Source organism: Epinephelus lanceolatus, chromosome 2, assembly GCF_041903045.1.
Source record: "Epinephelus lanceolatus isolate andai-2023 chromosome 2, ASM4190304v1, whole genome shotgun sequence".
NCBI lineage: Eukaryota > Metazoa > Chordata > Actinopteri > Perciformes > Serranidae > Epinephelus > Epinephelus lanceolatus.
This window is the reverse complement of record NC_135735.1, coordinates 23,937,601-24,148,753: the sequence shown is the minus strand read 5'-3', so window position 1 is coordinate 24,148,753 and position 211,153 is coordinate 23,937,601. Positions and strand designations below refer to the sequence as shown.

The window sequence follows — 211,153 nt, the reverse complement described above, 5'->3', positions numbered from 1 at the left end:
TCCCAGGGAGTCTCCAGCAACGCCAGAGAAGTTGTAATTTCCAGAGGTGTGGACTCGAGTCACATGACTTGGACTCGAGTCAGACTCAAGTTCATGGATGGATTAGTGAACACGCCTAATGGGCACAGGCCCAGGGGCCAAAAGTGTTAGGGCCTCCCCGTGGCCATCCCCTGCAAAGTGTCACTCAGACACGTACTGACTAGAAAAAGACTCAACATAACCATAAAGAGATACAACAAGACCACAAAGAGATGCAAAGGAACATCAAATAGACAAAAAAAAACTACAAAATGCGCAAAAAACCCTCAAAGATACACAAAATGACCAAAAAAGACACAAAATGACCTCAAAGAGACACAAAACTCACACAAGGAGACACAAAATGACCACAAAGAGACACACGAAAAGATACATAATGACTAAAAGCAGATGCAAAACTATCACAAAGTCTGTGTGTCTTGCTCATGTGTAGGAGAGGTCTTGGGCCTTTTGCATGTCTGTCATTGTTTCATAATCCACCCATGTTCGAGTCACAAATTTAATGACTTTAGACACAACTAAACAAAATCAAAAAAGACTTACAGCTTGACTTGGAATTTTACACCAATGACTCATGACTTCACTTGTACTTGAGCCTTTGGACTTGAAAATACTTGATACTTTTCCCCAGTAACTTTGGGAGGAAAAATGTATAGACAGGATAAGACCATACAAAATTCAATCTGTTGTGGCACTAGTTAATAGCAATATGAAAGTACAATGCCAGCACTACTTTTTTATGATTAAAGGTCCAGTATGTGGGATTTAGTGACACCTACTGGTGGAGTTGCAGAGCTGAAACTTCTCGCATGTGGTTAATGCAAAAACCTGAATGGCCCTTACTAGAGCCAGTGTTTGATTTGTTCATCCTGGGCTACTGTAGAAACAACATGGTAGACTCTGTGGAAGAGGACCCAAAAGAAACAGCTTCTTCTAAAGTAACAAAAACACAAGAAGTCTTATTTTTGGGGTGATTATGCTCTAATCAAAACATAGTTATCATATTATATACAATTTCTGCCAATAGATGCCCCTAAATCCTACACACTGGACCTTTAAGTTCAGTTGCACTTGTTTTAATGAATAAATACATTTTTTTAAAAAAGCACTCATAATTGTCATCAGTGAAGAATCTCAGTTATCCAGGTCATGGTAATCATAAGTGCTATATCGTAGGCAACTGGACTTCCTGAAGATGCTTTGCCTCTCACCCAAATGGCCTCTTCAGTTCTAACAGACTGGTGTGGAGTTGCAGGCTTTAAATTCTGTGTGGGTGTGAACCCTTACAGTCGCTAAGGTCATGTGAGCTCTGAGTTTCAGAGCTGTTTCAGTCACATGTGAGTCGTTGACCCATCTTGTGTGCCTTTAGGGTTAGATGGGTCCATTGTAAGTGGGTGATAAGTTGTGTCATAATTGTTTATTTAATATATTATTTTTACTATATTTTTTGAATAGCATTATAATTGGTGAGTAGTGCATTATGGCTTGTTAAGGACTCAAATTTAAATGTATAGGACTTGACTTGGACTTGGACTTGACTTGGGACTTGCCTATCTTGACTTGGGACTTGAGTGCAAAGACTTAAGACTTGTGGCTTGCAGAACAATGACTTGGTCCCATCTCTGGACTAATTCCCTCCTATTGCAATAACCAGGCAGTACTCACTGTTATGATTACATGCTTGCCACTGTAGCTCTCTATAGGCTATATTTCCCACATTTACAGTAAACTACAGTATTATTCTGGTGTGGTGGCTGCCCCTTGTATAAAGAAAAAACTTGTGGACCCCTGCTTGGAGCCAAAAGGGGGGCTCTGTTGGGACACAGAGCTGTATTTGTAAACTCCAGGGCCCACGCCCATGGATGTCTCCCTCTCCTGCACGCAAGCGCAGTGACACTCCTTCTGTCAAACATGGCTGTGCTTTGGAAGCAGGAAAAATGCTGAATTGTGTTGGTATATCTCTGGAAAAGCAGCAGACATGGCTAGATTTGCTGACTATTTTATTGTCGTGGGATACGATCAGGAGAAAGCCGGTAAGTTTTTGGCGGGGCGGCTCTCAGGGGCTGAGGTTTGTGTCCAGGCCGTCAGTCAGTGTGTGATGATGTTGATGCTAGATAGCTTTGCGCTTAGCTTAGCCACACAGCTACCAGGCGAGAATGGAAACACTTTCTGTTTTTATACTAATAACCCGGCCAGATAGTGAGGATCACCCGGCGGGCATGTGTTTACAGATCAAGCACACGCCTGATGGCAAATCACCAGTTTAAGTTTACACCCTACAGGTTGCGATATTTGAGTTGGATCAATCGAAACTTTTCATGGATTCAAAATCTGTCACATCCTGTCCCCGCTGATCGTGCTGCTGTCAGGTCCGGGGGCTGCTTTCACTGCCAAATAGTGAGACACACTTGCTGATTAAAGCCCACAAACACCCTATAAAACCAAATCTTCCGCCGCCTCGATCATATTTGTGTTGCAGACACAAGCGAGGTGAGGATTGGTGTATGTAGCCACTGTTTGCATCCATGTTTTGCATTTTTGTTTCGCTGGCAGCGGTGGTCTTGCTCCCACCTTCCCATCCTGCACGCTCTTTTTTCGGGTCTATTTCTAACCCGCTGCAGACTGCACACACTTGTCAATGATTTGTTGTGTTATATTTGTTTTCGCCGGAAGAGTGCTCAACTTTTTTCACGATGGGCGTAACGTTACACAGCTGCGAGAGAAGGCAGTCCTTGTGCTCAGCCAGATCCTCTTCCCTCATCTCCACTGTTGTCCCTCACTGGGAGCTCCCCATGCTTCCTCTCACATGTTATGCCTCAGGTCCAGCCTCACATTCTTTTCATCCAAGGCAACAGCTTTGCACACATTTCTAAGCATTAATAGATAAGTAGATGAAAACCTTTTGGCATCGCACAGATGTTAAATCATCACATTTCTAATTTTCCATGTTCCCAGATGATAAATTATGCTTTGTAAATACCTCAAACTTATGCAATTTATTGCTGCTCATCCACTTCTGAGGATCCTGCTGTAGAAAGTAAAAATATTCAGTTAATCTGCCATAAGGGAACAAATTAAAGTTCCTAGCCTCTTGCAGTGGCATCCATCCAGCGCCATGTGTGTCAAAAGAAGGGCCAGAGCAGCTGAATCCTCTTAGTCACCATAGCTTGCTATGCACAATAGGTTAAAAATTGTCGTTCATCAGCTCTGTGCATCCCAGCGCCAACCGACAAATGAATTTTTTGAGCTCCAGGGACAAAATGTTCCTGGCGTCACCATGAGAGTCTGAATGGATTCACATTTAAACAGTCTCAACCACAATAAGACACGAGGACCCTGAGTTTAGTTTGTTCTCCACTGGCCTGCTGATGAGGATGAAGTTGATAGCAGAGAGAGCAATAAAAGTCTGCCATTTCAGATTGTGGTTGATAGGGTGCTGCGACAGGCATATGTCTCATCCACATCTAAGCCTCTCTGGAGGACACCACTCCTTATTGAATTGTATTTGTCTGCGTTTATTATGTTTTGCTGAGTGTAATGTAGCGTATCAGTTGTTGGTTTGGGTTAGAGCCCTGCAGAAGAGCCCTTGTTTGCAAGTGGGAGTGATTTTTCTCAGAACTGGAAAAAGGAAATGACTTTTAGATTTGAAATACAGAGGGAAACAGAATGACGACTGTTTATTTCTCTAACTATTCAGAGCCTGTGCCCAGTGAAGTTGGCTTATAGAAACCAGTTTGCTCAGAGTAACTTGCAGCAGGCTGTCTAGACAGCAGATTTTTTCTGTCCACCTTGCTTGTTAATTCAAACCAGGAATCCCTACCTGGGTCATCAGCAAGCCTCCTGCGCATCATGCGCTGGCTTTTGCTCCACTGGCCTGACCCAGTTCTCATTGTTAGATTACTATGCATGGATCAGTTGGAAATAACGCTAAGCATGCAATCTGTTGAGGAACAGGCACAGTTCCAATTTGCAGTGAATCAGAATTACACTGTAAAAAGTAAATCAGTCCCTGTAAATTCTGGATCAATGCATTTTAGTAAAGTCTAATTTTAACTGTTAAGACAGGAAATGGAGTGTTGTAAAGGAGCATTGTGTAAGATTTAGGTGGAGTGCAGTGAGGATTGCAGATGGCAACCAGCTGAAACTTCTACTGGTTATAATTCCTTCAGTGTTCATTGTTCGGGAGGTTTTTACCATGTCGGGAATTATTCACAGAGGTCTCTTCCTCTCCAAAACAAATTGACCAGGAGATTAAAACCAGTAAAGACACTGAAAAAAAACAGTTTTATGTTATAAATCAGTGTTTTTCCAACCCTGCAAGCTTAGCACCTGCTAATTTGTGCTAACTTTTTTCTGATCCAGGCGTTCAGAAGGTTTTCACAGTGAGCTAAATTATCTGCAGAGGTCTCCTCCTCTTCAAAAGAAACAGACTCACTGATTTAAACCAGTAAAAACACTGACTAAATCAGTTTCAGGTTAAAAAAAGAAAATGCTTTTTCTGATTCAGCATGTCACAGGGGGGCTGCTAACTTCGGTGACAGATGCTAAAACACAAATGGCCCCATCTGGAGCCAGTGTTTGGTTTGTCCATTCTGGGTAACAGTAAAAACATGGCAGTGCAACATGACAGACTCCGTGGAAGAGAACTATGTCCCTATGTAGATATAAACAACTCATCTTACCTGTCATACCCCCTAAATCCTACACACTGGACCTTCTAAAACAAGACAAACCTGGCATGTAATACAGTCAGAAGAAGCAGTATAGCATTAGTGGTGATGAAGCTTGGTGTGCAGACAGTACAGCAGGCCTGACGTTGTACCAATGAAGATCACTAAAAAGTATAAAGAAACATTATAAAGAAGTGTGTGCTTAAGTTCCTCTCTAAATTTTGTTTATACCTTAATTGCATGACCCAGTTTCATTGACCTCCTTATATTGATATTTTCCTTCCAAAGACATTGGCCCCATGAGAACAATTCCTGAGTATATTTCTCCAGCAAGAACACTTATGAAATGTTCATTGTGAGTCTGGTGACCTATTTAAAAAAATACTGAAAAGCTCATAACTAATGGTCAAATTATTGTGCCTGGTTTAACAGACCGAGGTGACATAAAACAAACGAAAAAAAAGTAAAAGTAGGGCAGCGTCTAATTCTATAGCTTATCGTTGACTTTAAAATCAACGGCAGGGATGCTGTTTGTCATATTAGTGTTCCACATATGTGAACATTAATATGCGCTGGTGAGTATGATAAAAGAGAACATGACCTGAGAGGCTGATTCCTCTGTAAGAAATCTGATCAGAGTCCCTGGGGGCTAATGTCATGAGCCACAAACCTTGGAATTATTTTCATGAATAATGTTGGAATGTGAAATCGCCAGTTTAGATGGATGCAGTCTGTATTAAACCTGCACTGTATCCTGTATTTTCCTTTTGCAGCAGGACGCTGTTTCTCTTTATTGGCAGGGGGGTTATATACTGTCTGGCGTGCTGTTCACCATAAATTGTAATTTGCCAAGTGAAAAAGAGGAATTTGCCCAGCTGCTTTTCTCAAACAGTTTATTGGATGGATATCATCACTTTTATTGAATCAAACTGCTCTTGGAATGTGTTTCACAGACATGGTGCCTAATCGCTACTTTGTGTGACTTTCTGGTCTGGATTTTCTGGTCTGGATTTGGGGAAGGTCTTATGTAACATGGCACGATCATGCAAAATAACAAAAATAATACTTGCAAATGATCAAGCGCAAAATATTTCCATCTGCAGATATCTTTTGGCTGTGTGATATTGTCAAAAGATGTGTATCGATAGAGATGCAAGTATGCAGGCTTTGCAGATGTGGAGTAATTTCTTCAACAGATTGAATGCATAAATGCCATTCACGCATTATTGTAATAGTTGTACCAAGAATGAATCCGTGCTAGGTTTTAATCCCCCGAAACCTTCATGAATTGACTTTCTGTTACAACTTCTCAAAGAGTGTTTGTTTTTGTGCTGGCTCTCTTGGCACACCCACAAGGGAAGCGCTGTGGCAAAATAACATCCCTTTCTTTTAAACAACAAAACCAAAATTTGAACCCCTGAAAAGGTTCATGTTCTTGTCAGCTATTTTTACTTACTTATGCATCTTGTTGGAAATACTATGGAAACAGCGCATGTTGGTGTTTCTGTGGTTTGTTTGTTTTTTTTAAAGATATTTTTTGGGGCTTTTTTAGCCTTTAATGGATAGGACAGACAAGTGTGAAAGGGGGAGAAAGAGAGAGAGAGAGAGGGAGTGACATGCAGCAAAGGGCCACAGGCTGGAGTCGAACCCGGGCCGCTGCGGCAACAGCCTTGTACATGGGGCGCCTGCTCTACCACTAAGCCACCAGCGCCCCCTGTGGTTTGTTTTGATGGTTGTTTCCCTAAACTTGTACGCTTACAGTAACTCTATCATCAGTCTCCTTCACTCCTGGCTATTAAGTGGTTTTCAAGCTTGTGTTGGTCTGCATCATGTGGGGTTCATAGTTTTATTTACCGGATCCTTGTGATTACCTTCAAGTGCCGTTTGACTTACGATCACACATCTGTTGGCTTTTCGCTGGCTCCAGAGATTAACCAAGGTCTCCTCATTTCAGGGAATGCATGCACAGTTTAGCTCCATGTTCCTGACTGCATACTAAGCTTTTTCCTGCAGTATTTTCAGATTGCAACATGAAATTAAATCCGGGGTTCTTAACTTGCGCGAGAGTCTATGCTTTGTAATTTGTTCAGTGTAAATGAAATGACACATTTCTCATAACTAGAGCTTGGTTTACAAGCCAGAAAGTTTTCGCAAGTTCAGAATGTTGTTTAGGAAGTTGCCTGGGACCTGTATCAAGAGGCTGCACATTTGTATTTATAAACTCTTTGAGCCTTTGTCTAAAAATATGTGGCGTAAACAAGTTTCAACAAAGCATTTACCCCCTGTTAATAAGTCCAAGATTTTATTTGACAGCTGTTTATTTATGCAAAGGTGATGGCTTAAGGCCATCTGTTAATTTAGTAAGTACTAAATTTGGCAAAATGATGCCATGAAGTAAATATTGTTTGCATACACTGGCTTTAGAGACTGGCTCTTCCAGCAGCTGGAGATGTTGATTTCGGGTTGTAGATGCCAGATCTTGAAGTGCTGCCATATGTTGTGCTTGGTTCTCTAAATCATTAGTTATTCAAGTTGTGTACTCTGTTTTGTTTTGTTTTATCTGTGGTAACATAAACACATGTTGAAAGAGTGGTTTGCACAGTTCTTTCAGAATAAGATTAACATATGTAGTTGAAATCCATAATTCAAAATGTAGTGTATGTATTTTTTCTATGTTTAATCTTGCATGTATTGCGTACACATAATTGTGATTGGAACAAGTTTAAGATTCCAATGCAAAGGGCTATCTGAAAGTACAAGAATCTGCATAAGTGTTTTCAAAGATATTGATTTATCAACTCTGAATAAGTGCAACGGTTTCAACACTCATTATCTGCAGGTTACAATGAGCATTCAGTCCGGGTCAAACGAGTCCGCAGTATTCACAGGTATTTATTGGTTTCACCTCTGATTAGCAGCTATGGAAATACAACACCCGGGTGGACGTGCTAATTTTAGCCACTTTGGCACTGCAATGCAATGACAGGCCAAAAGAAAATACTGTCTGTCTCTGTCCAAGCAGCGCTCAAACATCAATCAAAATGTAGTCTGCTCCGAGTTTGAGAAAGAGACTGAAAAAGTAGGAGATATACAAAACAAGTAACCACCGTAACATTTTCAGTGGCCTCCATGCTGCTGTCTGCTGTTTACTACACTGTTTTCTGGCCTGTCTGTGACGTTGAGCGTGACACACCAGAAATAAAAAAAAAATAGTAATACACACACTGAAAGGCATGTACTCCCGTGTTTAAAAAAGAACACACATATGTTAATTTGAGTGTAATAAAGGGTATTATTATCAATTTTTACTTCTGTCATTCTGCACCATTGTTCTGTCATACTCTATTTGTTTGTTGTTGTTTTTTTTTAAAGATTATTTTTTATTTATTACTTTTTGCCTTTAATGACAGGACAGAGTGTGAAATGGGGAGACAGAGAGAGAGTGGGGACTGACATGCAACAAAGGGCTGTGAGCCAGATTCAAACCCGCGGCCGCTGCAGCGAGGCAATGCCTCTGTACATGGGGACCGGCACTATCCACTACGCTACCAACGCCCCCTATTTGGGTTTTTTGTCAGTCAGTGTGTAGTGGACACATCTGGGGATGTTTCAGTCGCCAAGATGTAGCCGCAGAGGGAGCATTTGCTTGCTTTCACGCTGCTCTCCAGTGCGTGAATTTGCAAATTCTAGGATAGCGAAGGAATGGCCCGCCGCCCGCCTTGCTCTGCCTTGTCCTATCTCTGATTGGCTTACCCTGACATTCTCACCCTCGTACCCCTGCTGTCACCCTGAACGTCCCACCAAACCTAACCTGGATCCAAATCCGACTCGACTGCCATAATTCTCAGTTAGGTTTAGCCCTATCTTTTCCTAAAAGAAAATAAATGTAGTGCCTCCAGTGTCAAAATTTACCCATGGTATTGTATGTCGATATCTTTGAAGTTAGAAATTTCAGTATTGTGACAACACTAAAACACTTGTAATATCTACCATTTTTCTGTGTACTTAAAAAGTTACAGAAGAAATAAATCTATGATTTTAAGAGCAAAGAGGTGGGGCTGTTCCATCAGTGAGTAACTGGTTTACTTGGTTTTATTGGGTGTGTAAATGCACATTCACTTTGCTCTATTTTCATAACTGATACCAATACTGCAATAGACTAATTAGCACATAATAACAGCCTCTGCATGACTATAAGGTTATTTATGTTATTCAGTGGTTTTCCACTGAAAAACATTGACTTCCACTTAAGCTTTGTCACATCTGTGCGTTTGACCCCATAATGACTTACAAGGATTTATCATTAAAAAAAGGCTCTCATACATCCTTCAGTGAGCTGTTGATGTCAAATGTCAGTCCAACAGGCTGCTTGCTGTTACCAAAGGTGTCACATGAGAGATGTGGGATTGTTTTGCTTTTGTTTTACATCTTGGTTTTTCTGCCCCCATTGATTGTTTTCTTTTGAACTCCACATTTGGCAGCTTCTCGTTTGGATTCAGACTTTGTGGTGAGAGGCGTCCTGACCACAATGGACGAGTTCCTTCCTCTGTGTTGTGGAGTTTTGAACTGATATGCAGGGAAACTCCACTGGCTACTGTTAACACTACTCCCAGCCTGCTGATAAGGTGTTATAATATCAGAGCTTTGTGATTCCTGTGGCTATGCAAATTATGCTAAAGTTCACGTCAGGAAACATTTTAGCTGTAACATTTTAAGAGGAAATAAAAAGTGACATGAAATAGTCTGGTGGGGGCAAAAACACTGTAGAATATTAGGTCATCCCTTTCTCTGAAGCAGGTTAACCATTTCCTTAATCTGATGAGATTTAATGACAGCAATATCTTGGTCTTTAAAACTCATTAAGAGTTGAACTAAAATGAACTCAGTCTGGTTGTGTTGAACGTCATTGTTCTGAACTCACACTAGTCTGAATAGGATTAATATAAATATATCAACAGATGGAACCAGGGGTTGTAAAATGAATAGCGTCTAATTGTTTGCTGAAAGCTGGAAAATGGAGAGTCATTTTTGGATCAACTGTTAGCCACCATATGCACAGTTGCATCTGAGCTTCATATGCAGAAAGCATAAAGTTTCGACCCCTGACTGACTGAGTGATGATGACTATGGCACTGACACAAGTGAGCAGCACTGCTTTTATAGTTTTTGAGCTGAGGGAAAGAGAAAGTGATGAAAAGATGATTTAAAGATATTAAAGTTTATCATCGTCCTGCTGGAAACCCACTTGAGAACTACAATTTATTGTTCTCCATGGAAAACATTTCTACAAAATATGCCCATCAGAAAAGGAGGAGGAGGAGGAGGGGGAGGAGGCTGAAGAAACTGTAAGATGTGTGTGTGGTATTTAACTGTTTTGAAGCTCCTCTCTTGGCTGATATATTTTTCTTTTCTCCCAACTTTTTGACCTGGGCATGACCTTAAGGAAATGTCTGTCTGTGTACATATTTTTCTTGCCCTGCAGCTGTCTGTGGAAGCTGGAAAGCTTCCTGAATTTGATAATTGTGACATCATTGGTTTGCTAATCTCTGATACCCTTTTGCCATGCAAACGGCACCACAGCCTGTTCCTTTGCATATGATCCACACAGAACAACCAGTTTCCTGATGATGGTCACCCTAGAGACCCAAACTGGGTGTTCCTATGCCTCAACAATGATTGTAAAGGAAAAAGCTGCCCTGATATATAATTTTCATATGTTGTTTTAGTTTGTGAATTCAAATTGGGTCTGCCCTCAAACTAAACAGCAGAATGAGGGACTGAAGTGGTGATAACAATCAATCAGTACACTCCATTAGAAAAAGGGATTAGGCAATATGTCAGTATCTGTGGTGATTTTACTGGGATGTAGTCACATTTTCTGATTACATTACACTAGAGTCATTTGGATGTGATACATGATGACAAAATGCGGGGCACTAATTCAGTGTCAGTGGTTGTGAAGACATTGTTGATCTCTTAATGGCTGAAATAGTTTAAAGTCCCCTTTCGGACACATTTTGAAGTGTGAAGAAATACTAGCCTCAATAAATTTGTTTTAACATGTTTTGTAATACATAAATAGTAAAAAAAAAAAAAAAAAAAAAAATTGAAGAGGGGCTGGAAGCAGGTCGGCTCTCCCTCATTGAGAAACTCCTGATCTGGCCTCCACCCTGGCCACCACTTCTGCCTGCAACAGGTTGTACTTTCACTTCCTGCTTTCTCCAGTGCTGGCACAGCACTAAAGTGTGGGTATAGGTGTGGCTATGTGAGACTAGCGCTAGGCTGACTGATGGCTGGTGTTAGCGTCAAAGGAAACACTTACAGTTTTTCACGTCCAGTTAGGAATTGGTGCAACACTGAAGGTGCCACAGAAGGTTAAAGACAAACACAGACTGGAGCTGCTCTGGTGAGCCGAACAGTGTGTCGAACATCAGGCAGCTGATATTGAAGTAGTAATAAACATCACAATCCAATATGATGAAGTTGCAAAAACACCTGCTGTTTCCAGGAGATTGACAGGTACAAGAATGGCAAGGACAGAAAGAGGAAGTGAGAATGCGCCTTAACACAGGCGAGTGATGGGACCAGATTTTCATAGTTCATAAAAACGTAGCACAGCGAGGATGCAGACATTGCATCCTCACTTTCATTGACATGGAGTGTTTTTGTATTGCACTATGCTGATACAAACTCTCACTGTCTGTACTGACAAATCTACTCTGCACGGGAGGTTTCTGGTTTCTTTGCTGGTGTTGTGTCGAAGTCTTTTTCCCCAACGATACGTGTTTCCGTATTAGACAGCAATTGGCTTTTGTATTAGTGACATACCTAATCTGTATATTTGAGTCTAAGATTTTAGGCAGGTGCACAGACATAACCCCCCCCCCCCCTCAGTAGAGGAATGTGCACACACCTCTCTAATGGCAAACTCTGCACAGACACAAGTCAGTGTAGTCTAGGCCAGACATTTCAGGAAAATTTCAGAAAAGCACTTTTTGAGTGGAGGGGGGACTCTAATGTAAATTCTGTTTTGGGGGGGATTGTCCCTTTAAACTCAGGTCTTGAAATTGGTGTGGAGGAATGAGAAGATGCAATATCTGTGAACTTGTTTCCAGAACAGTGCACCTGTGTGCACAACAGGGCCAAAATCAGGTTAAATGCTGACGTGAATGTTGCGTCAGCTCCACTGGTGGCCTGTCCATACATGGTAAAATAAGCATTTGGCTGATTTAATCAACAGAAACAGCAGGAAGATAAATCAGGAAGATGGATGGAGCTTTTTTCTTCAGAGAGGAGAAACATCTGCTCTAATCAAGAAAAACTAACAACTTTTCCTCTCCACTTTTTGTTGAGACCATGCTAAATCACACAACTCAGTAATAACTTACTAGGTTCATTCAATCTTTCGAGGTAGCTGGAGTCAGATGTTTGTGTACGTGTGTGTGCTGACTTGCAGTAATGGCTCAAGTCCCGGTAGGGTTGCTGATACAGGGGAATGTTGAACTCAGGGTGTCTCTGCAAGAATGTTCAAAAACCTTTTCAAAGTAATTAAATCTCAAAACTCTTTTTACATTTTTGACACGTGAAATTTGCCTTTGTAGGGATGCACTTGTGTTGGTATCAACTAGTGACAGCTTGAAAAAATTAAGTTCGGATAAAGTAAAATCTAGGTCTGCGCCTTGAAAGTGGGAGATGCAGATCATCAGTTGGCTCCTCAGTCGACTGAGATGTTTTCAGTTGAGGTTTTTTTTTTTTTTTTTGATAGACAGTGTGCTGTGCAGTGTATTTCTGGGGAGGCTTAGCTGCTCTTTGATACAGACAGCTGTGGACGTGATGCAGTGGCACAGAGGAGGAGAAACTTTCCACTATATTGCTCTGACATAACATTATCCTCTCTCTTCTACTTGGAAGTGGTGAATTTACAGCTCACAGATGCTTTGTTTCTGGCTTTTGTTTGATATCTAGTGTCGGCAAAAAATGTTGTTGCACATGTCCAAGCCGTTGTTAGCGCTGTTAGCTTGTTTATCATATTACGTGAATGCAACTGTGACACTGAGCATCCAGCTGAGCCCTGTTCAAACTTTAATACTTTTAAACACATTATATATTTTAGAAAATACTTGTCAAAGCCATGAAAAGACCGGGAACTTGACAGTGCTGAATTGTGGAGTTAAAACAGTTTTTTACCATTTCTGTGTGTTCTGGATTTTTTGGGCAGGCCTAAAATCCCGACTCGATGACACACTGGAGCCATTCTTACCATAACCCCTCCCCTACTATATAAAAACAAACTAGAGTGCATACTATCAGTTTTGTTTCGTTCATCCCCTGCATGTGAGAAGCGAGTTGCTAATTCCACAAGCTCTCTGAGCTCTTTCAGTCTAATAAATACATGATTAAACATCTCTGTTAAATGCCACCATTACATAAACACAAGCAAAGTAGCCATAAGTGACGTATCTGTCAGTCTTTGAGCCCGTATGGCTACCTGGCCCATTGGTAGTTACTGCTCACTGTTGTGGGTGTGTGATCTAATGTTAGCTGCTGAATGAGAGGCTGTTGCTGCACGGCGGCTCGCTCTTTGGCTCGGCGTGTGTGTGCTTTGTGCTACTGTGTTAGCTGCTAATGAGAGTCTGTCGCTTCACGAAGGCTCGTTCTTCAGCTCAGCTCCTTCAGTGGAGATGCCTCCAGTGTTTCAGAGCAGAGAATACTGCTTGTTTTTTCACAATTTTGAAACCTAATTTTATGTACTTGGCAATTTTTTTAATCATTTCAATTTAGCTGGGTGGTTAATAACACAGTTTTCTGTGGTTTAATCAATTCATAACACATTTTTGCTTTCCCCGGACTTTAAATATAATCAGTCCAGTATTATTTTTACTGTCAATATTTGGCTGAATGTTGAATCGGCAGTTTTTGTTATTTTCAATTTAGACTCAAAATTACCAACATGAGCATGTCTGTGTTTTCATTGCACTACTGTGCCACCACAGAGTTGTCACTTTGTCAGAGACTTAGCCCTGCTGCACCATGTATGTTCCTTGTATCAGTAGTGTGGACACTGACCACAGTGTGCAAATGACAGCACGGGTCTCAGCTGGACTAAACTGATGTGGACACCAATTTTTAAAAAATCTAAATCAACTTATCAAAGCATGAGAAACAGGAGGTGTAACTGTTGTACATGACAGCCATAAAAAAGCTTGGTTCAATGCCTATTTTAAATTATATTTTTGTTCTAAATGTAAAACATGTTCAGCAAGGGTCCATGTCATTGGTTCGACATCCCATTGGTTCGACATCCCATTAGTCCGACTGTCTGCGGTGCTGAACAGCTCGCGGCGGGCGTACTGTGCGCCGCAACCGGCTTGAGGCGGAGCAGGCTCACTGCTTATGTGTTTGTCACTTTCTTTTTCATTTTAACCCACACCATGATCTTTTCCTGACCCTAACCAAGTGGTTTTTGTGCCTAAACCTAACCAGACTTTAACCACAGGGCATCATGATGATTTCGGAACGGACTTCAGAACAATGAGTTTAATATGGTCGGAACAATGGGATGTCGAACCAATGGGCTGTCGAACTAATGGGCAGTTCCCTTCAGCAAATACTTCCTGGGTTACCATAACAAACTTACATATAGATACATATACATATACATATTTCGGTTGTGTTTTATAAGCTGTCTCATGACCTAGAACTGGCCACAAACCTCAGTAAGAATTTGTGAGTATCATGGTATCAGTTTACAAGTTGTCCCGAGTCCCAACCACTGGTGAATTTTGTTTTCTTATTTTGGCAATAAGAAGGCATTTATGAATCCCACAACAGTTCACAAAAAACTATGTACACACTAATTAAGATAAAGTCTGTGCGTATGAATGTCTCATAAAAGAGGCCCAGTGTTTGTACTGGACTGTGCAAATCTCTAACGGCACTTAATAAAGGCAGGTTAGCGTATAGTTATTGTTCCTAATAAATTCGTCCCTGAAGCCATTTCAAGAGAAAACCATACATATGTATATATACTGTATGTATATCTTACTTCATCAGAAAGCTGAAAAACATTACAATTATATCGTCCAGCTTTAGCACACACAAGTTGTGCTGTATTGAGCTGGAAATAAGCCACGCTGTTAAACATGCACACGCATGCCATTGGCCTGGACAAGTTTCGTTCTTGTTGTTCAAATAGCTTCTGCCAAGAATAGAAAATAAATAAATTAATTTGATTTTGGATTTTGCAACCCACCTCCATCCGCCTTTGCTAGCGGATGTTCAAATTAGCATGTTCCCTTTCAGGCCTGGGTTCTATTATCCTCGCTGATGGGGTTCTTTATAGATATCAGGGGGGCAGTATTTGAAAGCACGGCTTGTTTTAATACAAGAGTGCAGCCTCGTGGAATGTGAGGAATTCTGTCATTTATTTTCATCTGTGGTCGAAAATTTGAACTTGGAGCTCTCCGAGCATGTGCTATCAATTAGAGGAGCTGTAAAGACCTGAAGACACGTAACGGTCAGACAGACTGGTGGTCCACTAGCACCAGTCTCCATGCAGTGTCTGGGCACGTTTTACTTGCCTCTACAGGTGAACAAAGGCAGACGTGTAACCATCCTGCAGCTCCCTTCTGTTTAAACAGTCAAACACATACGCTCCCTAACCGAGACCAATCTCCACTTAAGCCCAAGAGCCTCATCATGATTAATTTGTCTCCCTCTTTGACAGAGGTCTGGGTTTCAAGGAGTTGTTGACAGCAGGCTTGAGGCACTTGGCGCAGGGGGGCTGCAGCCGACTGCCGAGGATCTCGTGTCATTACGATGATGTGTAGCACTTCATTCCCCTGTTTTTTTGAAGCAGCTCACCTCCCTTGAGCGTAGTATCTCACCTCTTGGACAAACTATGACATACAGGCTTCAAAAGCTGTCTGCTTAGTAGTTTGCTGAGTCATGGTATTTGCCAGTGTTGTCACTGGATCTAACACCACCACTTTTTTTCCACTGAGAACTTGACAGTTGGCAGGATAGCACATGTCAATTAAATTTTAAGAAGTGATTTGAATTGTAAATGGCCATAAGGGACCTCCACAAACGGTAACGTAAGTGCTGGTAATGTTTGCAAGCCTTTACAAGCAGCAAGAGACGACGCTGTACAGCAGTGACTGTCAACTGGCGGCCCATGGGTCACATGCGGGCCAGCAAACCTTCCCATCTGGCGAGCAGAATAATAATCAATTCAGAAAATGTAAGGAGGAAGAAACTGCGTTCGGGTATTTAGGATATCTAGCATTTTTTGTCCTACATTGAAGCAATTCCAAAGACAACTGAGATGGTAATAATTTTATTAGGAATGACTAGTATCTTATAAAATAGATTTTTAGGTTCTTTTACTTGTTTTTAAAGCTTTTAATGGTTTGGGACCAGCCTACATTGCAGACTCCGTCTTTCGATAATCCTTTACAAACTCTCAGATTTTCAGCTGCTGGGTTTTTACATACATCTATACATTTAGTTAGGCTTTTAATTAATGTCATTCATATTCATTTTTTTTTTAAAATTCTCTTATTTCTAATATTTTTAGTGCTCTTTTTTCTTTTTACCTTCACTTGCATATTTCCTATACACATTTTTTTATTATATATTTTTTCTTTTATTTTCTTTTTTCGTTGTCTTTTTTTGCTTTTGTTTTGCATCTCCATTGCGAGGCACTTTGAGCTACTTTTTTGTGAAAGGTGCACTATAAATAAAGTTTATTATAAGTATTATTTATGTCCCTTCACCCAAGGGTCCTAAAGACCTCATAAATCTATCTGTCAGCTTACTATTAGCAAGTAGTAGACACGTGACAAAAAGTGACAAAGCAGCGTTCTGAGAAAGTTATTGATAGCCTCACCTACAGAAACATTGTGTGCAATGGTTCACCTTTCACCTTCTTTTCCCCTCTCCCTGTCACTGTCTCGCTCTCAAACACACACACACACACACACACACACACACACACACACGTCATGACACTCAGTCCCAGTCAACTTGGTGGAGTGGACAGATCCGTTCAAATATCTTCATGCAAAGATTGAGACAAACTCACACCTCTCATTTAACTGCTTATTTATATTATGTTAAACCATTATTAATTGAAATGGGCTAATTAGGACTTTACTCTCTTAAAGAGCCATGATATGTGTCTAATGACTGTAAAAGGGCCACTGGCCTCCCTGTCTTGGCGTGACTACTGCTCATGGTTTGTTAGCTTCCACTGCCAGCACTATGGGAATGGACATAGCTATTCGTGCTACTCTGTGCGGTCCCCCGCGTCCTCACACTCTGCTTCTATATAGAATATTCTTATAAGTCCTGTGGTGTCTCTGTCTGTTCTGTATCCTTTTTTGGTTGGAGATGTTTTTATAGTTTGAGCCAAAGTTGTAGGTTACACATGATGTTTAAAAGGCACATGCAAAAGCATACGGGGATGTTGGTTTTCATTTCTCTGACCAACGTAGCAATTTGACATGGTTGTAGTGCTAGCCAGCGCTGACGTCAGCTTGTGTTGTTTTAGGTTTTTACTTTTAGAATGAGAGTAAAATCCCAAATGCTGTATAGGCCGGCACTAACTGGTTTGCTTTTTGCAGATAAAATCCATTCAAATTCCATTTTTTTTTAAGTGTGTTGTTTGATGATTGAGGGTCTGAAATGCTGACCTTATCTGCAACATATGTGTCTCCTCAACAAAGGTAGTATTCTGCCAGAATGCTTTGAATTGGGAGTTTATGCTTTTATTGATTGCACAAACAAACCACATATATCTATTTATCCAAATTCCTATGAATTCAAGAAATGGGCCACATGTATTCAATTTCTGTCTCTTACTCTCTTGACAGGAGAGCACTTTCCCTTGGCTGACAAATAGAAAGTGTGTCCTAGCTGTCAAAGAGTGACTAAGAGTTTAAAATAACGTTGAGATGAAGTCATGGGGTCAGACAACTCTGTGTGACAAAGAGCATATTGTGAAACAGATCTTAAAATGCTGTTTTTGGCATGTTCCACCAGGGAAATGTTTCTTATATTAGATAAAACTTCCATTTATTAGCTTTTCGGATTGCTAAATATGAATGATGCAGTCATATATCAACTCCTAAATACATATTGTGTTGTGCTTGCACTTATGTTGACTTGAATTATTACATCCAATTTAGGTTTCAGGGTTTTGCAAGACCCAGCCATATGGGGTCCTGAGGGAAGTCTATGAGGGAGTTATTTCACTGTTAAAGCTTTCGATGGTCAACCTCGCAAATCTGTGTTCGCTACACCTGCCATAGATCAGTATCCAGCTGTCTCTGACAGCACTAACTACGTGCTGTAAGTGTGTACGCCTTTCTTTTTCATGACTGTATACATATGTATGACCAACACTGAAGATTTTGTATTAAGGCTATTGAGGTTGCCCCTTGTGCCTTTTGGTTTTAACTTGCACTCTTTCACCCCCCCAGTAATCACTTGTCAGAGCATTATCACTAAAAACATGAACAGCCTTCTCGCTCCTGTGAATTTCTCTGTATTAGTGGTTTAATTCCCATATCTCACACTTTGGACCACATTCCTCCTCAAACATCTTGAGTTAATCAGTCCCAAAACATTACCAAGAGTGTTTTTGTGATTTTTGTGTCCAAAACTGACTGAATTTGCACCAATTTTGAAAAATGCTATTCAGATTATTGGTGTTATTTTTTGTTAAACTGCAGTGATGTCTAAAGAATTACATTATTGCACAAAAACAAATGTATTTTTTATTTATTTAATAATAGGCTCATGCAAAAGTGATCCCTCTTAGTCACCACTTGTGACCCACTGTAAGTGTGTGGTAGTGTATTTATCTGCAGAGACTCTGCATGTATTTTCTGCCTGTTTGTGGGGTCGCTGCTGGCAATTTGGGTGCACTAACCATTATCGCTTTGTAGTGTCCCATTACTCACACAAAGCAAAAGAAGAGTCACAAACTTTCCAAACTCTGCATAAATGTTCCCATACAGAAGAACAGGCATTTATCAGCAGTTGCGGGAGGCTCTACAGAGTCACACACTTCTGCATTACCTGGCTGCAAGGTCGTTAATTAGTTGACTATATGACAGTTTCTGAGGGACTTCTGCACTGATGCTGATGACAGCAAGATCCGTTCCTATCCCATTGTTAAACGAAGGTATTTTTTAATGAGCTATGGTCTTGAAAAACTTAACTCAGCAGAGTCAGCTGAATATTAATAACTGTAGTAATAGCCTAGAGACGTTAGCGCACCCAGCAAGCCGGTTCAGCTCAAACCATGTTGTCTGAAAGGGCGTTAACTGGGAGAGCTTATGCAATACAATTGATGATTGATGACGTTCATATTGGACTGTTTTGGCGTCCCCTCTGGCACTAGTCCCCTACACACAGTGCGTGATGTACGTGCCTGTAGCGGTGGCGCTGCCTGTTGAAGGTGCTAGACTGTGAGCTACATGTATCCAAGAGGAAGCATCAAAAATCGTGGACACAGTTCGAAAAAACACAAATGTAGCAAGGCAAAATGCCAATCTGGTAGTACACCTTTAACTGTACTTCATGACAAAGGTAAAAACAAATATTGTTTACTGTTTCTTAACTCAATGTGTACATACTGACGACAGAACACCTAACAACAAGGGGGTACAACGAGTAACTTGTCTTAATGCAACTCCACTTAAGTTAACCTAGCAATAAAAAGTATAAACTAATGCTATCTGAGAGAAGCAGTGCCTGAGAAGAGAAGATGACTTTTTGGATAAAAAGTTCCTGTTTTGCATTAAATATTCCAAAAACAACAGCACCAATTGCTGGAAGGGTTTATTTTATCCAACCCAGTAAGTCATTCATTGATTGGCAGTAACTGCTCCCAAATTCACTGATGCATTCAGCTTCATTCTTGTAATCCATCTGACTGTTAATTTTGGTGTCACATTTGATTTGATTTTGCTCTGTCAGCATTTTCTGATCTCTCTCGTTTCATTTTAAGCTGTTACACGATTCCTTTTTACAACTACAATGGACCATGTTAGATTTCTCAGAACTTTTTCGCATCCTAATAGCGTTTATTTTGACTAAGCAGAGAGTTATCTTCTTCACCACAGAGGTGTGTGTTGGTCAGCTGGTTTACATGCTGGTCGCTGCTCCTCTCATTAATGTCAGTTTCTGGGTGATAGCGTATGTACATATTCACGATATACTTCATGTTTGCCTTGCAAATGTAGTTAAATAGACATTAAATTAAAACAAGCCTGCAACCGCTGTCTCTTGTAAAGATGAATTAGTACAAGTTAACTTGAGCTTGTCTGCACTGTAGACTGTCCGGGTGCTATGCTGACTTCGCAGTTGAGTTCCGCCTCTTTTGTTCCGTCAACATCATGTTCTGAACACTTATTTACATAATCAGTTATTACCATTTGTGAATTGATGCCAAATCGTCCACGTCCGCATCCCAATGCATCGAAGAATCGATTCCTTTCCACCCCCCTACCTTATTTTGCTCTGTCAGCATATTCAGGTCGTTCTTGTTTCATTTTAAGCTTTAACACAATTCCTCTTTACAACTAAAATGGAACAACAACGTTTTTTCAGAACTTTCTTGCTTCCTAATAGCTTTTATTTTTCACTTTCGAATCACTTAACCACATTTTTTATTCACTGTATTTACATTTAGTGTGGGAGCATGAAAATCTGTCCAGACCATAGTGTGCTTTGTTTTTCCCTAACATGTCTTTGTCCATCACTATAAATCAGGATTCATGTGAAAGAAAACCTAAATATAAGTCAGGAATGGAGCATTATTAATGGTAGAGTACATCAGTCTGATCATGTAAGAGCTTGTTTTATGTGTTTGTTGGTTATAGTTAACATGACATTATAAATGGAGGCATAGGCATTGCTGTTATCAGCCAATGTATAGTCATTAGACCATGTATTGTTTACCGATCATTCATATTATCATTCTAAAATTTCTGTAATTTGAATTAATTATTCTGACCATCCTGCATACTTTTGCATATGTTTACTATCCACTGGCATTGGTAAATATCAGTATTAAGCTCTACATACTGTGATGCTGTCCTCTGCACTGACTGATGGATCTTCATATGTCTTTCTCTGCAGGTTCAGGGGAGGGATGTGGAAAGATCATTCAGCGATACCCCAAGACGGACTGGGAGGGAACGGCGTTTCCTCAGGGGGTGGAGATGGTAGGTGAAAACAACCTCCTATAAACTGAAAAAACCTGGGTATTTAAAATGCACTATCCAGAGTGAAACACAAACATGCACATAGTTTTAAAAAAGATGCCTGCAGCTGCTGAGATTGTGTTATGGTAGTCAATGATTCAACCTCTAGTTTCAGCCTTTTGTCAATAGAGAAACACAAATATGAATATTTCCTTACTTCCTGTTTAGAAAAGTTTACGATTGGAGCACCTTGCTAGCCGAGTGGTTACATCACATGTCACATTACCACAACGCCACGGGTTCAATTCCAGCTTTTGTTGCACATCATACCCCTCTCTCTCTCTCCCTGTTCCCTGTCTCCTCTGCCATCTGGCAAATCAAAAAGTTAATGATCAAACGATGATTAAGTAATCACTTGCTGTGGTTACATGGACCCTTTTCAATCTGATTAAAATCATTCTTAGTAGAGAGTTTAACTTAGCTGTTTACATGGACACCAAATAAAGTGATCTGATAAGATGTGCGTTTACATGCACCAATGCATTTCATCAGATTATAACTTTTCTCGTATGTGCAACGTGATTTTGTTTTGTTTGTTTTTCCAACCTTACTGAGAAATCTAATTCCTTCAATTCATAAAGTATAGAACAAGAAGAAGTGGTTCAACCTGTTAATACAATTTAGCAGTATGTAGCACAAGTGTTACCCAGGTTATTGTTTCGTAGTTACAGATTGCGGATTTTTCTTAAAGGGATAGTATACCCAAAAATGAAAATTCAGCCATTATCTACTCATCCATATGCCGAGGGAGGCTCAGGTGAAGTTTTAGAGTCCTCACAACACTTGCGGAGATCCAAGGGGAGAGGGGGTAGCAACACCACTCCACCTAATGGAGGCTTACGGCGCCCCAGATTCAGATTCCTCGGCATATGTGTGAGTAGATAATAGCTGAATTTTCATTTTTGGGTGCACTATCCCTTTAAACACCTCACATGCAGATTATCAGTAGGCGTTACAATTTACAGATGTTCCTTAAACGTCTCATGTATAGGCTACAGCTTCCGATAACGAGTCTATTTTTATGTCCGTGGCAACTCAGCCTGTAACAACAACATTACATAAGGCTACTTTTTCAAAATCAAAAAATATATTTATATATCAGAGACTCACATCAGAACGTAGCACTAACAGAGCGTTAAACGTTTTTTTAATTACTGTACGATTCTCTGTGCAAATCAGCAGAGGGAGGCGTGTAGAAATGGCTGTGGTGGCATGTTGTGTGTGGCACATGCACCACCTACGTCACCTAATGTTACACCGAAGTGAGGCAGACGTACTGAAAGAATTCCAACCAGAGAGAAACGATCAGATAAAGCATTTACATGATTATCAGGTAATACAATTTTCCTATTGAATGGATTATCATGAGATTAACACCATCCCTCTCCACTTGATTGAGAGGGGTGATGATCTGATCAGGGCAGGCCAGTCTCTTCCAACTGAAGTGGTTCCATGAGGCTTTTTTATTCTGATTGGGCTATTATTCTGATATAAGCAGAATATTATGGTCCATGTAAATGCACCTACTGCAAAGAAAGTTGTCTTTTTTGCTTAAACAAAAGCTACCTCTTGATTTGATGACTGGTAGATATCAGTTCTGAAACTCCAAGTATAATTGACAGGCTGGAGTCTGAATGGTTGCATCTTTACTGTGACTGTGGCCTTTGCTGTCTGCCGTGTAGACCAAATGACAATTTCATAGTTCATAACAGGAGAGCAGAAGGCATCTCTGGAACAAGTTAATGTGTCATATGTGCAGGTTGTACAGTGTTTTTCTAGTTAGTGAGTGAGTGTCCTTGTCGTTGCGCCCCTTAGCCATCACCAGCTTCCTGATGTGATAGTTAAGAATGTTATCTGTGTAAAAAAGGAAATATTTGTCTCGTAAGTGTCACAAAATGACAGATTGCACCCCGGGGAATTTTCATGTTTTGAAAACATATTTGCCCTTTGGAGCTTGTGCAGCAGATATTGGCATTTCCTGTTTCAGATAAATTCATAATGACTGTTTACTCAAACGTTTGTTTTAAACACTTTACACGTTCCCTAATTGGGAAACCTCCTTCCACAGATTCCTTTTTTACATAATGTCCGGCCTACTATCTGCTTCCCACTGCTGTCTGCGTCCATCTTCCTCTTCAGGAACATTAAGGGAATAGTTGACGTTTGTTGCCTCCCTGCATGGAGGGCGACCCCACGGGGTCTGTGACAGGGGGTCTGTTATCCTTATATGGACAATGCAATGGATGGACAAATATTTGCTTATCGGGACTGGGAAATACTGTCACTCTCCAGGGCAACATTAGCAGTGAACAGTATCATACTGCACAGGACATTAGTGCCTGTGTTATATCTGTTTTTGTTCATTTATATTGGCTACTGCAGATAAGCTTTTAATGACTAAGCAGAATGGATCTGGCAGATGACAAGATGGGAGAACAGAAAAATGACTCCAGATCCAGGCACAGTACTAGATTTTTTGAAAGTATAATCCAGCACATACTTCTGTGATAGTACATTTTTTCTGCCATCTTCAATTCAGCACTAAAACTTACAAGTATGTTGGGAAGATTCAGAGGACTCATAGATTGTAAATGCTGTGCAAAAGTACAAGTTGCATGCTTTCTACTTTGCAGATGAAGGTATGTTCTGTGTTTGGTGCATACATATAGGTATTTATAATTTAAAAGCAAAGTGATGCAGAGCAGAGCAGCAGCAGGTGTAGAGGCCAGCATGTTGCATAATATGGGTCAGATATCTAAGCCAAGATAAATGGAGATGGCTTATATAAACAACATTCCTCAACATCTCCTGTTTAGATGAGGTCATTTTTTTCGCTATGACAGGATCCTTTTGTAGAAAGGCAAATATAATCTACATTTGTACGCAGTATTTGCAGATATAGCAGTTGAACTTGTGTTAGAAACGTGATGAATGAATAAAGTTTTTGTTTGCCTTTTAATGCTGATAAATTATGGTCGAGAGTTATTATAGCTATAGATTAAATCTCTGTACAGACATGGTCAAAGAGATCATTCTTCCACCATGACCTTCGTTTATGTAATGGCATTTATAAGGCAATTGAGGACATGTGAGGCTGTTATTCCAGCACAAACAGACATATTGTGAGTGGGTGGTTTGAATGGCAAGCAGCCGTCTTCCTGTGTAACTTACTGAGTCTGTTGGTGGCCACCAAGAGTTTCTTGTTGTGAGTTATTGCTTAGAGACGAGCAGTGGTGTATCATACGGAAAAGCACTGTGCTCCTCAAAGCCAACAAATGGTAATTGTGACTGGTCAAACTATGAAAAATTAAAACTGAAAGAACGTCCTGTCCAGACAAAGTGTCTTTGGAGGCTGAATTGTTGTTGACATGAGTCGGAAACCCTAGCACTGGTTTTTAACCGTACAGTGACTCTGAGGGATGAGCCAGGATGGCGCTACCCTCTCAGCATCATCCCTCAAATATCCTGTTGTGGTTTCATAGAGTTTAAATATAGAAACACTGCCACAAGTTTAGCTAAATCTATTAGCTTAGTGTTTCCAGATGTCATTGAAGACCTGCATACCATTTTTTTTGTGCCTGTGTGGGTGTGTGTGAATTTTTTGTATTCCATCTCGCTGAAGTGATCCCCCCAATGCTTCTTCATTATGTGTCAGCCTAGACTGAAATTGAGACATACTGCAATCCCTAGAGTGCATAGAAAGCACAAGGCATGATGTTTCTCATTGAAGGCAGTAAACCCGCACTGAAACAAGAGGATGCATTCAATGCAAGGCCTTTTTTTCTAAGTCTTTCTTGGCAAACACCCTGCATATTTGCTGTAACTGTTCTTCTGAGATACAACTATATGTACTTTACAAGTGTAGTGTAGAATATTGGATAACATGCTGAAAAAGATTCATATGTTTACGTCCTCAGTTTTCTATGAAAACGCTCCCAGAGGACTAAGCGAGGACAGAAGAGAGCGGGTTGTTCCAGAAATTTGGTTTCCTACTATGTGTGTGTGACAAACGTTGGTCAGGAGCCAAATGACTGAAATTCCAGCTTTGAAGCTTTAATGAAGATACACCATAGTGTTTAACAGACCCACTAAGCAATTTGCATTTTGGCTCTGTTTTGGCCTGGTATGTAAACCATTATTATTTGCAGATTTTCTCGACTCCGTGAAAAAGAAAATGACTCATTTACAAACACCAAGGAACACATCTGTAGAAAACAGTGGATGAAGCTGAGCACGAAAAGCATTTTGTGGTCACATCAGGCCCCCAGCAAACTAAATAACCACAGATGAGGAATGCACAGAGGAAAAAGCGTTTACAACTTGTCCTAGGAAAAATGTGTTTCTAATCTTTTCAGGCAAGTGATGATGATGGAAACCAGCTCAAATCCTCATCTGTTATGGATGAGCCATGTCTGTAGATGGAGGTCAGTAAGTTGTGCACCTAGTACATTTCCATCACCTCTGCCTCCAGTGTGAAGACGCAGTCCTCGTGATATACTGTAAAGGGATGGAGGGACTTAACATAGTAGTCACATAGGAGGTTTTTAACATGTAAACTCAACAAATTTCATTACCACCTAATCAGAAGTAGAAAAATATTGGTATGAGCGCATTTTTTGTCAGAACAATGGTTGAAGAACAGTAATTACTCCACGATCCTGACTCGAATTGTTCTCATTTCTCTTTTAACTCTGAAGACCTACAGTGATGAACAGGATGTGGGTCACATGACAGACAAAAGTAGCTGAGCTGCAGTTTTCTAAAATGACTAACACAACAATAAGATTGACTTAAACTTGAATCTAATGATTACAGGGATGACAAATAACGGCTGTTTGTAATTTATTATTAATTTTAGCTCGTTCAATATTCAAAAGGAATATGGTGTTCTCCCTTGCTCTGGTGATTACTGCGTTGTCTTCTTGAGATGGGCCCCCAGACACCAACACCAGGGCAGTGATTGCAGTGGTGCTAATCATAATAATAATTGTGATGTAACTACCAGATGAATTGTAGGCTGCTAGATGGGCAAAGTGGGCAAAGAAGTACCTTTTTCAGCAACCAAGTTTGTCGCAGTAGTCATAAAGAATTGCTGTTGTCACCGATCAATATCACAACTTACTGTTTTGTTTTTTGTTGTTGTTGTTGTTGTTTTTGTTTTTGTTTTGTTTTTTTCAATTCACTGGTGTTTAAAGATCGGGGGTTTGGGCAGCAGGGTCACAAAGTGACAAAGCAGAGTTCGGAGTAAGTTGTTAATAACTTACATTACATGCAATAGTCCACCTTCCACCTTCTCTTCCCCTCTCTCTCAAACACACTCACTCACACACACGCATCCACCACGGTGCTCCGTCCCTGGTGTCAGTCCTAAGTCCTGAAAATTGTGCTACTGTTACGCATAATGTTGGCAGCAATACCAAGTTTGAGCCTCTAGCATGGCAGCCAAACTGCAAAAAGCCTACAAAAGCTTTCACTTAGTTCTGGATCAAGTGACCCTAGTCAGGCTCATTACACTCTGTTTGATTAAAAAAAAAAAAGTTACTTTTTTTTTAAATTGGACAGTTGCAGCCTGTGTTTTCTTATTTAGATTTACCACCACATAGTTTGAAGCAAAGAAATAAAATACGCCACATAAATGCCAAAGGAATGCCTGCAATTACTTTGGTGTTCACTGTTTAATTGCTGAGCTTGCTTATTTAGTTACAAGCACCATTTGGAGTTTGTGAAAGTAGATTTGCAAATTGTAGACTCTTCCTCCGTTATTTCTTTCTCCCTTGTGTGCTCTTGTTTCTTTCAGGTACCATTGTCTTTCGTGCTTAATGGGCTGTATAATTTGCAGGTATAAAATCCACTTTGTAAGACAACCAGATGGACATAAAACTTTTTAAATCCAACCCAAGTATTGATGAGTGTTTAGAGTAACAAACATCAAATCTTGTTCAAGCCTGCTTTTTTGGGACACATTTGCCAGCAAGTCATAAATTTTATTTCCAGCTTCACCTTAATGAAACCTTCATGCTTTGTATTTTAACACAGTGAAAGCAATAGGCCTCCAATTTATGGCAGGAAGGTTTTGGTTTAATGCTGTTTGTTGCATGTAATAACGGAGGTACATAAAACAAATTGAGTAAGTGTTTCAAAGCAGATCCTTTTCAAACTGGTTTTATCCTGTCAGAAACTTTGTAAAACACAAATTAAAGGCCCAGATGTTGACATGGTGCAATATTAAAGTTGGCTTTAATTATTTGATACTTCTTAACATTTGTTTTTATGTTTTACTATGTGTGAAGACTTATGTAACATAATTAATTCATTACCTCATTACTGGTCGTATAATTAAGAATAAAAAGTGAACTTGTGTGTTAGTTGCCTCACACACCTCATTCATCACCTCATTACTGGTCATAAAATAAAAAAAACAAAAAAATAGTCAACTTGTGTGTTAGTTACTCTTGATTCTTCGCCTCAAAATTATTATGAAGCTTATTTTTGCCTTGTGCCCAGCTGTTTAAAATATGGGATATGTTTATCAAATATGAAAATAAATGTGAGCAAAGTTATATTTCAAGATTCATGTGCAAAGCCTTGGCTACAATGTCTACATTTCAATTCAAAATCAAAGAAAATATTTTCTAGAATGAAGCGTAGCCCCTATAAACAGCCTTGCACTGAACACATAACTAGACAGCTAATGCAATCAGTCAATCATTTATTTGTCACATGAAGTCATACAGGACAGTGAAGTATGATCCTGTCAGCTCATTCAACTTGTGCATTTAAATGTAGTCCTTTCTTTGCCTCTTTTTACATTGTTGGCTGTCTGTGTGTCTGGGTGCTCCTGGCAATGCATGGTTTCTGGTTGTGAAATGATTTAACTTCATTTTGGGGACAGTTGCTTCCCTTGTTTTACAAATTAAATCTACTACAGACTCTGTGAATTCATTGATGTCATTGGTGACGTCAACGGTGGTGTCCTGGAACATGCTCCAGGCTCTGATTAGCTTCATATCTTGTGCAACTGGGGGCATGTTTTGTAGTTTCTATGTATATCTTGACCTCAATAAGATGGCCGCATGGTTGCTCCACCCAAACGCAGGCAATGGTTCCGCTCTGCAGCAGCCTCTGAACGGCATACAGTAGTGATCCTGAGCATGAACAGGACAGCACTTCACATTCCCACTGTCACACCAGTCTTTTTTCTCCATAAAGCACATGTCTTCTTCCTGTCTCTTGCCAGAGTCTTCAGCTCTGCCAGATTGGCATATAAAAATAGTGTCACCTGGTTGAATGTTATTCGGTTATCCAGGATTTAGCACAGTTTTGGTGAAACAAAGGATACAATTCCTGATATCCTGTTGGAGACTGATGCAGGCACAAAGGTCATCTAGTTTATTATCCAGCACCAGCACAATGGCTAGCAGAATGCTAGTTCAGCTGTGCCCATCTTCTCCATCTTTTCCTTAATGTTTACTGACGTTTACATGTGAGAACCACAACCTAGCCAGCTAGCAGAAGTCAGCAGGAGGAGAGTTTGAAGACTGGCGAGTTGATTTCCACATCTCGATGAGTAACTTGCAGCCACATGCCACCACCGCCCAGTGCCAACCACAATACACACCACCAACACTTGCACAACAGACAAAAGAGTTGACTCCTGTGATTTAGCACACATTTGCCTGAGCTTACAGAGAGATGAGTGGAAACATCAGCACCTATTAGTTTGCTTGTAAAAAATCATTCCAAGGTCTGCGAAACAGCATAAATAATAAATAACCACACACCGACAGTGACGACATTGAAATGGATAGCTGTTTATGTTTATGCTTGGCTCGGCCTTTAGTCTGTATGTATATATATATACGTGTGTGTTGGGTGAAGAGAGATGTCTTGACACCGGTGCTTGAGAGTTCAAACACATTCCAAAGCACCACAAAGTTCAGTGTTGAACATGAGGGTCAGTCCAGTACATGTAGCCTGCAGACATGGTGCTGTCAGAGGACTCTTACCTGCTGTCTCCGCTATGGTCTAGTTCCCCAGCAGGTAAACAAAATGTGTGTCAGATAACATTGCCTTGTAACAGTCATTACGTTTTGGAACACTTGGTATGAGACTCTGCAGCACAATCAGCCTCAATCAGCTCTGTTATTGTGTTAAAGACAGAGGCACAGTTTACAGTATCCATACAGGAAGTTAAAAATGGGAAACTGCTTTGATGCAACAGGGCACTTTGAGCAGAGCTAAGGGCCATGGATTTTATGTTGAAGGTCAAAGATGAAGAACAATAATATTTGTGGCTCCAGCTCTCCATTAGGAGGATTTGCTGCCTTTTTTTGCAGTTTCATATCATTTTAAATGCAGCACTTCGGGTTTTTTTAGCCGTCGGACAGAAAAAAACAAGCAGTTTGAACATCATGTTGGGCTTTCAGAACTTTTGATGGCCATTTCATAAGCTAAATGATTTATTGATTAATAGAAAAAACAATCATGAATGAAAGTAATCCTGCTCTGATTTAATTATGGGTTTAATTGTGTTGAGTTAAATGTTTTCAAAGCTTGAATTTGTTATTAGTGCATGCAGTTAATAGTATTATTAGTGGTTTGATTACATTTCCATTTGACTACCAAGTACTGAATGAATATATGGAAGTGGTTCTGCAGATCAGACATTTTTGAAAGCCGCCACATTCAGCAGTTTGAGATTGACCTCTCTCAACACACCTTTCCATTCGTCGCATGTTGTCTCTCACTGATGTATGTCTTTGTTTTCAAGCCTGAAGGCGACTTGACCTCACCTTTAAAGGCTTGTAGCATTTACCATCAGGTGCCTGACAGTGACAACAGTGGAGGACTCAGCCTAATACTCAGACTGCTCTACTTCTAGTCTCACATGTTGTTGCAGTGGGCGAGATGATGCAGCTCTGAACAATAGTAATCCTGTACTGGTCCAGTCCAACACACAGTATGCGGTGTGGGTTTTTTGTTCCACTCAGTCAGCTAGTCAAGCAGAGTTGTTTCTCTGACCGCATACCATGTCGGTCACTTGCTTTTTTGAACCACTGCTTCCTCAGATATATACTGGTAGCTGTAATTGTTACGGAGAGAAAGATTTTTATACAAGTGGTCACCACAGTGGCCAGAAACTAAAGCCAGTGCACAAGTGTCTTTAGATGCAGCTCCACCCATGGCCACTTCTATACATTCTTTAGTCTTCCTTATGATCAAGAGCCATTCAAAATATTTCTTAAATTGAAAAGTTAATTTGTTTTTAAAACAACATCATCATCTCTCTAGCTAATTTAATTGGCAGTGTGTGTCTTGGTGGTCTGTAAAAGTGAAGGTAGATGTTTTTAATGTGTTTTCTTAATAGACAAAAGAGTCAGTCTATCACACTAAAGACGTAATAGTTTCTGCTCTCTTGTTCTTCCACAGCTCCACCGAGACTTCTCTGTTTGCCCATATTTGGGTTGTCTGGCCTCAGTAACTGCCAAGATGGTGGTCAGCGGTAAACCCAAATCCAGTCCTCAAAACAATCTTCCAAAAAGAGGGTGACAACACAAGCGCTACATCTGTGCTTCTCTACAATCTAGAATTTTAAGGAGGAGAATATCGTTGTTCTGGGGTCTTAGTACTGTCAAACATGTATTGATGGTGTTAAAAAAAAGCCACTCTTTTCATAAATATGACCGCTGTGGAGCCAGTCAGTTCGCTGTGAGCTACACCTGAATGCTTTTCTAAGTAGATTTATTGCATAGAGTGCTGAAGTAGTGAGTCCTAAATCCTGGAAAGGAGTTAGCATGTTAGCACTTCTGGTTCCCTTGTCTCAAAGTCATTGTTTTTTTGATTGGATTTTTGTTTGGATGCCTGAAATAAGGCCTGTGGTTAACACAAGCTTAGGAGGTTTTCAAGTTGTGCTCTACAACATAAAATACCCCAGTAAATGACTCACTCATAATTAAAAAAGGCAGTTGCTAAAAAGTGACCAAATGAGACTACAGAGGTTGTCTGGACACTAAACACCGAACATTACCTTTACAGCCTTATTATGGTGGCAATGCGACCTTGGTGTAGTTCGTTTATAGCCTGAGGTTAGCTTTTTACTTTTGGCGGTTGCATATATGCTTCAGAAATGTTTAAAATGGTGTTCAATTGTGAAAATTATCTTGCTGAACAAAAAGTATCTGAACTTTTTATGTCTCAGAGCCTATTTTCCACAATAATCCAAAATTTACTTGAAAAATCCTATTGCTTTTTGTTGTCAAGGGAACGGGGGCTACGCTGACTTCTGGGTTGGCCTCTTTTCATCCTTGATGGACATTGGAGAAGTCAGTAATCAGATGATTGCAGCAGTATGTGTATGATGTCTGTGTGAAGGCTATGTGTGTCTTTCTGCTTTTTGCATTTGGTAGTTTGTTCACTCATTTGTTAATTGCTTCTTCCTGTCCACACTGCTGAGCCCTCCGTCCAAACACAAAAACAGTCTTTTAGAAATAAATCACATGTTCTTTTAGCTGGCTAATCCAAGTCTAATTGATAACAGAGTGAAACTTGGATTACAGTGTTTTTGTACTCTGTGTTCTGTTATTGGAGAGATTGCTTTATTTTTAGTAGGAATTGTTTGCCTAACAAATACACTGTTATTGCAAAAGCCTACTGCACTCGCAACAAACACAGATACTGTATAAGTAATGCCACCTTACCCACTTGCATTCATATGTCAAAAATATGTAGACATGAAATTCTACAAGAAAAATGTCCTCTTGGGGCCCAACTTCCTCTGATGAAGGAATTTCATCATTTAACTCTTCCATTTTACCCCAAATTCCTGTTGTAAAGAGAAACATGACTTGGTGCTTCCGGGAAGGATCCTCGTGTTATTCAGAAAATGTGTAAACTGCTGGTGTCATGTTGGAATACAAAATGACTGCTGGAAATTTAAATACATGTTGTCTCAGAATAAGTATACTTCAGGACTCCAGAATGACCTAACCCTCTGGACTAGAGTATGACCTCAGCCTCTGGACTCAGGTCAGATTCAGTTCACCTCACCCTTGTTGCTGTGAGGAGTCATGCATTTGGCCTTGTTCTCCCAGCAGGTTGGATAAGTAAATCATGACAAAGCTTATGTTCATAATCAGCAGCCTTGGTTAGTCAGTTTGAGGCCCTGCGCCAAACCACAGACAGATGAAAGAATGTAGCCCAATTGTATGACTTGATGGATTGACTCAAGTGACCATAACCTGACATGTCGCGCTGCACGTCGTTCTTATAATGTTTGTAAAACTATGAGAGAAAAACTAAACAGTGCATTCCACATAGCAGGATGCCGTTCCAGCCAGGGGGGGAGAACGGGATCATGTGTTTGTCAGGAAGATCCACACATGAGTAATCAATGCTTCGTGTGCCAGTGAAGCTAAACACATCAGGAAACAAAGCTGGAGCTGTCAAGCAGACAGGACTTTCCATGCTGAAAAGCACTGTGAGCTCACCAGGAAATGGGAATACACAGGATGAAATGAAGCCACAGTTTGCTGGAGAGCAAACATACTTTCAGATTAAATACAGTAAAAGCTTTTTGTCTTGTCGGTTTATTGTTTAAATATGCAGTTGTTTGGGGAATTAAGTGTCTTCCCTTGTTATCCTGTCATATGCACTTACAGGAAAGGTGTTCTTTCCTGGTAGACCCAAGTTTGTGAGTCCAAACAAACAAAAACACCAAAGGGATGATGACAAGTGACCAACTCTGTGGCCAGCCAAAACATGCAGTTGTGAACTGTTGCCAGTGGTCCGGTGAGCAGGTCCAAGAGCAAAGTTTCTAAAGAGCTCTACAGTAACTGGCTACTGGTGAATGCCACTGTTGTTAGGAAATATGTACTGACTGCTGCTGACACTGCAGGCACAGTGGCTGGTAACATAACTTGGATTCTTACATCAGCATACTTGTATGTGCAGGAAATCCTTATACCCACTGCCTGCATGTATTATCTGTCTGTCTGTTTGCTTTAAAACTTCCAGTACTAGCTAATGTATGCTGACGTACGTGCCCAGTTTCAGGTTCTCCTCAGTGTTGAACTTCTTCAACAGAATTTGCCAACAACTTTTCAGCTGTAATGGTTTCCATTTGTGTTGGCATTAAGTGGTATAGGCTGCGCCTGCTGAGTGTCACCTGACAAGAACTCCGCTTATTGACATGAGCTGGATGTTTGGAAATTCTAAGTGGGATATACTCATTTCTTTGGAGTAATTTTAGCCACTGACAGCATAATAATGGTTCAGTAATACATTATGTTGCTGTCATTCATCAATATTTTTAGCCTTTATTAAAGGAATGTGGAGCTCTGAGGATGGCAATGTTGATAACTTGTCAAACCCTGTTGGGTTTTAGGAGTAGGGCTTTTAAGCCCTGTTCAGACCACAGATTTGCGATGAGACAAGTTGAAATTGGCAGCTACTTGCAATGCACCAGTCTGCAACATCTGCGACTAGAGGAGACGGTGTAGCGTCTCCAAGTAATGACTTAAAGTATTTGTTTTTTGTTGTTGTTTTTATTTTATTTTATTTTTTGAGGGGGTATGTGCATGAATGCGCACATACAGCCAGCAGCAGCAGCAACCCATCATCTGACACAGACACACTGTGAGGACAGCGATGTCTTGTCATACTTTTCAGCAGTCACAAAGATAACAATGAGATGGACTCCGGCTTGGTTGAGGTGGAGTGCAGTTGTCAGAAAATTCCACAGCAAGCAAACGCACCGACTGCTTTCAGTTTTCTTGACCAATTGACTTTGCTGGCTACAAGCTGATTGGCTGTGAAATAGGTGTCATGCTTTAAAACCATCAACTGGCAATTTGACATGCTGAGTCGCAGGCGACACCATCAGCTGGCTTGAGTTGATCTGAGATGGGCCACTTAACACCGCTGCAACTTTTCCCTTGAACGTCGTACAATGGTTTCATCTCGTTGTGACTCTCTGAGCTGAACGGGGCTTTAGAGTCATATGTTAATATTCTCCCAGTGTGTCTCTAGCGATTTGCTTTTTGAACTAAAAACATTGCAAAAACACAGCTAACCAACCTGCAGCAGAAGCAATGCAATATGACATCATGCATCTGTGTTTATTTTTGAGAAGTAATGGTTGAGTAGGAACCATGAGTAGGAACCATTTACAGTACGAGTAACCACTCACTCAACACGCTGACACGTACTGCACGGATTCACATTTACTCCTCGCAATGCATTAGTGTATATTCAAGGGAGGAACAAAACTTGTTGTGGTTTGACTCAGGCTTATTAAGGGCAGAAGTGAGACTGAATACTGCGGTGAATACTGTAACTGGTGGAGGGCCCCCACAAGGCAGTGGAGGAAGCACCTGTTCCACAGCCAGGTCATTATCACCCATTATCTCGCCGCGCTGTTCTGTAAAGGCCGGGGCACAGCAGTCTGACGCAGGACAGCCATTGTACTGATCTACAACCTCAGGACGAAGCTGTTTACCTTGTGCTTTCATTCATCACGCCATGTGCTCAGATCTGTGTTTTGATGTTTTGTGTTTACTGTTTACACATGAAATCAAAAGCAGCCACGTGTACCTACTGTCAGCTGATAAAGTAAAAAAAAAAACCCAACTAATAGAATTAAAGTTACAGAGGAAAAATAAGCAAAATTCTGCATAAAATAAATAATAGTCTCATAATTATATAACATGTCCAGGGTATTGAACTTAAAAATAAAAGCTGATGCGATTTCTGGTGGAGGAAATAATATCAGTTCTTTTTCAGGTTTCCCTGTTTATAGCTATACTTTCAACAATCAAATCAAATTCCTACCATCGTTATATCCTACTTGCTTATCCTGTTTCACTCAGAAATACCTCACGATGCTGAAGCTGAATACTCTTGAAATGCCGTGCCATTTGGACTTTAAGCGTGGGTTTTGAACATTTTCAACCTTGAGCGCCCCCTGTCTGACATGTTGACACTGTGTACAGTCTGAGCACAGCTCTATGTGCCAATCATTATGCTCTATACATAAGTACAGATCCACAGCCTGGTCAAACATGCAGAAGCAGGTGAAATGCTCGAAAGCCAAATGCACAGCTGCATGCAGTCTAGGATTGGAGGCCAGATGTGATCATTTAGCCTGGGGGCATCATGGTACTTTGTAGGGCAAAAGGGTAAACTTAAATCAGACAGAGCTCATCATCTTGTCAAAAAGTTAGTTTTTAGGAGAGGCACAGTACAGATATAACGAATGATAGAATAATACCATGGTTTGATTTTAAAGTTGCACTGATGGAAGAATAGTCAATGTACCGTTTGATTTACTGCCACTTGCATCTGTTTGCTGTATTTCCCACAAAAACGTCTGTCTGTATACCAATGGGAGTCAGTTATGTAATAGTATAAGTCCGTTATTTAGGTATACTTTCTTGTAAAATATGTCTCAGTACTCTTCTTGACATCACCACTTTGAAATCAGATAAAACGTAATCGTTTGTCTCACAAATATTTATGTCAAGCAAACTCTTAGAAACCATTGTTGTAAATATTCAGTAGAACCACCGGTTCCACAAAAAGTCTCCATCCTTTACTTCCACGTCTTTTAAATGTCTGAAGTTGAGGCCAGCAACAACCCAAGTAGGACAGTTGTGTTTGTGTTTTTCACCGCGGCTGTCACAAATGCCAGAATCAGAAACGGTTGTTATGGTCTGTTGATAGCTGCTGTAATTCTTTTACAGCTTACAGGCCACTGGCATTTTTTTTTTTGGTTTTGTTTTAATTTCACATGTACCTAGTGTTTGATCTTACAAAGTCTGCTCATCCAGGTACAGCATGTTGTCACTGTCAATTATTCACCAATACTTAAGTTAAAATCAGAATGGCTTACTGTGCAAAGCCAACCACACTGTCCTGCCAGATTTCTGTTTAATATTACACACCTCACTTGAATTGTGAAACTCTGTCGTTATTACATAGCTTTGACATAACTTTCAAGAGGACCCTATTGTGCGCATTTTCAGGTTCATACTTGTATTTTGGGTTTCGACTAGAACATGTTTACATGCTTAAATGCTCAAAAAACACTATTTCCCTCATACTGTCTGTGCTAGACACCTGTATTCACCCTCTGTCTTTAAGACCCCCCTACTGAAAAAGCCCAGTCTGTTCTGATTGATCAACGTTTCTGGGTCTTCAGCATCTCAGCGTCTCTGCATCATCATTGCAGCCAAAGAATGACTATAACGGACAAGAGCACCACTTTCTATCATGAAAAATTACCAATAGAAGCTTCTAAACACAACCTGACATGTTCTAGCAGGAATATGATCTGAAATTGGGGAGAAATTGACAATATCAGCACTTGAAATTACATGTATGCCTGATGTTAGCATGTAGCTACATGTAGCAGTGTACTTCAAGCTGGGTAATGACTGTAGAGTAAAGCAGCACTTTTGACTGTGACAAAAATCCCCATAAAAGGTTCTAAACCAAAATCTTAACAACCAGACATGTTTGATCAAAAATATCTGAAATCAGGGAGAAATTAGAGTCACCAATAACGTGCATGTCCGTGGACTGTTGGAGGAAGCCGGAGAACTCAGAAAGAACCCATCTGACACAGGGAGAACATGCAAACTCCACACAGAAGGATCCCAGAAGGACCCCAGCCAGCCGGTGGGTCCGAACCTGGAACTCTCATGCTGTGAGGTGACAGTGCTAACTCTGCATCACTGTGCTGCCATATTGACAGAAAATAAGTGAATATGTCATGATGTCATAATATGTCCCTTTTGAAGAAAGTACGGCATGCTGACATACTCTCAGGCTATGATTTACACAGTTATATAAGCAGGCATGCTGATACTTGGAAGACCAAGTCCTTCTTGAGCAGACGTCATTGATTGTTTTTGCGATAATGCTCTAAGCTTTGATCTTCCTGCTCTACTCGCCTCAGTTTTGACAGATTCCGTCACAGTAATGGGAGAATTTACTGGATTATGCTTGTTTATATACCATTCAAGTGGTTTTAATATCAGTTTACCACAATGAAAACCTGTTATCAAACAGTGCCGGGAAAATCCATGGACTTTTCTTTGGATCCTGAAAGGGAATTTTTGTGCTCTATATTTCACAGCAGATTCTAACCCCTGAACTATTATTCAACCCGTGTATGCCTGGAAGATGTGGTGTTTATTAACCTACTTTTGACAGAACTGAGAAATAATAAAGCCCAGTTAATGTTTGGGACCTTCATGCCAGCCTTGAGCATCACTGAGATGCACCAGATTTAGTTTAAGGAGTAAGATTGAGAGAATTAATCTGACAGGGGATTTGATTTCAGCACAGGAATGCCTGATTCCCTGAAGGGTCCTTTTTATTTGCCTCTTTATGCATTTCTATTTTCAAGTTGCATGTGGTGAACTGGCCATATGTTTTTAATTTATGCTGTGTTTTGAAATAAACCCAAGTATTTGCCCTGAAGTGAGCAAGTCTTCCCAAGGGACCTTGGGGGTTCGGCTGCTCCGTGCTGGACTGTGCGTGACTTAAAAAAACTTTAACGTTTGAACTAAAAATACATCTTGTAGTAGGTCTTTTTTCAGGTGTTACATTTCCTACACATATGGAATCTATGAAGCTTGAAATTTTGTGTACAGTTTGCTATATTTGCTCGATGACTCTTCCTGTCCCGCTTGACTAGACGTGTTTTTTTTAAATGACTGTGGTCTATCATCGTCATCTAAAAATATCTATCTAAAATGAACCATATGCGTCGGGTATTGCATAACCAATCAGCAAAAGGAAACCAGAAGTGCTGGTGACAGTGGGGAAGCAGAGTGGAGGAATGGAAGTGGAGGGAGATGCCACCTCAGTGGAGCGTTCTGTGATGGAGTTGCGCTTTGGTGCAGTAAATTAACTCAGTGCAACTACTAAATATTGGTTGGGTAACAGTGCTATTGGTCATTTTGTTGACAGTTTTGTTTCTTGTACTTATCATGCCGACCTTGAGCTAAGACATTAATTGGGGGGTGTTTGTGCGCCAAACTGCTCGGCTTGAGCTTCCATCTCTGGTTGTTTGTCTGTGGCTCATCCTGCAGAACTGATAAAGGAGGAGTTCTGGGCAGGCAGCACGCCATTGACCTTCTCACCCCCGGCCCGTCTCCCTGTTCCCTGACACCTCGCACCTCACTTTCCGTCATTGTGTTTTCTTCCTGGCATGCGACTCTTCCACATGAATGGGGAAAGAACAAGGAAAAGGGAAGAGGATGATTGAGGTGTACCGTGTAATGCACATCTGTTTTCCTTACCACAGTGATTGTCTTGGCAGGAACTTTACATGCAGTCTCTGTCTACAGTTTGCTAGAATTTTCTAGGAAATTCGGATGATTATAGGAGAATTTAGATTATTTTACTGTACATATTTTACTCTCATACCTGCTCCAAGATTTGTGATCATCTGGCAGTCACATTTAGTTATTTTTCACTGCACTTTCAGGTTTGCTGTTGTTTGTATGTTGTATGTTTTTTACTCTATGAACGTTGTCCTACGTTTTCTGAGGACACATTGTTTCCTGAAATTCTTCTTTGTTCCATGCCACAACATGATGTACATTATAGTCAGGGGAGTATGGAAAATGTTTTCTTTTTTCTCCCCCCTTCAGTTTAGGTCATTCATTTTTGCTGATGTTCAGATTGGAGGAGACAGCTCAGTCTAAGCACATTTTATTGCTGTGGAGAGAAAACATGGAACAACTTTGGTGCCTGATTTCATTTGGGTTTGTAACTCAACCAAATTATGAAATAAGCCCCCCTCCAAAAGCATTTGCGGGATTGAGCTCATTTGTGGTAACGGGAACTCTTTAAAGGTTTTATGACCCTTCGAATTCTGTTTGTATTTCCCTAAGAACACGACTCACATGTTTGGGTCATAATAAAAACACAGTAAATCCATTTCCAGCCACGTTTTTGCTATATCATACCAGAGAAAGACAAAGCTGGCTTTAAAGGGAGATACCGTACTGTCTGTCTTTTTGTCCTGAGTCATCCTTAGTAATGGCTGCTGCCCTAGTTATATCTGGCCTGCGCCCGCCTGACCAGGCTTTAATGCCTCGTCACGGTGTAGGATTGCAGCCGTGTTCTGATAAGGCAGAGCCTCCATGTGTGGATTGTTTGTTTGTTTGTTTTTTCCTTCTTATTGATGCTGCTGTTAAAGCTCGCTGTGACGATGCTTAGGAGGTCAGACTGCAGATCCAGTGTCACTGGATGAGTAGGTGAATAGTGCTTTGGGAGGGAGTCAGTCATACCAGGCAGCAGCACATGATGTGATGCAGTGGGTTTAGCTGGAAGACAGCAGCTTACTCGGCTTTGACATTAATACAGCAAGTGTTCCTTTGTCACTTGACTATGGTCTAATTTGGGAATCGGAGATGTCCTTTCTCTCTGCTGTGTGTGCATGTTTGTGTGCAAGTGCGTATGCTGTATAAAGACCATGTTTCCTACACGTTGACCTTTGCACCTGTTTCATTGCCATGGATTTCTGTCATACTGTAGCTAAATGTATAATAAAGCTTGTGACCGTCAGTGGTTTCACTTGTTCTTGCAGCTCCGCTGCTTCCTGGTAATGTGTCCTGCGTCATTTGCTGTTCCTGGTTGCAGAGTGTATCACAGCAGGACAAAGCACTTACAGAGAGAAAAAAGGCCCCGAAGACTTTATTAATTTTCGTGTGGTTAGCACTGTGACCATTTTTGATACAAGTGCTTTTGAATCCCCTCCTTATCCATTTTGTCTCCTAGGATGAGCCACATGTTTATATCCACTCTGCATTCTGTGTTTGACTTAATTGCAAGTGACATAATTTTTCAAGTTGGATGTTTAAACAAATAGCATAAGCATATTTTCTGTTTACACAGGGTTGTGCACAGTTAAATTAAAAATGATAAATAGTATCTGCAGAACGCTCCAGAGTTTCCCTGCTTTTGCAAAAATTGCAGAAAAGCAGGACAGATTCAGAAATCATCAATAAGATACTCAGCCTGTTTCAATTAGTTTATTCACAGCAACAAACCTCACATGTGAACACATTTGTGTTAGATGCAAACTCACTTGTTGTAGACACTAAAACTCATAATGAGCGGCATAAGCAGATAATGTATCATGAAAAATATTGCTCTTATTAATTTCATTGAACTGGGTGGCACGGTGGTACAGTGGTGCAGAATTGTCACTTCACAGCAAGAGGGTTCCTGGTTCAAACCCCAGGGTGGGGGAGCCCTTATGTGCGGAGATTGCATGTTTCCTCACGTGAGCGTGGGTTTTCTCCGGCTTCCTCCCACAGTCCAAAGACATTCAGGTTAACCGATGACTCTAAATTGCCCATAGGTGTGAATGTGAGTGTGAATGGTTGTCTGTCTCTATGTGTCAGCCCTGTGATAGTCTGGCGACCTGTCCAGGGTGTACCCTGCCTCTCGCCCAATGTCAGCCTGGAATACGGCTCCAGCCCCCCGTGATGTCTTACAGGATTAGTGGTTTCGGAACATGAATTAATTAATGAATTTCATTGAACTGCCCCGTTTGTAAAGAGGGATATGTGCAATTAGTGGACTAGACTATTAAACATTGCTACCCTCGCTAGTTGGCACCAGAAATACTAGTCCTTCAAATGTAATTAATAAAATAATTATTGTTTTTTTGTGACTGCGTTTCCCCCAATGAAAATGCTGTTATAATAATCAGACACTTATCCAAAAGATCTGTCTAAAAAATCTAGTTTTCAATAAATGTTATTTTGTTGTCATGTTTTGTAAGATAATGTGCAAAGTGCCGCACATTTCAGCAGCATTTAAAATACAATTTGGTTATTTAAAAGTGAGATTATCGGGGCGTCGGTAGCGTAGTGGATAGTGCCAGCGCCACATGTACAGAGGCGATGCCTCGCTGCAGCGGTCGCAGGCTTGACTCCGGCTTGGAACCATTTGCTGCATGTCAACCCCCGCTCTCTCTCTCACCCCATTTCACTCTGTCCTGTACATTAAAGGAAAAAAGCCCAAAAATAATCTTCAAAAGTGAGATTATCTATTTCAAATGGCTCTCAGAATATACACAGTATTCTTTTGGACGATGTTTAACATCATAGATTTAATTGTGCTCAATTTTGACTATTCTCTAAGTGTTTTCTCAGGTTTAGTCCAAGTTTAAACTTCCGTTTAACATCAGGGACATTAGTCATTAGGAACATCCTTATTTGTAAAGTCTATATTGCGTCCAGCAACAACATTTAAGTGAGACTATCATTCATCTTTTAGTCAGACAGCCATAAGTTGCATGTAAAATGGTGTCAGCAGTCTGTCTGGATGCAATGGTCCCTGGATAAAGTGAAGTTTACTAAACACTGACCTCCCTAAAGTGTATTTGAATCTGCGCCAGCCCTCAAGTGTTTCTCTGCAGACCTACAGGCGAGATAACGCCTCAAAGGAAACACTGATTTAATATCAGGGAAGTCAATTAATCGCGCCTCCACATGCTCTCTGCATGCTGCTCTCCCTACAGTCGGTCCCTCTCTCATACATGCACACACACACTCACAGGATGCTGTATCATCTGTGATCTTCACAACTATGCAGTCCCAAGGGTGTTTATCTCTTTTTTGACAACAATGAATGGCATAGTTGGAATAGTTTAGGCCAGGATCACAGTTATCTGCACTTGTCCTTGAGTCCTGTTCTGTCTACACACACACATACACACACACACCTCACCACAAAGCAGGTTTAACAGATTTCCTGCGAGCTATTGTATCTGCTGGAGGATGGTGGCATCCTGGTCAGAACCTCAACGTTTAACAAGCCAAATCCTCCCCCCTCCCCTCTCTTCCTCCCTTCCTCTCTTAATCTCCGCTTCTCCCACTCTCCTTCTCCTTTCATACCTCTCTCTACTCCTTTTCCTTTTCTGCCCGAGAGACGCTACCTCGCCAGCGTATTTGTCTTTGGCTGCACACAGATCCATCTATCCATCAATCCATCTGTTTTTGCCCTCACCCGCCCCCTCCGTTACCCAGTCTCCTCTCTTCCTCCATGTGTCCAGTGATCCCCTGTGTAACCCCCGAGGAGCAGTCTAAACACTGTTTCACAGAGCCAGGGCCAGTCAGGCCTCCAGCAAAAACAAAGCGAGACGAGACACAAACACTCATCTCTCTGACCAAATGCCCGCCTGACTCCCATATTTTGGCCCTCTCATCTCTAACGTGTGTCTCACATAATCAGTTTCTCCACACCCATCATTAACACCTAATTTTTCTTGTTTTGTCCATTCTGCTTTATACATCCATCCTACACCGGGTGTTTCATCATTGCCTTATAGAGTCAAGTGTTTATGTGACAGCAACATCTTTGTCAGTTCTGTTGGTGCATTAGAACATATCTGTGAAACTATCTACAAAATCAGTTTACTGTTTAACTGTATGTATCTAATGGAACTCTGTATCAGGGAAAAGCTTGTTTTGTCCACACTTTGCAGATGTTTTGTGTCAGTACTGGTTATGACTCACACTGGTCCTTTGAGACTTTAAACCTGTTTAACATGCTTTTTATTATGGTAACAGTCTTTCTGAGTTTAAGTGCCCACAATTTGCTAAAAATGGCTCTCCTCTGTCATGCATTGAAAATTGTTGATTTGTGTCCTTCTTAAATTCTCAATAAACAGAATATTTGGAAATATGAATAATGGGTTATTCCAGGAACATCTTGGAAGAGCTCGACTCATTCGTGGAGAATGACAATACTGCTTTATCCACTTGTGTCCAAGACTCAACCAATAAGTATGAGAACGAATCTTAAATCCAGACGCTCAGAATGTAGTTGGTGATGAATAAAATCTAATTCTCATGGCAGGATAAATAAATGTTTCAGGTTAGTCTCAGTTTTAACCTTAAATTAATCTGCTGCACTATACTCCGCTGGTATGTTGCTTCATTCTGCATTCCTATACCTTGGAAGTCAAATCTAGGAATTACGTCACACCAGAGCTGACCGTGTGCCACTACAACAAGAAGGAAAACCGATGTTGTTTTTAGAAATACACACTTCTCGCCATTGTTAGCAGTGTGTGCGACTTATTTAATGAGACACAAATAAGACAAGTGCTAATACACAGTATATTACTACGGCTGGGTAGAGCAGCCATTTTGGGTTTTGAGGTCAGGGTTGGTGTGGTTCTTCTGAATTTCTGAGTCTGAAATATGACTTCAGGAGGCCTACAAGTTAAACATTTTCTGACTGGGAATTCCTGCTTCCCAGTTAAAAAACAAACCCACCATAGTTCGCAGGAATTTTTCCATCTAATTCAACATGTTTCCTTTTATGATCACACAGTACAGGCAGTGTGGCATGGCCAGCACCGTCGCTGATGGCTTTCAAGGAACATAAATACTAAACATGCCACTTCCTGCTCTGATGAGCAGATGTAATTGCTGCACTGAAACAGGACGTCCTGTCTGCACTCTCTGTGGGGCATTGGGATTAGACTTTCTGCAGCAATATGCTGATGCCCATTCCATTTAAGGCTTCAGTGGGTTACCAGCAGAAAGTCTCAAGGGAAACAGTTCAACAAATCTTTGACAATCACAATGAAGATTTTAGGGCTGCCCCCTAACATCAAAGACTTGACTCACCTGTTGGAGACCACCTCAGCTGACTGAGATTCCTTCCAGTTCAAGCAGTCTTTCTTTTTAGTTTTGTTCTGTGGTTTTTTTACGTTAGTCAATGTACTTCAGCCCCCAAATGTAGCTGTAGAGTGAGCGTTCTTGCCTTCACGGTGCTCTCCGGTACAGGCAGCTGCAGACCCAGAGCCAGGATGAGTCTGATTAAGACAGAGGCAGCTGCCCAGGACTTTTTCCAGTGGTTAGGCTCTGAGAAAACATTATCTTCCACTTTATGCTTAGAGGGGGTGCATTTACAGCTCGCAACAACTAAATACGATACAGGCTCTGGCCTTTGTTTGATATCTAATCTCGTTAAAAAATGTTGCACATTTATGATCTGTCATTAGTGTAATTAGCACACATAATCTTGAAAGGCTAACTTGACCTGTTTATTGTGTGAATGTATGCCAAACCCTGTTCAAACTTTCAAACTCTACTTGGAAGAAGGAGAAACTGAATATTCTTATTGATCCGCCAAATCTGATTCGACTGATTCTGAGTCAGACACAGCCCGAGAAAATTTTGTCTCTGTAATGATTTGAGTTTAAATGACAGTAATACTGTTTATATTTGACCATGTTCAGTGATTTACCCTCTATGATATCCTAATGTAATGGTATTCTGTTGCATGTCTTTCCAGTTCTGCCAGCCTGGAGGTTGGAGGTTGTCCAGAGACAGGAAAGCACCCACCTTCTTCACCGTTGTGCTGACAGATATTGATTCAGACCGCCACTACTGCTCCTGCCTCACTTTCTATGAGGCTGAGGTCAATCTGCAGGTAAGACTGCAACACACACAAACACAGCGTGAGTACTTTTTAGGACTGAACTGTTGTTTCACAACCTTGCGTGAGTGAATTTGGAGCACTTTTTGTGCCGTTTCCATTCATGCATTGATTCATTTGTTTACTCTCTCTGATAACTTAATCTTTTTCACGGTCACAGGAAGCTGTAGCTCATCCCAGAATTCACTGGGGCAAATGTTTTCTGTCCAACAGGGGGCTAAGGCAGACAGTCACAGTCATAGAGTCTCCAGTCCTCCTTACTGTACAGCTGTTTTACAACTGTTGGAGCAAACAGCATGTGAAAACCCACAAGACCATACTAACAACATGTAAACTATGCACAGGACGGAGCCCTGTGAAGGAACAGTGCTAACCACAGAGCCACCATGCTACAGTCATTAATCCTGATGTAGCACAAATATTTCACTTCATCCCTCCATTAAAAAGCTGTGCATCACATCACTGTGAGCAGCAGTCTTCTTGTCCCCCTTATAAGATCACAACAGTGATTATCCTGAGTTTCATGGGCTCTTATGATGATCATGTGCTTCATCTTCGTATGTCTGTCATGATTCTTGGAAAACATCAGGATATTTCAGTTGGGCAATGTGACTGGACTCATTTTCTGTTTTCCATTTTAGGCTTATTGTTATGGTGATCTTTATTTTTTACGTTCTTTAGCACTTTTCTTTTTTGACTTTTAGAGTGCCTGTCGCGTGCTTGATGTCTTCCAGATTTTTAGGCATTAGAAGAAAACAAAAGGCTGCTTGGATAGAAACTAATAAATTGTGAGCTGGCTGAGGGATGCTGTTATTAAGGAGAGGATGGACCTGCGCCCCCCTCCAGCGCTTTTCATTTGATTTACTCATGCATAAAAGATTGTGTTTGATTGCACATTGCTGGACATGGCACAAATGTTCAAACCCCCCATAAATTATTGATTACAACAGATTTGTTTGGACGGGATCATTTTTATACTTATGAATGATCTCGTTAATGTTTCTGCCTGCCAAAAGCCCACAGAATACCAGGCTAATTGTTTCACTGTGTTTTCCTTTGTTAGAGGCCTTAAATGACTCCTGTCGCTGTGCCAGCTGTGACCTCACATCCTTATGCATGTGGAGGGTGGTCGCCAATCACATTCCAGCCAGTTCAACAAAACATTTTTCAAGTTAAATTCCAATAGCAGTCATGTACAAGAAACATGTCAGCTTTCAAAAAATGTGGAAGTCACTTCGGTGGAACGTGCAGAATCAATACTGTGGGAGTTCATCTTTTCCTCATTAGTTTAGCATTTCAGCTTGTTGTGTGAATCAGACAATAATCACACAAACATTCCTCTGTTTGCATAACTAGGCACATTTTTCCAGACAGCGTCAGAGGAGGAAGGATTTAGGAAAACTTGTCACATCAAAGGGAGAAAAATAGCTCCATTGTTAAGTGTGGGTTTTTTTTTTTTTTGTTTTTTTTTTTTTGGATGAGTATACTAACAGACGTCTCATTGCCCGACACTGGTTGGTGAAGTCTCGCTGTATTGAAGCCTAAATCCTTGGTCTGTTTTCTGTCCTCACACACTGGCTTGGTGGAGGGAATATGAGATGACATTAACAACAGATTCAGACTTGATTATGAGGCCTAATGTTTTTGTAATTGTGCCTTTGTTTACTGTTATCAAGGGACTGGCAGGGCTATTAGTGAAGGCTACAAACTTTGTGTTTGACACACACGCCACATTTAGTGTTTATTTTAGGTTTGCTGAACAAAAACAGCTGAAGAGACACTATTTTTGTTTGGATGTTTATTGCAGCTCTGGAATCAGTTTAATCATAAAAGTGTGCCTGATATTTACAAGAAGTGATAAAAAGGGACTCCCACATGAAAAAACAAAAATACTTTGATTTATGTACAAACATTTCTTGTATTTCAGCTTCAGTGTAAACTGTTATTAGACATGTTCCGTCCAAGTGGCAGCCTCCAGGGATGAAAAATGAAGCCAAGGCCACCTGAGCTTGGCTCCAGAGCAGTAGAATTAAACATGTTTACAGCCTGCTACAAAAATGGTTTGAGGCTCTGCAGCTAATTTCAACATTCATTACAACTGTACGGAGGTGAATCTTTATATAACTCACTTCTTTACATTTTATCAGGGCTTAAAGTTATGCATATCTAAGGGCGGGGCTGCTTGAATGACAGGCTATCTGCAAGGTGTCACTACAGTCTGTGAGTCAGCTTCTCCACAGCTCCACCCTCTTGGCCAAATATGATCACCTCTGGTTCCAAAAAACAAGATAGCAACACCCAAAAAGCCGAACTTTAGGCTTCAAAACAGCAGTCCAAAAAAAAAATAAAAAATAGATGACGTCAGGGTAGCTACGTCCATTATTTTATACCAATTTCAATACCTGAACTTGCGTAACAGCCAATACTGATCCAATACCACAGCAGTTAAAAAAGAAAATGCAACAGCTGTATACAACTTGTCTGAGTGGGCAGAAGTTCGCTGCATAGATCAGCCTCTCATTGGGCGGAACAAGCCACCCGCTGAAGTCCTGCCCTACCACCTCCGGTTGTGTAGCAGTTTTCAACTGTTTTCAACACGTCCTTTACTAACTTTTGCTGTGTTTGATCTTGCGGGGATGTAGCCATTTTTCTGCCATGGTTCGCGTCCTGTAGGCGATATTTTTGTGGGCGTGTTACACCAAAACCTGTTTCCCCCCCGGCAATGTTTTTGCAAGCGCACCGTTGCTGTGGCACCACCCAGAACGATTGTGATTGGTTGGAAGAAATACAAGCAGCGGGGGCGTTTTTTTCTCCAATCTTAAAGTGAGAGTCGGCCCAGGCGAGACTAGTATACAACTAACCCTGTGTGGATTTGAAATGATTGCTGTCATTGTATGGCATGGCTCAGGTTAAATCATAAACTGGTGGGACTTTCCACTGTAGAATATTGCCAAATTTCTGACATTTTGCTAATGGCTAACATTACACTATGTAAAAACTGAAATCTGCCATTTTATTTGAATGTGAAACTACTTTAAAGTTTATCAATAAAAAAATAAGTTGTATAGGATTGATGCATAGACTTAAGTACTCACTGATACCCAATCCGGCATTTTAGGCACTATCAGAGGCACAGTGTTAGTATTAGAACAGCGCTTACTACTGTCTGCCATTATTTTTAAAGGAAGTTCACAAGGTTATCAAATAGGAGTGTAAGAAAATATTGATACACCCCAGTATCAGTATATTATGTTTTGTGATACCGTATCCATTATCAAAAACGTTATCAATTTTTTAAATAGTGGTTTAAGTACAAAGATTTGTGTCAGTGGTTCACTTTGTGTTGTGTTCAAACCCCTGAACTGCTACACAGCAGTGTTGTAATCTGTCGTCAGCAATTTGACTCTTGCACTCCAGTGTAACGGAATATATCGCTAGTGTAAACACAAAGAACACATCTTTATCCAGTTTTAAGCCACATTTTTAGGCTTCACTTTTAGATCCTTGTTGTTTTATCTTTTTTTTAATGCAGTAAATGATAACTATTTTATAAAGCTTCTCACTACTAAAGCTGTCAGTGGGGTTGCGCACTGCATAAGTTTTAAAAAACATAAATACTGATCTGAATACATGTGGAGAAGTATAATATTGTTTTGAAAATACACATTTTTGCGTCCTTTTGTTTTACTGTTTAGTACATTACAGCTTACAGTAATTCAGAAGTTTGTGTGTGGTAAAAACACACTTCACCCAGACACGTGGATGCTTTGTGTATATCAAATACTGAAGGATTATGAAGACTTTTGAATTTGATAGGCTACCTTTTTTGTCAGCCTCGTGTTACTTATTAGACGAGGCTATATTTGGCCTCATCCAGACATCATGTTTTTGTAAAATAAACACACATCCCTGGATCCAGTGTGCTGCACAGAGGATCTTCTTGAAACGTGAGGGGGTTTTAACAATCTTTACTCTCATCCTTATCTGCTTTGCTGGATTCCAGGGAGAGTCCAGACAGGCGGCATAGGAATGTATTTTGTCTAATAATTGAACTAAACCCTAAGAATAATGGTGAAATGTGACCCCCATCTGAATGGGTTATTTTGATCCTGTACTCCTTCGTCCCGAGATACTGAAGCACTTATGGCATGTTTTCTCTGTCTGGAGAAATATACCAGATTGTGATAAGGGCTTTAGTTAGGAATGAGCACGGAGAGGTTGGCGCGTCAGTGCTCTGATAGGGCTCACAGATTCACGATAGAGACAATTAGAACCAGGTTGAGGCTGTTGCTTGTACGACAAGCTTGTCGTTATTTTGGGGAGAGGTAGATAACGTGATTGATCATAACAAAACATTACTTTATAGTGTACATTTGAATTGACAGTAGGGTTTGACCTGAATATTCGACTTCTCAGACATTTGTCGTTGGGTAGGTGTTTGATTTTCAATTTTGAGATCTGGATTTTTTTTTTTTTGTTTAATTTCAAATCTTAAATTTGTTGGAGCTTGTATGCTGTTCCTTCGCTTCTGTTTAACAGCACTTTGCCAGGCGTCAACTCGCTTTCTGAGCCAAATTTTTAGCATTCAGTATCTCCCACAGAATTAGACTGTCTTTGTGGTGTTTGCTGACCAGAGGGAAAGGTGTCAAGTACAGGGGGTCTGATCTCAGACCACCCAACTCCCCACCAGATTGGCAAACATTCTGTTGTTGTTAGTGTCACAGCACTACAGGACCATCTTCAGAGCCACTCTCCTCCAAGCGAATGTTTGGTTCAACGTCTGCCCAGTTAGCACGAGCTAACACAGCAGCAGCAGCTAACATCCGACACTGAGCTGTTACACACCTTCTTAGAAGGGAGTAGCCAGAATAGCAATATATAAAAAGCTGGTATCTTTTTGTTAAATTATTTTATTTATTTATTTATTTATTTATTTCATTTTATGGACCTGTCTCTCAGAAGCTTCCACTTGTAGATTTGCTCTGTAGATCTTCTGCTGTCTCCTTCCAGGAATTGTGACTAACATTTATTTATTTATTTGTAATCTTTAGAAGAGGAATCATACAAGTGACAATATCTTCTAACTTGCTCCATTAGCCTTACCTCAAACTCCATGCTTGTTGTTGTCCCACTGCCCTGCTGTGATGCCATGTCAAACTTCTTCAGCATCTGCGGTACCTGACGCATAGTCACGTTTCTCAGGAGGTGTGCAATGTGTTTCTGTGGATCTTTACGAGCCCTGAAAACCATCTCTGCAGCTCTGGGGAAGCTCTGCACAGGCTTTTCCACAGAAGTATAAATTAAATCGGACAACGAATAGGACAGGTCATGCCTTTGCCATCCTAGGAAAAACCGCATTACCCCCAGCCTTAAGCTTTGAATATTCACTGTTTATCACTACTGAAGCTTCAGAGCCCACAATTACAAGCTTTAGAGCACTAATGCACCACAAAAATGGTGTGTTCATACAGTATGTGTGCAGTGTTCAACCAACCTCAGGGTAGAAGTGGTTTCATACATCTTGAGATGTACAATAAAGAATAATATTTCAATGACTACATTTGGCTTACTGTTAATTATGTATCTTCATAATTACTAAACATTGTGCATTTGTTAGCGTCTTTGGCACTGTCACTAATGTCTGATGTTTTGCATTGTCTGTTAGTATGTGACTCTGGGAGGGAAGCAACATTAATCTCCTCAGCTCATTTAGGCTCTCCTCTAAGGAAATCCAATCATATGATTTTGTCTCTTTGTGGGCGAGATCTTTTATTAGCCTTGTCGTAATTTTATAAAATCTGTTGTAGTCATTCAATGGCTCCAGTGGGATGAGCAGCTGTGTGGAATGGGGACAGATTGGGCAAGGAGATAATTAATAGTCCAAACTTTCATAAATGTGTGTCTCCTCTCCGGAGACAAAAGAGGAGTTTTAAGATTTTTTGGGGTTGATGCGATGACTTTGTCTGATGCAAGAGTTTTGTCCTGGCTATTTTTGTTTTGCAGGGGAAATACAACTAACTTTCCCACTGCTTCTGCTTTCAAACCTATTTCATGACTCACTCCTCAAGTGAAAATGGAAAATGGAGTGTTGCACGTTATACGGATACTAGAAAGGTTTTGCAATATCCTGCCATCAAAAACGGTCTGATGAATGACAGTGTTTTAATAAGAGCCATGTTTCCTATGAAATGTTTCCTATGAAATATTTTCTATGCGTGGATGTGTGACAGCGGCGCAGCGTGTGCTTGTAGCGCTCTGCAGGGCTCGCTGCCCTGGACAAGTGAAATGGCTCATGTAGTTGTCTGATGGGGAAGAAATATAGAAATAAATGTGATGTCTAATGTGACATTATCTGAAAATAAACTGCGTACTGTATCCCTCCAGCAGAGCTTTTCCAGCTGAGCTATGTGTGCAAGTATGTCTCACCACTAAGCATTGAACAAAACTGTTGAGCAAAATCTGACATACTGGACACTGCATAAGTTAATTCTGTGGTCGACGATATCATATACCACGTAATGCGACTAATGTGAAATAGCTCTGGAATGCTGCATGCGAGAGGCTTTGTCCAGAAGATAACCATTGTGCCGTTTTAACAAGGGCTCAGGTGCAATCATGTCCCTTTCAGAAGCTTTGTAAGTCAGACAGAAACTGTGATGTCTATTTGGAGACTTTGTAAAATATATCCAGGTGATTAATCCAACACTGAATGTCTTTTGTAATTATTCATCCATTTTCCTGTGTCAAAAATGGTTATTGTTGTCGCTAGCCATCCATGATACCTTGGCTTTAGTCTGTCAACTAATCAGAGGCCGTGTTCCTGAACCACTCCTCAACCAATCCGAGGCTGACTGTGTGGGTGACGTTTGGCAAACATTTCGGCACAACATATTTTCTTTCTTTTTTCCTGTCCTTCTCTTTTCTAACATAAAAACTAATATTAATTTTCATTACTTTTCCTGATGTTTTAGGTTCATGCCGTGGTATTATTTCAGTGTCAGTACAGAGATATTTAGGTACTATTAAGTAGTTGGGTTTCCATCTATAAACTTGTACGCAAATATCAGCATACATTATATTTCCACTGAACACTTTTTATATTGAAGCCCATCAGTTATTTTTCACTGGAGACTGTGCAACACGTGCAACATATAGGACATGCCAGACACGTACTGCACAATCTAATGAGATTGAGGCACATGATGTATTCACAAGCTAAACTAGGAGCTCAGCAGTGCTGGCATGCTCCACAGTACATTTTATGGTCTGTAGTCCATGGCACTGTGTTGAACTCTTCAACTTTTTTTAATGTTTCAGGGATCAAAGAGTATTGAGGCTGATGGAGATGAAGATGAGGAGGAAGAGGAGGATGGCCTGATCCAGCCAGCTCAAGTGTTTGCACCAAAAAGTCTCATTCTCGTGTCCAGGCTGGATTATCCTGAAATATTCCGGGTAATAAGACACCATATGATTAAATCTTGATTAAAAAATACTTTTCTTGTTCAGAAGGAATACTCTGAATTTTTGTCAAATCAGTGCTTTCATCTTCCAGCTTTGAGTTGATGTTTATCTACTTTGTACTATCTGCACAATAGGCCTCAGGTTTGCTTAAGCGTTAAGCACGCAATTCAGCAAAGTAAATGAGACATGGAAGCGTAAGCACCTCCTGATCTTTTCATCACAGATGAGGTGATTACAGGTTTTGTAGACTCACAGTCGACTATTCATGTTAATATGTTGTTCTGTTCCTGCGTGTTTGAAGGTGCTATTACAATAGCTGTTTGATCGAACCCTACCTAAACGTGACAGACTCATCAAGAGCACAATCAGTTAGGATTTTAACTTAAATGCAGGCAATGTTTTACCATACTATATAGAGTAGTTACCCTGTGTATGTGTCGGCTTGTAATGTCTTTGTTGTGTTTCACATGTTTTCCTTCTAGGGGTGCTTGGGGCTGATCTACACAGTGTACATCGATAGCCTGAATTTCCCTTTAGAGGGTCTGGTGGCCAACCTCTTCACATTCCAGGTTCCTGTTGCAGGTGGATCCCAGGTAAGTCTTTACTGAGGCAAAGCATGTCTTAAGTCATGACAACAGTCTGTAAGTCATCTCACTGCTCCTGGTCTGTCCTGAGGCCACAGATCCAGACCAGACGAGGGGCTAGAAAAGGCTAATGTCAGTCCTGCATGAATGTGAGACAGAGATTGTTTGAGGAGGTGATGGCTGAGGCTCAAGGTGCAGCTACTAAAATGATTTATGTCTGCCGTGCAGCCAATCAGGAATGTCATTTTCAGATGGTGCCAGAGATTGTTGTCCAGCCACAGGCAGTAATTTTATGATACATATTCATCATTTTTTCCATCATGTTATGTGGAGCAAAATACCTCAACCCAGAGTAGGACGACAGGCAACAAATTATGTTCATGACAGTTTAGAGGAATATATATTTAAAATTCATTACTTAGGTTTTAAAAATATTTTTGTTTGCTGCAGTTTAATGGCCAAGTGTCAGAAGGTGAGGCTGCAAATGCAGCGGGCCAGGCAATAGATTGCGTGCTTACACCTTTGAAAGACACCCCGGAGCCAAAATGTGTCTCAACCATATTGGAAAATTACTCTACATCTACAACTGCCACTGGGGAGAAGTCCTTATCAAAATCAGGCTTTGTTTAAATGATGGTAGTGTGCAGTAAGAGGCAGGAATTTGGCCTGTTCCCCAGCAAGATGCCACTGAAAATCCCAAGTCCTTGAGTTTGCTTTCAGGCAGAACCTCAGCAGTGGAACAGACTCATTTTTCAAAGCAGCACCTAGTTTAACATCTAGGTATGTAAAGAATCGTATGAATGGAGACCCAGAGATACCTTTCATTTTTCACTTGACTGAAGAACTTTTTCCTCTCACCTGTAGTGCTATTGATCAATCTAAGTTGTTGTGGTGTGAGTTGCTGAGTGTTGGAGATATGAGCTGTAGAAATGTCTGCCTTCTCTTGAATATAATTAAAGTAGATGGCACTCGGGTCGTGGTGCTCAAAGCGGCAAAAAAAAAAAAAACTTGAAAAACTCCATGGCAGGAATCATGGCTTGATACTCAAGATAATCCACAGAACGTTTTGTGTGCAGTTTCATGTAGGAGCTATTGTCTTTCCGCCAAACTACACTTGCAACAGAAACACTGCGCAAAAGGAAGCGTGCAAAATGCACCCTTTTGCATCTCTATGAGATTAGATGCACTGGGCTTTCAAATAGCTCTAACTCATCTGTTGTAATACCTGATGCTGAGAGCAAGTGATGTAGTATAAAAAGACAGAAAGTCTAACTGGGTGGGAGTGAGTGGAGGTGAATGGGTTGAACAAAACCTGACTTTTATCCAGAGGCCGGTTGCACCAACAGGGCTCACACCCGGTCTTAAGATAAGCCAGTTGCACCATCAAGGCTTAAGCCCTCTTATTACTAAAACCAGGCGTAACTCTTATGCCTAGTCAGGAGCAGGCATAAAGTCACTTCATCTTATCTTAGCCTGTAGGTTTAACTGAATTTTTTAGTATTAATATTAGTGTATTATATGTTTTTATCATCTTTTTTCTCTATCACAAATGTTTTGTCTTTTATGTTCAGCACTTTGTGTTGTAGTACAAGTTTAGCATCACTAATTTGACTTGATTAATCTTCTGTCATATTGCTGCAGCTGCGCTGGCGCCAGTATTTTGAAGAACATGAAATTGAGGTTTTCTTTGCTCAGTGACAAGCAAACTCATTCAAATGGCTAATTCAGTCCTGCAGCTGCAGTGTCTGTGTGGCACTGAATAGCATGTGTCTTCTTTATTTGATACAGCCACAGTACACTCGGTTGTAAATCTTAATGGATGACTGTCAGGCGCAGTACTGCTCGGCCCTCTAGACGTGATGACCATAGAAAGTTTCCATGACTGTTTTTTTGACCTTTGCTACTGTTGTTTTTCTTTACAGAAGCTGTTTAGCCTGGGAGCAGGAGACCGGCAGCTCATCCAGACGCCTCTGAACGACACGTTGCCTGTCACATGCAAAAGTGTTGCTCTGCTCTTCCAGCAGCTGGGTGGGTCCAGGCAGTTTGATTACTACTAACTAGCAATCATGAGACAGGAGGAGACTTATTGAGTCAGACCATGACTTGTTAGTGACTGTGTAACCGTATCTCTTCAGGAGCATGAAATCCTGCTGTAGATTTTATTGAATGAACAGTCATTTCCTGCTGCAGGTTGTCACGTCTACACAATATCCCATTCAGCTTTTAAGGCAGTTTGTGTTGTTAGTTGTTTTAATCTGACAATTCAGACACTCAGACAACATTTGTCTTAATCATATTACTGGCATCATCGTCTTAGTTGATTTAATTAAGCATCTTAATGTATGTGACATATTTCACATTCATTCAGTCTTGATCCTTTCAGAGTTTTAGAGGCTCCGTTCTGCTTTGCCAGTCACGTGGTGATAAACTGCAGCTCTGTAGGACTTTTACAGTCAGGAGACTTAAGCAGTCAACTATAAAGAACTACACATTTAGTGTAGAATTAAGAAGACTTATTCTACACTAAATGTGTCTGAGGCAAGATTATGTGGTTTTTGCTTTGTCTCATCACTGTTTCTGTAATTTCGACTGAGCTGAAACGAGCACATGATGAAGATTTGATTCAGTTTGCTGGTTTCACGTTGCTGTGTTTGCTCAGTGTGTTAACGGTTCAGACTGTAAACAATTTGCACAAGGAATATGTGCTTTGTTACAGATATACCACGCCTGATTGACCATGAGTCACGGTTTTAGGAGTGTGCGCCTATCACTTTCCTCAGCCTTTAAAAATGACAGTTTGGAACTGAGCTATTGGACATTATATTTTTAGATTTCAGGTCATTGTAGAAGAACTGAGTTTGGTTCACTTTTTGCAACTCTAGGCTTACATCTGTTGGAGCTGAGAGTGAAATTAAATATAATTCACCTGAAATTTGATTTGTAATGGAAAGTTGGCCCTCATTTATCCTCATTTGATTAGAAGAATGTGATTCAAAACAGAGTGGATTTTATTTCCTGAGTGTATTAACACCATCCTCTGTTTGTTTGGACAAAGTGGTGAGCATGCACATGGGGGGTACTTGCACGATACACGTGTGGTTACAGTTACGTGGGAGTCATTTGTAGCCAATCTGGATACACAAAACAATGCAATCTTGATACAGCACCCAGCTGTGGTCTGTCAGTCCTCATAAGCCTGTTTCCATTAATCAGTTCGGCGCTGTTTGTCCTCAAAACAACTACAGGAACACAATTAATGTGTGTTGGAAAGGTGCTTAGTATGTGACTTTATTTTTAATACAATGCAGGAAAATAGTGCAAAATAGCCTTAAAATCACAACATTCTATTTTTACAAGCTCTTAATTAATGGTAAGCAGATTTTCTTCTGTCTTTTGTTTAATAGCTAATAGCTTAATAGCCATTTCCCCCTGTTTCTAGACTAAGATGTGTTGACAGTTTCCTGGCTGTAAGCCTTATATTAAAGGAATACACCCTGTGTTGTGTTGAATTTGTGAATAAAATTTTGTTTTCCCACATTCCCCCACAGTAAACGAATGATCCAGCAATGGGAAAAACTCTTGTTAAATTGAAGCAGTATCCGGACCTCCCGTGTCCAACAACAGCAAAACTATATCAAAACATTCGTTTGCAAACTCTCACACATCTTGTGCAGTGTGATCCAAGTCTCATTTATCCAGTTGTATGCCCAGTACCTTAGAAACAGATGGCCCTTTCCATCGAGGAACTGAACTGAAAGTGAAACGTATCGATGTTCTCTTCAAAGCCAGACTCCATTGACAAAAACTGTAATTATACCTCGCTGAAAACAGGAGCTGCTGGTCTACTGCTGCATTGATCAGGTAGTTTGTTTGTGTTATTGTGTGACTTTGATGAAACTGAACTAAACCCTTTAAAACATCAAAGTCACACAAGAACACGAACACGCTTACTGATTGAGGCAGCAGTAGACCAGCAACTTCTGTGCTTCATGAAGTGAAATTACTGTTTTTGTCAATGGAGTCTGGCTTTGAAGTGAGTAGAGATAAGTTTCACTTTCTGTTCAGTTTCCTGTTGGAGAGAGCTGTGTGTTTGGTCTGTAAACAAATGTATTGATATATTTTTGCTGTTGTGAAACGTGGTCCCCTTTACTCCAATTCAACAAGAATTGTATCAGTTTTTGCACACTTTGTTCACCGTGAAGACGTGAGAAAAACAAAGTTTCCTTCATGAAGTCAAAGTAACACAGGGCTAAATTGATTTATCGAATGATAACTGTACGAGTGTACAAACATGACAGTGGTAACATTGTTCCATGTAACTCTTGGCAAGCGAAAAACCATATTTCCCAAAATGCTGAACTATTTCTTTATCACTGATAGTAGTCTTCCATGCTTGCATGCTTAATGTATACTACAGAGGGTTATTGTGGGAGCATAGACATTAAATGTCTGTCTATCTTCTGATCATGCCGGGAACAAACTGTGCAGATATCTGTTGTCGGTCTTCCTGCTGTTGTAGCAACAAGCAGCAGATTGTTGTAATGTGTTGTTGGCTTTGTCCTTAATCCCACTTTGATTAACTGTTGATATAATATTTGTTTTGGACTGTGTAGCAGGACAAATGTATGCAGGAATCTCTGATTGAGAGTCAAGTCATCATGGCATATCAAGTGAAAGTGGCTGACAGAGTTAGACGTTGGCAAATATCTGTCCCTCAGCCTTTAACACTGATTTCTCTGCACGCTGACAGGGAGGTAAATATCATAAGTCAGCTGATTAGCTAAGTGGAGTGAACAAGTGTAGCGTTTCCACATATTAGGTCATATCCTCATTTTCAAGTAAGGACTGGCTAGTAGCTGTGCAGGTCGGCACATCATTCTGTGTGCACAGGTCAGCCGAGTCATCAGAGAGGAATGTGTGTTAAACATGTCACACTGCACAGGAAGTACCCCAACCCCCCCCATGTTTGTTGTTTGTTGCCTTTGTCTTCTCTGTTGTCCGGGGATGTCGCTGTCTCTTTTTATTTAGGGCTCGGAAGTGCGTTGCTACTTCCATGAGATAAGTAAACACCTGAACCTGAGGTGTGACTGAGAAACAGGAGCCTCCATAGTGAAATGAGCAGGGAACACTCTTTTATAGAATTTTAACCCACTGTGTCCATAAAAGATGAAACAACTCATTTAGTTTGACAAGTTCACTTTCAAGACTCTGATTTTGTTGAGGCTCATTTTCAGTTTCCTGTTTATCACTGGAGCGATACACTCAGGCAGCCAAACATCCAGACCAAGCGCCCCCAGTGGCGCTGATATGTCTGCCAGTGTTCCTCTCTTTATCACTCCAATGTGTGATGAATAGGTCTGTCAGTCGCTTGATAGGAAACAATAACAGGAACTGTAAACTTAGAATTCTTCCTGATTGTCACAGCGGTATTTGAAATATTATTTATACTATATGAGAGTGTGTAATATCCTTTGTTTTTCTGAGGTGAGTTGTCCTTTAGCTTTTTATTCAGTGTTTAATATAAACTGACCTAATGGGTCATGGAAATTTATTGTTCTTTCGGCACCATTAGCCAGCAGGTTTCATGGCTTATAAGCATTTGACGGATTGCAGATTATGTGCAGTGATCCTAACTCTTATTTTTACACTTGTTTTGATGGATGGAAGAATACACTGAAGGGGTTTAATGCAATTTAAGTAATTTAGAAAAAGTTGCAGGAGCAGAAGCAATTTATTTAAAGATATACTATGAAGAAATTATCAGTTACTATTTGCAAACACATTCAAATTTGGCCCCTCCTCCCTACACTGCAAGCCACTGTACTATGGTAGGAACATTACATTAGTTGTAATGGAAAAGCTGATACTTTAGTAAGCTAACTAAGCTAACTGCTGGCATCTTCCTGTCCAACAGACAATAAGGAAACTCCCATCACACGTGTATCTCCATCCTCTTATTAAGTGCTCGCCAAGGAAAGTGAAAGTGAAAGCAAACCCCAGATCTGCTCTTTTGAATTGAGCTTGGAATTACGCCTCAATATATTTGCGTTTTTTCTGCGCTTTGTCTGCAGTTTTTGTAGTTTCCTCTTGGATGGCTTCTGCTACCTGATAACTACCTTTTTATAAAGTCTCAACCTCACCTGCGTGGTGTTATTTACTGGGGGCTACAAACCACTGCCCAAAGTTGCAGCCTGTAAACGTCCAGACCACAGCAAGATAAGAATACAGGCAGAGGGCAGAGTCTCTTTAGATAAACACACCGGCAAACACTTCTAGCGGGTCATAAGAGGTGAGGATTACTTTTGTATGAGTCAGTGTGTTGTTATTTAGGAAAGTCCTGCACAGTATACTTTTAAATACACAAACTGATTAGACGAGAAAAAAGCAGTGCAGTGCTCACCTACCAAAAACTAAGACACTACAGAGGCTTTGTTTACAGGCAGTTAATTAAATAAATCTGTGAGGCTGCAGTAAGCTGTGTAGACAAAGTGATGCTCTCCTCTGGAATAAAGGGACAGTTGCTGCTGTAGTTTCAAGCTCCTACCTCGCTAAAGAGCACAGCTCAGCCTGTTTGGAGCTCCACAAGCAGCAGTCTCAAACATCATACTGTAACTTGACAATTAAAATCAGATTTGAATCAACTCCACAGGTTTTGAAGTTGCACAGCACCTTTTTTTCAAAACAAGATTAGTGCACAAACAGTACCCCCCAACCCATAAGTAGCACTACAACCTTCTATATTAAGATTGGTATGACTGGTCTGCAAAGCACTGCCAAAACTGCAAGAAAAATTCCACAGTATATAGTATGTTTTAAATTGCAGTAATTAGTCTCGTAGCTGTTATTGATACGAACAGAACTCCCAGATGAATATTGTGTGATCCAATCTGTGTTTGAAGTTTGAAATCCTCCACAAATAGCCACGAATGTGTGATGAATGATCTGGAACAATGTGGCCGTCACATTCCAACAAATACCTCATTATTTTCGTTCTGGTCTTTTTTTTCTCGTTCCAGGGATCCAAAATGTTCTAAGCCTGTTTTGTGCAGTTCTGACAGAACACAAGGTTTTGTTCCACTCCACCAGTTACCAGCGGCTCGGAGAGGCGTGTCGCGCTCTGGAAGCCCTCATGTTCCCTCTTAAATACAGGTAAGCTTGTGTTTGAACCCGATGGCAGGACAGATTCTCATGTGACTCTCCTCTAACATCTCTGCTGGTGTCATGACTTTCATTCGACTGATGATTAACTTTGTTCATCACTGTATTCAGTTCTGGAAACAGCCATATCAACTGGACAAGATTACCCTTTAAAATCACAAAATTTGACCCTGTTTAACCTCGTATATCTAGTAACCTCCAAGCATTTTTCCACTCACTTTTTAAAATTCACTACTCCCACAAGTGCCTTTCACTTGTGCAGTGATTAACTTCCTCCCCTTTTTAGAACAAATGCACACATCACTGTCTGTCTTGTGAAACACGCTGTCTGAACTCGGAAGGGAGTTTATGAGAAAAAAAAATTGTACAAATGACTGCAAATTGCAACATTACTGCATTAAATTTCAATTGATGATTCATCTCTTGAGACATAACACTACAAACCCTGAGACAACAGGCTGTTTTCACAGCAGACATTTTGTCATTGTGGTAAAAGCACCAGCTTTACTGATAACATTAATTACGGCTCAGTTTTAATTATCCCAGTACGCTGTGACAGTGAGCCAACATGTACTGTATGATACCAGGACCTTAAGTGTTTCCTACTGTGATATGTCAAACTGTCTCCCATGAAAACAGTCTCTTAAAATATCAAAGACAGCACGAATGTGTTAATTTGACAAGAAAAGAAAGATGACAGGTCAAGAAACAGAAAATAATTCGATGAATATGTTGGCAGTGGTGCCGCTGCCAGCAGACTTTGTTTATAAACTAGACAAAGCGCTTCACAGTGCTTCTCATGTACCCATTCACACACACCAAACACATGTCCTCTAATGTTCTGTATCGTGCCCAAGGACACTTAAATATATAACCAGGAGCTGATGATCAAACCAGTAACCTTGCACTGAATAGACAATCTACTCTACCTCCTAAATGAAACTTATCAAAAACACACAGGTGGATGACTTGGTAAATTTATAATGATGATGAGATTTATCGTAAAATTTGACGAATTAACATTAGTTAAAAATGAACACTAACATCTACAAGAATAATTTTAATAGAGCGATAGATATTCCTTCAAATGTATATTTCCAAAGCTGTCCAAAATGTAATAGAATGTGAACAACTATTAAACAAATCTGTCGGTGTTAAAGCTGAACCACAGGTGCCTCAGTGTCTGAGTGTTTGACCACAGTGTTGCTGCATCACAGTCAAACTTTTAAGAATAAATCAATAATAATCCAAAATATACCAAATAGAACAAAAGATCACAAAATGGCTTGTTCTTTTCAGGAGTAACAGGTGAGTGTCACATCATCCTGGTCTTGATGAGTAATTCAGTGTTACAGGAAGGAATCAATATCATCATGTAACACCAGGTATCACCTGTGATTTTGTATATCATCATATTGCTACTTTGGTTCAATTTGGGTTTTTTTTCTTGTTGTAAAAGGCCACTTTATGTAAGCAGCACACATTTATGAGGTCATCTGACTGTTGTAGTGAAATAAACTCTGAATCTCTTTATATGTTTGGATATATTTCCCTCATTTACTCTTTTCCAACATTTTGTTACGTGAACATATCATGTAAAAGCAGCAATGGTAACTCTGCCATTATGTCGTATTTCAGTATTGAAGTAATTCTAATTTTGTTGGTGTTGCGCAGCACTGGTTTCTGGTAGATAAAATTTCCAAAGCTTGTAAATGATGTCATTGCAAAATTTATGAATGTCATGTGAGAGCAGCTTGAAGTTTTCTATCTTTACTGCCGTTTTATCTGTTAGTGTAAGTTTTGAGTTTCACGTTTCATCATCACGTACACTCACGGGGAAGTATATTTCTGGGCTGTCAGTTGCCCACTCACATCTCAGTTCTTCCCCATTCCTACTCTGATTGTACACACTGTGTGTATTCACTGTTATGTCCTCTTGTGTGTGTGTTCAGCTACCCGTACATCCCTATTCTGCCTTCGCGGCTGCTGGAGGTGTTGAGCTCCCCCACTCCCTTCATCATTGGAGTGCACTCCATGTTTCAGACTGAAATACAGGATCTGGTGAGTGCAGATGTGTCGCAGGCCTCCAGCAGGCTCTCTAACATGCATGCAGAAATTGAAGAGCATAAATTGTTGTCAAACGCCTGTGAATCATTAACAAATATTGGACTCTTTTAGAGTTTGTTTTTATGTCCAACACATGAGGATGCATTGTGATATTTTAGGACTTTCTACTGACAAGGAGAGTTAAGAAAGCCCTTTGGTTTCAGGAAGCTTTTACACGCAAAGATGAAGTAATCTGCTCTTTTTTAACCAAGATGTTTATTTAACTGGTTTCGGCTGAACCTAGCCAGGCATACGTGTTGTTCTTTGCAGTACTCCCTCCAGCTGCAATCAAACCACCTGACCTGTCTGTGTTTATGTGTGTTCACCAGTTGGATGTTATTATTGCTGACCTGGATGGAGGAACAATAAAAATCCCTGAGTGCATCCACTTGTCCCTGCTCCCTGAACCTCTGCTACACCAAACACAGACTTCTCTGTCTCTGGTAAGCTCAGGCACACACACACACACACACACACACACACACACACACAAGCAAATACAGGTGCAGAGATGTCCAACTGGGGCATTTTTAAACTGATTGGAATCAGCTATATTCATCCTGATCTGATCCTTTATTGTACATCAGCTGTCACACAGATGATTTTATTTGTGAAGCTTTCGTGCACAGCAGCATGGATTGCAGCCATCTGTTTGTCTCTAAGAGCAGCTGCTGAGCCCCTGCTGCTGTGAAACACCACACACCATAAATGCAAGCAAAACGCAATATGATTATTAGTGTTATTTACCAAATCTCCATGACAGCCAATAAGAGTAGTTTATTAATGTTTCCTGGTCCATGAAAACAAACACTGAAGCAACAAACACAGGAGAATACTCTCTTAAAGCGTGAGAGAAATTCTCTCGAGACGCAATAAGGCCAAAAAGATTAGGGTAGGGTTTGTTATTTTATACTTTATGATAGATAGATAGATAGATAGATAGATAGCACTTGATGTGTGCACTGTACTGCTGTAATATTTAGAAAAATAAAAGTAGATCAGATCAGGAATCACCATCAGCAGATACTCAATATTAAATGACTTATGAATTGAATGAATTAATTAAAGCTATAGTGCGTAACTTCTGTCGCCTCCCAGCGGATAATGCGTTATTACAACTAATAAGCCGGCGGCGCTTCCATGTACACAGAGTAACACTCGCCACACACCGTGTACAGAGAGTAACACTTGCCAGTCACCACACACCATACACAGAGTAACACTTGCCTTTATGGTAGGATCCACTTCTGAACCGTGTCTCGGCTGCTTCTCCGCCATGTTGCTTTCTCTTTCTACCTGCGCTCTACCTCTTGCTATGACACTCTCCGCTCTTCCTCCCCCTCCCTTCTAGTTGTGAGGAAGCATTTCCTGTGTGCCAGCGCGGGAATGTCGCCGGTCGACACACACGCATACTAAAAATGATATATATTGGAAAAATACCGCGAGATGTTAGAGGAGCCGATCGGCTTAATCAGCATTGTGTCATCTCCTCTAGTAGTGGCTTGGGTGAAACGGACATTTACAGACCTGTAGAAGTTATGCACTATAGCTTTAATTTACAAAAATCATTCAACTATGAACACCAGGTAGACAAACCCCCATTGATCCTTGTTTAGCATCTGTGTGCGTGTCTGTCGGTCAGTCTTTCACACAGACAAACACATTAAGACATACAAAGTAATTTTTAGATTCTTATACTCAGATGTGTTCAGTGACTGCTGGTAAAATTGATGTTCTTGTGTTCCTTTTTTAATTAAATCCTGTGACACCTTTTCTGGTATTGTATTATTAGTTCACTTGTGCTCGTCTTGCACTTATTGCAAGCTGCTCTACATAAAAGCATTTGTTAAATGAAGACGACTAAATCATCTGATGATGTATTTATGACTCCTAGGTTTTGCACCCTGATCTGGAGATAGCAGACAATGCGTTCCCTCCGCCTCGCACTGCGCCTTCCAACCTCAAGTTGTTGGTAAGTCAGCATCACTATCACATGCCCCCCTTTCATTCACGATCCTCCCACATGAGGAGGAAACGATTGCCTTTATCACAAAAATCTCTTGTCGGTAAAAGGTTAGCATTGGAGTGAGGTCACTAACTGATGGTAACCCATTACCGTCGAGACAAATGACATGTCTGTTGCATAATTAACCTATCAGACTACATTTGTGGCATAGTTGTTTTGTGAGTTCTGTGTGTGTTCCAGGACAAGGAGGTGAGGGCCGTCTTTCTCAGGCTGTTTGCACAACTCTTCCAGGGTTACAGGTCTTGCCTGCAGCTCATCCGCATCCATTCTGAACCCGTTATTCACTTTCACAAGGTAAGATAACAACATAATGGAATCCCCAGTGCTGAAATTCAAATTTTGCACAGACTTGACTTTCCAATATGTGACCTTAGATTAAACTCCTTTAGCGATTGCTCCGCTGCAAACACATTGTTCTTTTTCATCTGCCAAGAATGTTTTTTGAGTCCAGCAGCGAGGGTGGAATTACGTGAGGACCCCTGACACGTAAACCTGTCAGGGGTGTATAAAGTGCGTGTTTGTGTGAGGATGTGTATGAGTAGTTTAAATGTGTTGTTGAGGCTTTCATGACTCTTCCGTGATGCTATCCTTTTGTTTATGCAAGCTTCGGACACAGTCCCGTAACCTTGGGCAAAGCCCGGCAATGAGCCATATGAAACGTATTAGGTTTACATTTTTGTTTTGTGCTGGAGATTTTTGTTTGTTCGTGTCTGTGGTGTCTCCGTGGTAACCCCTCAGCACATCATCCTCAAAGTACCCCACATGGATCACATTATAAACAAACGCTCCAGCCTATTCGTCTGGAATGGCTGAGTGGGGGAAGGCTTGAGTGAACTGTGTTTTATCTCTTCTTCCCACAAGCACAAATAATTATGCGTAAAGTAAATTAAATTCATTTGCATGTAGTCATTTATAACTAGATTTATTCCCAGTTTTTGTACATGCTGAAGAACTTATCCATGATTTCAACAGTAAAAGTTGCCGGTCTCAGGCCCCCTTGCAGAGATATTTTTTGAAGACTTCGTAATCTTATTCTATAAATGGCTGTGATTGCTACAGTTGTTCTTCAGTCTGCAGCATGTCCATATGAACAAGATTACATTGCTCCCATCTGTGTGGGATTGTAACTGATCTAATTCTGACATTATCCAGACTGCCTTCCTGGGCCAGCGAGGCCTCATTGAGAATGATTTTCTGACCAAGGTTTTGGATGGCATGGCCTTCGCTGGCTTCGTCTCAGAGAGAGGTCCGCCTTACCGAGCCTGCGATCTCTTTGATGAGGTACTGTACCATGATGCTCCACTTAAAGCTGAACTTTATTACCCTTCACTTTTTAGCTCTAAGTGGAAAAGTTTATACGCAAACATGTTTTTTAGGAACACTGTGATACTTTTGAATGTATTTTCCTTGATGATCCACTCTGTAACTGTGTATTTTTCATTTTTGTTGTGTGTTTTGTAGCTGGTGGCCTTAGACACTGACAGTTTTAAGGAAGAAGAGGTCAGCCCTGTCAAGCTGCAGAAGCACATCAGGACGTTCTCTGAGCAGCTATACAGAAATGTAAGACTTCTTGCAAAACATATGAGACAATACGCACTGCTTTAACAGCTTCACTGGTCTGGTGGTTCAGACAGACTTCAGCTCACAATAAACATTCTCTCTTGGGTTAGGGTTAGGGTTAGGGGTTAGGGTTCGTGATTTACTAATGTTCAGCCCACCTGCCTGTCTTGAGTGCAGACACACTGTTTCTCTCTCCTCGCTCGCCACACACACAAACCATACCGAACATGTCTGTAGAGGCTCAGACACACTGCTGTGTTCTGACAGTGTTTACATTTAGCTTTGTTTGGCCCTGCATTGTGCCCACACGACCCACATGGCATGTTCACCAGCTCTTTGTCATCTGCATTTCTCCAGGCTTTAAGTTGTTTTGTCTCTGCCACTGGAAATGTGGTGTTGATTAGAGGAGACCCGGGGCAATCATAAAAAGTTTTGGTTTCGATGTCAATACTCATACATTTTCATGATGATAATGTCTATCTGTTAACAGTCAATAAATTGTTTATACAAGCAATGTAAGAGTCACAATATTGACGAGAACATTAGATGTCAAATGTTACATCTGCCCAAACTTACAGGAATTAATGTAACAGTATATGGGGTATAGAAGGCAGTTTAGTAAACAAAATTGTACATCTGCAAGTGTGTGCAAATGTGTGTCTGCAGCCCTTCTAATGTCGTGCACTTCAGCGCTGCTGCTGAAAAAACTCCCAGGGGAAACACTGAGGACAGACTTTAGCATGTTCTGCACGTGTTCGCTGTTTATCCACTGTATACACAGCTGTGTACCCTATTAATACTTGTGGTTCCCTTGCGGGTGTACTATAGGAGAATCCAAACCCCCACATGGCATTCCAGAAGGTGCCTCGGCCATCGGAGGGGTCCCACCTGCGGGTGCACCAGGTACCCTTTCCCCTGCTGGATGACGACAAGGTGGAGCAGATAGTGCTGGAGGGCATGGCAAAATACTGCTGCACACCTCCTTCTACACGACCTGAGAGGAAGTGTGTCGTACCTGCAGGACCACCTGTCGGTATGGACTAATGTTGCCTTAATATACAGTGCATACTGTTGCATACCTGCAGTGTTTTCTTAATGTTAAATCTCTCTCACAGTGATCGTTTTAACATAACAGGTATCCGCTGAGTATGTCTTTGACTGGTGGCAAAGCTCTGATGTTTGCAGCAGCTGTAGTTTCACCCTAATCCTTTACCCTCTTTCTGTATTCCAGTGTCCATCATGGGCAAGAGTGGCTCTGTGTTCAACAGCGCTCGCAGGCTGGAGGTGGTGCGGAGCTGCATTTCCTTCATCTTTGACAACAAGACCCTGGAGACTGAGAAGGTGACACACTGTCTTTCATCAGGGGAGCTCATCAGCCTTTTATCAGGCTCATTAACTGGAGGCATCTTTGCGTTGCACCTATCCAGCAGGCTGTAGCAGAGCTGTAGATCTCTCCTCGCCCTCATCATCCTCATATCTCCCAGCTGCCACACAGACAGAAATAGACAGGACCCGTAATCAAACACACTCGCAATCCATGTTGAGATCTTGCTAGCTTTTTCATCATGTAATTCATGCTTTTTCACATGAAAATGAATCAGTTCACTTGTGTTTGTCTCTATTATCATCTACACTACACAAAGATGCTCAGCGTTGTGGCCCCATGTGTGTAATTCTACCCAATATGCATCCAATGTGTTTGAAATGGGATTGTTGCCAGTTGCTTTATGTATCCCTCTGGCTTCATATAGGAGTTACATAATCAAGGCCTGCATCTCTGTGCTAATGTAAGAATGCATGGCATATATTCTCTGAACCCCCCGCGGGCCTGTAAATCTTTCACTGCCAAATGGTCGTTAATCACACAGCAGGTCGAAGTAACTGGAAGCACTGTATTGGTACATAGAGTTGCTGAAAGCGGTGAATGGAAAATAATATCAAATTACTCCATTTTAATAAATGTGATGCTTTCCCAAAAAGCCTGGAAATCTCAAGAAGCAAAGATGTCTCCCAGTTTTTTAACAATCACAAATTGTCTATCGTCTTCTCACTGTTTTGAAACAACCTGTCCTGTCAGGTCAGTCACTTTATTTTACTTTTTTTTTTTTTCCCTTGAACCCTCTTGATCCACCTTTCTCTTGCCAGACGCTGCCGGCTGCACTGCGCGCACTAAAAGGCAAGGCCGCTCGCCAGTGTCTGACTGAGGAACTGAGTCTTCACGTCCAGCAGAACCGCGCCATACTGGACAGCCAGCAATTTGATTACATCATTCGTATGATGAACTGTGCACTCCAGGTACGTCCTGTAACAGAAATTCACTCCAACACAAATCACACACCCTTTGTAATGCAATTTTTTCCAATTGAAAATAAATTGACAACTGATAGTGAAGTGAGTTTTTTTTTTTAATCCTTTATAAAGTGACGCATTTACCAGACATTCATTATTTTCAGCGTCTTCAATGTGACTGTTTGCTGCTCTTCTTTGTTTTAAATAACTGTAAATTTAACAGCTTTGGGTTTTCTACTATTAATGTGACAAAACAGTTAATGTGAAGATGTCGCCTTGAGGTCTAGAAAATTGTCATGTTCATTCCTGACATCTGGTTGTCTGAAAATTCAGTTGATTATTATAGAACAACAAAAAAGTAATCTGTTTCTCACCCCACACATGATGCAACATTCAGTGAAATTGCATCATACATCGGTAAATGTGACAGACAGTGGGAAGTCAACAGAGTTGTTTTTTTTTTTTTTTTTTTTTAAAAAAAGGGTTTTTCCTATAAAAAATCCCATCCATAGATGCACTGCTATATAAAGACCTTTGTCCAAATGAACATGCAGAAACACTGCCAATGGCAGTTGTGTCCAAAATAGTCCCAGCTCTAACCACTCTAACAGGGCGTTTTATGTGTTTGAACAGAAATGTACAGTTACTCATCCACTTAATATTGCTGGTAGGAGAGCAGTATAGTTACAGAGGTACATCAACTGGAGGTCTGAGTGGGTCTCGTCCAAAACTGGCGACACTGGTGGTGGGATCTGTGTCATGGGAGTGTTGGATTATGTAGCAGTGACATCAGTAGCCAGTTCTGACACCTGTGTTCCTCAATACAGTGGGAGAGTAACTGTACAATTATGTGTAAACATATTAAAAGTCCTGTTAGCAAGTTTAATGCCAGTGCTATTTTGATCTCATGTGCCTCACATTTGCCTTGTGGTCGCCTCATTTGTGATGCCTTACGAAGAAGATAACAGTGCACCCTCTGACATCAGTGTTTCTCTGTCTACAAGTCAACACTGACAACAGTGTTTCTGAGTATCTTCACCTTGGAAGGACTTTTAGAAAAGGTCTGTTTTCAGTGACCTAAAAGGCAGTTTGCGTGTGGACGAAAGGGCCAAAACACAAACTATTCATGGAAGAGGCATCATTTAAAAAAAATACCTACGTGCGTGAGGACTTGGCCTTTAAGACTTTGTTTCTACTGGTGTGGTCCGGTGTGTTTACCCAGCCTGTAACAATAGAACATAATATAATTTTTAGAAAAATATTTTTGTGAATATTGTTAAAAGATTAATTCAATAAAATTTCTTAGCCAGCAGGTCACAGGAAGGTTAAGCAGATGTCTTTCTCTTTGGGATTGCTCAACAGATCTGACCTCAAAACTTCTGACCCAGATTTTGACCAAAGCAATATCTAAAACTGATGCTAAACGTCACTGCACAATAGTATGTTCATATGTGGTTGAATATGTACAGGTTTTAGTGCCGTACCCCACATTTTCAGCAGATACCATACTTTATTCGTTGTCATCAGTTCTAGTTTTGCGAAATGTGTAAGCGTGTCAGTTGAACACATGTATAGTTCAAACCTGTTCCTCCTTCTTTTTCTTAATTCTTTATTTTCCTCCTTGTTGACAACAACCTGGCAGCATGACGTAGACTGAGCCCCAGTGATGCTGCTCATTGTTTATCAGAAAGTATGTTTGTCTCTATCTGGTGCCTTCATGCCTCGGCTACTTGTCAAAGGGAGTAAGTAATGTGTTTTTGTGCAGCTCGTAAAGAGTTAGTGAGGCTTCACTCAACCAGAGCCGTCGGGTCTTTATTGGTGGTTCCTCATGTTTTACTGCCTTGAATCAGCCCTTTCCAGGGATTTTAATAATTTTAAGCAGTCCTCCTTACAGAGTGCAGTTTTTATGGAGTGACTTTAGATTCCAGTCATTCTTTTTTCCCCCCAAATGATTGAAAGCCAATTAATCCTACCATTTGCCAGGGCCAGGGACATGCAAGGTTATTTGACATGTCATTTTGCTCCTCGATTATACACCAGGGCAAAATGAGGCCAAGCGCAGCATTGATGACTTTGGCCAATAGAATGTCTACCTGGCAAGGCTGCTGATTTCCAAATTTAATTATTTATGTCTTTCCACACATGCAGGAAGATATGAAAAGAAAAGCTCAATGTTGCATCATCCCTTTTATGCCGTGTATGTGTGACAGCAGAGATGAGCCCTGTGCTGCTGTGTGACAGGAGTTTGCCTGTGATGTGCATTTGTTGAAAAGCTAAAAAGTGGCAAGATGTCTGCATAACACCAACATCTCTTCAGCCCGGCGTCTTTCATCAGATTGATGCAAGGCTGCACACTGTCCCATGTTGTGGACACAGCTGATAAACAGGCAGCCAGTGTGTCTTTTCATGTGTTGAAATGGGATCCTGATGTGTTAGCTTTTGTTGGCCGACATGAGTGTTACATTTTTTTTAGAATTGTTCCAAAACTGGAAACAAAATGAGCTTCAACACGAAATGATGAAGAATGTAGCAAACCTCCCCAAAGGATGCCACAAGGAGATATATATGAAATTAATGATCCTGATCATAGTTGTACAGCCCGTATTTTGTCAAGGACAGATTCTGTATAACAGGTAATCGTCATACACATCTGGTAACTGTTCTTGTTGGACGATATATTGTCTCAGAAATAATCATAATCAATGATACTATTGTCACTTTGAGACCATTTTATGCCACTGATATAATGATATTGTAATAGCATAATAATGCAAGTACACCCTTTCAAAGAACAGTGAACGTTTAATTCTTAAGAATATTCAGACATTGGAACCGAAATAAAAAATAGCTTACATCTTTTAAAAGTACTTATCTCTTGTTAATATATACAACAAAGTATATGGTTATGATACCGTTGTTGGAGTAGCTCAGTGTAAGACTTGGCCAATGAAAACAAAACCAAGTGATGCCTTTTGCGGCTGATAGACAAGCGCCATTAGCTCGATAAGCCAGCTGGTGTGTTCCCCAGGGATGGATGGCCGGGGAGCCGGGCGGTTTGCTGGTGGTTTTACGAAGTGGAGGATGAAGTTGTTGGTAGGTTAAACTCCAAACAGCAGACTTTGGGCTGATTGCCAGGGGCTGGCAAGCTAACAATCATCAGGACTGTACATCTACCACTCCAAAAGTGCAGCTGCAGGCTACCGATAAGCTATGCAGTTTTGTCTTTGAAGTGCTGTTTTGTTTTTCTTCGGACTCTCACGGTTGGTGCACCAAAGTCTTATAATGGACAGGAAAAACCTGCAGTATATTCTGGTGTCACGTTGGCTAAAACAAATACGCATGTAAACACAACGGGCAATATCGAGATCAGCAAAATAATTAAAGTAATTTCCATATGTCATGCAATTAGTTTATGATGTAATTCTTGTGACAGCTCTAAAGTTGACAGTAGCCATCTGATTTGGTCATAATTATAGTTCATAATGAGAACTTACTAACAACAAACATTTCTATGATACAAAGTGAAAGAGGTCTGTCTCACCTAACTTTTAATATAGAGTTAAAATCTATATGTCATCACCATATAGTAATATTCCAGAGTAGAGGTCTCCAAGTGAGTTTTAAGGACTAATTTGACTCCCTTGAGCTCCTCTGGCATGCTGCTGAAAAGCCAATGATCCGCAGCCTCACATGAGGAAAGAAGTAATCATTTTACACATGGAGAAGAGATTTGATCCAGAGTGTTCTTTTGTTTACCGCAACATGAGATACAATATAGTCAGCCTTTTTTCTGATGGCTTTTGGTTTGTTTTTTAGATTTTATTTTGCATTGTTTGTCATCTCTTTTCTTACTTCAAGATGGGAGCCAGGCATTTGCTCCTGGCTTTCATTTCTTGGTCTCAGCTCAGTTGTGAGGGATTTGTCTCAGATGAGCTGTGAAAGGAATATAAATAGTAAATTGCCGGGCCAGTAATTACTTTCATATTCTGTGCTCTGCCCTTTCTTTCAACGCCCAGCCACGTAAGAACCCCAAAATTATATTACAGAGAGTGTGTGTGTGTGTGTGTGTGTGTGTGTGTGTGTGTGTGGTGTGGTGTGTGGTGTGTGTGTGTAAGAGATCCTTCAGTGCCGAACAAAAGCCAAAGTGACCTATTCTGTAAAAAATGTTGCTTGCTCTTTGCACAATGACAGCATGATGCCTCATTAGGATTCTTGGCGTCCATGTTGATGGGACACATTGATTTTCAGTGACATCATTAATATGAGGCCAATTACAATATTTATCGTTCAACCGTCAACCTCAGGCTAAGTGACAGTTCTGTTGTCTGGTTGCAATCAGTGTTCGCAGGGGAGCAGAGCCGCGGGAAGCGGTATGTAAAACAAAAATGTACAAGAAGTCAAAGGGTAGGACATTAGAATCAGGTGGTGCTGTACCTTGTCACAACATGTTCAATATGTTTTTCTTTCTTTTCTTTCTTTTTGAGGGATTACATATAAAATGTTGATGCATTCTTTGGAATGGTATGTTCGGAAAACGTTTACAGTGACACATTTTTCCTGTTTAAACATCTGTTGTAATCCTTATCTGTTGTTGCCATGAATCACGCACAGTAACAGCCCTCATTAAGGTATTTGAGTTAATTGCACATTTGTGTGTGTGCGTGTGTGTGTGTACTGGTCATGGCTCCAGCTTTTAGAAGTAAACGTTGCGCAAGTCCATGTGGGGGAATGAGTCCTGCTGTGGATGTATCCTGGCATCCCAACCATTTCCTGTCAGATAGGATTATGAGCCCTCTGTGCTCTGCTCTCTCATGGCCGAGGGCCTCATGATGGTGCTCACAAACACACTCTGAATGGCAGTTTACTGTGAGAGGGGATTAGGGAAGGAGGTTCATGGGAAGTAGCCGCAACGGCATGGAGTCCATGAGTTCCGCATGAGCTTGACCGTCTGATGTGGAGCAGTGTGCTAGAACGCACGTTACACACAGATGTTGTTGGAAAGTTCGAGGCACTATGTCTGACTGAGATGTCCGAGGCCCTGTCTACACATAAAAATATATTATTGAAAATGAATATTTTCTGCTTTGTTTTGAAAAAATTAATTATGTCCTCACAACCTTTGTTTTACAAAATATCTCAGTCCGACCAGAATGCAGAAACTCTCAAAACGCTCACAGGCGTGTCTCCAGCAGTCTCTCCTTGTCACAAAGGTAGTAAAGTCTACAGGTTAACGTTACCTTTTTCAAAACACCAACTGGAGATTTCATCAGCGTTAATTCTCAAAGGATGAAGGCGCTAACTCAAAGTTACAAGTGCTGCTCTGGACATGCTCAAGTTTTCCTTCCAACCCTTGTCAACAACAGTCCAACCATCTGCTGGTTCAACCGTGTGGGCCTGATCCAAAACTGTCATTTCTGGCGGATTTTAAACTGCGAATGCTGAGGCGGAGCAGAAACAGTGGGTGCAGCAGATGCCTTCGTTTGTTCATGAAAGGGTGCAGCAATACTAAGTTTAAGTGCAAAATAATCATTACCTGTTTTTGGCCATTGTTGTTGTTGTTTCTAGTGTATGCTCATTACACAAAGCAACAATAGGCATGCGCAAAAACTCAGTTTTAGTAACCTTAGACACTCCGTGTGGACGAGAGGCTAAAACGTAGAGGAAAACACCGGTTTATAAACATATGTATATGTTAGGGCTGCCTCCTACTACGACCAATAGTCATTTAGGGCCATTAGTCGACTAGTTGCCTTCATTGATACAATATTAATTTAATTATTAAATGATATATTTTGGGCAGGGCAACACAATGGTTTGAGTTCAAGGTCTAGTCTAGTATCAGTAACATTGTTAACACTGTGCTACATTACAGAGAAATACAAAACCGTCCTAATGAACCTTCATTAATAAAGGCCTGTATTTTATCTACAAGTGCACGTCACACACTGAGCGAGCCGCCTGTTAATGACGCTGTCGGCAAAGCAGTAATGATTGTGCTAAGTGGCTAATGGGCATGTAGCTACTTACATGTTTCAGATGATACGTCATGTTTGTAGTCGACCAATGAAGATGAGTTTACATATCACCTTGGGTTCGTCCTTCACCTTCTCAAAATTATTAACTAGCCTGTGGAATAACCTCAGGTACCAGCCCTGGAAATTAACCTGACTATTGTCTGACTGCTGAGCGTGGCCACTTCCTGTGTCTGTCCTATCAAATTAAATTCCCACATGGTCCAGTTATATAGGTTTTGGTTTATTTTGACAAGGCGCAGCTCCTAACAGGTTTTTTTTTTTGTTTGTTTATCTGTGAACAAGCGACCAATGAAATCTTGCCAACTAATGATCTTTTTGGTCAACTAAGGTTTGGCCAACTATAAGGGAGCAGCCCTAGTATACATATCACTGATAAATTGGAGCACCTATTAACTGAGTCTACATCCTTTGTCCCTTCTAAAGGCTGCCTGCTGTATTTTAATCACTTTGAACCTCCCCTCCAATAGAGAATATACAACTTCATTACATTTTTTGCATTATGTATATCATAAATTAGTCTCTAGCTGTGAGAACATGACCTCTGTCTGCCTTAGTGGCCTTGATGTACTGCCTTACGTAACATGGCCACTGGGAATCTGAACTGGGTATCATTCCCATGTTCAGATAACTGCTTCTCTCGGACATCCACCAGTACGACCAGGTAAACATCTGGTTAATCACATTCCATGCTTTCGCTATGGAATTTGTTTGTTGTTCGTCTGGACAGCACAGAGTTCAACTATGTGGCTCATCCGTCTTCCTATTAATGATTCAACATGCAATTAACATTAGTAGCCTCTGAGTTGAGACATTTTTGTCGGTAGTGACAAAAGTGTCATAAAAATGTGCCATAACTGTCCGTCAGTTCATCTCACAGCTTTCCTGGAAAGTGAAAACTTCTCTGGAACACACAGGAAGCTGCCGTTTGTTCACATCCTGCAGCGTTTCTGTCACGAGGTCATGCTTCTTGTTTTTGCTCGCTGTATACGTGTCTGAGACAGAGTTGCTGTGTTAGTCATCACAGCCATCACAGCTCCTGCCGCTTCAAAAATGAGGGGGAAAAAAGTGAGACTTTCGGTAAATAATAGGAGGAAAAGAAGCCTGCAGGGGATACACAACACCCTCCTCTCCCTCCATTCTTGAAATCCCAAATAAAGCATTTATCATATTTCCTCCACCCTGCACCATGTGGATCTATTCAGCTCTATGACAATGATTGAGTCTTAAATACAATAATACCTTTACCTTTGTCAGGTTCCCCATGTGATGCTGACAGACAGGAAACAGATCAACTTCTCATGTTTCACTTTTCATTCAGTCTGATGTCAGACCCGCTGCAGATTTCACTGCTTATCTGTCTTCTTTGTCAGTTGACCTCCAAGGCTTTTGAGCTGTCACTTAGCCTCTCTGTCTGCTAACAGGAGATTAAGGTGGAGGTTTTGTAGGTGATAATACGTGTGGCTTAAGTAAAGCTCATCATGTCTACTTTATATGAGATGTGTCGTGTGGATGCAGCCTCTGGACAAAGCTTTTCTTCATCTGAAGCATGACTCCTGCCTATTCTGTTTCAAAGAACCAATGACATGCATCGCTGAACTTCACTCTTTCTTTGTTGGAATAATGCTGGTTTGTCAGTTATTCACACTTTTCTGCCTGTGCATTTACACTTGTTGTTCTGTTTTGACTGGGCTCCACGAACTCCTGTGACCTGCAGCATTGTTAAGGATGCTGGTAAACAATGCTTTGGTGCCGCTCCAAGGGGGAACATTTCACCGCAGCCCAAATAACTGCAAAGGAAAACACAAGCAACAAGAAAAATACAACAGAAACTATGTTGCTTAATCGACGGGGGGTCAGGCTTTCATGTGTCGCTGTGGAACTTGTGTTTTGCATTTTCTCCCCTCTCCACATTCTTGTGTGTGTGGGGTTTTTTTATGGGAGGAATGGCGGTAACTGGCCCCCCATCACAGCATTCTTCTCCCTATCTCCCCTGCCAAAATTAGGACTCTGATAAGACTCTGATAGTAAGTTGCATAGTTTTAGAAAAACTCAGGCATGAACTTAAAGGAACAGTGTGAGATTAAAACCAGTAAGAACACTGAATAAAGCAGCCTCACATTACAGATCAGTGATTCTCTGACACTGTTCAACAAGTTCCAGATAGGCTGCTAGCTCAGCACCTGCTAATGTGTTCACACCTTATTCCTCTGAAAACTCAAGATTCAGACGTTCAGCAGGTATTCACAGTAAGCAGAATTATCCACAGAGGTCTCGTCCTCTCCAAAACGAACAGAACAGGTGATTAAAACCAGTAAAAACACTGAAGAAATCACTTTTTCCGACATTCCTCGTTGCAGAGGGATTGCTAATTATGATGGCCAAAACGAAACCGTGAATGGCCCTACACAGAGTCAGTGTTTGGTTTGTCCATTCTGGGCCACTGTAGAAGCATGGCAGCACAACTTTATAGACTCTGTGGAAGTGGACCTGCTCCCTATTAAGATATAAACGGCCCATTCTGAGGTAACAAGAACACGACAATTTTTATTTTCAGGTGATTATACAGTAAAGAAGAAAATATTCATTATATTACGTTACATATCTGCCAGTATATCCCCCCTTAATCCTACACACTGGCCCTTTAAAATTTCTGTATGTGTGTGTTTGTATTTTCACATGACATACAAAAGAGATATGGTCAAAAGAAAGTTTGTGTCATTTCCTCATTTTTCGGGTATGAGGACCCACTGAGGGTAATGAGGTACAGCACCAGGTCATAATCAGTGCTGTTGTTTGTACGTGTCCTTAAATCAAGTTTCCTCTGGCCATTCTCATTAACAGAGTTTAGTACCAATTTCCTGTGAATGAAGTACTTTTGAGGCCAACTCATGTCCTTTTCTCTGATTCTCCTGCTCTCATAGTTCTCTCTGATCAGTACAACAAAAGTTTTGTTTGGGCCCCTAAGTCCCCCACGCTAAGCCTCTTAATGTGCTGTTCATCTTAATACCGTTCTCTTGAAGGCACCACTCAGCACTGCCTCTTTGACCTGAAACAATCCCAAATACAAAGACACATTGGCACAAATGCCAAAGAGGGAATATTTTTCGATTATTCCCTGATTTATAAATAAATAGATAAATTAAAAAAAGAAAATGACATTCGCTTTCTGGCTAGTTGTGGCTTCTTGGTAAATGGACACAGCATGTTGTGGCCAAAACAACTGGATTTTATGTAGCATCTTGTGTTTCTCTTTAATGAGACTTGTATGGCAACCTAGTTATGTAAAGCATACAGTACCATTCAACTGAAGGCTGGTGCACTGTAACAACTGTGTCAGGGCAGAGATTATATAAGGCTATTGAAAGCATATGTCCTAATGTTGGAGCAGAACAGAGTCAGTGGTTTTGGCAGATCTTTTTTTTTTTTTTTTAAGCATCGCCCTGACATTTAGCAGGACAGAAGTGTCTTTACGTAACAGGAAGTTACGTTTGCTGAAGATAGATTTTTGCCCCACAGTGTTCTCCTCAGGTCACATCTCAAGTGCAGGTTTACAGAAGTGTATTAGTCATGTGCAGACAGATGCAAAGGTTTGTGTTATATCTTAGCATTACGTAAACCATAGCAGAATAGTGTTGCAGTAACAAGGTGGTTCTCCAGATTACCATACTGATAGAAATGTCTCTTCAGCCGAGTTTCCCCTCTGGCCTCAGAATGTATGACCTCTCTGTTTGAAAGTTGTGCTCCTTGTTTTGGGGCTGCAGTGAAAAGAGGTGTTTGCAGAGCTGTCTAACATGTCTCCTGCTGTGTCCTGCCCTGCTCTCACTTCTCCCGTATTGTTTCACCCACAGGACTGTTCCAGCTCTGAGGAGTACACCGTGGCTTCTGCACTGCTGCCCCTGTCGACAGCCTTTTACAGGGTAAGGAAATTAATTAGAAATAAGGATATATGTGCGTTCATGTCAATGCTTCTGTTTCTCATTTCATCCAAGCAATACAGTCCACGATGACCAGCGTTAAAATCAGCCTGCATTGTTGTCCCTCCATTGTGACATTAGAAAGTGTCGCATTTATCTTGCAAGTGTACTCTTCTTCAACAATTTGTTTACTTCCTGGTTTTTTCCCCGCATGAAAATTCTGACCAATCAAGAGCAGCTTTCTTGCACAAGACATTTTACCTGGTCCGCTTGTAGATACAGCAGTGAGAACACAAACAAACTCTAGGCAATTATGCAACTTTGAAACAAAATTAGTCCCTGATTCGGACTAAAGCAAGTGAACTCTCGGTCTAAAAACCACCCTGAGTGAGAGCGCCAGGTGTTGACAAGAGGCTGAAGTGCTGCAACACTCCCTGAAGCCGGGAAGCCAGCCACGGAGCTCTGTGGCTGCTCCACCAGCTTCCCAGCAAGCCAAAACTATCACTGAGGTGCTGATCTGCCGCAGTTTTGGCGTCTGGTCTATTTTCTTTTCTGTATTATTTTATATAGCCTAGTATCCTTGCTAGACGAGCAGACACATATCCACACATACACACACAAGCAGGCAGGCAGACAGAGACAGAAGATCAGCTCTATGTGTGATTAGAAAAGAGCAGGGGAGCAAAATTGCCTTCTAGTCTATTTCCTTGCCCCTGCCGCTTGTTCATATATGAAATTTTTGTTATGACAGACAAAAATAAGTTCTGAAAAAAGGCACCAGTGGGTACCGTTACTAGTACTGGTTCAAATGTCAATGGTACCCAACTATATTCTCCAGTCAAACAAATCCTGCATTCAATCCTTTAAATACCCGGATTCTGAAAAAAAATGATGATTCATGTTGTTTTGCTCGCAGCCAATCATCACAAATGTTCTTTGATTTAATGCAGCGTGTCATTGACCCACTACTGCAGCAGCTATAACTCGCCTGTGGTGAAGTCGAGCATGGCCTATTTTACAGACTTGGCAGTTCAGCATGCTGAGATGCCACCAAAACATTTGAAACTATGTCTGTACTACACGCCTGTGGCATCTGGTGGCATATTATGCAACTGAATGCTTCCATTCACATCACGGGAATCAAGATCAGTATGAAAAAAAGGTATCATATGAGGTACTCTATTGGTATCGGTATCACTTGAAGGATATTGGATATTTCAATGACACTCAGCCCTATCTATAGAGGAGGCAGTAGACAGACAATAGCCAGAGAAAGGAGCTTTATCAATCTGTCCTGATCCCTGAGCATGCACATGCACAGAACAGCATGTTAAAACCTCCATAGCAAAGTGTAGTGGACAGGGGATGGCCTTTGGTTTCCAAACCACATTATCAACACAGGGTAGCTGCATCATTCACCACAACTATGTACCCACAGCTTGCTCGTTGCTATGGGGACAGACACAACTGTCCGCATTGACTTCTTGTTGGGTACCAGTGCCATACCCTGATGGGCTGGATTGGGACCTGGCCCGCTCTCTACCACCACATGACTCATCCAGTTCACATGCCTAGGCCTGATGTAACTCTCTTAGATAAACCTTGTGTTGTTTTTCTTGTTTCTCTTCGGGGCCACCAGTATTGAAAATTCATCCATTATGTCAGTGTTTCTTAGCATAGTGCACACTTGTTTAACCATGCAACAAGAATATACCACAACAAAGCAATTTCTGTTTCATAACAATATCCCGTCATTGTTGGTTGTGATTTATAACACAATGGAGTGACTTCCAGCCATTTTAGTTTGAAGATTATTAATGATTTCTTGTCTGGTACTGACAGTAATTGGGGTGAAGAATATTCTGAGAATGCAACACATTTTGCCTTGTTATTTACAAATGATTTGAACTGGTGACAAACTCGAGCTTTGCCTCACCCAAAGGGTGAAAAGTGAAGTGAGGTCAGGCGGGAGTCTGCCAAAATGATTCTGTAATCTCTGGTTTAGTGGTGCAAGGATCATGCAGCGAAAATATGAGAAAAACAAAGCTTGGTGATGGAACATCCCAGCAGCTGCTTTCATTGTGAGGATCTAGAGTCTGACATGATCTTAATTTAAATATTACAAAATGCAGCCTTACATGTTGGGTAACATGGATGGGATGCCTACATTTTGCAAAGAACAATATGTACCAGGACATTGCAACATACATAGCCATCTCAATTTTCAGAGGCCCCTCACCATCCATCTACCCCTATCCTAACATGAAACTTATATAAGGACTGCTCGCATGGGCTCTCAAGCATTCCAATGCATTACAGTAGCTGTGTGTCCTACAAAGAGTAAATGATCAACCTGTCCTTCAGTCCGCCCAGACAAGACCACGGAAGTCTTTGGAAAGAATGTGTGAGTAATTAGTAACATGAACTGTTTTATCTATGAGTATTTTTGTTTTACCTCAGTAGAACACAACAACGATATTATCACAGTATCTATAGCAAATTTGAAAAAAAGTAATGCTATCAGTCAAATAAATCTCTAACTTTTCATTACTGTGTGTTACATGTCTTGTAATGCCTGAGCGCCAGTGAAAGCCGTGGCTGGAGGCAATATGTTTACATCCCTTATTCCATCCATATGTCTACCATAATATGTGACCATAATATCTCAAGAATGCCTTGTGCAACTTTCTTCAAATTTGGCACAAACAAACATCCACTTTGAGTCAAGAATGAACTGATAAGAATTTGGTGGTCGAAGGTCAAACACCAGGTCACAGTGACCTCACAAAACATGTTTTTGGGCATATCTCAAGAATTCATATTCTTATTATGACAAAAAATTCCACAAATGTGTAACAGAATAAAATGATGAAGTGATGGCATTTTATATCCAAAAGGTCAAAGGTCAACTTCACTGTGGCATCATAATGTTCTGCAAAACATTTTTCTGGTTTCTTTACTCCACATCATATCTCAGGAACAGAAGGGGAGACATCAGGTCAGGTATTGATAAGTTGACACTAAACTTGGGTGCCCACCTTGAAACTCTGCTGATTGTATAGCTCATCTGTGCCACAGGGGGAAAGATGTGGGTGAAACATCCATATTTTCACAGACACGGATGCAAAGTGTACCTGCAACTTGATGGGTATGCACAGGTATATAACCATTAGGCAGTAATTCTAGTTTGGCAAATAAATTACAGTCAAAGTAGAGAGGCGGAGAGGGAGTCTGTAACTTAAGCTGTACAGAATCATACAAAAAGATTGATTACACTTGAAGGCATGCACGGATTGTGAAATTCTGGGCCAATACTATTACAGATGAAAAAAAAAAAATATATAATGTGTCTTGTTAACATGATATCAGTATTACATTTTTAAATGCTTATAATCAATACCCGTATATCACACCACCCCTATTTGACTGTTGTTAACCTTGTTGTGTATGTGCATGTAGCACTTACTGTACAGTAGTCTGTAGTGGGCCATGTTTTTATGAGATTTATATGTATAAAATCTCCTGATACTGCCCTGCTTCAGAGGTGGTTTGATGGTCCTGCAGTGCCACTGTTCCATTGTTTTAAGGAAGACTCAGCTTCTTGTAAATACCACTAGGAAACTAGTTTTTCCAAGTCAGCAGACTTGTGCTGAGAATCAAATCATTGACTCACCCAAAACTGTGTTTCCTGCACTGACCCATTTAACTGCATGTTGACATTAATCTTGAACAAGTCCCATAAGCGGGAGCAGAGGTTTGTCCTTTGATTTCCTGCACATGTCCTGCAAGGCTTTTCAGTTCAAACTCATTTGAAGATAAAATAATTTTGTTTTTCTTGGTATGAGTCAGGTTATTAATGTTAAACCATCCACACATTTTAAGCAACAGTGCATATTTTTCACTCAAGGTGCAAGTATTCATAAGAAATACATGTTTTTGTTTTTTGTATTTATTTTTTATTTTTTTACTGCTGCTGCTTGCCAAACATCCAGGCACTGCTAATTCAAGGTCAGGAGTCACACATTGGTCAATTCCCTGTTTGGTGTTCTTGGCCAGACTTTGGCAAGCTCACACAGTGGTCATGCTTACAGTGGTAATGTCCCCATGGCCCTAATGTCTCCAGGTCGGAGGACGTGGGAAGCTCCCCCTGTACTGCAACCGTCTGCTCCCAGAATCATGTGGATGGAGACAGACGGTGTTTAGTTTCATATCTGGCCATATGCTGACACTGAACGGTTTATGCAATTGACCCACATTCTATGTTTAGTTGTTTTACTTTGGCATTACTTCGGTTTCCTCTCAGCGTCTAGGATGTTTTGCTCAAACTAAACCACTTATGGAACAGTATTTGGTGGATGTTTGTTAATATTTCACATAGAAGGAAGGTGGAACTGATTTGCAAAATATCTTTTTATCCTAGCTTATTCACGGTTGGTGTCATTTGCCCCGTGTAGGTAAAGTTTATCTAAATACCACACAACCTTTGTACAGTGGCTCTTTGTTAGAGGTCAGATTTTACATTTTGCTGTGATTCTGTAATCTGCTTGGACATTTCCTCTGGCATTCATTATCTAGCGAGGGGGTGGGTTTATCAGGAGATGAACAGGTGTCATTGATGTCTGGGTCTGTTGTTATTCTGCACTTTGCGGTCCCACATGGCATTTCTTCTTCAATTTGAATGTGTCACCAGAGTTAGTGCCTCTGGAAAACACAGATTGGACACAGCAGCAAGTGAAAAACCCAAACACAATTCTGGATGGCTTCCACAGCAAGAACACTTGACTGTTAGCATTCTTTCAGCCATAGTTTATCCATGGGGGATTTGGCAGCTCGCTCTGTCAAACCTCTGTGCACCATGTCCTCACAGAAAATGACGTACTGCGTGACCCTTGTATGTCTCAAAAACGTCCAGCTTTCGACTTGCCGTATCTGTGTTTACTCTGTTTTGGAACATTTATGTTACTTGTACGCCGTGTTTTTACACAGATACGGCCTATGGATGCCATGATGGCTTTGTTTATTAGTCTGACTTTCAACATGCTTTTCTCTGTTTGTTTTACATGACTGAAGACTGTAAATACATTGTTTGAATAGATAGTTTTTTCATGGTTTCAGGATGCGAGTAGTTTTCCTCACAATACACTGACTCGTGTAGAATTGCAAAAATGAGGAGATGGATTGTGTACAGGTCAGGCATGCGTTCCCACAGAGAACTCAGAAATAATGACTGTTTTTGTATCTACAATTCAGGAATGCTCTGAATTCTTCCAAAACACTTGTAAATAATGTCGCTGCCCCAAGGCTGGTGACATATCAGATAAAGCAGTCTTCACTCAGTGTCTACATGCAAGTGTACACTCCCTTCAGTGAAAACATACACCGTTTCGCGGTCTCCGAGAGACACAGTTGACTCATGAGATGCCTTGTGGCTGTCCAGCTGATGTTTGGAGGCCGCAGTCAATCATAGCATGAACCTTGGGATCATGTCCCAGAGTTCAAAACAAGATCCCAAATCCTGATAGCCTCATTCTTTTGACCTGTACACAGCATTTTCTCCTTTCTATCTCCCCTTGTGGTTTCTCTGCTTGTTTTTCACCCTTTCTCTCTCAACCCTGCATCCCTCCACTTCACTAGTCACACAGCCAGATGGGGCTGATAGTGTTATACTCCCTCCTTACCCCTTCATCTCCACTTCCTACTTTCTTTTCCTCCTCTGTTTCCTCTCCTTTCTCCTCTGTTTTCCTGTCCTCCTCCTTGCCCATCTGTCTTGTGGATGTCTCTTTCAGCTCTATGTATTATCATATTTGGATGAGCTGACCCCGGTCAAAATGACCTGCACATATCTGACAAGTCAAAAAAGCACAGCAAGGCTAAGTATAGACAGCAATGGCAGATCACACACAGATCTCCCCACTACACAAACACACACCCACACAACATCTGCTGCAAGACACATAACACACTCCTGTGCCAGAGGGATATTACTATACTACACAAAGGGCTTCACTTCTTATCTTATTGTCCAGGTCCATTTAGGCTTGAATGGTATCCTGGCACTGCGTGTACCAGGGTACTCAGAAATCCTGAAGATATCAGTTTTAATACTATCAACAATACAGATCCTCCTCTTTCTATTAAACTGATACAGAGAGGCTGTATTGACTGTACTAGGATGTATTGTAGTACACAGCCCGTGCCACTAGAGGTCAGTCTCTGCTGGCGGAAGAGGCAGCTGAGCTGAGAAAGATGGCGACTGTAAGTGATAAGGATAATGTTAAACGACTAGTGAACAAACAGCCAGCATATTTATTTATTTAACTTATATTTATGGTAATAAATTGTTGGTAATTGTTGGAACAGCAGTTAGAGTAATCAAGATGGTTTTGGTGAGTTTTATTTTGCTTTTGACGAGTTGGGCTCAAGTGTGCTTTACAATGAGTTAACAAGACTGCTCTTTGCAGATGATGTGCTTCTGTTCGTTTCATTAATCTGTGATCTACAGCATGCACTTGGGCAGTTTGTAGCCAAGTGTGAAGCAGTCAGGACGAGAGTCCGTACCTTCAAATCTAAGGACATGGTACTCTGCCAGAAAATGATGGATTGCCCCCTCTGAGTTGGGACGGAGTTGCTGCCCAAAGCAAAGGAGTTCAGATATTTCTGGGTTGTGTTCACAAGTGAGTGTAAAATGGAGCGTGAGATGGACAGGCGGTTTATCGCAGTGTCAGCCAGGATGAGGGTGTCACACCAGACCAATATGGTGAAGAAGAAGCTGAGCCAGAAGGCAAAGTTCTGGATTTACCAGTCCATCTACATCCCAACCCTCACCTATGATCATGAGCTTTGGGTAGTGACTAAATGAGATCACAAATACGAGCGGCCAAAAGGAGTTCCCTCCGTAGGGTGGCTGGGCTCAGCCTTAAAGATAGGGTACGGAGCTCAGACATCTTGGAGTAGAGTTGCTGCTCCTTCCTTTTGAAAGGGGCCAGTTGAGGTAATTTGGGCATCTAATCAGGATGCCTTCAGGGTTCCCCCCATGAGAGGTTTTCCAGGCACATCCAACTGGTAAGAGACCCTGGAGTAGGACTGGGAAGGCCTGGGGATCCCCCAGGAGGAGCTAGAAAGTGTTGATAAGGAGAAGGACCTTTGCAGTACCTTTCTCAGCCTGCTGCCCCCACAACCCTACCCTGGATAAGTGGAAGTGAAAATGGATTAATGGATAACATGGCAGTAAGATAATGTCAGTCCTAGTTCAATAAAAGAGAGACACTTGAATTCAGAAGGTGTAAATTGTATTTATCTTTCTTTAGTAAGAAAGGGAAGTACGTACATTTTTCTTACACAAATACTGTCGTATACCATACTCTCCATTGAAATGTCATGGTTGAATGAAAAAACAGATATCGCCCAGGCTTAGCTGCATCCTTAAAATCTAACCTCTTTGCTGTCAGTGGGAAGAACTTGTATTCCACAGTCCAGTGCCAGGGTCGGTCACATTATTGCCTCTCTTCAAAGCATTTCTAGCCATAGCAGATTTGTCTTTTCATGTAGTGTTTCCCTGGCCCAATTCCCATGCTCAGTCTAAGGCTGTATGCTTGATTCCTTTGATAATAACAAAGTTAGTGTCATCGGGTCTGTTTCTGGAGAGAAAACAGTTCATCTAAACACACTCCCATTAATGTCATCCCAACGTTGCCACATGATCTAGTGCAAGGCTACATTCTGTCAAACCACTAGCTGGGTCTCAGAGGCACTGAACTACAGGTTTAAAAACACCCTTAGTCTTGTTATTCTCAAACAAGCCTGATAATCGAACTGAACTGAACTGAATTTGTCGTTGAGAAAATAATAAAGTCTGAGTCAAAAATTAAAAAAAAGGGTACAACCCTTTGTGTAGGGGTGGGACAAAATATTGATACAGGAATATATTGCAGTGCTTCTTGTTTCCATGCTTGTTGCTTGTTATCAATGTCTTAATCTTACTATATAATGATGAAAATTCTGTCTCAGTGTGGGTGTGTGGGTGTGTCTGTTCCATGTTTTTCTCCTCACTGACTTGGTCAATCCATGTGAAATTTGGTACAGTGGTAGAGGGTCATGGGAGGATGCGAATGAAGCAATTTTACATCAATTGGCCAAAGGGGGGCGCTATAGCAACCGATTGAAATTGCAAACTTTGAATGGGCATATGTCATGTCCCGTATGTTGCAGACATGAAACTTTGCACAGAGATGCCTCTCCTCATGAGGAACAAATTGTCTCAAGAACCCATAACTTTCAGTAATATAGATTTTCTGCCATTTTGAATTTTTTGAAAAACACTTCAAATCGATCTCTTCCTAGGAAGTTTGACCGATCTGCATGAAACTCGGTGAACATAATCTAGGGACCAATATCTAAAGTTCCCTCTTGGCAAAAGTTGGAAAACTTACTAAAACTAAGCTTCTATAAGACAATGAATATTGCGGAGGACATGGCTCATCACATAAAGATGTATAACATCACAAGGGTTTCACCGATCACCACACAACTTTGTAGGCATATGACCACACATAATCTGAGGGGACCTTGACCCAATCAAACAAAATGGAGGTGCTACAGAGCTAATTTCTTATCTAGGCCTAACCGTCATATCGATTTTTACTAAACTTGGTAGATATGTAGAACAGGACGCCTCAAGGTGACTGGAGAAATTTAACTGTAATTGGCAACTGGGTGGCGCTATAACAACGGAAAAATGCTTAAAAATGGCTAAAATGCGACCGACTGTGGCCAAATGTTGGTTGTTGTATTTTTTTCTAATATTTGGTATGACTAAGTCATGGTATGGTATGCTGTACATAATCACAGAAACTGTCAGTGTGTCATTCTGTCTGTCCCACATTTTTCTACTCACTGACGTGGTCAGTCTATGTGAAACTGCACATGGGCATTGAGGATTGGCATAGGTACAAAGCTACCAGCGGGTATGGACTAGTTATATATATTTACTAAAGTATGCAGTTGCTCTAAACGGATTCGTCTGGCAGTTTGACTTACAGGAGTCACTGCTTCATGACTCCTAGTGGTGGCGCTTATCAAATAAATGTGGGTAAAGTGAATAGAGGAGTTGCAGACAACAACTCACAGGGGGACAGTGTGGACATCTTTATCTTTAAGGTTGAAAGCTTTTTCTACACATAGATCAAACATAATCGATGAAGACTATGAAATATGCAAAAACTGTCTCATTAAAGTAAAGTACACAGGCAACACAATGAATGTGCATAGCAATCTGATTCGTCATTATCCTGATCTCACCATGGAGAAACTGGCAAACTATGTGTGTGTCTAAAAAAGCACTAAGATAAGACTCTGTGTACTTTTTATGTACGTTGTTTTACCTTAAATCTTGTGATACTGACGCCACAATGCAGTGAATAAATACATAATTTCTGTTTTTAGGGTATTTTTTCCTCCTTAGCACCACAGACATGATGTAGTGTAGATGATTGTCCTGCAGTGTATCAAGTATCGCCAAAATGCTGTATCGTGATACCATTGTTATTGTGGGCAACATATCTTGATAGTAATATATTGTGAGTGACTCTCTGATTGCTACCCCTCCTTTTGTGTTCCGTGTTTACACCTTAAAAGCTCCTGGACTATAGTCTCACATTGTTTTCCATAATCTTTTGTATCTCTTTCTTGTTGGCCTCTGTCGCCAAAGTGCTCACTCATGGTGAAAATTGTTGAGTCTCTGTAAATTTAAGAGTATTGTCTCGACCTGCTGCGTATGAGAACTGTCCTGAGACGACTTTTGTTTTGATTTGGCGCCTTACAGTATAAATTAAAGTGACCTGAGTTCACTCTGTTATTAACCAGCAGGATATCCTCGGCTCTTTCTTTAAACACCTTGAAAACTCCTGAAAATCTGCTTAACTCAGCGATGTAAGGTTTTGATGAAGTAGTTTCATTTTTTGTAATCTAATATTAGAAGAGCAGCAGGAACTGGCTTCAGCTGTTGTGTAATAGTGTGTTTTGATTTTTTAAATGTTTACCTGTATTTCTCCATTACGCACATTTTTGTGAGTCAGCTCCGTTGTACATGTGGAAAACAAAATGTATTTAAATCATCATTAAGGAGAGCTGAGTGCAGTTTTAACTCCCCTGTGTTAACTGTTGTGTGGGCATGAGCTCTCAGTTCACCGCCAGTCGTCCCAGCTCTCCTCTCTCTTGGCTTCTGGCCCGTGACACTGGGAATAGAGCTGTTTTTGTTCTGTCTGCTGTAATTACAGTAACCTCTCTGGTTCTCATCCTTCAAAGGCAAACTCAGAAGTGATAATGGGAACCGCTGTATTGTGTCAGACCCAGGGGAGAGAAATCAGAAGCTAATCAAATAACAGGCCTGAGCTGTACACGTGGCCTTCAGACTCTGCAGGGAGACGGACGGTTGGTGAATGTTGGTTTGTGGCCGGTCATTTCTTGGCACACTGTGCGTCTGTTGAGACCATGTTATATGTGGTGTGTCATTGTTTATGCTCTGCGGTGTTTACCATATGTGTTACTCTGTACAGTATGGGCCAACATTAATGCCTTCAGCTGTAGTACTGTACGTTCCTTAAGTAGCTGTTTTTGTAAGCAGCAGGTGCTTTACTCTTCAGTCCGCACTAATGAAAAACAACAGCGCTGCCTCAAAATAGATCCAGACACAGAGGGAAAGAGGGGTGGTCCGTTACGGTTGTTATCTGTTAAAAAGTTACGACTCACATTGAATGATTGATTTCACTTTAAATCCCACAACTAGCTTTTTTTGTTTTGTTTTTCCACTTCTCCCCAGCTTTTTGGCAAACTCCTTTTCAAGGGGGCACTCACTGCAGCCCAAATTCTTTCTTGATGCAATGAGAAATAAACCTGCAATAACTGATTGCCCACAAGTAGAGGGCTGCGACTACCAGGATCCAGTGTGTAACACTGGACTAGACACAAATATTCACTAAGCAACTGGAAAACATAACAATACAAGACAGTAACACAACAATGAAATAACAAACAACAAGCTAACTAAAAAGAAAAGAATAAAAAGAGTGATCACTCTCCAAATAAAGATTGGAACAGTGATGGCGTAACTGAAAACATTGGTGTTCTATTTTAAGATGAGAAATCAGAACATTTTTAAAAAGGTCAAATGACACCAGAGAACAGATATTTTACCAACTTCATTAGATACAAAGGTGACTGTATAAAGGATCTGATCAGAGTGTCTTAGTGAATAACTTGAAGTATAAGGTTCAAAAATTGTTTTACACAGTGAGGATAGTAAAAGTTAATGCATTTAAAAATAAATTAAAACCAGTGAAATGACGTACTACATCAGCCAACTGAGTGTGTCTGCCATTGTGCAATGGTGTGTAAAGAAAAAAAAAAGAGCAACCTAATATAAATCTGCAGAGCCTGTTATATGTAACATTCAGGGAACAAAGATCAGTTTCAGCATTCATGTAAACAGTGTCAGTGTTGTCCATCATAGGTAGTACAAGTTGCGAAACACGCAAAACCTAGTCTGGAGTGATTCAGAACACCAAGACTAAAGACAAAATACTGTTTTCATGACATAATCAACTTGTGGTTTAAAGGTACATTCAGAGTTGAGCCACATACCTAGATATTTTTTCTACTTCCTGAAGAGATCAGCCACCATTGCAAGTCAAATATTAGGATTTGGAGTCGAGGTTCTGTCTCACACCTTTGAGCAGTAGTTTGTTAGCTGACAGCCACATTTGTAGGATATTGTGATCAGATTGTTGGGTCCCTTCAGAGGCTTTTGATGTTTATAGAATGGTATCATCTGCATATAGTTGTGCACAGCAATTCAGAAAAGAGATTAGGAGGTTTTGTCATGACATTTTTATTTAGTTTATTTGCAGAGTATTAATAATAGATCATAGATACTTCGCCGCATCTCATCCATTTGTGTCCGTATGCTTTACAAATTTTGCAAGTGTTGAAACTCCAGACGGGATGGGGAGTGGAGGGAAGGTTTAGACAATAGGTTCATTTGACTTCTGGACTGGGAGGTCATTAATGAAATGTTTTTGGGGTGTTAGTTTGTGTTCTCGTGAACACAAGATCTCAAGAGCACCTTCAGGGAATTTCTTCAAATTTGGCACTAACATCCACTTGGACTCAACAATAAACTGATTAGATTTTGGTGCTCAATCATATTTTTGGCCATAACTCAAGAATTCCTATTCTAATCATAACAAAATTTCACACAAATGTGTGATAGAATGAAGTGATGACATTTTATATCCAAAATGTCAAAGGTCAGCTTCACTGTGACATCATAATGTTCTACAAAATCACTTTTCTGGCCATTACTCAATGCCATTTTTCAGGAACAGAAGGGGAGACATTTGGTCAGATACTGAATTGGTGTCACTAATCTTGGGTATCCACCTTGAAACTGTGCCGATGTGTAGATCTTCTGTGCTGCCATGTTGAAGATGTGTCTGAAGCATCCACATTATAGAATATGTAGGTTCTTTGCAGCAACATCCATATTTGAAGCATTGTCTACATGAGTCTGGACAGACATGGATGTAAACTGTAACTGCACAGAGGCATACAACCACAAGGCAGTAATTCTAGTTCAGTTCATCTGTCTATTTAGAATTAGCCAATGAATAATTTCATTTAACGTACAAAATATTAAGGAAAATTGCCACTCGAATCTAAATCTAAACTGGTCAAATAACACTGTTAATGCCTGACAGTTTCTGTTGCTATGGGAAACAACATAAACTCTCAGAGAAACAGTGACTCATAAAACAATTGATTTCTCTAGATAAAACCATTCATAAGGGCTTCATGTGTCATTGTGTGCAGGGGTGGTTTCACACATTCAAACAAGCATGCAGTGGCTTGATATCTTGGAACACACATACACAGACCTCTATTCAAAAGCATAGTCATCGGGGCATCGGTGGCTTAGTGGTAGAGCAGGCGCCCCATGTACAAGGCTGTTGCCGCAGCGGCCTGGGTTCGACTCCAGCCTGTGGCCCTTTGCTTCATGTCACTCCCCCTCTCTCTCCCCCCTTCACACTTGTCTGTCCTAAAAATGGGGCTAAAAATGCCCCCCAAAAAAATAGATCTAAAAAAAAAAAAAAAGCATAGTCATCTGTTTGATGTTGCTTCTCTATATCGTCCTGACCCTATGACCTACATTTTGTGTTGCAGAAATTGGCTCCCGGGGTGAACCAGTTTGCCTACACCTGCGTTCAGGACCATCCCATCTGGACCAACCAGCAGTTCTGGGAAGCCACCTTCTACAGTGAGGTCCAGGGTCAGATCCGATCCCTTTATCTTAACACTCCAGAGGCGAAAGACACCATCACTGCGAGGCTAAAGGTACGACAGTAAACTGATATAATTGTTTTTTTGACAAAACAAGACATTTTGAAATGTAACCTATGGTTTTCATACATGGTTATTTTTCTTTTTATTTGTGAAATATGGAATAGTTTTCCAAATATAAAAAAAAATCACAATTAAAGGATAAATGGGAAAATCATCCACTGTTTCAACTATTTGCCACTCTGCAGGTCAGGGATTATTGTGTTTTAAAGGGTGAAGCCTTTAGGAAATTCTGTCAAACTCAAACGTTTCCTCTGACCTCTCCAGGAGGCAGGCCACGAGCCTGCAGCACCCAGAGATGAGGAGCAGACAGCCATGGACCTGGCAGCAGAGCAGCTGCGTTTGTGGCCCAGCCTGAGCAAGGAGAAGCAGCACGAGCTGGTGAAGAATGAGGAGAGCACTGTGTTCAGCCAGGCCATCCACTACGCCAGCCTCATGGTTTACCTGCTAGTTCCTTTGGATACTAGCAAGCTCAAGCTGCTCCGCAATGCCCCTGTCGCTGACTGGGAGAGCGGCAGCAACAGCATCGTCACAAACAGGTCAGCAGAGCAACTGCACAAAGTATCTGAGGGGAGAAAAGGATGTAATCATTGTTTAACTCGTCTTTACTGTCCACTTACATCAAACACATACTAGACTACAACATATTTTTGGCTTGTTCTGTATTTGTACGGTAGAACAATCAGTCTTACCTGGAGGAAACCTTGAGGTAAGGTTTCATGATTTGGGAGTATGCACACCCCTCTTAATAAGGTGATGATAAGTATGTGGGCGAATGTGGCAAAACTTGCAGTCTACATGATACCTTCCTGTCAAGCCAGATGGAACTCAGTACCTCTCCTGTTTCCGGCCCACATCCATCCTGTGGGCTTACACCACTACTGCTCAAAACAGAGTCAGGCTCATTGACTTCTGTTGGGAAGTTTAAAGCCCTCAGGGCGTCTTCAGTGGGGCTTCACTGTACTCACCCAAACCAAACAAAATAGCAGTGGAAGTGATTTCCCGTGCTCTGCAGCAATTGTGGGGTGAAATAAATCTGGGATGATCCCCCATGTATGTATTTTCTTAGAATTGAAAGGCATGCAGCCAAAAAAGTATTGTTCCGAATTTCAGGCTTCGTTATCAAATCGTTAGAAGAACAAAATTTGAAAGCTGTGTGGAACTTTTGTCTCCCCCCTCTGGCAGAGAGTAACCACACAAACACTGTGAGCATGTGCCTGCAAATGATCTCACCAATCACTTTCTTCTATTGACTTTAAACCCTCCTCTGAGCGCAGACTTTCTGTTTTTATCTGGAGCATCCACTCCAGAAACTTTTCTTGGACGCTTCTGACGATTTTCTATCATAGCTTCCACCATAATCCTATCTCCTGCTCCAAAGCTGTGGTCTCTACCCCCTTCATGCCCCCTCTAGCTCTGGCTAGTAGGGTTCACTGATATGACCCTAAAATAACATCAAAATATTTTAGGTTGTTTTTGCAATTATTATATTTTCGATATGACAAAATTCTGAAAAGAATTTTATTATTAATTTCAAGAACATGCGGTTGCAACAAAGTGTTATTTTGTATGTCAGCTTAAGCGCAAGTTTGCCTTTAAATATTCAGTAAAAACACATAAAAAATTATCGCCCAGTTCTTTAGTTTGTAAACAACAGTAACTCTGAGTGAGGTTCAGATTTTGTGTAAAATCTCAATTGTGCATAAAATCAACCACAATTTACACATCGGAACAGTTACCAAATACCAAAAAATATACCCTTGAATCTATATATATGTATTGCGTTTTTGACGAGCTTCACGAAGGCTTACCTTATAACAGGCTTACAACAAAATGACCTGATGGCACAGATTGCTGCATATGCATGGCGAGAGAAGAAGAGGGCGAGAGGCGTTGTTTCTAAAAGATTCCCTGTTTCACACCACTGAAGTCACTGACCTTTTTGGAACTTAACTCTTCCAACATGAAGCCAGTAGCAGTTTGCTTTTACCCATTCTTGGTGTTGCTATGGGTGACGGTACAGCGTCATTATGGACTGGCATAACTTTTTGTGCATCTACACGGGAATTCCGTGTACTGCGATTGGCTTGATTGTATTGTGTGAACTTGTTTGACAAAGGCTTGAATATAATAGACACACATTTACATGTAAAAGTCCCACAGTTTAGCTTTAATATTTCAGTTTTTGTTATGTACAGCGTCATTAAATATTTTAAATACCTAAATAGCCTGCAGAAGAACAAAATGTTACTCTTTTGTTTTGTTGTTATTTCTAAAGCAGAAATGCTGCAGCCAAGAATTTGTTTGTGTGGAAATTTTCTCAGTTCTTTCTTTCATTTTTGCCCCAGACTTGTTTGTTTTTCACAGAGGACATTTGGATTTCATCACTAATTGTGAATCTAGAGGGAAGGTTGCATCATTATTTCATGTGAAACACTCTCCTAAAAGAGTCTTAACGATTGATCCAGGCATCCACACTTAGTCCATGCCAGGCTGCAAATCACTCTCGCTTTCACTGCTCTTTATAACAGTGCATCCTCAAATCCATTTCTGTCAACACACAGCTTTCAGATATCAGATCAGATCTCCTGGGACATGCTGGCAGACCTCTCTCATTCTCACTGTGTCATCATGTGTGTTTTACAGCATTGCTGGTAGCGTTGCAGAGAGCTTTGACACAGAGAGCGGGTTTGAGGACTCGGAGAACAGCGATGTGGCCAACTCTGTGGTCAGGTTCGTCGCCCGCTTCATCGACAAAGTGTGCACAGAGAGTGGAGTAACCCAGGAACACATCAAGAGCCTGCACAGCATGATCCCAGGTACAGCGCTCACAGTGTCCATTCACACTCTGCGGCTGTCCTAATTCCCCCAGCTTTATGCAGCGTAAACCCTTGCATGTGCGTGTGTGTTCTCGGCTCAGGCCAACAGCAACAGAGGCCTCCGAGCTGATTAACTCCTGACATGTTCAATGGCCTTAAAATCTGTAAATACACACTGTGGTTGTAAGACAGTGTGTACATACATGTGTTTCTCTGTACCAGCTCTGTGTGTGCACTTGTGTGTGTACATATGGTGGCTGACCCTGACTTGTGACCCACAGGCATCGTTGCTATGCAGATGGAGGCGCTGGAGGCGGTTCACAGAGAGAGCAGGAGGTTACCTCCCATTCAGAAGGTGAGTGTTGTTCTATTCTTGGCTGCTGGGTCTGCAGCTGTATGACAGTGTATATACAGTTATATGGCAGGGGTAGACTTGTTAAAACCTAGACCAGGGGTGCCACATACAGCCCAGTTTGATCTCAAGTGGGCCAGACCAGTAAAACTGTTGCATAATAACCTATAATTAACAACACCTCCTAATTTGAGCCATCCCTTGGTGTCAAGAAGTACAAGCACATTCTGAAAATGTTCAACTGTTTACAAAACTGATGGTAAACAGCCTGAGATGTCTTGAGAAAAATAAGTGCAGTTTCAACCATAAGTCTCAGTTTTTCCACATTCAGTCAGTCCACTCCTGTGTAGTAATACTGGCAGTGCCAAACCAAACTTAAGTGGAAGTTATTGAGGCGGCAGGTTAAGTTATCCCCTGTCTTCCAAACCATTTACAGTACAAATCAAAAATGTTGGCAGTGCCTTAGTAACAGGGTTCCACTAATATTAGTTTAAGAGAGACGTGTGATATAAGAGAGAAGTGTGATACAGATTCTTTTGTACTGAAGCTGCTGAATGCTTCAATGTCTTTAAATATGACCACAGTAAGTATTCATTGTTTTTTCAGAGAGCTGTTTTCTGGTCAGGGTCAAAAAGCCTCTTAAGAAGCATTTTACATAAAATAATAATAAGAACTTTATTCGTAGTGTGCTTTTCAAGCTAAAAGCACAAAAATACAACACAAAAATGATACTAATAAAACATAAGCATATACTTACATCTACACCAACATATACACTTAAACACATATATACCTGTAAGCATGCATACATATCCACATGGCTGCAAATACATAGACTCCCATACACACAAGAAGTCTATCACCTGTCAGGAGAGGCCAATCTATAAAAGTACGTTTTCAGACGAGATTTAAAGACGTGAACAGGCTCACTGTTTAACTTGCTCCTGAAACCTGGCACCTCTTAGCCTTTACACAAGTGCATCCTTACACACACCAAGCTGACCATCAGCCGTGAGTCAATGTCGGCAATGTTGAATCAGCATCCAAGACAGCGGAGCCCTTTGGTGAATGAAATCACTCTGATTGGCAATTCAGCTCGGTGCACAAGAAGAGAAACTGAATCGAGAAAGCCAAACAAAAATGTGAAATCGAAAAAAACTTGTTACATTAAATTAGAGTTTTTAGCCATTGAGCTCTTTAGCAGAAAAGGCTCATAATTGTTGGTGTTACTGTTTGCTAGCACACGGTAAATATTATTTGTTCTTTATACATCGTGTTGTGTTGTTAACGTGCTAACTGGCTAACTAGCATCTTGAAACCGACCTGTTGGTCTTCCAGTTTTCCTTTTTTAATGATGAATACAGACTACCGCCACCTGCTGGGATGGGGGGTTATTTCCTCTCACGCAGGTGCAGAACGCACATGCTAGTTGGTTGTTGGCTGTAGTCTTTGCGGCATGTTCAAGTGCAACTTTGTGGCTGCAACACAGGCAACGTGAGGTGACGCAACATTCTGCCACTAATACTTTGATGTCAGTTTGGTGTGTCTGGGCCTATAGGTGTGCAAAGTCATGCAGTGATCCAGATTGGACCCTTCTGCGGGCCAGTTCTGGCCTGCAGGCCGTGTGTTTGACACCCCTGATCTAGATCAACAAGCACAAAACTGTCACAAGTTAAATGTCATCAGCCTTAGAATGTGCATAGTGCCGATCTCATCTAATGTTTTCCAGTCATCATCGCACTTTCAGATTTTACCACTTGGTCTTTTGGACTTTGCTGTGCTATATGTCTGCCAGCTCTCTCTAATTCCTCTCGCACACACTCACACACACAGACAAACACCATGCCAGCACTGTCTTGGGAGCAACCTGGAGAAAGTGGTGAGCAGTCTGGGCAGATCGTCTGCTGTACTTTGTGGCTAACCTCTCACATGTTTATGTGTTGGACAAAGCTTCCATCCTGGCCTGCTGGCTGCAAGCAGCATGCCAAAAAATACTAAAAAGTGTGTAAACAGCACTGACTCTGGATCCATGACAGGTCGAAATAGTAGTAGTAATGGTAGCAATAACACAAAGAAGAAATACAATGAAGGCATTTAAGGTGCAGCTCTAATAAGAAGCTGAGCTCGCAGCAGTAATGAGGTGCAGAGGGACTCTCGTCTTGGTCTCGCTGTCCATTCAAAGACAGATTCAAGACGCTCTTATTATCTCCTGGCCAGACCTCAACTCCCCCAGTTTGGCTGTGGCCTTAATGGGAAATGCTGTGAATGATCTAATGTCCCTCCTCATTCGTATTTGTGACAGTGGAACAACTGAGTGTTTCTCTGCTGGCTGTGGAGGCCAGAAGGAGCTGCAGCAACACTTGACTGTTGTTAGTTACAGTTCATACAGTAGAATAAGTTCCTCATATGGTGTTTGATTTGGTTAATATTCATTTCTGTCAGGAAAACACCGAAATGTGGTTAACACCTGGGTATTTCATATCATATAAGGCACATGTCACGCTGTGTTTCCTGTTTCCTAATTCATCTCCCATTTCCTTCTTTCTGAAGAAGTGCTGTTAACTTCCACGAAAACAGAAATTAACTTTGAACCCACACAATATGAAAAATACTAAAACCAATACTTCCTGAAACACAACCGCTTTGACATGATTGCAGACAACAATGTAAAACAAAGGGCGACTATTCATTCAGTCTGTTAGTTACGTATGATTTTCATCTTAAAATGATTAAACTAAGTAAATAGAATAAAGGTAGCACATACATATGCATCATTTTATATTAAACCTTTAATGCATTACAGTTTTCTGCCATTGTTTTGTAGTTTCTTTCACATGTGTGAGTTTGAGGCACAGAGTTGCACTGTAACCCCTGCCCCACTGAAAAAAAACTGATAGGAATTAAGAAATCGGTCAAGGAAATGAGTCTTATTGTACAAGTAAGAACATATCATGTCAGCTAGTTTTCATGTGTTTAAATTTCAAAAGCATAAAGTGAAAACCAGTGAGTATTTGAGGTCACAGATTTATTGGTTTGGCCAAATAATCGGCAGTGATAGTAAATTTTTGCTCTGATAGTGGTCGACGGCTGCACAGCCTTCACCAGTCACGCGGGAAGGTACATCACTGACAGCTGAGGAGGTGATGGTTGTGCTAAATGAAGAAAAAGGGGCTGATCAGTGGTTAGTGGACTGTGTCTCAGTGTATTGTTCCTCATTTTAACATGTATTTACATGATTTTTTTTGGCTCGACCGCAACAGCGGGGCCAGCCCTGTAAAGGTGAAAGTCCGTGACTGAATGACTCAGTGATGAAGTCAAATTAAAAGCCCTATAGCAGTTCAGAGACGATCCAGGCATATACAAGGTTTTGACATAGTCTTGTTTTGTTATGTTTTAGCAATCGTGGAGAAAGTATTTTGAGGTTGTTGTTTTTTTTATTAATATTTTTAAATTACTACACTCTATCAGCCGATTAAGCAGCTATCAGCCTCTGCCTGTTCATTATTATATTGACCTTTTAAAAATCCTAAATTAGTCAACCTCCACTGAGTCCTCAGTACAATAAATTAGATAAACAGAATAATTTTTACTCAAAAAACAGATCATGAGTTTAGCTTGGGGGGTTAAAAATTGGTCTCTACAGAGAGTATGAATTTGTTTTTCTTGGCAAATTTGTTTTTTAGATCTTCATCTAATGCTTGGTGTGTGTTTGTGTGTATGTGTGTGTTTTTGATGATGACGTGCATGGGAGGCTAAATACGTCCAATGCGATCATGTGGTGCTGTGATTTGACATTATAATGATAAATTGATTTCCTGGCCTTTTAGAACATGATTCTCTGACGCAAATGCTTCTGCCGAGTCCCTCATTTAAAAACATTTTGCAGTCGAAGAAAAATACCCAAATTTGATCTCAGACGTGCTTCTCGGCAGATACAGTTTGTGTGTACGCATCTGGCCCTGTGCTCAATGTTCTGCTCTGTTTTCCCATCAGCCTAAGATTCTGCGTCCAGCGCTGCTTCCTGGAGAGGAGTTGGTGTCAGAGGGGTTGCGGGTGCTTCTGGATCCTGACGGCAGGGAGGAGGCTACTGGGGGCCTCCTGGGGGGCCCTCATATCCTGCCGGCAGAGGGAGCCCTCTTTCTCACCACATACCGCATCATTTTCAAAGGCACCCCCCATGATCCACTCGGTAAACACTTAACCATTGTAACACTAGCTTTCAAGTTTCAGTTCAGTTAAATATCAGGATAATTTTCACTTTCAATATAATACACGTGCTTTTGAATTAAAGACTATTTATCGTCGTTTTACATAAAATGACATTTTTTTCTTCGACAGCAATGCATTTTTCGTCACTTAGCAGTTATTTTCAACTAAAAATTTAGTCCCAAGTATTGAAACCATTCCATCTTTTTCTGCTCAAATAGCGTTCAGCGTTATCCTGTATCACTGTAATGATCTGTCTGGACCACTAGTGGTACATAAGCTCCCTCTAGTGGTACGCAGAGGAATCTCCAAAATGTTTTTTAAACATTAAATAAATTTTAACATATGTGTATATAATACAGTATATTGAATGAAATTTTTAAACTATGGGATCCTTAACATGTCATTTACAATAGGTTTTTCCTTTCTTGTGTCCTATTTTTGTTTTGATATCAGCCTGCTACATTGTTGCATTCAAGAAGGTAGCACCCGCACACGTCCATCTTTTGTTAAGAGCTAAACTGTAACAGCAAGGTAATAAGTGGAGGCAAAATGAATGGTTTAAGAGGGCCTAATATTTTCTGAGGTGGTACGCGGTGTAAAAGATTTGAAAACCACTGTTCTAATTTGTTAACAATAGGTGGGCTTGCGCCCTAGTGACGTCCCTGGTTCACATCTGGCAGGGCACTTCTGTATCATGTCATGCCCCGTCTTTTTCTTTCGTCGTTTCCTGTCACCTCTCTACTGTCTACTAAATAACAGAATTTAAAAACTAAGTTATCAGCAGGTGGTCCAGTGTGTTGTGTCTGTAAGATGATGTCAGTAGCGTGATGCTGATCTTTGTCCCTGTGTGTGTCCAGTCGGGGAGCAGGCAGTAATCAGAGCTTTCCCAGTGTCCACGCTGACCAAAGAGAAAAAGATCAGCATTCAGAACCAGCTGCAGCAGAACATACAGGAAGGCCTGCAGCTCCGCTCTGCATCATTTCAGGTAAACGCTGAAAAAACGAGTGTGGACATCAGTTCCCAAAGATCTTAAACACATGGGTGGATGCAGTGGAGTGTGTTTTAGTGAATGTGATTAATGTGATGAATTAAGTTTTAGATAATCTGTGGTTCAGTTTCTCAGATATTAAATGTTTAAGGTAATTATATTAACTTAATGTCCTTCCTGAACTCACTGGCCTGCGAGAGGGTTCACAAACTGCACAAACTATTATACAAGCAGTAACACTTTATTAAATGACAATGCACAATCAGGGTGGCACATTTGTCAGAGACCCCGCTGGCTTGTGTTTCATAACATGAGCTTAATTTGTAGAATCAAAGCCATTTTCAGCCAAGCATGTGTTTGTACTCTCTAGATGCTCTGCTGGAAAAGTTTTTATGGTTCATTCCTATCTTTTACTAACATGTTCTTGTGTTCTTGTGTTATTGGATTTTGGGTCACTTGACCCATGTGGACATCTCTTTAGAGTTGAAATTAAATGTGTGTGTGTGCATGTTTGTTGTGGAAACCATACATAGGCTGGTTAGCCAGTGTTGTGTTAAGATGTGGAAGTTGCAGATCTGCATGCTTTAGCAAATGTTTGGTGGCAAAACAAAGAGGAATCTTAGCACTGATACAGCGCAAATTGACCCACTGACCCATCCCTGTATTTAAAGGTGGCTTCAACACATGTTGATGCAGTTTCACTAATATCTCTTGCAGCTGATAAAGGTGGCGTTTGATGAGGAGGTGAGCTCAGAGATGGTGGAGATCTTCAGGAAGCACCTCCAGAGGATCCGCTACCCACAGTCCATCTTTAGCTCCTTTGCTTTTGCAGCAGGACAAACAACACCTCAGCTAATCCTTCCAAAACAAAAAGAGAGGAACACCGGCTTCAGGTTTGTGGTGCAGTTTCACAGAATCAAGCTCTGGACTAAATCATTATTGTAAACAAATTTGCCAAACATCACTGAAGGGAATCACTTCCAGGTGTCATCTGAAACATTAGTGTAAATAAATGAATACCTCAGGAGTTTGTTTCTCCTCTGGAAATGTTGGAAGTAAACCTCCTGTTTTGATGCTGAAACTGCACCCATTAAATGACGTTGCCATCTGTCCTGCACTCCTCACAGAACACTGTCCAAAACTATTGTCAAAGGAGCAAAGCGGGCCGGGAAGATCACCATGGGCCGTGGCAGCCAGTCCACACTGAAGAAGAACGACAGAGGCAGCAGGATGACCTGGCATGAAGATGATGACATTTCAAGTGAGAGGAGTGACACACGTGCATGAGAGGGTGTGTTGGGAGAGGTGAAATAAAAGGCCGTAATTCGCCTTTACATGTGTGTGTTTTAGTATCAGATGATGGTGAACCGCCACCCAGCAGCACTTTGCGAGCATCAGAGAAGTCCACCATGGAGCAGCTGGTGGAGCAGTCCTGTTTCCGTGACTATCAACGTCTTGGCCTGGGCACCATCACTGCCAGCTCGTCTCGCTCCAAGTCAGGCGAGCAGTTCAGGATCACAGCTGTGAACAGACTCTACTCCCTCTGCCGCAGGTATGTACCTGCTCTCTCTAATCTCAAATATGCACACACTACAAGATTTTAAAATAATGGCACATCACACACTAAGATTATCGTACCAGAGGGAGCCTGAATGCACCACCTCACTTGATTTCATGAGGAAGCAGATGTAAACAAAACATGGTCATGGTGCAACATCTTGCTGGCAGTTCACGATGCTTTGCGCAGAGATAAACAAAAGCAGAAGGCTAAACAAGTCTGGATGAATGATTGGGGAGACAAGGTCAACAAGGCTGTCTCTTCTTCAGTGAGAGCTGGAGGTGAGATTTTAACTGTTGATTTTAAAAGCTGTCAACAGAAGGATGCTAGCTAACGTTAGCCTCAAGGGCTAGAATGTTTTCCATTGCTTGGCTACACCGTCAGCTGCTCCATACTGATGTAGTCATAAATGTTAACATCCAGACTTTAAATCCTAAATATCAAGCATGTTTGAAATTCTCAGGGTGGCTCCGACGGGTCTGCGAGCAGTTCAAGAGCTTTAAAACTGGATCTATAAGCCTCTCACATTACCAGATAATCTGGGCTGAACATTGTTACTGTCCAAGGTCCTAGACTGGATTTCTCCGCTGATTGTCAGGAGGGGTGAATCGGGAATATATCAGCCCAATATTCCTGTAGTCTGAGCTCAGATTTATTCTACAGACATCAGTATTGTTGCTTGTGTTGTCAATTGTTGATTAAAAAAAAGACTTCTTTTTTTTGGTTGAAGGAGGTCCTATCTATGCACTTTTTGTGACATAATAACAGCTTGTGACAATTCATTATGAATAAATCATAGACCTCTGAATCTGAAAAAATGCCTGAAAGGGTGCTGTGAAACAGGAGCACAGAAACAGCATACTAGCTCCAACAAATTAGAAATTTGAGATTTATATTTATAAGATTCAAATTAACTAAGAATTTCTTAATTGCCATTTCTCAACAAAAAAAAAACAATATCTGAATCCCAAAGAAAAAGAAATACCAACCAAACAAATCAATATTATGACTGATATTAATAATATTATTAATGATTAGTGGAATATTTGGGTCCAGCCCTACTGATTTGGATTCGTAGCCGGACCAGAAGCTTTGTAAACCTCAGTATTTTAAAAGACCAGTGAGTTCTTCTTTAGCAGACAGATGTTTGACTTATTAATTGAGACAGCTAGATTTAAATTCAGTCTGTCACACAAAAACACAAGTGCTGTGACTAATAGAGTCATAATCCTACTTAAATCTTGGCTGCGAATTCAGTGAGAGAACATTTGTCTCTGTGAATGAACAAATTGCTTTGTGGTGGTTTATTTGCGGTATATTATCTTTTCCGTAAACCTTGTATGTTTGAGATGTCTCTTCCGTCTCTCTCCATCAGTTACCCGGGGCTGTTGGTGGTTCCTCAGGCCGTACAGGACAGCAGTCTACACAAAGTGGCCCGCTGCTACAGACACAACCGTCTGCCTGTTGTGTGTTGGAAACATCCTCGCACTAAAGCCGTGCTGCTCCGCTCAGGAGGCTTCCACGGCAAGAGTGTGGTGGGATTGTTCAAGTCGCAGAACCCTTCCTCAACAGGTGTGTATTCACAGCAGCTTGAGTTTCTGTTTTAAAGGCTGAGTTGTTTTATTTTTCTGTACTTTTAAAACACATTACTTCAGCTAACCGACCTCAGCAATAACACCTAACTAAAGCTAACTGGCTTGCGATTTTTTAGTTTGTAGAATTGAAACTAATCTTCATTCTTTTCATTATTTATGCCATTTGTGCTGCTTTACCTCTGAAAAAAGACATTTGATGGTTAGTCTATCAAACACTTGACCTGTGATTCAAACTGATTTCAAAACACTGGTGATTATTTTTTGTCTGAATCGAGTGTTGTGTTCTTCCTGTAGCTCCTGCCTCGTCCTCAGAATCGTCCAGTAGTCTCGAACAAGAGAAGTACCTGCAAGCCATCCTCGACTCTATCCCCGTCTATTTCAAAATGAACGGGAACAACACCCTGTCCAACCGCTCCCTCATCGGCCTCTCACCAGGTACACGGATCATAATGATGTCCAGATTATATTGTTATTAACTGGATGATGCTGAGTTTCTCAATTCTCGCTGCTGCTTGACCATTTAGATTACATATCTTAGATAGTTCTAGATTGTAGACTCCTCATGCTTAAAACAACACACATTGATGTGTTATATAATGTGTCATTTTAAGTTTTTGGATCCCTGATAATGCAGTTAGCAACAAGACAGTTTGACTACTGGGAAAAGCACAGGTTAGGTAAAACATTAATGAAGGCTCCTCTCTAAGGGCCTTTAATTTAATTTACTTCAATATATTTATTGTTTTATTTGTTACCAGACCAAAAAAAGCACTGTAATTTCTTAAATATTCAGTATTTTGTATAAGTATGTTGGTTACTTCTCAGGCCACCAGTGTGTGAAGGCCTTGAGCCATAACGTTAATCCTACATGCGCAGTAGCATGTCTTTAAAACTGGAACACCTAAGTGGAATGCAGCCATCGATGTCAATCAATTGCCCCTGTAATTGACAAGTCAAATTGTTGGGTGTGAGAACGTTCTGTTAAAACCACTGAGGTGAGTCTCACCATGACCTTACGCTGCGTTTACGTCATGTGGATGTTGCTGTATTTGCTAGTTTGCAATGTGTGAATCTCCAGTATATCTGACTTGCTTTTGTCAAACGTAGGTGGATACCTCACAACAGCTCACATCAGATAACTACTTATTATTTAATGATAATTTGGTAAACTGAGATATTTCTTCATCACATTATACAAATATAAATCAAGATTTGCCATTGTTTCGTCTGTGACCTAAAGGTTGGATTCATTTTCATGCCAAAAACTGGTAAATATAATAACTTCCATATGACATGAGCACATCTTTACCCTAACCATAACCTTATATACTATTATGATTTAAACCTAACTCTTAGATTGGTGGAGTCTGCAGAGAGTTGGTGTCTGTGAGGCTTGACTCTGGGATCGTTAGTTTCCTTAAACCAAAGCTACGTCACCTGACTGCCCGCACTCCTACCTGACCTGAATTCCCTATGCGATGGCCTCCACTCTGCCGTGGGAAAAAACTGAGTTTGTTTGCAAGGGACAAGAGGCCACGCCGAGTTCATTTCTTCTGATAAAGAGAAAAACTGCAGAGTTGCACTCTTTATTTTTGTTCACTGCGGCTCTGTTTTTTCTCCAACATCAGGCAATCACTCTCTTCCTTTTTGTGTGTGCTCTGGTCCGCAGCTATTTTTCACCTACTTATCTTTCTGTGTGTGTGTGTGTGTGTGTGTGTGTGTGTGTGTGTGTGTTTATGAGACAGAGAGAGAAGGAGATTCTGTGGGAGAAATACTGTATCTGATATTTGACGGCATTTGGAAGGAAATTTGTACAATAAAAGGTTATGTAAGAATCACAGGACAACCTGGGGTCACTGCCAGGCCCATCCATCTCCTGTGACTTCACCCCCCTCCTCCCTGCGTTCTCGACATACTGGACAACATGCAGTACACTGTACTGGGCTGAGGCTGTGTCCAGGATGCTCATATACATGCACATGCTCACATTTGCTCATTTAACCATCATCTTGTGTTTAAAGTGCTCAGATCAGATTACAGGCTCCTAATGGGAAAACTGGATTTAGCTCAATTCTTCAGTGTCAGGATGAGTTCAACCTGAGCCAAAAGGCAAAAGTAATCACTGCAGTCGGATTTGTTTTCGTTTCTAGATGAATGGAGCTCACATTTGTCATCTTGTCTTGTTTATGATTTGGTGTAGGCACTATGAAAAAAAAAAGTTACTTTCCTGAATCCGTCTCCTCATCTGCCGCTTGTTGTAACGTCCTGTTGTGTGAATGTTTTGTCTTCAGGCAGTGACAGGAGGACATCCAGGATGCCAAAGATGGCTCCTGTCCATTTAGACCTCCCATTCTCAAACAGCTTTACCAGAGGAGGTGAGTGTTGTTTCCTACTCAGCACATCCACGTGTCTCCTCCTGCTGCAGGCTAAAATATGAAACACCAGGATCTGTCATCGTTTGCTCACATTTTAGATGATAACTCTAGTCTATGGAGGTTTTTTGCCTGCGCTCCTGGTGTTTCCAGATGTTCTGTTGCTCTCTCTTTTGTCCACATGGGTCACATGTTCTCCCATTTTTCGCTTGTTATAAAACACATTTCATCTCATACTGTAGAAATATGTGTGAATGTGACATTAAACTGGGCCAACACTACTTACAGGGGCAGTTCAACCCAAAATCAAAAATACTTATTTTACTCTTACATGTGGTGCTATTTACTAATTTAGATTGTGTTGCGAGTTGCTGAGTGTTAGACATGTCAGTCGTAGAGATGTCTGCCTTCTCTTGAATATAATGGAACTAGATGGCTCTCAGCTTGTGGTGCTCATCATGACCCGGTTACTCAAGATAATCCATACACCTTGTTTTGGGTAAATGCTGGAATGTACCCACTGAACGGAGTGGTTCTCCTACTGCCGCCCTACTTTGCTTTGGTCACGTGCTGTCAAGGTCGGAGGTGAGTAGGGTAAAGGCCAAGACATGGTTTCCGTGTCTGCATGTCCACGAGGGTCCTCTTTAGTCCATATGATGTAAATGTCATCATCCACCCGTGTCTGTGAGCACCATGAACCCCGGTGCAGATGTGCATGTACAGCTCATTTTTTGTGACCGCGGGAATCTAGGCATACAAAGCACACTGACTGAGCATGCTCCAATCTCTTGCTCCACACTCCAGTCCAGTCCAAAACACTGCTGTCAAGCCAGCCACTTCCGCCTCACCATGGTTAAGTTACTTTTAAGTTGGATATTCACCAGATACTTACTCTGGACCCGGCAGCATCTTTATAGTCTCATGTTCACCTGATGTTGGCAGTAGGATGCAAGCTCACCTCCCAGCTCTCCTGTCTACTGCCAGGGCTAACGTGGACTGTCAGTTGTACTATAAATACAACTGCAAGCTCATCTGTGTGACCACAGCTCTCTGCAAACATTCAATACGGAAAATATGCAAGTATGAGCCCTTAGGGCAAAGAGTTTATGGTTAGGCCTGGCAAAACACTGTTGTTCAGTGGGTACATTCTAGCGTCGACCACTGTTGTTAGCAGTTTCATGTAGGAACTGTTTTCTTTCTACCAAACTACACCTGCCAGTCATATCACAGTGCAGAAGCAAGCGTGCATCCACTCATGGATGAGACGCTTGTGTTTGTGACACAGCTGAGCTGTAGCATTAACTCCATTGTGCTAGGTGAGCTAGCAGTAGGTGAATGATTCCTTCAGTGCGGTGATATGGTTGGCAGGTGTAGTTTGGTAGAAAGAAAAAACTGCTCATAACAAGGTCTGTGGATTATCTTGAGTAATCGGGTCATGATTTCTGGAAAGTGACAACAATGTTGAGTTTTTCAAACAAATTTTTGGTGCTTTGAGCACCACAAGCCGAGCGCCATTTAGCTCCATTTTATTAGAGAGAAGGCAGACATCTCTACAGTCGATATCTCCAACACCCGGCAACTCATACTAAAACAATCTCAACTAATAAATAGCACTAAAGGTCAGAGGGAAAAGATGTATTTTTGATTTGGGTGTGAACTGTTCCTTTAATCTGTAAAGTAAATTGCATTTGCTAAAAGTGATCTAAATGTTGTAAAAATACCTTTAAGAATAGCTGATTCTACAATAAATGCAGACTTCAGGCTGTAATTCCTGTAGTTATAATACCATGAATATAATGCCTCAATGTGAGCAAACATAAACTGAATATTTGTGAAAATACTGGAATCATCCAGCACAAGAATTATAAAGTATTGAAGGGTAAGAGTGAGACGTAATAACAGACTCTAAATAAACTAAATGCAACCACGGGACAAATGACAGAGTATTCTCAGTCATTTTCTCATCAGTCAAACAACTGTAAACAGATGCTGAATATAATTTGAGCATTATTATTCAGCCTGATTATTAGGTTGTTATATGCACTTTGTGAAATATCTATTTATTATGTGAAGTGAAGGATTTATATCTTGAAACAGAAATTCATTGCCACATTATCCATTTTGTTATTGTGACCTGTGGTGTTTCTGGCGATGATCATTACTGTAAATGTAATCTCACAGATTAAAACTTAATGTACTGTTAAAGTGACACACCATGATAAACGTGTGAACTGGAATGTGAGCTCTTCAGAGGAAACCATCAGTGCAGACTGTTTGGTCTCAGCCAGATGTGCTTGGTGCCAGCACATGTCTGAGGTGTTAGTCAGATGCATGTTAAAGGGGAACGGAGTTCTTAAACTGACTCAGCACTAAAAAGGATGACACATCGCTTCTGGTTATTTAAAACATGACAGTTTATCTCCCATGTTTCATTCAGATAGTTGCAACACTGTCCAGTCATTATGTCTGGACTTACGGTGCAGGATTATCACTGACAGATTGTTTGCCTTCTTGGAATTAGGAGTTTCATTTTGAGTCAGATTTCCCAAGACAGTTATCCAATTAATCTAAGATAACCAAGGTCAAAGGTGTAAAAGACTTTTTTCCAACATATATATTTTATCCAGTGACAACAGTTTTGAGGAAAACTGTCTGTTACTCATAACCTTATAACATTTTCTAAACATATTGATAATGCAGGTGGAGGCAGTGAGCAAACTTTACTGGAAATGAAAAGAGATGTAGTGATAAAATAAGATGCTTCAACGATCCTGAAGAGGGTGCAGCAGACGGAGGTGGCGTCGATGTGGCTGTTGTTATAAATTTCTGAGGACTATGAGGTCATAGAACGGTTACTATCTTGTAGTCATTTCACAGTAAACCGTGACACAAAGCACAACCAGGCAACACCTGTTAATAATATAAATGTACATAGAAAATAATGGTTATTGTGTTCATTTATAATTGTGTTTAATTCTTTCTAAAGCCCTATTTGTATGGGACTAGTATCACCTGGAGATGTGATTTGTAAGAATTGCGGAGATCATCTTTGATTTTAATCCAGTGGGAATCTGCCAAATTACCACCGCCAATGTCCTACCATATTTCGCCAAACATAGACGTCATGTGATGATATTAGTCCCGTGCAAATAGGCAACTCAATGATTTTGGGTCGCAATTTGTTGTTTTTGTTTCCCCTGGGCTTCTTTTCTGCCTCTTCCTAAGTAAAGAATACCGAGACTGTGTTGGCAATTATAAATTAAAGATTTGACGGTATTTAGGGTGCAGATGGCTGCCTGCACCCTAATGTTTTGCTCTCAAAACTGATGTTAACTTTAGTAAATCCAGTAGAATATGTGGTTAACCTCTGTTGACATGTCTCTACCTACGTACAAACTTGACTTCAGTCTGGTGCACCTGTTACAAATACAGACATGTTTCTGTAGTGCAATCTGTTGCATCTGTTCCTGACAGTCTCTAGCACAAAAAGACTTGTTTTCACACCATCAATCATAACCATGAACACACATATTCATGCATGCTATGACAATCGTCCTCTCAATCATTTAAGAATGAAAACTTTTTTTAACTTTCACTTTATGTGGACCAGCTCAGTCTTTGACCTTTAACAGTAACTCTTCATTTGCATGTTTCTGTGGTCTGAAATGGTTAGCAGGGCAGGTGGTGATGTCCATATGATGTTGACATGATTTATTTTTTCCATGCCCCTCTCCCTGTCCTCATCTTCTCTCTCTACCTCCTGTACAAACAACCAACCAGTGCTTGAGTACAGAGATAAACTATTCACTCACTCAAACCAAAAACCTACATGTAAGGAGAGAATCCAGCATCAAGGTATAGTCAAACTGTCTCTTCTCCCTGCCAGTCCTCTTAAATGCTCCTTATCTTTCTAACGCTTCCTCCGAGCCTCATTCCTGTTCCTCTCTCTAACCTTCACAAGTGCTCACTAACCAGGTCACCGCTCCACGCTGCAGACCCCTTACAAAGACTTTGTTAGACATAGTACTAATCATGGCTGACTTTGTGGGTGCTCCTCTGGGAGCTGTGGTCTCTCCCAAACCAGAGTGGCTGCTCTAATGTGGCCTTTCCCATTGTCAATGTGCTGGCTCAGCGGGGCTAGTTGTGGTCAGTTACGAGCCCGGTCCAGGCTGGGGAGGAAAGGAAACTGTTTGTCATGATAGACAAATCATGAATCACACAAAATGAGCCCCCCCCCCGATCCTGCTGTATAACAAAGACAGACTGAAATATTCTGTATACGTGACACAAAGAGAGTAGGATTCATTCAATATTTATAAAGAAAACATAAATGCTCCGATGCTGTTTTTGTTGCCTGTTTATCTTGAGTCATATCAGGTCATGTTAATCTTGTTATCAGGTGCAGCATCAGGTGTAAACCAGGGATGGGAATCCAAAACCGGTTCCAAATTGTCCAATTTATCTGGATCACTTATCTCCGAACTCATCCATTACTTTCGTCAGTGCCAGCATGTTTCCTGACAGTTGCACATTGCAAAACAATGACAACACCACTCGTGTCTGCACTGCTCGAAACTTGTTACCGGACGGAGTCATGGCAGCGACAAAGAAACGGTCCGAAACATGGCTTCATTTCACGAAGAAAGATGATAAATGTGCTAATGTAATGATTATTTCAAACAAGGATGGAAACTAAAGGAAAATGCTGAAACATCTTTCTGCGCAACATTCGGTTCAAATTTCAGGAATGCCACGTATTTGACAGTTTACGCACAAGGGCCACTGCTTCCCAACCGAGCAGCACATCCATTACTGAGGGTAAATATGCTGTTGTAATAACAATGCAGCCACGCAGGCAAGTTTAAACCTAAATGAAAATGAATGCTGTACAAATATACTTTGTGTCCAGACTCAGAGATAATAAAACAGTTGTTTTGATGACAAACAGATCATACAGGAAATTGATCAGGAATGAATTAGGGAATTGATAAAGAATTGGCCGGATAAGCAGAGTTAATGATAGCATTGATATCAATGTTTTTATCCCCAGTGTAAACAGCTCACATCTGTGAAAAGTGTTACCAGCAGCATTTGAAGCCCTCAGTACAAACCCCAGTTACGTTTCTGTTTGACTTTAATGAGACTCTTGTATAACCGCCCTGATTGCAGAAGCCGACAATAGCAGCCGTTTGACAGCAGTACACATGCAACTCAAAAGGGCTGAAAGTGATTATTGTGAAAAATCATGTCCTTCCTGATAGTGATTCATGCCGTTGGGAAGGTATTGCATGCTGGTTTTCAGAAAAATGTTCTTCTCAACTTGTTGACTTGCAAAGAAAATTCCAACAACTTCTGCTTCTAATATCTCAACACACCCGACCCGCAGAGGCGACTGCTTTGTTGGTGGACTGAAGGAATGACGGCCTTTACATAATCCCTGTTGCACTGCTGTGCATGTAAATGTAGTCCGCATGTCATGTGTTGTTCATCATTCAGCCTTAGTTTGTTTGACAGCATGTGTACATCAGTGGCATTTGAACAGGCCGGCTCCTGCGTGTGTGACTTTTGTTTGTATCTGTATGTTTGCAGGCATGTGGGCTAGCCTGCGCTCCAGCAGCAGACTCAGTCATCACCCATTGACAGGAGATGTGGGCGCCAGACTAGCAGGGAAGGATCTGGCGCCCCCTGCAGGTAGCAGCAGTCTGCAGGCACAGCTCCTGAAACAGCAAGCTGCTCTCTATGTCTTCGGAGAAAAGTCACATTTAAGGGTGAGAATACAAAGAAAGCTGCTCTCTGGGGGCTGAGCGGACATTCTGTTTTAAAATGTGGTAAATGCACACTCAGTGTCCACTTTATTAAGAACACCTGTACAGTCTAATGCAGTCCAATACAGTTGTTCATAAAATCCACTTTTATTATGCATATGATGTTTAAATTTGTTGGCACTGTCATCAAGGTATTAATTTATGAATGAATCAAAGTCTATGTTTTAGGGCTGAGGTCATAGATAGTGATTGTGTTGTACTGCAGTGATTGAAATATTTAAACGTCCAGCCTCTGCCATGAGTTTTACAAATGCAAACTTGAGCAAAATAACCCAAACAATGACAGTTTGTTTATTTGAAAAAATACTGAAATAATATTGTAAAATCTTTAAAAACTATATAAAAAAATGACATGAATAACCTGTTATGTGGCTCGTCCCACTTATGATCATATGGGATACAGTGTTTCCATGCTCAGACACAAACAAGATACTCCAAAAAGCCAATCATAAACAGGTTATCCATGTCCATGTAAACGCACTCAGTGTCACCAAAAACAGGACATTATGAACTTTGTAAATGTAGGATTTCTCACAGCATGAATGATTAAAGACAGGCTTGTAAATAAGCGACAACACAAAAAGAAAAAAGCTAATAAGGTAAAGGTCAAGAACGAACAGAAATCAGGGTGCTGTTGTTTGTCCCTCAGAGACTGTAGTTTGTGATGTTTTCATTTTATATGATAGTTCAAAGGCTTTTCCTCTCACAAATGTGTAAATGAGTCGTACAAAAAAAAATCACTTTTCAACATAGTGCAGTCCAGCACCACCATGTACAGCCTCAAAACATCCCATAGATTTGTGACACCCCCCTGTCGTTTAGGTGAACTACAGCGCCCCTGCTTCAGGTCTGACCAGGGACTTTTACTGCATCTCTTTCTTCCTCATTTCCTGTCATCTGTGTCTGCTGTCACTCTCTAAAGAAAAGTGCCCAATAAATAATAACAACCAAACAAAAAAAACGTATACCATATATGTGCATGCAAAGAAAACTGAAGTATTTAATGTATTTTGTGGTACTCAGTGTAGTCTCATACTTCAATATGTTTTAATAGTATTACTGTTTTTTTATATGGGCCCATGTCCCCCCGTAGGGAGCAGTTTTAAATCTGAATGGATTACCTCAGTAAAATAAACTCAAAATTTCTCGCTCTTTGTCGGCAGGGCCTCAGAGTGGACTCCTCTCTGAACTGTGAACTGGTGCCAGTGGACTTTGCAGACACACGGCAGGTCAAGGCCTCTTTTAAAAAGCTGCTGAGAGCCTGTGCTCCCAGCGCCACCTCGTCTGACTCAGAGGACTCCTTCCTCAAGGCCTTGGAGGACTCTGAATGGATCCTGCAGGTGAGCGCACACACAAACAACACTGTTCCTGTTTTTCTTTCTTAAAAGGACTCACATTCACAGTGACTCAGAGTCAGACTCTAAAAATTGTGTGAGAACGACCCGGCAGTCCGCTCTTACTCCTCATCCTGTGTATCAGATTCACATAATGAATAAATCCACTCTGAAGCCATTTTCCCAAGGGAAACAGCAGAGCTCTTATCATGCTGGTTATCTGATTGACCCCCCGCAGCCTTCGTCCGTACATTGAACGTATCATAGAAAAATATTATCTGTGGGAAACCCTGCATAGGCAACAGGCAGCACTCAGCAAGCAGTTTACCAGTAGACCAAACATGGTAACATATGCACAGCGAGGATTAATTGTGTGTGTGTGTGTGCATTCTGTACGTGTTCACATGCACATATGTTGATCTCCCACAGCTTCACAAGATCCTGCAGCTGGCACTGATTCTGGTGGAGCTTCTGGACAGCGGCTCATCTGTGCTCCTCAGCCTGGAGGACGGCTGGGACATCACTACACAAGTGAGTGAAGAAGCGCACAAGTAAGATGTTAGACCAGAGAGTTTGTCTTTAGGTTCCTTTCCATCAACCTGTTTTCCTACCAATTTTTATGTTGCATATAACAAGGGGGAAATACCAGAGATTAAGATGGTCGGTAAGATGTCTAAATGAAAAGCCCATAAATGGAGAAATAAGCAGACGGGGGTTTTAAGTGTACGTAACCACAACTTCTCTGGTACAAGTCCAGATGGGGGTCCTTGTTACATTTCACTCTCCTCTCTATAAGCATAGCAGTTGATAAAAACTGCATAGGGGATGCATGGATCAAAAGAAACACATTAAATCATTGAAAAAAAACCCACACCAGCATCATTCTGAGTGGGAAGGAGCAATAAAACACCATTATGTGTCTGAGTTACTGGCGCTCACGTAGTAACATCATCTCTCCCCACCCTCCTTAAATATATTTGCAAAAATATACACACTAATTGACATTGTATTTTGGTAACATTTAAAAAAAAATAAAAAGCTTGTGTGAAATAACTTTCATGTGGGTGCAAGCTGTAATTGTAAAATGTTAAAAGAAAAAAAATCACTTGTAAAAGATGAACTAACAACAGAAAATAGCCGACTGTTAATAAAAAACTTGTTTACATTGTAAGTAACTTTTAACAGTTTCGTATTGGCTTTAATGTGAAACAAACGTCAACAAATGTAAAAGATGTAAAAAAGGATCCAGGTGCAGCCATACAACCGTTAAACAAGAGAGTACGTCAGATAAAAAGTGCTTTTCTTATAGACAGCTGTTTATTCAACAGCCAAACTGATGCAACTGGACTCAAAGTTTTGACAGAGCTGCCTTGTTGCCCTTCATTATCATAATCTGATGCACTATATTAAGACTTAAAGCAGAAACAAGTACCTCACATAATAATAGAAGGTTATTAGTAATAGTTTAAATGTGAATTTTGGTTGTTGATAGGGCTGGGTATCAGCACTCAATATCAAAATAAACAATACCAGCAGAGAAGGCTTACAACCGTGTCCCCAGGGGCATCCTGTGGGGGGTGCTCCGGGAGTATGGGGTTGGTGCCCCCTTGCTAAGGGCCATCCAGTCCCTGTACCGAAGGAGCGTGAGTCTGGTTCGCGTGGCCGGCAGTAAGTCAGACCTGTTCCTGATGAGAGTTGGACTCCGCCAGGGCTGCCCTTTGTCACCGGTTCTGTTTATAACTTTCATGGACAGAATTTCTCGACGCAGCCGAGTGGTGGAAGGTGTCAGGTTTGGTGACAGGAGGATCTCCTAGCCCCATTGAACAATGACTTCTGGCTCTTGCAGGGACAGCTTGCAGCAGAGTGTGAAGCGGCTGGGATAAGAATCAGCACCTCCAAGTCTGAGGTCATGGTGGGGGGGGGGGGGGGTGTCCTGCCTCAGGTGGAGGAGTTTAAGTATCTTGGGATCTTGTTCACAAGTGAGGGTAGGATGGAGCAAGAGATTGACAGGCGGATTGGGGCGGCCTCAGCAGTGATGCAGGCTCTTAACCGGTCCGTTGTGGTGAAGAGGGAGCTTAGCCAGAAAGCGAAGCTCTCGATTTAGGGTAGTGACCGAAAGAACGAGATCGCGAGTACCGGCCGAAGTGGCCGAAACGAGTTTCCTCCGCAGGGTGGCTAGGCTCAGCCTTAAAGATAGGGTGAGGAGCTCAGACATCCGGGAAGGACTTGGAGTAGAGCTGCTGCTGCTCCTCCACATCGAGAGGAGCCAGTTGGGGTGGTTCGGGCATCTGGTAAGGATGCCTTCCGGACGCCTCCCTTGGGAGGTGTTTAGGGCATGTCCAACTGGGAGGAGACCTTGGGCCGCCCCAGGACATGCTGGAGGGATTACATCACCAGGCTGGCCTGGGAACGCCTCGGGGTTCCCTCGGAAGAGCTGACGGAAGTGGCTGGGGAGAGGACTGTCTGGGCTTCTTTGCTGAGACTGCTGCCCCCACGACCCGGACCCGGATAAGTGGAGGACAATGACAATGACAATGACGACGACGACGACGACGACGATGACGACAATACCAGCATTCGATCCTCTTTGTCCTCTAGAATCCAGAAAAAAAGATATTTGTATGGTTTCGCTTTCAGCCAATCACTGCAAGTTTTCCTCGATTTCATGCGATGCAGCAGCTACAACCAACACAGTCTGTGGTCTGGTGACATTAAGTGCTGTTTATTTGATGGAGTTGACAGTTAAAGTGTGCCTTTAAAGGCCCAGACAAACCAAACTGACATCAAAGAACTTGTGGCATTGAAGGCCGTATGTTGCATCGCCTCATGTCACCTGAGTCTTGGCCAAAAAGTTGCACCTGAACACACACAAAGACTCCAGCCAATGGCCAACTAGCAGATACATTCTGCCCCAGTGTGAGAGGAAATAACTCTACATAGGAGCAGGCAGTGGTAGTCTGTATTCGTTATTCAAAAATGGAAACTGGAAGACCGACAGGATGGACAAGATGCTAGTTAGCCAGTTAGCACTTTAACAACACAACGCAATGTTGAAAGAACAAGTTATATTAATTGTGCACTACAGAACAATAACACAAACACTTACAAACCGTTCCTATTAAAGAGCTCAATGGCTTAAAAATAATTAACCTAATTATAAAGTTTGTTTTGATCTCAGCCCTCTTGACTTGATTCATTTGTTTGCTGTTTTCACTTTTTTGTCTTATGGGCTGAGCTGAACTACCAATCATAGTGATTTTAGATACAGACAGGCTCCACACCAAATCAACATGCTTAATGTGCCAAGGAACAACTGACAGGGGTCTACAGGGGCCAACTAGCACCAATGGGGCAGGACACACCGCAAAAACTAGGGCGACAGACATTTACCGATGGCCCGACATTGACCAACGGCTGGCCGTCAGCTTGGTGTGTTAAGGCCTTAAGAGTGATGATATTGGAACTGGTTGTAATTTTCTAAGAAATACCCAACTCTAGATGTTGTCAACAACATTTTTAGGGATTCTCCACAGAGTCAGACTGCCCTTCTCAACGGGCCATGTGTGAATCATAAATCTGGCACACCTGCTTTTCCCGCTCATCCCGTAATCAGCCCTGTCACTGGTGACCCAATTATGCGGAGACAAATAATGAAAAGGTCTCGAAGCCTGTCTGATTTGTGCTGATTTCTAAAGTTCACGGTGCTGATTTTAAGGCACGTAAACAAAAAGTCACTTTCGATCCTGATCAGATGTCGGTATCCATTTGTTGCTGCATCCAGCATTTCATCGCATGTTTGCTTTCTGAGATCATATTTTCCACGTTGACCTGTTAAGGCACACATGTTTGTGTTGCAAGCGTGTGTCCTTCAAAATGTGTTTATGGGGTTTGCGGAGCCCTGGGCTGCTGTTTAAAAGCACTCTTTGTGGACCCCTTATGCCAGGCACGTGTTCGGCCTGGAGCATCTCTCTCCACGGGCCACTGGCTCCATCACGCCAGGTCCTGATCAGCCCGCACAGGCAAATGGCCTCCATATGCTCTGGCTCTCCTGCCTCTGTCCACGGACCATAGACACCCAGCAGACAGGATGCAGAACCGTCTTTGCTTTCTTTTTTTAAACCTCTGGTTTCTGTTTCTCCGTCTAACCCTCGGCCTCTCTCCTCTCATGCCTTGCTCTCTCTTAAATCCGCTCCTCAGTCCGCTGTAGTCTTACAAATAATCTGAGGGGCTCATTTCACTGCCGGGTTTGTGGGGGGACTTTCTCTACCACTCAGGGTTGGATGTGCTTTTAAACCTCACGGGGAAGCCATGAACTGTTTTTCTCGCTCATTCCACACGCGTCAGGGCTCATTAGTTGTGTTGGAGGAGACACGGGCAGGGAAGCAGGCCAAGCGCACTGCATGTGTAGACAAGTGGTTCTCAACTGGTGTTTTGTGGAGCGAGCTCAAGTGCGTCTGAAGACTTTGCTGCAGTGTTATATAAATGTAATTGATAGCAGATGATCAGTTTAATGTTGTGTTGTCAGAAAATGTTGTGTTTTGCTCTTGAAAGGATGCAAAGCAAAGTCATACTATCTAAGAAAAAATAATTATGTGTGCTGAATTATAATCATGCATTACAAACTGAAAAATATCTGCACCGTCATGGTGACACAGCTGCCACATTCCTTGTGGTGTGAGTGGTAAAATGATCAAACAATTTATTTGCCAGAATATCAGGGACCTTTAACCCTCTTCATTTAACATAATGAGAAATATCACATTCAGTAAGTCACAGATGCTCTGACACTGTGTTGTTGAGCAAGTATTTCTTCTATTTTTGTTAGACCAAACGAGGTAATTACAGATATACTGTTATGTGCATAAGTGTTAGCAGAGACTGTAACAAGAACCAGAATGTTGGAGGTCATTAGAAACCATTAGTTTGTCTGTCAGAGAGCTTTAACACGTTTATTTTTCAACTGTAAAATCCACTCATTATAGTCACAATTCTTAACTAGCCACTTAGAAATGATTATTTATGTCAGATAGAATCATATCAGTGTAAAAATGTTTAAACTTTCAAATGTTAGTGTTGGTCTTGACCTCAAAAAAATCCATCCAAGATTCATATAATCAGAAATTATCCATCAGAAAAATTCAAATACAACATCAAACTAGACGTTGTCACAGGCTCAAACACATTCCAGTTATTCTATCTTTAAACAGGTTACACTTTGGCTGCAGTGAAGACATTACAGATGTGGGCAGTTCACAGAGCAAATGTGTTGCACAGTGTATCGTTTTACAGCACACACACGACGGCATCTCTCAAAACATAGGTCAATGTTTCTATGAAATACAATTCCAGAACAATATGAAGCGTATTTTCCTGGAGCAGTATGTATTTTCATATTAACCAAACTTTGATAGTGTACCTCGGGAATTTTTTTTAAGTACGCTATAACAGGACCAAACACACCATGATCCAGGAGAAACACACAGAATTATATTTTTCCAGTTAATGGATGATTGTTAATACTGCAGGTAAGTCTTATCTTTGACTCGTCCCTTTCTCATATTTCACCCTCACCTTTTCTCTTTCTACCTGTAGGTGGTGTCTTTGGTGCAGCTGCTGAGCGATCCTTTCTACCGCACTCTGGAGGGTTTCCAGGTGTTGCTGGAGAAAGAGTGGCTGTCCTTTGGCCACAAGTTCAGCCAGCGGAGCAACCTGAGTCCCAGCAGCCAGGGGGGCGGCTTCACACCCATCTTCTTGCAGTTCCTGGACTGTGTGCACCAGGTGAGGTTTTCATTCACAACCGCATGTTCTCCACACAGTCAAGCATCCCCTGCCTCTGCTACGTGACTTATCTCCACTTCAGCCCAGATGACTCAACACCATTCATACCGTATACATGAGCTCATCACATTCCTCAAATGCATACAGGTGAGGGAGGTGAGGGGGGTGGGGGGGGGGGGATTCAGCTGTCATTATCTATACATTTGGTTTAGTTTTGCACTTGCATTCCCAACACCGTGTGTGTAATTTCAACAGCGTATTGCACCAGGGAGACTGCAGGGAGGCTGCTGCCCAGATGGTGCATGAACCCAGTGATCAGCACTGAGCTGCCTGTGCTCGCGTGTTTCAGCATCCCTTCACATTTCAGTGCGTGTTTAGAGCTGCATGTGGAAAATTGCAGTTTGGGGGATTGAGAGTCTCTAGGAAGGTCAGTTGTACTTGAGGATTTCAGGGGAGGGGAGTTAAGAATGAAGCTCATACAGCTGAGATCCAGGGAGCTGTGTCCGCTCTGAAATGCTAACTTTAGAGGATGTCGTGCTTTTTGTGTCTCCTGGGGTCACACAGATCCACTCCCATACACTTACATCAACACATAGTTTCTGCATTTGTCTTTTGAAACTGTAGGCCTGGCAGCTAAGACAGTTTGGCGGGGGTCCTGGGGTCTGGAGAGCTGTAAACACGGAGGGGAAAGGGGATTCGGACAAGGGCTGAAAATAGAAGTGCCTCATCTCCAAAACAGCTGTTGTTTTTGCCAGTAGACCCAGGTGGCCTCAAATATTCAACACTTTTCTCCCGTTGGCCACCTCACAGCCCTGAATGGGAACAATGGAGCTGCAGTCCTGCTGGCTCAATGTGGATTGTGTCTGGCAGGGATGATATCACTGACCTTTGCCCCCCTCCTACGAGGACAGGAGACACTGTTTCCTGTTTCTAATTGGTCATTTATGCACCGCAGGGATGTGAAGCCACAACAGGAGGACACGTTCCAGCTGTCACACACACACACACACACACACACACACACACACACACACTGACCTTCACTCTCTGTCTCTTAAGTCTAATCTTTATCCATCTTTTCACGTCTTTGCAGATTTTGGAGCAACATCCTCTGGAGTTTGAGTTTAATCAGTATTATCTGAAGTTCCTGGCCTATCATCACATCTCTAACCGCTTCAAGAACTTCCTGTTGGACTCAGACTATGAGCGCTTGGAACATGGTCAGTGTCCTTTACAGTTTAAACCAGAGGGGGTTGTTTTTTTAATATTATCTGTTTTTTTCACTGAGGAAATGCTGCATTACAGTTGGCTGTGTTACTTTAATATAAGCGGGCACGTTTTAACAAAGATTACTGCAGCAAAATTAATACGATCTCCATGTAAGGAGCAAAATTAATAAATACAAGAGTTCCCAGAACTGCAACACATGAATTTCTTCACAGAAGCAGAATCAGACGTCTTCAATGGTCCTGCTTGTTGCACCAGATTTTAAATGTGTAGCGACAGTCGCTAGATCTCCCAAAACATAAATTATACACCTATGTGGTAAAATACATTATTAAAGTGTTTTTATTGAGCCAAAAATGAAATTACATATATCATGTTGTAGTGACAGTGTTCATTTGAATGAAACAGTTTTGAAATGATAAGCTCACAGATGTAGCAGAACATGAACAAAACATGTAAACAAGACAAAACATGGGTGTATTAAATGCGTGGGAAGTAAATAAAGGGTACATTTAACAGTCTAGATACAGGACTTCTTTAACCCCCTCTATTCCCTTATCCTTTTCCCTTGTCTCACTCAGAAACTCATAGTCAGAATAGGATACTGTACAAGAGTGGTTTAGGAACTGCACTTTGTGCGAGGTGTGATACGAGAGGTTGCCAGATTGTGATATATTGTTGGAGTCTGCCCTTTAAGACGTATCTTAACCTTTCCAAGTGTAGTGCGCTGGTTAGGTCATGTAGCCACATATTGTAGGTTGGAACTGTTGTTTCTTTCCATGACCATAGTAATAGCTTTTTTGCTGTAATGAAACAGTAGAGGTTAGAGAGTTGTTTTAATACTTCAGATACACCCAGAATGATTAATAAAGGTTCCTATTTCTGAGATGCTGTTTGAGACATTGGACCAAAAAGATGCAACCTTAGGGCACAAGACACAGCTGTGAGAAAGGGTTGCTTCTGTGGTTTGACGTTACACACTAAATTATGTTGGAATTTAATGTGAAGATAGTCAACAAATATTGTCTTACTTATATTTGATTTAAGTTGAAGCTATACTATGCAGTGGGTCACAGGTGTAAAGATACTCACTGTCTCTCTTGGATGCCTGCTACTTACAGTCTGGCACCTGGTCGCTACCTTTTTATAAAGACCCGACTTCACCCGAGCACTGTGGGGGGACGGGCCATAAACATCCCAAACACTGAAAATAAGAAAATACACGCAGAGGGCAGAATGTGCAGAAAAATACACCTCCACACACTTCTGTTGGGTCATTGGTGATGATTGAGAGGGATTGCATCTGTATGAATCTATACATTTTTCTTTTTAGGAAATTCCATTACAGTATATCTTTCAATACTTTACATAGACTTGGGCAAGTGCTGCTAACTGGCCCTAAAGTGAAATCCTGTATAGTGTATCTTTTAATTATGAGGTGAGTTGTCATGGTTTTTGTTTATGCTTGAAGATACATTTTAATGAATGCGTGTAATCTTCACTGATGAACGTAGCCAGCCAAAACCTTCTCTCATACCTTGTAATATAGCACATAAACTCTTTTGTTGAATTACATCTTTTACGACCAGTGTTGCATCAGCCTAAACAATCTGTGAGATTAATTGGCCCATGTGCTCAACAGCTTCTCCCTTGTGTTTTTTCACAGGCACGTTGTTTGAGGACAAAGGTGATAAACAGGCCCGGAGAGGAATCTGTATCTGGGAGTGCATCAACAGGATGCACAGGAGGAGTCCCATCTTCTTCAACTATCTGTACAGCCCCTCAGAGAGCGATGTGAGTGTCTCTGTCTGCCTCTCTGTTCGTTATGTAACAGAGCTCCCTGAGCATCCGACAGCTACAACTGATTCATGCAGCTCCCACACTGAGGAGTGATGGTGTGGTTGAACTTTCTTGTCTTGTCATTTATATAAAAAAAACTAAAAATGTAGAAGTTTGCATGGTCTCCCCGTGTCAGCGTGGGTTTTCTCTTGGTACTCCGGCTTCCTCCCACAATCCAAAGACATGCAGTTCCCGCACTGAGGCGTGATAGTGTGGTTGAACTCTCTTGTACTGTTGTATATATTATAAACAAAAAGTGTACTCTTACTATATAAAGCCAGTCAGCCAGAAAAAAAATAAAGTCAGCTGACAGAGAACATGCACAGTAATGGTTTTAACTGTGATTCTGAACATAATAACGTATTAATATTTACTTTAGAACACCATGTGGGAATTTAATTTGAAAGGACAGACACAGGAAGTGTCCACGCTCAGCAGTCAGACAGGAGTCAGGTTAATTTCCAGGGCTAGTACCTGAGGTTATTCCACAAGTTAATAACATGTCGAGCAGGAAATACAAAGTGTGGGATCATTTTGAGAAGGTGAAGGACGAACCCAAGTTGATATGTAAACTCATCTTCATTGGTCGACTACAAACATGACGTATCATCTGAATCATGGAAGTAGCTACATGCCCATTAGCCACTTAGCACAATCATTGCTGCTTTGCTGACAGCGTCATTAACAGGCAGCTCGCTCAGTGTGTGACGTGCACTTGTAGATAAAATATAGGCCTATATTAATGAAGGTTCATTAGTACAGTTTTGTATTTCTCTGTAATGTAGCACAGTGTTAACAATGTTACTGATACTATTCTTTATCACGCCTTGAACTCAAACCATTGTGTTGGCCCTAAATGACGACTATTGGTCGACTAGGATAATTCTTAGTCAGAGGCAGCCCTACTTTTTGATGATTATAAACTAATGGAAATACACATTCATAATTATGAATATTATATTCAGTTTCTGCCAATAGATGCTCCTAAATCCTACACACTGGATCTTGATTAAACAAAAATATTCTATGGCTACTTATGTTGTTTACCTCAGGTGTTGGTGATAGATTTACATTAACTAAATTACTGTACTTTGAGGTATCATTTTTATTATGCTCCTCTACACTTCTACTCCACTACATTCAAAGGCAAATATTGTACTTTTTACTCAACTACATTTATTTGATAGCTTTCTTTACAAGTTACTTAATAGATTATTAATGCAAAATATATATATCATCACATATTTAGCTACCCAGCAGTGTACAAGGTCGTTAAAATGTACCTCTAACACCTGCAAAATCATGGTCACGCATTAATGCATTGTAATTCTAATCCAATAATATCACAGAATATTATCTGATCATCATGTGCAGCCAGCGACACTGCTGACTCATGCTTGATTCACGCTTGACTGCACAGCCAATGTGATGCTCATACATGCCTGTATGATGTCATGTCTTCAGACACGGGGTCCCATGTGGTAGGTTTTCACCTGTCCATGCACATCCAACATTTTTTAACTGCACTGACATGGATAGGTGGAGAAAATGGAGATATATCATGCTGTGTACGTGAGTTTTTGATACACCGTCTCAGACAGTTACGGAGACTATCTGTTTGGCGCCAGGAGAAACCTGCTTGGAGTATAAAAGATACAAACATTACCTCATCATGATTCCACATCCGCTCATACCGTCTGTGCATAACTGAGACGTAACAAGATGTTCTCTGCAGGGTTTAAAGAGCAGATTAAGCTTGTTGAAAATACCCCGTACACAGTTATTTTACCATTACAAGTTATTGACATTTTGATTGTCCTCATCAAGACATGAAACTGCGTATTATTTTCCCCATTTTCCCCACAGTATTTTACATAATGGACACAATAAGATTTTATCTGATTCTCACTGAAGCGTTTGTGTTTTGTAGGTGACCCTGAAGCCTTCAATCAGCATCCCCAGTCTGAATAAATGGGACTACTTCACAGATGAGTCTCTGTCCACGGGGCCGTGTTACGACTGGAGGATGATGGCTGCGAGGTCAGAGAGCTCAGAGGAGGTAGACTCCCTCTCCAACAGTAAGAGGAGGATCGTGTGGCCGTGTTACAGCAGCGTGGGCCGCGCCCAGCCTGACGCCCTCACCAAACTCCTCCATGTAAGAGTTTCTTCCCAAAACTCTGACCTCAGGTTTTGACTTGTTTGTTCTCGTATCACATGTCATATTTGTTGTCTTTCTTGGCTGTTGTTGTTGCTGCAGGATGTCAGCAGGCTGGAGGGTGAGCTGAACCAGGCCTCTGAGAAATGGCAGACAACTCTGGAGAGAGTCCGAATCAGCGTTCAGGAAGACCTTGCACAAGAAGGAAATGTGCGTGTTGGAAGATTAATGATGACATGCTGTATTAAAAAATACCAGGAATAGTCAGATACTTCAAATCTCACTTGTTAAATTGTGTAAAACTGTCCTTTTCCCACTCATACTTTTGTTATTTCATGTGTGTTGCAGCTACGTAAACAGTCGGCGGTGTCCATCTCAGGCCTCATTCCCACGTCCAGCCTGCAGGCCTTCCAGCGGCGCTCCATGCTGCACCTGCCAGACAGTGGGTTGGGCGAAGACCGCAGTACTGCCGCAGCCAACGGAATCAACCGCCGCGCCGCGACACTATACAACCAGTTCACCCCCAAGAGCGAGGAGAACAGGTGGGTCGTGAACTTCCTGAGTGCCGGAACAAATAAGAAGTCCACATTTGATTCCCTTGAAACTGCTGCCGAGGGGCCTGTCCAGTTTTGGAGGATGAGTCAGCGCTGTGGAATGTGTGTGTGTGTCATGTTTGTGAGGATTTTCTGTACTCTGTTAAACTCGGGGTGTGTAATTTTACAATTACTGCGAGGTTAAAGTACAGTCTCTTGGCTCTAATATCTGGATATTTTCCTCTCTGAGTTGGACAGTTGTGGAATGTTTTGACAGACAAAAGTTTTAACAGATGAAGTGCATCAGAAACACTTAACATTCAATACATATTTTGAGGCATAGAGCCACTATCATCTTATCCATAAATCATATAAATAATCATTTAAATTATTCCAATTTCTATAAAATATTTAATTATGTAAACCCATTCACACGCACTCACACACCAACAGCCATCGCGATCATTTTCAGGTTCAGTATCTTGGGACCAAGGATACTGCAGACTGGAGATTGAACCACCATTCTTACGACTGGTGCACAACCCACTCAACCTCCTGAGTCACAGCAACCATGTTAACTCTCCTGCAGCACAGCTATGATATTGTTCCTCATGACCTCGATATTTTGCTTCTTTTTTTCAGTTCAAATTTATCTGTGTTTAATTTTCTTGACAGTTTGTTGATGATAATTTAAAGATCCCATACCCTCCTGAGACCTGAACTTTTGTTTGGTATGCATTTTTAATTTCTCCCAGCTATTTGGGATCAGTAGGACCAGATAAGTATAAAAAAAACTACACATTGTCAACAATAATAAAGTCCCAATCTCCTCAAACGAGACGATTATGAAGTCCCAATGTCTTCAAATGAGTACTTTCTAAGTAACAGCGTCTTAGTTTGTTACTGTTGCTAAAATTGGTCAGCTTTGTTGCCATATCAAACTACAAACATTATTAATCATAAATAAACAAGTTTCAACCATAAACTGTGATCAGGTTTTAGAGCTTGTCCTCTTTCGTGTCGGGATTGGCCGCATACTGACTTGGCAGAGATGGCTGCCGTCTTGTTTTTACATGGATTAGTGTATTGTGCTCTCACTACCACTAGATGGCATAAAAAAGTGTCCACGAAGGAGGACAACAGGTCTGTGTTAGGTAGAATGAAGTAGAAGGTGCAGTAGACCCAAAATGTGATGTCCTCATATGAGCAATATACCTGTATTCACGCTCCATTTTTCTGATTGTTCAGCATTTCTGCACTCTTGGCATCTCTGCACTGTCATTGCAGCCGGGGGAATGACTGTAATGGCACTCTCTATCTGTAGAGACCGTTTCACTGGAATTGCATTGCTGATGTCATTCACATACACTGCAAAACGTGCTGACAGGAAATACAAAGGGACCCATTTAAAATGTTGATGTTTCAAATTTGAAACTGTCTGAATCGTTGTGACATCACAACTTCATGGGAAGTCCTGACGGCTTGTTTAAGGCACAGTTTAAGAATGTGTGCACTTCTCTTTGGACTGAGCGTTTGGATACTTTCACAGGATTTTTATAGCATCTATACCTGCTTTGTAATAAGAAAGACATGGAAATCTCACTTTTTACAATCAGGGGCCTTTAAATACGGGATTTTACATGTTAATTGGTTCCATTTCAGAAAGTTATGAGAGTTGAAATCTCTCAGAGTATCTATCAGAATATTCTGGACTTTCCTATTACAGAATAATAAAACTACGCATCTTTGGCCTCCTTACACAGCAGGAACAAAAGTACAAACAGTACTAGAGTTGTTCTAGTACATATGGAGAGACATGACAGTCTGGCTTTGAGCTGTCCACTGTGTCCGTTTGCTTTCTGTGCAACAACTGGGATGAACTTCATCTGACTGTGATCATGGACAGGAAAAATGAGTCAAAAAGAATTAGGAAAGTTTTCAAAGCTGACTGCTTTAACCATCCTTTGCAATCCAAAAGGTAGAGACATGACATCCAGTCAAGATGCACTTGGATCTGACTGTGTGTTGTTCTTCAGGTCATACGAGGGGATCCTGTATAAACGTGGAGCGCTGCTGAAAGGCTGGAAACCTCGCTGGTTTGTATTGGACATCACGAAACACCAGGTGAGCCGAGCTGCACCACATTCATGTTTAAAGAAACGCTGAACCCTCACCTGAGTGACGGACTGCAGGTTAACATTCATGTTTTCACAGATGAGGTACTACGACACCGGAGAGGACACAAACTGCAGAGGCCACATCGATCTGGCAGAGGTGGAGTCTGTGATGATTGCCACACCCACTATAGGAGCTCCCAAACACATCAGTGAAAAGGCTTTCTTTGACGTGAGTACAAGTTAACCCAAATGTCCACTGGATGCAGCTGCTGTGTCACGTCCCTGTGTTTCGTGGGGCCACTTCACAAATATTTGCCCCAGAAGTGGAGCATGTGTTCCTCAGCAGCCACATTTCAAACGTTGTTAGAGTTGTTTTGCTGGTATTTTCTGTGTTTCACGAGCCCATTGAAAACACATTTACAACTCAATATGAATGTGGTGGCTGATATTTGTGGCTGTATGTTACTTGTTTTAATTACCGTACACAGCACACCATCTTATTGAGACTGTGGCGGAGGTTTTTTAAAGAGAAACAGTCACTTCCTTCCTTCTGCCTTACAGGCTGCAGAGAAGTTATGTTGGTGTATACCTATAAAGACAGGATAATTTTAATAGTCCCACCATGGGGAAAATTGCAGTGTTACAGCTGCAAAGGGCATAGAGCAGTAACAAGAAGCATTAGCAAGATATAATTAAGTAAACAGTAAAAAGCAACATATAATAAGTAGACAGATTTAACAGTTGAACTCACATTAAAGGAAGGCTCTGCCCACTTTTTTCATCAGATTCTGTTACTGCGGTGTGGTCCAGTGTAGCACTGTCCATTTCGATAGTAATAGGTTTTCTCCCTCTTGAGCAAAGAGGTGTTTTCACAGGTCATGCAGCAACAATTTCAAAAGTATTTGCGTCTTTCTACAGCATAGACAGCCCAGTTTTATGAAAAGACCATCTTTTCAGCAGTGAAATATGCTTTAAATAGCCCAATGATATTGCACAGTTGAATAAACATTGATATTGTCAGCTTGCATCTTTGAAGTTTTCAGACATTAAGCTGTCTTGCAAAAAAAAAACACCTGGTGTGTAGAGATAGCAGAGCAGAGAAAAGATGTATGTAAACATGTGGTGGACATAAAGCCGGGCTCAGACTACAGGAGTTTTGGGTTTACAGATCCAGACTGAAACCCCCTGAACTGCTCACAGACTCATCATGGCTGCCCTGATCATTCCAAACATGTTTGATATTTAGGATTTAAAATCTGGATGATTATGGTTGTATCAGTATAGAGTAGCTGACAGTTTTGACAAAATTCTGGCCCTTGAAGTTAATGTTAGCTACTGTTGACAGATTAAAACTGACAGTAATTATCTCACCTCCAGTTTTCGCTGAAGAGATAACCCGTGTTGACCGCATCTCCCCAACCATTTCCTCGACCAGACTTGTTGAGCCTTCTTGTTGTTGTTCTTGTGTTCTTGTTGTTGGCTACATGAGGTCATGTGATGCATGATGGTATGATAATAATATCCTGTAGTTTGGAATGTTCCAGTATTTTCAAATCTTGTAGTGTGTATGTTTGAGATTAGAAAGAACATCTGTGAAGTTTCTCCATATGCATGTGTGCAACCCGATTTCAAAATCTGTAAGAATTTTAAATCTCCGAGTAGAGATGAACCTTTCTGTCAGTGTGGAGAACAAGATGTTGGTCTGGTGTTTCATTTTGTTGCACATTCTGTTCTCTCCTTTCTGTCCACATTTAACCTTTGTTGTCTGATACCTCTCTAGCTGAAGACCAGCAAGCGAGTCTACAACTTCTGCGCTTCTGACGCGCCCAGCGCTCAGGTGTGGATGGACAAGATCCAGAACTGCATCTCTGATGCCTGAGCAGCGAACCTCGCAGCCTGAATGCTGACGTTAACATCATGACCATTAGAGGCCGCGTCAGGTGGTTGAGAGCAGAGACGAGACAGCCGCTCGAGTCAGCTTCCAGATGTCTTTAATTCGGGGACCACAGTGAACAAAGTGCCTGGTAGCGGAGGACCGTCCACCTCTCTGCCTAGTCGCAGCCTAGCAGCTGGTCGGGCTGTCGTCACTCCGCTTCAGTTGGAGTCGGTCGAACATGTTGGTCTCTGCTGTCAGCTCCCTCCTCCGTGCCTCCGACGAGGATGAAGTGAAGATAAGCTGATGTTTTAGGGGACTGCACTACCAAGGAAATGCTATCCTACTTAAGCTGTAAATAGATCGAAGCAATATCACTGGCCATTCAAACTGTGGGTTCAATTTTAGACTTAAAAAATTTAGAAAATAGCCTATAAAATCATTTCTATCAGATATTTTACTACGAGGAAAAGGTTATTGCTGCTTAAAGAAACGTATGAACTGCCAAAAACTCAGAGATTTTAATGCACAACATGAAAAAGCAATTTGTTTGCACTTAGCTCCTAAGTATGCACTCCTTATCAAATATAGATTTTCTAACAGATGCAGACAGCGAGGCTACAGGCATTACTTTACAGTGTACATACGTTTCATCAAGACAGAGTCATTGAAAAGAATTTGCACAGTGAGTTCAAAAGAGTTACCTGACATTTTTTCTATTTAAATACGTGACGTTTCTCTATTTTGTTGAATGTTTTATTGACTTCTGGATAACACACGTGTCTCATGTAATGTAAATTATTATTTTTTATTAAAAGTGTAACTGTGTACGTGTGGTGGCTTCATGTTTTCTTTTTTTGTTGTAAATACCTGTGTGACATTTCATTTTATATACTGTATGATGTACTGAACATAAGTATACTTTTCTAACCTTAATTCTAATGTGACCAACAAGTCTCTTTTTTAAATGTGTTGTCACTGGTGCAAAAACCTGAGTGGCCTGTTCCCTGTTTGTTTGTGATGAAACCTCGTTCTTAAAAATGAAACGGAGACTGTTTTCTTTGTCCGTTCAGATTGTCCAGGCAGGCTCTGTGTCTTTTAAGGGCTTTTAAAGAAGTAAACAAATATATCATGTAGGACATTGTGGTTTTCAGAGATCCTCGTCTCGTCTGTTCCGTTTGTGCAACCGATACAGTTTCATTAAAGAAAAAATAAATGCAAATGAAACTACTCAAAGATGTCAAAAGCTTTTTTTGTTACTGTATCTTCGTACCATGTTTTGTGGTGACACTAACTTTTTGGAAATAAACCAAACATACTTGAAACTACCCGTTTGTTTGTGTTCTTGTTTAACTGAGCGAGTATCAAAGGGTTTGCTCATTTATTGTGTAGAAATATACTACAATGTTAAAATACCCTGCTGCAAGTAAAAGCCCTGTGTTTAAACTTTTAGTACAGTGCATGTACAGAAGTGTGCAAAATGGAGATTGATTTAACTCACCCTAATAACCATATTCCTACATAACACTTCCCTCTGCACAAGACCACATATATACTACTTGCCTGCAATGCTTACCTGCGATTCTTAGATATATAAAACATAAGTTGTCCAAAAATCTGTCCCAAGTTTGGTTAAAAGTGTCTTGAACGGATCTTAAAAAGCATTCAATTTAACTGTCTGATACCTGCAGAAACCCTAAAATACAATGTGTGTTAGAAATGTGTAATTATTTCTTGGGAATTCATTGATATCTATTTATTTACGTACACCGAACAAAGATATAAATGCAACACTTTTGTATTTGCCACCATTTTTTGTTTAAGATCTATGACTTTTTTATGCATACAAATCACAAATTTGTTAAAATCCATATTATCTGTGTTCTTGCAGTCGGCATGCCAGTGGCACACTCCACCAGAACTTGCAATATCTGTGGCATTGTGTGATCAAACTACACATTTTAGAGTGGAGTTTATTGTGACCATCCCGAGGCACACCTGTGTAGTAATAATGCTGGTTAATCAGCATCTTGATCTGCCACACCTGTCAGCTGGATGGATGGTCTTTCAAAAGGAGAGGTGCTCACTAACACAGATTTTAACAAATCTGTGAACAAACTTTGAGGGAAAAAGTCTTTGTAGTGTAGATAAAAAGGTTTACGTCTTACTTAAACGTGACAAAATAGGAGCTAAAACAAAAGTGTTTAGTTTACCGTTTTGTTCAGAGTACAGTGAAAGAATCTCATAAAAGTTGCATGAGTTGTGTAATTCATCTTATTGGACTTAAGGTCTGCATGCATTGTTGTCAAAGTTACATAATAGTTATGTGTTGATCAGTCTGTGCACGAATTGCATTATTGATAAGCAACCAAAAATTAAAAGAAAGCAAGTTCCAGGGGTCTGCTTATTGACTTTCAGTGACCTTACAGAAATGGATAAACACTCTAGCTGACTGGCACTGTGGGCAAATACATCAAAATATCTAAATCACACAATATGCGTTTTGTTGTTAAGGAGGTGCAACGTGGTGTCATAATTTAACATATAAACAGGTTTTTATGGGGTTACCTGGAGCTCACTGGGCTATATGTGTGTGCCCCATATAGGTTGACATTTAAGCAGTGACACAGGTTCACATCTGACTCATGGCCCTTTGAAGCACATCATGCCCTCTCTCTGTCCCATTTCCTGTCTCTTTCCTGTCTCCAGCTGCTCTATCATAAAGGCAATAAAAGAATAAAAAATAAAAATAGCATTTTACTGTAGCTGGGTGACATGAAGCTACTGCAAGTCATATTGCGACGCCCCCTCCGCTCTACTAGGTGTGCCTGTTTTCCTGCCTGCTTGTTGTCATCAAGGCAGAGGGTCGTCATTAACCTCATGAGCCACACCTGGGCCTGGTGTGAAAGCTGGTGACCTTCCAACAGACGCTCTCCTCCCTCGAGGGCACAGCTGCTTTTACGCTTTTGTACACTCGTCTGGTGTCCCGTTTGTTGCAGCCTTTGAGCCGTGTTGTAACAATATTTAAGACTGATTATATGATTTGTATCACACATCTAAAAAGCAGCAACCATGCCCTTTCGAGGCCCATGATGTGGAGCCACTGCCTACAATAAGCAGAGTGGGTCCCATTGTGGGCCAAAAGCATCTCCACTAAAGGCATGCTGTGGGCAATTTACACTCAATTTATCAAGAATGACCCTATAAATTAAGTCTGGAAAAAAACTTTAAGCTTACAGTACCACACTCAAACATGCGCTGTACAGTAATTGAATTGAAAACACAATGTGATTTAACAAACAATGCAGTCCTAGCCTGGGAGCGAATGGGCTAAAACAAATGGCTGCTTCACCACAGTGCAAGCTACCAAAATAAAACACACTTATAAGTTTGTACTCACAAGTCCATGGGATGTTAGCAGAAGCAATGATGGCGAACAGACAAGAAATGGTGGAGAAAGCCCGTGAGTAGGGTGAGTGCTTTAACCTGTCCCTATAATTCAGAGCTTTAGTATTTCATAGAGAAAAATAATGAGTAGCACAATGTTGTACAGGTGCTTAATTTTTTGTGATTATGTAGATGATTATCTGAAACCCAAAAAGCACATAACATTATAACCACATGTCATTTTGCCAGGATCCCATCCTCTATCGTTACTTAATGTTCCTACCTATAGCCGTTAAAATGGTAATATATGTTCAAATATTATATTATATTTAATTTAATTTAATTATTTTTCCCAGAATATACAATGACGAAATGCACTGCACAGAGACAAGGCTGTTTACATGTTCAGTACATCAGAAATAAGAGCGTCTCTACACTGACTTTGTTTACGTCCACAAAATATTCCACTTTTTCCCCTTATTCCAAAAAAGACAATATTGCTATTAAGCTGTTTACATGACTAATAAAAATGAATATTCCACACATATAAGTGTTTACATGCAGCCAAGCATACTCAGATTAACGTGCCCTCACACGTTGTTTATCACGTCAAAATCAAGTGGCAGCATCCAGGGCTGGAAAATGAAACCAACACGAAGTGACAAAAAATGGACCCCCATGTTAAAATGCCCGGTTTCACAGCATAAATAAACATATTCACAGCCTGGCACAAAAACGATTCAGCTGGAGTCCACAAACCACCCACTCAACATTTGTATCTGGGCCCCATGTGGTTAGTAAATGACTCAAAAATATGGGCCCTATATGGGCTTGTCCATGGGTTTCATAATGGCCCTGTGCCACCTGCCCACATGGATGGGTTTACCCAAGTGGGCTCCACACGGGTTATGCTACGGCTACCTGGGCACCAAGTGGGTATGGGCCCAAAATGAGCATCTTATCTTGGGCTCACTTGGGTAAAACCATCCATGTGGGCAAATTACTGGTACTAAAAGGTGGAGCTGTGAACACTGCAGTCTGTTGACTGGTCAGTAGAGGACGGTCACTCTGCTCAGGGTTGTGGCTGGTTTTGAGGCTCATGTAACCACTGTTCATATTATGGAGAGTTTTATTCATAGACTGTAACTATAAAATGAAAGGATGTTTTGCTGCCTCTGACAGCAGCTGGAGTCTGAGAAAAAATCATATAATTCACTGGACTGACTGCTGGCAACTTTTAAGGTAACTTGTAATGTTACTCAATGCATGAGGTGACCACATGATTCCGTCAGCACACCTTGAATTTGTGATGCGACAACTTTGACCATTACTTTAGTTTTAAATGACATACACTTTTAGTAATGAGTGGATCTAAAATCGATGGGCCCGAACGACGCAGACTGACTAGTTCAGACTGACCAATGAACATGAAATTCGGACATAGGAGACCATATCATAGCATATCACATGAAAGCGCAGGAGCAGAGTTTTCCAGTGATAACACACACATCATTGTGCTGTCATCCCATCACGCTGTAAATAGAGATTAATTGTCTACAAAATAAAAACCTGACGAATTTCTTTACAATCCATTATACAGATCTTGTTATCAGTCACTTCATATAGTGAGGAATATCGTATCTTACCACGTCTTAGGCTTGCATGTGTTTCTCCCTGTCTATCCACATTTGTAGTCCGGCTTTCAAGATGCAAATATCTCCATATTGTCCAGTTGACACTCCATCAAACTTTGTATGACAAGACCAGCCACTTCACCTTTGCGCACCCAGACAACTGTAGCCTAATTATGCATGCATGACAGGGCTGTAGTCACCATATACATTGAGGGGCACACGTGCCCCCCCAATGCCCAAAATGTTTTTTTACTGCAAAGTGGCAAATATTATCTTGGAGGACATCATTGCACTTGGTTGACTATTTTTTTATGGTCTTAGATGTAAATATTGCATGTTTCTTTCAGATAAAACACATTTTTGACTTGTGAATGAGTCAATGGAATTTCTTGCAATATTGAAAAAATACTGGCAAACACGTCCACCTGGCACAAACCACATGTTTTGGACAACTGTGAAGTGACAGAATGTCCCAGCATCATGGTTCTTATATTGCCAGATTCCAGAGAGTCTTCCCTCTTCAGATATGGCAGAATATGTCTTCTTCCAACTTGCTATGGTGAGATACATGTAAAAATGTAAGAATTTAGTCACACGGATTTGTTTTTTTCATTGATATAAAAATTAATACAAAATACAGGCACAGAGAAGGACATGAAATGATGGCAAATCTGGTTAGCCCACATTGTCCTGAAAAAAAAAACAAGATATAGCATGTGTATGTAGCCTCTATAATGACTGTGATATGAGCTTAAAAGTAAAGGCAGTAAAAATACCCCAAAAAAGGCCTAGGGCCCATAGGTTTCAAGTCGAGTTTCAAGTTATGTGAACAGCGTAGGCTATATTCTAATCCTCACTCAGAGCAACAAAATAAAGCGTTGCAGAGCGTTGTTCCTGTGGGCTCCAGCAACATTAACCCCCAAGCTTGCCTGAGAAGAACTAAATGCACAAACCTGCTTTTTTAAAATATCCCATGGAGAGAGACTCTCACTGCAGCCTGTTCTATTTTGTTCTGAAAATGTCGGCATGCAATGTCGTTCCGTGGACGATAAACAAGGCGCAGACTTCCATCTGTGTCACTGGTAATGAGGAAATACAGCGAGTGCTGGACAGAGCAGTGAGTGACAACAACCCCGCCCACATTTAAGAGAACTGTTCGTGGTGAAAACGCCAGGGTCTAGGTACCATGTCTGAAGGGTTACTCTTGGTTCCAAAGGTACCATACTGAAAGTGTTTGGTGGAAATAGGGCTTATGAAACCCTTGGAAAATCCCTTATAGGGCCCATTTTCCAGCTCATTTACCACCCACATGGGCCCCACATACAAATGTTGGATGGGTGATGTCACAGTGGCTACATCCATTATTTTATAAAGTATGGTTTGCCTCTGCCCACAGTAAACCCACACCTACTCACAGCTGGACAGTGACATGTCTCAACAACTATTAGATGAATCCATCCTTTAGTTGTTAGCAACTAATTGGCAGCAGATTTGGTACAGACAGTCCTCTTCCATCAGTGTGAATCATAATAACTTCAGTGATCCCCGAACATTTCATGTAGCACCATCATGATGTCCAGTTTGTCCAGTACTTTAACTAAAGACATAGTTATTTTTATTGCTATATGCCATACATCAAATGTTAGCATGCTAACTTGAGCACTTTTATTAGTGTGAGTGTATTAGTGTGCTGACATTGAGCACAAAGCCCCTTCATGCCTCACAGAGCTGCTAGCATGGCTGCAGACTGCTCGTCTTACAGTGGGTCATAGGATACAGGAAGAAAACTTAGCGCATTTGTAATTGCCACGTGTTTCCTGGCCTCTTATGAACACCTCGTCTTTATGAAAGATTTTCTCTCAATGAAAGGTAATCAGACACCACTGCAACTCATGTTGTTGTTTTTTTCATCTGAGCCAACAACAGGGTCTGGAGAGGATGATGATGGGTGTCTCACTTGCCAGCAATGAATATGGGACTGGGCAGGAGCCTCGGCTCAGGCTCCGTGGCGCCTGGTTGGCGGCTCTGAACGGGACTCCTGTGGTCCAAAGAGGGCTTGTGTCTGAGAGGAAGCTGAAGGTCAGAAGACGAGCAGAGGGGGGGGGGGTTTAGAGGGGAGGGAATGTGGGTGTTTTTCCGTCAATACAATCTCCCAGCTGGCTTGTACTGGCAGCAGGTGCAGAGCTGCAGCAGGCCAACATCTGGGCAGAGCCTCTGGCAGTCCTCTCCATATTTAGCCTCTTGCTTTGGGCACGGAGATTAGGACCAACGAACAGAGGGAGCAGCGGAAGTTATCCAGTGGAGTGGCATGATAGGAATCATTTCCTAGGAAGCCAGAAATACTCGACGGCCATTTTATTGAATCATTGATTCCACATAGCTGCATTCCTCCCCCTGAGTCAGGCCAGATTCATGCAAATTAGTTGTTTAAAACATTAAGGGATGAAAGATCCTTGCTCTTACATAAGAATTACATGAGTTCGGCTTCTTGATGCATCTATTTTCCCCGAGAACAGCAGTATTTTAAAATTCAGTGCTGTGTAATTGCAATCTTGTGTAACATGGCTAAATGTTTCCTGAGTTCAGTGTAGTTCGTTGTTGCTCTCACATAAAAAGACAAATCAAAAGCAGCATATAAATTCAAGATTGCACATATCTGTTGTTTTTTTGTATCCTGTAAACTTCATGTACCGTCACAGCTGCAGTAAATGCCTCTTGTCCGAGAAAACAGCTTGAAAAAATAAGCTGACTGGCCTTTCCACAGGCCCCAAAAATACCCCAGTGACAGATGATACTGATTTATTTTATTGCTCTTCCAAATTCTATTATCCATGTAGCCCTGCGGTCGCAATAAACTATGTAGCAGTCTCCATTTCCTGGGTGCCTCTGCAATATGGGCGATGCAGAGCTGATTGACTGCATGCTGGGGGGGCCCTTTGCCTCACAGCCCCGTGGCCCCTATGAGGGAACCTGTTCCAAAATTCATCACATCAACTCCAAAGGCTGATCTCACTGGCTCAACACACATCATCGCGTCCCACCCTAGAAATCAGGATGATGTCAGCTGCCTGCAGCACATGGGGGTCTAGTTGGGAGACGATCAAGTGCACGAATCAACTGCAGATGATCTTATCCGGACACCGCCCACTCATCCATGAGTAGAAAAGCACAATTACACATTTGTTTTATAGCTTTAAGGGAGTTTAAGATTGTGTTAATGTCCGTTTCCTCGGCCCACTTAAAGCTATCTGTGTGAGGCCCTGATGTTTTTCACTTGCCAGTGTAAGTGACCCACGGTTTCTCCGTGCAGCTGAACCCTGAGTATATTCAGCCATGTGAAATGCTCTGAGCTGTGAGGTCACTGTGGGAAGTCATCTAACCCAGAAAACAGGCATCTGCCAGACATTTTTTCACCACCAGACAATCCCCCCTAAAAAATGTTCCTGTTTCTAATCAGTTTCGATGAGGACATTCTGGACGGGAATCAGATGCATTGGTTATGGGCATTAGGGTACTTTTCGGACACATGGGGCGGGGGTGAGACAGCTAGAGATGTCCTTATTTTTGGAATGTTGAGGGGCTTGTGCAATTTAGATATGGAGATTAGATACTCCAAATTCTGAGAATAGTCTTCGCAAAAAAAAACGGCGCCACATTTTTCTCAGATTCTGGGATATAAATATCTCTAACAGAAGAAATGTGAACAGCAAATCTATTTATTAGACAGCAGATCAACTATCGGAGACAAATACTGCACGGACGATCCTGGAGTCTATCAATCATAAGATGTTTATTCAAATATTTTTGAATGTTTCTATTTCTTGACCTCTCGAGACCCCAGCTTTTGTTTCGTGTGTGCTAGCTGTTTGGGATAAGCAGGACCAGATAAATACACATATAAAAACCTGAACATTGCCTTTGAACCTGTGAGGACAGTGGGTTTATTTTCAATAGTCACAAGCAGTGTTTTAGCTCGTTACTGCTTCTAAAATTGATCAGATTTGTATGCCATATCAAACTATGTTATTCAACATAAATAAACATGTTTCAGCCATAAAATTTGATCAGGTTTGGTACGTTGTCTACTTTTGCATTGGAAGTGGCTCTCCACTGAAATCTTGTTTTTACAAGGATTAGTGTACTGTGCCTTTGCTACCACTAGATGGCATATTAAAGTGTCCACAAATGAGGACAACAGGTGTATGTTAGGCAGAATGAAATATAAGATGCAGCAAACCCAAATTGTAGTGTCCTCAGATGAGGATGCAGGGTCCAGTGTAAGTAAGTAAGTTAAATTCATTAATAAAGCACTTTTCGAAGACATAGGTCACAAAGTGCTTTGCAAGGGCAATTTACGACAAGAAAGAAATAATAGAAACAAAGTGACTACTAAGCCACGTTGTGAAAAGTGCACAACTAGCAAAACTATTTGCACACACACAAGAAAAAAAAAGAAGAATTCACACTATACAACAACAACACACAAAATTTGAAAAAGTACAGCTCTGGTACACACAAGTCACCCAAACACCTGTCTAAACAGGTGTGTCTTTAGCTGGCTTTTAAAAGAAACCACAGAGTCAGAAGATTGTAAGGGAGCAGACAGAGCATTCCAAACTTCAGGTGCTGGAGCCGCAAAAGCTCGATCACTTAAGGCAAGTGCAGGGATAGACAATGAAAGTAGCATATTTGATCAAAGAGTGCAAGCTGAAGAATACCGGTGAAGAAGTTGAGCTACTTAAGAGGGTGCCTTACCGTGTAATGCTCTGTAAGTAGGAATGAGAATTTAGAACTGGATCCTAAACTCAACAGGGAGCCAGTGAAGGGATGTTAGTATAGGGGTGATGTGAGAGTGTGTAGGATTTTGGGGGATATATTGGCAGAAATCAACTATAATATAAGTATGTTTTCTATAGTTTATAATCACCTGAAAATAACAATTATTATGTTTTCTTTGCCTTAGAATGAGCTGTTTATATCTACATAGGAAGTGGGCTCTCTTCTTCAGAAATCACAGTGTTGCACTGCCATGTTTCTACAGTAGCCCAGAATGGACAAACCAAACAGTGGCTCTAAATAGGGTCATTTATGTTTGCACATATTTGCGTCAACCACCGTAGTTAGCAGCCTCTCTGCGATGTCCAAAAAACACTGATTTTTGACATGAAACCACTTTATCTGATGTTTTTTTTCCAGCTTAAATCACCTGCTCAGTTTTGGAGAGGAAGGGACCTCTGTATATAATCAGCTCCCAGTAAAAACCTCCTGAACAATTAACACTGAAAGAATCCTAACCAGGAGTTCATGCTTGGCACATGGGAGAAGTTTCAGCTGGTTGCAATCTGCAATCCTAAACACTAAATGCCTCTTATGCCTCTTCACACTGCTCCTGTAAAGGTCCATTAGTGGGATATGTTGTCAGAAATGGTATAACTGTGTTTTCTTTAGTGTATAATCTCGTGAAACTAAGAATCTTTGTGTTTTCGTTACCTTAGAATGAGCAGTTTATATCTACATACGGAGCTGGACCTCTTCTGCGGAGTCCACCATGTTGTTTCAAACACTGGCTCTAGGTAGGTCCATCCACATCTGCATCCACACTTGGTGCACTGAGGTTTCAGTTCGGCAACCTCACAGCTAGATGCCACGAAATCCTAAATACTAGACCTTTGATATCTTAAATGTTAAAGAACTGTCAACCATATGAGCAAAGACGTCCACATAAGGAGAAGCTATGTGGATCACATCCTTCATGGTGGTAAAAACATTGCAGGTTACAGTATTAGCTCAGAGATTCATGCAGTCTGTCTCTATATCTGATCTTATCAGTGACCCACCGGTATAAGGAGATCTGCACGGTGCTGACTGTTAGATCAGTGTATGAATGCAGCTCCTTATCTCATCTCTTGCTCTGACAACTCTGAACTCAACATGAACCGCCTCTTTCCTTCCAACAAGTTAAGATTGAGAGTTTTTACATTGGAAAGTAAAGGCGCTCATTGTGCGGGCTGGCTCGCAGACACGAGACAAACATGCACCCACAGCTGACCCAGTTACAATGTTCCTGTAATGTCCTCCTCTTTTTTTTCACTGAAGGTCGGGGAGACAAATGTGAGGTGTACCTGTGAGAACAGTGGTCCTTTGTTGCACAAACTGATTTGTTTTGACACCCACGCAGCAAAACGGAGCCCTCGCTGCTGCAAGTCACGTGCATCGAGTGTGATTCATCTTGTTTTGTGATAACTGGAATAGTGAAGTCAACTAAGAAACAAGATCATATTTCTCCTGTTTTAGCTTCTCTGCACTGGCTCCCTGTAAAATCCAGAATTGAATTTAAAATCCTACTGTTAACTTCTAAAGCTCTAAATGGTCAAGCTCCGTCATATCTTAGAGAGCTCATAGTGCCATATTATCCCACCAGAACACTGCGCTCTGAGAACGCAGGGTTACTCGTGGTCCCTAAAGTCTCCAAAAGTAGATCAGGAGCCAGAGCCTTCAGCTATCAGGCTCCTCTCCTGTGGAATCATCTTCCTGTTACGGTCCGGGAGGCAGACACCGTCTCCACATTTAAGACTAGACTTAAGACTTTCCTCTTTGATAAAGCTTATAGTTAGGGCTGGCTCAGGCTTGCCCTGTACCAGCCCCTAGTTAGGCTGACTTAGACCCCCTATAATACACCGGGCTCCCTCTCTCTCCCTCTCTCTCTCTCTCTCTCTCTCTCTCTCTCTCTCTCTCATCCTATTACTGCATCTTGCTAACTCGGCCATTCTGGATGTCACTAACTCGGCTTCTTCTCCGGAGCCTTTGTGCTCCACTGTGTCTCAGATTAACTCATACCGCAGCGGTGCCTGGACAGCATGACGTGTGTGGTTGTGCTGCTGCCGTGGTCCTGCCAGATGCCTCCTGCTGCTGCTGCCATCATTAGTCATTAGTCATACTTCTACTGTTATTATACACATATGACTATTGTCACACAAGTATACTGTCAGATATTAATACATACTTTCAACATATTGTACCACAGTAGCCAGAACTATAACTATAATATTATTACTTTCATTAATGTTGTTGTAAGCTACTGTCATTACCTGCATCTCTTTCTCTGTCTCTCTCTCTGTCTCATTGTGTCATATGGATTACTGTTAATTTATTATGCTGATCTGTTCTGTACGACATCTATTGCACGTCTGTCCGTCCTGGAAGAGGGATTCCTCCTCAGTTGCTCTTCCTGAGGTTTCTACCGTTTTTTTCCCCGTTAAAGGGGTTTTTTTTGGGGAGTTTTTCCTTATCCGCTGTGAGGGTCTTAAGGACAGAGGGATGTCGTATGCTGTAAAGCCCTGTGAGGCAAATTGTGATTTGTGATATTGGGCTTTATAAATAAAATTGAATTGAATACTGAACAACAGACCTGCCATACACACAGGTAACTAGGGATGCACGGATCCAACTTTGTCTCACCTGATATGTATTCTAATACCTCAGCTCTGAGCAGCTGCCAATACCAAGCACCAACGTGATACCCTTTACCCCAAATATCAAATCCGTTTACCTCACTGTGTAGATGTTATTGGAATCATTTTCTGTAAAGTAACATGAGATCAGGGAGGGCTGTAGCACTGAAATTGAGTTGGCAGCTGACTGTGACTGAATGACAGTAACTGATAGTGGAAACATTGACAAAGAAGCTGTGTTAATGTGGATCGGTCAGGCTGTCAGGCAATCCTTTCCGATAAATATGAACTATCAACTTTTCTGACTTAAAGTTCCAGTGTGTAGGATTTAGGGGTATTTATTGGCAGAAATTGTATATAATATTCATAACTATTGTTACAGGCTCACCATTTTTCCCGTCTAAGGGCGGTGGCCCTGTGGGTAAACTGTGAGGGTGTGACGTGTACTTCATTGTGTGTGTGGAGGGAAGCAGCCCCCTCGTATCATGGTAAAGACGTCAGGCGGCAAAGAGTGATGATAGTCAGCAGAATTAAGTGTCTAGATGAGCTCAGGGCTACTGTTCAACCTCATGAGAAGGCTGTGTTTATTGTTTTGTGGCGAAGACTGCAATAAAGCCATTGTTGGTGAACGGCACCTGAACACCTCGCCATCCTTCTTTCTGCTAGATGCTAGTTACCAGCTAATAACGAGCCAAGCTAGAATTAATGTTAGTAGGCCAGCATGTTCCTAATTCTGGTTCGGAGCCAGTAAGCTGTCACTGAGAGAGGTAACACTATGTTTTGATTAGTTTATAATCACCTAAAAATCAAAAACATTGTGTTACTTTTCCTTGTAATAAGCCATAGATCTACATACGGTGCGGGTCCAGGCCCCCAGGAACTGTGCTGAGCTTTGACGCCAATTTTACAAAGTGGTCAAACATGGAATTACAATTTCCAGGTACGTCGTAATGCCATTGGACCCAAGAAGACTTATGAAGAAGAGATTTACATTGTGAAAGAGATGGTGTAAATAAGTGGATACATTTTTTTGAGCATCACAACCCTTGGGATTTGATCCATTTAGTCCGATAACATTTTGAAAGTGTAGGAAAGCTGCACCCATTAATGTTAGCGGAGGGCTAAACTGGAAGTTAGCCACTCAGCAGTGGCTTGGGCTCGACTGCCTTAAGTCTATAGTGTGCTTGCTCTTTGGGTCCCGCAATGTGGAAGATCCAGGTAATTTCATATCGCAGAAATTGAGCTTTTTTGGCTCCATGCACCACAAAGCAACTTTTATAGGAATGAATATGGCCCCATCAAGTTCTCTTAATACATCTATGAGTGGGTCCTTTCCGCAGAGTTCGCCATGTTTTTCTACAGCAGTCCAGAATGGACAAATCAAAGTCTAGCTCTAAATAGGGCCATTTGCATTTGCACGTCAGCCACTGTGGTTCTCCTGCCATGGTAGGAGTCGGCTCAGTTCTGCAACCTCACTGCTAGATGCCACTTAATCCTACACACTAGATCTTTAATAGGATAAGGCTGGCAATATTTCATATTGTTCTTATACTCAACAAATCCCGTCAAAAGATCAAACCCAATGAATAAACTGATTCTACAAACAAGTGTTACAACAATGTTCAGCTGCCTTCTTTAAAAAAAAACCGATGTATATGTGAGCTGTTTTTAAAGATTTACGTCCCCAGTAGGGACAAACAAGTTGTGGGTTGTGTGCCAGCGGAAGGTGATGAACCATCACACCGAATAACACCAGACTTATCATTTAAAAACCGAAACGTGAGTGCAACATCTGGACGGAATGGCTGAAGCCAACATCATGACCCAGTGGTGGAGACACACTGAAGCTCCTAAAACATCTTAGAAATGTCGTGTGTGCAGTGTTTTCTTGCAGCTTAAACAACAGATGAGCGTGTCTGTCAGTGTTTTGGGGGATAACTTACTGAGGAGCCTGTTCATATGGTGACACCTGGTGGACGTGCTTACTCATGATCCAAATGTAGTTGAACCATGATGAATGCAAAGTCTAATAAAGCCCCAATAAAATCATGCTGTGTTCTGACACATTCAGAATCTTTATTTGTGAACAACTTCTCCTCAAGCTGTTAAATGTTTGGACGTATGAAATGAAAACAGTCATCTGCTTTCATAGAAAATAGATGGCGTTTTATTTTTGTTTTTATTGTCTCAGTTAAGACTGTAACAGATGCAATTCACTAAGCTTTAGCTAATAAATCGAGCTACAGTGGAAAATGAATCTACTGTTATACTCTGCTGGATGTCAGTAAACGACGAGTTCATGTCAAAACACAAAAACATTCAACACAGGACTAAAATTACAAATGAAAACTCAGCTGAAAACAAAAAACTGAGTGAGAATGATATTTATCATAAATTAATCTCAACTCAAGCTCCACAATTTTTTTTTTTTTTTCCTGGCACTTTCAATCGCATCTCATGGTCTTCATCAGCAGATGACTCATCATCACCATCACCATGACAACTGATCAAACTACATTTGCTGAGAAGCCTCAGAAAAAGCTAGTTAGTGGACTGGTTTTAGGATTATTTTGTCAGGGTACTTCTACCTGCATCAAAAAAAAAAAAAACTTTCAATGTGTGAATTTTTTGTTACAGAAGAAACTAAAATAAAATGAATCCCAGCTTTTCTTTTTAAAGTTCCCCAAATCAAATCAGTAAAACTGTTTCCTCTGCAGCTGACACACGTTCATGTTATCAAACCTAATCAGACCTCGAATGTGAATGTTCACAGTCGTCTTCATCGGTGTTTGATCCATCTACTGTGGTGAGTGTTCACTGATGCTGAGCTCCCTCGTTCTTGCTCTCTTGCCACATCTTCTTCCTCAGCTCCAGCTCAACATCGGTGAATGAAGCAGGACCCCAGTTAGTGATCCTCTGAGGTCCTTTATGACCTAAAGGATCAAGTTAAAAGAGAAGAGAGGGAGGCCATTAAACAGGATGTACTTACAGACAAATCACTCATGATGCCTTATGTTGTACTGGCACTTAATGCGTGCAATAATAAAGCAGAAAGCAAAACATTGTTTTGGCTTCATCTTTGTATGATTCCAGATGTGAAACAACTATAATTCAGTACATAAAGTTGAGGCTATAAATGACTCTGTATGGCCAAACTGTTGCTACAGAATTGAAGGAACACCATGTTTTGCATGAACACCATGATTTCACTCAACTGGAACTAAGATGCAAAGTTAAAACCATAGAAAAACTGTCCCAGAACCAAGGACATGAGATTTGTTTCAACACTGCGGGGTAGAAACATGTGAAACAAGAGATTTGGGGGTCTTTGAAAGAAAATTTTGAGCATCAAACACTTAACTTCCTGCATTCTGAATTTTTCTGCACCAATTTGTGCCTTTTCTGCATCACTTTATAGTGTATACTTCTTAAAAGTAAAAGTCCCCTGCTACTTTCATGTTTTTATTGGGGGGAGCAAGTGCATTATATTTTAAATATTGCAGGGGACGTCTGCTTTGTCCCCCCGCCAAAATCTACACCCATGCCCAGAACATAAATAGCATGTTGACAGCAGTGTCCATATACTTTTGGCCATATAGGGTATATTGCTGCAACTTTCAGTGTAAAGGTGTTTTGGTAAATTAGGCCTAAACTCCAAGGTGGACTGGCCCAATCTAATTTTTTGTATAACTGTTGGGCAGCTAATATACAGAAGCTGGCATTTTGGATGCAAGCACCTCTGACTACTAACTGGTGTCTGTTGGAGGCCAAATCTTGCCGAACGACATCACTACCAGCTTTAAGATGTTCATCTCTACTTCTACCCTTGTCTTGGCACACATCCAACCCAAAAGTAATCTCCACCTTTAAAATCTGGTCTCAGTTCCAGCAGCACTTTGCTCCGCTATCAAATAATCATTTCAATCAATCAAATCACAATTTGCCTCAGAGGGCTTTACAGCATTCGACATCCCTCTGTCCTTAGGACCCTCCCAGCGGATAAGGAAAAACTCCCCCAAAACAACCTTTAACGGGGGGAAAAAATAAAAATAAATTGTTTGCCCCCTCGGTAATAGACTGTGCTTTCTTTATATGGGAACGAAAGGGACTCAAGTCTGTTAGAGACCTCTGACGTTTTCTCTGACTTTCAGAACCTGGAAGATAAACGTGCTCTATCTAGTCACAACCTTTTCCAGTGTTTTCAAATAAGACACTTTGTTCAAGCTCCATGAATTTGAAAGTTCTTAAATGACAGATACATGTGTGTAATGTGGAATCTTAACCTATGTTTAAAGCAGCAATAACTAACAAACAACGATCAGTGTCAATACCTGGCTGGATGAGACGCACCAGCCCCTCGTGATGGGCCACCTTGTCCTTCCAAGTCTTGGTCTTGTTAGCTGCTCGTTCAAGCTTCACTGTCACCTTCTGTATAAGACAAAGAGGAGAGATCGATGAAATTAGTTTGAGTAAAAGTCAAATGAGAGGACAGCAGGTGTATAAGTGGGATGAGGGAAGTTTTCAGACAGTTGAAACAGCTCAGCCAGCAGGGGGAGCAGCTGCCGATGAGAGTATCGAAAGCATCAAAGCCTGGCACTGAATGTCAGCTCAGATTCATATTGTAGTAAACTTGTTTTTTATCTTGCTCCCTGTGTTTCCTGGCCTGTGCTCCACTGTCATTATCTTATGGAAAAAAAAACACAACACCAAATAGCTAATCTTGAAAAATGAAATTCTGATGTATATCAAATGTGTCTATATGTCTGAGAGTTTTTATTTTATTCTTGAGCCGTCCTGTTCCTGCTGGTGTTTAAACATTTAACAACGTGACTTTGGCCTCTTTTGTTAAAAGACTAGATTCTGTGGAAAACACGACTCTAATTCTAAAGTATTCAGCAGTCATTTCAGCAATGGTACTGAAAAGTTTCAAACAATATACAGCCCTAATTTCACTAACTGGTTGCAGGTCAGCTGACACGATGTTGTTTCATTTGTTGTTCCATAAACTGAACATAATTCATAAAAATCAAGATCAAAATCATCAAACAAGAAACAACAAAATGCCACAATAGTGAAGTATAATACAAGCATGCCTGTGGGTAGAAAAGAGTAGTTTTATTACAGATAAAAGGGGGGAAAATATATCAAACACTATCCCTGATGCCACAGGAGAATCCCCCCTCCCAGATAAAGGCTCTGTCGGACTGTTCAGACCAGTGCAACCCTCTGCATGTGTGTTCTGACCTCATACTGCTCCAGCGCTCCCTGCCGCTCCCTCTCCAGCCTCTCCAGCTGCAGCATGGCTGCCTGCAGGTCTCTCTCCTTGGCCAGCTGCTCGGCCACCAGCTCCTGCTTCTCAGCCTCGGTCTGAGACAGCGCCCTCTGCTGCTGCAGGTGGATCTGCTCCAGCTCTGCCCTTTTGGCTGCCTCCTCCTCCAGCAGACTGCGATGGGAGACACAGCAATGATGTCAGAACAGACAGGTAAGTGTGGAAAAATCCTGATCAGGCTGAGGACAGATTATCACATCACCTTTAGACAGTCAGGAATCCCACACTAACAAAAACGTGCAAAAAATATACAGCAAAACAGTCATGACTATACACTGTGCTGTGAGACCATTTCACTCACTACTGTGACATCATCCACAAGGTTTTTTTTTGTGTGTGTGAAGAAATGATCATTTCTAAGGTTGTGTATTTGTGACATTGTACTGCCCTTCATTGTGCTGCATTGTTTAGGGTGTTATTAGGGATCTATATTTTTGTTTTTTTGTCTGATTTTGTCTGATTCAACAAAATTAAAAACACTCAAATCTGATTTTAAGTCCATAAATGCCCTTTGCAAACCAATGTAAAAATGTAATAATAAAAATAACATTGCAATCACTATGAGCAGATAGTGTCGATGGCCAGTTATGGCTAGGAAAATCACTGCAGACCCCTCTCATGTCCTGTGTTTTAAAGGACTGCACTTGTATAGCACTTGCCTAGTCTTCTGACCACTCAAAGCGCTCTCACACTACATTTACCCATTCACACATTGGTGGCCGAGGCCCCCGTGCAGGCTGCCACCTGCTACTCATTAACCACTCACTGGCACTTGCACACTGATGAAGCAGCCATCTTGTTGGGTTCAGCATCTTACCCGCTGGCTGGAGGAGCTGGGGATTGAGCTGCCTATCTTGCAATTGAGCGAGCCACAGCCACCCCCAATTTGGTGGTGTTTTTTGGTTACTATGCAGTGTTTTGTTTGTTTGTTTGTCTGTTTTTTACTGGTCCGCCCCACTTGAGATCAGACTGAGCTGCATGTGGCCTGTGAGCTAAAATGAGTCAGAGGCTACAGGGTTCCTATTTAATACAGAAGGAGATACCTGAATAGCTGGATCTCTTAAACTCAGGATGTAAGGAGGGTGTGAAATGAGGGCAGTATTTTTATGTGGCAGCCTTTATGTCCAAGACAAACTTCCCTAAAGACAAATAAGGTAATCTTGTATTTGGAAACATTTTTGCGACTAGCCAGGTATGTTAATGAGCAACATTTCATCATTATGTATCATTATAAATAGAAAACATATTTTCGCTCAGCATTATTTTTCCTTAAAAAACATATTTGCTGTTTCAAATTAGTTATATATAAACAATTTGTAGGAGGCAGGGCTGCTTTACATCACAACACATCTCTAACAGTGCCTAAATTTAAGACTGCAGGTCTGTTTGACTGGTTTATATTATTTCACTGTTGTGACTTCCTGTATGTATCCGAACACTGTCCAGTCTGTGTGTGTGTGTGTGTGTCCGAGACCTGGCCTGCAGCTTGTGCATGGCCTCCTCATCCTGCTTGGCCTGCCTCTCATCCTCCAAGGCCTCCTCCAGCCGGTGGTACATGTCCTCCAGCTCCCGGACGCGCTGCAGGTACTGCTCCAGTTCACTGGACTTCTGAGCCACCTGCTCCTCCATCTGCTGACGCACCTGATTGAGTCAACACACACACACACACAGTGTTGCATGCTCTTACTCATTAAGCTCTTGAAGGTGGCAATGAATTTACAAATCCACTGCAAATCTACACATTTGACACTTCATTCTGACATTTGCTGTATTTTTGCTTCTACATCCACTGATGTGCAGTAACATTTCTTTGTCTTACAAAGGCATTTATCCGTCAGTTCCCTGAAGTAAGACAGTGATTAATACGTCTGTGCATGTGACACTGAGACCAGAGATGACTCAGCATCATGGGATATACAATTTAAAATTTTAGCTTGTGTTTCCAGGAACGATGGAGCCACAGACGGCTGATGGTGACTTCATCAGAAAATAACAAGACAGTCTTGGTTCACCAAAGCTCATCAGCTTTCTCTGTGAACTTTCTAAAAACCACGTGTCACCACAAATGCAGTGTCGACATGTATCAGCCCACATGACTGGGACAAAGGAGCAGAGTTGTGGGAGGCTGACACAGGCACGTTTGTTACCATTTTCTCTCTCTCCAGGTCCAGTCTGTAGCGATCCTGCAGGTCTATCTGAGTCTGCTTCCTCCTGAGCTCCTCGTCTGCCGCTTTAGCCGTGGCCTCTTCCATTTTCTGAGAAGCACAAAAGAGGGAAAGGCTGTTAACTCTCTGCTTTACTGGAAGCAAAGTCAGCCTATAAGGGAAATCTTAATAAAGAACATTAGTTTGGTGAAAGAGGAATCTGTGGTTCAGTTTGCATTTCTCGGTCAAGATTAATAGAGCACTTTTCCTCTTTCCTTGTAGCAAGTATAATATTCTACGTACAAACACCAGGATGCATTTAAGCACTCCAAAATGTGATGTGGATTTCTACATAATTAGTGATTGGCCTTGTAAAGAGAAATGACGGTTTGACATTTTTCAAAAAAAGGCCATCTGGCAAAGTAAAAAGAGAAGTGAGACACTGCAGCTCTGAAACAACTGAGCTCATACGTCTAGCACTTCACTAGACACAGGTGTCCCTGAGTGATAAACACTATTGTTTGCATACCAGGTTTTGCTTCCCTTTTTACTGTGAATGTTCTGCAGCATCATGTGTGTTGTTTTTGATGTTGTGGTTGTTTTGTAATAAAATTGGCGTTTAGGTTATTTTAAACCAGAGTGTGTAAAAATGAAAGGAAGTGGACAAAAACTCAAATTTAACTTGAAAAACTTGAAAAATCGCAATCTAGGATTTTAAAAAGCTACTTGGACTAACCAACTATAGCTCTACATTTGCACCTAAAATAAAACAAGTACTTTATTCATACTTATCTTTGTTTAACGTGTGCCTTTATGACATTATGTGATATACTTTCATTTAAATGATTGGTCCGAAAGGGACCAATATATAGCTTAAAAAGAAAAAACATACAGAGCAAAAGAAAGAACTTCCTGTGGGAGAGAGATTGTTTACTACAATCTGTACATTCCAATACCCATACCACCATACTATATAGTATGCCAGAAAAAGATTTAGTATATCCCAATACATAACATATCAAATGCAGTATGCCAAAAATACCAGGATGCCCTACTACAGCCGGTCCGATTTCGCAGTCTGCAAGCCAGCATGCTTCTCTGGCTATTCTGACCCACAATTTTCTGCACAGCGAAAGATACGCCACATCGACTGAGCTGCAAACAGATGCCAGCTGATTGACAGTCATCAGAAGTTCCATTGATGGATGACAGTGCATTCAAGCAACTGATAATCATTAATATTACCAATGACAAAAGGACATCGTTATAAAAATAATGACAGAGAACTGCGGATGTAATTCCATTGTCGCAAATATAATATGTTACAATCTACAATCTGTGCAGTTATAACTTTAACTCCATACATTGCAAAGTAACAACAGCAGAGCTCTACAGGTTGATCTTTATCTCTGGCGAACTCGTTGAGTGGCGTTTTTCTTTTATCTTCAAGGTTATGGGTATAAAAGCAAGAGGGTCTGATTTCGTGTTTAGATGGGTGGATACAATTTCAGAGTTTAAAAAAACTCCCTACGTTGCAGAACCAATAGTAAATCTGCAGGGCGGTCCTTCGGTGGCTCGCTGAACTCATGTGCTTGTAAACATGGTCCCACTAGAATCACGTGTAGCGGTACAAAATGGCTCAGCCGCGCTCGCAGAGAACACCGTCAAAGTTAGCGGATGTTTGTCGCGTTTGCGGTGACACATTCTCACCAACTAAAAGAAAGAAACATAATCTTTGACAAGGTTATGACTCATCCGTCCGGCCGGACTATAGAGGGAATCGCCTTGTTGTTTACAAATACTTCTGGGTAGAAAACCAGCAGAGCTTTTAGCTATATATATATATAGCCTGTATATCACATTTTTCACATCACTGTATCACCGTTTGGACTAATCCGATGTTTGTAAAGTCTATAAACACAATGATTGAACAAACATTACTATTTCTGTGTGCACGTGTAGCTGGGCTAACCGTTAGCTGTTAGCCCTGTTAGCCGTTAGCTTTGTCTGTAATAGGTAATAACTCATTAAACGGTCCGTGAAAAAAATATTTTTTCCAGCAGATATCTTAGTTACAACATGATTGAGCCAGCAAAGCAGTTTTGTGTTGCTATGTGTGGTATTTATTCAGTTTTGGGAAATCACAATGTCTAGAAAGCATCAGTGGCTGCAGCTGACAGGGACAGCTAACACTAGCAGCAAAGCTAACATCAGGACGTCATCTGTTAAAAGCCTCCCGTTGTCGGATACGACATGAAACTACTCCAGTTAGCTCAATCATGTTGTAACTAAGACATCCGCTGGAAAAAATATTTTCTTCACGGATGAGCACATGTTTGATAAAACGGAGTTAAATCTCTCGGCATCCATTTTGTGTGTTTGTTTCCTTGTGGATGAGAAAAGGAGGCGTGCGCATTTCCGAGAAGGCGTCAAAAATGCAAGAGGCGTTGCTTTGTTGCCGGCCGTTTTCGCCGGTGTGTTAAACACACTTTAGAAAGGAGTGTCCCCAGACTATCAGAAGGCGGAGATCTCTGATTGTCTGGTGGTGAGACTAGACGAGGACTCATCTCTGTCCCCCGCCTGTTTTCTATCACGTCTGTCTCGTTAGTCCTTCCCTGTTCCCAGAGTCTTCCCTTCACACCTGTTCTGTATCAGTCTTGTTGTAAACCAATCTCCATTTACCTCCTTTTGCCTGTATCCTCCTACTTCAGCTGTGTCTCATTCTTGTAATTGGTTTTCTGTGTATATATACCTGTGTGTTTCCCTTTGTTCCTCGTCAGTTCGTCTGTGTTCATTCTTGTGTTCTTGGTGTCGGTCCCTGCTCTGTTTCCTGCCTAGTGTCTTGTGTTCTGTTTTTAACCTGAGTTCATCGTATTATCCTGGTTGGGTTTCAGTTAGTTTTGGTTCTTCTGTCATTTGGACATTCAGTTACCTGTCTGTGCTGGATGTTTTTTATCAGCTGCATTAAAGCTTGCTTTTTGTTAAAACTTGAACCTGCCTGCTGCTCTGCATTTGGGTCCTTCCTGGACCGATCAATGACAAGCTGATCATCGAGCAGTACCTTCCTCATATTCTCCAGCTGTTTCTGTTTGGTCTCATTGGCCATCTGGAGTTGCTTCATCTTCTCAGCCAGGTCATCCTCCTCCGAGTGCTGCCTCTGCCGCAGCTCCCTGCGCCTCAGCCGGGCCTCACGGTGAGGAGACGGCAGCCCCAACCTCAGCAGCTGGATGCATGTTTGAATAGCTGCCATGAGAAGGAAACAAGACGAAATCACTGACTGATTTATGTCCACAACAACTGATGAATCAGTGATGATAACATTTAGAAATTCAAAGGACGACGATAAAGAAAATTAAGATGATAATGACGAGGCACAGAGCAGTAGGAAATGACTCCTCAGTACCTTGAAGCCATTCCTGCTTCTTCTTTTTATCTGATGCGCTGATCTCAAAGCTTTTATCAGTGCACTTGATGATGAGCAGGCATTTCTTCCCGTCTTTATCAGGCACAGACTGCAGGAGAAAAAAAATACAGCACTTCAGTCACATCCTACTATATGTACAAAACTATGAGGGCTTATAAAAATAAAAAGATCACTGCTGTTTAGGCCATGCTAATTCTATTTCTGTTCTTGAGCAAATGACAGTTTTATCATCAAATCAAATGATTTAGTCAATACAGCCTAACTGCATTACACACATTGGGTCTCATTCATGAAAAGTGAGTAAATCTGTGTGTAGATCTGCACATAAAAGTCTACGCTACTAAAAACCTACTCCGGATTCAGGAACGCTGCGGGAAACTCAGATTTGATCGTAAACACGTGTGTATGATCATGAATGCCAATCCATCGTAAAGTGACAGCACACTCCCGGTAATCAGCAATTAGCATAAATCCCCACCCATGAATAGCCAATGACCACCATATAAGGAGGTGTAGGTGCATCCTGTCGACCTGTCAGTCATGGCGCAAAAAAAGAAAGAGAGAGAAAGAAAAAAGAATTTTTCCGAAGCGGCGATCGAAATAATTTTGGGTGAAGTGGACTTAAGAAAAACATTTTATTTTCTTCAGTTAGTAGTGGTGTGACAGGGACAAAGAGAAGGCCTGCAGGGAGGTAACAGATGCTGTTAATGTTGTCTCCGTGGTACAAAGAACCATGTCAGAGGTGAAGCGTAAATGGTTTGATATGAAACTGGAGGCAAAGAAACGCATAAGCACACGTACAGCGGTCACCAAACAAACAGAAGATTCATTTGTGGGGTTTTGAATGAAGTGGGAACGGGAAACCAGAGACGTTTTGTGCGTAATGGATAAACTCTAAATCAGTGATGGCTGTTGGAATGTAGAGCTATTTAACATTTATTTTAACAAATGATACGGATAACATATAGCTACAGCAGTTTTGTATGCATCGTCTTCAAATTATTTGAATCTTAATAGCCTAAAGCTCTGTTTTATACAACGTGAATTAAACATTTTTCAAATCAGATTTATTCATTTAAATTATCAAAAAGCCACAAAAAAAACTAAACGTGTTGTCTCAAATAATTCTTTCAGCAGGCGCGTGCTCCTTCGTGGCTATTTTTGTCATGTTTAGATTACGTGTTTCAAAGGCATCTGTGTATTGTGTACATAACAGAGCGCAATATGAATTAAAATTGTAATTTCCAATAGTGAAAAGCAATATTTATGTCCCTTACTAAATTTACACAAGCACTACGAGTGGTCAGGAGCAGGAGTAGATTTTGTTAGTAGCTACGAAAAGATCAGAGCTACTAAAATATTGATGAATGCGGACATGCACGTAAATTTCCATCTGCGAACAGTTTACACACAAATTCCTTCTGCTCACGTTTCATGAATGAGACCCATTGGGTATACATACCAGTGGTTCCCAACCATTTTCCTCAAGGGACTCCTTCTCTATCTTTGAGTTAACTGATGACCCTGACTAAGTGACATATCCTCGGCATATTTCATATGATATCCAGTGAATAACAATAACAGAATTGATCAACTAATAAACTGTACAATTAACCAAAATGGTAATTGGTTCTGTTGGCTTCATCACACCATGACCTCCAGCAGGCACTGGGGTGATCTGCAGCCAAGTGTGAAGCTGTCGAGATGAGAATCAGCACCTCCAAGTCTGAGACCATGGTTCTCTGCCGGAAAACAGTGGATTGCCCCCTCTGGGTTGGGAGAGAGTTACTGCCTCAAGTGAGGGAGCTCAAGTATCTCAGGGTCTTGTACATGAGTTCAAAATAACAATTCCATTTAGTTTTTTTCACAAAAGTGAATGAAATGCTGGGATACAGGCCTACTAAAGTCTACTTATACCCCTTAAAGTCAACAAGGCCTTGCGACCTCCCATGAAGCTTTGACAACCCCTAATGGGGGTCTGGACCCTCAGGTTAGGAACCAGTATTATATACTAGAGTGTAAAGAGATAACAACACACCTCTACACAGCAGGTTCGGTCCAGGTTGATGTCTCCTTTCTTCTCCACAAGGTCCTCACTGACGTAGTATGACAGTGAGTTGGGTCGAAGGACAAACCAGCGCTCGGTCCAGTTCTTCCTCTTGTGGCCCTTTTTCATCAGGTATCCCTTTGAAACACAGAAAACACCTGAGTTGCCTAGCTATTCTGCCAAAATCACTGTGATACATCAAACACAACAAGGTCTGATACTTAGATAGATAATTAATTAAGCAAGCAATTCATTTATGGGCTGCCTGTGTACACAGTCCACATGAGCTCTGTCTGACCTGCTTGAGCACATCCAGTATGAGTTCTTGGAAGACCTCATTGATCCCCATGGACAGGGTCTGGCAGTTCATGCCCTTGCTGAAGTAGCCCATCCCCACCAGTTCAATCAGCTCCCAGGCATCCAGGCAGTTCTTCTTTGTGTTCAGCTGCAGCTTGTAATTTGAAAACTTCTCCTCGCTCCATCCGTTCCCCATGGCCTCAATCAGCTTTCGCAGGAAGTACTCGATCTGAGGAGATGGACAGACAAAAGAGCTTTGTTTGATTGTTAAAACCTATAATTACCACCTCGCAGTTGTGTGCCTCAACAAACCAGTCGACCCAGTAGCACAGAGGATCTCTGCAATCAGCACAGATTGAAGGTGGGCACCAAAGATTAGTGTCAAAAATCCAGTATCTGAAGTCTCCCCTTCTGTTTCTGAGTTATGGTGTTGAGTAAGGGCCAAAAAAGTGTTTTACGGAACATTATGATGTCACAGTGAAGCTGACCTTTGACCTTTTCCGGTGTAAAATGTCATAACATCATCATTTTATCCTAAAAGACATATGTGCATGTAACTTAACTTAACTCATAATTAGTGTAAGAATTCTTGAGTTATGGCCAGAAACATTTCTGGGAGGTCACACTGACCGTTGACCACCAAAATCTAATGAAATACGTCTTTACCACCCTCCTGGAATAGATGACATCATGATGGGATCTAATCGCCAAAGACCTTTCACATTTCTCATACTTATGTGCACATATAAATAAATATTATTTTCTCTCAGAACAAGTCTCTCCTGATTGGAATCACTTCATTGTTGAATCTAGGTTGACGTTTGTGCCAAATTTGAAGAAATTCTCTCAAGGTGTTCTTGAGATATTGCATTCACAAGAAGGGAACATAGGGACGGATGGACAGACAACCCAAAAATGTAATGCCTTCACACACAGCTGTCGCCAGCAGGGATGCTTAAAAAAAAAAAACCACACCCAGAAAACAACTGTAACGACCTTCCTCACCTCCTCAGTAATAATGACGAGTGGGTATTTCTCTTCTGACAGGAAGTTGAAAATGCACCAGATTTTGAAAGCATCGTCATCTGAGATGAGTAGATGTTTAGTGCAGATCTTTTTCCTGAAACACAGCGTCCAGCACATCTTGTTGAACTCCAGCACATCAAAATCCTCCTGTACCTGGGAACAAAAACACACCATTCAGTCAGAGTCAAAGTCAAACTGGTCAGCACCAGTAAGGGCAGTGTGTTTACAAATGCTAAGCAGGAGACTGGTGTTTGTCTCCTTTCAGAACCTCCAGTCTGCAGGATGTGAGGTACAAACGTGATGCAATTAAAGGCCTCATTTTCATTCAGGTCAGAGCCTACGAGAGAAAGGCAAGAAAACAGCTTCCAAGTACAAAGAGTGAGACTCAAGCAGTTTGCTGACTGACGTGAGACTTCAACAGATGTGTGTTTGCAGTGTGTTACACTGTGCTCACTAAGCTACAGAGAAAAGGCCCCAGCTTTTGCGAAGAGAGTATAAAGACACAGCAAATTTTACTGACACATTAAACTACCAATCAATAAATAACTGACCAAACACATGGTTCTTGTGGGGAGAACAGAGAAGTGGTTGAGACCATTTCCTCTCCTACAGATCAAAACTGGTCATGATTAGTCATCCTAATCTGTGTCATACACTCTTCAACAGAGAAGAAGTGTGTGTTGATGTTTCTTTTCTATTTTTACTGTTTGTGTAAGTGTCTAAGTCGTTTTTTTACTGCGTCCATGACACCATACATAAAAACTGTCAAGGTCTTTGTGATCTTGTTTTCGTGTTCATTGATCCAATAGTTCCTGATTTCAAGATATTTATGCAAAGTTCTTGTACAGCTGCTTGTGTTCAGACAATATGTATTTTTATCTACTCCCCAAATGCATAGATGGGGCCTATCAGGCGCAGGTCAGGGGTCCAAAGTGTCAGGGGTGTCATTCGCCTTCATCTGCTGAATGTCACTCAAATTAACACATACTGACCCGAAAGAGACTCAAAATCACCACAAAAAGATGCAAATGAACTGCAAAGAGACACAAAATGACAACAAAAGGGGAAAAACAACCATGAAGAGACACAAATTAGGAATGGTGGTGGGGCCTTTTGCATATCTGTGCCCAATGTCTGCCCATGCCCAAATGTCCTTGATGGAGATCTGTGGTTACTTTTTTCCCCTGCAGACAGTTTACTGCTAAGCTAACTGATTCAGGCTAATGTGTTGCTCATACAACATAACTTAATCTACTGCTGGGAAAACTGTTACTGTAACAATTTTCTTTTTTTCACTTTTTTTCCTGTGAACGTTTCTTCTGGCCTCATCATAGGCGGACTGTGAGACAATGGGCCCCTGGGTGGGCACAGACATACAGAGGGCCCCACCACTTCCTCTACATAAGAGCGAGACACACAGACTTTGTAACTGTTAAGCCTGTTTTTGTAGTTGTTTCGCATCTCTCTGTGGTTTTCAGTCTGTTTGTAGTTTTTTTGTATGTGGTTATTTTGGCCCTTTTCCTGTCATTCTGAGTGTGTCTATAGTGGCTTTGCATTTCCCTATAGTCATTTTGAATCTCTTTGTAGTTGCTTTTCATCCCTGTGTAGTCATTTTGTGTCTTTTTATGGTTGTTTTGCCCATTTTGTAGTCTTTGTGGATGTCTTTGTAGTTGCTGTCATTCTGTCTGAAGTCGTTTTGCGTCTCTTTGCAGTCATTTTGAGTGTGCTTGTAGTTGTTTTTGCTCCTTTTCATAGTTGTGAGTCTCTCTGTTGCTGCTCTGCGTCTCTCTGAAGTAATTTTGTGTCTCTTTGTGCTCATTTTGAACCTTTTTGTAGTTGTTTTGCATCTCTTTGTGGTTGTTTTGCCCTTTTTTCGTAGTCATTTGCCCTTTTTCATAGTCGCAAACTCTGCACAGAAGGCTTTCTGTTTATTGTATTTCTTTGATCCTGCACCACTTCCACTGGACACAACTTTTTTATTGTTTCAACTTTTGTTTGTAACCTTTTCTTGGAAGTGTGCTCAGATCGCTGTGCACCTACACACATAGTGAGGGCAGAGGAAAGATATCAAGAAACAGAAAACACAGTTTTGGTGCCGACACTCATCACATTGGCACATGTATAAAAAATGTCAAGCTATACCCAGTTGAAATGATTTTTGAAAATTACAGTGTGTTGACTGGCTTAAAAACACATTCTCCTTTCAGCTTGTTTGTCCTCACCTTGTCCAGAATAAACTTGTTGAGGTAAGGCATGTAGCCCTGGTTGGACAGAGGCCCTTTATCATCATCTTTGAAATGTTCTTCAAGGGCCACAGGGTCATGAGGAATCTTCATCACTGTGCACAGGTTGTGGGACAGCACCTAAAGAACCACAATTTGAATATGAATTACATATAATATAGTACTGCAGGCGAGAGGACATATATTAGGTTGAGACACATCATTGTACAGTCACCAGTCTTGCAAAATGAATCTATGCGGGGGTAAGTTAAAGATGAAGCTCATGATCAGTCTCTCAGTTTTCAGATTTTGCTATCGCACATGCAAAACCATATCACTGACATTTACAAGCATCACCAGTCAAGCGTTACTTCTGTTCTTTAAAGTGAAGCCAATTCTTTTTACTGGTTGGTTCAGCTGTAAAAATAGAGGATTACGCCCAGATCCAGTGTTTCGGTTTGACTGTATAGCACTGTAGCTTAGATTCTGATAACCTCCTCATGCAAACAGTCTCCTCTGCTCTCTCTAAAGTGTTGTGATGGATAGATGATGGAATATTAGCTGTAAACTGGCCTTCACTGTGATGTAAAGACCATAAATAAATCTCCCAAAATAGTGACATTTAGAGATTTCCTGGCCACTCTGCAGTGTGGAGAGAGCATGTGTGAGAGATGAAAAGCCCTGCAGGATCCCTGAAGTCAGACTGTGTCTTTGTCAGGCTGGGCACATAGACGTCAGACCCAGCAGACAAACAAAATCTGGCCCAGGCTGTCATACACCACCTCTCTCTCCAGCCTTTGCTTCAGTAATAAAAGGCCTGTCACGTGTTTTTCAGTTTCTTCTCAAACAACAGAGACGGACTGAACATGCTAAACATTCTCCCTTTTTATAAACTACCTGCGACAAGTCCTACAAGGAAAATAAGCAGCAGCATTACTGCATGAATGGTGGATAAATGAGAGAATCTGACAATACAATATACTTGCATCTCTGTAGTATATAGTAAAACATGCAGTATGACTGTATAAATCCTGTGTGTGGCCACTGTAGCTCAAGTAAACACACTGATGTACAATGTAAAATTACTCCTTTACAAGCAAATAAGTTCTGCATTCAGCACTTCAACTATTTTATTATTACACACACTTAAATCTGATGCTTTTTGAGACCTTTTCAAGATATTTTTTAAGTAAATTTAAGACATTTTTTTTAATTTTTCTTATTCAAGCATTGCAGGTAAGCACAAAGGTAAGTAGTATGCGGTTTTATGCAGAGGTAGGTTTTGTGTGGGAATATGTTTATGAGAGTGAGTAAGGTTAATCTACATTTTGCCAACAGGTAAGCGCAAGTATGAAGTAAAAAGGTAGTATTAGGTTCAGCGGTAAGTTTAAGATTTGGAGCCTCAGTGATGTGGACTTTCACGCTGAAGTCATTTTGACAATAAGAAACTAAAAGATAGATCAATTAAATTAGATCATTTGTTTGTGGCAGTAAAGACCTCACAAATTCAAATTTTTGACTACTATAAAACTTCAATTACTAGCCTGGGCTATTATTTGCTAAAATCACTGAACTCAACAGGCTTGTATTTGGGATAGGCCCTTTCACATTAAACTGTTGCTCAGCAAAGATGGGAAATACAATCAAATTGTTATTTGAACCAGTATGAATATTAACTAGGCTTTGAATAACATGTCAGTTATGTGTTATGTTATGACACTTGTTAAACAGCACCCGAGGACAACACCACTTTATCCTGTTAAAACAATATTCGTAACATGAAAAGAACCTTTAATTCTTTTGATTGGTCGACCCTTACGGAATCATTTACCGGGTAATCAAGGGCCGGACACATATTCTGACTTAAAGACAGCTGCAGCTTTTTTGTCATGCTGGTAAATCTGAATGACTCAGGGTCCTGGTTTAAACATTTATATCTATATGTGTGATAAATAGTGTTCTGTTGATTCAGGATAACCAGTGAGTGTTGCCCGGTAATATATAAAGTAATAATAATCTACCAAGAACATTGTTTTTAATCTTTTTAAATAGTTTTAATCTCTCAAAATACAGCTGCAGCTACAACTATTATTTCTACAATTGTTTAGCACATGTGCCAACAAACCACACTCACATCTGACCCAACTCTGTGATGAAAATAGAGTTGCAGTGATACACTGGTTTCAAGGTGTACCGTGGTATAAAAGTTGACAGGTATCATACCGTGTGCATTTACTTATCTACAATATTGAAAAAAATGCAACTGGACATTTAGTTATTTTGTAAGTGGAGACTTTTTACACATACTTCCACTAACAAAATGGATTCAAGTTTCAATTATACTAATAAAATAACTCTTCCGTTTTCATTCCTTTACGGCTCATTCTGAAACCGTGATATTGTGAAACCAAATTTTCTGATGAAATTATGTTAGCCAGCTCCCATCACTCATCACAAACTTTCAAATCTTAAATCAAAATGTAGTTGATTCCTTTGCGTATTATCTAGAAATAACACTTTTTCAATATCTCTTTCTAACTCATTTTTTTATACGTTACATGTAAGTCCACAGACCCTTTTTTTTACTTTCGATACTACAAAACTGAAATGTCACCCTCACCAAAAAAAGCCGCTGACTTTCAGATGTTTTAACACAGTAGATGAGTACAGGTGTTTCAGTCCCTGTGACCTTTAAGAAACAGAAAATAGCTGTGTGCCAACCTACCCCAGTCTCCCCTACATCATGTTTTGTGTTCATATATTGAAATGTAAAAACTGAATCTGCTAAATAACAGGCAACTACTGTATATGTGTAAAATGAATGCAGTGATAACAAGTCCAGTATTCCCCTGAAATGCAGCTAAGCACGCAGAGTGGTTAAAGTGCCAGTGCCCTCAAAACTGTACTCCTACATGAACTTAGTTTCTACCACTGAGAAAAGTTACACAGTGCAGTTCAGGCGCATTTATTTATCGTCAAATGGTCTGAAGTTACGATGTGAGGAGAACAAGTGATACACACGCTCATGAAGTGTACAGTTAGTTTGGGTTCATGGGCGTCTCTGGACACAAAGAGAAAACAGAAGTGAAACGCACCTTTAACTGAGATTTGGAAACTTTCCCACGTTGATCCACATCCAGGGCTGTGAAGGCGTGCCATATGGATTTCAAAAGCTCCTCTCGAAGCCACATTTTGTCCCTCAGCAGCACCAGAGGAGGTCTGTCTGTCAGCTGGGTGCCAGTTTGTGTCTGTAGTCTCAGAATCCGCCTCCAAACACAGGCGCAGCGATAGTGGCGCAGCAGAGAGGAGAGTGGTGACAGCGCCACGCAACGACTATCAAAGTTTCTTTAACTCGCTGCACCACCCATCATGTGAATGTATTACTAACAGGAACAAGTTTCTTTATTTACAACGTGGTTGATTAAAAAAAACATCTTTTTAAAGGATATTTTATATATTTAATTAATTATGAAACTTTTCTTAAAGAGAAAACATTTCCTATATCGAGGTCAATTTAACTCTTTAATCAAACCCAGTCCTTAAGGTACAGTGGGGACCAAAAGTCTGAGACCACATTGAAAATCTCTAATATTTCCAAGTAAACCTGGAAATGATCAGAAAATCTGAGGATTCAGAGACATTGATATAAACAAGAAGCCATGACATGTGAAATGAAGAAGAACTATTAAGATCCAGTGCCATTTCTATTTCAGTTTCTACTTCTTTTTTATTTTTATTTTGATCAAGGTATTTTTATTTCTAAATATAAAAAAGCAGACGAGGTGATGTAACATTTTCTGGTGGACCCTTTAATGGTAGGCCTATCTATTTTTTTTAAGTGGATGTGACACATAGCCTCTCTAATCCACCATATGTTGGAGGGAAAATAAGCCTCCTGACCAACAGCCAGCTAAAGGCCACCATATCTATATAGCATCCAGGGAGTGGGTCATCAGCTGGAGCCACACCAAATATTGAAATCAGTGGGGATGGGTCTATTGTTTTCCCACATATTCTAGAGTTCAGCAGTCAAATTTGTTGCACTGATCATCTTCAGTCTTTTGTACAAAAGGTCAGATTTCCTTGGGTTGTATCCCAGTGGTCCATGCCAATGAGGAGAGGAGGAGAACAAATAAAGGAGAGGAGAGGAGGCCTACTTCGCAGTTTGGAGGGTAGATTGGTTTGTTTAATATTTTATTTATTCAGTGATGGATATTTATTACACAAACAACTGAAGTGTGCACACTGTGGCACTGTTTCCTTTGTTGTTGCCTGTTATCTGTTATAAATAAATGATGAATGTAGAACATGAATGTCTTTGTGAAACAGCTGCAAGGTATGTATAGCACAGATATTCAGACACCTCATATGTAATCTAGACAGACATTTCCCCACTCATTACTGTGCACATAAGTACTTAGGCTTCAAGAAACCCTCTGGTGCTGGCAGATTGAAACCTCCCAGCAGGGTGCACTTTGTGTGCACAACATTTTTTGTTTTGGTCTGTTTTTTCTCACCAGCATGTTGCATGCGAAAAAAAAAAAATGTGGAAGGAGTGTCCTGCTTTTCCATTTGAGCACCTGCCCTGCAAAATGTCTGTGCACGGTATCAGTCCCTTCCATACAGTGCCGGAGATTAAGGGAGGTACAGAATTAAATTACAAAATAAATGTCATTGTGATCAGTTGATGTTATTGAGAAAAAATTGTAATTAAATTGCAGTTACTGATCAAAATGTTGGTGATTACATAAGGGGTTACACCTGAAGACTATTAATATGAAAAATAATTAAATATAATAATAAAAAAATAATTAATTCTGTTGCTTTGCATCTTTTCGCTGTGCAGGAATACCTTCTTTGAGCATATTTCAGACGCATATGTTACATTACTTTGATGAATTAATTAAAATAGTTGCATTAATTATTACATTTTAACAGGGTAGCTCGTAATTTGTAACCTATTACATTTCAGAAGTAACCTTCCCAATTCCATTGAGCATTGCGTTCAGGTGACACACAGGTGTTTTTTTTCATCTGAGACTCATTCAAGTAACTCGACCTGCAGCCAGTGTTCACCTGTTATAAATACGGCTGTGCCTCAAGTTTCCAGCAGATAATTTCTTACTGTAGTGCTGTGATATTGGGAAACACGACATCAGAGCAAAGTGAAAGTGTCAGAGGTCAAACTCTTATTCTAAGCAAAGAGGAGCTTGTTCAGCATCTAATCATGGCTAGACTGAAGGTTTCTAAGGGGCATGGAACCCTTTAACACTTTGCAACAACTACTTGACTGGCTGCAGCTTAAGATGTAATCAGAAAATTGATCCTCAGCTCCTCCAGTCCAGTTTAGCTGAAGTATCCTTGGGCAAGATGTCGAGGATACTGAACCCCAAACTGCTCCCAAGAGCCGTGCAATCTGTGTGTAAGTGTAAGACGGGGCTGCTCCTAACTAGGTAAAATGAACAAGTCATTCTGAGGGGCAGGAAACTGAATTTGACTCTTAATTGGCCACAGTCAACTTTTGGATATGGCTAGATTAATCTTGTAGTTTATCTATGCTTAAGTACTCGTTGTGCTGAGTGGTAAACTGATCCCACACATCACATAGAATATAAGAACAAACTATACTTTGACTCAAAACAGGTCCCCATGACGAGGTAATAAAGCACAATTTACCTTAAGGCATCAGCTGATATTGTATCAGTGGTAAATATTCTTAGACTGGTGATATGTCTTTTTCAGAGCAGACAATAGACAAGAGCTGCAACAATGAATCAGCTAGTCAACTAATAAATTAATCACCAACTTATTTGATAATCCATTAATCTGTTTGAGTAATTTAAAAAAAGTTAAAATTCTCTGATTCCAGCTTTTAAATGGGAATATTTTCTGGTTTCTTTGCTCCTTTGTGACAGTCAGCTGAACATCTTTGGTTTGTGGACACAACAAAGATCACTTCTCACATTTTATAGACCAAACACCAAATCAGTTAATTGAGAAAATAAGCAACAGATTTATCTACAATGAAAATAACAATTAGATGCAGCCCTAATTTTGACTTGTCGTAATAGGAAAAGCTCCATAACTTCAATGAAGGCTCTCTTCATGTGTCTCAGTGAGCCAACATGCACAACACAGGACCCATAGAAAATAAATGGAATTCAGCCATTGCTCATTATACTATTTACATCTGTGTCTTTCCTAATGAGGTCTTAAAATGTCTTCTCTGGATAAATAGCCTGGATTTTGGGCTTTATCAAACTGCAGTGCTGTTGTATCATTTGTATCCAGTGCCTGTTGTGTCTTTATACGTCAGGGCTGCACAAAGAGGGGTCTGTCATAAGGTGTGATTTGGCCCCCCAGATGTTTCTAATGCAAATGATTTCTAAATTAATTTTTAAGAAGTTAGGATATTAATCAGTTTATACTGTTTTATTTATTGTGAGGTAAATATGCTCTTTGTAGGATATGTAGGATCCCTAATTATTCTGGTTTTTTTTTTTGTTTGTTTTTTAAATCTGAGCACAGCGACACTTTGGCACAACTGGGGTAATGGACAGGCAGAGGCCTTTCAATTTACCCTCTGAAACCCCTTAAAAGGGATGAAGGCAATGAGCAACAAAAAAAGAAATGACCCAAAAAATTAGCAAGAAATTAGTAACAAAAACAAACAAAAAAACAAACAAGGAAATTACCTTGATAGAGTGCTTAAAAATCATAATAATTCTGTAACATAATTTTTTAAATGTAATACTTAATGTTTGAAATACAGTTTTTCCTTTCTTTTTCCCTACTATTTTTTCAAAGGTTTAAATACTTGCTAAAGACGTCTAAAGGTACAAGATACGTTACGTCACTCCAGGTTTGAAAGGCTTAAGGGAACCTGGGATCCTCGTCCCATTTTACATCTTAACGATACAACATGTGTTTGCTTCTGGCCTGTGGCCCTCCATTAAGTTTCAGTTTTGGCCCTCCAAAAGAGAAAGTGTGAGTGAAATGTTCGCATCAGCTTGTCAAAGTGATTCTTTGAACATATTTTTGTTTCAGAGCTGCTGTGTTGGACCAAAACATCTAACCAGGCTTGTGTGTACAAATATGACAATGTTAAAAACACCAAACTGCAACTCTGTGATCAGAGGAGTGCTCTGCACTCTGGTGGAAAGTCATCTCTGTTCATCTCAAAGCTTCACTGGCTGGATTGCTACTTATCTGCTCAAAGATTGTACACCAAATGCCTCGTTCTAGTTTTGAAGCTGAATATACCACGAGAATGTTGTCTGGCAGGTAATATTACGTCCAACCCTTTCACGCAGTATTTGAAAAATATCAGGTTTTGCATCACACCAAACATTTTCGAGTCAGGTTGAAGAACTCATTTGTTCCCAAGTCTGTAAACTCATTAAATCAGAGTACAGCTTCTGTGTAGTGTTCAAAGTACATGTAATAGGAATGTTTAATTTGTGGCACTGCATCCACTTCCTGTGATGTCTGGTGTGATTTGTAACGTTTGTATTGTGGTTTTATAGTTGGGTTAAATGTTTGTAGTTTTGTATTTATGTCTTTTGTTTTTACAGATTATTTTTTGGCTTTTATTACAGAGCAGCTAGAGCATGACAGAAGGAGAGAAAGGAAAGGGGATGACACGCAGCAACGTTCAAACCTGGGCTGCTGCAAAGACCTTAGCCTACATGGGGTTGATACTCTACTCGCCAAGCCAGAGGCTGCCCTGTATTCATGTGTCTTCATGTGAAACATTTGACGTTCTGGACACAAGACAAATTTCAGAGTTTTTTCTAACAATAAAGTGAAATCAAATCACATTTGACTAAAGTAAAAGTGTTCACTCATTAATGACACACTTATAAAATACATTTAAAGAGCAAAAAAAGTGTATAAGGAAACACTCTGGGTCATAGATTCCCTTAGCTTTTTTCTTTTTTTAATATGTTGTATATATAGATGGTTCATCCATACACCAACCAAAAGCTTGAGACCTTCATGAGAAGTCCAATTGTACATGCTTCAATGATGTATTCAATTGTACTTTCAGTGCTCACAAACACGTCCTGTAGCCATACTGAACACCAAGAGCATTCTCTTTTTTTTTTTCCTGAAATCAAAAGTTTCCGAGTTGCCCACCGATTCCACTCTGTAACCAGATGCGTGACAACCAGCCATTACAGAAGTCGCTTGCAAAGTAACAAAGTTACAGCTGTTTTCATTTTTAAATAGTCTTCAATTTAAAAAATTTGCAGTCTGATACAGAAGGCTAGGAGACCTGAACAATATGAAAGTGCTTGTCATTAATTTACAGAGATCAGGCATCACATAGTGCTATGAAGTATCCAATATGCTACATATGAATACAGCTGTTAACACCTTACAAATGCCTCTGGTTGTTTTTCAAGGCTACTTGAAAAATCAATAACCTTGGCTTGTATGTACATAAACATGAGTGTTTGTTTATGCAGAAAATAACGTAGATATCACCACTACCAGAGGTATAATCTTATTACGGCCGTTGGGCCACAACAGTGATAATGAATTATTTAGTCCCATTATCAATTTCTATCTGTTAATCCCGCAAATCTGTTTAGGTGGGGAACAAAAAAAAAACAAAACGGAAGAGTTGACGTCATGGTATCCCCCTCCACACCGGGCTCCAGAAGACAACGTTGTTCAGAGCCTCTTCTCTTACATCATGCTCAAGTTCTTGGTTTGTTTTCCCCAGCCATTGGTTGCATTTTGGTTGCTTTCCCACATCTTCTGGTGCTATTTCCCCATTTGACAGATTGAAGAATGACTGAGAAGAACCAGTTCTGGAACCACTACTTAAGGAACAACACAAGCTTTTTTTCACTTCACTACAATCAGTCACAGAGTAATAAAAAGTAGAACGGATGACTCAATTCATTCCTGGAGCAGTGCCTCCAAAGTTGAAAGTAGATGGCACCACTGGCGCTGTGAACTTGTACCCGCCGTGTTTCTCAATCATCTTGGATTCTGTGATAAGACAATAAGCGACAGTATTTAAAAATCAAAATAAGTGAGGGACAAAAAGTTTTTTCCTAAAGGCAAGTGTTTTATTACACAGCTGGTTCTAGACCGCCCCTAAAGCCCAGTTCAGACCAGATTTGCGACAAGACAAAACCGTTTGAGAACGTTGCAGAGAAAACTTGCAGCGATGTCAACTGACTGTCTGAGCTCGACTCAGGATGGCTGGTCACCTGCAACTCATCTGGTCAAGTCTCTGGTGTCTGGTTTTAAAGCGTAAAGCATGTTGCCTGTCACCTGTTTCTACAGCTTGTAGTGAAGTCCGCTGGTCAAGTCAAACTGGCTGCGACAGTGTGTTCGCCTGCTGCAGCAGGTGCTCTGTCCCCGCTGAGCCCCGTTTCCTTCCTCACGTGCCGCTGCTGCATGTGCTTATGCCCACACACACACATTCCGACTGACTGATTACTTGGCACTGCTTACGTATATTATTGTGGTGAATCCATTATGACGACATTTCATCTGATGCTCGTTTTGTTTGTTTCTCGCCATTTTATCACTACTACAAATGCAGCTGTAGCCAGTATCTCACTATCACTATCCTCACTCATACTTCAAGAAGCTAAAAATTATATTCAGCCACAAAATAAGCCTGAAAAGATGCAAACAGAGCAGAGGTAGGAGAGTTGTTGCATAGAGATGATACACCATCTAATTTAGTTGCGTAGGTGTGAGCCAGCAGGTTTTTAGAACATTGCAGATGAACGATTGCAAGTAGTTGAATGTTTCAACTCGTCTTGTTGCAAATCTTTGGTCTGAACAGAGCTTAAAAGTTGGCCATTTTGACTAACATGAACTCCAACACAAACATGTTGTCGTTTGAAAAGATTAAGCCTTTGTAAACCGAGTCTGTGGTTTTCGTATGTTTTTTTTTTTTTTTTTTTTACCAAGTCTGTTACCTGATCAAAACTGTTACACACAGAAACCTTGTACACTGAGCTTGATGTGCCACTTCCTGCTGGGGTCTAGAATCTGGCACTGTGGCTACCACACTGTGCAGCTATTAATCTGCACTCTGCTTTGAGCACCATCACTGTTGTGCTTTTCTGATAGGTTAACGTTACCTTCTCTTTGTTGTGGAAGATTTCAAAAAGATAATTGCGTCCATATATTTCCACTTTTCTTTTTGCTGCCGCCCCCCCTTTCCCTCTCTAGTTACAGATGTATGTGTACCTCAGGTTATCCTTTTTCCTCAACTGCTTCTTGGTCAAACAGCTGTTTTGACCAAGTGCAAACAATCGTGAATTTATTTTCACACATGCAACAATTTCAGACAAAAATATGGACTTGGTGTGCACAGGCCTTGAGGCTTTTATTTTTCTTGCCCTACACCCCTGTCCGAGGAACATGGGAACATAATCTGGAGACATGACGAGGTGCCACACCGTGTGATCCAACAGGTTTTGGGGCATTTTGTGACTTAATCATTAATCAACAATAGCGATGTAACAGGAAAAAAGGGGAGTAATAGATAGGGAACAACAGACCCAAACTCTGGACACTGCAATGCATTGTCAGCCCCAAAACCCCTAACCCACCACTTAAGCTCACAAGGACTGACAGACGACAACTTATCTAGAATTGCAGCTCATTTATTTTCTTTTGAGGTGAAAATATGTTTTTCAAAATCATCTCAGACTCATGTTTTAGTGCCTATCAAAAGGCACAAAAGCGGCTTACTGCAACGCACAAGAGTGTGGTGTAACTGCATAGAGGCTATGAATACCAGGGTACTTTGAAATTCTAAACCGTATTACAAATGCCTTTTCATCTTAACATTTACATGGGAATAAAACAATAACAAAAAAGCAGAAGTAGCAGCACATAAAAAAATTGCTTTATTGTCAAACTGAAGTGCCGCATCAGATTTTAATTTGAAAACTGGGGTGAAGTCTCAGCAGGCGCTCACCATGTGCTGCCCGTCTCTGGTCTGCGAGTGTGCCAATGTCCTGAAGGTGTTTGCCCTGATCCTCGTCGAGGGCCTGTGTTAGTGCCTGGTACCATGCTGGGTCACGGGTCTGGATATCTGCGTCGCAGTAAAGTCAGATTAGTGATTGAAATATATTTTATTGAACCATTTAATTTTGTTTTGCAACAGACTGATTAACACAAGCCGTCCACTGACAGGCTGTTGTCTTACTCTGTAGTATGGCTTTGAAGATCTGATACTCATCCACTAAGTTATCTTCATCATCTACAGCTGTAGTGTAGCCCTCAAGTGCCGTCTCCTCAGCATCGTCCTCCTCCCAGTCTTCGTCGTCTCCGTCCTCTCCTGCCTGCTTCGCCAGCATCTCCAGGTACTCCTGGCCTTCTTCGTCAATGTCATCCTCATCACTGCCCAGCTCAGCTGCTCAGAGAGTTAAGGGAACAACCTTTCAGCGTCACTCAGACACTTAACTCACCCTGCAGAGTAACGTTGAACATGGCTGGCCCAACACTGAATACATGAAACCATAGAAATAGAATGAGAATAGAACTGACATTGAAGTGTTTGGTGTGGTCATTTGATTAGCTCAAAAGAAAATGGTGATTGTTGTTAGTTCCTATGGTGACAACACACGTCAGTGGGGCTAAAGAGTATCGTTCTCACTAGTATTGAAACTGTACTGCCTACTACACACATTACGGTTGGGTACCGAAACGACCAAATTACATCAGTACTACCAAGTATCCAGTCGCGTTAAATCCACTGGTGCCAAATGTCGGTACCTGAGAGTACCTCAAAGCCTGAAAGCCAGCCAGAGATCTCCGAGGCTGCTCCGTCAGGTTCCCTGCAAGCCAAAATTATCACTACAGCACCAACCTGCCGCAAGTTTTGGTGTCTAGTCTATTTTCTTTTCCATATTATTTTCAGTATCACTGCTAGACGAGCAGACACACATACACAAGACCACACACACACACACACACACACGGACCGAGAAAGAAGATTAGATCTATGTGTGATTAGAAAAGCGCAAAGTAGCAGAACTGCTTTTTTGTCTAAGTCACCACTGCTGCTTGTTCAGAAATTATATTTTTGTTATAAAAAGGAGAAAATAATGTACCGAAAAAAAAAAAAAGGAAATTATAGTATCTTGGACCCAGTTAAAATATGAACGTATCCGACCCTACTACACACCTAGCTGGGGGCTTCATTGAAGCGATAGTGCACAAAAGACGCCTCTCCATGCTTCGTACTACTCATTGTAACTGCAAAACCTCACCTCAGTTAGTTTCATTCTATTCATTCTATTTCTATGTATCAAACACTAATGCCTTACCATTTTCATCCTCATCTTCCCCATCTTCGTCGTCATCATCCTCATCATTCTCATGCTCTGCTCGACAGGCATACGCCCTCTTGAGGCCATTGAACAGTAGGATGGCTGCTGGAAGGAGCTGGCCGGCCACCTGGTTGACAGCCTGAGGCCTGTGCTCGAGGTCAATGAGGGCACAAAGTCCAAGAATGCACATCTTCCTGTCGTGGAGGCTGTGAGGAGGAGCGAGGGGAACAAAAAGTGAGCGGGACTTCTGATAGTAGCAGTTCTGAAATTACTGTTACTAGTTGACTGAACAATTAGGAGATCAATCAACTGTACTGGAGTCCTAATTTTCCTTGTTGACACACTCATGATCTTCTTACCCAAGGAAGCAGTCGACATCTTTGAGCCACTGGGTTATGAAGTGGTTAGTGATGGGCTCAGTGTTGTTTGGAAAGCGTAGGTTCTCCAAAGTGTTGAGGAGAAGAGGGGGGCTGTAGTAAAGTGCAGCGATGGCCACCTGCAGGCACATAGTCCTCAGCTCGCTGGTCTTCACCTCCCGCGTCAAGCGCTCCAATGCAGCAGCCACAAACAAGGGCACGACCTGCAGCAACACCAAGTTCATCATCAATGGTTCAAAACTGTCTCGTACAAATATTAGTATACATCATGTTAATGTCAGGACTGTGGGGGGGGCGAGTCTCTATAGTTCCTCTTATCAGTTTGTGGTGTACATTTAGATACTGACCTGGTCAATGCCACGACCTTTACACTGCAGAATGATGACCTCCAGTAGCTTGGCTGCATGGCACTCTGGGTCCTCGCCTGGGTCACCTGTCAGGACCTGTTTGGAGTGACAGACTCAGGTAAATCTTCTGGTACACAACAATCACCACCAAGCCCCTAGGAAGTGCGCCAGGCTTTGAGGACAGTTTTTGTAGTGGCCAAACTGTGGAATTACAACATCCAGGTCCATCATGTGACGACACTGGGCCCAGTAGACTTTCCCAGGAGACTTACATTGTGAGAAAAGATGTCTGTAAATCAGTGGATACATTTCAAATGTTTAAAGTCTAGAAGAGCTGAACGATTAAATAATTTTATACCCATTCAAGTTAGCGGAGGGCTAAAACAGAAGTTAACAGCTCAGCTGGTGGAAGTTAGCTGCTCTCTTCGCAAAGTTTCTAGTGTGCTTGCTTTATGGGACTAACTATGTGGAAGATCAGGGTAATTTTCCCTTGGCAAGTCGAACTTTTGGCTTCCTGCGCCTCTGAGCAACTTTCATAAGAACGAATGGGGCCACACTTCCAACACTATATCTAGCTCTCTCTATGCATCCATGAGACCTCAGATTATCAGCTTTGAAACAGTCTGTTACATCATGCGTCATCAACGGCACCATTTTACCTTCTTGCACATGCTATAGATGATCTCCAGGTATTTGGTGTCAGATAAGAGAGTATCTGTGTCCACTGTGACGTAGTTGTGAAGAAGAGGCATCATATCTGAAACAGAAACCCAGTAACTTTTCACACAGCTGAATTTACAGCAAAAGAAATCCACACTTTTTATCTCTAAACTCAGGATAATGGCTTTTTTTTATTTTACAGTTTAAAATCTTTAAGGCCCGAACATACTTGGGCGGAGCGTACGCGGAACGGACTCCGGAGGACGTCCGCAAGCCCTGTGCGCGCAAAGCTCAGATTTTACGACCGCGCGGACTCCACTCTGCGCACCAGTGACTGCTCGGCATGTATTTTTCACATCGCGGGATTTTTCACGGACATTTTTACAGGAAACTACAACGCGGAAGTGCGCTCGACTATGGAAGCCCAAATGACTGCGGACATTCCTCGCGGAGTCCGTTCCGCATATGTTCCGCCCGAGTATGTTCGGGCCTTTATACCTCACAGGAACCAGCGAAGCATTCTAATAAAAATGTAAAAACTGATTCTTTGCAAATCCCACACCTGTGAAGTAGTCAAATCCATCTTGTTGGAAGACTTCATACACCAGTGGAAGGAGCTGCCACATCTGTGGTGACACCTGCTGGCAGGTCAGGCTGTGAGCCAGGGACAGGATCTCCTCGTAGAACTCTGGAAAAAAGAAAGCGAAAGAAAAGTGCGTCACTGGAGGTAAATATAGTCGGTTTATTATCAACAGATCATCTCTTAGGCAGACAGCGTTTTAGTGCAACATACAGGTGGAATGTTGAAGCACAGGAAAGACCTGCTTACCAAGTACATGTTGCTGGAGCACAGTGCCGATCACCTGCAGACAGATGCCCTCCAGCTGCTGTGTGATCTGAAACAGCAGGCAATGATTTAATCAATATGATAAATTACAGAAGATAAAACTGCCATGATCACATATGTGTTGTAGTTCCACCTCAACAGCATGTTTCTTACACTACACATACTGGGATGCATCATCCAATACAAGGCAGTGAGTGAAACTACACAGACAGTGATTCTGTTAATGATCAATTATCTTTGCTATACTGAAAACACAATTAAACATCAGTGTAAGGAGTGAACAACCTTTTAGTGAATGAGAGCAATTATTTTGAGTCAAATTAACTAGAAGCAGTGAGGATAAGCACCTCTTTATCATCATCTTTTTCCCCCATGCATATGGTGTGTCTGTCCTCAAAAGACCTCTAACGCAGCAACTGAACATTTAAATTTCCCCGTAAATTCACTGGTCAAATAAAAAGAACTCCAATTCTTTGGACTAAAGTGACGTACGCCGACCATCTCTGAAACCTAAACTGGCGAAGTGTTATGCAATCAAAAGTCCTCAGTGTAAAGCATAGCTCGGTCAAATTTAATGGCTTCTTGGCTTTGAGCACCGGCAGTCCTATGTTTCAGCAGACACGGTGGCAGCGTGCCCCGGCACTATTTCTAGCGTCTGCCTCAGCCTCTGAGTCATTTTGAACACGGTGAGAACAGAGCGTGTTCCCAGGAGTTGGTGGGTGGCTGAAGTGTGTTGGCAGGAACCCTACAGCAGACCAGAGCTGCTTCTGCAGAGGAAGTGGCATCGAGATGAGTGAACAGCCTGGAGAGAGTGTGTGTGTGTTTGTGTGTGTGGGCAGCCTGCTTAGCGGCTATGCTGCTAACCTCTTTGTGGTCCTCCACCACACTTAGCAACGTGTCAATGGTGTTGAGGATGCCCATGGCCGTCACAGCCTTGTCATCTCCTCCCTCCTCATCAGGGCCCGTCTGAATCACCTGGTTGAACGTCATTGCCTGACAAAGAGCAAACACATAGGGACTATTATGACTGGGTCCGAGGATCCATACAATTCACCATGAGGCAGGAAGTCTGACTGATTTCATATCTCCAAGTCAAATAAATGAAACAAGGCAAACTTACTAAAGCTGATCATGGCTAGCAATATAGAAGCTAAGCATGTGATGTCACTATACACAGAGTTCGCCACAGTCACTTTGAGAGGCAAACACTCAGCATCTGCTATCAGAGCATTCACATGGCAACATGAAGAGCTGCTGGGCAACTGGCTGCACAAGTTTTTAGAAACTTATGAAAGGCTTCAGAAAAGAAAGCAAATGATTTCCGGCAATTTTGTGTGACAATTATAATCCTGGAACCTTAACTTTTTTGGGTAACACTCTGTTCTTTTAAATCAAGGCTGAAGACTTTCCTATTTGCCTCTGCCTTTTAGAAAATCCATTATTAATTTCTTACACTGCAACTTGTATTCTGGTACTTTATACCTGTCTTATTCTAGTGTAGCTTGTTTTTATTTTCTGGGCTCTTCAACAGATGTTCGAAATGGTATTTTAACGTCCTTTAACACTGTGTTTGTTATGCACTTTGGATGAAAATCACTTTTAATGGCCATGGTGCTAAAATGTGTAATACAAATAAACCTGTCTTTCCTTAAATCTGCCCCTTGTTTCCTTCTGGATTAATCAGTGACACACTTTTACCTTAGTTGTCCATAATCCATCTGAATAAAGTCTGTTTTTCTTTGAGGTAACATGGATCATTTAAGATATGTTTGTCGAGGGACTGCAGCTCTCCTCATGCATTACAGCCATAATGGGAGTTCATTAAGCCGCTCAGTGATGCCATCATGTGATGTGACGACATCAACATTTGGCCTCTTTACTGTTTGCACTTACCAAGTGCTGTGTCATCTCTACTGCAATCGGAGTCACCTCCTCGCTGTATTCACAGATCATCTTCTGTATGACATTGGTGAGGTCATCATTCTCTGTCTCCCTGACGATGTGCAGGAGTGCCTGCATCACTGGCCGGATGAAGGGGGTGATGTATTCTTTGGCTAAAAAAATTACAACACACAAGTTAGTTTTGACAGTCAAGGAAAACTATTTAATTACACATACACCAGCTGCATGACTTTACATGCTCACCTTTCTCCTGGTTGCTGATGAGAACCTGCAGGGCAATAGCAGCCTCCACCTTGACTGGCATCTCATTGTCATTGATTAAACAAAGGCGGGTCAGCTCAAGAGCCGTCTGCAGGTTCTGGTCACTTTTAAACTTCACCTCGCAGAAGTAATGCAGCACCCAGCAGGCCTGTGTGACAACAGAGGGTGAGAAAATGCAGCTGAACACATCACATATATACTTCATAAACAAAAGCAAAGTACAGAGACAACAGAATAAGCTTCTGTTCATTCAAAGCCATCTTAATCAATAACATTAAAGCATGAGGTCTGCCTGTTTGGAAGCGATCACTCACTCTGGCTCTCATGTAGCCCAGTTCACTGCGGAACAGGGGAAAGACGTGGTTCTGCAGCATGAACTCCATCTGGTCCTTATAAATTTTTTTCTGTGTAGAGAAAGAAATAAAAACTGTCAAACACAACACTTTTCCTGTACGTTTAGCATTTGCAACTTTTACAAAAGAAGAAAATCTATGACTTGTTTGATACTTTCTAGAAATAGACTGTTCAGACTGAATTAAGTTAGTGACAAGTCTGCAGTATTAGCGCTTGATTACTTGGTGCACGGCCACAAATATTAAACTTGTTTTCAGTAGCCTGCCAAACCACAACTCAGGCGGTACCACAGTTTTCACCATCTCTAAAAGCCCAAAGCTAAACCAACTTCTGCAAAATTATCTCTTGCCCCAGTTTGAGACAATACTTCACAACTGAATGCTCACAAGGACAGCCATGGTAAGAAACAGGAAAGTGTGCTGTTTGCCGCACCATGTTACAAATTTTCAACACCTGTTTGCTCAGAGTGGAAACCAATCTCTTTTAATCTGTGAGTAGAAAAGAAGAATTGTCAAAGAAGTAGAGCTAACGAGCCATCTGAGAGGGGTTTACCTTTAGCAGGATTTCAGCCAAAGAGCCAATCATGTGGAGGGCACCGTCCTTTTTCCTGGGGTCAGAGGCGGGGTCAGTGAGAATCTGGTAGCAGAAGCCCATCGTCTTTTGCAGCACCTAAACAGAATACACCGGATTAGGCTTCATTAAATATGAATTGTGGGGACAGATAAAGAATCTGTTTGATTTTTCAAAGATCAAAGCTTCAAAACAATTAACCAGCACAAAACAATTTCAACTCGCCTCTTTCCTCTTGTTGCAGGCAGTGAAGAGGAGTGTCTGGGCTGCTGTTGTTGGAGAGATGAAGTCTTCAAATACGTCTAAGGGGGACAGCGGAGATTAGATAAACAGTTAGTCATCGCGGGTGCACACGAACCCTTTTCAATTACAGGCACCAACTTTCGCTGCTTACCAAACTTCATGCGGATGTACTCATATGGATCCTCCTGCCACAGTTCCTCATCACTGTCTGTGTAACACATGAGGGGGAAGACCACATCCTGAATGATGCCCTGAAAAACACAGTAGTGTGGAGTGGTGTTAGCACAGTGGATGTCAGGATCATTTTGCTTCTTTTATCTGATGGATGAACCAGTGCGGATTGGCAGCTCAATGCTTCGACAATGTTGTTGATGCAAAACTACCATGTGAACCTTATTATATACCATTACGTGAAATGTTTACTGGATATCCAGACACTGTATTTATACCTGGATGTGTGGTTTAAGGTTTCTCCACGTCAGAGCATGCGCTATGCCCTGGTTGATGTAGTTGAGCGTCTGTTGGAGAACTCTGGGACCCACGTATTGCTTTTCCTTGTATTGGTATAAGACTTTGAGCAGCACCTAGTCGACAGATGTACAAAGGAGTTCCTTATATTTGTGAGGTGCACTTCAAAAGTACTTCAAAGACACAGTTCAGTCAGACTGGAGCGCTGCTGCATTACATTACGTCGTCTGAAGTGCTTACCTGCTGAGCAGGAACTGCATATTCCTTCAGGAAAAGTTCAGCAAACTCTGCGTACTCTTTGGTTGTGTTGCCTGGGCTTCCGTATCTGCAATGATGGTTTCATACAGTGGATGTTATTGTTTGTTTATACGATTTATTATAGACGTTAAGGCAGAAATTGTCAGATTTTTACCTCTCAAACAGCCGAGCCAAGATGTGAAGGGCCCACTTCTTGCACTTCCACCACGGCAGCTCAGGCCGCTCATCTTCATCTATCTGCATCGTCTCCTGCGCGCACACACACACACACACACACACACACACACACACACACACACACACACACACACACACACACACACACACACACACAAAAATGTTGGCACAGTCAGCTTGTGGAGAACTGAAATGTCTAGGTCTCTGAAAATTAACAATTTGTGAGGAGCTATTGGCATTATTAGTGCAGTATGAATTCATTTTGTCTCCTTACCGGAGGCACATCTCTATCGACAACTGTCTTCAGGATCTCCATCCACTCTGTCAGGTTCTGTCTGTTGATGAGTTCTAGGGGGAGATTGTACTGTGGAGACAGAGAGTCAGGTTTAAATCTTGCAGTAATCAGACTAGACATTTAGATATATTAACACCAAAAGGGTTATTACAGATTTAAAGGACCCAAAAAGGATCATTTATATACAGATTACTCAACCCACGAAGAAAAGTTTCTTACATGCCTCCATGGTGAACGAAGAATCCAAACATGAAGAAAATTCTTGAATTGATGCAAAAGGGGGCCACAAAAAAATCAGTTTACAAACTCTCTCGCAACTCGTGGAGTATAATCCAAGTGTCAATTATCTAGTCATATGCTCAGTACTTCACAAACACATACATTTTCTCTAAAATGTTTCTATTTAAAACTTCCTGCACGAGTAGTGCACCTGGACATGAACATGCACTTGAGCTCTGCTCAATCAAACACACATGCTGGCTCAGGCACGCTAGTCCTTGGTGTGTGAGACACGGTTTGTGCTTAAGTGTTTGAAATAGTAGGGTTTAGTGAAAATGCATATTTCTGGGAAGTACTGAGCATTCAACTGGATAGATGGGACTTGGATTATTCGCCACAAGTTGTGTGTAAACTAATGTTTTCATTGAGTTTTGTTGGTGTTAAATGCAGCCCCCTTTACTTTAATTCATTGAGACATTTCTTAGTTGTTGGATTCTTCATCATGGAGGCATGCAAGTTTTCTTCATGACTTCAAGATGACACAAGGTGTGTAACTTATATTCATGTGATCATTTTGTGGGTAAAATTTTCCTTCAAGAAAAAAAATACTCATTTCAGTCAACAAACCAAACTTATTTACGACACAACTGAGCACAACTGTTGAAAGGCAAACCAAGTTCTTATCCTTTATTAACCTCAGCTAAAGAGAATATGCTGATGCTGCAACACTACCTGGAAGAGGGCATAGAGGATTTTGAAGATCTGTTTCTGAATGAGGACAGAGTCACTGGAGTGGTCAGGAAGCAGCTGGATGAAGCGTTCTTTTAGCATGGGCATAAAGATGTGCATGGCAGCCACCAGCGGTTGGCGCTCTTCTGGCTTCTTATATCTGTTTCACACAAAAGCACCATGTTAACTCCACATTATGTTTTATAATACGATACAAAGTTAAGATTGAGGACCCTGACTTACTCATAATTTTTGACGAGCTGGTAAAGGCAGAGCAAGATGCCCAGCCATCCTGCGCTGTTGTCTGACTGCAGGTAGAAGCCAATCTTGTCCACGATGGTCGTCCACTTGCCGGGGTAGTCGTGCTTGATCATGTGGTGGATACATGTCGTCAACTGGACCCTGAAAAGTTTCAAGTACAGTTTTAGATCCGGTTATTAAGAAGAAGGACAAAATACTGCATGTGAAGTAGAAAAGAGCGACTGGGGACAAACATGTATGAAGAACAAAATCTACTCCGCTCCACTCAGCCAGCAGTGTGTGTGTGGTTACCTGATGCGCTCGGGGGAGTGGATGATGGCCTCCACTATGTTGTCTCGGATGAACTGCCTGTCCTCGTCCGGGATGTTGTTGACAGGAGTCTCTGTGCCTGAGCCGTCGCCATCACTCCAGTGTTGGGTTATCATGTTCTTAAGGTAAATCACACCTAGACAAAAGGGAGAAAACCCAAAAGAGCGCCCTTTAACAGCAAGCCTGCACATACTATGCATAAAACCTGACAAATATTACTAAAATGTTAAATTACTGCAAGATATTTTTTGCCCCTAATGTAACACCTGGTGTGTAGTAGTAAATAAGTAATCAGTGAAACCATCAAGCTGTAAAAGAAGGAGGTCACATGACCAAGGAGCCATTTGTGGGACTGCCATGTGATATGCTTCTCACCAAAAACAAAATCTCACTTCATAAGTAGAGCTACAACAATCAGTTGATTGTCAACTATTAATCCAATCACCAGCTAATGTGATAACTGATTCATCGATTAAGTAATTTTTTTGGGGGGGGGAAAAAGTCAAAATTTTCCAATTCCAGCTTCTTAAATTTGAATATGTTCTCTAAACTAATTATCTTTGGTTTGTGGAAAAACAAGACATCTGAGGACGTTATCTTGATCGACATTTTTCACCATTTTCTGACATTTTATAGACAAAACAACCTATTGATTAATTGAGAAAACAATGAGTAATCAACAATGAAAATAGTTGTTAGTTGCAGCCTTATTTGCAAGATTCAAAAACTTTTACAGCTAATTTTTCAAGATCATTTTTATCAAATATAAGACATTTTTTAACAATCGTCTTTATCTTATCAAAGGATTGCAGGGAAGTATTAAGGCAAGTAGCAGATGTGGTTTTATGTAGGAATATGGTAATAAAAGTGAGTTAGGTCAGATTTGTAACATCAGAAATATGGACTTTCACATGGTAGAGCTTGACAATTAACAATTAAGACCTCACACATTTAAATTTAAGATGATGTGATGAATTTTAAGGCCTAATATTCATAAAATGGAAGACATTTTAAGACTTTTTAAATACCTAAAGACACCCTGGAAACATTCAGCTCTCCATCTCCAAGAAAAAATACCAGAATCTGCAAGTGACTGTAGTTTTTCTGCAGGCTGCTTTACAGGAGTATCAAAGTAACTAAACCAACATGAACAGTTTTGAGATTCTGCCGGTGTACAACCTCATGCAGCTCCCAAACGTGCAGCCATCACATCGACTGCATTTACATCGTGACAGTGCACAACACAGTGGTGTAAATTCGGAACCACCTAAAGCCGGAGCTGCAGAAATAAATTCTTCCGTCTGCAGTTCAGTAGTTTTGAATGTGGCACGAGGGTGTCAGCTGGGTCCACATCCACACTGTGGGGCCCCACTCTGAGTTCTCACAGGGGAGAGGCATCTGAGGGAGCGGAGGAGCGAGGGCTGGGAGGCAGACGTCAGACTGCTGACACAAATGTCTACACCACTGGCGAGGCAATCATAATCCAGCCTATCAATGCTGACAGAGCATAAACCCCCTCCCCTCTGCCTGTGACCACCAAACTAAACCACTGCCCGACACGTCAAAGCCACTGAGAACCTGTCGTATAGATTAGATTTACGGACAAAAAGAAAATTAGTTATTGATAATGTCTATCTGAATAAAACTGCTGCAATTTTAATGAATGGCAAATTAAAGAAAACTCCAGTCCAGTAGCAGGAACATATAAAAACTGTGGGAGTGCGATTATTGTGGATTAACTGTCTGAAATTATGCACTGTGGGCAAATTACATTTCACAAACAATGACCTCAAGTATACAGTAAGTTGGTGGAGCATCTGCAGTGAGCATTTAAATCAAATCTATACAAACATGGGAACCAAAAATATTAAAGGGTCAGCTCTACCTGATCACAAAAATTCTTCTTAGCCCTGGCAGCTCAAAGGATGTACAGGTTGTTGCTGAGTGTTAGGGTTGAAGTTCTTTTTGCTACCAAATAAATACAATTGAGGTGAATGGAAACTATTTTGTGATCCTCAAAGCACGAAAAAGACATTTAAAAACTCGACAGCAACACGTCAACAACCGGTGACAGCAACGTTCTTTTTTTAATGCTTTAAGCACCACACACACAAACTTAATCTACCTCATTTGTATTTGCTTGGCAGCAGAAATCTCAGACTACGAGATCTCGACAACTCACCACATACTGTACGCGCTGCCAAGACCGTTTCAAAAACAACTCAAACCCACATTCAATCATGCTGTCTATTTTAAAACAACTACAGCTGACGCATCTGATCGATCTATTCACTGAAAACGGTGCAATAACTGTCAAATGAATGATTATAAAAGCAGAGTGATAGCATTTTTTTTATGTCGGGCTGCCTACCAGCATCAAGCCAGACAGCTGCTAAATGAACAAACCCCCGAACCAACATAAATGTACCGACTCAGTGCCGATTGAAAAGTTAAAACAATGTACATCTGTAATCAGCTTCACTTGTGATATCATTGTGATATTATTCAGCTTCTGTGCAATCTGGGGGAGCTGCTCCTCCTCTATTCCACTTTAAACACTGTCAGACATTTTTCCTACAGCTGGAAAAGTAATTCACGGCACTAAAGCACAGCTCTATAACAACTTTAATTTGCTAGTACAGCTATTAATACTTAGGAGGTGGACACAATGATTCAGATACTATCTGTGCTCTTTCTGCAGCAACTTTGGTCAAGATTTTAACTTTCTAAACATTACATTTTTGCCCTCCGTTGACACCTTCCTCACAGATCAGCGTTTGACTACAGCAAAACAAGCTATATTTAACCAACTCCACGTGTCCACTGCTCTTCAGCATGGCACTTTAGCCTCACAAAACACAAGTGTGAATCATGTAACATCACTCAATTATCTTTTTAGAAACTATTATATAAGGGACTTGTTAAACTTGGGATCACTGAGAATATCTAGTCTATTTCTCATATAATGCATTTTGCAAAATTGGAGTCAGATGCAGGATTAAGTGGTATGTCACAGTGCCAGAGTGTTTTCGGTAGCCTTGTGTGGATCCAGTTGATACAAGAGAGGGGAGAGCACAGACTGTGTGTCATAACATTGTTTTAGAATAACACTTCCTATCGAGACACACAACGGCAACACTGAAGACAGAAAAGGACATTTTATTTCCTAAGAAAGTAATATTTTGCATGTTATTTCTTGTATGCTCAAGAGGGTGGAATTAAATAAAAGACCAAATTCAAGTGTGAGCCTTGAGCATGAAGGTCTTATTCAAAGACACATAAAACTGTATAAAAGGAAGAAAATACACTAGCCATATTAATGTCTAACTTAACGATAAATGTGTTAAAATGTTATAAACAAACCAGCGTATTTGCTTTCAGATACTTTGGGAGAATAGCTTTTAAAGTAAGATTTTATTACAAGGACACATCTGCCACTTAAGCCTAACCTGTCTGTGTTGAATCGCCACCACAGCTTTTAAAGTCATCCTTCACCTGACTCTGACGATGATATAAATCATCTGACTGTAAAGATGCACTGGTCCTGCTCGTTGGCCTACCAGCAGACAGCACTGACTGAATCTTTATTTTGAGATATTCATTTAATACGAATAACAGAACTGATTTTGTGTTCCTTCTAGTTCCATAAGATAATCTTTAACTGTCCGCAGATCTATTTTAACATGTCAATGTTTCCACTCACCTGCTTGCCTGACAGGCAAATCCAGCTGATCAGACATGGTGACACGCAGCAGAGTGGACACAAAGTTTACCTGGGTGTGACCCTGAAAATCAGAATTGAGAACAGCTGAGTGTAAAGCGGTTATAAACACTGAAACAACATTAACAATCTCATTTTTCATACTGTTTTGTATGAAGAAGGTTTCATTTTATTTTGCATGACCCCCACTTCTGCTTATAAATAGTGCTCTACCGCAATCAGCTGTTAAATACGCTGCCATTAAAAGGAACTTGGAGGGTTGTAGTTCGGACATAGCAAGTTCAGTACACATTATGTTTGGCGTACAGGTGCTTTTAAGTCATAGAAACACCCTTTCAAATTGATAAATAATTTTGTGCTTTTTTTTTTAGCATCATATTTACAAAACAGACATCCCACGGGCTTGGTCATTTTTAAAACACCAGCATACATCATCACCACTGTCAGCTGAGCTGTCAGAAAATTTCAGACTCATGGATGCCCAAATTCACCAGCTGTAATCCACAGCAGTGCAGGTCTTTTAACCAATACTGTTAGATTAAAAATCCAAGTCAATTTTCTAATCTAAAACATGATTAACTGTTAAAGTGACAACATTTCGGTTTCCACTCATTTACTTCTGGGTTATGAGATCACCAATATACCTAATATGTGCTTTCAACGACAGTGCAGTTCCAATGTATCAAAATATATCTACAAGATCATGTAATGCATTTCAGCATTTTGCCGAGCCTTACTCAGTTTTTATCTGGCCATTTTCCACGAAAAACAAAGTCCGCGTTTATGACTAAGCAAAGCTCTGTATTTAGAAACTATGCACTCCAACAGATTTACTCCATCCTCCTCCAGAGGACATGTTTTTTTTTTGTTCTGAACACAACTGTAATAACTCCAGCCAGCTGTTTAAGAACACATTCAACGGAGCCATCACTATCACCGGCACATGTGGGTGTGAAAAACAACCCAAGCCCATTGTGCCACCAAAAATAGACATACTGACCACATGTACTATGACTAAAACATTATGATGTGGGTATTAAAATAGGCCTTACTTTGTGATGACTGTCATTTATTTCAATTACAGGAGCCAAGGTGTAGAAGAACATGGAGCTTAATCATATTGTGATTGGACTGTCCAATATACAGTCTCACAAAATTGGGCCTTCAGGTTATTCAAGGTCTTGACCCTGCATGCATTTTACCTCGATCACAATTAGTGAGCTCCAAACATCTTCTGGAAATAAGTATTGAAATGGTGACATGAAGGCTTCAAGTCTTTTAAATTAGGACAATGTCCACACTTAGTGATTAAGACATTTTGATGTAGACTGTGCAAACTATTAACTTGCCCCTGTTTACTGTAAAATCAATAGATAGATAGATAGATAGATAGATAGATATTTCAAAAGGAAAACATAGCTGGCAGATGAGGAGAGATAACACAACTTTTGGTGTAGTCCAGCTGGTGCTTCACCCAACAGTGTTGCTAACTCGGTTAACATTAGCTTACACTCGGCTAACGCAAAACTCATGATTTAATTTTTAACGAAATATTCATAAAGTAACCTACCACATATTAAGTGTGTCTACGGTAAACAACAGCTAATAGTTGCCTCTTGTAATTTTTATTGCGTTGTTGAAGAATGTCATCACTTCAGGGCTTGTCACAGTGACACGTGAGCAGCAGCTATGTAGCGGAGCTATGGCAGCTCATCCAACAAGTAGCTAAGTTAGCTCGCTGATGTTAGCCGCACCGCTAAGCATCAATATCCTGCCGTTAAATGCTGTTATGCTCACTAGAACATTTCCCCCGGCTTTACTTGTTGTTTAACACGTCAGACGTATTTCTCTCATGTCGTGTCAGCTACGAAATTAGTCAAATCCAAACCGAAATTGAGTGTGACGAGCTAAAAATGATCTTCTCAGCGGGGCAAGGAGGGCTAGCTTGTTTAGCATTAGCGACACAGCTGGCTCGAGATGAAGCTAACGTTGACGCTGGTTACTGGCACACGAGTGTGTCATCGATATAAAAAAATGCCACTGAATTCATGGTAACGGCTCTACACTGGTGATAGGACCGAGGGCGTAAGAGGCAGTAGGCGATACTGGTCGAGAAGCGGAATTTGGCTGTTGATCTGTCAAGGTAACGGTAGCAAAGCCCAGTCTGCGTGATCGCACCATCTTGATGTTGTGAACGGCCGAGGCCCCGTGCGAGACCGCGCCACAACCTCCATCACCATCAACGGCTAATCTCAACTTTTACCTCGTTCAGCTGTCTCTCCGCGGCCTCCCGCAGATTGGGGTCCATCGTCCCCCGAAGGGCCTCGACCAAAGCCTCAGGATCCATTACGAAAACTCTGTTTACGGCTCGGATTTTAATATTTCAGACGTCTATCAATTCCCAGTCACTGCGCACATGGACGCACAGCTCTCCGGTTACCCGGCGCGAAAGGAAGCAGTGAATAAAGTACCCGGATAGATCAGCGCCAAATTTGTGCAACACGAACATCCGGCGGCGACCGCACAGCCATGGGAGTTGTAGTTTCCAGCATAACTTTACAACAATCTACTCGTATATTCATTATAGAGGCTGTAGGTTAAATACATTTTGTTCAAAGTCGAACTTTTTGTTTGACCCACTGCTGAATAAGGCACAATAATAATAATAAAAATAATAAGAATTAAATAAAAAAAATAAAAATTATGTTGCTTTTTCACTGGTTTGTAGGAGCCTAAATGCTGTTTATTGATGTTTTGGCTACCTAACTACCAATTGATACGCAATAATTCAAGTTCATATGTAAAACAACTATATTTACAGTATTTGCAGGTCTAGGTAGATGCCGGTAATATTCACAGTAATGCAATAAGGTAATATTCTCATTTCTTGCACTTAAAATATGTGTAGATAAGTTCAAATGCTTTAAATTTCATGTATATTTACATTTGTAACCTTTAGAAATGGGGTACTGTTATTTTTGCTGAGTACCTTTGATTGCCTTTTTTTTAATTCTCTTGCCAGTAAGAGAATTTTTTTTGGATTTGGGAGAGTTAATTACAGTCAGACAAGTGGAGAGTGGAGCCATACACTTTTTTTTAACCTCTTTTATCTCCTTTTGCTCTTCTTTTATCTCTCTAATTTGTGGATAATTTGGGATTTTTGAACAGGACAGTTGTTTCTGTACCATTTTTTGTGTGTTGAAGTTGTATTCAACTTTATTAAGTGGTCTGGTGAATTTTTGGTGTAGATTATGACGATGGGGATGATTAGAGCGTCAAGCTAAGGCATTACTACAGTATTAAACTGGAAAATGACACATTAATTAATACAATGCGATCCAACTGGAAACTAGGGACATTGTGGATATTATGGGAGGATTGTATTTAACATTCTGCACAGACTGTTGACAGCGTCAGCTGCGAATACTTCATATGTACAAGGACTATTCCTCCCTCCTATTTAAAATGTTATTCCTATAATACTATGCAGCTCAGATGAAATTTGTGTGGTTGACAAACTCTATTCTTAAAGGTCCAGTGGGGGCCTCTATTGGCAAAAATACAATTTAATATCTATAACTAGTTTATTATTGTAATTAGTTTATAATCATCTGAAAATAAGAATAATTTGTGCTTTCCTTACCTTAGAATGGGCTGCTTATATCTATATACAGAGCTGGTCCTGTTTATAGATTTTACCCCAAGATGGCCCCTATTCATTTTAATGGTGTTACTCGCCTGGCCATATGCCAAGAATTTATTTATCTTCCGGGTTTATTTCTGTGGTATGTGGCCCACTGAATATGTGCAGTAGGCTAGTGTTTCTCCCTCTGCCTCTATCCACAAGTTTCCACTTGGTTCATACTCAACATAGTGATAACGTCATGTATTTTTTAATTAGAAAGTTTAACAATATAAAACTACCATGGCTCAAACATTCAGAATAGAATAGAGAGATTCATTATTGACCTTGTTTGCAGTTCAAGGTGTCCTGTCAACAGTGTTACAGACATCTCTTTTCTAATGGTGGTCTATGGGGAAAATGCTTTTTGGGCTGCACTGCTGGCTGCAAGGTGGGGGGGGCTGGTCCTCTTCCACCATGAGTCCACCATGTTGTTCTACTGTAGCCCAGAACGAACAAACCAAACACTGACTCCAAAAGGGTCATTTGCATTTCTGCATTTTTTTTATGTCTGTAGTTCTCCTACATGCTTGGCACACAGAGGAAAGTTTCAGTATTGCAGCCTTACAGCTAGATACCACTAAATCTTACATACTAGAGCTTTAAGCTGAACAGCAGCGCAGAAGACTGATTTAACCCAGGCAGACAGGTGTCTCCATGAAAACCACCTTAACCATTTTTTTCCAAGTAAGTTGATAAAAGTTTTATTTTATAAATTTAGGCTACAGATTTTCAGTATTCTTTTAGATGGTATGTTACTGATCTTTAAAGGTAAAATTACATTTCACATATTAACTAAACATAATAATGAGCATTATGAGATTAAGACAAACAAGTTTATACTGACCTCATCAATAACCTTCAAAAGAATATAGATTGTCATATAGGTCAGAGCACTGTAAATCTACACATTAAATTTAACCTATTGTACCCCTCTGTCAAACAAATAGGAAGTATTTGTGACAAAAAATTACTGGTTGAAATTAAATGTCCAGGTGGTGGATGGACCGTTATTTTATAGGTGAATAACATGTTCACTAAAGAATGAGGCAACAGTTCAGCTGAGGGATGTTTGAACATTCACTTATCTGTAGGCAAGTATTTGGACAAAATCACATTTTCTTGAAACAATGACTACAAGGCCAAAGTGCAGAATTTTAGTTTTATTTGAGAGTGTTGCAGCTCCACCATCATACTGCCCTGTATTTAAAATCTTACCTCAGTAAAAACACAGAAGAATTATCAGCAAAATGTTGAGAACTGTTCATTATTATTATTATTATTATTATTATTATTATTACACAATTGTGTTTATTGGATTTTTTTTATCAGCCAACATATTGCATGCTGCCATTGCATACAGTACAGGCCAAAAGTTTGGACACACCTTCTCATTCAATGCATTTTCTTTATTTTCATGACTATTTACATTGTAGATTCTCACTGATGGCATCAAAACTATGAATGAACACATGTGGAGTTATGTACTTAACAAAAAAAGGTGAAATAACTGAAAACATGTTTTATATTCTAGTTTCTTCAAAATAGCCACCCTTTGCTCTGATTACTGCTTTGCACACTCTTGGCATTCTCTCCATGAGCTTCAAGAGGTAGTCACCTGAAATGGTTTCCACTTCACAGGTGTGCCTTATCAGGGTTAATTAGTGGAATTTCTTGCTTTATCAATGGGGTTGGGACCATCAGTTGTGTTGTGCAGAAGTCAGGTTAATACACAGCCGACAGCCCTATTGGACAACTGTTAAAATTCATATTATGGCAAGAACCAATCAGCTAACTAAAGAAAAACGAGTGGCCATCATTACTTTAAGAAATGAAGGTCAGTCAGTCCGGAAAATTGCAAAAACTTTAAATGTGTCCCCAAGTGGAGTCGCAAAAACCATCAAGCGCTACAACCAAACTGGCACACATGAGGACCGACCCAGGAAAGGAAGACCAAGAGTCACCTCTGCTTCTGAGGATAAGTTCATCCGAGTCACCAGCCTCAGAAATCACAAGTTAACAGCAGCTCAGATCAGAGACCAGATGAATGCCACACAGAGTTCTAGCAGCAGACCCATCTCTAGAACAACTGTTAAGAGGAGACTGCGCGGATCAGGCCTTCATGGTCAAATAGCTGCTAGGAAACCACTGCTAAGGAGAGGCAACAAGCAGAAGAGATTTGTTTGGGCCAAGAAACACAAGGAATGGACATTAGACCAGTGGAAATCTGTGCTTTGGTCTGATGAGTCCAAATTTGAGATCTTTGGTTCCAACCGCCGTGTCTTTGTGAGACGCAGAAAAGGTGAACGGATGGATTCCACATGCCTGGTTCCCAGTGTGAAGCATGGAGGAGGAGGTGTGATGGTGTGGGGGTGTTTTGCTGGTGACACTGTTGGGGATTTATTCAAAATTGAAGGCACACTGAACCAGCATGGCTACCACAGCATCCTGCAGCGACATGCCATCCCATCCGGTTTGCGTTTAGTTGGACGATCATTTATTTTTCAACAGGACAATGACCCCAAACACACCTCCAGGCTGTGTAAGGGCTATTTGACCAAGAAGGAGAGTGATGGAGTGCTGCGGCAGATGACCTGGCCTCCACAGTCACCGGACCTGAACCAAATTGAGATGGTTTGGGGTGAGCTGGACCGCAGAGTGAAGGCAAAGGGGCCAACAAGTGCTAAACACCTCTGGGAACTCCTTCAAGACTGTTGGAAAACCATTTCAGGTGACTACCTCTTGAAGCTCATGGAGAGAATGCCAAGAGTGTGCAAAGCAGTAATCAGAGCAAAGGGTGGCTATTTTGAAGAAACTAGAATATAAAACATGTTTTCAGTTATTTCACCTTTTTTTGTTAAGTACATAACTCCACATGTGTTCATTCATAGTTTTGATGCCATCAGTGAGAATCTACAATGTAAATAGTCATGAAAATAAAGAAAACGCATTGAATGAGAAGGTGTGTCCAAACTTTTGGCCTGTACTGTATATGCATATGTACATGAATACACACATACATACCTACACAAACACATTGTATAGTTAAGAGTTAGTTTTACATTAAGCCTGCACTGGGGGACTGTAAAGCGTCTGCCTGAGGGGGGAAGTTGGTACTTGTGATGGAGGACATGGGTGGGGTCTGAGATAACCTTCTGAGCCTGCCTGATTATCTCAGACAGACAGAAAGAAGAAAATGCACATAACTATGTTGCAGTCAAGAAATGAAGGCAAGTATACTTCTGTAGCCTCCTCCCCCCTTTGAAATGCCATAACACATCCCCATATGTTATCATACATAGACTATTTACCCTTAATCATAAAAGTAAGTTTTTCAGGGACAACAGAGTGTGACAGTACAGTTAGCCCCACTTGTAAACTTGGTCTGATAATAGAATTTGGCTATCGTCATTTTCTTACCTGCCTTGTTTAGTTTACAATTTACAGTAAAAAAGCCAAGGGTACACAGTGTGGGGCATACAAACAGCTGAACACCTGTGACATGTGAAAGGAAAACCTTTATCCAAAAAGCCTGGATATCTGGGCAGTCCCATGGACAATGAAATATTGTGCCTTTTATTCAGTATTCACTCTCACTATCCACTTATACAGGATTAATTTAAAATGGGTATTCATGGATTGTATTATTATTATTATTATTGTTATTCGGGAGGGGGTTATAATTTGAGGGGACAATTTAATTTAAAAAAACAATGTGTTTGTACAACTAAGAAGAGTCTGTGTATTTCAGTGTATGGGCTGGTCTTGTGAAATGGGTTGCGTGAAGAGTTGAAACAAAGCACAAATATGAATCAAAACTATACAAAAAAGATATTTTTGGCAGATATATAGATGAGGAAAGGTTGTTAGTGGCCAGCTGAGTCAGTAGTTATGTTCCAGGTTTTGCCACATACCCTAAAAGGTGCATAAGTAGTGTTGATTGCCACACACCTGTGTTTGCCACACAGAGCATGTTTGTTGAGCAGAGAGGTGAAGAGAGCAGAGAAGCACAAAGTAAGTTCTAATTGTCTGCCATACTGTTTTGCTCGGTTTTACATTTGGTATGACATTCATGTGAAGTGTGATTCTGTTCAGTGCAGTTTGGTTCGTGTTCCTGTTACCATTTACTACTTGTATGAGGAGGGTTTGCACCCTTGGTAGGCGAAGCGAGGTAGGCTATGTGGCATTACTGGCATTTTTTGTTGTATTTGTGTGCACCTAATTTCAGTTTAATTATGTGCAATATTGCAATGTTTTAGGGTTGACTGTATAATAATAAAATGTGTGTTTTTAAAGAGAATGTTAACTATGTGTTTAGGTAAAATGTGAGACGTTTTAATATGTGCAAATATTAATATTTTGTTATGTGTTTTTAGTTTCACGGTGCTCGATGGATGAATAAAGTTTTTGCACTAGTTGAACTCTACGCTGTTTTACGGATGCCAAGGGCTGCTACAAAGGTTGTGTCAGGGGAGTGCATATTTATTTTGTAACACTCGATGGTACATGGACTGTACATAACCTGGGTTTAAATAGACTAGGGATGGCTGTATATTACTTGTAAATATATTTGGGAATTTGTTGAAATAATATGTGTTAAAAGATGAAATGACATGCCACTTCTACCTACTACTTTTCGGACATTGTTATCTTTGTCTTGTTTGTTTTTATTATGTTTCTTTATTGTTATTTTGTTATTCATTCATTCATTATTAGTGTTATTGTTGCAGTCATATTGCATCATTAGGCTACATAAAGTGGAATTAATTTAAAGTAGTTACTGTCAGGCAGCTTAATCTGTAAATATGAATGGTATTTTTACATGATCCCCTTGTTTGTTTGTAAAGCAATGATACAAAGTGAATAGGCTACTAGCTGATGCCGTATAAACGGAGCTGAGTTAAAGGTCCTTAGATCCTATTTTCATCCGCTATGGGAACATCTGAAACAGTGGAAACTGTTCTTAAATATCAGTCACTATTTCACCTATATCCACTGATGCATTTAAGGGCATCACAAATGATGTGGTGATAGAGACATATGCTTGTTTTTCTTGAGAGGCCACCATGTTTGAATAGTTGTTTCATTGTGGATTTTTGTATTATATTTTGTATTTTGTTGCATTTTAAATGTGTTTTGATTGGCTGCCAGGTCTCTATTGTAAAATATGTTCAATGTCAATGGGAACTCCTGGTTAAATAAAGGTTTAATAATTAAATAAATAAATTTAATGTACTGGGTTACAGTGTCAAAGCAGTAGGGCACGTAAGGGTTAACTATGGTTCTCACTGTAGCCGCTGGGGGCGCTGTTGTGTGTGGAGCGCTGTTTGCTGCTGTGATGTGAAGGTAAAAGGTCAGCCTGTAACGTGTCAGCAGGCTGTCACCACACCGGTGTCACTCCACTCGTCGGCTGTTGCTGTTATACACATCGCTACCCCAGCTGACCTCAACGGTATCTCGGTAAAATGGCCAAAAAACGGAGAGAAAGCCGAGAGAGCGACGGTTTGTCCCCAGCACAGGAGGAGGTGAAGGCGAACGTTGGTGCCTCAGTAGGACCGAAAGGTGGGTTCTGTCTTCCAGTCTGTGGTGGCTAATTGTTAACATGACAAAAGCAGAGGAAATGAAATACTTGTAGGTAGAAACTGATGGATTGAGCAATATCATGACTTGGCAGCGTCGTTTCTGCGTTGAGATCATTGCGGAATGAGGTACAGGAGCTAATGTGAGCCGTAAGCTGGTTGTTGTAACACAGCCAGCTAGCGAATAAAATTAGCCGACGGTTAACAGTTAGCTCAGTAACGCTAAAGCTAATCAGGAACATAACTGTCGTGTTCAGGAAGCTAACATATACCCTTAACCCTGCTGCTGAGCGTTAATAGGGTAACGGATATGATTTAATTAACCTTACCCTGTGTGTTAAAACAAAGCAACATCTTTGTTATGTGCTAGGCTCACTGTTAGATTAACAAAGACTGTCCAAAGACCAGTAGTGGGGGAAGTCCTCAGATCATCTTCTCAGATACAAGCAACAATACAACACTGTTAAAATACTGACTTCCACTGAAAAATGTAAACGTGAATGTACATACTATTGTTAGATACACTAAAAGTATCATTGATAAATGTACTCAGTGTTAAAAAGCAGCCATATTGATTGTAATACTATTATGTAGCCTATTAATTATTATTATTGCTGATGCAGTAATGTTCAGAGATTGGACCAGGTCATTGCTTTGCAAGACATAAGTCTCAAGTCTTTGCGCTCAAGTCCCAAGTCCTAAACTTTAACTTTCATGTCCTAAACAAGTAATGATGTGCTCACACCGAAATGTAATTCCATTTTAACTACAGAGTAATAATCTATTTGTTTAAAATGTTTAATATAAGGTGTTGTCTTTGTCATTTTCTATGTGCATGTTTTGTGTACTTTTGTTGACCACTGTGTAGTTCTCTGGTATCATTTTGTCCAGCTCAGTAACTTGGCTTTAGTTCTTCGTGGCTCTCTCCTGCAACTTGACTCTTCACTGGACGCTTTCGGATTAGTTCAGACAAAGTGGATCTGGGGAATTAATTAAGTGTTGCTTGTGTAATTAAGTGTCACCTTGAATAGCATTTCGGTACTTGATTCAGGAAATGAAGGGACATAAATGTATTCGTGGCACACTTTAATTCTTGGGGGAAGGTATCAAGTATTTCCAAGTTAAAGGCTCAAGTCCAGGTAAAGTCATTGGTGTTTAAGTTGAAAAGTCATCAAAATTGTGACTTGAGTCTGACTCAATTCTAACTCAGGGTTGCAACGATATACTGGTTTCAGGGTATACTGTAATATGAAAGTTGAGGGATATCATACTGTGTACATTGCGAGATCTATAATATTGAAAAGAAAAGGCAGCTGGAAGGAGAATCTCACCTTTTAGTTTAGTTGTTTTCAAAAGGGAGACTTTTTACACACACTTTGATTAAATAAAATGTTTAAAATATCAATTATAGTAAAAACCAAAAATAACTTCCATTTTCATTCCTTTAAGCATCATTATGTCTAATAAAAATAGTAGCAATAATAATTTTGTGATACTGTGACACTGTGAAACTGTATTATCTTCTGAGATGGTTATCATACCATGAAAATCTCATACTGTCGCAACCCTAAAGTCATGTGAGTCCACACTTCTGATAATATGTAAGATACATTTTACTGTTGTAGCTGGTCGATGTGGAGCTAATTCCAACATTTTTATATACTGTTACATAGTAAAATCTACAACAATGCACCACATTTTATGAATTCATTGTATGTTATGTGTGTAAAAGCTTAATTTGTAAAAAAAACAAACAAACAAAAAACATAGCATATTCCCCTTGGAGAGTTAGAGGAGTAGAGGTATAAAATGGCATGAAAAGGAAATGCTCAAGTAAAGAACTAGCACCTCAAAACTGTACTGCAGTTCAATACTTGAGCAAATGTTTTTAAATGCATTAACCTGATTACTAAATTACATTACATCCAATTACACTGGATGACACACCTGCCAAAAGTGACTCAGGGTCATTCAGTGATGACAGGAAACATTGAAATTTTAAAATCCATTTTATTTAAGTACTTAAATGTACAGTTAAGCACATACATAGCTATTTAATAGAAGGATAAAATCACAAACAAAGCTGTTATGCGACAGATATAATTCTATTAATAAGAAGCCAAATCCAAGACCTCCATCATCACCATCTTTACACAAACATCCTATCACAGCCCATGTACAGCTGAATATTTATATACAGTTCACAGTGTGATATTAGGCTTAGTACTAACAGTATTCAACCCTACGGCGACTTGCCACCAGTCGAGGTCTGTCTCCCCCCAGAACTTTACTTTTTCTTATAGTCCAAATTACCAGCTCTGTCACCCATTCTGTAAAACAGTGCAAAAAACTAACAAAGAAAAATATAATATCATTTTATTTAGGTCATGAGGAAGGTGTTTCTAATATTTTGTCCATCCTATTTATATCAATACAAGTAGACTACACAGTGATATACTGCATGAAGGTAGGATGTATTTCAGAGCAGTTGTATTAAATTGCATTGGTTTTGTTAGATGTTAGGTCCAACTCCAACCAGGAGTCCCTTTTCAATAAATACTTCCCAGTGTCATTTGCAGTAGGAGGAATAAGTATGTGTTGTTTGTTTGCAGATATCTCAGTGACTATTAGTGTTAATTTGTTACCTGTAATTTTCCTCGACCTCCCTGGTTCATCTCTTAATTATATCTTCAGAGTACTGTAGTTGGTTTGGAAACATCTACCTTAATTTAGCATATCTGACACCTGATATTTAACCGACGTAACAGTTGTCCCTTTTTCCACAAAGTCTTTAATGAGAGCGTGATAAAACAGAACGGCTCAGAAACAGCAGGAGTTTGTCTCAAGGGGTAGACTCAGTTCCCTGTAGGGGCTTGAGCAAGTGATGCAAAACTTACAAGCAAATTACACAAGGCTCCCTGGTAACCAGTTTGTCTGTTTTTATAGTAACCTTGTTATTAATTTGGTAAACAATTTGTTCTCTCTCTCTACACAGATGTGCATCATGCTGAAGGGGGCTCGGCACGCATGTCTCTGCTGATTCTTGTGTCTATCTTCGCCTGCTCTGCCTCGGTCATGTATCTGGTCTACAGGAACTTCCCAGAGCTTCCTGAGTAAGTTACTTTGGGTGTAATTAAACTTGGTAAAATGTGGGTGGGGAGTGGGAATGGTGTTCATCCCTGGAAATTAACACTTATTTTGTATACACATTACACAATAAATAATACTTGTAGTACTTATTTAGAATTTGAAGGGTTCAAGTGGCATCCAGCAGTGAGGTTGCAGTACTGAAACTTCTCCCATGTTCCAAGTTAGTAGGAGAACTACAGTAGCTGACGCAAAAACATGAATGGCCCTGTCAAGAGCGAGTGTTTGATTTGTCTGTTCTGGGCTACTATAGAAACATGTTGGACTCCGTGAAAGAGGACCCACTCCATATGTAGATGTAAACGGTTCATTCTAATGCCGCTTTTCTACCGAAATTAGCATGTATACGCAGAATAAACACAGAAAACCTGCTAAAAATAAGCTATAGACTCCCTTGCCATTGCCACTATTGTCTTTCAAACTCAGTGCAGACTAATTTGTAACAATATTTGAGTGCTGATGGGGCAAAGACGGAGGTATCTTGCTGTGGGCTGTCACTGCATCTTGCTAGTAAAGGGGCTAAAATAAGCGCATTCACTCAGATATTGTATTTGATGACTGCAGATATGAGCCGATAAAAACCAATGACTACTGCAGAGTCATTTGACCTGGGTATGAAAGTCGATTGTAACCCATGATATACAAAAGCCACATTTTAGTGGGTGTTGGTGTGTTTTGTCATGCAGTGGGCTAAAGTTAACGAAAACACAAGGATTCTTATTTTTAGGTGATTATATACAAATGACAACGTAGTCATGAATATCATATACCATTTCTGCCCATAGATGCCCCTAAATCCCACACACTGGACCTTTTAATAAATACTATTGATTTTATGGCATTTTGAGGTGACATTTAAAATCTAAAACACATTTATAGCAGTCACAAAATAATTTGCACATAGTGCAGTGGATCTGGGGTTTGTTTGTTTCAGTATGAACTGTGGTAATGAAACAGTGACCTCTTATTTTCACTCTCATGATTACCAAAATGTATTCTGTACTGCTGCTGCCTATGGCTGCTGCCTCCCAAGTGGGGGGTTACATTACTTTTTATGTCATATTCAGTAGCAGCAAGGCCAAAAGAGTAAACTGACTGATGAATGATAATAATAGACCTATAGGAGTAAACAGTATTTCATAAATAGACAAGAAAGTTGATGCAGTGTGACAGTTTGTGATTTGGTTATAGTTTTGTACTGAATGTAAAACTGTCATTGTTTTGTCGATGTTTCTAACTAGAGTAAAGTTAGTGGCTGGTTTAACACCCTTTGGTACTAGATACAGAAAGTATTCTTAACTTACAGGGCAAAACATTAGTGACAAAGTACTTTACCAAGAGACATAACAGGAGAAGAAAAATAGGTAATATGTAGGATAAAATACGGCTGGGTAAGATATTGATGTTATGTCAATATAGTGATATGAGACTACATATCATCTTTGATTTTGGATATCATAATATTGTAATTGTGTCTCTTCCTGCTTTTAAAGGCTCCATTACAGTACAGTGATGCCATTTTCTGAATTTACTAGACTTTTCTAACTATTCTGTTAATGTGCCTTTACCCACGTAGTCATCATTTCCACATTACTGATGATTATTTGTCAAACATCTCATTATGTTAATGTTTTGTGAAAGCACCACAAGTCAACCCTACAATACTGTCAACCCTACAGTATCATAGCATCATTGATATTAAGGTATTTGGTCAAAAATATTGTGATATTTGATTTTCATTTCACCAGAAATTATCATACGATTTTGTTCTTATTTAGCTTTTCTGAAGATTTTAGAGAAAGTTTGTTGGAAAAGCTTAATCACCTTTTAGCTTTCAGCTTTGACCTTGGAATAAATGATGTCCTTCACTCTGAGGACCTGAGGCTTATGGTTGTAGGAGGGAACAGCCATCATTTTTAAAGTGCAGAATAGGGCCCGGCTGTGTGTGTAATGCCTACCAGTAAAAAGTAAATGATTTAAGGGAATACTAAAGTTAACAGATCACCTAAGAAAGAGCATTGGTGCAGTGCTTGATCTCCATAATGTTGCTGTGTGGAGCCTTGTGGCAGAGGTCAAGACTAGTCTGACTCAGGCTGGTGCAGACTGGCTGAGGAAGGAACCAAAGGAAACTGAGAGACAATAGTGGAGGGGTGACTTTTCCTTAGGTGTCTGAGTTTGTCAGTATTTTTATGCCACAGAAGGTAAACCTGAGCTCCTCATTTTGACATGATGCTTAAAATCCAAAAGTGGCTTTAGCATTTTGAGCAATCAGGCCTTGGTATATTGATTGTACTGTGATGAAAACCAACCAGAAATGTGCCACATATGTTTGACTGAATATTATCATTTAATTCTTTTTCAGTGACGAAATGGAGAAAATCAAGATCCCTAAAGACATGGATGATGCCAAAGCTTTGGGAACTGTGCTGTCCAAGTACAAAGACACATACTACTCCCAAGTGCTGGTGGCCTACTTTGCAACATATGTTTTGTATCCTTGGAGAGAACATATACACCTTTTGGAAAATATGTATCTTAACTTTGCTTGCTATTGAGAAGGTTTTTAGAACAGCCAAATTCAGGTCCTCAAAGACATTCTGGGTTGCATTGATAATTTGGTTAATTTCTTGTTTACTGGGGTCAGACCCCCAAAAGAGTTTATCTGCTTCAGGGTCCTAATTTTTTGATGTCATCTTGACGAACACTTGCTGCAGCTTCTTTCAGTTGTCTACTTGATAAAGTCTCAACCAAAGTTCTTTTAAAGTGCGCCATGTTTGGGCTGATAAAACCTGTCGAGCAGCATGTCCTCCGTCTGAAATACTTTAGCATCAGATATAAATAATCTGTCATTCTTTATGAGTGTCAAGGAATATAGGCTCTGTATCTGCTGAAACAACTCAAGACAATGACATTTCAGCTCCAAGTCATGTCTTCTGTATCTGAGAGCTGGCTGGGGTGTGTAGACAGTCCAACATTAAATGTACAGTATGTAATTTTCTGTCACCAGGGGTCTCTTAATCAAAACGGTAGCAAAAGACAGAGCAATATTGTCAGTGCAGTCATTTGATCCTGCTAAGGATTTCATCACTGTTCATCAGGAGGTTTTTTAGCCAGCGACAAAATTTCTTTATCCGACTCTTTACAGAAAAACACGCAGGCCAGAGTGCTATGAAGAGGAATATGCTTTTGATGTATTTATTTTTATTATTATTGCTTATACATGTGATTTAACTTGTAGGCCTGAGTGATAACTGTATTTTTTGCAAAGTTGTTTACCTTGACACCCTTTTCAGCCTCCAGACATTTGCAATCCCTGGATCTATCTTCCTCAGCATCCTGTCTGGATATCTTTACCCCTTCCCCCTGGCTCTTTTCTTAGTCTGCTTGGTGAGTAAGGAAGGAGGGTATGAAATGTGTGACTGAAAACAAATGTTGTGTTGTATGATGAGCAACTGTGCACTGAAATAGTTTCCACAAGACACACGAGGCTATGTAAGGATTTAGATACGCATGATTGCTTTTGCACAATGGATCGTGCCTCTTAAACATCAATTTGTAATAAAAATTTCAGTGAAGTCCTAATTGATCATTAAAATCTGACAGGCAGTGGAGCAGACAGCAGTGTAAAGAGCCTTAATAAATAAGCATTGGCTCTGATTACATTTTTAAAGACTGTCTCAAGGGGCTTTACCATCTGTAAAGCAAATGACACCGTCTGTCCTTAAACTCTCGATTGAGATATGGAAACTCTCCCCAAAAATGGAAGAAATCTCAGGTAGAGTAACAGAGACATGCAATAGATGTGTTGCATCATAGTCAGTTGTGGCCACTGTTGCTTGGTGTCTTCTCTTCTGTAATGTTTTATTCCGGTGTGTTTTAATGTTAGTAAAAACGGGGTTAGTGCTGAACCAGTTTCTGCTCTTTGATTATGAGGGATGCTAAAATGTGATGTTTTTGCTGCGACGTCCACGATGGGCAGCAGTTAATGTGTGTTAACACCAAGGCCTCCAGTACTGTCTTTGAAGCCACTTGCTGTGTATTCAACACACCACTACACTACTGCTACTAAAAGTTAAAATGACAAGTCATGAAGATGGTGGAAAACAAAGACAATTTTTTGGATGCTTTCTTTTGGTGTGATTGGAACATATATTGTATGAAATAATGCAGGTAGCCACCGTGACGCCACTCATTGCTTTGTGGACTCCCATTTTGATGCCATTAGTTTGGCCGTCACCATGTTCACGTCACCATATTTAGACGAGAGGGTGGAGCTGTGAAGGAGCGAGGGGTCAATCTGACTCATAGACCGTAGCGATGACTTACAGACAGCCTGTCACTCCAGCAGCCATGGCCTTAATTATGCCTAACTTTAAGCCTCAATAACACTTGAACTGGTGAGTTATGTAGGTTTCCAATCAGTGAAGCCATAGCTTGATGCTCTAATCATCTCCTTCGTCTTAATCCACACCAAAAAAGTCCACCGGACCACTCAATAACTGTTTATTTCAAAACTGAAAGATGTTACAGAGACAATCACATTTACAAATCCAAAATTATCCAGAAATAAGAAATAGGATGTCAAAAAACTGTGTGGCTCCTCTCTCTACTGCAATAAAGTCTCTCAAATCCAAAAAACTACTGGTGAGAGTGTAAAAAAGGAGCAATTAAACAACAATAAAAGTACCCTTATCTTGAAAGTTACAAATGTAAAACTGCATTTAGGCTCCTATAATTATATAAAAATTCACCCCCTGTACAGTTGTCAGTTTCTGCTGTAAAGTTTGGCATTTTAACATGAGGGTTTATAGGGATTGACTGGCATCTGGAGCCAGCCTCAAGTGGTCATTTGAGGAACTGCAGTTTTTTGCACTTCCGCGTAGGCTTAACTTTTTAGCCCCACAGGTTGCCGCTTGATTTGGAAAGCCAGAAATTCTTCGTGGGCTCTTATATTTTCTGTAAAAATTTCTAGAACATTACTAATCTTTAGGCAAGTTAGCGATATATGTGTCTGTGAAAGTAATACATGTTTCTCTTCTCTGTGTTTTATCTGTTGGCAGTGCTCTGGCCTTGGTGCTTCCTTCTGCTATATGCTCTCTTATCTGGTGGGCAGACCCGTGGTCTACAAATATCTAACAGAGAGAGCACAGAAATGGTCCCAGCAGGTAAGAGTCTTGACTAAAAATAAAATGTGGATAAAGGATATATTTGTAAGAGCAATTTTTTATTAGAGATGCAGTCCAAAACAATGTCTCTGCAGTAAATCCTTGTTCAGTTTTATTCACACTATATGAACTCTGTTAATTCCACTTTAAAGAGAAACTTCGGTATTTCTCAACTTGGACCCTATTTAATCATTTACAGTGTTTTTGTGAGGGACTAACACTTGAGCCACATTGTCTATATGAGCAGAGTGTGTGCATTGCAGAACCTCTTGAAATTAATTTTTTTGTGGCACCCGTGTTAACAGATTAGAGTAGCAACACTGCCCACGTGAATGGTGCTCAGGTACTCTGCAACTGCTGCCCAATTGGGAACATTTAGAGAATAGGAGTCTCGCCTTTTTCCCACATGACGCACGCGGTTTCAGTAAAAACAGACACTGAAAAAGGTCATTTGATGATCATATTGACATTATATAACCTTTCAGTAAAGTGTCAGTGTCTGTATCTGCCATACACATGAAAAATAATAAAAATTTCTATTTGACTCAACCTTTCCTGTTTCTGTTTCAAAATAAAGCCCTCTGAAGATTTTCATTATGATATATTGCCATGACCGTGTTGTGGCTTGCAAGGCTCCGTACATGAGTGTAGTATCAGCTTTTAATTGTGGAAATTCAATAGTTACAGCAGCAGGCCACTCTACAGCAGCAGTGCTGTCTGTGTGAACCCCACACATGCAAGTCATAGCAGTTCAGCAAGGTAGTTAGGGTGTAATGTAGACAGTTTTTTAATATTGTTCCAGTATTACTAGAGCTGCAGTGGCGAAACAGGCTGCAGTGTAATCCCTACAGGAAATTGTGCCACGTCAATTTACATCCACTAAAAATGCTTGGGTTTTTTTTGCCTCTGACAGGCTCAGATTATTTTAAGTGTCTTACAACAGAAAGGACCCTACAGGGAAATTAAATAGTTTTCCTGACTATTCACTGGTATATTTGTTATTGCGGCCGAGTTACGAAGGGATATGTCTGGTTCTGTAATCTCATGAGAAGTAATTTGTCGCAGGAAAAACAACAGAAAGGAGTTCTGGAAAGAGTTTGTTGTGTTGGAATACAGAACATGTAGCTTAGTGTTATCTAAAAAATGTTCAGTGTCATGGCTGAATATTACGCAGGTTCTGACAATGGCCTTGGTTACACACACTAACAAACAAACCGGATCAGCCAAAGGAAAGGAAAAACATTGAATTTCACAGTAGGGTCCTTTCCATGATGTTATCAGACACTTTTTTAAGAACAGTCTGACCTTATCAGTGGCAGAAATAAGTGCTTTTAGTGATCGTACACCAGCAGTGTACAATCGCCCATGGGGATTATATTGCAGCCTGTTGTGTGGCTGCGGCTTTCTCAATACAGAAAATTGTTGTCTCCCTTTGTCACGTATACACAAAAACACAGGAAAATAAGGTCCATGTTTAAAAATACCTATGTTTTCTTTCAATGGGAATTTGTAGGGCAAAGTGGTTTTACCAAAAATAATACTGGTATTGTTAATTATTATAAAACAGAAATTGCTATAATGACAAAGGTACTGATACTAAAACTGACCGATAGACCGATAGGAATTACTGGTAATTTATTAGACTTACAAAACCTTCTGCTTGTGACTTTTTTGCCGGCAGGTTGACAAACATAGGGATCATTTAATTAATTACATCATCTTTCTGAGGATAACCCCCTTTCTTCCCAATTGGTTCATCAACATCACGTCGCCTGTCATCAATGTGCCTTTGGGGGTTTTCTTCATCGGTACCTTTCTCGGTAAGACCGTCTGTCCCATCTGAATGTCCATATCTTATTTTGGTGTTATTTGTTGTCAGTGGCTCACCTGCATTTAACCTGGCTAATTCACAGGAGTGGCGCCGCCATCCTTTGTAGCGATCAATGCCGGTACAACATTGTACAAACTGACCACAGCTGGTGAGGCCGTGTCCTGGAACTCTCTGGCTGTGCTCGGTGTACTCGCCGTGCTCTCGATCTTGCCTGTCTGCTTCCAGAAAAAGCTGCAGAAGAAACTAGAGTAGAACATTGAACACCTCGGCACCTCATCTGCTGGCTGATCCCAGCACCCCCTTAACCTCGGCTCAGGAACGTGCAGCTGTCACTCAAGTTGCTCTGCCTCAGTCTCATACACAGCTGCTGGTGGGAGAATCTCCGACCGCTGGCAGAATAAGCACTCATTGACCACAACATGCATGCAGTGGTGGGTTGTTCCTGATGTTAAGTGTAAACTGGCCGCTGCTTGCACAAGATATTTGGGTTCTGTGAGTTATGTTGTTCATTGTGGCACATCTTGTAAATAAGAGAAATTGAGTTTTTGTTTTTATTTAAGTCTCTGCTCATTATTTTATGATTTTTGCCAGACATTAAAGGTCCAGTGTGTAGGATTCAGGTGGCTGTATAGGCAGAAATTTAATATAAAATAATGCGTATGTTTTCTTAGTGTATAATCACCTGCAAATGAGAATGGTTGTGTTGTCATTACCTTGGAATGAGCTGTTTATATCTACATAAGGAGCAGGTCCTTGACTCCAGAGTTTGCCATGTTGCTCTGCTATGTTTTTTGCCCAGATTAGACAAACCAAACACTGGCTCTGGATAGGCCCATTGCATTCTTGCATCGGCCATAGTAGTTAGCAGCCCCTCAGTGACCAGCAGCATTGGAAAACCAGCATTTTCTTAATGTGAAACTGCTTTATTCAGTGTTTTTATTAGTTTTAATCACCTGGTCCATTTGTTTTGGAGAGAAAGAGACCCATGCAAATAATGTGGCTCCTGGTAAAGACTTCCTGAACTATGAACAGACGGATTTCTAATCAGGATAAGTTTCAGCTAGTTGCAACTTGTGATCCTCACCACTAGATGCCATTAAATCCCCCTAAATCTTACACACTGGACCTTTAAAGGTGCTACTTGTAGGATGTTTGAGGAAAACTCATCATTCTGGGGAAGTTTTTCTCTTTTCTTGCTAAAAAAAATGCTAAAACCTGTCATCAGTATGTTGTTAAGACCATCGCAAACATGTTTTTTTAAATTATTGGAACATTTACTATTAAATTTGCTTTGGCAGCAGCTTATCAATTACCCTTTTTACACTGAGATCGCGCTATAGCTATATGGCTACAAAGATATATGCTACAGTCCCTTCTCTATGCCTCCTTTGCCTTTTTACACAGAACCAAACGGCGGCATTATGCCTCCTCAGCATGTGATTTTAGATAGCATGCCTGCATCGTGGAACTGAAAGAGGTGTGGCGGTGACGTTTAACACAACAGGGTCAGGCTCTCGTGTGACAAATAACGTGTGTCGACAGGGCTTTATAATAACCATTGACCGTCTCTGTTATATGGCTGATCTCATCTTCTCAATGAGGGTAATGTCATTGTTTTCCCAATTTGCTGACAATTACGCCCGCTGTTCTTCTATGAGTTAGCCGCTAACTGCTATTAGCTACTTTTTAAATCTCTTGGTAGTGGGTCGCACACATAACACGTTGTCAAAATGTCACACACGTCTTGTCCATGGTCCTTTTTGGCACTGTAGCTATCCCCCATGGCGGCTTAAAGGTGAGACAACTCTGTCCTCCCATTCTGCGATTGTACCATATATGCTGAATGGTGAGGGGGCATAACGGTGTTATATTCCCACCTTGAACAGGCAGTGTAAAAGGGGCTAATATCTTAATCCTGTTTGTAGCACCTTTAACTTCCACTCCCTTTTTTAAACTTTATTTTAACATACTTGTGTCTAATGTCGCCCTAATGAAGTGAACCACCACAGCAATAACTCACACTACTGTTGAAAATAGATTTGTTTATAAAATGCCTGTTTTGATGCCAGGTGCTCGCCTTGGCAAACGTATACAGTGTGATGAAAGAATGAAACTGTGGAGAAGACAAACTGTAATGACTGATCTTAGTAAGTGCTACTTTTGTTGGCATGTGAGTGAGTTCTTATGTTCTTCCTTGAAAGGTGCCTGGATCCACTGCCACACACATTTCACCCATTTCTGTTCATATTTGTAGCCACTGTAACTTGTAAAGACTAAGCTGATGTAATAATTACTCAAAAGACTTACAGGATTGCAGGATGCCGAACTCCACAATATTTGTATTTGTAACTAAGAAATGAACATTGATCATGTCAACACAACTGATTTCTGTGTGGTAAGATGGATGCAACCCAGGAAAAGCCCAACAGAATCATCTTGGTTTGTAAATTAAAAAAAAAAAAAAGAGAGATGGGTTCTCCAGTTTTGCATACGTTGGTGAAAATGTGTCTCCACTCCATCATATTGTTTGCTATGCCACTGTAAAAATGGAGAGTTTCATACCATGGATGATACACCAGTGCCCTCAATAAGACTGCCAACGGACCGAGGTATCCAGGCCTTACCTTGCTTTTTACTGCTTCCGCTCTTCACCAGGAGAAATATATTATGATGCCTGATTCATGTTTTTAGTGTTCTTTGAATAGTTTTCGCTAATTTTCATGTCCTGTGCTATAGAAGCTAAATTTTTATTTAGATGTTTTTATTTAATCGTTATTATTTGCTTGTGTACCATAGTAATTTATTTCTGCTGCTTAAAAACACTGGACGGTTGCAAGAGACAGTGATGCAGTGAATGTACATGTGGTTAACTTTTCTTAAATCTCTTAATATCAGATTTAAAGAGGCAGATGGTTTGGTGCATTTTCCACTTTTTCCTTTAATGTCTTACTGTTCAGCAGATGTACTGTGTACCACTGTATGATTATTAACCTCTCTAATTCAGATTTGAAATGACCACAAAAGCATCAATTTATGTGAAACTTGCATTGATTTACTATATTAGGATACTTGTTTCTTTGCATTTTCTACCTTGTGTAGCAGGATGCTTCCTCCTCCAAAAACTGTGGGGTTGTTTTTACGGTATATGATAGTACTGTATATGAGAGAGCTGCATTTGTACACCAAAGGTACAGCACCTGAGATGATGTCTTGGTAAATACATCTTCACTTAGGTGGTTGAATCAAGTGAATCAAATCAAGCTCTGAAAGTCTTATTTTTGTCTTAATATTTAAATAGAAGCTTGATAAACTTCCTGGGAGTTCTCCATGAAGCTAAAATTGCCAAGACATAATTTTTCCCCCTATGTGCTACGATATTTAGACCTAAACCTATTCTAAACATCATGCTACAGATATACTCAAATTGAATACATTATTGCTTTTTTGTCCTATTACCCTATCAAAGATGTAGTGAGATAACGTGTGTAACCCTCTGTCGACATTTCAGAAAGCAGTATTATTTTGTACTGAGCAGTGATGTATTGCAGTATGAAGTGTTTGCAGATTGCACATTTCTGTCCTATCTAATCATTTTTAATATATTTATTGAATCATTAAAATTATCTTTACAGAATATGATTGAGTTTTGAGAGTTATCTGTAAAGAGAGCATGTTTGAGCACGCTGCAGCAGGGTACTGTCAAAAAGCATTATAGACTTTGGTGAAGGCAAAACTAAAAATTGATAGATAAATAATGAATATGCAATTCTTGGGAGTCTTTCAAAGTTAGGGTTTTCCAGCAATTATGTGTTGAGCTTGTGAATAGACTGGGCTCTCTTTTGCTTTGTGGGACCACCAGAAGTGGTTGCAATACAAGTATGACGTTTTTCTGTATGCCAACGCAGAAGTTGGCATTACACTGATTCCCTCGTCAAAAGGCCTATCAGACTTTTTCCATTGGATTTTGGATTATTGCCAAAAACACACTGTGGCAAACAAACATCCATGATACATGTTTTGTTCAGTAAGATAATCTTCTCAAGTGAACACCACTTTCAAGATTATTGAAGCCTAAATGCAATTGCCAAAAGTAAAGAGCTAACGTTAGCCTATAAACAAACAACACTACAATGTACTGTCATTGTCTTTTTTAAGTCACATCAAAGCTTCAAAAATCCAGAGTGGGGTATTGACATATTTTATGTCAGTACAAATCATTAAAGTCTTTTAAGCTTGCGTTGACCACAGACCTTATTTCAGACATTGAATCGAAAAACCCACTCAAAAAGCCCACTGAATTCAAGATGAAGGAACCGTGAGTGGTCAATTGCTAAGTCATTTCCAAGTTTTAGGACTCATTCCTGGGACACTCTGTTTCAGTGTGTTTATTAAACCATGAAATAATGTTATCATACACTGTGCACATGGATGGATTTCTGAAAAGGCCTACTGGGCACAGACCCAGGGGCCCAAAGTGTCAGGAGCCCACAAGCCTTCACCTGCAAAACTCAAATCAAAACATACTGACCACAGAGAGGCATAAAAAGACCTCAAAGAGATACACAAAAAAATGTATAATGACTACAGTCAGATGCAAAATAACAAACAAACAAAGAAAAAAAAAAAGAGTCAAAATCAACTCAAAGTATGTGTGTCTTGCTCCTGTGTAAGAAAGGTGGTGGGGCCTTTTGCATGTCTCTGCCCAGGGGCCCATTGTTTCATAAACCGCCCATGACTGTACACTGTGCATAGCAAGTCTGACAGAGGGTGAGTGGAGGTTTGGTGCCACCAGGTGGTGATATTGTAACACCTGCTGAGCAGTGGCCTGTGAGGTTAAGTACTGCATGTACCTTCAGTGATCATCTTTCACAAGCTGTACTTCTACATGATGTCTAATGGAAAACATTGTGTCCGCAACCTCTCAGCACCCAGTGATGTATAAGAAGTTCAGCAGGACACCAGTGAAGACATTTCATAAGGCGTCTGGTACTGTGGCTGACTGATGCAGCACCTAAAACACATAATCACCCCAATTACGTGAAATGCATTTTCAGTATATTAACAAGAGCACCGAAAAACATTTCACTTATGAAAACATTTCACTTATGAAAAAACACTACCTTTGATGAAGGACAGAATTGTGTAAGACAGGGAAAGGCTGTTTTATTCGTGCTGTATTTCATTACAAGTAAACTTCTATCTAGCAAAAACGTCAGAACATCAGGTCGGACCACCGTGTTTAACTTTAAATCTTAAACGTTACAGTTACGGCTGAAAAATGACAACAGAAATAAACAAAGTTGCATATTTCACATACCTCCGCAATTCAAAACAATCGCAACTGTCGCAGCTGACCCGGAAGTGTAAGTTAGATAATTTTTCAGTGACGACAGACTTTAGAGTTTTCTGCACAAAACTTTTGGACAAAGTACGAAAGACTAACCACATAAACAGAGATGAAATACAACTGGCGACAAACACAGTTTCGAGACACAAACGTACTCACACCGAATCGTCCAGAAACGTTTTTAAAATGGAAACATCTGGCACAAAACAGAACAACACAGGTAGGACAAACGCAATCGTCTTTACTGGCAGAACCTGGCGCAGAGGACCTGCTGCCCACATTGCACGGGTCAATAAACCACAGCCTGACGTGGCCCAGAGTAAACCACCGGTTTTAGCCCCCAAACAACCAAGGGTTGTGGCACCTGTGGAACCACATGTAGCTGTGACGCAGCCAGCAATGAGACAGGACATACTGCCTCAGCCAGCAATGAGACAGAATATACCACCTCAACCAGCAAAGGGCCAAAACATACTGTCCCAGCAAGCAGCAGGGCAGAACTTTCTGCCCCTGCCAGCAGCAGTGAACTGGATACTGCACCAGCCAGCAGTGAATTGGTTACTGCACCAGGCAGCAATGACACATAACTTACTGCCCCAGACAACTTTTGCACACAACATAGTGCCTCAGCCAGCAGCAGAGCAGAACTTTCTGCACCAGCCAGTAGCAGAGAAGAAGGAAGAGCCCCAGCCAGTGAACCCCTGGTTGAAATCAACTGCGACTGACAGTAAAATCAACAACAACAATCAACGGCAAAATCTGACTGACTGCCAGGAGCTTGATGTAAATGAGTTTCCTCTGCTTAAAAGGCACAGAATTTTTTTTTGCGTTACTGTGGTCCCTGAAGAACCACAGCCTGATGTGGTTCTGTCTGTCAAACCATAGGTACCCATGACCAACCCAGTTGCAGTGAAAGAAGTACTGCCCTCGCCAACAGCGTCAACAAAGATTGCGATTACAAAAACAAATCAAAATAAGAAAGGTCGAAACAAGTTGAAAGGCAACGTCATCGTGATAGGAAATTCCTGGGACACCATACATGCTCCACAACATAAAGTGGTCCCAGAAAAAGCACAGTTAGCAGTGGCAAAGAAGGAAACTCAGGTTGTGGCCACTAGAGAACAAAAGGTTACTGAGGCCCAGACAGTGAAAAATATTAAAACACTGTCTCAGCCAGCAATGACGCAGAAGATGCTACCCCAACTGGCAGCAGAGAAAAAGGTACTGCTCTCGCCAACAGCGCAAACAAAAATTGTGACAACAAAAACAAATCAAAATAAAGGGAAAAACAAGTTGAAAAGCAACGTCGTCGTGATAGGAAATTCCTGCTCCACAGCCTAAAGTGGTCCCAGAAAAAACAAAGAAAGCCATGGCATAGAGGAAAACGAAGGTTGTGGCCGCTAAAGAGCAAAAAGTCGCTGAGAACCTGACAGTGAAAAGGATTAAAACACTGCCTCGGCCAGCAACGGAGCAAAAAAAGTTACCCCAACCAGCAGCAGAGAAAAAGGTACTGTCTAGGCCAGCATCAGGGCAGAAGATTATGTCCCAGCCAACATCGGGGCAGGAGATTGTCTCTGAGCCAGAATCAGGGCAGGAGATTGTCTCTGAGCCAGAATCAGGGCAGGAGATTGTCTCCCAGCCAGAATCAGGGCAGGAGACTATCTCTGAGCCAACATCAGGGCAGGAGATTGTCTCTGAGATGACATCAGAGCAGGAGATTGTCTCCCAGCCAGAATCAGGGCAGGATATTGTCTCTCAGTCAGCATCAGGGCCGGACATTGTCTCTGAGGCAGCATCAGGGCAGGAGATTGCCTCTGAGCCAAAATCAGGACAGGAGATTGTCTCCCAGACAACAACAGGGCAGGAGATTGTCTCCCAGCCAGAATCATGGCAGGAGATTGTCTCTGAGCCAACATCAGGGCAGGAGACTGTCTCCCAGCCAGAATCAGGGCAGGAGATTATTTCCCAGCAAGAATCTGGCCAGAATCAGGGGCAGGAGATTGTCTCTGAGTCAAGATTAGGGCAGGAGATTGTCTCCCAGCCAGAATCATGGCAGGAGATTGTCTCTAAACCAACATCAGGGCAGGAGACTGTCTCCCAGACAGAATCAGGGCAGGAGATTATTTCCCAGCAAGAATCCGGCCACAATCGGGGCAGGAGATTGTCTCTGAGTCAACATCAGAGCAGGAGATAGTCTCTGAGCCAGCATCAGAGCAGGAGACTATCTCCCAGGAAATACTGGGGCAGGAGATCATGTCCCAAGAAATATTGTGGCAGGAGATCGTGTCCCAGCAAACATCAGGGGAGGAGATTGTGTGCCAGGCAACATCAGAGTAGGAGATCGTGTCCCAGGAAACATCGGGGCAGGAGACTGCATCCCAGGAAACATCAGGGCAGGAGATTGCGTCCCAGGAAACATTGGGGAAGGAGATTGTGTCCCAGGAAACATCAGGGGAGGAGATTCTGTCCCAGCCAACATCGGGGCAGGAGACTGTCTCCCAGCCAGCATCAGGGCAGGAGATTGTGTCAAAACCAGAGCAGGAGACTGTCTCCCACAATTGTGGATCTCTTGGTTATGTGTATCAGTGCGACCTTGGTCCTCTAAGAAGAGCCATGACTGCCTTTCGGGGTGCATGAAGGCAAGTAAACTCTTTCCTCAACAACATGGTAGCGTATCACTGAACTCCATATTGGTACATGAATGGTCCTTGACTTCAGCATATCCATGGCCTGTTGGTCTTTCTTTGAGCATGTCACCTCCTTCTTGTTCCTGAAGGGTAGGATGTCTAGCTGCCAAAGCCTTTCTACATTCTTGTAGAGGTCTGGAGTCCGAGTGATGAAGGAAGAAAAACTCAAACACTTTCATCTGCTTGTTGTGGTAGAATACTGGCAGGCCCTTGAAGTACCCAACCTAATTCTGTGTGGCCAGCCACTGGCTCCCATGGTGGGCCGTGGAGTACAGGACCAACAGAGGTGATGAGGTGAGGGTGATTGGACCCTATCAGGATCATCGGCTTCAACCGTCTGAAAGCCTTGAGGGCAAGTCCATGAAGATGGCAGTATCTCTTCTTGAGAAGTTCTGTGGGGCAGGATTGTTCGGTTAATGTCAATTGGTCAGCAGTAAAGGCATTTAATATCCTATTTTCCACCTTTGACTGGGCTGTGGACACCTCCAAAGATATGCTCCCGCCATGTAGCTGTAGGACATCCCGATCCCGTTCTCTACACAAATACATAGTTATTCGAAAACGTTTTTACAAAAGTTCCATGTTTATTTGCGAAATTATACGTAGATGTATGAATTTTTTCCGTCTCTTGCACGGTGGTAGCCATGGCAACGTCTACCCCTTGCTGGCAAGTCAACATCTGAAATCCCTCGCTCCGAAGGGCTAGTTTCATACCCACTACCCCTCGTTATACCCCCTGCCCCTACATGCAAAAAGGAATTGGGACACTCCTACCCCTCGTGGGAACGCACCAATCTAAGGGTGGGCCAAGGGGTAGGGCTAAGGGGGGGTATTGGGATGGGCTCTTTGTCTTCTCAAGGCCGAGGAACTTGACTGCTACAGGAAGTATAATCATCCTCTTGGAACCATCATCCAGTACCGTGAAGGTGTCCATGGTTCTCTTCCAGTTATGAAGTTTAACTCGAACAACCTTAAGCATCACTCTGTCAGAGTAATGAGAGTGATCGACGTCAATCACGCTGGATGCAGTACTGACAGTAAGGATATTGGGGTTCTGCTCTCTGGCCTTGGCAAGGTGGTGCAATACAAGGAGCTGTTCTCCACAAGTACTGCAGGCTTTCTTTAATGTTCAGTGGTGAGCAGAGTGCTTCCGCCCACAACTCCAGCACTTGCTATTCTCTCTGTTCCAGGCAGCACACAGCAGTGATGTCTAGCTTGGCAAAGTCACTACATCCACTTAGGTAATGCTCTGTCCCTTCACAGAAAGTAGAGCTTAAACCGCTCTCGCTTTGTGGTTGTGGCAATGGATTTAGGAGCTGCACTTTGAACACTGGTGGGCTGTTGTGATGTAGCTTGGTCTGGCCCATCATAAATGGAAGTAGACTTGCTCTTGTGTTTGGTTTCGGGTGGCTTTGGATCCTTCCAGTCAAAGTATGGCTTGTCTGGGGTGTACAATTCTGTGGCCTGCCTGGACACCTGTATGGCTCGGGACTTCCGCTCTTACCCCTCAGCCAGGTCAAAGAGAATGTAGGTTTGATTGGATCCAGTTAGAATGATACCTCGGTTGAGACAGTACTCAGCAAAGCTATCACGATAGCTCGGTGGAAGTTTAGCGAGTTTGTCTACGTGGGAACCACAGTGAAGTTCGGTTTCCATAGTGGTAAGCATCCCCACTGGCAACAGCCAGGGCGAAGTCTTCAACGGCTTGAGCATCACCTGCTTTTATGGGTGATGCGTGCAGGATGGGACTAAGCTCACTTTGTACTAACTGCCTGGGCTGTCCGTACTTCTGCTCAAGAGCCCACATGGCACTGGTATAACACGTAGGGTCATGTATCTTTTAGCTACTTGGAATGCACTGGGAAACTTCAAATGATCTAACAAGATCTGATATTTGTAGTCTTCTGACAAATGACTGTGAGGTAAGAACAGTGTCCAGTCCTTTCTTCAGAAGGGCAAAATCACTCTCTTTTCCTGAGCTAAAAAAACTATAGGTTTAGGTTTAGGGATGCCATAGGAAGATGCGACCATCATTTCTAACAAGTTAGGGTTTGGACCTACAAGAGTAGGTGGCTGAGGAGCATGTGATTATCCATTGTGTGCTGGTAATGGACCATACTGCGGAACCGGGTGTTGTAGTACAGGTGGCGCAGGCTGAGGTGGCACATACTGAGGCTGTTGGAGTGCAGGCGGCGCCGGCTGAGGTTGCACATACTGAGGCTTACGTAGTGCCTGTAGTTGGACTGGTGGGACCCATGGTTGGAAACCAGCCACTTGTGCATGTGGAGCCTGGGCTCGATCAGGAAAGCTTTGAGAGCTTGCTGGCAGGTACGTCATGTCTTTCTGTGCTGCTTGCTGAGATACAACACGCTGTGGATTGAGGGGCCCAGGGCTCACTGAGTGCACTGGTCTGAGGAAGTAATCAGGATATGGTGAGGTCATCCTACGGGCTGATGACGATCTACCAACTGGAGGTGCTGCTGAGGGCCAGGCATGAGCAGTTGTATTAACAGGGATCAGGCCTGGCTGTGCTGAAGGACAGCACAATGGTAGTTCACAAACCAATGGATAACTTCACGGTAGCTACGACCATTGTTTATACAGTTTATAGATTAGACCTATTGTAACCAAACCCAAACTAGAGACCATCCTGCCATGGGATCACATCAGATGTATAAAAAAAACTTGATACAGGGTTGCAAGCGGACCCCCTGGATGTTAATTTTTTTTTCCCCCTTAGTCAATATATTTTTATCTTGTGTTGAACTGGGCGTGTCGCGTATTTAAGTGGTCGTGACTTGTGAAGTGGGTGTAACGTGAAGTGAAGTGAGAAGTCTGCAGGACTGCATAATACCCTTCTCGTTTTCTAATGATAT

The 211,153-nt window shown here is 41.1% G+C and overlaps 4 protein-coding genes and 1 long non-coding RNA gene across 6 annotated transcripts; 3 read left to right on the top strand and 2 right to left on the bottom strand.

Annotated features, from left to right (window-relative positions):
* The first annotated feature begins 1,927 nt into the window (after nucleotides 1-1,927).
* On the top strand, nucleotides 1,928-128,891 carry sbf2 (SET binding factor 2). 2 transcript variants are annotated; one of them, XM_033619617.2, is made up of 42 exons: nucleotides 1,928-2,072; nucleotides 20,862-20,947; nucleotides 44,321-44,458; nucleotides 51,782-51,916; nucleotides 52,408-52,518; nucleotides 54,432-54,537; nucleotides 59,526-59,658; nucleotides 61,620-61,728; nucleotides 62,103-62,216; nucleotides 63,668-63,745; nucleotides 63,980-64,093; nucleotides 64,952-65,080; nucleotides 65,261-65,359; nucleotides 66,188-66,392; nucleotides 66,591-66,700; nucleotides 67,505-67,654; nucleotides 77,532-77,600; nucleotides 90,813-90,983; nucleotides 91,257-91,528; nucleotides 93,636-93,808; nucleotides 94,090-94,163; nucleotides 98,154-98,349; nucleotides 99,227-99,354; nucleotides 100,075-100,250; nucleotides 100,485-100,618; nucleotides 100,708-100,909; nucleotides 102,291-102,487; nucleotides 102,805-102,945; nucleotides 104,802-104,885; nucleotides 108,663-108,737; nucleotides 110,472-110,650; nucleotides 111,871-112,047; nucleotides 112,471-112,572; nucleotides 117,634-117,819; nucleotides 118,913-119,039; nucleotides 120,713-120,840; nucleotides 122,816-123,040; nucleotides 123,143-123,250; nucleotides 123,389-123,582; nucleotides 125,610-125,697; nucleotides 125,788-125,919; nucleotides 127,471-128,891. In XM_033619617.2, the coding sequence occupies exons 1-42, from the start codon at nucleotides 2,018-2,020 to the stop codon at nucleotides 127,567-127,569; spliced, it is 5,709 nt and encodes a 1,902-aa protein (XP_033475508.1). In that variant the 5' UTR covers nucleotides 1,928-2,017; the 3' UTR covers nucleotides 127,570-128,891. The 2 variants fall into 2 exon arrangements, with proteins under 2 accessions (XP_033475508.1, XP_033475514.1); XM_033619623.2 differs by lacking the exon at nucleotides 108,663-108,737.
* Nucleotides 128,892-142,097: 13,206 nt separating this feature from the next.
* LOC117251542 (switch-associated protein 70) lies at nucleotides 142,098-159,830 on the bottom strand. Its single transcript, XM_033617962.2, has 12 exons — nucleotides 159,620-159,830; nucleotides 156,525-156,665; nucleotides 154,282-154,455; nucleotides 153,278-153,505; nucleotides 152,971-153,117; nucleotides 150,912-151,020; nucleotides 150,570-150,751; nucleotides 147,512-147,619; nucleotides 146,839-147,005; nucleotides 145,280-145,478; nucleotides 144,367-144,463; nucleotides 142,098-142,968 (listed from the first exon to the last, which is right to left on the bottom strand). Exons 1-12 carry the CDS (start codon nucleotides 159,713-159,715, stop codon nucleotides 142,850-142,852), a joined length of 1,767 nt encoding a protein of 588 aa, XP_033473853.1. The 5' UTR covers nucleotides 159,716-159,830; the 3' UTR covers nucleotides 142,098-142,849.
* A 4,611-nt stretch (nucleotides 159,831-164,441) lies between these two features.
* Nucleotides 164,442-183,308, bottom strand: ipo7 (importin 7). Its single transcript, XM_033624532.2, has 25 exons — nucleotides 183,103-183,308; nucleotides 180,822-180,903; nucleotides 177,101-177,254; nucleotides 176,792-176,950; nucleotides 176,552-176,708; nucleotides 175,580-175,669; nucleotides 175,283-175,377; nucleotides 175,111-175,195; nucleotides 174,852-174,986; nucleotides 174,554-174,653; nucleotides 174,385-174,461; nucleotides 174,142-174,258; nucleotides 173,550-173,639; nucleotides 173,218-173,383; nucleotides 172,966-173,126; nucleotides 171,937-172,065; nucleotides 171,055-171,121; nucleotides 170,788-170,913; nucleotides 170,225-170,322; nucleotides 169,566-169,661; nucleotides 169,201-169,421; nucleotides 168,839-169,047; nucleotides 167,716-167,922; nucleotides 167,485-167,601; nucleotides 164,442-165,527 (listed from the first exon to the last, which is right to left on the bottom strand). The coding sequence occupies exons 1-25, from the start codon at nucleotides 183,184-183,186 to the stop codon at nucleotides 165,430-165,432; spliced, it is 3,120 nt and encodes a 1,039-aa protein (XP_033480423.1). The 5' UTR covers nucleotides 183,187-183,308; the 3' UTR covers nucleotides 164,442-165,429.
* A 5,176-nt stretch (nucleotides 183,309-188,484) lies between these two features.
* On the top strand, nucleotides 188,485-189,719 carry LOC144459044 (uncharacterized). Its single transcript, XR_013488312.1, has 3 exons — nucleotides 188,485-188,535; nucleotides 188,617-188,692; nucleotides 188,898-189,719. It is a non-coding gene; the product is annotated as an uncharacterized LOC144459044 (long non-coding RNA).
* A 140-nt stretch (nucleotides 189,720-189,859) lies between these two features.
* On the top strand, nucleotides 189,860-203,877 carry tmem41b (transmembrane protein 41B). Its single transcript, XM_033639277.2, has 7 exons — nucleotides 189,860-190,083; nucleotides 193,096-193,213; nucleotides 195,610-195,738; nucleotides 196,541-196,634; nucleotides 198,308-198,412; nucleotides 200,094-200,232; nucleotides 200,326-203,877. The coding sequence occupies exons 1-7, from the start codon at nucleotides 189,987-189,989 to the stop codon at nucleotides 200,493-200,495; spliced, it is 852 nt and encodes a 283-aa protein (XP_033495168.1). The 5' UTR covers nucleotides 189,860-189,986; the 3' UTR covers nucleotides 200,496-203,877.
* The last annotated feature ends 7,276 nt before the right edge of the window (nucleotides 203,878-211,153 follow it).

Coding starts and splice junctions, on each gene's coding strand:
- sbf2 (XM_033619617.2), top strand. CDS start 2,018: ATGGCTAGATTTGCTGACTATTTTATTGTCGTGGGATACGATCAGGAG. Junction 90,984..91,256: donor CCATCACTGCGAGGCTAAAG/GTACGACAGTAA, acceptor TGACCTCTCCAG/GAGGCAGGCCACGAGCCTGC. Junction 112,573..117,633: donor GCTGGGACATCACTACACAA/GTGAGTGAAGAA, acceptor TTCTACCTGTAG/GTGGTGTCTTTGGTGCAGCT.
- LOC117251542 (XM_033617962.2), bottom strand. CDS start 159,715: ATGTGGCTTCGAGAGGAGCTTTTGAAATCCATATGGCACGCCTTCACA. Junction 154,456..156,524: donor ACAAGTTTATTCTGGACAAG/GTGAGGACAAAC, acceptor TTTTGTTCCCAG/GTACAGGAGGATTTTGATGT. Junction 145,479..146,838: donor ATGCACAAGCTGCAGGCCAG/GTCTCGGACACA, acceptor CTCCCATCGCAG/TCTGCTGGAGGAGGAGGCAG.
- ipo7 (XM_033624532.2), bottom strand. CDS start 183,186: ATGGATCCTGAGGCTTTGGTCGAGGCCCTTCGGGGGACGATGGACCCC. Junction 174,987..175,110: donor ATGCAGTTCCTGCTCAGCAG/GTAAGCACTTCA, acceptor TCTGTCGACTAG/GTGCTGCTCAAAGTCTTATA. Junction 174,654..174,851: donor ACCTTAAACCACACATCCAG/GTATAAATACAG, acceptor TGTGTTTTTCAG/GGCATCATTCAGGATGTGGT.
- tmem41b (XM_033639277.2), top strand. CDS start 189,987: ATGGCCAAAAAACGGAGAGAAAGCCGAGAGAGCGACGGTTTGTCCCCA. Junction 196,635..198,307: donor CTCTTTTCTTAGTCTGCTTG/GTGAGTAAGGAA, acceptor ATCTGTTGGCAG/TGCTCTGGCCTTGGTGCTTC. Junction 198,413..200,093: donor CACAGAAATGGTCCCAGCAG/GTAAGAGTCTTG, acceptor TTTTGCCGGCAG/GTTGACAAACATAGGGATCA.